The 210,757-nt window shown below is 44.8% G+C and overlaps 2 protein-coding genes and 1 non-coding gene across 3 annotated transcripts in view; 1 reads left to right on the forward strand and 2 right to left on the reverse strand.

Moving 5' to 3' along the window:
• LOC145402281 (mitochondrial inner membrane protease ATP23 homolog) overlaps positions 1-11,095 on the reverse strand; it is a 44,741-nt gene extending 33,646 nt beyond the window's left edge. Inside the window, exons 1-3 of the mRNA XM_080274410.1 lie at positions 10,937-11,095; positions 1,948-2,087; positions 1,643-1,688 (exon numbers count right to left, since the gene is read on the reverse strand). Coding sequence (XP_080130536.1) covers positions 1,643-1,688; positions 1,948-2,087; positions 10,937-10,998 — 248 coding nt within the window. The 5' untranslated portion in view covers positions 10,999-11,095. The remainder of the gene's footprint in view (positions 1-1,642; positions 1,689-1,947; positions 2,088-10,936) is intronic.
• A 21,992-nt stretch (positions 11,096-33,087) lies between these two features.
• LOC145401884 (haloacid dehalogenase-like hydrolase domain-containing 5) lies at positions 33,088-194,660 on the forward strand. The gene is made up of 9 exons (XM_080273992.1): positions 33,088-33,247; positions 36,321-36,457; positions 64,834-65,046; positions 79,903-80,106; positions 91,854-92,068; positions 109,616-109,804; positions 125,739-125,907; positions 146,369-146,544; positions 193,322-194,660. Exons 1-8 carry the CDS (start codon positions 33,088-33,090, stop codon positions 146,522-146,524), a joined length of 1,443 nt encoding a protein of 480 aa, XP_080130118.1. The 3' UTR covers positions 146,525-146,544; positions 193,322-194,660.
• Positions 144,438-144,556, reverse strand: LOC145402505 (5S ribosomal RNA). Its single transcript, XR_013897800.1, has one exon. It is a non-coding gene; the product is annotated as a 5S ribosomal RNA (ribosomal RNA).
• Positions 194,661-210,757: the final 16,097 nt, after the last annotated feature.

Raw genomic sequence — 210,757 nt, forward strand, 5'->3', positions numbered from 1 at the left:
TAAGTATTGCGCGCCCGGCGGACATCGCTGAATACTTCTGACGAGCACTGTATGTTGGATGAGAAGTGCTTGTAATTGTGAGTGTAGTGTTGTAGTGGCTTTGGATGCGTGTGTAGTCTGTGAACCAAGTGTAATCGGTCCATGCAAGCTGACTGGGTGCAAGCATACCTTATACTGTACAGCAGTAAGCGACACTGGTTCAATCACAGCACCCCTTATGTCCACCAATGCAGTACGTGGCCAGGTGAACACTTCCAAAGTTTATTACTCTGGCAGGGCGTGAACCCTGGTTCACCCGTGTATGAAACGCACACTCTACCACTGTACCACAGAGGCTCATATATATATATATATATATATATATATATATATATATATACGCACACACACACACGTATATATATATATATATATATATATATATATATACAGTATATATATATATATATATATATATATATATATACATATATATATATATATATATATATATATATATATATATATATATATACACACACACACGTGTATATATATATACATATATATATATATATATATATTTACAGTGCCCTCGCGTCCAACATGCGTTTGTCCAGCACGATTCGCGTCCAGCACGGAGAGCAAAAAATTAGTACGATTTAATATGATTTAAGTACTGTAAAACAGGTGCGTAAGCATAACACTGATGGAGCTCTGAGAAGTGGGCGAAATCCGCAGAGTTCGCCTCTAGCACGATCACCCCTGGTCCAACACGGTCATACTGGACGTTCCCGTGACGCTGACAGCCAATCAAAACTTCCGATCAAGTAGCCTCCCCTGCCCGCTATTGTGACGAAAACGTGATGTCGCCCAATGAAAAACGCTTCTGCTCTCACGTGATGTTTTGTTTGAATTTCTCCCGCCACAGCGCCACTCAGTTGCATAATTCACATTGGATGGTGCTTTTTTCTCGCTGCATTTTCTGCCCTTGCTACTGCATTTTACCCTGCTCACGATGCCTAGGAAGCCTTCTGAGAACCCCAAGAAGCGGCAGCACCTCCCTCAGGCCACCAAGCTAGAATTAATCAAGAGGCAGAAGAAAGGGGAGAGGAATTTCAAAGGATTTATGAGGGAGGTTGAGAAGGAGCAGCAGCCATTACCCGCTAGTGACGCCAGCAGCCATCCTCCAGGGACCCAGTAGGAATACCTAGTCTCAGATATCACCTTCCATTCCCAGCAAGCCCACCAACATTATCCTAAAAGGTTAGTTATCATTCATAGTACAGTATCATAAATTTATAATTACAGTAGTACCAATATATATATATAGGTATATGGTAGGTATTTAGGGTGACTTTTCCTAGGGTTGCTGACATAATTCATTTTTTCCCATAAGCTCTGTTGTTTGTCCAACACATTTTTGGTCCAACACAGGACCCATGCATGACAATATTACCGTGTTGGACGCGAGGGTACTGTATATATATGTATATATATATATATATGTATATATATATACTGTACTGTATATAGCTATGCCTAACACAACTGAACTACAGCATACAGTATAATAATCTCACTATTGAGCAAAATTCCTGGAGTAGTTTGTTACAATATATGTCTGTGGCAGTACATGTACAACCAACTGTAGGTCACTCACCATCCTGACGACTTTAGGGCTGACAATAGGAGCTTCACAAGGGGACCTGGAAACATGGAATACCTGTACATGTGAGGTCACTTATTTTGTCCATTATTCTACGGTAGGCCAATGAAAAATGAACATCACTACAGTATTATGACTGTGTGGAGTGAGCTCCTATTTTGATCAAACCTGGCTCTTATGACAATGGTTATAACTCAATGGATGGTCAGAAAGCTCAGCAATTACTATAGCTACAAAACAAAAATGTAACTTTAACTGGATCATTCTGCAGACAACCTAAAATCCAGTACTGTACTTACTATTTTGTGCACACTTCCAGACATTCCTCTCGCACTTGAATTTATCTGTCATCTCTCGGCCCTCACCTAACAGCGCTATTTTGGTCCAGGATGGCTTGTACTTGCCCCCTCGCCTCTCAGGGTATAGATCAAAGCCCCATCTGAGGAAATATTATAGTAACTGCTCTTTATTTCATCCGTGTTCAGTTGGTACTTTAACCCTTTCAGCCAGATGATATCAAATTTACTTTCATCTTGTGCTACTATAAAATTTATTCAATTAAAGATGAGATTCCCAGAACAAAATGAGTTTATTATCTAACTACTAACTGGAGGTCTTTCCTAAACTGAAGAAACTCATATGGAGGTATTAAATTAAAATTAAAATTGCATCATTGGACTCAAGGATTCAAGTTCCCAAAACTCTAGAATGGTTAATAAACTACTATAGTCCTTCCAAACTATCGAGATCGTTTAGGCGTTGTCCCTCACGGGAATTCCCCTACGTGTGACGGTGCCACAGTTTCTACTGGGCCAATTATCGGATTAGAGACAAACCTCAGGGGACAACCCTCACTCCCAGCTCACTACCCCTCTCTCTCTCTCTCTCTCTGCATATAAAATCAACATTTTCTATCTATCTCTCTATTGCCAGAAGCTTCAATCCCTTTGGGGGTGGCCACGAACAAATCGCCTCCACGTCGCCCTGTCCCCCGCCATTTCACTACCCTGCTCCCAACTCACACCCCCCTCTCTCATATACCTCTCCACCCCATCCCTCCATCTCATCCTCGGCCTCCCCCTCCCTCTTCCCCCCTCCATCTCATCCTCGGCCTCCCCCTCCCTCTTCCCCCCTCCATCTCACTCACATACACTCTCTTCGTCCTCTCCACATGGCCAAACCACCTCAGTGTGTTCCTCATAACGCTTCCTAACACATCCACATCCACACCACAAAGCTCCTTTATATCCTCATTTGTCAGCCTGTCTCTCCATGTGACTCCACAGGCTCCTCTTAAATAACTCATTTCCACTGCTCTCACTCTTGACTTGTGTCCTTCCAGCAACGTCCAAGCTTCACTTCCATACGTTAGAGTTGGTATCACAATACCGTCATGTAGTAACTTTTTCACTTCCATGCTCACTTCCCTGCTTCTTATCACTGCTTTCAAGGAACCAGCAACCTTTCTTCCCTGCTGTACCCTTCCAAGCACTTCATCTTCCAAACCTCCATCCTTACTCATCACACTACCCAAGTACTTAAACGTACTCACATTTTCCAATTCCTCACCATCCAACCCCACTGTACATTCACTGACTTCATCTCTCTCAAAGACTATCACTTTACTCTTCCCTACATTCACCTTTAGATTCCGTTTCTTACACACTCTCCCAAACTCATCCACCAAGCCTTGTAGCTCTCCTTCGTCTTCACTAAACAACACAGTATCATCTGCAAACCACAGTACAGGGAGTTTCCAAACACCACACTCTCTCACCAGGGCCACTCCAACATCCACTATCCTACCTTGTACCTCTTTTATTATCCCATCCATGTACAGATTGAACAACCATGGAGACATGACACATCCCTGTTTCAACCCAACCTTCAAAGAGAAAAATTCACTCAGTTCACCAAACACACGCACTGCAGCCTTAGCACCATCATACATACTCTTCACAGCATTCAACAACTTCCCATCTACTCCATATATTCTTAATACTTTCCACAATCCTTGTCTATCCACCGTGTCATATGCTTTCTCCAAATCCATGAAAGCCGCATACAACTTCTTTCCCTTCTCTAGAATCTTTTCCACTAAAGATCTAAGAATGAAAATCTGATCTACACAACCTCTTCCCTTCCTAAAGCCTCCCTGTTCTTCTCCAACTAATTCCTCTGTTCTTTCTCTGTCAATAAGTATCCTACCATACATTTTTCCTATTATACTAAGAAGACAAATGCCCCTATGATTACCACACACTTCTTTTTCCCCTTTTCCTTTGTACACGGGAATAATTATACCTGACTTCCAGTCCTCAGGGACTCTACCTTCCTCCCAGGCCAATTTGCACATTTTCCACATCCATTCTACTACTATCTCTCCCCCATACTTCAACATTTCACCACACACTCCATCAATTCCTGGTGCTTTCCCCAATTTGACTTTCTTCATTGCTTCCACAACTCCTATCCTACTGATTTCTTCCTGTCTTCTCACCTCCCTCCTTCTCCCAGCCATTCCCCTGCCATTTATACTCGCATTACCTCCATCCTCTATGTTCAACAATTCCTTAAAGTGTTCTCTCCATCTGCTCACTTCTTCTCCCTTCTCCACTAGTAATCTACCATTTTTATCTTTCACTCCCCTGCTAACTTCACTTCCACCCTGTCTTACTCTTTTCACCTCTTTCCAGAAAATTTTCTTACATTCCCTCCACTTTACACTCAAATTCCTTCCAAATTCCTCATCCACTATCTTCGTACTCTCTCTTACTAATCTTTTCACCTCTCTCTTTCTTTCTACATATAACTCTCTCTTCCGCCTCTCAACTTCTTCCACGCCCCTATTTCTCATCCATTCATTGTATTCTTTCTTCTTTTGTGCCACAGCCTGTCTCACCTCTTCATTCCACCATGCTGTTCCTTGCACCCCCCTCCATCTTCTCTTCATCCCACACGCCACATCACATGCTGCACATATTTCTTCTGTGAATATCCTGCACACACCTTCCACGTCCCCATCTGCTGCAATTCATATTTCCCCAATCGTTCCTCCACTTCTCTCTTTTACTCTGCCTTTTTCTCATCCTCTTGTAACCTTTCCACTCTCCTTACAAATACTCTTTCTTCCTGTCCTTGCCTTCTTCTACTTCTCCATCTTATTTGGATCTTGATTCTGGCCACCACCAAGTAGTTGTCAGAAAGTCCACTCCCCCAGCCTCTATAAGCTCTTGCATCCATTACACATTTTCGCATCCTTTCATCCACACACACTTAATCAATCACTGCCTTCCATTCATTCAGTTCACCACCCACCCTTCTCATCATTCGCCATGTATACCTGTGGATCATTTTGTGCCTGAAGAGGGTGTTGGCTATCACCAACCCCCTCCCAGCACGAATGTCCACTAACGCACTGCCATTCTCATCTATCTCAGCAGGCACACCCCACTCACCAATTATTTCATCCACCTTCACATTCCCTAGTTTACCATTCATATCACCAATCAAAAACACTCTCTCATTCCTTCCAAACTTTTCCATGCACACTTCCACATTTGTCCAGAACTCTTCTCTCACTCTTCTTGCACGATCTTGCGTTGGCGCATACACACACACACAATCGCCCACATTTGTATTCCAACTTTCAATCTTACCCACACAATCCTTGACCCAACTGATCCATATTCTCTTATGCTCTTCTTCCATTTTTACTCACAACTATACATACTCCTTCTTTTGCCCTCTCATTCTTGCCTGCTCCTGCACATATACCCCATCCATACTCCCATTCTCTCACCTCTCCATTTAGTTTCAGTTATTCCGCATACATGAACTTTCGCACCCTCAAGCAACTTGACAATCTCTCTCTCCTTCACCTCATCATTCGCTCCTCTTACATTCCATGTTCCAATTAAGGTACCATGTCCTTTGTCCGGTCTTTGGTCGTCATCTTTTGGTCATTCCTTGTCCGAGGCTTACTGTTTGTCTTTTTAGTTAGTTGAGGGGCACTAACCCTCCGCCAACCCTTTTAGTCGCCTTTTACAACAAGCAGGGATACTAGGGAAGTATTCTTGAAAAAAAAAATCTACCCCCCGGGGGGGGGGGGAGATTTATTTCTATAAGAAGTCTATATGGTTTTATGAATTATTAGAATTTGAGGAAAAACCTCCAGACTCTCTCTCTCTCTGCACATAAAATCTACATTTTATGGAGATTTATTTATATAAAAAGTCTATACGGTTTTATGAATTATTATAATTTGAGAAAAAGCCTCCTGACTCTGTCTGTCTGCCTGTCTCTCTCTCTGCATATAAAATCTACATTTTATGGAGCTTTATTTCTATAAAAAGTCTATACAAGTGGTAGAGGTAGGAGCTTCCATTTTTGATGGCGGTCAGAAAGGAAGTGACCTGTGGACTGACACCTGACCTACCCTCACTGACTCACCTACTAGCGTGACAGCAATGGAAAGCAACGTTGCCAAGTGTTGAGGTATTTATAAAACGTCATTGTTATTATTAAAAACAATAGGCATTTTCTTACACTATAGCCTTATTAGAGAATTATATATATATATATATACCGCACAGTGGGGCTATGCTGAATGAAAATCAACGAAATTTGTTGGTGTTCTTTGAATAAAACACTCAGTAAGAAAGACATGAAACTTATTTTTGGATATAACATACAGTAGACACAGTTTTCCTGAAAAAAAAAATGAGACATTGTGTATCCAAAAATACCTATAAATGGGATGGTGACACTCATATAAATGAAGACTTTTTTTTCAACCTCCTTTGGGGCTAATATGAACATACTTCAAAAAATGCACTAAAGCTTATGAAAGCTCACAAATCAGGCTCAAATCTCACCAAATATATAGGATAACAAAATGTACACGTTAAACATGTTTCACAACCAGAAATAAGTATTTTCAGAATAGGGAAACACATTACAAAACTTCTGTAAATTTTTCCGCTTTGAGCGAGTAAGCATTTTTCAGTTTCATGTTCATGGCACACAAAACACAATAATGTGAGCAAACTCAAATATTTTGAGAACATTCTAATCTGTAACACATGATTGGCAAATGAGGCAGTGGGGAAGCACACTAATGAACGACGATATCACTGAAATTGTCACAAAACACCGCAAGTCGTCCATGTCAAACGCAAGGCCGTAATCACCTAGGGTTGCCAAGTTTTCTGCCAGTATTGTTGAGTGAAGATGAATGGGAGTTGCAAGGTTTGGTGAATGAATTTGGGACAGTGTGTAGGAGGAGGAAGCTGAAAGTTAATGTAAACAAAAGTAAAGTTATGGTGTTTGAGAGGAATGAAGTCACAGAGTGTGCAGTGAGGTTGGATGGTGAGGATATGGAGAATGTGAGTGCATTCAAGTACTTGGGTAGTGTGATGAGTAAGGATGGAACTTTGGGGGATGAAGTACGTGAAAGGGTACAGCAGGGAAGGAAGGTTGTTGGCACACTGAAAGCAGTGATGAGAAATAGGGAGGTGAGTATGGAAGTTAAGAAGTCACTGCATGATGGTATTGTGATCCCTACCCTGACGTATGGAAGCGAGGCGTGGACCTTGCAAGAGGGGAACAAGTCAAGAGTGAGAGCAGTGGAAATGAGTTACTTGAGAGGAGCATGTGGAGTGACATGGAGGGACAGGTTGACGAATGAAGAAGTGAAGGAACGTTGTGGGGTAGATGTGGATGTGGTTGAAAAGATTAGGAGAAATACACTGAGGTGGTTTGGACATGTGGAGAGGATGGAGAATGAAAGACTGACTAAGAGGGTGTATGTAGGTGAGGTGGAGGGAGGGAGAGGGAGGGGTAGACCGAGGATGAGGTGGAGGGATGGAGTTGAGAGGTATATGAGGGAGGGGGGGGTGAGTTGGGGGGAGGGGAGTCAAATGGTGGGTGACAGAGTGACTTGGAGGCGTTTTGTCTGCGGCCACCCTTTGCGGGATTGGGGCGTCGGGCTATAGATAGATAGATAGATAGCATGTTCTTCTATGGGCAACAGGGCTGTGGGATGGCCTGGATTACTAAGAGGTTCCCCTGCATTTGCCTTCCTGGCTGCAATTGTTCCAACAGGAATATGATAAGCCTCAGACATGTGTCGGAATGTCATCTCTCCTGACATGACAGCTTCAGCTGCCCTTTTGAGGTCCTCATCAGAATATCTCTTCTGAAGAGTCTTCCTCTTGTAGTTCCTGACCATCAGAAAAGAAATAAAAGCATTCAAACCTACCGACAATCAAAATCCAGCAACATTGCTGTATTTGTCTGTTTATGTTCAGAATAACCCCACAGAATTAATAAATTCATTAACAATAAAGGACATGATAGAACCTCATCAAACTTGGTGTAAACTTATCTTGGTCATACATTAATCTACAGGTGAAATTTCATTGATCTGGGCCTAGTGCAAGTGCTTAAAATGAGATGTAGTATTTACAGAACACACCGGCAGGAGAAGAGCATTTAAAGGGCCATTACATTTAAAAGGACAAATGGGCATTTAAATTTTTTTATGGACATGAAAAAAAAGTCACATTCCACACAAACATCATTCAACAGTCAAAACATTATAATTTAAACTTTATATACCCTTCATATATACGGTATATAAGAAAAAAATTGAAAACGTTTGCAATAGCCCGTCGTTCAGAACAGCCCCATCGTACGGTATATATATATATATATATATATATATATACACAGTAATCCTTCCACTATCCGACGTAATAGAGCCAAAGGCATGTCCGGATAGTGGGCCCCAGCCTCCTGGACTTGTACTTATGGACCCTAACTCAGAAAAACACCTATACAACTCCCTCTGGACATGCATAGCATTGATTTAAGACCCAAATCACACCAATAAGGGACATAAAAGACTGAAATAAATGCAAAAGAACCATAAAATGAGGTTTTAAAGGTGAGTTTATACAATATTAAACATTCTGGGTACTTACAACAAGTCCCTGGCTCCTGGACTGGTACTTATGGACCCTAACCCAGCCTAATTTTGAAAGCCACCTAAATAACTCGCTACCGGACATGCATAGCACATATTTAAACCTATTTAAGACCTTATTCACACCAATAATGGACATAGAGATTGAAATAAATGAAAAGGAACCAAAGAATGAGGAATTAGAAGTGACTGCACCTCATCCAGGGTAATTACAACACGTTTGTGGCTGTCTTTTGTAAGGTTTTGGCAGTGGTCAAAATCTCTTGAAGCACGTACAGTAATCCAGTGTTGTGCTGCACTGACAGTAATTCTTTGCACTGTGAGTTATAACTGTTTAACACTGCACATTGTTAATTGCACCATGCCAGTTCCTAGAACCATTTGCACTCCACAGTTAATCCTTTGCACTCTAAATTCTAATTTCTTAACACTGCACAACATTGTAAATTCCCGTGTGGTCTAGTGGCGAGGTATTGGAGTTTATTCACAAAAAAATGAACAAGTGTGGCTCCCATTACAACATGCTACCACTCGCAATCGAAGTTAGGGTATAACTGTACTTGGGTGTTGGTGTGTGAGGGGGAAACAGAGTTGCCAGATCGCATCGGCCACATTACCAAACTCTTCAATTTCATTATCAAATTTAACTTTTCATTTCCAAATTCGTAATGCTAGCATTTATTCTTCACTAATTATATATACAAGTGGAAATACATGTAATCACTCTTTGTATAATTAACAGTATGTTGGTTATTTTCACGCTATGTACGTTAGAAGATTAATCAGAGAAAGCAAACAATCCACCATCTCCAACCTGTGCATCCTCATACATGTGAAAAATCCGTTTGCTAATGCAATACTCTGATTCAATAACAAGCGAAATTTTCATGACCAAATTGGCCCACATTTGATACTGAAAAATACCAAATGGCAACCCTGACAAGGGAGGGGGGATGAAGGAAGGGGTGAGGGTCTGTGGTGTAACAGCTGTTCGGCGCCATGCGGCAGTTTCAAATTACGGGTGGGAAAAAATTATGATTTTGGGGGGATTTTTTTTCTTTTTTTGGCCATTTTTGGGTTCCAAAGGTCCAGGCCCACAATGTCCGGTAAGTGGGGATGTCCGGAAAGTGGGCATCCGGATAGTACAGGGATTACTTGTATAACTTGTATATATACCAGTATATATATATATATATATATATATATATATATATATATATATATATACTGTAGATAAATTACATTGAGAATAGTAAATAGCTGATATGAGACAGATAGGTGTGTTTTGGTACAGATTCGGCAGCGTCGCGCGAAGGGGAATTCCCATGAGGGACAACACCCAAATGATCTCGATATTTTGGAAGGGACAGGTTGACGAATGAAGAAGTGAAGGAACATTGTGGGGTGGATGAGGATGTGGTTGAGAAGATTAGGAGAACTACACTGAGGTGGTTTGGACATGTGGAGAGACTGGAGAAAGAAAGACTGACTAAGAGGGTGTATGTAGGTGAGGTGGAGGGAGGGAGAGGGAGAGGTAGACCGAGGATGAGGTGGAGAGATGGAGCTGAGAGGTATATGAGGGAGGGGGGGGTGAGTTGGGGGGAGTGTAGTCAAATGGTGGGTGACAGAGCGACTTGGAGGCGTTTTGTCTGCGGCCACCCTTTGCAGGATCAGGGCGTCAGGTTATAGATAGATAGACAGACTATAGCAAAGTGTTACTGGAAGGACATAAGTCTTGCTCACTAAGCCAGCATACACTGCTGGTGTTACATCTTGTAAATTAGATTTCTTACACACTTAGTAAAGTAGGTTTTGCTTCAGACTATACTTCCTTAGTACACATTTGCAAACATAATTTAAAAATACAAGCATATGCTATACAAGGTGAAGTACTGTGGAGTGGACAGGGACTCTACCACTAGTGTATCTATATTCTACAGTTGTAATGATTGATAAGCAATGATGGAATAATGGAACTTCAAACTGGGAAGACTGGAATACATGTATAAGCTTAGTATCTGTGGAAGCTTGATATACGGTACACGTATTAATGTGATATACATGTGGGGAGGAGGTTTCGGTTGTCTCCTTAAAACTTAGGATACATAGCAAAGACGAAATAAGTCCCTTAATTTTGTCACATAGTTATGGAAACCCTATATTATCACTGTAGGTTTCATCAGCCTGCATTCCACATTTCAGGGTACAGTCTGCAATAAAAATATGGCCATACACACCCAGTTTCACATGTGATACCCGCCCTAGAAAAGGCACAAGCCTAATCAACAGCTCTTACATACTTGTCTTCATTCCCAGAACTGGATTCACTTCCACCGGCAGTTCCTTCAACATCAGCGCTCATAGTCCCCGTTCGGTATTTAGTACGAAATCATCAAATTGGAGATAGTCCAGATGGACGAGTTCAGAAACTCGATGTGATGTGATGTTGAGGTATTGCCTTTACAACGGCACCTCTAAACGATTTCCTTCTTTCTCTTTTCTCTATCCTCTGTGTCTTTCTGTGGTCACACCTCCTCTTCTCTTACTACGTGTAAGCTATAATCAGTCGCCTGAATTTCTGAGCTCCTTCACCTTCCTTTCTCTTTTTTTTCCAGCATTTAAATATTAATTTCTTTTTTTCAATACCACTTGTATTAAATAGAAGGTTCCCAAGTATACTATTTCTTTCCTCTATATATGGCTGTTGTAATTCTGCCAGTTGTGTTCTTTCTTCCATATATCCTGTGCAGTCTAATAAAAAATGTATCAAGTCTTCTGTCTCTGCATTACACATTGGACAATTTGTCTCAGTTCCCTTGAATCTATTTCTATTTGCTAAATTTAGCTGGTGTATTATCATATATTTCATCTACTCCACCTATTTCTTTCTTCCATTTTTTATATACTTCTAAGCTTGATTTATTTTCCATGTCTTTTCTCCACCAAGCAAATGTCCTTGTTTAGCGTCTTTACATGTTCCACGTTTATTCTTGATTATCTTCATACAATATCATCAGACCACCTCCCTTCTTATCCTCCTTTTCTCTCATACTCTGTATATTTACCATACGGTTACTTATCCTTATTTTATCATATTTCAGTTGAGTTTCCGTCAGACACAGTAACTGCTTACCTTTTACAATTTCGTATAATTCTGTACTCTTTACCTTTGTTAGGCCCTGTATATTTAGTAATTTGATTTTGAAGTAGGATTGGTTCTTGAATTCTTATTGATTTCCAACATTTCTATTTTTTACCAGTTCCCCATTTTTTATATACCACCCTCTTTCTCCTTGATTGCGTTTTTCTTTCAGCCTCTCCCAAAGCTTTTTTTTTTTCTCTCTCTTTCAGCCCTGGTCATGTCCAAAGTGATTAATATTTTTCTTGCAATGGGGCTTCTGGTGTTTTTCAAATTCCTAGCATTTTTTAGTACTTCCCATCTCATCTTTGCCTCTTTTAATTTTAGAAGCAAGGGTCTACTCCTTCCCTCCCTTCCCACTGGATTGCCTAACCTGACAGCATCCTCTATTTCAATATTCTCTACCCCCACCTCTTTCTTAATGATGTCAATGGTGGTTACCGTCATATTCGTTTTGGTTCAAGTTTCGGCTGATATATAATAATCAGAGCAATCGTGCATTGAAAGCTTCTATATTCATATTTGTTTTGTACTAAACATTATTCTACAACTTAAAATATATTCCCAATGTTCATGCAAACCCGATTTCGCAAATGATCGAATCCTTCTGTACAAAAGTGGAGAGAGTATCATACAGTAATCTTCATTATTTCAATTCACCTTGAACATAGCACGATTATAAAATATAACGGGTATTTAAATGAAGTATTTTACAAATATTAATCCATTTATTAATGTGTCCCTCAGAGGAGTATTCATCATTCACCTCGGTTGACGGTTAGTTAGTACCCCTATTGGCTCCTTGAAGATTGACGTCATGTAGTGCGAGAACGTCAGCCAATCACGGGGGGGAAGTCTAGGGCGCATCAGTGCTGCCAGATACAGGGAAATTTCCCTGTTTTGGGGGAAATTCAGGTCGCTACAGGGAAACAGGGAAGAAAATTCAAAATACATCAAAATCTAGGGAAATTCGAAAGATACTGAGATTTTATATAAATATTTTTGTGGTAGGTGGGGGCGCTCACCATCCACTCACTCAATGTAGTGCTGCTTTCGGGTGTCTGCCCTGTCCTCTCCTCCATCCTTCTTTCCTTCCATCTTCTATCTTTCCTTCATTCCTTCCTCTTTCTTCTGCCTATGGGTGACTGTACACTGAGTGACAAGCCAAATGGTTTCCCGTACACCAGGAAACTATTTACTACGCTGGCTGGTAACCATATAACCAAATATTGGCGCCTGGTGGTGTAGTGGGTAATTATTGTGCTCCAATCGGATTGAGCCGGTGGAGGTTTATATCCAAAGGATGGTTAGGGTTTATTGCTCACGTAATGCCACTCAGGGATGAGTGAGGTTGGTCACGCTCATCTTACATGTCAGGACCAACTGCCTAGCCCCGGGCTCCTACGCTCCTCATGGGGCAACGTAGGATTGGATGGTTGATGGATGGATGGATATATACCGGTATATATATATATATATATATATATATATATATATATATATATATATATATATATATATTGTTATGCTGGGTGTTTTTAGTCCAACTTCTCATCCTAAAAACGCCCGTGACTGAGTGGGGTCCTCTTTCCCGAGCGGAAATAAAGCACCCACAAAGGAATAGGGCATAAAAACTAGGCAGTACACCTTAACACATCTATTGTCTTAGTTCAATACACCATTACAATATAGAAACAAAGAGACACTGGATATGATTTGGACAGGATCACAGAGTTAACTTATCAATACAAATGTACACACATACATCAAGGGCAGAACGTGGGGCTTTTCAGATATACACAGATGATGTGTTATTAATACACAATACCTGTATTATTGTTATAGGCAGAACTGACATTTAATATTCTAAACCAGATGCACTAAGAGTAGAAAGGGCCAGGGGTCAGGAGAGTGAATGTTACTATAACTTGTCAGGGTGCGAGTCCGACACTCAGGATAGTCACTTAGCCGCGGTAACACTGTTCACAGGTTTCTGTTTTTTCTTGGCGCACCCCTAGTTCTGACCTACTGTTTCTGTACGTCTCTATGTTCGTGTTCACTAGTCTTTTCTGCTCTGCCTGGATATTCGTCTCACTGTGTGTCACTTATATTGTTCTGGCCATACTCTTTCACTGTCACTGTTCACTCCCGTCTCTGCAGTTTAAGGCACAAGAGAGGCGTTGAAATCACTACTATGCCCTTGGTTCCTGGGCTTAACAGAGGAGGCGCCCGGGCGTGGGAGGGGGCCCTACTGGGGAGCCCTCCTGTAGGAGGCAGTGCACCGCCCGCAGGGGCGTCGCTGCCTGGGCTTTCTTCATCAGGGGTGTGCAGGGAGGCTCTCCCGTCCGGGGGCCTCAACCTGATAGGAGGCCCTCGTGCTGGAGCCTCGTCGGTGGGGTGCAGGGAGGCCCTCCGGTCTGGAGGCCTCGACCTGATAGGTGGCCCTCGGGGCTGGGGTCGAACAGCTGCAGGAGGCAGGCCTATCGCCTCTTACTCCGGGCGGAGGGCCGTGGGGGAGTGTAGCCCAAGCGGCCCTGCTCTGGGACCTGCTGGTCGGGCCTGGGAGTCCGGGTACTGCGGCCGCCTGCAGGGTGGGGCGCCGTCAGGAGTAGACTGCAGCACCTCTTCCGTCGGGCATCCATCAGGGGCTGGGACCATCCAGGGTTAGGCGGCAGGACCGGGACAGGACCATGCCACCACTCAGGCAGCAGCTCTGGGGAACCACACCTGGAGGGAGAAAGCAAAGGGCGTCCCACACAGCCGAGAGGTGGAGAGCCGGCCGTGCAAGAGACCTCCTCCTCCGGGAGGACCCAGGAATCGCAGATGAAGGGCGTACAGTGGCCGCTTCTTCCCCCACACATACAGTGGTCGTTGTGGCGGTTCCGCAATTCCTAAGGTCCACAGCTGAAGGGCGTACAGTGGCCACTCCTTCTCCCACACGTACAGTGGCCGTTGTGGTGGTGCTGCTCCCGAAGGAGGAAGAGGCAGATGAGGGGCGTACAGTGGCCGCTCCCTCCCTAGCATGTACAGTGGCCGTTACTGCGGTTCTGCCTGCCCAACGGGAAGTAACTGAAGGGCGTACAGTGGCCGCTTCTTCCCCGGCATATACAGTGGCCGTTACCTCGGTGTTATTCCCGTAGGAGGAGGAGGCAGTGGATGAGGGGCGTACAGTGGCCGCTTCCTCGCCGACTTGTACAGTGGCTGTTATCGCGGTTCCACTCCTCCTTCCTTTGCCAGTCGGAGCACACTCAATAGCTAATGCTCCAAGGCCGTCTCCAGATGTGGCTGTAACTGAAGGGTGTACAGTGGCCGCTCCTTCCCCCACACGTACAGTGGCCGTTGTGGCAGTGCTACAGGGGGAAACAACTGAGGGGCATACAGTGGCCACTCCCTCCCCAGCACATACAGTGGCCATTACCGTGGTGTTGCCTGGGACTGAATCTGGCTCAGTCCCACCCCAAACCTGGTGAAGGCTGCCCCACCCGCAGGGTCGTGTCGTTATCCTGCGTGGCTTCTGTCTGACCGGTTGGGTGGAAGAGGGACTCAGGACAGGAGAGCCCCGGCACCCTTCTTGCTCTGGGTCGGTCTCTCGATCTGGCCCACCATGGTGTCCTCCTGGGGTGGTGGTGAGGCGGTGGCTCGGTGGTAGTGTGGGGGGTGGCGGGGTGGTCAGTCCGGCGGCAGCGGATATTTCACCACCTTCCGCGGTCGAGAAGTCACGACCCCATGACTGGAGGTGGTATGTTGTGGTGGTGGTCTGGTGGGCCGGCTTGAGGTGTTGGGGGAGGTTGGTCCAATGGCAGGTGGTGGGGTCTGGGTCCTGGTGAGGGTTGAGGGTGAGGCATAGGGACGACGGTTGGGTGGTCTGGCGTAGGAGACGGAGGAGTTGGTGTGTTGCCCTTATTCTGATGGGATGGCGGGGCGGTCGTGGGAGCGCCATATAGTACCCTCTCAATCCTAATCTCTGGTGGTGGTGCTTGGTGCAGGGGCAGAGGCTGTATGCTGGCGAGTGAGATCTTGGGGTTTATATGGGGGATGATTTGGTGGGAGGAGCATTGTCCTTTGGGGAATTGGGAATTGGGAACTTTCCACCTTGCTTGATGGAGGGGGAGGGTGATGGGAGTGGTGTTTGGGGTATGGGTGGCATGTGTTGGGGAATGGGGAGCAGGGTGGGGAGGAGAGGGTGGTGTGGGGGTGTATCTAGATGGTGGGCTGGAGAGGCGTCCTGATCTGGTGGTAGTGGTGGTGAGGGTGGACATTGGTGGTGAAGGTGGTCGGGCACTTGGTGGTGTTGGGGTGTTACTGTGGTTGGGAGAGGTTGTGGGCGGTGGTGTGGCATGTCGTGTGTAGTGAGAATGGTCAGTGGGTAAGGGGGGGGGGGCGAAGTGGTTGTGTGGGTGGTGCATGCGAGAGGAGGAGTGGGTGTACGTGGTGGGCTGGAGGGTGGTGTGGTGGGAGGGGTGGTGCGTGGGATGGTGTGAGGGGGGTGGGTGGTTGGTTGTGGTGGTGTGGCAGTGTTGGGTGTGATTTGTGTTTGCTGGTGGGGGATGGGTTGGGTGGTGGGTGCCGTGGGTGACGATGGAGGATGGTGTGGAGGAGACGGTGGGGTGGACGTAGGAGAGTCATGGAGAGTTGTTGGTGGTGGGGGATCAGGGTCGGAGAGAGGGGGCGGTATGTCGAGGGTTGGTGTGGGGGGAGGTGGCGTGACTGTTGGTGAGTTGGAGGGGGGGGTGAGAAGGAGTAAGTGTAGGAGTCCGGGGGGTAATTCTCAGAAGACGCTGAGATGGTAGGTGTGTGGTTGTGGGTGAATGTGGGGTCATTGTTGGAGGGTTGGAAGAGACGCACGTGTCTGTTGTGGTATGTGCATGGTTGTCCCTGGTAGTCAATCGTGACTTGATAGGGGTTGGGGACTTTGATGATGGTGAAGGGACCGTCAAATCGGGGGGAGGTCTTGGTGGGGGTTGGCAGACGTGCCATGACGACGGAATCTTCTGGCTTTTAGGGGTTGGAGGGGTTAGTGTCGGGTTGCAGGTCTTGTTGTGCTTGGAGGTAGTGGAGACGCCGTTTGAGTTGGTGTAGGGGGTCGGTGGTGGAGGGTAGGGAGGGAGGTTGGAGGTGGTGGTGAAGGGGTAGGAGTGGGGCTTCCCCCAAAACTCGCTCATGGGGGGTGATGCTGTCCTTTCTGGGGCATGTGTTTAAACCCCATTGCACAATTTTGACATGAGCCGTCCAAACGTCATTTCCCGTTTGCACGATCCTTGTTCTTACTTGGTTCAGGAGGGATCTATGACCTCTCGCAGACGCTGTTTCCCTGTGGCCAGTATGGAGATGAGTGGGAGATGTGATAGCCAAATATTGTTGCGAGTTCCTCCCAGATTTTTCCAGTAAATTCTGGGGCGTTATCTGAATGTAGGTCTGGGGGATTCCGAAGTAGGGGAAGACGTGGCGGACTAAGGTGTCGGTGACTGAGACGGCATTGTGGTCTTTAGCAGGGCAGGCGATGATGAATTTAGAGTAAACATCCACGAAGGTGATGATGTATTTGTATCCCGCTTTAGGTGTGAGGGGGCCGACGACATCGAGAGAGAGCAACTGCCATGGTTTTTGTGCGGTTAGTTTCCCTGATGGGCCAGGTGCGCGGGTGATGTCTTTGCCCAAGGCACAGGCGCGGCATGCTTGAACAATGTTTTTGGCAATGGTGGAGGGGTTTGATGTCCAATATATATCATTGAAAACTTGCAAAAGCTTCTTTGTACCGAGGTGGATGCCGTTCCTGGCGTGGAGGTGCAGCATGGCGTCGTGTGCGGTGGCAGGGTCAATGACGATGTGGCCGTCTGAGTTGAACAGGTGATCGCCGTGTTGGTGTAGTTTGGCGAACGTGCGCTGCGGGATCCAGGTGGGGCATTATTTATCCTGCCACATTTGAATCAGGTCAGGTTTGGGGTGGATAGCATTGATGGGCAGGCGGGAAAGGGCATCGGCATTGGTGTGTAACTTTCTGGGCCGGTAGGATAATTTGAAATCGAATTCCTCTAACGCTTCTTGCCACCGGATGAGTTGGGCATTGTTGGTGTTGGACTGGCATAGCCACTGGAGCGATTGGTGGTCTTTGATGATGACTACGTGGGTGCCGGAGATATTTGAACGGAAATAGTCTAGAGCCCAGATGATTCTGAGGCACTCGCGCTTCGTAGCAGCATAATTCCGTTCGGCTTGATTTAGGGTGCGGCTGGCACAGGCGATGATGTGTTCGCACCCATCCTGCACCTGAGCAAGAACAGCCCCTATGGCAATGAAGGAGACGTCGGTGTACAGATGAAAGGGAAGGTTGTAGTCTGGGAAGGCTACAATGGGGGCTGAGATGAGCTTTGATTTGAGGTTGTTTAATGCAGCTTTTCTTGCTTCTGTCCACACGAACGGCCCGCCCTTCTTTGTCAGGTCATGGAGGGGTTTGGCGATATCGGCGAAGCCTTTTACGAAATGCCAGTAGTATGAAGTTAGGCCTAGGAAGGCACGGGTTTCGTGGACGTCTTTGGGTAGAGGGATGTCGACTATGTCGTGTAGTTTTTCAGGATCAGGTGAGATGCCCTCGGCTCCGATCACGTGTCCTAAGAAGGAGACAGATCGCTCGGCTAGGACGCATTTGGAAGGTTTGAGTTTCAGTCCAGCCTGGCGTATGCGTAAGAAAACTTGTTTGAGGTGGTGTAGGTGGTCGACCCAGGTGAGACTGAAGACTATGACGTCGTCTTGATACGCCAGGCAGATTTCCCAGGTTAGACCGCTCAGGACAGATTCCATGAGATGGGAGAATCTAGCTGGGGGGTGGCAGAGTCTGAAGGGAAGGACGTTGAACTCATAGTGTTTGCCGTTTGAGGTTGAGGAAGCCGTTTTTTGTTTGTCTTCTGGATGAACGGGGACTTGCCAGTAGCCTGATTGCAGGTCTAGGGTGGAGAACCATGTTGAGCCATGTAGGGAGTCGAGGGAATCGTCGATTCTTGGTAGCGGTGTGGCGTCCTTGGTGGTGACATCGTTGAGTTTGCGGTAATCCACACAGAACCGCATTGTTCCGTCTTTTTTTCTAACTAGCACGACGGGGGAGGACCACAGGCTAGTGGAGTTGGAAATGACAATGGCATCGAGTATGTCCTGGACCTGCCGGTCTTCTTCTGAGCGTTGTTTAGGGTTTTTGCGGCGTGATGGTTGGTGGATGGGTGGTCCGGTTGTGTGGATTTCGTGGCTGAGGTAGGTAGTGTGGCCCATGTCTGCTGGGCCAGATGAGAAAATGTCTTGGAAGTCCAGGAGTAACTGTCGGAGGCTGTTTGTTTGGGAGGTGGATAGGTGTGGAGGTAAAGTAGGCAGAGTGAAGTGGTTGGAGGGTGGTGTTTCACAAGGCTCGGCTTCTTCCATGTCGCCTACGATCATCCCTCGTGGTAGGGTAAGTGGTGTGGCGGCCAGGTTCACGACACAGATAGCTCGGCCATGGGGGGGGGGGAGGAAAGCTGGGGACACTAAACATGATGACAGGGGTCCGGTTGGTAGGGCGGGGGAGAAGAGGACGGAGGTACCGGAGGGTCTGTTTAGTTCTAACCAAGCCTTGTGGTGGGGTGGAATGGTGATAGCGGAGGCGATAGTGGCAGGGAAAGCTGGAGAGGAAGGTGGTATAGGTGGGGTGGAATATGAGCAATGTGAGTGAGGAAATGAGGTGTTGGGTGATAAGGAAGTGGAGTTGCATGTGCAGATGGGTTGGGGAGGATGACTGTCAGGAGGTGGTGGTTTGTATGTGTTGTATGAATGGTTGGTGTTTTTTTTCTCTTGGGGGATGTTGGGGGCTAGACTGAAGTGGAGTCGGTGCTGGTGACAATCGATAGTGGTGTGTAGCTTTTGTAGGAGGTCTAGCCCCAGGTATCTGTCGTATGTCTAGCAGATGGAGTCGAAGATGATGAAGGGATGCCTGGTGGAAGCTTGTTGGTGGGTTTCGATCCGCAGGGCTCGAGTTTCCCCACGGATAGGCAGGGGGCTATTCCCTGTGTCTACAAGTTTGGCTGAGGTGGGGAGAAGGGGGCCAAAGGCAGAACTGTGGCGGGAGTAAAAGTGCGAGTACAGGCATGACCTGGCAGCTCCCGTGTCCACCAGTAGTCTAGCCTTGACCCCGTTCAGGCGTATTTTGTCGTAGACTGGGGGTCTGTATTTGTGTGAAGTGGCCCCCGCCACCATGGGGAGGTGCGGGGGCGGACCTAAAAATCCATCTGCTGAGTGCTATCTTCTTCGTCGGGCTGCTCGTTGCCGGGTTCTGGGTAGATTATGGGCGGAGCATCGTCTTGTGGGGCGTCGTCCTCTAGGGAAGATACCTTCCTGCGCCCTTGTGTGAGGGTCCTGCGTCAGTTTGCCTTAAGCTGCTCCCTGATGTCGTGCAGGGGGCAGGTACGACTACAGGCTGTAAATTCCCAGGGGTTAATTGAGATCAGGTTAAAATTTTCCCTGGGGTTGAGGCATTTACTCTGGGGGTGGGCCCTGGGGACGGTGATTGACGGCTCCGTGGTGGGCTGGGTGGGTGGCGTCCTTGTCTTGGGTGTTGGGGTCTTGGTGGTATGGAACTTGCTCACAGCGTGGATAGGTTGTGGCATGGGGCGAGCGGCGAGGAGCCGTCGGACGAGTTGTAAGTCACAATCCATGTCTCCTGAGGGATCATAGACAGTGAAGTGTTCCCCGACTGTGCTTGGGAGAATTCTCAGCAGGGTGTTAAAGGTGTGTTGATCCCGAGTGGCTGTGGTTGCTTCGGGATAGGCGGCGCTGGCGAGGCGCCGTGCCTGGACGAAAGTGTTGTCAAGGTTGCCGTCGTAGGTGAGGGCGTTGAGTTGTGAGAGGGCGACAATTCTGCCCAGTGAAGGCGTGACAGCCTGTTTCACGATGTGTGAAAATTGGTCCCATGTTAATTCGGGGGCAATTTTTGTGGCGACAATGGCAATTATTTTGCCCAGATTGGGTAGTGAGACTGCTATTTTCTCTGTCGGTGTCAAACCCAATGTCTAGGAGGGGTTTTACCATATCCAAATAGATGTCAATGTCATATTCCTCAGGGTTGAACCTTGGCAATTGGATGTGAGGTTTGGCTGCCATTGTGCAAGTTTCCCTTATTGTGTTCCTCCGTGCTTTAATCGGATCCAGAACCACCGCTGGCCACCAGTGTTATGCGGGGTGTTTTTAGTCCGACTTCTCGTCCTAAAAACGCCCGCGACTGAGCGGGGTCCTCTTTCCGGACCGAAAATAAAGCACTCACAAAGGAACAGGGCATAAAAACTAGGCAGTACACCTTAACACATCTATTGTCTTAGTTCAATACACCATTACAATAGAGAAACAAAGAGACACTGGATATGATTTGGACAGGATCACAGAGTTAACTTCTCAATACAAATGTACACACATACATCAAGGGCAGAGCGTGGGGCTTTTCAGATATACACAGATGATGAGTTATTAATACACAATACCTGTATTATTGTTATAGGCAGAACTGACATTTAATAATAGCACTTGGGGCAGAGTGTTCTTAATTAGGGGAAGTCCAGGTTTTCTAAACTCGTGGAGTTACCAAGGGTATTTCCTACTGGGGAGTGTTGCTTTGGCACTGGGGTCTGATTATGGTCTTAGCATCAGGAGATATTTTCTGATAGCAGCATATTTACCCCGTTAGACGCGACTGTCACTGGGTGGCCGTATTTGTATTTATACTGTCGCTGTCACTTACTCCACCACTTTCGTATTATCGCTGACCCCTGTCATAGGGGTAGCTCACTGTTCCGTCTTTATATCCCTTGGTCACATACACTGTTCACCCTAGTTGTTATTCACTCCATCACTTGGTATTATTACTGACTTCCATTAGAGGGTTAGTTCACTATTCTGCCTTTACATCACTTGATCACAAACACTGCACTATTACTGTCACTCCTGTTGGGTCTGGGCATCTTGACGGTCAGGAGCAAGGGCGGGGGGGCCGTCACAGCTACGCTACTGACGGGGCTGGGCACCACCGGGGGTCTCTGTATCCAGAGGCCACAGGATCACGCGCAGGGGCATCCGTTCTCATCCAGGGCTGTGGGTGGCGAAGGGTCCCGCACTCTCAGGGCTGGGGACAGGAGTGCGGCCCTCAGGGCTGGGGCCAAACAATTGCCTGAACCTGTCGTTCAGGCTCCTGATGGAGGATGAAGATCTCCAACATCGAGGTGTGGGGAGTTTCTGCCTGGGAGTCCTGGGGACGGTCTGGGGTTCCCGAGGGCTGCAGTCCCTAGAGCTTGGCGGTGCCGACAGGAAGGGGCTGCAGCACCGGTCTGCATCGGGGTCTGTCAGGTGGGTCTCCTCCAGATCCGGTTGTAGGGAGCAGAGGCCGGGTGAGACTAAGGGGCCTCTCTAATACTCCTCTAGGCCCGAGACTCCCTCTGGGTCGTGGGTCAGGGAACAGGCGTCAGCTGCAGGTGGAGGAGCGGCTACAGGCCGTCTCCTGCTGTAGGGCCTGGCTACTGGCTGTGGCTTCCTAGGGGCGTGGCTACAGGCCATCGCCAAGGCCCGGCTACTGGCCTTGGCCTGGGGGAGTGGGCAGCTGCCAGCAGACCCAAGGGCACCTTTGGAGTGGCTACAGGCTGTCTCCTGACAAAGGCGGGAGCGGCTACAGGCCATCTCCGTTTCAGGGGGGACACTTTCGGAGCAGCTACAGGCCGTCTCCTGATGAAGGCGGGAGCAGCTACAGGCCATCTCAGGGAGGACATCTTCGGAGTGGCTACAACCCGTCTCCTGATGAAGGCGGGAACGGCTACAGGCTGTCTCCTTCAGGAGGGTTGGGTGGCTACTGGCCGTCTCAGAGAAGGCACCTTCGGAGCGGCTACAGGCCGTCTCCTAATGAAGGTGGGAGTGGCTACAGGCCATCTCCTTCAGGAGGGTTGAGTGGCTACAGGCCGTCTCAGGGGGGACACCTTTGGAGCGGCTACAGGCTATCTCGCTACAGGCCGTCTCCTTATTACCCTCAGAGCAGCTACAGGCCGTCTCCTTCAGGAGGGGCGAGTGGCTACAAGCCGTCTTAGAGGAGGCACGTTCAGAGTGTCTACAGGCCATCTCCTGACGAAGGCGGAAGTGGCTACATGCCGTCTCCTTCAGGAGGGTTGAGCGGCTCCAGGCCATCTCAGGAAGAACACCTTCAGAGCGGCTACAGGCTGTCTCCTGACGAAGGCAGGAGCGGCTATAGGCCATCTCCTTATAACCCTCAGAGTGGCTACAGGCCATCTCCTTAGCGAGGGGTGAGCGGCTACGGGCCATCTCCTTAGCGAGGGGTGAGCGGCTACAGGCCGTCTCTGGGGTGCTGGCAGGAGCTGGATAGGCAGGTCCATCCCTTAGCTGGTTGGGGAAGGCTCGCCCAGAAGGTAGTCTAGTATTCCTGCTATGGTGGCGGAGGTTGAGTTCCGGGTCATAGGGGTGCGCGGCCCTGGCTGACTTATGGCGTTGTCACTCCAAGTCCTGGTGCGCTGTTGTTGCTTCTCTGTGGGCTCCTTGTGGGGGTTTCTGGGCGTTTTCAGGGGCACCATACTGCATTTTACCACCCTCTGCTGGGAAAAAGTCACGTCTCTGTGACTGGAGGTGGTAAACTTTGGTGTCATAGGTGGTATAGACAGGCTGTAGGTGTTGGTGGAGGGCGTGCCAGGCTGTGGTGGTGGAGTTTTCATCTTGTTCCTCATCGCAGGTGAGAATGAGGATGGATGAGGCATTGGAGGAGCGGATGAGTTGCAGAAGGTGGTGTGGTCCTTGGACTCGCTGGTTACGTCCAAGAGATGGTGCCCATACAGCTCGCTGTATCATCATGGTGTTAGTTGTTGTCCGTGGTATGGGTAAGTGTTGAATGCTGGTGATGGACAGTGAGTGTGGGGTTTTATGCTGAGGTAATGCGGCGTAGTGATTCTGGGGAATATAGGTGGCTGGGATTTGTGCTTGGTGTATCATGAGTGTGAGATGGTTTAGGGCAGGGGTAGGGGTGTGATTTTGCGGTGAGGCGGGTGAGATGGGAGAGTGGGTGTATCAGGTGGGTGGGCGGGAGAGGCGCCCGGAGCATGTGATAGTTGTTTTGAGGGTGGGTGTTAGTGGTGATGTGGGTGTGTGGGGTTGGCGTGTGTGTGAGGTGCGTGGGGCACATAAGGGCAGGCATGGGGTGGTTGGGGTGTTGGCAGCACGACGTGGGGAGCAGGGAGTGGGGTGAGTGGGTAGTGGTGTCATGGGGCCTGGGGTGGCAGCAGGTGGAGGTGGGGGCGTGTGCGGGTGGAGGGCTGGAAGATGTAGAGGAGGCAGTGGGTGGTAGCTGGGGCAGGGGTTTAGGGGTGGGGGTGGGACACGTGGTGATGGGCGTGGGGGAGAGGGTGGCGGGTAGGGAAGAGGTGGGGGAGCAGCGGGGTGTTGGTGGTGTCGGTGGGTTGTCAGGTGAGGTGTGATGCGGCGTGACGGAAGGCAAGGTGGAAGCGGCGGGGGAGGGGGAAGGAGAGGGGGATGGGGAGGAGGAGATGTAGCAATCATAGGTGGTAGGAGGGGGCGGCACAGGAGTAGAGGGTGGGACGGGGCGTGGGGTCGGGGCGGTGAGGGCAGGAATGTGGAAGGGGGGCACTTGCCGGTTTCAGAGGGTGCGTGGAGTGCCGTGATACTCAACAGTACCTGATAGGGGTTAGGGACGCGGGTGATGGTGTGGGGTCCCGTGAAGCATGGCGCGAGCTTGTGGAGGGTGGGAAGCTGGGCTATCATAACTGTGTCACCTGGCTTATAGGGGTTCGAGGCAGTGTCGGGGCTGAGGTCCAGGTTGTGTTGGAGGTGGGTCAAGCGGCATTTGAGATGGTGTAAGGGGTCTGTTGTGGGGGTTGAGGTGGGGGGTTGCAAATGCTGCTGAAGGGGCAGAAGGAGGGGTGTCTCCCCAAACACTTGCTCATATGGTGAAATTCCGTCCCCTCGGGGGCAGGAGTTGATGCCCCATTGTACGATTTCTACATGGGCAGGCCAGTCATCGTTCTTAGTGGCTTCTATTCGAGTGTGGAGCTGATTCATTAGTGTGCAATGGCTGTGCTAGCATATGGCATTTCCTTGTGGCCAGTAGGGGGATGAGTGGGAGATATTATACCCGAAGATATGGGCCAGCTCCTCCCAGATCTTGCTGGTGAATTCGGGTGTGTTATCTGAGTGGATTGCTTGCGGGATGTCAAAGTAGGGGAACATGTGCCGAAGGAGGGCATCAGCCACTGCGACAGCGTGGTGTTCCTTCACTGGGCAGGCCACGACGAATTTGGAGTATGTGTTGATGAAAGTGATAATTTACCTATAGTCTGATTTTGGAGGTAAGGATCCCACCACGTCAATCGCTAACAGCTGCCAAGGTTTGTGGGCGTTGATATGGCTCGACGGACCTGCGGTACAGGTGATGTCTTCACCAAGGGCACAGGCGTGGGGCAGGTTTGGATAATATCCATGGCTAGGGCGGAAAGATTTGGCGCCCAGTAGGTGTCATTGAAGACGTGCAGTAATTTTTTTGTACCCAGGTGAATGCCGTTGTTGGTGTGCAGGTTTCGTAGGACGTTGAGGGCGGTGTCAGGGGCTAGGAGGATATGGCCTGACGGGGTTAGTATGTGGTCGCCCTGGCAATACAGTTTCTTGAAAAGGTGCTGGGGGATCCAGGGGGGCTGTTCCCTGTGATGCCACTGTTGGAGGAGGTCTGGCTCTGGCTGGGTGATGTGGATGGGGAGTCGAGAGAGGGTGTCTGCATTGGTATGGAGTTTGCTGGGGCTGTACGAGATTTCGTAATTGAATTCCTCCAGGGTTTTGCACCATCGGATGAGCTGGGCATTGTGAGTGTCAGACTGCGGCAATCACTGGAGGGACTGATGTTCTGTAATGATAGTGACTTGGTTCCCGGAGAGATATGCCCAGAAGTGCTCAAGTGCCCAGATGATGCCTAAGCACTCTCTCTTGGTGGTGGCATAATTTTTCTCCGCCTGATTTAGGGTATGGCTGGCACAGGCGATGATGTGCTTACAGCCCTCTTGGACTTGTGCTAGCACAGCGCCGATGGCAAGGAGGGAGACGTTGGTATAGAGCCGGAACGGGAGGGCATAGTCGGGAAAGGCCACGATGGGGGCAGAAACGAGCTTATCTTTAAGCTGTTGGATGGCGGTTTGTCTCTTGTCCGTCCAGAGGAACGGTTCCCCCTTATGAGTAAGGTCGTGGAGCAGTTTAGCAATGTGGGCAAACCCCTTCATGCAGTGATGGTAATAGGACATCAAGCTGAGGAAGGTCCAGATCCCGCGACCGTCCTGTGGTGAAGGTAAGTCCGCGATCGCGCGGAGTTTGTCTGGGTCGGGAGATATGCCTGCCTGGGAGATGACATGCCCCAGGAATGAGACGGTTCTGGCGGCCAGGATACACTTGGTGGGCCGGAGTTTGAGGCCTGCCTGTCAGATCCTGGTGAAAACCCGGCAGAGGCACTGCAGGTGGTCGACCCAGGTCTGACTGTAAACGATGACGTCGTCCAAGTATACGAGACAGACCTCCCATGTGAGACTACTGAGGACGGATTCCATTATCCTGGAGAAGGTGGCTGGGGCGTTGCAGAGGCCGAACAGCAGAACATTAAACTCATACTGTTTCCCGATGCTGGTCGAGAAAGCAGTTTTGCCTCTGTCCTCCTGGCGCACGGGGCCCTGCCAATACCCCGATTGGAGGTCGAGGGTAGAGAACCAGGAGGCTCCATACAGGGAATCCAGGGAATCATCTATACGTGGGAGTGGAGTGGCGTCTTTGGTAGTTATGTTGTTAAGCTGGTGGTAGTTGACGCAGAACCGCATCATGCGATCCTTTTTCTTCACGAGGATGACGGGGGAGGACCAGGGACTGGTGGAGGGGAAGACGACACCGGCTTCGATCATCTCCTGTACCTGGTGGTCTTCCTCTTCCCACTGTTTGGGGTTCTTCCTTCGGGATGGCTGTCAAATCGGCGGGCCCGTCGTATGAATCTCATGAGCCAGGTAGATGGTGTGTCCAATGTCAGCTGGTCCTGTCGCGAACAGATCCTGGAAATCCAGGAGTAGGAGGCGGAGGGTGTCTGACTGGTGAGCAGAGAGATGGTCGGGGATAGGGGGCAGGGGGGGCAGGGAAGTGGGAGGGGGAAGGGGCGCAGGGCTCGGCTTCCTCCATCTCTCCGATTATGAGCCCTTTAGGGAGGGTGAGGGGTGAGGGGGCGAGGTTGGCAATCCGGACTGCCGTGTGATGCAGGGGAAGGAAAGCTGGGGGCAGAAGGCAGGCCGAGAGGGTTCCGGGCGGCAGGAGGGGGGAGAATAGGACGGAGGGACAGGAGGGCTGGTTAACCCTTACACCGCAGGCATGTTTACCAATGTTTTGCGTGTCCCGCTGGGTTATTCGGGCTCCAATAGACTCTAAAAAAATATTTTCCAAAAATCAGTTATTAGTCCTAGAATATTAAAATTACATATGCATATGGCACATACCTTCAGCCTTCTCCTGGAATGTTTGTTGAGCCTTCGTCGGTTACCATAGGACTTGTGGAGACCTCTGAAGTTGGGTAACGAAGTCTCCACTTTACATTTCCCGACAACCTGTAATATGATTACCACAGCCAGATATTAACACTATAAACACTATTCTATGATTATTAAGTAGTTTGGGATCCATAGTCCAAAAAAAAACCCACTGTGAAAGCAATGAAAATTACGAGCGCGTATGACCTTCCCACTTGCGCTAGTTCGCTCTTGGTACTCTGTCATTTATTATTCATAAAACCCCTCACACTTTATATTTCTATTACTATATAACACTTATATATATCTGGAGTTTTTATCCGTAAGTTTCCTTCAGTAGTATTAGTTTATTGTCACTGAAGTCATTCAATTTTTCATTCAGTAAAATACATAGAGAGCCACGGATTCACTTTCACTGTTATAACATAAAGTATTTGTACTCATATTCTTATATTACTAATTACTTACATTACTATTTACATTTTCTATTGCATTTTCAATATTTACCCTTCTATTTTACTTACACAATGCTATTCACTGTCACTTTCAGTAAGATAAAACTATAATACACTGTTCAATCATATGTACTGAACATCCATTGCTTTCACTTGCTATTTACACATTATTTACACATTATTTCCACATTCCTCTCCTTTCCCACTTGCACCTTTAGAACTGCTTCTGGCTGTGGTAATCAAAGAAGCAGGTAACACATAGGGGAACCTGGCACTCAGCGCACTGCCAAGAGGTGCGTTTGTGCTCAGGTGTGCGTCGGGTGGTATGTGCACACACCTGGCACCTGCGGATCGCAGCCTTCCTCTTGCCTGTGGCAGGCATTAGCACCAGTCTGTGCCGATCCATATACGCCCTCTGCTCAAGTCGGTCGGGAAGTGTTACTGGATGGCGCCTTCGAGTTGCTGCTGTCACCTTACCATATCTTTCCAGCAGCTGCTGAACACAAGTCCTGGCGAACAACCTCAGGGAGAAGGACTTGGGTGGCTTGACCTTCATCTTGTACAGGATGAAGGCGTTCAGCATCGTCATATCTATGAGATGCAGAAAAACTTTCCTGTACCACCTAGTATTCTTCCTGAGGCAGTCGATCTCACCAATCATCATGTCGGACTTGTCCACCAGCCGCATGTTGATATTGTAGTCTATGACAGCATCAGGTTTCATCACAGGTTCGCCTGTCCTACGGTCGTCCTTCCCACTGTCTGTCATTTCCCCCTTATGTACGGTGGTGAGCATGTGCACAACCCTCTTGTCATGCCACCGTATTGCCAGCATCTTCTCAGACTTGCGTAGCTGCACGTCTCCTCGCTGCGAGGTTCCTGCCTCTGGGAATTTAGGGAAGTGGGCACGATTACTTTTGACAGTCCCACAGGAGCCAATGCCGTGCTCTGAAAGGTATTTGGCAAGTTTCGGTGCTGTATAATAGTTGTCTGTATACAGCACATGATTCCCACCAAAATACTTTTCAAGGAGCACTTTCACTACACAGCCTGAGAAGCCAAGGGGGTGTGTTTTATCCAGATCGACAGTACTGGCTGAATAAATGACGAAGTCAAGGATGTACCCCGTGTTACAGTCGCACAGTACAAAGAACTTGATTCCAAAGCGATGGCGTTTGCTTGGAATGTACTGTACAAACCGAAGACGTCCTCTGAACAAAACCAAGGATTCGTCAATGACAACCTTCTGAAAGGGGTGGAAGAATGACATAAACTTATCCTTCATTCTGCTCAGAATCTCCCGGATCTTCCAGAGTGGATCGGTTTGGGAAGGTACATCGTTGTCGGCAAAGTGCAGGTTTCCCATGATGTTCCGGAAGCGATCTCTGGCCATGTACTTATTGAAGGTGGGTGAGGGTAGTAAGGGGTCCATGGAGCAGTATTCTTCCAACTCATGCTTCTTTGAGTGTGGCATGAGAAGCATGAGGGCAAAAAACACATGCAGCTCCTGCACTCCCAGCATGGACCACTGTTGCATCTTGGCTGCACCTGTACCACTTGCAGCACGTTGTGATTCATACCTGTTGGTCTCATCACACATGTGCTGCATGACTTCGTCATCTAGGAAGGCCAAAAGGAAGTCCACACACTCAGCATCATCGTCAAGAGTGAAGGCAGGCTGTACTCCTGAGGAACTCTCATCAAAAACTAAATGTTCTGGCACAAAATCGGACCCTTCCGTCCATGCGAAGGCGTCCAGGATTCCCTGTCGTGGCAGTGTAGGATGGGTTAGGGTGGTGGGTGGCTGTGAGGGAGATTTACCCCGTTCAAGGTCACTCGCACTGACCCTGAGTTGCCGTACAGCACTAGCAGCCCTTACTCTAGTAGCAACTCTACTTTTACTGGTCAGGGATTTACCTCTTCCTCTACGGCCTGCCTTCACTGTTGATGCTGGTGGTGACTCCGACAACGAAGACTCCAGAGATAATTCAGCAGAAGAAGAGGAAGACATGAGTGAAGTGGGGCTTGGGGAACGGGGAGGTGAATCAACTCGGGACTCATGGCGGGCTGGGTCACGCGGGGCCATTGTTCTGGGCCTAACACGCCGCCTTTTCACTCCCTTCCCAAATTCCTTCCCTTGCTGCACTAACGGCTCCTTTCCCTTGGAGCTAGGGATAACTTTTGATACTGAAGCACTCGTACTAGCACGTTCTGGCATGATTTCCTCAACCGGCTCATCACGCGATTCCCCCGAAGGGTCAAAATCACTATACATCATCACCATTGACAATCTCGCTAGTTCACGTTCCACTGCAGAGTCACTTAGTCCTTTCCTGCTTCCCTCATGACTTTTTCTGGGTGTAGAGGTCACCGGGCCCTTTGCAATGGGAGCAGAAGCGGCAGAAATGGCGGGGCGCGAGTGCGACATGTTTTGACCACAGCGGAGGACAAGGAACTAAATGCCGCGGCTTATCTGAGAAGGCAAGGGTTGACAATGACAATGAGGATGACAGCTGCTAACTTACATGCTAATAAATTATTGGTAGAAAATATCGGCAATACATAAAGAAATAGGTAGTTCCATGTGAATGTAAATGTCACTTAGGCTTCTCCCTTCCTTTCTGATATACATTTTTATTACAGACATAGATTACAAGGCATAATTCAAAGGGGAAATTACTGTGGTAATGTAGCGAATGAATGCATGTGAGGTGTTGTCAGGTGATAATTAGCCAATTCCTGGTGTATACCACTATCATTTACCTTATTTTTTTTTTGTATATATTATTTTGTATAAGTATAGGGCATAGGGCTTATTTCAGTGGATGAAATCTGTGGAAAAATCCAGGGGAGATTTGCTTAGCGCAGCACGGCCTGGGAGGTGAGAGGACAGGGTAATGGAGGGGAGGTAGGGAGAGGAGTCAGGAAGGGGGGAAAATCGCTAAAATGTCAATAATGGATGGGAGTACAGATGAGATTTGGAGTGCTGACTAGTGTTGGACATTGGCAGTATTGATAGATGATACAAGCCACGACTTGAAAGCCCGGGATAATTCAAAATAACACAGAATCACAAAAGTGACGCCCCACGGTATGATCCATTGTGCTCGAGCGTCACGAAAGTGACGCCCCGCGGTTAAGGGGTTAAGGAGCACCCAGGCTTCATGGTGGGGGGGAATGGTGATGGTGTAGGAAATGGCGGCAGGAAAAGAGGGGGGAGGGGGGAAGGAGGGGGAGGAGGAAGGGGGGCAGAGTCTTCCGGCCGGGGCCGAGGTGTGCAGGTGCAGACGACCTGGGGGGGGGGTAGTTTACGGAATTGGAGCTGTCTCTTGCGGTAATCTATGGCGGCTCCTAACTTCTGCAACAGGTCCAACCTCAGGTATCCGTCGTAACTGTGGCAGGAAGAGTCGAATATTATGAACTGATGTTGGTTCAACACTGTTGGTGGGTGTCGACTCTCAGGGCGCGTGTTTCCTTACGGATGGACAGGGGGCCATCCCCCACATCCACAAGGTGGGTAGCCGTTGGGCGGAGCGGGCCAAAGGTCAAATTGTGATGGGAGAAGTAGTGGCTATGAAGGCAGGATCTGGCCACTCCCGTATCAACAGAAGTCTGGCTTTCACCCAGTTCAGCTTCATCTTGTGGTAAACTGGGGGCGATATGGCCCCCTCCACCGTGGGAAGGTGTGGGGACGGTCCTAAAAATCCAGCTGTCTGGGGCCTCCTTCTTCTTGCTCTGGCTCCTGTTCTCTGGGGTCAGTCTCCTTCACAGGTGCGGGTTCATCCTCTGTTACCTCATCCTCTAGAGGAAACTTTGCATTGGCCTAGGGTGGTAGTTTTCCATTGTGCAGCTTTTAACTGATCTCTGATATCGTGCAGTGGGCAACTGGAGCTGCACGCAGAGAATTCCCAGGGATTCACTAAGATGAAGTTGGGGTTCTCCCTGTGGGCAGGGCACCAGTGGGTGGGGTGTGCCCTAGGCGGGCTGGGTGCTGGGGTGAGGCTGATATGGGGCATAGGTGGATGTGGCTTGACATGGGGAGCCGGAATCTTTGTGGGAAACTTCCTTACCACGTTGATTTGCTGGGGTGCAGAGCGGGAGGTCAGGAGGCGCCGTATCAGTTGAACATCCTTATCCATGCAGTCGGATCATGGATCGTAAAGTGCTCGTTGACTATGCTGGGGAGCACTCTCAGGAGAGTATTAAAGGTGTGTTGCTCCTGGGTTTCATCATCTGCCTTCAGGTAGGCAGCAGTGACCAGGGGTCTCTCCCGGATTATGGTATCATCTAATTTTCCATTGAAGGTTAAACTATCCAGTTGGGATAGTGCCACCACTTTCCCTGGTGATGGGGTGATGGCTTGGATCACGAGTCTCGTGAAATTCTGCCAGATGAGCCCCGGGACGATTTTGGGTGCTATATTAGCTGCCACTTTGCCCAGCAGCGGGAGTGTAACTGCAATTTTCTGTTTGTTATCTTCAAAACTGATACCTAGCAAAGGTTTAATAATTGCCAGGTATGTGTGAACATCATATTGTTCGGGGTCGAACTTGGGTAATTGCTCGTGTGGTTTGGTTTCCATTTTTCCAATATTTCCTGATTACCTCTCTTGTATGCCCGGGTCAAGAACCACCGCTGTCCACCAGAATAATGCTAGGTGTTTTAGGTTCGGCTTCCCATCCTGTAAACGCCTAGCGTATAATGGGGCTCTCTTTCTAGACCGAGGGTTAGACAAATAAGAGAGAGGTAGGACACAAAAACATTAGGTAACAGCCTTACACGTGTATTACTTGGACAGGGGAACGAGTAGATGTTACAAACGCAAGTACGCTGGGCAATTACAAACACTTATGTCTAAGTATGGTTATCAGTATCATGCAGGATACTGCATGGGTCACAGTGAATAGCACTTGGGGCAGAGTGTTCTTAATTAGGGGAAGTCCGGGTTTTCTAAACTCGCGGAGTTACCAAGGGTATTTCCAACTGGGGAGTGTTGCTTTGGGACTGGGGTCTGATTATGGTCTTAGCATCCGGAGATATTTTCTGATGGTAGTGTATTTTCCCTGTTAGACGCGACTGTCATTGGGTGGCCGTATTTGTGTTTATACTGTCACTGTCACTCACTCCTCCACTTTGGTATTATCACTGACTACTATCAGAGGGGTAGCTCACTGTTCCGTCTTTATATCCCTTGGTCACATACACTGTTCACCCTAGTTGTTATTCACTCCATCACTTGGTATTATTACTGACTTCCATTAGAGGGTTAGTTCACTATTCTGCCTTTACATCACTTGATCACAAACATGTACTGCACTGTTACTGTCACTCCTGTTGGGTCTGGGCGTCGTGGCGGTCAGGTGCAAGGGTGGGAGGGCGTCACAGCTCTGCTACTGACGGGGCTGGGCACCACTGGGGGTCTCTGTATCCAGAGGCCACGGAATCACGCCTTTCTCGTCCAGGGCTGTGGGTGGCGAAGGGTCCTACGCTCTCAGGGCTGGGGACAGGAGTGCGGCCCTCAGGGCTGGGACCGAACAATTGCCTGAACCTGTCGTTCAGGCTCCTGATGGAGGATGAAGATCTCTAACATCGAGGTGTGGGGAGTTTCTGCCAGGGAGTCCTGGGGGCGGTCTGGGGTTCTCGAGGGCTGCGGTCCCCAGGGCTTGGTGGTGCCTGCAGGTGCGGCACTGGTCTTTGTCGGGGTCCATCAGGTGGGTCTCCTCCAGATCCGGTTGTAGGGAGCAGAGGCCGGGGGAGACTAAGGGGTCTCTCCAATACTCCTCTAGGCCTGAGACTCCCTCTAGGTCATGGGTTGAGGAATAGGCGTCAGCTGCAGGCAGAGGAGCGGCTACAGGCTGTCTCCTGCCATGGGGCCTGGCTACTGGCCGTGGCTTCCTGGGGGCACGACTACAGGCCGTCGCCAAGGCCTGGCTACTGGCCATGGTCTGGGGGAGTGGGCAGCTGCCAGCAGACCCAAGGGCACCTTCGGAGTGGCTACAGGCCGTCTCCTGACAAAGGCAGGAGCGGCTACAGGCCGTCTCCTGACAAAGGCGGGAGCGGCTACAGGCCGTCTCCTGACAAAGGCGGGAGCGGCTACAGGCCGTCTCCTGACAAAGGCGGGAGCGGCTACAGGCCGTCTCCTTCAGGAGGGTTGAGCGGCTACAGGCCGTCTCAGGGGGGACACCTTCGGAGCGGCTACAGGCCGTCTCCTGACGAAGGTGGGAGCAGCAACAGGCCATCTCCCTCTTACCCTCAGAGCAGCTACAGGCCATCTCCCTCAGGAGGGGTGAGTGGCTACAGGCCGTCTCAGGGAGGGCACCTTCGGAGCGGCTACAGGCTGTCTCCTGATGAAGGCGGTAGCAGCTACAGGCCGTCTCCTGATGAAGGCACGAGTAGCTACAGGCCATCTCCTTCAGGAGGGTTGAGCGGCTACAGACCGTCTCATGGGGGACACCTTTGGAGCGGCTACAGACTGTCTCCTGATGATGGCGGGAGTGGCTACAGGCCGTCTCCTTCAGGAGGGGCAAGCGGCTACAGGCTGACTCAGGGGAGGCACCTTTGGAGTGGCTACAGGCTGTCTCAGGGGAGGCACCGTTGGAGCAGCTACAGGCTGTCTCAGGGGAGGCACCTTTGGAGCGGCTACAGGCTGTCTCAGGGGAGGCACCTTTGGAGCGGCTACAGGCTGTCTCAGGGGAGGCACCTTTGGAGTGGCTACAGGCTGTCTCAGGGGAGGCACCTTTGGAGCGGCTACAGGCCGTCTTCTTCAGGAGGGTTGAGCATCTACAGGCCATCTCAGGAAGAACACCTTCGGAGTGGCTACAGGCCGTCTCCTGACAAAGGCGGGAGCAGCTACAGGTTGTCTCCTGATGAAGGCAGGAGCAGCTACAGGCCGTCTCCTTAGCGAGGGGCGAGCAGCTACAGGTCGTCTCAAGGAAGACACCTTCAGAGCAGCTACAGGCCATCTCTTTAGCGAGGGGTGAGCAGCTACAGGCCGTCTCTGGGGCACTGGCAGGAGCTGGATAGGCAGCTCCAACCCTTAGCTGGTTGGGGAAGGCTCACCTGGAAGGTAGTCTAGTATTCCTGCTATGGTGGCGGTGGGCGAGTTCCAGGTCATAGGGCGCATGGCCTGGGCTGACTTATGTCATTGTCACTCTAAATCCCGGCGCGATGTCGTTGCTCCTCTGTGGGCTCCTTGTGGGGGTGTCTGGGCATTTTCGGGGGCACTATACTGCATTTTACTTTCCTTGTCCTTCTGCCTACGGGTAACTTTACAATCCCTCTTCTGTCTTTCCTTCATTCTTTCCTCTTCCTTCTGCCTGTGTGTGACTCTACACTGAGTGACAAGCCAAATGGTTTCCTGTACACCAGGAAACCATTTACTACGCTGGGTGGTACCCAAATAACCAAATTTTGGCACCTGGAGGTTTGATGGGTAATTATTGCGCTCCAGTCAGATTGAGCCAGTGAAGGTTTATATCCAAGAGATGGTTGGGGTTGATTGCTCATGTATTGCCACTCGGGGATGAGTGAAGCTGGTCACTATCATCTTAAATGTCAGGACCAACTGTCTAGAAAGGGAACCCAGCTGCATAATAGGCGCTCAAGGGACGGGAAGCTGACCCTTAAACACCTAGCATAAGAGCCCCCTTTAAAGAAGCCAGAGATGCCGCCCAGGACACTCTGCACCCCACGCCCCCCCTTGCTTCACCATATATGTACTAAAATGTAGTATAATGTCACTGAGGGCAACACTCCCAGAAGGAGCCCGCTGTGGAGCATATACAGTGCGCCTGGACTCTGGGGGACAAGGACATAAGTTCGCCTGGGCCGTACGCCCCTATGACCTGGAGCTTGCCCGCTGCCACCATGGCAGGAATACGAGACTATCTTTCGGGCGAGCCGACCACCAATAACCACGGGGTGGAGCTGTTACTCCAGCTCCAGTCAGCACCCCTGAGACGGCCTGTAGCTGCTCAATCCTCCTACAGGAGACAACATGTAGCCACTCCTGCCTTCGTCAGGAGACGGCCAGGAGCCGCTCTGAAGGTGCCCCTAACGAGATGGCCTGTAGCCGTTCAACTCTCCTACAGGAGACGGCCTGCAGCCGCTCCGGAGGTAACCAGGAGATGGCTGGTAGCCGCTCTGAAGGTGCCCCTTGAGAAACGGCCTGTGGCCGCTCGACCCTCCTAGAGGAGACGGCCTGCAGCTGCTCTTGAGGTAACCAGGAGACAGGCGGTAGCCACTCCCGCCTTCGTCAGGAGACGGCCAGTAGCCGCTCTGAAGGTGCCCTGGAGTCGGCCTGTAGTCGCTCCCTTCCCCAGGCCACGGCCAGTAGCCAAGCCTTAGCAACAGCCTGTAGCTGCGCCCCTAGAAGGCCACGGCCAGTAGCCAAGCCTTAGCAACAGCCTGTAGCTGCGCCCCTAGAAGGCCACGGCCAGTAGCCAAGCCTTAGCAACAGCCTGTAGCTGCGCCCCTAGAAGGCCATGGCCAGTAGCCAGGCCCTACGGTAGCAGACGGCTGGTAGCCGCTCCTCTGTCAGGTGCTGACTCCTGCTCACCCACCTGCGACCCAGAGGGAGCCCCCAGCCTGGAGGAGTACTGGAAAGGCCCCATGACTACCACCGGGCTCTTCTCCTTGCAGCCGGATCCTGAGAGGACTTGCCTGACGGGTCCTGACGTAGCCCGACGCCGCAGCCACCTCCTGACGGCGTCCCCGAACACCAGGGACCGCAGCCCTTGGGACCTCCAGACCACCCCCAGGACCCCCGGGCTGGACCTCCCTACACCCAGACGCCGGAGATCTTCGTCCTCCGTCAGGCGCCTGAGCGAGAACTTCAGGCAGCTATTCGGCCCCAGCCCTGAGGGCCAGACTCCCCACCCAAGCCCCGAAAGCGCGGGACCCTTCGCCACCAGCAGCCCCAGACAAGAGAGGACGCCCCTATGCGTGATCCTGTGGCCTCTGAACACAGAGGCCCCTGGCCGCCTGGCGGAACCCAGCCCCGTCAGTAGTGAGGCCGAGTCACTTCCGCCGCCCTTGTACCTGACCACCACGATGCCCAGACCCAAAAAGGAGTGACAGTGAGAGCACAGTGTCCGTGACATAGTGAAGTAAGGGCAGAACAGTGAATTAACGGTAAAAAGGAAGTCAGTGAGAAAAGCATCCGAGGCAATATAGAAGAGTGGTGGGTAAATTTTTAGAAGTAACCAACGTTTTCTTTTATTATTATTTTTATGGTTTCCAATGCAAAATACCGTGTTTTGATTAGTTTTGACTTTCATTTTGGGGGGAAAATCCCCCTTTTCTAATTTTGAGTAAGATTTCCAAAAGTGGATTTATCCCCCCAAATCAAGATCAAAATTAATTGAAAACACACTATTCTGCATTAAACTAACCCAAACTAACCTAACCTAACCTAACCTAACCTAGGCGTAACCTAGGGCCTGACATAGACCGAGTGCACATTCCTGCACCAGCCAATATGGCGCGACATTCACCCGCTACTGAGAGATAGCCTAACTTGAGCCACTATATGACGTGTTATGCTGAGTGTTTTTAGGCCGACTCCTCGTACTAAAAACACTAGCTACTGAGCGGGGTCCTCTTTCCGGACCGGAAATAAAGCACCAACAAAGGAACAGGACATAAAAACTAGGCAGTCCACCTTTTACACATCTATTACCTTAATTCTAACACCGTGACAATATTACATAGAATGATATTCTGGACAGGGGATACAGATATACAAAGTTACGTTAAGATAGCACGGGATATTCACACACACTATAATTACACTTTACAATGGGTTAAGGTTCCATAAGTGAATGTGACTGTCTTTCATTAAAGTCCAAAAGGTCTTAGTGCACTGGTACAATAGGGATGTATAGGCTTGATGAGCCAGGGGAGGAATATTACTATAAAAGAACAGGAGGAGCAGATCACTATAATTTACTGGCTGGGCTCAGCACGGCGACTCTCGCCCGCGCGTGCACTGGTAAGGGGGAACTCCTCTATTCTGGGCTGGGGGAACAACACTAGACTCATGGGCCCAGAATTTATAGTCTTTAATCAAAGGAAAGTAATCACGGGCACTTATAGATGGGATCCCTCTTATTCACTCTGTCACTGTATCACTGTCCCTGTCTCACTGTAGGAGGGAAGGTCACTAATCTTGCCCGATTTTCTGGGGCGATATCGCTCTGTCACTTTAAGGGGACCTCCAGGGGCTCTACCCGTGGCGGGAATCACTGTACCCGCTGGGGGGAGACTCGACCCGGGTCCGATCCACTGAGGTGTTGCAGGGAGACCCTCTTGCCTGGGGTCTCGACCTGTTGTAGACCCTCCTCTCTGGTCCCGTCGTCACGGTGCAGGGAGACCCTCTTGCCTGGGGTCTCGACCTGTTGTAGACCCTCTTCTCAGGGTCCCGTCGTAGTGGTGCAGGAAGGCCTGTCTATGTGGGGCCTCGACCTGTTGTTGTGGCCCTCAGGACTGGAGCCAAACAGTTGGAGTAGTCGTGTCTGGCGTCGGAGGGTCTGTGGCAGGAGGAGGACAGCGTTGGTAGGCTGCTGGGCTCGCCTGGGGGTCCGGGGACTGTGGAGGTCTGTCAGGGGACGCGCCGTCAGGTGTGGGCTGCGGCCTCGTCTCCTGCTGGTGCCTGGGGAAGACAAGAATCTCCCGGGTGTGGGGGGTAGGTCCCGACTGGGACCGGGTCTTTGCTCGGGGAACACCTTTGGGGCAACTCTCCCAGGTGGTGTCCAGCTACTCCTGCAGGAGTTGGCTGAATATAGAGGACACACGGAGGCCGTGTTCTCTCTCTTACACAGGGAGGGTAGCACAGAGGCGACTCTCTTGTCTCCGACACAGCCGTGGCGCCAGGTCGATCGGCCCTGGGACCCACTTGTGGCTTTATACAAGGGGCTCTTACCCTTGGGGTGGCTAGGGGTGTTGGCCCCGTATAGTCCACTATTGGGCCTCCTGCCCTGTTTGTGATAGAGGGTATTTCTCCCTCGTATTCGTCAAAGGACCTCCTGTCCTGGTAGTGGCAGAGGGTATTTCTTCCTCGTGGCTCACTGTGGCAGAGGGTACTGGACCCTCGTGGCTCACCAGAATAGCGGCAGAGGGTGGTGTTCCCTCGTGGCTTGCTGTGGCAGCAGGTGCGAACACCTCGTGGCTCACCAAGGGACCTCCTGCCCTTCTGGGGTGAAACTGTGGTCGTCACCACAAAACTACTAGGGACTGATATTAGATCAGTCCCACTCCACTGCTGTCGATGGTCAACACACCGTGTAAGTTGTTGCGGATCTAGGCTCACCTGGCGTTGGGGCAGTTGCGGGAAGAAGGGGCACAGGTCAGTGGTGGTTGGATGACCCTCTTGCCCTGGGTCATTAACCTGTCCGTTATCTCCTCCTCGGGTCGTGGGGTGGTGGTGGCCCGGTGGTGGTGTGGGGCGTGGCGGGGCGGAAGGTCCGGCCGCGGGCATTTTATGACGACCTCTACAAAATTAGCTCCCCCAACTCAAACTAGCCTTAAAAGGTAAGTCTTGGTTAGAATAGTTCAGGGACGTAATATAATGAAAATCAGTAACGTTGGTTACTTCTAAAGTTATACCGAGTGGTGGAATAAACAAGCTAACAGTGAAACGGTGAAGTCGACAAGACATTGAAATAGGTCTATCGCTGTGATCACGCTACCAAATCGTAACACCGCACCACACTAAAATCATACGCAGACCCCAGTGTTTTAAAGTAATAATTACCCACAGTGAAATTGCGCCACTCATTTCCACCAATATATAGAACTTGGACTTCTTCCAATTCACCTTACCCGACCTATGTCCTGAGTAGTATCCTGCGCGATACTAAATTATAATTGTCCAGTATACCTGTATTTGTGACAGCTATCCGTTCCGCTGTAGAATTTAGTAATACACATGTAATGTTGTTGCCTTGAATTTTTGTGTACTGCCTCTCTCCTATTTGTCTAAGCTCCTGTCTAGAAAGAACCCAGCTACACACTAGGCGTTAGAGGGACGGGAAGCCTACCCTAAAACACCTAGCATTACAGTACCCTTGAGACTTTGCCTACATTTTTGTTACTGTCCCTCTTTCCACCTTATATTGAAACGGTTTCCACACTAGATATACAATCTTTGGAAACCTTAAGACCAGCCAATAACCACCATACCCGGAAACTCCCCAAATTTCCCGCTGAACAAGATTTACACTAGGTAATGTGGCAGAGTCTTGATACGAGTGACTACTGTAGACTGGCTACCTTGATTCACGCTAGCAAAATTTAGCGAGAAATAGACAAATCTGGGAACAGTGGAAGCGAGGAAAAGAAAGAGATCACGAAATAGAACGCGAGGGAGTGCAGGTGAGTCTAAGGTGCCAGACGTAAGAGTAGTCAGTCAGTGGTGGTCGTGATGTTTGCGGTGAGGGGTGTCATAGGCCTCGCGAAATACACCTTAATTTTTCCACCGCTGAGGCCAGCATGGGGAAGGAAGCATTACAGCCAGGTACGTACATTTTCATTTATGCAACAGGCGCAGTTTTCAAATATGTCACTGAACTTGTAAAATTTTTCTTTGTTTTTTATTTCTGTCAATGACCCTTTTTATCGTTCAATCCTGGCGATTTATGGATGAAATTTTCGTTGCATGCGTTATGCATGCAGTGATGATACCTCAGGTGGATTGTGACCACATTTTTTTATGTAGATTTTTTCCTGAATTGACCGCGTATTGGAAAAAAAGAAAAAGAAAAAAGCATAGGCTAGTTATATTGAGCCGGTGGCTAGTTCCGTTACAGAACCTTGAGACTGTTTTTAAATGCGAGTCGTAATATAACTTTCATGATTCATTTTAACCGTGAAAAATTATTTCGAATATTCTGGAAGGAGGCCACGATCAGCTGATGGAACGAAGTCAAGGTCATGGAGGGTATTTAGGAAGTATGGGACATTTGTTGGACTTTTATTAGGTTTGTAATCACCATTGATTTAAAATAATTAAGTATTTGCATGCGTGGGACATATATGAATTTTACTTCACAGTGAAAAGTGTTCGACACAGATGAAACCAAAGTCTCAGCCTGCGACGGAACGAGGTCAGGGTTACGTAATAGGTCTGACTACATGAAACCCGAGGAGCGAGTGACGATTTAGCCTACATTCTACTTAGGTCCGACTTTTGAGAAACATCCATCTGTAGTCTGTTGTAAAGAAAAAGTGAAAAAATATTTTTAAATTTGTGAATATGGGATAATGCTGTATTTCATACTGATATTAATTTTTAATTCTGGTTAGGTTGTGACTATACTAGTACAGTATGACTGGGAAAGTATAGGTGTTACCCTGAATGAGTTTGGTTCAAATAAACGTTGGTAAATTTAGTCATAATTAGATTCTGGTAAAAGTACATACTTGGTACTGTATTAGATTGCAAGATTAATTCAGTTTGCTGGAGCAGTTTCACAAGTTAGGAACAATAGCAGTACACCAACATTAGGTGGTGACATTGGCATAAATAATCCAGAGCGAGAGGGAAGGGTAGCTAAGATAATGGAGGGAGCCATTCTCATTACGAAAGTTACTTGTCCTTCGAAAAGGGCAGTGCCCAGTTGGATGCAGCTGGGTTAAGTATTGATGCTGCTGTATGTGTGTGTAGGAAAGGAACTCAGCTGCATGAAGGAAGTAACAGTACAGCCCAGTATGACATTTTACACTCATTCATATGTTCCCTACATCTTTGTTTTTGTCAAGGATTTGAATCTGAATATGGTTTCTTTGATTTTGTGACTGATTAGGTTAGGGTAGGATGTACATTAGGTTTCATTTTGAGGGCTTAATATCAAGAGTGACCACCTTTGAATCTCAAGGTTAGCTAGTAACTAGAAGGATTAACTGAACTAGGATATCTTGTGTGAAATACCCCTTGACAGGAAAGGAGATATGGCTTATTTATCTCTAGTACGGTAACTCATGGTGGCTGAGTGGTCTGCGTTGCTGACTGCGAAGCTGCCAGCCTGTTAGCACCATGGTTTGAATCCTGATTCAGGCAGCTGGCATTGCTCAACTCAGGTGTCTGTCCACCTTTCTAAGTTGGTAGGTAAAATGAGTACCTAGGGTAATGCATAGGGAAGGTAACAGTGGTAATGTGAATAATGCAATGGCCTTGTATCCCTGGATGTTGAGTGAAAACCTTGCCTCAGACTCAAAGGCCTAAGTTATGGAGATGAGCACTGCTGCTAAGTGGCTCCTGGCATCTGCCCCTACCTTTATCTTTCTTTAACTCAGTGGTTTAGTCAGGGAGCCATGAACTAACCATGAGGATGGTTGGGTCAGGTTCAGTCTGGTTTTATTTGGTTTGAGTAGTTATTTAGTTTGGAAATTTTTCATTAGGTTGGATTGATAAAAGTTTCACCTAAAAATATTGCTACTGCTGAAGAGCATAATTTCCTCGAGGTTAGGCTATAAACAATGTCACAAAGTTAGAACTGAAACTGAACTGTTTTAGTAGTAGCAGTCAGTTTTAAACTGTTTCTTTCAGTACATTATGATACTTTGACAGTAACCAGATGATATCATATTGTCCTTTTTTAGGATTAGGAAATAATGGAACTTAGATTCTACCAACTCTACTGTTATCAATTTCATTGTAGTCCTGTTTCATTGTCTCATTCTGTACTTTTCCTCACTTTATTGTTTCATTCATTCATTCCCTCCATCATAGATTTATCTCACCCATAACTAGTTCTAAGTCATTAATTATATTAATGTCTTCCTTCTACTTTCTCTCTCTCTCTCTCTCTCCACATCATTAATTATATTAACCCACGGCGTCCCGTTAGCGTTCTTTAACGTCTACACGTTTTGTCACTGTCAATCCCGTTGATGTACATATACGCGAATCAATTGCAAGGTCCCTAATTTGCACAATTTTCAATTTTCGCGAGTGATTTTTGGTACGTATACAGGTGACACCTTCCTCTACAAGATGCCAGGCAGGGACAATGCCTTACCCAGCATGACCTCCTCCCCCCCCCTGCATGCCATTGTCTCAGCAATTCACCTGTTATCAGTGACCTGGCCAGTAAAGCCATGTCATGCCACCGTACGAAATTCAGGGCCAGAGTGATTTCCCAATCAGTGACAATGTGGAGGACAAACTTTACATAGCATTAGAGGAAGAAACAGTCAGAAATGATGATCAGGTAATGTGGCAAAAAAAGGTGAGTTAGTGAGTGAAACAATGCTTATAATGCCTATATTACTGCTTGAAAACCAACATACTCTCGTACTACATATAAATTTGTACCAAGTAAATAAATAAATACCTTTTTTGAGTGGTGTGAAATAGTTATCCTCCCATAGAACTCGTTTTCTTTGGTGCTAGCCTGTTAGAAAATCCAGTAAGGTACGGAGGTACTCCTACCTGGATCGAGTATTTTAAACCTCAGGTGAGCGATTTCTCTATGAATTTTCGATGTTTCTCACCAAAAGCGGAGGTTTGAGCCCCCCCCCAAAAAAATCCAAAAATAGTCGGGATTGTGGGGAGTCAGTGGTGGAAAAGCGGTCGGGATGGGGCGGGTTAATGTCTGCTACTTTTGTTTCTCTCTCTCTCTCTCTCTCTCTCTCTCTCTCTCTCTCTCACTGTTAATCATATTAATGTCTTTTGTGTCATTCTCTCTCTGTTCATTATTTTAATGTGTCATTCTCTCTCTCTCTCTCTCTCTCTCTAAATCATTAATTATATTGTCTTCTTTCTACTTTTGTGTCATTTTCTCTCTCACTCTCTCTCTCTCTCTCTCTTTCTGATATGCTACTACCTTTTCATGACTAGTGTACCAGCAACCAGTAATAGCCTTCTTTTCCTTTGTTGGTCATCTCCTCCTCCTTCTACTTCTCTCTCCCTCCCTCTTGGTTGCTACTTCTTCCCACATGCATCCTCCTCTCGCTTCCTACACGCCTCTCTCTCCTTGCACACCCTTTCTTCTCATACTTTCCATTTCATCGTGTATTTGTTTTACCTGTCCCCTTCTTCATCCCATCCAATTCTCTCAATCACCTTTGCATCCTCATCTCTTCCTGTTCCTTGCTTCTGTCCTTGTCTGCATTTCCCTGCTTCCTCCCTACGTTTCTCCATTCTCTTGTCTCTTATTATATTTTCTCTCTCCATCTCCTCGTTGTCCATTTCTTCATCTCTCTTTACCTTCCCCTTTAACATCTATCCTCTCTTATCTCCCACTACATTTCTTATCCACACCCTTTCCCCCCCCACCTCCATCCCTCCCATTCCTTCTGTTAATCTTGTATCTCATCTGTCTTTTACCTCTCCCTTCCCAGTATGTTTCTTTTTCCTTCCATGTCCATATCCTCCCATTCTGTCTATTCCTTTCCAGTCCCTCCTTAAATCTCTTTATCCTCTGCCATGCTTGCTTCCTATCCTTTCCCCTTACCATTCCCTCCTGCCCTTTCATAGCTGTCTGATTCACCCACACATTTATTACTATCCCCTCTTCTTGGTCAGTCATTCCATCCTTAGCTACCCACCCTCCCTGCTTTCCTCCCTTTCCCAGTACCTCTGTCTCCTTTATTCTGTCCACCTGTCCTCCTTCCCACTTTCTCATTTTTCCATTTTATTCTCCCTTTCCTCCCTTTCCCAGTCCATTACTTCCCTCAGTTTCTTATCCTGTCCACTTCTCTCTCTCTCTCTCTCTCTCTCTCTCTCTCTCTCTCTGTCTTTTGCACCTGTTTCTTACCCATTTCATCTGCTTTCCTCCCTCTTTTTTACTCTCATTCCTTTTGTCCTTTCCACTCCCTCCCTTCCCCCAACCTATGTGCATGTGAGCTCACCATTGACGTATATAGCCAGGTGCAGTGCCAAGTACATGACTTGCGCTGCACCTGTTGCATTCATTCATACCATCACCTTTATTAAATGGAGGATAGTACTAATGTACTACATAACAGCCACACATAAAAAGGCTAGCAGAATACAGTACTGTACAGTGTAGTGCATTAACACTATTACTTGTCTTTTTCTTCACCATATTTTAAGTTAACCAAGATCAGTATTTGGCAAGGTGGTAAATGGTGGCAATCATCATCCACTCACTTGGTGTAGTGTTGCCTACTTCTTTTACTTTTAACATTCTTTTTCTGTGCCCGACCTCTGCTCTTCCTATTTCTCCCATCTTTCCTGTTACATCTTATTGCTCTTCTTTCCTTTTCAGGTGGCTTCACATTAAGTGACGAACTTAATGGTTTCCTGTAAGCCAGGAAACCATTTACAGTGGTGGGTGGTAACCATATAAACAACTCCTACGTGTTCCCTACTTGTCAACAAGTGGGTTGGTGGAGGATTAGCGCCCCTCCCAGTATAATAACTAGCCTACAGTAACTCAAAGATAAACGGCCACCCATTACATGATTATGGCATCTGGCTTTAGATACATAGATGAGCACATGTGATTTTATATTATTGGGTCATTCCATGAAAATGTTAATCATTAGTGTCAGTCTCAACGTAGATGAGCTTATGTGATTTTATATTATTGGGTCATTCCATGAAAATGTCAACCATTAGTGTCAGTCTCAGAATTGATCAAAAATATACCGGTAAAAATAATTTATCTATCTATCTATCTATCTATTGCCCGACGCCCTAATCCTGCAAAGGGTGGCCGCAGACAGAACGCCTCCAAGTCGCTCTGTCACCCACCATTTGACTACCCTCCCCCCAACTCACCCCCCCCTCCCTCATATACCTCTCAACTCCATCCCTCCACCTCATCCTCGGTCTACCTCTCCCTCTCCCTCCCTCCATCTCACCTACATACACCCTCTTAGTCAGTCTTTCATTCTCCATTCTCTTCACATGTCCAAACCACCTCAGTGTATTTCTCCTAATCTTCTCAACCACATCCACCCCACAGCGTTCCCTCACTTCTTCATTCATCAACCTGTCCCTCCATGTCACTCCACATGCTCCTCTCAAGTAACTCATTTCCACTGCTCTCACTCTTGACTTGTTCCCCTCTTGCAAGGTCCATGCCTCGCTTCCATATGTCAGGGTAGGGATCACCATACTATCATGCAGTGACTTCTTAACTTCCATACTTAAACATTGAATTTTATGAATCTGGACAGAAAAAGTTTCTAAGCTGTCTGCAGAGAGTGAGGCATTAAAAAATGCCATACTATGTCACTGAAGAAAAATTCACTCTGAAATTAGTGATTTCTTGTCATCATTCACTGGAGTATGTATTTGTTTGGAATGTTGTCATTGTTTTTTTATTGAAATTGCATCTGTTTAAGTTGTAATGGTCACTACAGTTGTTCACATATACAGTGCAGTCAGACTGTGGCATGACCGTGAAGTGGAAGTACTTCAGGAGTTACATGTGTGCTTTTTTACATTTTTTCCATACACAGCTTACGAATTGGAGAACTCTAACATAACTTTGTATTATAAATAGTCATCCCAGTACCTTACTGATGTAGCCCTATGATATCTTGTAAGAGACTGGTAAGCTATATGCTCCGTCACATGTTACATGCATAGCATGAGGAACGTTACTGGAAGAAGATGTAATGTTTCTCACACACAGCTTTAAACAAGAATTCACTGCAGTTACACTGAATTCAGGAAGAGGCAGGTTGGTATGGTGGGAGGGCTGGATGGGTTGTTGTCATTGATAGCACTGTTGTATGGGGAGAGTGGGAGACCATGGTTGGTGGGCAAAATGGGTCGTCGGAATGTGTGGGTCGCCAGGGTGTGTGGTGACATGGTGGGTTGCTGCCAGGGTGGCTGAAAAGATTGTGTGGCCAAGGTGCTCTGTGTGGGTGGTTGGGTTGGTGGGTGGGTTCAGGGTGAGTAAATGTTTTGGGTGGCATTGTTAGATGAGCTTGGTGGATGGCATTCGTGGGTGAGCAGGGTAGATGGCCAAGATCGGTGAGTTTGGTGGGTTGCACAGGTGGCTGGGAAGGGTGTGTGTTGGAAGGGTTGAGTGAACAGGTGGATATGTAGCTGTCCATACAACAAGGCAGGAGTGGTACTTTTAGAGTTAGTAGTCATAACTTGTCGCTGTTAATTAGGTTTTAGTACATTGTTTAGAAGACGGATAAATATTTAGAATAAAATTCTATACAGTGGGGGTCATTCTGTTGAAACCTGCTAAAGCCTCAGTATAATTATTTCACACCGAGCTGAAGGTGGATGTATACTCGTAATAATACACGTAATGGTAGAATAAATTATACTGATATTACATGTGGCAAGACATGAGAGAGAGCAAAGCATCAGATCTCTGATCCATCCACCTAACAAATCAGTTTTGTGGGGGTAAGGAAGGGGAGTTGTGTGGTGGATGTGTGTGATTAACTTGCCCCCTGGTGGCAGACACCCTGTCCCCTTATCAGTGTTCATTGTTGTACTGGTTCATTATACAACCAAGAAGTTGTCTAAACATTATGAACTGCAGTCATTGAATCAGTGCCTGAAAAGGGCCTGACCAAAGTTACCGTAATTACCTTACAAAGTGGGATATCAACAGAGTGAGTCATGCTCAGTTTCATTTTCTTGACAACCCAGACAAAGATGATATAACAGAGGACATGGTTGTGCAGGCTTTGCCAACTCCTCAGGTATCAAGAATGGTACATACATTCAAGGGGTGACTTTTCCTTCCTTATTCAACTAGTCTATGTTGGTGTCATGTTGTTGATGTCAAACAGGAATTGTCTTCTGGTTAGTTTGTTCATTCATTCATCATGTAATCCAGTGTTGCCCCATGAGGTGCATAGGAGCCCGGGGTTAGGCAAGTTGCTCCTGACATTTAAGATGAGAGTGACCTGCCTTACTCATCACTAAATGGCATTACGTGAGCAGTAAGACCCAGCCTCCCCTTGGATATAAACCAGCACTGGCTCAGTCCAATTGGAGTGCCTTAATTTCCCACTATACCACCAGGCACCATAATTTGGATATATGGTTAACACCCAGCATAGTAAATGGTTTCCTGTGTACAGAAAACCATTTGGCCTGGCACTCACTGTAGAGCCACCCATAGACAGAATCAAAAGGAAAGGATGAATGAAGGAAAGGCAGAAGAGGAAGGATGGAAAGAAGGAAAGAAGAGAGGAAAGGGCAGGTAGCTGAGAGCAACACTACATCAAGTGAGTGGATAGTGAGCACCACCACCAACCACTTCTGGTTAGTTTATTATGTAAATTTCACATCAGTACACATTTTGTTTATGTTTGTGATGCAGTTACTATAACCTTAATATGAGTTGATTGTTTAATCATATTTCAATACAAATCGCACAAGAAGGTGGCTGAATCAGTAAAGAGGCGGCCTGCAGTCCTAATGGACCCAGGATCGAATCCCGGCTGGGGCAGGGAACAGTACTGTATAAGGATTTGAATTTCACAGAAGTAGACATTCCTGATCTACCAGAGGATCCGCCGACGTGTCGTAAAAGTATCCCTGGTAATACCAGTACACCAGTCCTGTATGAGATAGCCTTAGCATGTATTCAGTATGGATGGTGGATGTTAGCGTCAAAGTGGTGACATGTGGAGGTGTAGGAGGACTACTGGGCCTTGGGATAGGCCACTGCCCACGAGAAATAGGCCCTAAAGCCTTTGTCTAGAGTCTGAAGCAAAAAAAAAAAAAAAAAAGTAATGTTTCTCACTTTCGGCAACGTGTCTCACGGTCACATTTTCCTCAACAGCACAATAGTTATTAGCAATAATGAAATTTGCTGGGTATGGTTATGATCCTTATCTATTGACATTATCGATATGAAGCACTCCTTGATTGAACCTGTCAGATCACAAACATATTGAAATTACATATGCCAACTACAAGAGGGGATAGCATTGCGGTATCATTCCTCATGCAACTTTTGAATATCCTTTCAACATCCAAATTAAAACCCATAAACAATCCAGCCTTGGTATGATGGTGTGAAGTGTTGGTTATATAGCTTGCAAAATCCATTTGATTATCTTGTATGTTTAGGAGGTATAAGTGAGAGTAGTTCAGTATATACTGTATTGTAACATATATTCAATATACAGTATATACAGTGACTGTGATCATAGCTTATGCACCGTGTGATGACAGGAGTGAGAAAGGGGAAGACAAGTTTTGGGATGAGCTAGATGAAGCAGTGGGAGAAATGCCCAAGAGCTATACAATGATCATAATGGGTGATATGAATGGAAAAGTAGGCACTGGTCCTGAGGATGACAGTGGGTTGTAATGGAGTACTGGGAGAAAATGATAATGGGAAGTGACTGAAGGATGTGTGTCAGGAAAGGAGGTTGTGCATTTGTAACTCGTATTTCAAACACAAAGATACACAAATATACGTGGTATAGAGAGAATGGGGATCGTGTTGAAAGGAGCCTGATTGATTACATGCATGTAGAGGTCAGTGGTGAGAATGGTTGCTGATACGAGGGCTGTGAGAGGATGATGTGGAGGTCTGTCAGATCATATGATTGCGGTATGCCAGATCAAGCTGAGAGGAGTGAGGTGGACCGGGAGAGAGAGGAACAGTAAGGGAGAAAGACTGAAAATTGAGAAGCTGAGGATCAAAGAAACGGCAGATGAGTACAGGACCAAGTAGGGGAGGAGTTGGAATCAGTGAATTGGAATGAAATGGATCTGGACAGCCTGTAGAATGCATATAGGGATTGCTTAGTTAGGAATGCTAAAGCAGTATGTGGTGTGGCAAAAGTACGGTAACAACAAAGAAGAAAGGTCCGACATGGTGGGATGAAGAGGTTAAGAGAGCAGTGGAGGAAAAGAGGAATAAATGTCTAAAGTGGTTACAGGACAGGGTTTCAACTGAAATAAGAACTGAATATATTGAGAGCAAGAAGAACATAAAGAGACAAGTGAAGAGGAAAAAGAAAGAGGTAAATGATCATCTAGGAAGAAAAATGAATGCAAATTACTCTGAAAATAGGAATTTATTCTGGAAAGTGGTGTGGAAATGTAGAAGTGACAGCAGAAAGAAATGTAATAGTGTGCAGGATGTAAGGATGTATTAACCCTTGGGGATGAAGTAAGGACCAGATGGAAAGAATATTTTGAAAGCCTGATGAATGGGAATAGAAAGAGAAGAGCGACTGTAAACATGATTTGGGTTTGAGGGTGTGCAGAGAAGGAATGCAGTGCCAGGAAACGTGGCACTCGGTCAGGTGAAGAACACTGTGAAACGGCTGAAAAATGGGACAGCAGCTGGGGTTGATGAGGTGTATGCAGAGATAATTAAGTGTACTTGTAGTGGAGAGAGTGGAATGAAGTGCTTGTTAGAGATATGTCAGAAGGCATGGATGAGTGAAATTGTGTCAGCAGTGGGAAAAGGCTGTGATTGTACCCCTGTACAAAAATAAAGGTGAGCGAAGTAAGGGCAAGAATTTTCGTGGAATAAGTTTATTGAGAGTGGTAGGGAAGGTATATGAAAGAATTATTATATACCAGGTATACAAAAAATAAGAGAGATATCAGAAGTCCTAGTGAGTGATGAACAGGGTGGCTTTAGGAGTGGCATAGGATGTGTGGATCAAATATTTGCAGTAAGACAGATAATGGAGAAGGCATGTGAGAAAGACTATAAGGTGTTTGTTGCATTTATGGGTCTGGAAAAAGCAATAGTAGACAGGGAAGGATTATGGAAGGTTTTATGCATGCACGGTGTAGATGGTAAGCTGCTGGGTGCTGTCATGAGTTTTTATGATAATAGTGAAGCATGTGTAAGAGTAAATGGCCATCTAAGTGAATGGTTCACGATTGGTGTGGGTGTGTGACAAGGTTGTGTGATGTCTCCATGGTTGTTCAATATATATATGGATGGAATAATAAAAGAAGTAAAAACATGAGTAATTGAGAGGGGGATAGCGCTGGTAATGAATGGTAATGGATGGAATATCTCAAATTTGTTGTATGCTGATGATTCAGTACGGTACTACCTGCAAATACCGGACAAGAACTTGGTAGTCCAGTGCAGAGTTTTGCTGATGTCTGTGAGTGTCATGCGTTGAGAGTAAATGTAGAAAAGAGTAAAATGATGATTATTTAGAAAGTGACTCCCAGTGTGATATTATAGTGAATGAAGAGAGACTGGAATTGGCGAGAGAGTTCAAATACCTGGATACAGTGGTAGAAAAGAGAGAACAATATGCAAAAGAAGTGGAAAGTAGAGCGACACAAGGAAGGAAGGTAGCTGGTGCTATGAAAGCCTTGAAAAGAAACAGAGGCTTGAGTGCTGCAGCTGCACAAGGCTTACATGAAGGAGTGTTAGTGTCAACTTTGACATATGGATGTAAGATTATGGTGTGGCATGGAAATGAAGTCAAGAGTGAGAGCAGTGGAGATGGGACTGCTGAGGAATGTCTATCTATCCATCTATAGCCCGACGCCCTAATCCCGCAACGGGTGGCCGCTGACAAAACGCCTCCAAGTTGCTCTGTCACCCACCATTTGACTACCCTACCCCCAACTCACCCCCCCCTCCCTCATATACCTCTCAACTCCATCCCTCCACCTCATCCTCGGTCTACCCCTCCCTCTTCCTCCCTCCACCTCACCTACATACACCCTCTTAGTCAGTCTTTCATTCTCCAGTCTCTCAACATGTCCAAACCACCTCAGTGTATTTCTCCTAATCTTCTCAACCACATCCACGTCCACCCCACAACGTTCCTTCACTTCTTCATTCGTCAACCTGTCCCTCCATGTCACTCCACATGTTTCTCTCAAGTAACTCATTTCCACTGCTCTCACTCTTGACTTGTTCCCCTCTTGCAAGGTCCACGCCTCACTTCCATACGTCAGGGTAGGGATCACAATACTATCATGCAGTGACTTCTTAACTTCTATACTCACCTTCCTATTTCTCATCACTGCTTTCAGTGAACCAACAACCTTCCTTCCCTGTTGTACCCTTTCACGCACTTCATCCCCCAGAGTTCCATCCTTACTCATCACACTACCCAAGTACTTGAATGTACTCACATTCTCCATATCCTCACCATCCAACCTCACTGTACATTCTGTGACTTCATTTCTCTCAAACACCATAATTTTACTTTTGTTTACATTAACTTTCAGCTTCCTCCTCCTACACACTGTCCCAGATTCATTCACCAAACCTTGCAGCTCCCATTCATCTTCACTCAACAATACTGTATCATCAGCAAACAGCAACACTGGAATCTTCCAAATCTCACCCTCATTCATTAGAGCCACCCCCACATCCACTGCCCTACCTTGCACCTCCTTTACAACCCCACCCATGTATATATTAAACAGCCATGGAGACATCACACAACCCTGTTTCAGTCCCACATTGAGATCAAAGAACCCCCCTACCAGCACAGATGTCCACCAAAGCACTACCATTCCCATCTACTTCATCTGGCACACCCCACTGACCAATCACTCCATCCACTCGTACATTCCCAACTTTGCCATTCATGTCTCCAGTCAAAAGCACTCTGTAGCTCCTCTCAGATTTGTCCATGCATGCTTCTGCTCTCGCCCAAAACTCATCTTTCACTCCTGTCACTTGGTCCTTTGTCGGAGCATACACACATACAGTCCCCCACACTTGTATACCTACTTTCATCCTCACCCATACAATCCTTGCACCCACTGTTCCATACTCTCTTATATTCTCCTTCCACTTCTTGCTTATCATCAGACATACTCCCTCTCTTGCCCTCTCATTCTCATTAACTCTCGCACATATACCTAAACCATATTCCCGTTCTCTCACCCTTTCACCTTTCCATTAAGTTTCAGTCAATCCACATATATCCACTCTTGCATCCTCAAGCACCTGAACAATCTCTCTCTCTTTCACTTCATCATTCACTCCTCTCACATTCCATGTTCACACCCTCAGAATGTCCTTTGTCCTTTCCATAGTCGTCAACATATGGTCCGTCCTGGTCCGAGGCGCTTTGTTCGCTTGTTTAGTTAGTTCTTTTTACGGGGTGGGGCACTAACCCACCACCAACCCTTTTAGTCGACAAGCAGGGATAGTGGGGGAGTATTCTTGAAACCCCCCTACCCCCAGGGGGGGTATGTACAGTATACTGTATATATATATATATATATATATATATAAGTAATCCCTCTAATATCTGAACGCTCACTATCCGGACATCCCCACTAACCAGACATAATCGTCCCAGGGTCCAATATTCCCAAAATGGTCCAAAAACCACACACACACACACACACACACACACACACACACACACACACACACACACACACAAATTCCCGCCTGTAATTTGAACTTGGCACGCGGGGCGTGGGACAGCTTTGTTATGGCACGTCATTCCTCCGACGTCCGCTAGAGCACCCCTGCATCATCCTCACTTTCTGCCTGTCTCTTGTCGCGAGTGAACGCTCGTTGTCATGGCTGCCCTCGTGCTCGCTTTTGTGGTGGTGCCTTCCCTGCTGCAGGCATTCATGCTGCTCACGTGCCTCTCCTTCGTGTGTGTGATGATGGCCCCGCCGCCTGAGAACAGGAAGAGAGTGGTATTGACTCTGGAGAAGAAGCGGGAGATATTGGAGAAAGTAGATGCAGGATGGTCTTCTTCACGCATCCTCCGCGAGTTTAACCTAGCCCGATCTACTTTGTTTGATATTAAGAGATCCCGAGACAAACTCATGGGGTACACGGTTGACTTCTTGTCGAGAAGCAAACGCAACGTGGAGAGGAAGGTGATGTTTACTCCCAAGTTTGCTGAAGTCGACCGCTCCACGTTGATTTAGTATCGACAGCAACGTGCTGCTGGTGTGATGGTACGTGGTACGGAGCTGAAGGCTTCTGCTGAGAAGTTCACCAGGCTTCATGACGCCCTAGACTTCAAGGCATCCGAGGGTTGGCTCTTCGCGTTTAAGTTATGGCATGGCCTTACCAACCGTAAGTCTCATGGCGAAGCTTTGGACGCTAATGAGGATGGAGTTGACAAGTTTCGGCACAAGGTGAAGGGCTTGATCGACAGGGAGGGCCTCGCTCGGTCAAGTCTACAACGCTGACGAAACTGGTTTATTCTATCACTCTTTGCCAACGAACACTCTAGCCAAGGAGATGGAGAAGCATGTACCTGGCCGCAAGCTCTCCAACCAACGGATATCTGCTTTGTGTTGTGCCAATGCTAACGGCATGCACCGGCTTAAGCCTGTTATTGTTGGCCGTGCAAAGCAGCCTCGGTGTCTTCGTGGAGTGATGGATGTCCTTCCTGTCGTCTGGTACCATTCTTTGAAGGCATGGTTCACAGCCCAGATCTTCAAAGACTGGTTCCACCACCATTTCGTCAAGGAGGTCATACATTACCAGACGGAGAAACTGGGAATCCGACGCAACAAGGTAAAGGCCCTCCTTCTCCTCGACAATGCACCTGCCCACCCGTGCGACAAGGACTTGGTGGCTGAGAATGGCCGCATTAGGTGCATGTTTCTTCTACCTAATATTACTGCTCTTATCCAACCAATGGACCAAGGAGTGATCGTGGCAACGAAGCACTTATACCGCTGGAAGTTCCTGGACGAGGTGATGGTTGTTCTCGAGGACGAGGACAAGCGCAGGGAGGGACAGGACACGTGAGGCCAGCGGACTTTGGAAAACCTTCGCTGCTACAACATCAGGTCTGCAATCTACAACTGGGCCAGTGCATGGAAGGAAATCCCTGTTAAGACTCTAGAAAATGGTTGGTCTCGTCTGCTTCTTGGAACGGATGTGGAGTACGATTTCCTAGGTTTCGACGTGGATGACTTCCATGCACATCTACGTACGCACGGCGACGATGTTGATGTGGACGACGTGCGTGAGTGGTTGGATGACGACGAGGGCGATCCTGGGTATCAGACCCTGTCTGATATCGAGATCGTATCTTCAGTTGCAGGTATCAGTACCCAGCTTGAAGATTCCGACGAGGATGGCGACAATGATGCGGACTCCTCTCAGCATGACACAACTCCAGCCATCCCTGAGCGCACTCCGGGAACACCTAGAGTTCGTTCTGGACTACCTGGAACACCCGGACTGCAACAGGGAGATGGGGCCCTTGGGACTTGTGGAGGAAGTGCGTGCTTTCAGGCAGCGCATCATAAATTGTCAGAATCGTTGTTCCTTGCGTCAGTCAACGATTGACAGCTTTTTCAGGCCCGTGACCCCTGCTGTGCCCAGCCCTGGCTCCACTCCGTTGCCTCCCCAAGACAGGCCCTCATGCTCCGAGCCACAGCCCAGCACATCAGCCACGGTGGAGTCACCGCTCGACGTGAGTTTGCGTCTGTCTTCATAGTCGTCTGCAGTGGGTACGCCATCACCACGACCCAGCGACGCATCCCTAGGTCACCTCCCTGTGCTACTCTCAGACTCTGACAGTGATTAGATGCCAAGAACTTCTCCACTAGACCACACGGGAATTTACAGTGTTGTGCAGTGAAAAAAACAGTGCATTGTGTTAAGGATTTAGAGTTGTGAGTGAAAAGACAAACAATTTTTGGACTAAATTTAATGTAAATTACCTTGTGTGTTTTGTTTTGAAATTGGTTTCATGAGTGGAAAGACTTAAAGTGCAGAGTGCAACACCTTTTAAGTTACAATGGAGCATAAGTAAGACAAGAGTGCGCACTGTGAAGAGAATGGACTTTTGAGTGCGAATGACTAAGTTCAGTGCAAGACTTCATGAACAGTGTACTGCAAGTGCTTCAGGAAATCCTTCTTACTGTCAGAGTCTGAGAGGAGGCGGTTATTCATGGAGATGGCCATGGACTTGTTGTAAGTAGGCAGAATGTTTCATACTGTACTGTACTGTATTTTCCATACTATACTCACCTCAAACACCTCATTTCACTCTTTTATGTCCCTTATTGGTGTGAGTATTCTGTGTCTTAGGTGCTATGCATGTGCAGTAGGGAGGTGTTTTTCTGAGTTAGGCTAGGTTAGGTTCCATAACTACCAGTCCAGGAGCCAGAGACTTGTAGGTACCCAGAATGTTGAGTATTGTATGAACCTACCTCAAAAACCTCATTTTATGCTTCTTTTGCATTTATTTCAGTCTTTTATGTGCCTTATTGGTGTGATTTGGGTCTTAAATAGGTGCTATGCATGTCCAGAGCGAGTTGTATAGGTGTTTTTCTGAGTTAGGGTCCATAAGTACAAGTCCTGAAGGCTGGGGCCCAATATCCGGACAGGACCACTATCCGAACATGCCTATGGCTCTATTATGTTGGATATTGGAGGGATTACTTTACACATTATTTACACCTTATTTTCATTTTCCACTTGCACTTTTAGAACTGCTTCTGGCTGTGGTAATCAAAGAAGCAGGTAATGCAGAGGGGAACCTGGCACTCAGCGCACTGCCAAGAGGTGCATTTGTGCTCAGGTGTGCGTCGGGTGGTATGTGCACACACCTGGCACCTGCGGATCGCAGCCTTCCTCTTGGTTGTGGCAGGCATTTGCACCAGTCTGTGCCGATTCATGTACCCCTCTGCTGAAGTCTGTCGGGAAGTCTTACTGCACGGCGCCTTGGAGCTGCTGCTGTCACCTTACCATATCTCTCAAGCAGCTGCTGAACACAAGTCCTGGCGAACAACCTCAGAGAGAAGGACTTGGGTGGCTTTACCTTCATCTTGTACAGGATGAAGGCGTTCAGCATCGTCATGTCTATGAGATGTAGAAAAACTTTCATGTACCACCTAGTATTCTTCCTGAGGCAGTCTATCTCTCCAATCATCATGTCGGACTTGTCCACCAGCCCCATGTTGATATTGTAGTCTATGACAGCATCAGGTTTCCTCACAGGTTCGCCTGTCCTACGGTCGACCTTCCCACTGTCTTTCAGTTCCCCCTTGTGTACGGTGGTGAGCATGTGCACGACCCTCTTGTCATGCCACCATATTGCCAGCATCTTCTCAGACTTGCGTAGGTGCACGTCTCCTCGCTGCGAGGTTCCTGCCTTTGGGAATTTAGGGAAGTGGGCACGATTACTCTTGACAATGCCGCAGGAACCGATGCCGTGCTCTGAAAGGTATTTAGCAAGTTTCGGTGCTGTATAATAGTTGTCAGTATACAGCACATGATTCCCACCAAAATACCTTTCAAGGAGCACTTTCACTACACAGCCTGAGAAGCCAAGGGGGTGTGTTTTATCCAGATCGACAGTGCTGTCTGAATAAATGATGAAGTCAAGGATGTACCCCGTCTTACAGTCGCACAGTACAAAGAACTTGATTCCATAGCGATGGCGTTTGCTTGGAATGTACTGCACAAGCCTAAGACGTCCTCTGAACAAAACCAAGGATTCATCAATGACATCCTTCTGATAGGGGTGGAAGAATGTCATAAACTTATCCTTCATTCTGCTCAGAATCTGGATCTTCCAGAGTGGGTCGGTCTGGGAAGGTACATCATTGTTGGTGAAGTGCAGGTTTCCCATGATGTTCCGGAAGCGATCTCTGGCCATGTACTTATTGAAGGTGGGTGAGGGTAGTAAGGGGTCCATGGACCAGTATTCTTCCAACTCATGCTTCTTTGAATGTGGCATGAGAAGCATGAGGGCAGAGAACACATGCAGCTCCTGCACTCCCAGCATGGTCCACTGTTGCATCTTGGCTGCACCTGTACCACTTGCAGCACGTTGTGATTCATACCTGTTGGTCTCATCACATGTGTGCTGCATGACTTCGTCATCGAGGAAGGCCAAAAGGAAGTCAACACACTCAGCATCCTTGTCAAGAGTGAAGGCAGGCTGTATCCCTGAGGAACTCTCGTTGAAATCAAGATGTTCTGGGACAAAATCGGACCCTTCCGTCCACGCGAAGGCGTCCAGGATTCCCTGTCGTGGTGGTGTAGGGTGGGTGAGGGTGGAGGGTGGCTGTGAGGCAGATCGGGCTGGTTCAAGGTCACTCGCATTGACCCTGGGTTGCCGTACAGCACTAGCAGCCCTTACTCTACTGGCAACTCTACTTTTACGGGTCAGGGATTTACCTCTTCCTCTACGGCATGCCTTCACTGTAGGTGCTGGTGGCGACTCCGACGATGAAGACTCCAGAGAAAATTCTGCTGAAGAAGAGGGAGAAATGAGTGAAGTGGGGCTAGGAGAGCGGGGAGGTGATTCACCTCGGGACTCATGGCATGCTGGGTCACGTGGGGCCATTGTTCCGGGGCTAACCCGCCGCCTTTTCACTCCCTTCCCAAATTCCTTCCCTTGTTGCACTAAGGGCTCCTTTCCTTTGGAGCTAGGGATAACTTGGGACACTGAAGCACTCATACTAGGAGTTTCTGGCACGATTTCCTCACCCGGCTCATCACACGAATCACCCGAAGGATCATAGTCACTATCCATCATTATCATCGATAATTCTGCAAGTTCACGTTCCACTGCAGAGTCACTTAGTCCTTTCCTGCTTCTCCCACGAGTTTTTCTGGGGGTAGAGGTCACGGGGCCCTTTGCAATGGGCGCAGAAGCGGCGGAAATGTCGCGGCACGAGTGCGACATGGTTTGACCACAGAGGAGGACAAGGAACTGAATGGCACGGCTTATCTGAGCAGGCAAGGGTTGACAGTGACAATGGGGCTGACAGCTGCTAACTTACATGCTAAGAAATGATTGGTAGGAAATCTCGGCAATACATAAAGAAATAGGTAGTTCCAGGTGACTGTAAATGTCACTTAGGCTTCTCCCTTCCTTTCTTATATATATTTTTATTACGAAAATATATTACAAGGCATATTTCAAAGGGAAAATTACTGTGGGAATTTAGCGAACGAGTGCATGTGAGGTGTTGTCAGGTGATAATTAGCCAATTCCAGGTATATAGCACTATCACTTACCTTATTTCTTTTTTGTATATATTATTTTGTATAAGTATAGGGCATAGGGCTTATTTCAATGGATGAAATCAGTGGAAAATTCTGGGGGAGATTTGCTTTAGTGCAGCACAGCCGGCAGGCGATAGGAAAGGGTAAAGGAGGTGAGGTAGGGAGGGGTGAGAGGATACTGGAGGGGAGGTAGGGAGTGGAGTCAAGAACGGGGGAAAATGGCTAAATTGTCAACAATGGATGGGAGTACAGATGAGATTAGGAGTGCTGACTATTGGTGGACAGTAGCAGTACATGCTAAAAAATGATTGGTAGGAATTCTCAACAATACATAAAAAAATAGGTAGTTCCAGGTGAATGTAAATGTCACTTAGGCTTCTCCCTTCCTTTCTTATATATATTATTATTACTAGAATAGATTATACGGCATATTTCAAAGGGAAATTTCCGTGGGAAATTAGCGAACGAGTGCACGTGAGGTGTTGTCAGGTGATAATTAGCCAAATCCAGGTGTATAGCACTATCACTTACCTTCTTTCTTTTTGGTATTTATTATTTTGTATAAGAATAGGGCATAGGGCTTATTTCAATGGATGAAATCAGTGGATAATTCCGGGAGAGATTTGCTTTAGCACAGCACGGCCAGGCAGGCGAGAGAACAGGGTAATGGAGGGGAGGTAGGGAGGGGAGTCAGGAACGGGGAAAAATTGCTAAATTGTCAACAGTGGATGGGAGTACAGATGAGATTTTGAGACATGGCTAGTGTTGGACGTTGGCGGTACTGATAGATGATACAAGCCATCACTTGTAAGCCCAGGAGAATTCAAAATAACATAAAATCACAAAAGTGACGCCCCGCAGTATAATCCATTGCGCCCGAGCGTCACAAAAGTGACGCCCCGCGGTTAAGGGGTTAAAAGTTTCTGATGGGTTATTGTCGACAGTAACAAATCCATGAATCATTCTTAATGTGCATTAACTCCTTTAGCTCTGCTGTTATGGGACTACTTTGCATCGTCTGCTGTGTTTGTATAGAACCAGCAAATGGTTGCCTTGGTTACATGTCATCATTCTTCTTTAAAGTTCCTGTTACCACAGCAACTGTCTGGTGTCCAAGATTCTTGTAGCCTCAATTAATAATGCTGAGGTTGATGTTAGGTGCTCTTTGCCAGGAACATATGGCTTCTATCTGGGCTTCTGCATGTACCACCTAAAACACAGTATTGTATCTTATAATTAAGCATTTTCATTTATGTGCCTGTGGTTAAGTATACCTAGTGTATTGAAGAGACAGTGATTGATTATTATTAGTACGCAGTCGTAGTTGTATTGCTGCCTTCAGATGACTCTACACTGAGTACCGGTACTGTAATAAGCCAAATGGTTTTTTGTAAACCAGGACCCCATTTATAGTACTGCATAAAGTGGTAACCATATACAGTAACCAAATGACACCTTGTAGTTTAGTGGTTTAGGTTGTGCCAACCAAATTGAGTTTGTGCTAGTTTATATCTGTGGGGTGACTGGAGGTTATTGCTCACTTATTTCCACAAGGGTGATCAGAGCTGGTCATCCTTGCCTCAAATGTCCAGACTGAGTAGCCTAGCCCTGGGCTCGTACATTCTTGACCCCCCCCCCCAAAATGGATGGCGGATGGATGGAGGGATTATTATCATTACAGGTACTATTATTATTATTATTATTATTATTATTATTATTATGTGATATATACCTGTAACCCTTTCACTGAATTATACACTTGGGTGGTTTATTTAGGCTAACGGCAGAAGATTTTGTCAGCAAAAAGGCCTAGTGGTTAAGGGCTTCTAAAACTATCTCGGACAATCCTTTCTCTGAACTGGTTGGGCAAAGAGTTTTATATATAAAAACACCTGATGATTTTCTTCACTGTAGAGAAATTTTAGTCAAAGGATAAGCCTAGTGTGGTTTGAAAGACTGAATGATGAATCAGTGGATGTACTTTTCCATATGTCATGTTTCCATATTGAATGCATTGTCTCACTGTGCTCTGTACTGGGAACTTCACATACTGTAACTAATGTTTTATTAGATTTCTTTCATCTCTTTATGGATCCTAATAACCTCTGTGTAATTACAGAAAGTAGGGTTACTATGATTCATTGTTTTACATATTTGAAACTAAGTTGTATTTTTCAGTGTATTACTGTACTCATGTGGAACTGGAAAGCAAGCTCCGTACATTTTAGCTATGTTATAAGTGTCCAGAGAAGGTGTACAGCATATTATTGTACTGATGAGCTGTGTGAAACAGTGTAGAAATGAAGATCACTGAACTTGTAAGATTTCTGGCCAGTATAACATTACTTTGTTTTCCTCAGGTCTGTCTCAAAACAGTTACAACATTTCTAGGTATAATCTGGCTCACTAATGTCTCTAAACCCTTACAATACAGTTTATCCTCTTTGTCCCAAACTAACTAAAAGTAGTTTCAGTTTTATCAATGCAGACTTCTGATGTAAACAGTGTGTAACTTCATTATTTCCAGAAATATCTATAGGAATGGAACTATCTTTAGGAGAGTGTGGTGTTGCCATGTGGATCTGAGATGCTTTGAAATATGCATGCTCAAACAGTGTTGGATGTAGTACCAGTAATATGTAGATATTATAGCTATTGTACAGGATTAGAGCTGCAGTTTATATCCTGTAGAATGTGTTAAATTTTTCTTTTGGACATTTTTTTGTTACAGTCAACTGGACTGGATCTTGATAAAAGAAGATAGTGTGGTACAAGGTCTGTTCAGAAAGCACCTGACCTTAGACGTTTAAAAAATAAATAGCTAACCTGTTGAGCTTGGACACTAATCCCTCTTAAAGTAGGCCCCTTCTGACTTGACACACGTAGTCCAGGGTTCATTCCACTGCCTGAAATATTTTTCAGTCTATTTTCGTTATTTCATGCACGTGCTTCATTGCATTCATCATGATCTCTTCTCTCATCTCAAATCGGGAACCTTTCAACAGAGTTTTGAGCTTACAGAATAACCAAAAGTCGCACAGAGCCATGTCTGATGAGTAGGGAACCTGCAGAATCTGCGGATGTTGTGTTTGGCCAGAAATTCCTGAATCATGTGAGAAGAATGGGCAGGGGCATTGTCATGGTGCAGCCTCCAACTTAATGCATTCCAAAGGTCTGATCTCTTCTGCAGAACTGCATCACAAAGACGACAGATAACGTTGAGGTAGTAGTGTTTGTTGACACTCTGACCTGGTGCGTATTTGTGGTGCACAACACCACAGTAGTCAAAAAACTGTCAGCATGCGAGTGCATTTGACCTTGCTGCAGATTATCATGCCTTTTTTTTTGGCTGAAGCGTCCCTTCATGCTTCCCATGGAACAAATGTGCTTTGGTTTCTGGATCGTACTCATACACCCAAGTCTCATCTCCAGTGATAACAGTCTTCAGAAAGTCTATCTATCTATTGCCAGATGCCATAATCCCATAAGGGGCGGCCATTTGACTTTGAGTTATTTGTTTTACGAGGAGGGGCACTAACCCTCCACCAACCCATTTGTTGACACATAAAGAGCACGTGTGGTATGGTTATATGGTTACCACCCAGCGTTGTAAATGGTTTCTTGGCCTACAGGAAACCATTAGGCTTGTCACTCAATGTAAAGCCACCTGTAAAGGAAAGAAAAGCAATAAGAAGTGACAGGAAAGATGGAGAAATTGGAAGAGAGGAGGGCAGGCACAGAAAAAGAATGATAAAGGCTAAGGAAGAAGTAGGCAGCACTACATCAAGTGAGTGGATGATGGTGGGATCACAATTTTCACAGTCCAACATGTCTTGAGCAGTGTTCATCCAAGCGAAGAGATCACAACAAATGCAACGAAGCACCTGCAGGAGATACCGAAAGTTGACTTTGAAAACTGTTTAAGGCAGTGGAAGAACACTAGGCTATGTGTGTCAAGTCAGAAGGGCCCTACTTTGAGGGGGCCTAGCTCAACAGGTTAGTTATTAATTTTTTTAGACCCTAAGGTTGGATACTTTCTGAACAGACCTCATATGTTTAAAGATTATGAGAACAATTTCTTTTATAGCACTGCAAGATAAGAACTGTACTTTAGTGAGAGTTTATTGTATGCTGGAAATTTTTTTGTTTACTTTGGGTTGTTCCTAGATGCTTGGCAGTACTAGAATTGTGGATGCAGCAGCTTAGCACAGTGTTCCTACTTTTTTCCCAGTTTTAAATTAATAGTAAAGGACTTAACTTTTTTTTTTCTTTTTTTAAGCCAGTTTTCATATAATACCATCACGTAATGATGGTATTGAAGAAATGCATGATAGGTACCATATAGTATATCACTAGGGTTCTGAACAGTTAGAAATTAATTTTCCTTTCATTGCAAGATCATGTAGATACTTTAAGGAATAAAGGCCAGACCAACATTATTCCCTCACCAGAGTTGGGATATGGAGTTTTGTCCTTACACTGGCAGAGTCAAGGAAGAAGGTGCTGTATTTTCACTGTGCCTAAAAATTTTGTTCAGATTTACCTGAAGTTGTGGCGTACCCCATGCAGTGAACATAAATTATGTATACTGTACAGTGTTACTGATTTTATCTCACACATTATGTAACTGAAACTGCAGCAAAGCATTTCAAGTACATTTTACACATAGTCTATTGTGATGGAATCAGTAGGTTAACTTTGTGCCACAGGTCTGTTCAGTCACTGTATATGGTTATTAACCCGCCCCGTCCCGGCCACTTTTCGACCACTGGTACCCCCCAATCCCGGGCAATTTTCAACCTTTTTTTTTTTTTGCTAAAACTTTCGCTTTTGGTGAGAAACATCGAAAATTCATAGAGAAATCGCTCACCTGAGGTTTAAAATACTCATTACAGGTAGGAGAGCCTCCTTACTTTACTGGGTTTTCTATCAGGCTGGCACCAAAGAAAACGAGTTCTATGGGAGGATAACTATTTCACACCACTCATAAACGGTATTTATTTATTTACTGTTACGAATTTATATGTAGTACAAAAGTATATTGGTTTTCAAGCAGTAATATAGGCATTATAAGCATTGTTTCACTCACTAATACCTGACCTTTTTTTGCCACATTACCTGATCATCATTTCTAACTGTTTCTTCCTCTAATGCTATGTAAAGTTTGTCCTCCACATTGTCATTGATTGGGGAATCACTCTGGCCCTGAATTTCGTACCGTGGCATGACATGGCTATACTGGCCAGGTCACTGATAACAGATGAATTGCTGAGAAAAGGGCATGCAGGGGGGGGAGGAGGTCATGCTGGGTAAGGCATTGTCTCTGCCTGGCATCTTGTTGAGGCAGGTGTCCCGTGTATACGTACCAAAAATGACTCGCGAAAATTGAAAATTGTGGAAATTATGAACCTTGCAATTGCAGGACGTTGAAGTACGTCCTCGGGATTAGCTGTGACAAAACGTGAGGACGTGGAAGTACGTCCTCGGGACGGCGCGGGTTAAGCAACAGTGCTCCTTCCATCCTTTCCATAATTTATTCCTCAACTCCTCCTTTTCCTCTACTGTACTGTAGTGGATTTACAATATATGATGGCACAGATGAGAAACCTACATGTGGTGGTGCTGTGCACCCTGGGTGGAGCAACTGTAGCATTCACCCAAGAGCCAAACCTCATATTTCCTCTCACTGTACTGTGGAAGGACCCTGGTCATAACCTAGTGAGGTGCTGTCTGTTTTCTGTACATTGCCTGTAGGGTGGCCTTGCAGAAGTAGTTGCTCACCTGTGATTGATGGGTCTGCTTGGTCAGAGAGAGAGAGGCGAAGCAACAGCAACAATATATAGTGTAGGATTGACTCTGTTGGGTAAGATATATACAGAGAGCGATATGACTCAATCAACAGATTTACTGTGGCAGGTATATGTAAGGTTTATCTGGGGGGCAGGGGGGAAGCTGATGGTTGGACCAGGATACCAGGGCCTTGATTTATATGTGAATGAGTGTCTGGTCCATATCACTGGGCAGACTGTTGATAGTTTTAATTCATACTTTCTCTTATGCTTTTTGGATCCTATCTCGCCATATTCTTAAGTGAGGAAGAGGTCAGAATGATGATGTTAAGTACTGTTTCTCTATACTGTACACATTTTTATTTGTTTGTTTATATTATTTTTTTATTTACTATTCCAGGCTGCCAAGAAAGTGCCCAACTTCGGGTTACTATTCGACATCGATGGCGTCATCGTCCGGGGTAAACGTATCCTACCCACAGCCCCTGAAGCGTTTAGGCTCCTGATTGATGAAAATGGGAAATTCCGTGTTCCCACTGTCTTCGTGACTAATGCCGGCAACTTGCTGCGCAATGACAAAGCAGAGCAGCTCTCTAAGTGGCTTGACATTGAGGTGTGTTGTTGTTAGTACTTGACATTGAAGAGAAAAGGAAAAGGAGGTAGGAGAGAGAGGACAATGTGACTGGGATTCATTAGAAAGGATGGATAAGGAGAACAAGAAAAGAAAACTGGATAAAGTAGGGACAACAAAAAGTCCATTTAACACATCTGAATCTTTTCATTTTGTAACAGTTAATATTCATATCCCATCACCTTGGGGCTAGCTTTATTATATCATTGCTACCTCCAAACAAATTTAAGCATGTTACAGGAGATCTCTCTTCATTAAGGGTTTGGAATCTTCAGTAACCTCCTCAGTATGATGATATACGTTTTCTTAAATTCTTGGCACCCCTTGATAGTTATATCCAGTTTACAAAAGGTCCCTTGTTGTAAAAGGGCTAGAAACAATCTTCTTTAATCCCCTCAGTACATTTTTTTTTTTTTTTTTTTTTTTTTTTTTTTTTTTCCCCTGCTGCCTCATGTTTCTGTTCAGCCTAAAGGGAATCTCTTTTAATGATGCAGATAAATCATATTACCAATTTCACTATCACTCAGTGACACTCCTTTCACATTATCATCATCATCGTCATCATCATCCGGACCTCCTTTCCCAGCCTAGGGCAGGGTGAGGAGTAGCAATGTCCAGACAGCCCAAATTTGCCCAGTCCAATGGGCCACATTTCCGTTCACTCATCGTTCAAGCCCCTGGAATCCTGGCTCTATCGGATATGCCAAAACATTCACCACGTTTCGTAGCTTCACATAAATGTATCTGATAGAGTCAATCCGGATGCTGCCATGTTAAAAAAGGGTTCCAAATCCCTGATCATGCAGTACTCCTCATAACATTCATCCAGCCAGCTCGATCTCTTGTCAGTTCCCTAACCTCACTGACTTCCAAACCTCTCTTCCTTACACACTCATCCACCATATCTCTTCACCTCCTTGGCCTACCTCGCCTCCTCCCTCTTTCAAATTCGCTCAGATATACCTTTTTCACCACTCTTGTTATCCATTTTCACCACTTGACCATATCATCTCAGTACACTCTCTTCGATTCTGGTGTCCACCGACTTTCTCACTCCACATCTTTCACGAATCACATTATTTCGTATCCTATCCACCCTCTGTATTTCACATGCATTCTTCAGCAGTCCCATCTCCACTGCTCTTACTCTTGAATTTTCATTTTCATGCCACACTATAGTCTCACATCCATATGTTAAAGTTGGCACTGACACTCCATGTAAGCCTCGTGCAGCTGCAACGCTCAAGCCTCTGTTTCTTATCAAGGCCTTCATAGCACCAGCTACTTTTCTTCCTTGTGTCACTCTACTTTCAACCTCTTTTGCACATTTTCCTCTCTTTTCTATCGCTGTACCCAGGTATTTTGAACACTCTCACCAATTCCAGTCTCTCTGCATTCACTGTAACATTGCACTGGGAGTCACCTTCTCACTCAGTAACTATCACTTTACTTTTTTCTTCATTTACTCTCAAGGCACGACGCTCACAGACATCAACAATATTCTGCATTAGCCTACCAAGTTCTTGTCCGGTATTAGCAAGCAGTACTGCATCATCAGCATACAACAAATTTGAGATATTCAATCCATCACCATTCATTACCAACGCCATCCCTTTCTCCAATACTCATGTTTTTACTTCTCTCATCACCTCATTCATATATATATTGAACAACCATGGGGACATAACACAACCTTGTTGCACACCAACACCGATTGTGAACCATTCACTTAGATGCCCATTAACCTCTACACATGCATCACTACCATCATAAAAACTTTTGACAGCACCTTGCAGCTTACTATCTACACCATGCATGTGCAGAACCTTCCACAATCTTTCTCTGTCCACTTTGTCATATGCTTTTTCCAGATCCATGAATACCATAAACACCTTATGGTCCTTCTCACAAGCCTTCTCAGCTATCTGTCTCATTGCAGATATTTGATCCACACATCCTCTGCCACTTCTAAAGCCACCCTGTTCATCACTCACTAGGACTTCTGATATCTTCCTTACTTTCTCTATAATAATTCTTCCATATACGTTCCCTACCACACTCAGTAAACTTATACCACGATAATTCTTGCATTCACTTCGCTCACCTATATTTTTGTACAGGGATACAGTCACAGCCTTTTTCCACTCTGCTGGCACAATTTCACTCATCCATGCCATCTCCAACAAGCACCTCATTCCACTCTCTCCACTACACTTAATCATCTCTGCTCATTAACCCCAGTTGCTTTCCCATTTTTCAGCCACTTTACAGTGTTCTTCACCTGTGTGAGTGTCACGTCTCCTGGCACTGCATTCCTTTTCTGCACACCCCCAAAACCAATCATGTTTACAGCTGCTCTGCTCTCTCTATTCCCATTCATCAGGCCTTCAGAATATTCTTTCCTTCTAGTCCTTACTTCATCCCTGTGAGTTAATAATCTACCACCTACATCCTTCACACCATCACATTTCTTTCCGCTTTCAGTTCTACATTTCTGCACCACTTTGCAGAACAACTTCCTATTTTCAGAGTATTTGGCATTCATTTTTCTTCCTAGATCATCACTACCTCCTTCTTTTTCCTCTTCACTTGTCTCTTTACGTGCTTCTTGCTCTCAATATATTCAGTTCTTATTTCAACTGAACCCCTGTCCTGTAACCACTTTAGCCACTTCTTCCTCTTTTCCTCTACTGCTTTCTTAACCTCATCATCCCACCATGCCGTACCTTTCTTCTTTGTTGTTACTCCTGCCACACCACACACCGCTTTAGCATTCCTAACTAGGCAATCCCTCTGTGCATTCCACAGGCAGTCCAGATCCATTTAATTCCAATTCACTGATTCTAACTCCTCCTCTCCTTTGGTCCTGTAATCATATGCCATTTATTTTATCCTCAGCTTCTCAATTTTCAGTCTTTCTCCCTGACTTCCTTTCTCTCCTGGTCCACCTCACTCCTCTCAGCTTGATCTTGCATACCACAATCATATGATCTGACAGACCTCCACATCGTCCTCTCACAGTCCTCGTAACAGCAACCATTCCCATCATCGACCTCTCTGCGAGCACGTAATCAATCAGGCTTCTTTCAATACGATGCCTGTTCCCTCTATACCATGTATATTTACGTGTGTCTTTGTGTTTGAAATACGAGTTACAAATGCACAACCTCCTCTCCTGACACATATCCTTTAATCACTTCTCATTATCATTATCATTTTCTCCTGGTACTCCATTACAACCCATTATGTCATCCTCTGGACCAGTGCCTACTCTTCCATTCATATCCCCCACTATGATCACTTTATAGCTCCTGGGCATTTCTCCCACTACTTCATCCAGCTCATCCTGTCTTCCCATGGTGCATACGCTACAATTACTGCCACTATCACCTTCTCAAACTAAAACTTGACATACATACACCTCAAGCTGACATGTTTGTAGTTTCCCATTCCACTCTGCCACACCTCATTCATCAGCTAAGCAACTCCTTCTGTGCTTCTTCCCCTCCCATTCATTCCCGATCTTACACATTTCACACCCTCCCACTCCTCCATTTTGCACCCTTTCATCTTCGTTTCACACAATGCCATCAAGGCATTTACTAATTGACTCACATTTATTATCCTCTCTTGCATTGTGCTCATGCCAGCTAACTTGGCAGTAGGCCATACACCTTCATAAAAGTGACCTTTAATTGGCAAAGGTCATATTCATTTTATTAACAGAACAGCAGTCTGTGTCACAGGGTATGTCAGTATGTATTTATAATTTTCACACTAATCTTCTTAGAGTCTTGAATGGTTGCTGAGATGGCATGACTCTTCTGCTACATTGGTGGTGCAGAGTACTGTACATATGGTATACACTGTAAGCATCTGAGGTCTACAAAGTGACACTAACCACTTTTGAGCATGCAACATAGCTGAATGTCTTTGCAGTGAACCTTAAAAATTGATTATTGGTTTGAGATTGACTCCCTTAATGTCCTCTCTTTCAAATAATACCTTTATTTTGGTTACTGCCCATTACCTCTAGTGTTAGTGAGTTCATATATCATACATATGCCACACCTTCTGTCATACCCACATTTTCACTTATATTTTTCTCCTTTCATCTCCCTCTTCACTTTCTTCTGTTGTTCCCTCCATCTCTCATCCCTACGTGTCAACAAGTGGGTTGGTGGAGGGTTAGTGCCCCTCCCTGTAAAACTAATAACTCAAAATCAAATGGCCACCCCTTACAGGATTATGGCATCAGGCAATAGATAGATAGATAGATGGATCTTTCTCTCTACATCCATATTGATGTCTTTTTCTTTACTCTTCTTTATCCCCTCCGTGGCCGAAGGCCCGGAATTTTCCGTGCACGCCAGGCTGACGCTGGGGCCATTTTTCGAAGTTTCAAAAATTGATTTTTTTTTCCTTGCCATATTGAAGAGAAACTTCAGATGCACCTAACAGTGCAAATCCCAGCTTCCTAGACACATTTTATTGCTTGCAATGGAGCGCAGAAGTTGCAGATATAACGGCAACCGATATCGGCCGCCCAGGGGCGCTGCCGCAATGCAACTGGGCAGGTGTTGTTATTTTTTTTTTCTTACCTCCCAAAACAATACGAATGGTGCTGAAATGTTGTGCATATATGAGATATGATGATATCGAATGATTTCAGTACATAATCTGTTAGGAATGGCTGGAAGAAAAATTATGAATACTTTTTCACCTTTTTGATATAAAATATGTTTATGGTAGTTTCAAGTTATTTTTTACGTTATCTTACCTTCGGTCCTAAATGAAAAACTGCATGTCCTCCAAGGTTAGGCTCTGCCACAGGAGAATAGTGTGGAGGGTCAGATCCGATTAGCAATGTGGAGGTTGAGTCGCAACTTCGAGCTCCCACACCACGAGCATGGCTAAAAATAGAATCGTAATGCAGCTTCAGAAGTCTGATTATTACGAATACAGATACAAAGCAGAAATAAATAAGTTTACAGACGGGGGAAAATATTTTTTTCCTTAATAACATGTTCATCTTTCTCTATCATTTTACGTTCATCTTTATCATTTTACCTTGTTATTTTCTCAATATATATTGCTGTCTCATAAACAGGGTGGTTGTATGTGTTTTGCAAGGGAGGAAAAAGATTGTATTTTCTGTCTGGGTTGAGATAATGGATGTAACTATGTGTTTTTAGGCAATGCCACGAGCGAAAAAATCGTACATCCACTCGTCATGACAGTAGGTGGTGAACTGACAGATGATATGTGAGAAGGTGAAGTCAAGGTCAGTCTCATGTCCCAGATTTTTGTTCACTTCCCGAAGGTTTTCACAGTTTTCTACAAGTTGCACTGCATCAAATGATCCAAACCATTACAACAAACCTGAGCAAATAGGTAAAGATACCAAGACAAAAATGTATTTTTCACTTATTATCACGACTTTTTTGTATGTGCCTGTATTAACTTCATAACCGTAAGCAGGTGGTTGTGTGTGTGTTTTGCAAAAGAGGACAAAGATGATATGTTCTGCCTGGGTCGAGATAATGGGTGCAGTTGTGCTTGTTTAGTTATGGCTAGGAGCGAGAAAATCGAAAATCCACTCGTCACAGCAGCAGGCTTTGAACTGTTTGATGAGGTATATGGAAGTGTAGTATAGGTCAGAGTGAAGACATTCAGAACGTTCGTTCACTTCCCAAAAATTTTTCAGTTTTTTATAGGCCGCGCTCAAGCGACGCCTGCAGCCATTGATCGGCTAAACGTCATTCGATGCCGGCAGCCATGGAAGGGTTATGTATCTTCATGATCACTTTTACCAGCATCACCTCTCTCACCCCAAACCTCCCTCAGCTTATGCCCCCCCTCTCCAGCACACTCCCACCCATCCTTGCTTGAATTCTCCATCTTGCTCTTCCACCCCTCCGTACCTTGTCACCCAGTCTCATATTACTTATTCCAACTTACCCAGGAACTTTTCATCTTCCATATATTCCCCTCCTACATGCTTCCTCTTCCCCATTCATTTTCCTGTATTTTATCTCTGGTACACACACACACACTAAAAGTTAAGTTTCGGTCACAGGTTACAGTAAATGAGATTATTGACCAGATATGTATGATTATATATGAATGTGTTGTCCCTGATGATTGGCTGAAGAGTGTAATTGTACATGTGTACAAGGAGAATGATGATGCCCTGGAAAGAGGAGAGTATAGAGGTATAGAGCTTTTAGATCAGATAATGAAAGTAATGAAGAGAGTTCTATCTATCTATCTATTGCCAGATGCCTCAATCCCGTTTGGGGTGGCCACAAACAAATTGCCTCCATGTTGCCCTGTCCCCTGCCATTTCACTGCCCTGCTCCCAACTCACACCCCCTCTCTCCACCCCATCCCTCCATCTCATCCTCGGCCTCCCCCTCCCTCTTCCCCCCTCCACCTCACTCACATACACTCTCTTCGTCAGTCTTTCATCCTCCATCCTCTCCACATGGCCAAACCACCTCAGTATGTTCCTCATAACGCTTCCTGTCACATCCACATCCACACCACAACGCTCCTTTATATCCTCATTTGTCAGCCTGTCTCTCCATGTGACTCCACAGGCTCCTCTTAAATAATTCATTTCCACTGCTCTCACTCTTGACTTGTGTCCTTCCAACAACATCCAAGCTTCACTTCCATACGTTAGAGTTGGTATCACAATGCTGTTATGTTGTAACTTTTTCACTTACATGCTCACTTCCCTGTTTCTTATAACTGCTTTCAAAGAACCAGCAACCTTTCTTCCCTGCTGTACCCTTTCAAGCACTTCACTCTCCAAACCTCCATCCTTACTCATCACACTACCCAAGTACTTAAACGTACTCACATTTTCTAATTCCTCACCATCCAGCGTCGCTGTACATTCATTGACTTCACCTCTCTCAAAGACCATCACTTCACTCTTCCCTACATTCACCTTTAGATTCCGTTTCTTACACACCCTCCCAAACTCATCCACCAAGCCTTGCAGCTCCCCTTCGTCTTCACTCAACAACACAGTATCATCTGCAAACAACAGTACAGGGAGTTTCCAAACACTATCCTCTCTCACTAGGGTCACTCCAACATCCACTACCCTATCTTGTACCTCTTTTATTACCCCATCCATGTACAGATTGAATAACCATGGAGACATGACACATCCCTGTTTCAACCCAACCTTCAAAGACAAAAATTCACTTAGTTCACCATCCACACGCACTGCAGCCTTAGCACCATCATACATACTCTTCACAGCATTCAAAAACTTCCCATCTACTCCTTATATTCTTAATACTTTCCACAATCCTTGTCTATCCACCCTGTCATATGCTTTCTCCAAGTCCATGAAAGCCGCATATAACTACTTTCTCATCTCTAGAAAATTTTCCACTAAAGATCTAAGAATGAATATCTGATCTACACAACCTCTTCCCTTCCTAAAGCCTCTCTGTTCTTCTCCAACTAATTCCTCTGTTCTTTCTCTAACTCTGTCAATAAGTATCCTACCATACACTTTTCCTATTATACTAAGAAGACAAATGCCCCTATGATTACCACACACTTCTTCCCTTTTTCCTTTGTACAAGGGAATAATTATACCTGACTTCCAATCCTCCAGGACTCTACCTTCCTCCCAGGCCAATCTGCACATCTTCCACATCCATTCTACTACTATCTCTCCCCCATGCTTCAGCATTTCACCACACACTCCATCAATTCCTGGTGCTTTCCCCAATTTAACTTTCTTCATTGCTTCCACAACTTCTATCCTACTGATTTCTTCCTGTCTTCTCACCTCTCTCCTTCTCCCAGCCATTCCCCAGCCACTTATGCTCACATTACTTCCATCCTGAATGTTCAACAATTCCTTAAAGTGTTCTCTCCATCTGCTCACTTTTTCTCCCTTCTCCACTAGTAATCTACCATTTTTATTTTTCACTCCCCTGCTAACCTCACTTCCACCCAGTCTTACTCTTTTCACCTCTTTCCAGAACATTTTCTTACAGTCCCTCCACTTTACACTCAAATTCCTTCCAAATTCCTCATCCACTCTCTTCTTACTCTCTCTTACTAATCTTTTCACCTCTCTCTTTCTTTCTACATATAACTCTCACTTCCGCCTCTCAACTTCTTCCACACCCCTATTTCTCATCCATTCATTGTATGCTTTCTTCTTTTGTGCCACAGCCTGTCTCACCTCTTCAGTCCACCATGCTGTTCCTTGCACCCCCCTCCGTCTTCTCTTCCTCCCACACACCACATCACATGCTGCACATATTTCTTCTGTAAATATCCTGCACACACCTTCCATGTCCTCCATCTACCCCAATTCATATTTGCCCAATCTTTCCTCCAATTCTCTCTTATACTCTGCCTTTTTCTCATCCTCTTGTAACCTTTCCACTCTCCTCGCAACTACTCCTTCCTCTTGTCTTTCCTTTCTTCTGTTTCTCCATCTTACTTGGATCCTAATTCTGGCCACCACCAAGTAGTGGTCAGAAAGTCCACTCCCCCAACCTCTATAAGCTCTTGCATCCATTACACATCTTCGCATCCTTTCATCCACACGCACATAATCAATCATTGCCTTCCTTTCATTCAGTTCACCACCCACCCTTCACATCACTTGCCTTGTATACCTATGGATCATTTTGTGCCTGAAGAGGGTATTGGCTATCACCAACCCCCTCCCAGCACAAATGTCCACTAACACACTGCCATTTTCATCTATCTCAGCAGGCACACCCCACTCACCAACTATTCCATCCACCTTCACATTCCCTACTTTACCATTCATATCACCGATCAAAAACACTCTCTCATTCCTTCCAAACTTTTCCATGCACACTTCCACATTTGTCCAGAACTCTTCTCTCACTCTGCTAGCACGATCTTGCGTTGGTGCATACACACATTTGCCCACATTTGTATTCCAACTTTCAACCTTACCCACACAATCCTTGACCCAAGTGATCCCCCTCCCAGCACAAATGTCCACTAACGCACTGCCATTTTCATCTATCTCAGCAGGCACACCCCACTCACCAACTATTCCATCCACCTTCACATTCCCTACTTTACCATTCATATCACCGATCAAAAACACTCTCTCATTCCTTCCAAACTTTTCCATGCACACTTCCACATTTGTCCAGAACTCTTCTCTCACTCTGCTAGCACGATCTTCCGTTGGTGCAGACACACATTCGCCCACATTTGTATTCCAACTTTCAACCTTATCCACACAATCCTTGACCCAAGTGATCCATACTGTCTTATGCTCTGCTTCCATCTTTTACTCACAACTATACATACTCCTTCTTTTGCCCTCTCATTTTCACCTACTCCTGCACATATACCCCATCCATACTCCCATTCTCTCACACTTTCTCCTCCCCATTTTGTTTCAGTTATTCCACATACGTCCACTTTCACACCCTCAAGCACCTGGACAATGTCTCTCTCTTTCACCTCATCATTTGCACCTCTTACATTCCATGTTGCCATTACCATGTCCTTTGTCCGGTCCTGGGTCGTCATCATTTGGTCAGTCCTTGTCCGAGGCTTCTTGTTTGTCTTTTTAGTCAGTTGTTTTCCGGGGAGGGGCACTAACCCTAGGTATAATTAAAGAAAGCGTGAATAATGCAGTTTGGGTTTATGCCAGGGAGAGGGACCACTGATGCCATATTCATTGTTCGACTGCTCCAGGAATAACGTGCAGTATGTTGATTTGGAGAAGGCGTTTGACAGAGTCCCTAGAGAGGTGAAGTGGGCAATGAGAAAGCTTGGGATGGAGAATTGGCTGGTTAGGGTGGTTATGGCCATGTATATGGGTGCTCGCACTCAGGTAAGAGTGAATGGAGATTTGAATGATGGGTTTTCCGTGAATGTTGATGTGCATCAGGGGTCAGTTTTGAGTCCTTTGTTGTTTATCATGGTACTTGAAGCCCTCTCTTGTGACCTCAGAAATGGAGCCCTGTGGGAGATGTTGTATGCTGATGATTTGGTGTTGATTTCAGTGAATGAAAGAGAGGCGGAGGAAAGATTTAGGAAGTGGAGAGATAATATGGGGCACAAGGACTTAAGAGTATATGCAGATAAGACAAAATTAATGATTTCTAGGGTTGGTGGCATGGTACTGTCAGAGAAGAGGGAGTGTGGCCATGTGCAATTTGCCACAAGGGCATGGGAAGTAATTCCATCTTGTGCAGTGTTTGTGATAAGTGGGTGCATAAGAGATGTACAGTAGTGGTATTAGGGGCAGACTGTGAAGTAATGCTAATTTTCTGTGTGTGGCATGTTGGTGGGAGCAGGTAGAGATTGTTAGGCTTGAAAGGATTGAACTTGTTGGTGAGTCTCCTGAGTGGGTGGTAGATTTTTTTTTTTTTTGAGAGACATGTTATATACTGGACGTGGGGCTGGAGCTATCTCTGTGACTAGGGTGAGAAGTAGTTGGAAGAAGTTCAGGGAGCTGTTGCCTCTCCTGACGTTGAGAGGGCTCTCCCTCCATGCCAAGGGATCTGTGTATGCAGCATGTGTAGGTGGCAACATGGAATGAAAGGGTAGGTGGGGACACTCACCATCCATTCACTCGATGTGGTGATGCTCTTGGGTGTCTGCCCATTCCTCTCCTCCATCCCTCTTTCCATACATCCTCTTCTGTCTTTATTTTCTGCATTCTTTCCTCGTCCTTCCGCATATGGGTGACTTTACACTCCCTCTTCTGTCTTTCTTTCCTTCATTCTTTCCTCTTCCTTCTGCCTGTGGGTGACTCCACACTGAGTGTCAAGCCAAATGGTTTCCTGTACACTAGGAGACCATTTACTACACTGGGTGGTAACTGTATAACGAACTTATGGCACCTGGTGGTTTAGTAGGATTGAGCAAGTGAAGGTTTATATCCAATGGGTTGTTGGGGTTTATTGCTCATGTAATGCCACACGGGGATGAATGTGGCTGGTCACACTCACATTAAATGTCAGGACCAACTTGCCTAACTCCGGGCTCCTACACTGCTTGTGGGGCAATGTAGGATTGGATGATGAAGGAATACTGTATGGTAGTGCGACCTGGACAGTAAAGGAAGAGGAAGAGGCTCAAATGTACAGAAATGACAATGATTAGGTGGATGTGCAGTGCATCCCTGCTTTCAAGGCCTGGGAGGGCAATGATGGAAAAATTGAGAGGTAGGATGGGACTGGAGTGTATTGGTGTTGTGATGAGGAGAGGTAGATTGAGGTGGTTTGGGCATGTGGGGAGGATGGGGGATGATAATTGGATGCAGAAAGTGAGAAGTGTTTATATTGGGGGTGGGGTTGCGAGGGGTGGACCGAAAAAGACGTGTGACAAGGTCATTAAGTGTGACCTCAGGGTTAAGGGACTCAAGAAGGAGGCTGCCATAGATCGAGCAGCATGGAGTGCTACCATTAGGTGACCAAGGCCAACACATGCAAGCATGTTGGAGCCTTCAGAAACGAAAACGAAAATGAAATTAGGAAACTAGCGGATAAGGAGGGGTTCAAGAATGTTTGGATAAGGAGAGATGCAAGTAAGGAAGAAAGAGCTATAATAAAGGAGCCAGTCAAGGAAGCTAAGGAATTGTAGATCAGTGTCCCTGACCAGCATGGTCACAAAATTGTGCAAGTGAATCCTGAAAGGTAGATGGGTAAAATATCTGGAGGAGATGGATATTTTGGTTGAAAGTCAGTTGGGATTCAGAAATGGATTTGTTGAGCTTCTACACAAGGGCAGTTAATGTGCAACAGGAGAGAGATAGTTGGATGGATTGTGTGTACTGTACTTAGATCTGGAGAAAGCCTTTGACAGGGTACTCCATAAGCAACTAAATGTGGAAATTGGAGCACTTAGGAGGATTATAGGGAAACTTCTTAGAGTGGATGAGAGACTTTGTGAGAGACAGGCAGATGAGGACAGTATTAAAAGAGAATGTGTCAGGGTGGAGGGAAGCAACAAGTGGAGTCCTGCAGGGCTTGGTTTGGTGCCTGTTATGTTCCTGATTTACATACAGTACATGGTGGATAGAATGAACAGTTATACAAGTCTGTTTGCGGACGATGCAAAGCTCATGAGGAAAGTAGAAGTTGAAGAAGATTGTAAAATGCTGCAGGAAGACCTGGATAGGATTTACTATTGGAGCCGGGTATGGGAAATGAATTTCAGTGCAAAAAAATTTAAAATATTGGAAATGGGTAAATGTACCAAGAGGCCATCCCTGAATTACTCGATGGGAAAGGAACCGATCACAAAAGCAAGAGAAGAGAAGGTCCTGGGAGTGTTGGTCCAGGATAATTTGTCACCCGAAATTCATGTTAACAGTATTGTCAGAGATATAAGCTCTTGACAAACATAAGGGTGGCATTTCATTACATGGATGAGGAGATGCTGAAAAAATTGGTTGTGGCTATGATTCACCCCAGGTTGGATTATGGGGTAATGGTGTGGTCCCCACATAAAGAGAAAGATATAAACAAGATTTGGAGAATACAGAGAACAGCAACCAAGATGGTCCCTAGCCTAGCAGGTCTGTTGTACAAGGAAAGACTAGAAAAGCTGGGTCTGCCTTCCTTAGAAGAAAGAAGAGCGAGGGGGCAGTGTTCAGGGTCATGATGGGTCCAGACAAAACTGACAGAGAAGATATGCTTGTATGGGATGAGGGAGCAACAAGAGGACTTGGAAAGATGTTGAAAAAGACAGGTTGCATGTGGAATATCAAGAAATACACTTTTCTTTATAGATGCATTGACCTGTGGAATAGCCTGGACAAAGAGATCATTCAGTCCAAAAACTTAATGAGTTTAAAAGTAAGTTTGACCGGTTGAGACACAGAGACAGTACCCCACGAGTGTAGCTCATTTCTTGTGTATCACAACAAGGGAAATAAAACTAGGTAAATACACACACACACACACACACACACACACACACACACACACACACACACACACACACACACACACACACACACACACACACACACACACACAAATGAGGACAGTAATAAAGGATAGGATGTCTGGATGGAGGGAAGTAACAAGTGGAGTCCCTCAAGGCTCGGTGTTGGCGCCAGTAATATTCCTGATTTACGTAAATGATATGGTAGATGGAGTGAACAGTTATGCAAGTCTGTTTGCTGATGATGTAAAGATCTTGAGGAAGGTAGAGGTTGAGGAGGATTGTAAAATACTGCAGGAGGATTTGGATAGGATACACGATTGGAGCCGGACGTGGGAAATGAAATTTAATGTAAAGAAATGTAAAATATTGGAAATGGGTAAAAGTACCAGGAGGCCATCACTGAATTATTTGTTGGGTAATGAATTAATCACAAAAAGGAGAGAAGAGAAAGATTTGGGAGTGCTGGTCCAAGATAGTTTGTCACCAGAAAAGCACATTAACAAGATAGTTGGAGAGACTTATAAACTCCTGACTAACATAAGAGTAGCATTTCATTATATGGATGAGGAGATGATGAAAAAATTGAGAGTGGCCATGATCCGCCCCAGGTTAGAATATGCAGCGGTAGTGTGGTCCCCACACAAAAAGAAAGATATAAACAAGATTGAGAGAATACAAAGAACAGCAACCAAGATGGTCCCCAGTCTGACAGACCTGTCATACAGAGAGAGGCTGGAAAAACTGGATTTGCCTTCCTTAGAGGAAAGGAGAAAGAGGGGAGACATGATTGCAGTGTTCAGGACCATGGTGGGAGTAGATAAAATTGACAAAGATCTGTTTGTATGGGATAAGAGAGCAACAAGAGGACACAGAATGAAATTGAAAAAGTCAAGCTGCTTGAAGGATATCAAGAAATATAGCTTTCCTTACAGAAGTATAGACTTATGGAATAGCCTGGACAAAGAGATCGTCCAGTCTAAAAACTTAAACGAGTTTAAAGCTAAATTTGACTTATTGAGAAACATCGACGGAAACCCACGAGCATAGTACATTCCGTGTATATCACAATTAGGTATATTAGGTAAATACTTAAATATTTGGAACGACTTAGACAAAGAGGTGGTGCATGAGAAAAACATTTATGTGTGTAAAGGTAGACTTGAAAAATGTGGATATGGAGACAGGACAACACAAGCATTGCTCAATTCATGTATACTACAAATAGGTAAATACAAGTAGGTAAATACACACACACACACACACTTTTTGCTTTCACATCCTCGCACCACTCGCTTTTCAGTTTGACTTTCCCACACCTCTCATTCCCTATTTTTGCTACTTTTCACCACTCACTCCTCACTCCCATTTACCCACATCACTTACTACCCACTCTCATTTACCTGCACCACTCACTCATTATTCCTCACAGCTCTCAATCAACTCTCCAACTTCCCCGTACCACTCATTCCTTACTCTTACTCCCTTGTACCACTCACCTTCCTCTTCATCTTCATTCCACTCATTCCCTACTCCCTCCCTCATGCCATGCAGTCTCCACTTCCTCTTTTCTACACCTCCCACTCCCTACTCCCACTCCTCCACATCCCTCACTCTCCACTTCCACTTCCCCACACTCCTCACTCTCCACTCTCACTTCCACATAACATTGACTCCCTATTACCATTTCCCCACACCCCTCACACTCCATTCCCACTTCCCTATACCCTTCACTTCCCACTACCACTCCCTCACACCACTTACTCCCCACTTTCCCTTACCCCGTACGTGCACTCCCAGACTCCCTCACACTACTTACTCCTCACTCTCACTTCCCCACACCATTCTCCCTTCTCTCCTGCTCCCCCACTCCACTCACTCCCCATTCTTACTTGGGCACAGATTCACGAGGACCAGATCATCATGGCCCACTCACCGCTGAAGATGTTTGACCAGTACTTCCACAAGCAGGTGTTGATATCTGGCCAGGGACCCACACAGGAGATTGCACACAACCTTGGCTTCACCAACACAACCACTGTGGATGATGTCAGACAAGCTTACCCACAGCTGGACTGTGTTGATCATAAGAGGCGCAGCTTAAAGGTGAGGCTTTGTTGGAGATAGTAAGACAAGACAAAGTGGAGAGTCTAAGAGATGGTTTAACCTCTTCCTTCTGTTGTCAGTTTATTCATTATTATTTTTTCCAGTTTAAAGGTGAGGCTTTGTTGTAGACAGAGTGGTGGATGGGACAAAGTGGAGTATCCAAGAGATTGTTTATCCTCATTATTATATTGATATATTTTTCATAGATGGGACAAGGTGGAGAGTCCAAAAGATAGTTTAGCCTCTGCAGTTTATTGATACATTTTTCCATCTTCACCCTGCAGTATAATATTCAAGCTGGGAGAGATGCCTTCTATAGTGAGATGAGGAGAGTAGTGGCTGAACAGGGAGATGTTGACAGAAGTGTTAATGAACAGTGCAGAGTCCTCAAGAGCAATATTTTGAGAGTTACTGATTCCGTGTGTTGATGGACAAGGGGCCCCCAAGACATAAATAACGTGTGGTAGGATGAGGGTGTAGAAGCCACAGTTAAACAGAAAACAATGCTTTTCCAGAAATGGAAGAAGGGCGGTAACAAAGAGGAATACTTGGCTGCCAAGCATAGGGCTAAAAAAGAGGTTTACAGGGTGAAGTCTGAGTCAAAGAGACTTTTACTTGATAACCTAAATTGTGTGGAAGGGAGGAATATGATATTTAAGGTGGCAAATCAGATGAGGAGGGAGAAAGGGACATCATAGGTGAGCAGCATTTGAAGAATGATGAAGGAAGAGTAGTGGTGAACAGTGGGGGTATTAAAGATGCATGGAGAGAGCATTACAACCGGTTGTTGAATGGGGAGTTTGACTGGGACAGGGAAGGTTTAGAACCAGCCGATCCAATGTTTGGCCCTTAGCCTTTGATTGATGCTACTACTGTGAGCAGGGCAATAGTCAGGATGCAGGTGGGGAAGGCAGCAGGTGTGTCTGGGTTGACTGCTGAAATGTTGAAAGCCTCAGGAGATACAGGAGTGGAGTTAGTCACTGTCCTGATAAGTACGATTTTATATGAGTGTGTTGTCTCAGATGATTGGCTGAAGAGTGTAATTGTAAATGTGTACAAGGTGAAGGGTGATGCCATAGAAAGAGGGAATTATAGAGGCCTAAAGTTTTTAGACCAGATAATGAAGGTACTGGAGAGAGTTCTAGAAGGTATGATTAGAGAAAGAGTGAATATTGATGAGATGTAGTTTGGTTTGTGCCAGGCAATAGGACCACTGACGCCATATTCATTGTTCAGCAGCTTCAGGAATAATATATAGGAAAGAAAAGGGATCTGTGCTTTGTTATTGTTGATTTGTAGAAGGCCTTTGGCAGAGTTCTTAGAGAGGTGGTGAAGTGGGCAATGAGAAAACTTGGGATCGTGGAGTGGCTGGTTAGGGTCATTATGGCCATGTGCTGTACGTAGGTGCTTGCACCCAGGTAAGGGTGAATAGAGATTTGAGTGATGAGTTTTCCGTGAATGGTGGTGTGCACCAGGGGTCAGTTTTGAGTCCCATGTTGTTTATCATGGTACTTGACACCCTTTCACGTGACTTCAGAAATAAGACTCCCGTGGGAGATGTTGTATGCTGATAATTTGGTGTTGATTGCAGAGAACATAAGGGAGGCGGGGGGGAGATTTAGGAAGTGGAGAGATGGTATGGGGCACAAGGGCATCAGAGTAAAAACAGGTAAAACAAAAGTAATGGTATCTAGGGCTGGTGTCGGTACTCTCAGAGAAGGAGTGTGGCCATGTGTGATTTGCCACAAGGGCATGGGAAGTAATTCCATCTTGCACAGTGTTTGTGATAAGTGGGTGCATAAGAGATGTAGTGGTATTAGAGGTAGATTGAAAGACAGTGCTGATTTCATGTGTGCAGTGTGTCAGGGAGAGCATGTGGAGATTGCCAGGTGTGAAAGGATTGAATTTGCTGGTGAGTGGCTTGAGTGTGTGGAAGAGTTTTGTTATTTGGGAGACATGTTATTTCCTAGAGGTGGGGCTGGAGCTAGCTCTGTCGCTAAAGTGAGGAGTGGAGGGGTGGTTGGAAGAAGTTCAGGGAGCTGTTGCCTCTCCTGACATTGAGAGGGCTCTCTCTCTGTGCTAAGGGATCTTTGTATGCAGCATGTGTTAGTAGTGTAATGCTGTATGTAGTGAGTCTCAGGCAGTAAAGAAAGGAGATATTCGCAGGGTGAATCATCATCATCATCATCATCATCATCATCATCCAGACCTCCTTTCCCACCCAAGGGCAGGGTGAGGAGTAGCAATGTCCAGACAGCACAAACTTGCCCAGTCCAAATAGGCCACACTTCTATTCACTCATCATTCAAGCCCCCGGAATCCTGGCTCTACTGGATATGCCAAAAACATTCACCACATTCTGCGTCATCACACAAACGTATCCGATTAAGTCAATCTGGACGCTGCTATGCCCACAAGGGGTGCCATAATCCTTGATCATGCACTTCTCCTCACAACATTCATCCAGCCAGCTCAATGTCTTGTCAGTTCCCCAGCCTTACCGATTTCCAAACCTCTCTTCCTCAAACACTCATCCACCCTGTTTCTCCACCTTCTCCTTAGCCTACCTCACCTCCTCCCCCCTTCAAATTTGCTCAGGTATACCATTTTCACCACTCTATTTTTATCCATTCTTTCCACATGACCATACCATCTCTGGACACTGTCTTCGATTCTGGTGTCCACCGACTTCCTCACTCCACACCTTTCATGAATCACATTATTTCGTATCCTGTCCACCCTCTATACTCCACATACATTCTTCAGCAGTCCCATCTCCACTGCTCTTACTCTTGACTTTTCATTTTCATGCCACACCATAGTCTCACACCCATATGTTAAAGTTGGCACTGACACTCCCTCATGTAAGCTTCATGCAGCTGCAACACTCAGGCGTCTGTTTCTCTTTTAGGCCTTCATTGCACCAGCTACTTTTCTTCCTTATGTCACTCTACTTTCAACTTCTTTTGCACATTTTCTTTTCTTTTCTATCACTGTACCCAAGTATTCGAACACTCTCACCAATTCCAGTTTCTCTCCATTCACTGTGACATCACACTGGGAGTCACCTTCTCTCTCAATAACCATCACATTACTCTTCTATACATTTACTCTCAAGGCACAACGCTCACAGATATCCGCAAAACTCTGCACTAGCCTACCAAGTTCTTGTCCGATACTTGCAAGCAGTACTGCATCAACATACAACAAATTTGAGATATTCCATCTACAGGTCTCCCTCGTTTTACGATTGGTATGCGTTCCTAGAAAGGCAATCGTAAACCGAAATATCATAAAGCGAAATTAAGGTTTAATGGGAAAAATAAGGATGCGTTCCTGGACTCGTGTATAAGGAACCCAAGACCCATACAAGTGATCTAATATGCAATAATAATGATGATGTTTTACGTATTGTAGAGTCGTGCTTGTCTCCCCAGCTTTCTTAATGTTGACAGCATGCTTTATAACAGTTGATACAGTCAATTGCAAGACTCATGGAACGAGCGATGGAGTTTGCCCCCTCACCTGCTTCGTGCTGCTTCACAATATTAAGCTTAAACTCCAGGGTTAAGGATGTTCTTGCTTTCTTTGGCTTCATATCACCAGCACCAGATGTTGCAGGGCGTTTACAAGACATCACGGTGGTGGCACTAGGGGTGCAAAATATGAAGAACAGGAGAAATAGTAATGTCATGGGCACTGATGCACACAGATGCACAGAGGTTGTATGCTGAACAAGCACGCGGGTGAGACTGGCAAAAGCGCGGGAAACTGTGTGGGTAGGGCGGGTATGCCACGCATCTCTCAGCTGATCTGCCTGTGAGTGCAGGATTTCGACATGCTCAGTCGTAAAATGAACACTTGGTACCAAAGAAGAAGGATCGTAAATGCGAAATATCGTAAAACGATACAGCGTAAAACGAGGGAGACCAGTATCACCAGTCATTACCAATGCCATCCCTCTCTCCATTACTCGTGTTTTTACTTCTGCATGTGCAGTAGGGAGGTGTTTTTCTGAGTTAGGCTAGGTTAGGGTCCATAACTACCAGTCTAGGATCCAGGGACTTGTTGTAAGTACCCAGAATGTTTAATATTGTATAAACTCACCTCTAAAACCTCATTTTATGGTTCTTTTGCATTTATTTCAGTCTTTTATGTCCCTTATTCGTGTGATTTGGGTCTTAAATAGTTGCAATGCATGTCCAGAGGGAGTTGTATAGGTGTTTTTCTGAGTTAGGGTCCATAAGTACAAGTCCAGGAGGCTGGGGCCCACTATCCAGACAGGACCACTTTCCAGACGTGCCTTTGGCTCTGTTACATCGGATATTGGGGGGATTACTGTATAATGGTAAGGCCTGTAAGTATGGGATAAGATTATTTAAAGTTGAAATGGGTGTAACGTTAGTGGGAAAGTATTATATAAGTTGAAAAATAGTGTAAGTTGAAACAAGTGATATCGCGAGTTCACTTACTGCGTAAATATGCAATAATATGATGCTTAGTAGAATAGTAAGGTCTGTAAATATGTGATAGCAGTTATATAAAGTGGAAACGGGTGTAATGTTAGTGGGAAAGTATTTTATAAATTGAAAAATAGTGTAAGTTGAAACAAATGATATCGCGAGTTCACTCACTGTGTAAATATGCGATAATATGATGCTCGGTAGAATAGTAGGGACTGTAAATATGTGACAGCAATTGTATAAAATGGAAACATGTGTAATGTTAGTGGAGAAGTATTATATAAGGTGAAAAATACAGAAACAATAGTCATAGCGACTTCACCCTCTATGTAATTATGCGCTAGTACTATGTTAAATATTATCGTAAAGCCTGTAAATATGTGAAAACAGTTCTCTAAAGTGGAAAAAGGTATAATGTTATTGGAAAAGTGTTATGTAAGTTGAAAAACGAGAATGCGAGTTGAAACAACAGTCACAGCAAGTTCACTCAATACGTGAATATGCGCTAACATTACGCTAAATATTGTCGTAAAGCCTGTAAATACTGTATGTGAAAACAGTTCTCAAAAGTGGAAAAGGAGATAATGTTATTGGAGAAGTATTATGTTAGTCGAAAAAATGAAATGTATGATGAAACAGCAATGTTAGCGAATCATCGGTGAACAGTTTGGACGATTTCACTAGGTTCGCCCGATGGAACAATGCTTATTTCACCTCTATTTTTGTATAAAAGCCAATTTACTTTTGTACTACATGTTTTTGTATTTGTAATAAATAAATATCTACCCATTGTGAATGGTTTCCCAGACTAATAATACCATAGAAAACGTGAGAGCCGCAGAGCACCTCCATAGAACACAGTACCAGGTGTAACGAAGGTATACCTGTTCAGGCCACTTGTAGACCCCGGTGACCACTTTCTTTGTGACTGGCCATTGTTTCTCACCAAAAGCGAAGGTTTGAGCCAAAAAAAATTTTATCCAAAAATGGTCAGGATTGGGGGGAGTCAGTGGTGTGAAAAGTGGTTGGGACGGGGCGGGTTAAGTGCGAGGCGTCGGGGGGGGGGGCTAAGTTTATGCCCCCCCCCCCTGAATTATATTTCTGGCTGCACCCCTGATCCATGAATATATTAAACAGCCATGGAGACATCACACATCCCAGTTTCAGTCCCACATTTAGATCAAAGAACTCACTCAGCACACCATCCACTCACTCCGTAGCCCTAGCTCCCTCGTGCATACTCTTCACAGCACTAAACAATTTCCCATCAAGTCCATATAATCTTAATACCTTCCACATACTTTGCCTATCTACTCTGTCATATGCTTTCTCCAAGTCCATGAAGGCAGCATACACTTTCTTTCCCTTCTCTAGATACTTCTCCACTAAACATCTTAGAACAAATATCTGATCTACACACCCTTTTCCCTTCCTAAATCCCCCTTGTTTTTCTCCAACTAGCTCCTCTGTTATATGCGTAACCCTATCAATAAGTATTCTACCATATATTTTTCCAGTCACACTAGGATGGCAAATACCTCTGTGTTTACCACATACTTCTCTCTCCCCTTTTCGTTTGTATAAAAGAACAATTATACCTGATTTCCAGTCCTCTGGAACCCTTCCCTCTTCCCAAGCTAATCTACACAACTTCCATATCCACTCCACAACAATCTCACCCCCATACTTCAGCATTTTACCACACACTCCATCAATTCCTGGGGCCTTTCCCATCTTAATCTTCTTCATTGTTTCAACTACTGCCCCACTGATCTCTTCTTCCCTCCTCTCATCTCTTCTTCTCCCAGCCATTCCCCAACCACTTATACTCACACTGCTCTCACACTCTACATTCAAGAAACTCTCAAAGTGCTTCTTCCATCTCATCATTTTCTCTCTCTTCTCCACCAACAATCTATTATTCTCATCTTTTACTCCTCTGCTATTTCTCCCTTTCACACTGTCTTACTTTGTTTACCTCCTTTCAAAACAATTTATCTCCATTTCACACTCAGATTGCTCCGAAACTCTTCATCCACTTTCTTCTTACTCTCCTTCACCAGTCACTTCACCTCCCTTCTCCTACTCACATATACCTCTCTCTCTCTCTCTCTCTCTCTCTCTCACCTTTTCCCCTACCCACACTAGCTAGCCAGTAATTATATGTCTTCTTCTTTTGTTCCACAGCTTGTTTCACCTCATCATTCCACCATGCTGCCCCTAGCACACCCCTGGATCTCTGCTTTACTTCACAAACCACCTCGCATGCTGCGCCTATCTCTTCTGTGAATATCTTGCATACTTCTTCCACCCCTTCCATCTGCTCTAACTCATACCTTCCCAATCTTTCTTCCACCAAGCTTTTATACTCTGCCATTTTCTCACTCTTGCAATTCTCCGCTCTTTTCGCATGAGCTGTTTCCTCTTGTCTTCCCCTTTGTCTCTTCACCCATTTTCTTTGCCAGCCTTCCCTTGGCCATCACTAAGTGATGGTCCGAGATTCCATTTCCTCACCCTCTCCACACTCTTGCATCCAACACTTGTCTTCTCATTTGCTCATCCACACACACGAAATCTGTCACTGCCTTTCGTTCAACAAGTTCACCGTCCATCCTCCTCATGTCTCTCAATGTATACCCTTGGATCATCTTATGCCGGAAGAAGGTGTTGGCTATTTCTAGCCGCATACTAGCACAGATGTCCTCCAAAGCACTACCATTCTCATTTACTTCAGCTGGGACACCCCACTGACCAACCACTCCATCCACTCGTACATTCCCAACTTTGCCATTCATGTCTCCAATCAAAAACACTCTCTCACTCCTCTCAGACTTGTCCATACATGCTTCTACACTCGCCCAAAACTTATCTTTCACTCTTGCCACTTGGTCCTCTGTCAGTGCATACGCACATACAATCAGCCAAGCTTGTATACCTACTTTCATCCTCACCCATACAGTGCTTTGCACCCTCTGTTCCATACTCTCTTATATTCTCCTTCCACTTCTTGCTTATCATCAGACATACTCCCTCTCTTGCCCTCTCATTCTCGTTAACTCCTGCACATTTGGGCCTGAGCCCATAATGTTAAGGACTTGGGGTGTCCAGGACTTGGGCGTCCGGGTCTTACATCACACAGCCTTGTTGCATGCCCACATTAATCGTGAACCATTCACTTAGATGCCCATTTACCCTTACACATGCATCTCTACCGTCATAAAAGCTCATGACGACACCTAGCAGCTTACTATCTACACTGAACATGCGTTAAACTTTCCACAATCCTTCTCTGTCTACTTTGTCATATAATTTATCCAGATCAATAAATACCACAAACACCTTATAGTCCTTCTCACACACCTTCTTCACTATCTGTCTTACTGCAAATATTTGATCCACACATCCTCTACGACTCCTAAAACCACTCTGTTCGTCACTTGCTAGGACTTTTGATAGCTGTCTTACTTTTTGTATAATAATTCTTCCATATACCTTCCCTACCGCACTCAATAGGCTTATGCCACAATAATTCTTGCACTCGCTTTGCTCATCTTTATTTTTGATCACAGGTACAGTCACTGCCTTTTGCCACTCAGCTGGCACAGTTTCACTCATCCATGCCATCTTACATATCTCCAACAAGCACTTCATTCCGCTTTCCCCACTACACTTAATCATCTCTTCATACACCTTGTCAACCCCAGCTGCTTTCCTATTTTTCAACTGCATCACAGCATTCTTCACCTCTGTGAGAGTCACATTTCTAGGCACTGCATTCCTTCTCGGTGCACCCCCAAAACCAGTCATGTGTACAGCCGCTCTGCTCTCTCTATTCCCATTCATCAGGTTTTCAGAATATTCTTTCCATCTGGTCTTTACCTCATCCCCATGGGTTAATAATCTACCACTTATATCCTTCACACGTTCACATTTCTTTACTGTCACTTCTATATTTCCGCACCTCTTTCCGGAATAATTTCTTATTTTCAGAGTAATTTGTATTCATTTTTCTTCCTAGATCATCATTTACCTCATTCTTTTTCCTCCCCACTAGTCTCTTGATGTTCCTCTGTCTCTCAATATATTCGTTTCTTATTAGATGTCGTTCGCTTAGAATGGATGTAAAGAGAAGGCTGTATGAGGGTGTTGTGGTACCGACTGCATTGTATGGGGCTGAAACATGGAATATGGGTGTAGCAGAGAGGAAAAGTTTGAATGTAATGGAGATGAGGTGTCTGAGGAGTATGTGTGGAGTGACGCGTATGGATCGAGTGCGGAATGATGAAGTGCGAAGGAGAACTGGAGTTGTTCGGGAGATGGCTGGTAGAGTTGAGCAGAGGGTGTTGCGATGGTCTGGGCATATGGAGAGAATGGATAATGAGCGATTGGTGAAAAAGATAACTAGATCAAATGTGAGAGGTGTAAGGCTGAGAGGAAGACCACGAATAGGATGGATGGACAGTGTGAAGAGAGCGCTGGATGCGAGAGGGATGTCTGTTGAGCAAGGAAGAGTGGCTGTGCGTGACAGAAATGGGTGGAGAGAAATTGTGAATGAATAAGTGATGACGCAGCCCTGAGGGGATATTCTCCCGCATTTGGTCTGATCAGCTATTTCAGGTCAGGTGCGGGTAAGTGGATGAGTCTGTTATGATGTGGCAGGGGTAAACTAGCTCTGCTGTCGGGCCCTGCTGCAGATGTCACTGATTGCATTGCGCAGTTGACCCTTGTGCAGTGTGGTGCGGTGAGGATCTGTCCGTTCTCCCCTTTGGGGCTAAGATGCCAATGAATGTGTTTGAATGGATGAGTAAATGGGGAGTGTGTCGTCCTGTCTCGGCTACCTCCCTTTCCTTGGGGGAAGCAGCCTAGGTATATAGATAGATAGATATTTCAACTGAACCTCTGTGCTGTATCTGCTCTGGCCACTTCTTCCTCTTTTCCTCCACTGCTGTCTTAACTCATAACCCCTTCATCCCACCATGCTATACCTTTCTTCTTTGTTGTTAATCTTGTCACACCACATACTGCTTTAGCATTCCTAACTAAGCAATTCCTATATACATTCTGCAAGCTGTCCAGATCCATTTCATTCTAATTCACAGATTCTAACTCCTCCCCTACTTTGGCCCTGTATTCATTTGCCATTTCTTTGATCCTTAGCTTCTCAAATTTCAGTCTCTCTCTATGACAGCTCCTCCCTCTCTCTCTCTTGGTCCATCTCACTCCTCTTAGCTTGTTCTTGCATAGCAAAATCATATGATCTGACAAACCTCCACATCTTCCTCTCACTACCCTCATATCAGCAACACCACCCAGCATCGATTTCTCTACGAGCACGTAATCAATCAGGCTCCATTCAACGTAATCTCCATTCCCTCTATACCACATATACAGTACAGTAATCCCTTTAAGACCCGGACATCCCAAGTCACAGACATTTTGGACTTGGGTCCATTAGTCCAAATCTCGGATTATTCCCTAAGATATACGGACATCTGGGACACCAGAAATGGCCAAAAAACGTCAAAATGCAAAAAAGAAGCTGATATATGTTCATCCCGACTCTAAATTTGCCGCACAGTGATGAACAGCTGTGTTTTGTCACATAGTTCCGGCGACTTCCGCTAGAGCTCCCTTGCATCCTCCCAACTTCCTCCTTACCATCGTGACTGCACGCTCATTGCCATGGCTGCCCACATGCTTGCTTTTATGGTGGTGCCCTACCTGGTGCAGGCCCTGTTGCCACTAGACCACATGGGAATTTACAGTGTTGTGCAGTGTTTAGAAATTAGAAATCAGAGTGCAAAGGATTAAGTGCAGAGTGCAACACTGGCATGTTGCAACTGGTGCGGCGCAAGTAAGAACAGAATGTGCAGTGTTAAAAATTATAATTCACAGTGCAAAGGATTAAGTGCTGTGCAAGTAAGAACAGAATATGCAGTGCAAAGGATTAAGTGCAGCGCAACACTGGATTACTGTACGTGCTTCAAGTGCACCTTCACCGCTGTCAGAGCCATAGAGGAGGTGAGTTCATCTTCGCGATGGCCACGGACTTGTCATAAGTACCCCATACACTGCTAAATATTTTCCTTACTCACTTCTAATTTCTCATTCTCTGGTTCCTTTTCATTTATTTTCTGGTTTCTGTCCCTTATTTGTGTGACTAGGGTCATAAATAGGTGCTGTGCATGTCCAGTAGGGAGTTATTTAGGTGGCTTTCAAAGTTAGGTTAGGTTGGAGTCTGTAAGTACTTGTCCAGGGGCATTTTTCCCAAGTCCCGGACAAGACCAAGTCCCAGACATTGCTTGGGCTCTATTACGTCGGATCTTGTAGGAATTACAGTATTAATGTGCATCTTTGTGTTTAAAATAAGAATTACAAATGCACAACCACCTTTCCAGATGCATGTCCTTCAGTTGCTTCCCATGATCATTCTCTCCTTGGTACTCCATAATAACCCATTATATCATGCACAGGACCAGTGCCTACTCTACCATTCATATTGCCCATTACAGTCACACTGCAATGCCTGGGCATTTCTTCTGCTACTTCATCCAGCTCATGCCAAAACCAGTCTTTCTCTGTCTCACTCTTGTCATCACATGGTACATATGCTACCATCTCTGCTACACTTTCCTTCTCTCAGTTCAACTTGACATACATAACATCTCGAACTGACACATTTGTAATCTCTCATTTCAGTCTGCCACACATCATTAATCAACAAAGCAACTCCTTCCTTGCAACTTCCTTGCCCATTCATGCCTGACCTTACACACTGTACACCCTCCCACTCCTCCATTTCACACCATTTCATCTTTGTTTCACACAGTGCTTGCAAGGCATATCTTGCACTCTTGAACATATTCACCACTCCACCCTCTTGCTTTCCTCTTTCACACCTCTCACATTCCATATGGCCATGCAAATCTGCCCATTTGCTTGGGCCCTTCAAGATTTTCCAAAACATTTGCCATAATTTAGTGATTTTAGATAGATGTATCAGAGGGACACTTATCCTGGCCAGAAACTCTGGTTATATGGTTACCACCCGGCATAATAAAAGGTGTTCTGGGTACAGGAAACATTTGGCTTGTCGCATAGTATAGAGACAGTAAAGCAACACTACATTACAGTAAAGCAACACTACTGTACATTAAGTGGATGATGGATTTGAAATTGCTGTGAAAACTTTTATTATATTAAAGCTTAATTTTTCTTGGTTTTATGAAGTATAGTGTATGTTCCATCTTGAATTTCAGTTGACTCTGTATAATTTTTTTACAGCCACCAGAACCTGTACCCATAATCCCCAAAATTGATGCACTAATGCTGTTTGGAGAGCCAGTGCGGTGGGAGACATCACTGCAGCTGCTTATTGATGTGCTGATGATGGGGGGGGACCTCTCAGCCCCACCTCCTACCTCACCCCCTTACCCTCATCTCCCCATCTTGGCATGCAACATGGATCTGCAGTGGATGGCTGAAGCACCCATGCCCAGGTGAGGTGTAGACAGAGTTTAGAATTAAAATTAACTTATGGAAATGAATTGATGTTTGATGAAAGAGGAAACTGTAGGTGAAATCTGATGCAAGTAAGGTTATGGTGCGCAAGAAAAGAGAGTGTGAAGTTATTCATCTCACAGTGCTGTTGTAGCTTCTGAAAGAGAAGAATTGAGGTTATAGTTTTAACAAGGAATGAAATGCTGGAGGAAGAAAGGATTATTAAATACTTAAAAGTAGTAGTGTGCAAGAGTAGAAATATTGGCGATAAGGCAAAGCAGAGTTAGGGAAGAAGAGTGACTGGAGAACTTACATTGCAGTCATCCCTTATTGGAGAGATTTTTATTTGCAAATTTGATTATTCGTGATCTTTTTTGTCTGTGGATCGTATCACCCTGCTGTGAGTACTAGCCGGTGTTTTGTGTCCTTTTATTCGGATATTATTGCTCTAGAGCATCCCCAGCCTGCTTCAGCAAAGACTAGCAGTGCCTAAATGGGAGAGGAGAGGGTTGAGTAATGGTTTCCTTTATCATTATCATTATCATCGTCCGGACGTCCTTTCTCACCGTAGGGCAGGGTGAGGAGTAGCAAAGTCCAGACAGCCTAAGTTTGTCCAGTCCAATGGGCCACACTTCCATTCACTCATCATTTAAGCTCCCACACATAAACATGTCCAATAGAGTCAATCCAAACGCTGTCATGTTAAAAAGGGATGCCAAATCTATGATCACACGCTTCATCTCAAAACATTTCATTCAGCCAGCTCGATCTCGTGTCTTGTCAGTCCCCTAACCTCACCGACTTCCATATGTCTTCCTCATGCGCTCATCCACCACATCCCTCCACCTTCTCCTCGGCCTACCTCACCTCCTCCCTCCTTCAACTTCGCTCGGATATACTTTTTTCACCATTCAATTGTATCCATTCTCTCCACATGACCATACCATCTCATTACGCTCTCATTGTTTCTAGTGTCCACAGACTTCCTCACTCCATATCTTTCATTTATCACATTATATCATATCCTATCCACTCTCTGTACTCCACATACATCCTCAGCAGTCCCATCTCCACTGCTTTCACTCTTGACTTTTCACTTTCATGCCACACCATAGTCTCACATCCACATGTTAAAGTTGGCACAAACACTCCTTCATTTAAACCTCGCACAGCTGCAACACTCGTGCCTCTGTTTCTTATCAAGGCCTTCATAGCACCAGCTACTTTCCTTCCTTATGTCACTGTACTTTCAACTTCTTTTGCACCTTTTCCTCTCTTTTCTATCACTCTACCAAGGTATTTGAACTCTCTCACCAATTCCAGTCTCTCTCCAATCACTGTAACATCACACTGGGAGTCACCTTCTCTCTTGATTACCATCACTTTACTCTTTTCTTCATTTATTCTCAAGGTACAGTGCTCACAGACATCAGCATAACTCTGCTAGTCTACCAAGTTCTTGTCGGGTATTTGCAAGTAACACTGCTTTAGTGGACATTTGTGCCGGGAGGGGGTTGGTAATAGCCAGTACCCTCTTCAGGCACAAAATGATCCACAGGTAAATGTGGCAAGTGATTAGAAGGGTGGGTGGTGAACTGAATGAGGGAAGGCAATGATTGATTATGTGTGTGTGGATGAAAGGATGTGAAGATGTGTAATGGATGCAAGAGCCTATAGAGGTTGGGGGAGTGGACTTTCTGACCACCACCAAGTTGTGGTCAGAATCAAAGTCCAAGTAAAATGGAGAAATAGAAAAAGGGAAGGACAGGAGGAAGGAGTAGATGCAAGGAGAGTGGAAAGGTTACAAGAGGATGAGAAAAAGGTAGAATATAAGAGAGAAATGGAGGAACGATTGGGTAAATATGAATTGGAGCAGATGGGGGATGTGGAGGGTGTGTGCAAGATATTCACGGAAGAAATATGTGCAGCATGTGAGGTGGTGTGTAGGGCAAAGAAAAGACAAAAGGGGGTGCAAGGAACAGGATGGTGGAATGAAGAGGTGAGACAGGCTGTGGCTGAAAAGAAGAAAGCATATAATGAATGGATGAGAAATAGGGGCGTGGAAGAAGTTGAGAGACGGAAGAGAGAATTATACGTAGAAAGGAAGAGAGAGGTGAAAAGATTAGTAAGAGAGAGTGAGAAAAGAGTGGACGAGGAATTTGGAAGGAATTTGAGTGAAAAGTGGAAGGACTGTAAGAAAATGTTCTTCAAAGAGGTAAAGAAAGTTAGACAGGGTGGCAATGAAGTTAGTAGGGGAGTGAAAGATAAAAATGGTAGATTACTAGTGAAGAAGGGAGAGAAAGTGAGCAGATGGAGAGAATACTTTAAGGAATTGTTGAACTTAGAGAATGAAAGTAGTGCAAGTATAAGTGACTGGGGAATGGCTGGGAGATTGAGGGAGGTGAGAAGACAGGAAGAAATCAGTAGGATGGAAGCTGTGGAAGCAATGAAGAAAGTTAAAATGGGGAAAGCCCCAGGAATTGATGGAGTGTGTGGTGAAATGCTGAAGCATGGGGGAGAGATAGTAGTAGAATGGCTGTGGAAGATGTGCAGATTGGCTTGGGAGGAAGGTAGAGTCCCAGAGGATTGGAAGTGAAGTGTGTGATAATCATAGGGGCATTTGTCTTCTTAGTGTAAAAGGAAAAATATATGGTGAGATACTTATTGACAGAGTTAGGGAAATAACAGGAATTAGTTGGAGAAGAACAGGGAGGTTTTAGGAAGGGAAGAGGTTGTGTAGATCAGATATTTATTTTTAGATATTTAGTGGAAAAGTTTCAAGAGAAGGGAAAAAAATTGTATGCGACCTTCATGGATTTCAAGAAAGCATATGACAGCGTAGTGGTGGGTGGGGGCACTCACCATCCACTCACTCGATGCAGTGCTGCTCTCGGGTGACTGCCCTTTCCTCTCCTCCATCCTTCTTTCCATTTATTCTCTTCTGTCTTTCTTTCCTTCATTCTTTCCTCGTCCTTCTGCCTATGGGTGACTTTGCACTTCCGCTTGTCTTTCTTTCCTTCAATCTTTCTTCTTACTTCTGCCTGTGGGTGACTCTACACTGAGTGACAAGCCAAATGGTTTCCTGTACACCAGGAAACCATTTATTATGCTGGATGGTAACCATATAACCGAATTTTGGCACCTGGTGGTTTAGTGGGTAATTATGGCATTCCAATCAGATTGAGATGGTGAATGTTTATATCCAAGGGGTGGTTGGGGTTTATTGCTCACGTAATGCCACTCAGGGATGAGTGAGGCTGGTCACTCTCATCTTAAATGTCAGGACCAACTTGCCTAGCCCCGGGGTTTTACGCTCCCTATGGGGCAACGTAGGATTGAATGATGGATGGATGGATATGACAGGGTGGATAGACAAGGATTATGGAAAGTATTAAGAATGTATGGCGTAGAGGGGAAGTTGCCGAATGCTGTGAAGAGTATGTATGAGGGTGCTAAGGCTGCAGTGTGTATGAATAGTGAACTGAGTGAATTTTTCTGTTTGAAGGCTGGGTTGAAACAGGAATGTGTCATGTCTCCATGGTTGTTCAATCTGTACATGGATGGGGTTATAAAAGAGATACAAGGTAGGACAGTGGATGTTGGAGTGGCCCTAATGAGAGAGGGCAGTGTTTGGAAACTCCTGTACTGTTGTTTGCAGATGATACTGTGTTGTTAAATGAAGACAAAAGGGAGCTGCCAGGCTTGATGGTTGAGTTTGGGAGAGTGTGTAAGAAACGAAATCTAAAGGTGAATGTAGGGAAGAGTAAAGTTATGGTCTTTGAGGGAAGTGAAGTTAGTGAATGTACAGGGAGGTTGGATGAGGAGGAAATGGGAAATGTGAGTACATTTAAGTACTTGGGTAGTGTGATGAGTAAGGATGGAAGTTTGGAGGGTGAAGTGCTTGAAGGGGTACAGCAAGGAAGAAACCTTGCTAGTTCCTTGAAAGCAGTGATAAGAAACAGGGAAGTGAGCATTGAAGTGAAAAAGTTACTACATGACAGTATTGTGATACCAACTCTAATGTATGGATGTGAAGCTTGGACGTTGTTGGAAGGACACAAATCAAGAGTGAGGGCTGTGGGAATGAGTTATTTAACCCACTGTGTGCCAGTGCCGTTTTCAAATGGTCTAAAATAAAAAACTTCACTGACTGCATTTTTCAAGATTCGCGGGTAAAAATTGGCAGGCATGTAAGGTAACTGCTCCTTTACCATCCTCCAGGCTGTCAAGGCCATACACTCACTCGCTCCTCCCTTCACCCTTGCTCTGCCTCACTCTGACTGTGTGCCTCACCAAGTGCTGTACGTAGTGAAGGCATTTTGTAAATATTTTCATGTAAGTTCGTTTTCGTTTTCGTTTTTAAAGGCTCCAACATGCTTGCATGTGTCGGCCTTGGTCACCTAATGGCGGCTCTCCACGCTGCACGATCCATTGCAGCCTCCCTGTTCAGTCCCTTAACCCTAAGGTCACACTTAATGACCTCGTCCCATGTCTTTCTCGGTCTACCCCTCATAACCCCACCCCCAATATTAACACTTCTCACCTTCCTCACCCAATTATCATCCCCCATCCTCTCCACATGTCCAAACCATCTCAATCTACCTCTCCTCATCACAACACCAATACACTCCAGTCCCATCCTACCTCTCAACTCTTCCATTGTAAACCCAGCCCCTCCAAGCCTTGGACGCAGGGACGCACTGCACATCCACCTAATCATTGTCATTTCTGTACGTCTGAGCCTCCGAATGTCTTCCTCCTTCACTGCCCAGGTCTCACTGCCATACAGCATTACACTCCTAACACATGCTGCATACAAAGACCCCTTAGTATAAGGACTATATAGTGAAGTCAAGTTGTAAATACCTTCTTGCAAGTGCCAGGACTGTATGTAATGAAGTCAGGTTGTACCTGTCTTCAAGTAAATGTAAGATAATGCATTCACAGTGAGAAAGACATGCAAATTGTGATAGATGCTGAAGTAATAAGTAATTAGAAAAGTGTAATGAACTTTACTATATCTTCCCAGCATAAATACCTAAGTATACCCTACATAGAAAATGGCTTTCTCTCACGTACGTAGTGAGCGTGAGAGCGTCTATACCTTTATACGAGTATGCCGGACTCAATAAAACCCATTTCCGAGCCTCGGTGAGCATTTTAACGGCAAAATTCGTTGTTTCCACATCAAAATCTATCCTTTTTGCCCCCAAAAAGAAAAGGTTGAAAAATAGCCGGCACGGGGGTGACCCATAGGGCTAAAAATAGCCGGCACGCGGTGGGTTAAGAGGAGCATGTGGAGTCACATGGAGAAACAGATTGACAAATGAGAATGTGAAGTAGCATTGTGGTGTAGATGTGGATGTGATAGGAAGCGCTTGGAGAAACACATTAAGGTGGTTTGGCCATTTGGAGAGGATGGAGAGGGAGAGACTGATGAGGAGAGTGTATGTGAGTGAGGTGGAGGGGGAGAGGGGCAGGGGGTGGCCAAGGATGAGATGGAAGGATGGAGTGGCGAGGTATATGAGAGAGGGGTGTGTGAGTTGGGAGCATGGCAGTGAAATGGTGGGGGACAGGATGATGTGGAGGCGATTTGTTTGTGGCCACCCTGTATGGGATTAAGGCGTCTGGCAATAGATAGATAGATAGACTGCGTTGTCAGCATACAACATATTCAAGATATTGCATCCATCACCATTCATTTCCAGTGCCATCCCTCTCTCCATTATTTGTGTTTTTTCATCTCCCGTCACCCCATCAATATATACTGTATATTTAACATCCATGGGGACATGACACAGCCTTGTCACGTGCTCACATTGTTCGTGAACTATTCATTTAGGTGCCCATTTACCCATTTACATGCCTCACAATCATCACAGAAACTCTTGATGGCATTAAGCAGTTTACCTTCTACACCATACATGTGCAAAACCCTCCACAGTCCTTCTCTGTCTACTTTGTTTTATGCTTTTTCCAGATCCATAAATGCCATAAACACCTTATAGTCCCTCTCACAAGCCTTCTCCACTGTCTCACTGCAGATATTTGATCCACACATCCTCTGCCACTCCTTAAGTCACCCTGTTCATCACTCACTAGGACTTCTGATATCTCTCTTATTTTCTCTATCATAATTCTTCCATATACCTTCCCCACAATACTCAGTAGACTTATACCATCATAATTCTTGCACTCACTTTGCTCACCTTTATTTAATACCAATACTAATAATAATACTAATAATAATAATAATAAAAATAATAATTATGCGCTCACCATCCACTCACGTGATGTAGTGCTGCTGTCAGGTGTCTGCCCTTTCCCCTCCATCCTTCTTTCCTTCCATCCTCTTCTCTCTTTCTTTCCTTCATTCTTTCCTTGTCCTTCTGTCTACAGGTAACTTTACACTCCCTCTTCTGTCTTTCTTTCCTTCATTCTTTCCTCTTCCTTCTGCCTGTGGGTGACTCTACAATGAGTGACATGCCAAATGGTTTCCTGTACACCAGGAAACCATTTACTATGCTGGGTGGTAACCATATAACCAAAGTTTGGCGCCTGGTGGTGTAGTGGGTAATTATTGCGCTGCAGTCGGATTGAGCTGGTGAAGGTTTATATCCAAGGGATGGTTGGGGTTGATTGCTCATGTAATGCCACTCAGGGATAAGTGAGGCTGGTCACTCTCATCTTAAATGTCGAGACCAACTGCCTAGCCCCATGCTCGTACGCACCTGATGGGGCAATGTAGGATTGGATGATGATTATAATAATAATAACAGTGAAGATAAAAAATAATAATAATGATTATAATAATAGTAGCAGTAGTAGTAGTAGCAGTTGTAGTAGTGATAGTAGTAGATGTTGTTGTATTAGTATTAGTAATAATAATAGTAATAATAATGATTGGATAAAACTGGGTAATTTTGTCTTGAATGGTGGTTTTTGCTAAATACAAATCACCACATATGGAATATTAACATTTTTATTGCCGTATCTATACATTCAGCCCTTCTGCTAAAGATACCTCTAATCGTTTTTGTCAGAAAATAAATTTTGGCCCACGCCACAGATATTTGAAAAAAAGAAGCGTCATGTTGCGAAATTACCCTGTTGGGTAATTTTGCTGTGACTTATTTGTTATTATTGTCATAATATTTATTGTAATTATTGTTACGATGCAACACTACATATCGTACACAATTAATTATAACTAGGCTTAGGTAGCCAAGGCTATCATACAGTAGGACCTGTGCCATGTATTGGATGAACTTTATGTCGATGGCATTCATCATTGTTTCACAGACTGATGGTAAGTTGGTCGGAGGGACTCCCATGGCACTAATGCATGGTAGGTTATGATTTGTTCTGTGTGTGGGGGGGGGGGAGGTGAAGCATGCAGACAGTTCTGAACCACTTTTAACCTGAAACATGTAAATAATGTGTAAATAGATTTTTTTTTTTTTTTTTTTTTTTTTTTTTTTTTTTCCAGTAAACCATTTCATTTCTCCAGTGCCATTTTTTTTGCACAGTGTGTCAAAACTTCACATGACCTTGTTAGGTTGGCATTCCTCTAAAACCTAGGCCCAACAGAAGCCGAGTTCATGTAATAGTTTTGGAGCTTTGGGCCATTGAGCTGGAATTATTGGTGTCTTGACAAAATTACCTTGTTTTACCGTAATAATAGTACATGACAATAATAACAATAATAATAATAATAATCATCTGGGCTCTTGCTTTTCAAAGGAACCAGTACTTCCAGTAACGAATTCACTTGTACTTGACACACTTCCAACACTTTTACCATTAAAAAAACAAAAACTGCAACATCATTCATATATGGAAATAGTCAGCAGGCGTGGCATCTTTGAGCTGCCCCTTAAAAAATTTAAAAAAAGTCAGTTGCCTCATGGGTAATGGCAATTTATTATACAGTCTGGCCTGAGTATACATCAGTTTGGTATGTGATAATCTGTAGAATGATGACCTAAAGTTATACCCAGTTTTGCAATAACGGTGGCAAAATTCACATTGGTATATGGTAATTGTGATGGCTACATACAACAGTCCCATATGTACTCTGTGTCTCATGTGCAAGCCGACAGTCATATGTTTGAGCCAAGATGGCTGTCGAGTGTTTACATTCTTTGTGATCTTTTTCCTTTCATTCCTTTTTGTGCATGCAAGGATATTGAAACACTATTGCTATTACCAAATAACAACGCAAGTATGCAACAAATGGTGTAGTGTGCAATGGAAAGTGGTGTGTCGTGTTACCTTCTAACAACAGTAGTATAATACTGTATGGTGTAAATATTCTGTATGTACTAGTTTAAGCATTTTTACAGCGAAGAAAGTGAAAAATGTGGATATGGCAGAATTTCTGGAAAATAATCATCATCCCAGACATAGTACACACCTATAAGGTGGGAAGTAACTTCTAGAAGACTTATTAAAGTCATGGGTAATTGAATAAACAAGCATTTATTTCTTTTTTGTCATTACTCAGCCATTTTCAGTACCATTCCAATTATTGGATAAATTTCCCTTCTGATACCAGTGGCAATGTTACTCTGCTTCTGCTTACCAGTTTACAAAACTAGGTGGACGTGAATACTCTAAGAGAAAGAGTTGTTTTATCTGTTGTAACATGCAGGTGTGAGACATGATCATTGAGTTAAGGAGAAATGTCAGGAATCTGAATAGCTGGGATGAGTTTCCAAAGAGCAGTACCATACTTTGGGTAAGAATTATGGAATAATAGAATAACCAGCAGTAGGATATATGTTCAATCTGTACATGGATGGGGTTATAAAAGAGATACAATGTAGGGCAGTGGATGTTGGAGTGGCCCTAGTGAGAGAGAGCAGTTTTTGGAAACTCCCTGTACTGTTGTTTGCAGATGATACTGTGTTGTTAAGTGAAGACAAAGGGGAGCTGCAAGGCTTGGTGGATGAGTTTGGGAGAGTGTGTAAGAAACGGAACCCAAAGGTGAATGTAGGGAAGAGTAAAGTTATGGTCTTTGAGAGAAGTGAAGTCAGTGAATGTACAGTGAGATCGGATGGGGAGGAAATGGTGAATGTGAGTGCATTTAAGTACTTGGGTAGTGTGATGAGTAAGGATGGAAGTTTAGAGGGTGAAGTACATGAAAGATTGCAACAGGGAAGAAAGGTTGCTGGTTCCTTGAAAGCAGTGATAAGAAACAGGGAAGTGAGCATGGAGGTGAAAAAGCTACTACATGACAGTATTGTGATATCAACTCTAACGTATGGAAGTGAAGCTTGGATGTTGTTGGAGGGACACAAATCAAGACTGAGAGCAGTGGAAATGAGTTATTTGAGAGGAGCATGTGGAGTCACATGGAGAGACAGACTGACAAATGAAGTGAAGTAGTGTTGTGGTGTGGATATGGATGTGATAGGAAGCATTAGGAGAAACACATGAAGGTGGTTTGGCCATGTGGAGAGGATGGAGAGTGAGAGACTGATGAGAAGAGTGTATGTGAGTGAGGTGGAGGGGGGGAGAGGGAGGGGGAGGCTGAGGATGAGATGGAGGGATGGAGTGGAGAGGTATATGAGAGAGGGGTGTGTTAGCTGGGAGCAGGGCAGTGAAATGGCGGGGGACAGTGACATGGAGGCGATTTGTGTGTGGCCACTCATTATGGGATTAAGGCATCTGGCAATAAATAGCTAGTTAGATAGGATATGTGAATATTTTGGTTTTGAGGAAGGAATGAAGTTTGGTGAATGGGAGTGGATGCTGATATAAACATAGGGAGCAGACTGTAGCCTGCTCAATCAGGGTGGTACTCCGGAGGGAAGGATAGGAATGCCGGTGAAAGGGAGAGCTGGAGCTCTTGTTTCAATAGCCATCAGAATATCCTGACCATCCCCTTTTACTGACCTGTTCAGTGTGACACTAACATGGAGAGTAGGCCAGCATACCTTCCCAAACACTTTTCTGTATCTCATGCACTACTCTACATGTTCTTTACACATCACACAACATACTCCACTACGTCACAGGGGTTGATACCAGCAAGGGTATGCGGCCAGAAAACTTTGCCCTTGCTACCTAATGATGGACGTATTGAGGGTAGGCGTGAAGTGGGCTCTTCCTGTGTAGTTTTTGGGACCGGGGTGGGATCGGGCTCAGGTCTGTGCTAGAGGGTACAGGACATTGTGGTTCCCAAGAAGCCACTTCCACCTCATAGAAATGGGCCCAAACCTGGGAGTGGTGCCCCAGGAGGCTACAGTATCTGAGGGTGCATAATGATGGGGCACTTACAATGCCAAGTCACGCTTGGAGGGTGTCCCTGTAGCTGTCCTGGCAGGGTGTCCCAAGGCCACTGCCACAGCCACTGGTCACAGCTGGTGGGCTATGGGGTCCAGGTCCCATGCCTGGACTTGGGACTGCACAGGTGGGCAGGGCCTGTGGTCTGTCTCACCCCTTTAGTTAATTTACAAACATGACAAAGAACAGTGAGAAAAAGCACAAACTTGAGGAAAATAAATCACCTAAGAGGATCAGAGTGGCATCTTGGAATATGGGTAGTTTGAAGGGTAGAGCAAGTAGCTAAGGCCATGAGTAGGAGGCGGGTGGATGTTGGTTGTGTATGGGAGGTAGGTACAGGGGAGGATCTGCCAGAATGATTTTTGGGAGGGATTGTAGATACAGTATAAGCTATTTTGGCAGGGAACTGCAGATGGATATACTGGTGTGGGTATGCCGGTTAAAGAAAAATGGATAGACTATATCATGAATGTAATTAAGGTGAGTGAAAGGATTATAGTAGTGAATTTTTTTTTTTCGGTAGGCTGATAGTTTCATTCATACTCTGCATATTCTTCACAGGCTGGGTTGGATGACATAGAGAAGGATAGATTCTGGGACTACTAGGTATGTGTACTGTAGTAAGTGGTAAGGGAGATGATGAGACTGTAGTTTTGCGAGGGGACTTAAATGGTCTTATGGGTGCAGCAGCTCAGGGATATGAAGGGGTACATGGGGGATGCACATATGGTATGAGGAATGTGGAAGGGGAAAGGATACTTGAGTTTGAGGAGGCAGTGAAAAATGTTTGTGTTAAACATGCATTTCAGGAAAAGAAAAAGTTGATCATATATGAGTTTGGGGGAAATAGTAGCCAGGTAGACTATTTCCTGGTCAAGAGGGTTGATACGAGATTGGTGAGGGATGTTAAAGTTATAGGGAGTGAAGAATGTGTCCAGGAACTCAGATTACTGATGTGTGACAAGGTGCTTAACCCCTTAACCACGGGGCATCACTTTCGTGACGCTCGGGAGCAAGGGATCATACCATGGGGCGTCACTTTTGTGGTTCTGTGTTATTTTGAATTCGCCCGGGCTTTTAAGTGGTGGCTTGTATCATCTACCAGTATTACCATTGCCCAGCTGCTAATGTAATCTGCACTCCCATCCACTGTTGACAATTTAGCCATTTTTCCCCCTGTCCTCGACTCCCCTCCTTACCTCCCCTCCATTACCCTCTCCTCCCGCCCGTCCAGCTGTGCTGTGCTACACAAATCCTGGACGGATTTTTTCACTCATTTTATCCATTGAAATGTGCTCTATGCCCTATTCTGATACATAATAATATATAAAAGAAAGAGAAAAGGTAATTGATACTGCCATATATCTGGAATGGGATAATTATCACCTGGCAACACCCCACGTGCACTCGTTCGCTAATTTTCCCTGTTTATTTACCCGTGAAATATTCCGTATGACCTATTCTCATAACAAAAATATATACAGTATAAGAAAGGAAGGGAGAAGCCTAAGTGATATTTACATTCACCTGGAACTACCTATTTTATTATGTATTGTCTAGATTTCCTGCCAATCATTTTATAGCATATAAATTAGCAGCTGTCACCACGCTGACATTGTCAACCCTTCCCTGCCCCTAGGCCACATGATACATCATTCAGTTTACTGTCGTCATTCAAGGTGAAACCACATCCGATTCGCGTCTGTCCTTAGCCCCCTGCAAAGGGCCCTGTGGCCTCTACCCCTACTAAACTTCATGTGGGAAGGGGTAAAGGGCTAAGTGACTCTGCTGTGGAACATGAACTGGCTAATTTATCAATGATAATGATGGACAGTGACTACGATCTTTCTTGTGACTCCAAAACAGTGCAAGTGGAAATGTAAATAATATGTAAATAGCAAGTGAAAGTAATGGATGTAAATATAACTGAATAGTGGAAAATAGTTTTATAAGTTACTGCAAGTGACAGTGCCTAACATAGTGTAAATAAAATAGAAATGTAAATAATGTAAATAAAATAGAGAATGTAAATAGAAATAGAAATAGTTAGTAATATAAGAATACGAGTATAAATACTTGGAGTAATGAAAGTGAAAGTGAAAGCTTTGCTCTAGCGTGTATAAAGACTTGGAGTAAAAAAAGTGAAAGTGAAAACTTTCGCTCTCTACGCTAGTTTACTGAACAAGAAAGTGAATGCCTGGAGTGAAAATAAACTACTAGTACTGAAAGAAACTTATGGATTAATACTGTATATATAAATAAGTGTAATAAAGTACTAGGAATATAAAGTTTGAGTGTGTTTATGAATAATAAATGACAGCTTTGCCTCAGAATACAATCGGGGAACGAGCATGAGTGGAAAGCTCGTATGCGCTCGTAATTTATGTTGCTTTCACGGTGTGTTTTTTTTTTTTTGGAATATGGATTCCAAACTACGTGAATTCATAAAATAGTGTTTGTAGGTATAATATCAGGCAGTGGTAACCATATTACCGGGTATCGGGAAGTGTAAAGTGGAGACTTTGTTACCCAACTTCAGAAGTCTCCACAAGTCCTACGGTAGTCGATGAAGGCTTAACAAACATCCCAGGAGAAAGCTGAAGGTATGTGCCATATGCTTATATATTTATAATATTCAAGGACTAATAACTGATTTTTGGCAAATATTTTTAAAAAGTCAGTTGGAGTGCGATTATCCCCATGGGACGCACATGGCACACTTCCGACAACCCCGCAGTTAAGGGGTTAAGGAGTGGGTGGTGAAGAAGAGCCTTCACCTAGGAGGAAAATGTGGAAGTTGAAGAACCAAGCCATTAGGGATGTCTTTCATTCATGATGAGCAGAGTGATGGCTGAACATGGAGCTATTGACAGAGGTGTTAATGAACAGTAGGGGAGGGCGGTGATAGTTCGGACACTTTAAAAAAATATATATAAAAATTCAGGTGTAAGCAGGAGAGTAATCTGGTTTATGTTAAAATGTTGCCACATCATTTGGCTTTTTAGGTTGATAATATGAAATTCTTAGGTCTTTTCAGCTTTAAGCTGTAGTTAGCAAAACACAAGTGACTAAATTGTCTGAACCATCCCTACCAGTGGTGATGGTTCGGACAGAAGGGTGGGATAGTTTGGCCACATGTATTACTAGGCATATTCTTAAAATTATGTGATTTGGATTGGATAAAAACAAACATTTATTAATTCAAAGACATTTCATTTTCCTAAAGTACAGTATTAAACTTAAGAATCAAAATGAACCACTTGATATTTGTTTAGAAAAAAAATCTAATACTTTATAACTGAAATAACGGTCACCAGATTTATTAATAACCGACTTAATCTCTTACTTTCTGCTTCAAAATTATGCATAATTAGCCATCTGTCTCTGTCCCTGTCTGTCTGTCTGTCTGTGTGTGTGTGTCTCTCTCTCTCTCTCTCTCTCTATCTCTCTCCTTGTGGAATATTGACATCACTTTTCACTTTCTAGGCCTTATTTCAGGCTGACTAACTTAAGACTTGTAACGCATATTGTAGCCTGTAAAACTGAAATAGAAGTTGCATTAGCTACCCCTCCCTTCTTTTTACTCTTTGAGGAATACAGTAGGTTAAACAAAACTATAATTATATATTCCCTGATAACTATTAAGAATGGTGTTTCACTATGTATTGATATATAAATGATCAAAAGTAGCATTATCATTTGATAAGATCATGACTTGGTAATAGTGGAGGGATAGTTCTGATTGTCCGAACTGTCCCCCTCCTCAACTGTCCGAATCATCCTGAATCTGTAATTAATTGACGGTTACCCTCAAGTTTCACACAAGAGAGTTTAACATTCGTTTTTCATAACAATATGTTCTACATGCAACACAAATTTACCCTGATAATGCACAGTTCAATGCCTGGCATATTTATGAAGGTAGAGCATACGATATACACTCAAATTATTACCTAGGAGATGCAAAAAAACATAAAATCTGACCTGCATTAAAAAGTGAAGGGTTTATAGCTTGGAGGTTCCATGTGGTCGAAGTAAACAAACTCTCCCACTTTCACGCAAGATCACACCGCCCTAGGTCCCATATGTTTCTCAGGGAATGCACTATCCGAACCATCCCACTGTCTGAGCCATCACTGCCGTCCCCTATAGACCTCTCAAGAACAATCTCTTAAGAGTTACTGATTCAATGTGTGGATGGACAAGGTGCCTGCCAAAACATGAAGTAATTTGGTTGTGGGATGAGGGTGTAGAAGCTGCAGTAAAGGAGAAAGGAAGGCTTTTCTGGGAATGAAAAAGGTGTGGTAACAGAGGAATACTTGGCTGCCAAGCATACGGCTAGAAAAGAGGTATACAGGGAAAAATCTGAGTCACAGAGACATTTACTGGATAACCTAAATAACATTGAAAGGAAGAATGTGATATTTATGGTGGCAAATCAAATGAAGAGGGAAAACTGGGATGTTGTAGGTGAGCAGTGTGTAAAGAATGATGAAGGAAGAGTAGTGCTGAACAATGACATTATTAAGGACACCAGGAGAGGTCATTATAACCTGTTGCCGACTGAAGAGTTTGACTGGAACAAGGAAGGGATTCAGCGGATCCAGTGTTTGGCTCATGACCTTTGATTGACACTGCTACTGTGAGCAGGGCAATAGGCAGGATGCAACTGGGGAAGCTGGCAGATGTGTCTGGGTTGACTGCTGAATTGCTGAAGTCCTCAGTAGTTGTAGGAGTGGGGTTAGTTAATGATTTGATAAATACAATTATATGTGAGTGTGTTGTCCCAGATGACTGGCTAAAGAGTTTGATTGTAAATGTGTACAAGGGGAAGGGTGATGCACTGGAAAAGAGTAAATTCTCTTACACCAGATAATGAAGGTAATGGGGAGAGTTCTAGAATGTATGATTAGAGATAGAGTGAATATTGATGAGATACAATTTGGGTTTATGCCAGACAAAGGGACCACTGATGCTGTATTCATTGTTCAACAGCTTTAGGAAAAATATATAGGAAAGGAAAGGAATCTGCACTTTGTTTCTCATGATTTGATGAAGGGTTTTGTCAGAGTTCCTTTGGGAGGTAGTGAAGTGGGCAATGAGAAGGCTTGGGATCGAGGAGTGGCTGCCTAGAGTGGTTATGGCTATGTATGTGGGTGCTTGTACCCAGGTGAGAGTGAATGGATATTTGAGCAATGAGTTTTCTGTAATTGTTGGTGTGCATTAGGGGTCAGGCTTGTTTATTATGGTGCTTGAAGCCCTCTCACATGACATCAGAAATGGACCCTTGTGGGAGATGTTGTATGCCGATGATTTGGTGTTGATTACAGAGAATGAAAGGAAGGCAGAGGACAGATTTAAGAAGTGGAGAGATAGTAAAACAAAGGTGATGGTACCTAGTGGCCATGTGTGGTTTGCCACAAGGGCGTGGGAGGTTATTCCATCTTATGCAGTGTTTCTGATAATTAGGTGCATGAAAAATGTAGTGGTATTAGAGGTAGGCTGGGAGATACTTCTGATTTCATGTGTGAGGTATGTCAAGGAGAACATTTGGAGATTGTCAGGTGTGAAAGGATTGATCTTGCTGGTGAGTCTCTTGTGTGTGAGGAAGAGTTTTATTACTTGGAAGACATGTTATGTTGGCGGTGGGCTGGAGCTGGCTCTGTGGTTAGAGAAAGGAAAGGTTGAAAGAAGTTCAGGGAACTGTTGCCTTTCCTGACATTGTGAGGGCTCATCCTCCATGGTTAAGGGATCTTTGTATGCTGCTTGTGTTAGGAGTGTATTGCTTTATGGTAGTGAGACCAGGGCAGTAAAGGAAGAGGATATTCGTAGGCTGAAACATACAGAAATGACAGCGATTAGGTGGATTTGCGGTGCATCCATAAATATGAGGCCTGGGAAAGAGTGGGTGGGCTAGATTTACAATAGAAGAGTTGAGAGGAAGGATGTGACTGGAATGTATTGTTGTTGTGATGAGGAGGAGTAGATTGAGATGGTTTGGGCATGTGGAGAGGATGGGGGATGACAAATGGGTGCAGAGAGTGGGAAGTGTGAATGTTGGGGATAGGGTTGCAAGAGGCAGACTGAAAAAAACCTGGGACAAGGTCGTAGTGTGTCCTCAGGGATAAGGGTCTGAATAGGCAAGCTGCCAGAGATCAAGCAGCATGGAGAGCCACCATTAGGTTACCAAGGCCTATGCATGCAAGCATGTTGGAGCCTTTGTGAACAAAATAAGATAATGGACATGTAAAGAAAATGACAAATACTGTATATATTAAGTAGGAGAGTATGTAACAACAAAGCAGGGTAATTGATGATGCAGTAAGAGGAAGATTGTATGCTACATGGAAGAAAGGAATTAAGAGTAGGAAGAGTGTTTGAGGGAATAGAAGAAATGTATAAGGACAGAACAAGGCAAGGGATTCATTACCAACCTAATTTTGGCAACAAATCAAACCAAGGTATGTTAATTGAATGTGCTAATCTGATACAGTTAGCTATGAGAAAGTGGACTTAGTTTTACAGTACAGATTTAGTTATGCAATTGCCCATTCATGGATTGAGTATTGCTATTTCCCTTTATTTTCATTTTAGCCTTCCATTCTTGTCCTTAAATGATGGGTAAGTTTGCTGAATAAGAACACACATATTCATGAACTGAAACATGCAAGAATTCAACTTTTGTGTAAAAATCATTGTAGTACTGGTACGATCTCCCTCTCATGATTCATGTATCAATAGAGGTCAGAGAACTTTGCATCAGATTACTGTACTCTATATGAATATGGAAAGTTGGGTTTGGTGGTTCTGATGACTGTAAAGTGTTGCTACTTGAAGTTGCTTTATAGACAACCCACATCTTTGTTAATTCTTTGTTTTCCTTCAGTCATTTATTGCCTTTCTTCCTTTCCATCTCCATCCCTCACAATACACATATACGCCAGTCTGGTCCCTTCACCAACAGGTTTGGCCATGGGGCATTCCTACTCTGCCTGGAAGCTCTGTACAAGAAGGTCACTGGAAACGACCTAATCTACACTGCTCTGGTGGGGAAGCCATCTGAAATTACATACTACCATGCTGAGACGATGGTCCAGCACCATGCACGCTCACTGGGCATATATTGAAGTTGCTTTATAGACAACCCACATCTTTGTTAATTCTTTGCTTTCCTTCAGTCATTTATTGCCTTTCTTCCTTTCCATCTCCATCCCTCACAATACACATATACGCCAGTCTGGTCCCTTCACCAACAGGTTTGGCCATGGGGCATTCCTACTCTGCCTGGAAGCTCTGTACAAGAAGGTCACTGGAAACGACCTAATCTACACTGCTCTGGTGGGGAAGCCATCTGAAATTACATACTACCATGCTGAGACGATGGTCCAGCACCATGCACGCTCACTGGGCATATCACACCCCATCACTAAGCTCTATGCCATTGGGTAAGTCTTGGTTGTCTGTTATATCTGTTTGCATGCACCTGTCGTAAGAGTATATCCAGTTTTTACTGTTATTCATCTGTTAAGCTTTAGGACATCTCCATATTATTTTACTCAGCTTAGGAGAATCCATCCATCCATCCGTCATCCAACCCTACATTGCCCCATGAGGAGTGTAGGAGCCCGGGGCTAGGCAAGTTGGTCCTGACATTTAAGATGAGAGTGACCAGCCTCACTCATCCTGACTGGCATTACATGAACAATAAACCCCAACCACCACTTGGATATAAACCTTCACTGGCTCAATCTGATTAGAGTGCCGTAATACCCACTAACCCGCCAGGCACCATAATTTGGTTATATGGTTACCACCCAGCATAGTAAATGGTTTCCTGGCGTACAGGAAACCATTCGGCTTGTCACTCAGTGTAGAGTCACCCATAGGCAGAAGGAAGAGGAAAGAATGAAGGAAAGAAAGACAAAAGAGGGAGTGTAAATTCATCCGTAAGCAGAAGGACAAGGAAAGAATGAAGTAAAGAAAGACAGAAGAGGAAGGGAGGAATGGAGGGAGGAGAGGAAAGGGCAGACACCTGAGAACATCACTACATCGAATGAGTGGATGGTGAGCACCCCCACCTACCACAGGCTTAGGAGAACCTATTTAAAACTGGAAGTGTTAGATAAGCCTTAATGAGCCCATTCAGTATTGGAGGCCTTTCTTAAACTGAATAGAATTGTCTGGTAGTAGCAGTGATAAACTAAACTGGAGACCACTTGGATTTAATGGGTTAATCGTGTCATTCCCATCTCCTATCATTTGTCATTCATTCTTTTAACTTCGTCCAGCTCTTGCAGCTTTCATATCCTTTTGGTTGTTCATTTTACTTTTTTTTTTTTTTTTTTAATTCTTTTCTGCCATTACAGTTATATTATAATGCTCAACACTTTCAGTTCCTAGATGTACCCCAAATACATATGTGTTTTGCATCTTCTGTTTTTTCACATTCTTCAATATTTTTCCCCTCACGAGTTTTTTTTCCTTTAGCGGTCCGTTTTTCCATTTCAGTCTTTTATGTTGGTTTCCATTTCTTCCCTGTATATTCAGCTTTCCTTTTGTGATAGTTTCTTTAAACCGAAACATTAATCATGGTTCAGAAACAAACTTTATATAGGAGGCATTCCTTGGAGGAATCTGATCAGCAGCTTGATACAGATATGGGAATTTATCCTTACTGTCCATACTTAGCTTAGGTTGGTCTGTGTCTCACAAAATAGAAGACAGAAAGCACTGTTAATAAAACCAAAGAAGATAGTTTATTGGAGATCAGTTTATTTTCTTTCGATCACATTCAGTACATTCTGTTATCAAACATAGGAGACAGGGACACACTTGGGTTGCACATGATGTACAAGGTCAAAGTTGTTTGGAGAAATCTATATTGTACATGATTGATAAGGTTAGGTATATTTGTCATGGTGCTACCTCTATTGGATACCACATTTAGCTGGGGACGCCCGTCATCCACCTACTTAGTGTAGCGGTACTCTGTTTTAGGGTAGCTCTACATTGAGTGGCAAGCCAAATGATTTCCTGTAAACCAGGAAATAATTGACAACGCTGGGTGGTAACTTTATAACCTACCAACATGTGTTCCCTGAGTGACAACAAGTGGGTTGGCAGAGGGTTATAGTGCCCCACCCTGGAAAATAACTAACTAAATATACAAACAAGAAGCCTTGGACCAGGACTGACCAACAGGTGATGACTAAGGACCAAACAAAGGAAGTGGTACGGATTGTGACATGGAATGTAAAGGTTGCAAATGATGAGGTGAAAGAGAGAGAGATTGTCCAGGTGCTTGAGGTGCAAAATTGGATGTATGTGGAATAACCAAGACTAAATGGAGGGATGAGAGTGTGAGAGAACGGGAGTATGGATGAGATATATGCACAGGAATGGGTGAGAATGAGAGGGAAAAAGAAGGAGTGTGTATTGCTGTGTGCAAGAGGTGGAAGGAGAGTATGGATCTGTAGGCTTAAGGATTTTGTGGGTGGTAGGTGGGGGCACTCACCATCCACTTACTCGATGTAGTGCTGCTCTTGGGTGGCTGCTTTTTCATTTCATCCTTCCTTTTTTCCTTCCATCCTCTTCTTTCCTTCTTTCTTTCCTGTTCCTTCTGCCTGTGGGTGACTCAACACTGAGTGACAAGCCAAATGGTTTCCTGTACACCAGGAAACCATTTACTACAGTGAATGGTAACCATATTACCAAACAGTGGTGCCTGGTGGTTTAGTGGGTAATTAAGGTGCTTCAAAGGGATTGAACCCATGTCGGTTTATATCCCTGGGGTGGGTGGGATTTATTGCTCATGTATCGCCACTCAGGGATAGTGAGGCTGGTCACTCTCATCTTCAATGTCAGGACCGACTTGCCAAGCCCCAGACTCCTACGCTTCTCATGGGGCAACATAGGATTATATGATGATCATGGTGATAAAGATTGAAAATTGGACTACAATTGTGGGTGATTGTGTGTGTGTATGTGCCAATGCAAGATTGCGCAAGTAGAGTGAAAGATGGGTTCTGGACAAATGTGGAAGCATGCATGGAAAAGTTCAAAAGGAATGAGAGTTTGTTTTTGATTGGAGATATGAATGGAAAAGTAGGGAATGTGAAGGTGAATGAAATAGTTGGTGAGTGGATTGTTCCCACAGAAGTGAATGAGAATGCCCATGCCCTAGTGGACATCTGTGCAGGGAGGGGGTTGGTGATAACCAATACCCTCTTGAGACACAAATTTGATCCACAGGTATAAGCAGCAAGTGATGAGAAGGGTGGTGAACTGAATGAACGGAAGACAATGATTGATTATGTGTGTGTGGATGATAGAATGAGGTGTGTAATGGATGCAAGAGCATTTGGAGGTTGGGTGGGTGGACATTCTGACCACCACTTGGTGTTGGTGAAAGTCAAGGTTCAAATGAAGTGGAGGAATAGAAGAAGGAAAGGGCAGGAGGAAGTACAGGTATACTCTAGTTTAATGATGCAGTTGGTTAGGTAAAAACCCATAGTTAGGCAGGGTATAGTATATTGGGGCAATTTTAACATGTAAAGTAATGCGATGCATTTTGCAGCCTTGGGTTTCCCCCCCAACCAAGTCCAAAGCCCACCCAGATGAGCCCAAAAACAAGTTTAAAGCCAATCTAAATGGCCTAACAGCTGTAAAAGAAGCTAATCTAAGCCTAACACCTGTAAATAACTCACTAAAACCAATAAATCAAATAGTCAGATATAAGTTTTCGTTTCGTTTTCGTTCTTAAAGGCTCCAACATGCTTGCATGCATCGGCCTTGGTCACATAATGGCGGCTTTCCATGCTGCACAATCCATTGCAGCCTCCCTGTTCAGTCCCTTAACCCTGAGGTCACACTTAATGACCTCGTCCCATGTCTTTCTCCGTCTACCCCTCGTAACCCCACCCCCAATATTAACACTTCTCACCTTCCTCACCCAATTATCATCCCCCATCCTCTCCACATGTCCAAACCATCTCAATCTACCTCTCCTTATCACAACGCCAATACACTCCAGTCCCATCCTACCTCTCAACTCTTCTATCGTAAACCCAGCCCCCCCAGACCTTGCACGCAGGGACACACTACACATCCACCTAATCATTGCCATTTCAGTACGTCTGAGCTGGCGAATATCCTCCTCCTTTACTGCCCAGGTTTCACTACCATACAGCATTACACTCCTAACACATGCTGCATACAAAGACCCCTTAGCATGTAGGGAGAGTCCTCTCAATGTCAGGAGAGGCAAGGGCTCCCTGAACTTCTTCCAACCACTTCTCACCCTAGCCACAGAGCTAGCTCCAGCCCCACCTCCAGCACACAACATGTCTCCCATATAACAAAACTCTTCCACACACTCAAGAGATTCACCAGCAAGTTCAATTCTTTCATGTCTGACAATCTCCACCTGCTCTCCCCGACACGCCGTACACATAAAATCAGCATTATCTCGCAGTCTACCTCTGATACCACTACATCTCTTATGCACCCATTTATAAGTCTGGAAAAAAAATCAAGCTTGGTAAATTGTACCCCATAATGACAGTGTTTACCCCACATGTTGTTAAACCACATTAATCTGTGTCTAAAAACTGCTAATAAATCAACCTAAACACACAATTTTAGTCTAAAATCTCATTAAAATCGGTAACAAAATGAAAACCCATCATTAAACTGGGGTTTGGCCATTGTTAGGTGGGGTATGATGGTATTTCTACCCCCATTGTTAAGGTGGGGTATCGCATCTAGGGGTATTGTATATCAGGGTATTACTGTAGTTCATACAAGGAAGGTAGAAAGGATGCAAGAGGATGGAAAAAAAGGTAGAATATTAGAGAGAAGTGGAGGAGCAATTGGCTAATGTGATTTGGAGCAGATGGGGAATGTGGAAGGTGTGTACAAGATATTCACAGAAGAAATCTGTGCAACATGGGAGGTGGTGTGTGAGGTGAAGAGAAGACAAAAGGGGGTGCAAAGAACAGCATGGTGGAATGAAGAGGTGAGATAGGCTGTGGCACAAAAGAAGAAAGCATATAATGAGTGGATGAGAAACAGGGGCATGGAAGAAGTTGAGATACGGAAGAGAGAGTTATATGTAGAGAGGAAGAGAGAGGCGAATAGATTAGTAAGAGAGTGAGAAGAGAGTAGATGAGGAATTTGGAAGGAATTTGAGTGAAAAGTGGAGGGAATGTAAGGAAATGTCATGGAAAGAGGTAAAGAGAGTTAGGGTGATAAAGAAGTTACTCGGGGAGTGAAATACAAAAATGGTAGATTGCTAGTGAAGAAGGGAGAAAAAGTGAGCAGATGGAGAGAACACTTTAAGAAATTGTTGAACATAGGGAATGAAAGTAATGCAAGTATAAGTGGCTGGGGAGTGGCTGGAAGATGGAGGGATGTGAGAAGAGAGGAAGAATTCAGTAGGATGGAAGTTGTAGAAGCAATGATGAAAGTCAAAATTGGGAAAGCCCCAGGAATTGATGGAGTGTGTGGGGAAATGCTGAAGCATGGGGAAGAGGTAGTAGTAGAATGGATGTGGAAGATGTGCAAATTGGCCTGGGAGGAAGGTATAGTCCCAGAGAATTGGAAGTTAGGTATAATTATTCCCCTGAACCATCCTCTTCTTTCTTTCTGTCCTTCATTCTTTCCTCATCCTTCCGCCTACGGTTTACTTTACACTCCCACTTCTGTCTTTCTTTCCTTCATTCTTTCCTCTTCCTTCTGCCTGTGGGTGACTGTACACTGAGTGACAAGCCAAATAGTTTCCTTTACACCAGGAAATGATTTACTATACTGGGTGGTAACCACATAATCAAATTTTGGCGCCTGGTGATGTAGTGGGTAATTACTGCGCTCCAATCGGATTAAGCCGGTGAAGGTTTCTATCCAAGGGGTGGTTGGGGTTTATTGCTCATGTAATGCCACTTAGGGATGAGTAAGGCTGGTCACTCTCATCTTAAATGTCAGGACCAACTTGCCTAGCCCAGGGCTCCTACGCTTCTCATGGGGCAACGTAAGATTGGATGATGGGTGGATGGACAAAGGAAAAGGGGGAAAAGAAGTGTGTGGTAATCATAAGGGCATTTGTCTTTTTAGTGTAATAGGAAAAGTATATGGTAGGATACTTATTGACAGAGTTAGGAGAATCAAAGAGGAGTTAGTTGGAGAAGAACAGGGAGGTTTGAGGAAGGGTAGAGGTTGTGTAGATCAGATATTCATGCTTAGGTCTTTGGTGGAAAAGTTTCTAGAGAAGGGAAAGAAGTTGTATGCGGCCTTCATGGATTTGGAGAAAGCATATGACAGGGTGGATAGACAAGGAATATGGAAAGTATTAAGAATATATGTATATATGTATGAAGGTGCTAAGGCTGCGATGCATGTGGACAGTGAACTGAGTGAATTTTTCTATCAGAAAAAGCCTGGATTGAAACAGGGATGTTTCATGTCTCTGTGGTTGTTCAGTCTGTATATGGATGGGGTTATATAAGAGGTACAAGTTAGGGCAGTGGATGTTGAGCAGCCCTGATGAGAGAGGGCAGTTTTTGGAAACTCCCTATACTGTTGTTTGCAGACGATACTGTGTTGTTAAGTGAAGATGAAGGGGAGCTGCAAGGCCTGGTGAATGATTTTGGGAGAGTACATAAGAAATGTACTGGAGGAGCAATTGGCTAATGTGAAAGAGTAAAGTTATGGTCTTCAAGAGAAATTAAGTCACTGAATGTACAGTGAGAGTGAATTAGGTGGAAATGGAAAATGTGAGTGCATTTAAGTACTTGGGTAGTGTGATGAGTAAAGATGGAAGTTTAGAGGGTGGTGTGCTTGAAAGGGTATAACAAAGAAGAAAGGTTGTTGGTTCTTTGAAAGCAGTGATAAGAAACAGAGAAGTGAGCATGGAAGTAAAAAAAGTCGCTTCATGACAGTTCAGTAGGCACTCATAGTATGCGAGTATATGGGTGGGAGAGGACGTCGCGTACTAGGAATTCGTGTACTCTGATTACATAAACTTATGGGGAAAATTACATGGGCAGCACCCCCCTTCATGGGCAACCCTTGAGACTCCTTTCAGACCTAAGTATTGTACTGTAAAGGGAAACTATCTAAGACATATTACCTAAGATAAAGTAAACCAACAAGATTATGGCTTTACTAAATCAACAAGGATATGGCTTAACTAAACCAACAAGAATATGGCTGCTCACCTTAACCCAAGAGGACAACAGGCTTAATGGAGGTAAGAAGGGGATCTGAGGCAGGGTGAGGCACCTAGCATGGGTTTTGGGAGAATTTGCCGTCAAGTTAATTCGCCGTCACAACAACAAGACAGTTCGCTGTCATGAATGAAGACATCTGTGGGTGACGCTAGAATATGTATTCAGAGGCGACTACAGTGAGGAAGAAACAAGTTAATTATTGTCTGATGACAAATTGACTTGATGGCGAATTTTCTCGGAACCCTAGCATGCCTCTCCTGCACCACTCGCCACACCACCTGACACACCACTCTCGTCACCAGCACTTTCAACACTTTCACTAGCTAATGCACTCACTTCATTCATAAACCCTTTAAAGTGAAGTCATCACTTCCACCACAGTGTTCGATGTTCTTGAATTCTTCCTTGAATTTATCTGTGGCACACAGTGCCTGGCTGAGCTCCATCATTGACAAGTCTCCACTCTCCATCATTGGTGGTTGGCGCTTCTTGGAGTGGCAATGTCGCATGCTCGGGGTAAACCCCGGATTTGGGCCACTCTTCGCTGCTGTCTCGCCTACAATGAGTTCAGTTTGCGTACTATTAAAAAATACTCTAAAATTCAGAAAAAAATAGGTCCTCACATACAATGAGGATTGCTACTGTGAACTCGCGTACTGTGAGTACCTGCTGTATTGTGATACCAACTTTAATGTATGGAAGTGAAGCTTGGACCTTGTCGGAGGGACACAAGTCAAGAGTGAGAACAATGGAAATGAGTTATTTGGGAGGAATATGTGGAATCACATGGAAAGACAGACTGACAAATGAGGAAGTGAAGGAACATTGTGGTGTGGTTGTAGATGTGATAGCAAGCATTAAGAGAAATACATTGAGGTGGTTTGGCCATATGGAGAGGATGGAGAGTGAGAAACTGATGAGGAGTGTGTATGTGAGTGAGATGGAGGGGGAGAGGGAAGGGGAGGTCAAAGATGAGATGGAGGGATACAGTAGAGTGGAGAGGTATATGAGAGAGAGGGGTGTGAGCTGGGAGCAGGGCAGTGAAATGGTGGGGGACTGGGCGACATGGAGGCAGTTTGTTTGTGGCCACCCCTTATGGGATTAAGGTGTCTGGCAGTAGATAAATAGTTAGATTTTGTACTTATCTTTCCAGTTGGTATGTGGTGGGTATTTGGCAAAGTTGTAGCTTATCATTTTTATTGCAAGCAGCCCCATAGGTCTTACAGCATTGTACAAGAATAAAGTAGAATGGAACTGGAATTTCATTTCACAGTCGTGACCCATATGAGATCCTAGAACTGCTCCAGATCACCCCATGCCTCTTGAGCATGGGAAGTATAATAAGGTGAAAATGAAGATGGACATTCAATATCAGGAATTGTTTATGTGTTATCCTTAAATTCATACAAAGTACTGTTTACTGTATATCTTTTATGAAACATACTGTATGTGCAAATTGCCAGACCTATAAGGTGTAACCATTATTTCAGGGATTTGAATGATGTATGAATGAGTGTTTGGCTTGTTTTATTGGGTATTCTGCTGATAGCTCTCAGTCTTTTATTTCTTTTTCCCTGGTCTCCCCCTAAGATCCCTGGCCACCCCATTTCCAGTTGAGTTGCACTGATTATCAGTAAAAACTAGAACAAAATTTCAACTGTGTCTTATTACTTTCAAGTTCTAAAGTTTGGCAAACCCAGGTGTCTTGCCGAGTTGTTAAAACTCCACTCAGCACCCCCAGGTGTGATGTTAAGAAGTGAAGACGATTTTGTGCGCATCGAGTTTCAGTTAGTCTTTTCAATGCAGCCCCTCAGATTAAAAATAAAAATAATAATAATAATAATTCATGAGACAACTGACTTATGTTGAACCTTTTAAAGCACAACTAAAGGCCTTTCTCATTTCAAGAAGCTGTGATTTGGAAGGGGGTGTTGTGATGGATGATTATTGGGATTATTTGCTGTCACTTTTTTTTTTTTTTTTTTTTTTTTCTCTCTGATGACTGTTGTATATGTGTGATGTTACAATTCTTGTAATTGTAAAAGTGTAAATGAGTGCTTAGCATCAGTGAATACATTTGGAAGAACTGACACTTTTGAGATAGAAAAGAGTAGCTTATTTTAATTATTACAACCCTTGTAGTAGTAGTAGTATTAGTTGTTCCCTAGGCAGTCTGGCCGAACAGCCCTGAGTCCCTTAGGAAGGCCATGGCCGAGACCGGGCTTTCCCACAGAGCTCTCAAAGAGTGTATGTTGTGTTGTTGGCATAGGTGATTGTGTGCAATGCAGTCTTCCATAATGTGCTTAATAGTATGGGATGCTGTGTTGCATCCTGGACGGGCATCAGCGACAGAGTCATCCAGCCTCTTCTGGTAGCTTAAGAGGGCTAGATGGTGCCCACACCTCAGCCTGGCCAGGTGGACCCTGTCCTCATGAGGAAGATAGGATTCAGAAGGGTGGCTGTCAGGAGGCCGTGCATGCAGCTGTGTGTTGTCTTTAAGTGACTGAATGGAGCGGCGAGTGATCTGAGTGTAGATATGTTTCTGGAAGCTGGTCTGAGGTGGGCGAGGAGGGAGAGATGACAGTATTTGTGTATGGTATCATGTGCTGGGTGTTGTTTTGACGTTCCTTGGTGTGGGTGGATGTGCTGCCATGTACTGTATTGGATGTTGTGGGTTTGTGGAGGCTGCAGCAAGAAACTGGGTGCCTCTCATGTCTAAGTGATCCTTGACTTTGAGGACTTTGGTTTCTTGATGTAGGTGGTCTGTGGGTGTAGTAGCTGTGCAGCTTGTGATTATTTTTAGGGCCTTGTTCTGTATGGTCTATAGAGTGTTGTAGTTTGTTTTGGTGAAGTTAGAAGCCCAGGCAGGGCTTGCATAATTCATCACTGAACATATGTATTGTTTGTATACTGTGGTGGTGGTTTCTTTGTTGTGTCCGAATGTTGTATTGGCAAATGACCTCAAAGCATTGAGTCTTGGTGTTATTTTATTTTTAATGTTTGTGATGTGTTGTTTAAATGACATTGATGTATTGTATGTTACACCAAGGATTTTGGGTGTGTGTGTGTTTGTGGTAGGGGAGTGTTGTTTATGGTGAGGTGTGGGATGTGACTGTGTTCTGCTGTCCAGTTTGTGAGAAGAGTCACTGTAGATTTGGCTGGGGCTATTTTGAGCCTGTTTGTGGTGGACCATTCGTGAAGTGTGTTGAGGTAAGGTTGAATGATGTGTGCAGTTGTGTTTGCGTTTTGGTGTGTACATGTAAGTGTTATATCATCTGCATAGGAAACTGTGTGTATCTGTGGTGTGTGGGGTGTGGGTACGTCGTGCATGTATAGGTTAAAGAGTGTAAGGGACAAAACAGATCCTTGGGGGACACCCTTGTTGTAATGGACCCCGGTATAGTGAATATTGGATTTAGCAGATGCTATGAAGGCCATCAAACTTCTCTTGGCTATAACAAACAATATCCATTAAATTGGGGACAGTAGGTTGCAGTACTTGTGTTTCCTACCCTTTTTACAATACTGTACTGTATTAGTCATGAAGAAGCACAGTGATAAGCGTGTGAAATAACCTGCAAAAGGCAAAATTATGGGGCAGGTTAGTGTAAAATGGGCCTAGTTTTCATTTTTATCACTAGAATATGCTGTTGTACCCATTTATTTTCAATTATCTTGAAATCTCACCTTGAGGGGGACCATTGGATATAACAGAATTTTGGCTTTATTGGATCAGGCTTTCTTCCAATTAGTCTGTTATAGGTAGGGTCTGCTGCATTATCATACATCACTCCATCCTTACATTGGAAAAGGAAATCAGGATGATGATAAGAATATATGAGGGGTTGCACTTCTTAAGGGCCCAAAGTGCCATAAACAAAGAACACCAGAAATCGCTTCCATAGTTCGTCAGTATTCCGGCAAAAATATCTCTGTTATCAATTGATCTGCATTGTTCATTTTTGGCAGAATTATAGTTCCAAGTATGCCAATGAAGTTGATGATGAGTTTTTGGAAAAATTTTCATATTTTCTAATATTTTTATTATATTTTTTTTTTTATTATCATCACTGAACTTTGGGTGCAATATCTGGAATATCATGAAATTGATATTAATGTAAATTACATGTATGAGAGGTAAAATGACTTTACAGAAAAAGTCCCATTATTCGGCATCTATGGGACCGGGATGATACCGAGATATTGGATTTACCGAATAATCAAAAACCTACCCACTCAGTACCTTAAATATATTGGTGAACACTGTCATCACCACTGATGGTATTACAACTGTTTGGAGAGAGTACTGTATACTGTACAATACTGCAATGAATACAGTACTATACCTGAATCTGAAATATATATATAAATTAGTGAACATATACAAGTGTAGTGACACAGTAGGCATACAAGTCAGATAACACTTCCTGGATGGCCGAAATGATACGTAATATTACCTACCGGCTCAGTACATCACTTGTATTGGTGAACTCATCACTACTTATATTATTACAAATATGTTTGGAGTGAGTGCCGTATACAGTAATTTTTCCAAACAAAATAAAACAGTCGGAAAATTACATAAAATAAAGTGAAGGAATATTAATTGGTAAGGTCTTTCTGATGAAAGTTAAATGTACATTTAGCACTCATGTTTTTGTTCATTTTTGTTTTGTTTTTTATTTACATGTGAAAGGGAGAGTATTGATGGAAACAGTAATGTATTCAATTAACCCCTTAATAACCTCCGGCATTGAACAACCCATTACAATAAAAAACTGTGAGCAATTATGGGAAGGGAACGAAGGTCACTGGTATGTTTACACGACTCTGCGATACAATTCCAAGCAGTCAGAGGGTCGGTTAATCTCAGATGTTTTTGGCCATTTGGTAAATGCACCGTAACTTTGTAACTTCTCCCGTGAATCATAGCATGGGTTTAGGAAGCTAAATAACACATTGTTAGGTGGGCCAGACGATTATCTTCACATCTTTAAGAAAATGGAAGAAATTTAATCCCTCTCTGAGGACGTAGAGTAAGTTTCTTCCATTCTTCTGAAATCAATTTTTTTTTCTTAAAGATCTGAAGATAATCGTCTGGTTCACCTAGCAGTGTGTTATTTAGCTTCCTAAACCCATGCTATGATTCGCTATGAGTCACGAAAAAATTTATAAATTTACGGGGCATTTACTAAATGGACGAAAACATCTGAGATTAACCAACCGCCTGACTGCTTGGAATCGTAGCGTAGAGTTGTGTAAACATACCAGTGACCTTCATTCCTTCCCCATAATTGTTCAATTTTTTTTATAACTCACACTAACTTGATATCACTGACATCGGTACTGTAAAGGGTTGTTCAGTGCCAGAGGTTATTAAGGGGTTAATGGGGTATATTACTGTTTGCATCAACACTCTCTCTTTCACATTAAACAAAAACGAACAAAAGAATGAGCGCTAAATGTATGTTTAACTTTCATCAGAGAGACCTTAGCAATTCATATTCCTACAGTTTATTTTTAAGTATTTTTCTGACTTTAGGTTAGGTTAGGTATGGTTAAATTATTAGGTACAGTTAAACTCGGTTAGATTAGGTTTAGTTAAATAGGACAGTCCCTTCCACCATTATGCTGAGGAATAAAAATATTAGAGCTGTCACAGCCGTACAGCTAAAAACAACGGGGAAACTGATTTAACAAGCACCATTTATTTATGGGTAATGCATTACAGTATCAGTGGTTCATGGGCTATGCAATTACCAGTAAATGTCACTTTCAGGAAGGCGTCAAGAATGAACAAATTTCAAGAATTAGCGAGGGGGCTTGGAACGTAACCCTCACTAATTTGGAGGGGGTGGTTACTGTACTGTATGATACTATCCAATATTGTAATCAATCAATCAATCAATCATTTCCTGTGGCACCCTCGGGGATGCATAGAGCCTCGATGAACTCACACCACCACATCCTATCTTGTGCTAACTCCTCAAGATCTCCCCAACACTCATCTCCAGCTTCCCGTCTCATTGTCCTCACCCACGTCTCTTTTGGCCTTCCTCTACCTCTCCTACCAAGTGCCACCCACCCTGGTGTACCTCGTACTATTCCCTGTCTCCTATACACATGTCCTAGCCACTTCCATCGTGAGAATCTAACATATTCATCGATCGGCTGCACTCCCGTTATTTCTCTAATTCTACTATTTGGTATCCTTTCCCACCACTTAACTCCTAATATTCTTCTAAGTGCTTTATTTTCAAACACCAAGAATTTATTTTCCATAGTCACTGTGCTGTACCAAGACTCGTGTCCATAAATTAAGATACTCCTAACCATTACCTTATAAAGTTTGATTTTTGTATGCACAGAGAAATTGTTATTATTCCAAATATTTTTAAGCATTCCCATTGCCTGATTAGCCTTCTTTAACCTTTCCTCGAATTCAAAGTTCAAAGAACCATCCTTGGCTAAATAAGTACCTAAATATTTAAACCTATCAACTTGCTTTACAACCATACCTCCAATTACACATTCCTGCGCATTTTCCATATTCATATTGATTATTTCAGTTTTTCCACAATTAATAACCAAACCCACCTTGCGACCTTCACTCACCAAACAGTCCAACACTCTCTGCATCTCTTCTGGCCCATCACAAATCAAAACTATATCATCTGCATAATCTAAATCCAAAAGTTTCCTGTTCTCTCCTCAAAGTATACCTGCACCGGTTTCTGTTCCAACGCGTTTCATAATGTAATCAATGACCAATATAAATAGTAAAGGCGATAGAACACCACCTTGAATTACTCCGGACTTGACTTCAAACGAATCACTCAGACAACCATCAACCATCACTTTACAAAATGTGTCCTCATGCATGTTCATAATGACCCTTACAAACTCCTCTGGTATTCCATAATGTCTCATGATCTTCCCTATAGTCTCTCTCGAAACACTATCAAAAGCCTTTTTAAAATCGACAAAACAAAGACTTAACGGTACTCTCACTTCATTAACTTGCTGCATCAAATGCCTAACTATAAAGATCTGATCATTGCAACCACGTCCCTTTCTAAAACCAGCCTGTTCATCCCTCAGAATACCCTCAACCACCGGCTCCAACCTATTTAACAACACTCTACTGAAAACTTTCAAAGCTATCGGTGACAAAGAGATTCCCCTCCAATTACCACATTCACTCAGGTCTCCCTTCTTCGGAACTTTAACAATTACACCATTCTTCCAAACTGATGGTAGTAACCCCGTCACCCATATCTTATTGAATAGCTTGGTCAAGATCATTATTAATCTATCCCCCTCCACTTTAAACATTTCCGGAAATAAACCATCCTCCCCTGGTGCCTTATTATTCTTTAACTGTTTTACTGCTTTCTCCACTTCTGCAAGCCTCAACTCTCCTGTTTCTATATTTAAATCTTCCTGAGCAGACGGTATATCCTCTTCTGGTGGTATTGGTCTATTAAGAACTGTCTCAAAATGCTCTTTCCATCTATTTTTAATATCTCCATCTTTGGTCAATAAATTTCCTTCCCTGTCTCTAACTGGTATTTCCTTGCGTTTACCTGCATTACCACTCAGTTCTCTAATCGATTCATATGCTATTCTTTGACTCTGTCCATCATTTTTGTTCATTAGGATTTCAGTCTCTGCAACCTTTTCATCCACACATCTTCTTTTATCTCTCCTAGCTAACCTTCTTACATCTGAATTCAAACTCCAGTACGCAGCTTTTGCTAATTCAATCTCTCGTTCATCAACGCATTGCATCTCACTCCTCAATTTAGCCTCACCTCTCTTTTTTATCATATCCCACGTTTCCTCTGATATCCATTTCTTTCTCCTGAATCTATGTCTCCTTCCAATCGTACATTCAGCAGTCTCATGCAAAACTTTGTTCACATCCTCCCACATCTCATCTACACTTCTCTCCCCCTCTTCCAACGTTTCCAACACCAAAAACCTATTTCTGCATTCTAATCTGAATCCCTCCTTTTCTTCTCCTTCCCTTCTAAGCCTAACAATATCGTATCTACCAACACCAGATTTTTCCTTCTTCTGATTTTTAAGTTTAAACCTTATTTTTGCAATGCTGAGTTGATGGTCACTACCAATATCCGCTACCCGTTTAACATGAACATCTAGCAGAGAACTTCTATGCCTCCTACTGATAGCGATGTGATCAATCTGATTTTTATATTTTCCACATGGCGACACCCAAGTTGTCTTGTGTATATTGCAATGCTGAAAGAGTGTGCCCCCGATGACTAAGTCATTTGCTAGACAGAAGCTTCCAAACCTCACTCCGTTTTCACTCATCCTACTACCAACTCCCATCTTACCCATACATGCCTCAAATCCCTCATTTGAACAGCCCATTACTGCATTAAAGTCTCCAACGCAGATCTAAACATCATGTCTAGGTACCCTTCCTACTCCTTCTTGCAACTTTTCATAAAATGTGTAATCAATACAATACTATACCCGAGTGTGAAAAAATATAGAATTTAGTGAACATACAGAAGTGTAATGAAACATTAGGCATACAAGTCACAGATAATACTTCCTGGACTGCCAAGATGATTCCGGACATATGCCGAACAATCAAAGATTTTCGTAAATGGGACTATTTCTCAAAACTGCCGAAGTGTCGGATCTACTGAATAATCAGCTGCCGAATAATAGGACTTTTACTATATTCAGTAAGAAAAAATTAATGCCTTATTGCTCATGATTAGTACAAAAAAGGAAAAAACAAAGGGGCCCAAAGCGCCACTCTCTACCGGCTGTTCCCGCCACGCAGAGACCAAACATTCCACTACCACTGCATTGATCTCACATGTAAACAGGATGTTGAGACTTGCAACACTGCCAGGCACTTGATGCCTGCAGCCAGTAGAGTTGAAAACAAAAGTTTTTTTTTGCAAAGGCATTCATCCATACTTCCAGTGATGGTAAGTCCTTACAACTAAACCTAGGTGATAGAGGATGGCTTAAAATAGTGCTGTAAAAAAAAAAAAAAAAAAAAAAAAAAAAAAGTTTTTCTCCAGGGATGGCACTTTGGGCCCTTAAGCCAGGCGACCCCTTGTATATTATAAGCTGTTGCTACAAACTCTTGCAATTTTCCCCACAGAGACAACATCCACACAGACATCTTTGGCATGAACTTGTACCGGGAGTATGTGCATCGTCACCGAGGGAGCAAGAAGAGTGTGGCCATGCAAGGGGCAAGGGGCTTTGACCTGTCCACACAAGACTTTAAGGGTCTCATGGCTGAGCAGTGTTATTCTGTCCTTGTACGGGTGAGTCAGGGTCGGGTGAATGGTTTAGCTAAAATATCTATCTATCTATCTGTCTATTACCAGACGCCTCAGTCCTGTACGGGGTGGCCACAAACAAATCGCCTCCACGTTGCCCTGTCCCCCGCCATTTCACTGCCCTACTCCCAACTCACACCCCCTCTCTCATATAGCTCTCCACTCCATCCCTCCAACTCATTCTCTGCCTCCCCCTCCCTCTCCCCCCCTCCATCTCACTCACATACACTCTCCTCATCAGTCTTTCACCCTCCATCCTCTCCAAATGGCCAAACCACCTCAGTGTGTTCCTCCAACACTTCCTATCACATCCATATCCACACCACAATGCTCTTTTATATCCTCATTTGTCAGCCTCTTTCTCTCCATGTGACTCCACAGGCTCCTCTTAAATAACTCATTTCCACTGCTCTCACTCTTGACTTGTGTCCATCCAACAATGTCCAAGCTTCACTTCCACATGTTAGAGTTGGTATCACAATACTGTCGTGTAGTAACTTTTTCACTTCCATGCTCACTTCCCTGTTTCTTATCACTGCTTTCAAGGAACCAACAACCTTTCTTCCTTGTTGTATGATCCCTTTATTTCAGCCTCCAATATCTCATTACAGTTACCAACATTCCATTCTGTTAGTAAGGGATGTGATCCAAAATATCACAGCTTTCTCCATGCAACTGGTCCTTGTAAGTAGAAGAAACTAGCCTATTAGCTTTAGGTATGGATCAGAATTTTAATTTCTGAAATTTAATATGAAGTTAATAGTAAAAATGACTGGGAAAAAGGCTGCATATACTGGTAAGAAGGACTTACTGTATTTTAATCTTGGTCTGGCAAAAGTATCCCAGTTTCTTATTATTTGTATATTGCCAGGGGTTGCCAGCCAGTCTCAAATAGAGGCATTTACTGAGGTGCTCAGAAAGAGCCTCAGTGATGGCCAGAAAGATTTAAGAAAAGACATCATATAAGTAAGTAATCATGGTGAAAAGAAGACTGTTTGTAACCAGCAGTTACTAGTTGTAATACCAAAGGATAATGTGAATGCTCAGATGAGTTACGTTAGGATGATGCAAATGCTCGGGTGAGTCATGTTAGCTCGGACAGCATCAGAGATGTTCTTGACTCAGTGCTTATTGATAACTGTACAAAGGCTAAAGCTGATGGACTTGTATTGAAATTTCCATCCAGGGAGGTAGGAGTAAGGTAAATGAGGTGATAAAACATCATTTTGGCTTTGATGATGTTTACTGTGTATCAGACAAGAAAAATGATGCCAGAGATGGTGATATCATACCTTTCTCATTCTTAGATGACTCAGATATCGTTCCAAGCATTTTGAATAACAACAAAATAAAGATGCGTATGTGGATAGTGGTTGCACTCTGAACCTCCTTTTTTCATGAAGTAGGAATGATACAAAAATTGCTGTCTTAAAGATGTCTCCTGAGGTGCAGTCCTTCATCACAGAATAGGGCAATTACATCCGTATAGGTCTCACATGATGCGTTGCCTTCAACAGATCCTGGGTTACTCAGTGTCATCACTGCCAGGTTTTGGTTACACATCTGAGAAGTGTATTAGAAAGAACAATGATCCCAAATGTGTTTTTAGTTTTAGAGTTCATAAATCTGAAGATTGTGGTAATAAAGTCTCTCTAATGCATAAGATGCTTTTCCATAAGTCACAGAGAAGCTGATATCAGTTTTCAGTCAGTTGCTTATTTTGCATCTCGTAAAGAATGTCGAGTTCATGATTTCCCATTGGAATAGATTAATTGAAAACACCAACTTTGTCCATTAAGAAAACAAATGATAGCCCCTGGAGTCATTTAATAAATTGTCTTCTAAAAATTTATTTCATCCATAATAAGATGGAACATGCAGTAAACCCTCATTATGATTGACTAATTGGGGGAAAGCCTGATCTAATAAAGCTGAAAATCTGTTACATCAGTGGTCCCCCTGAGGTGGGATTTCATATACATTTTTCAAAATAAATGAGTACAATCTTGTTGGTTTACTTTATCTTAGGTTATATGTCATAGATGGTTTCCCTGTACAGTACAGTACTTAGGTCTGAAAGGAGTCTCAAGGGTTGCCCATGAAGGTGGGTGTCGCCTATATGTAATTTTTCTCATAAGTTCATGTATTCAGAGTATGTGATTTCCTAGTACGTGACATCCTTTGCCACTCATATACTTGCGTACTCTGAGTGCCTACTGTACGGTATATATATAAAAACATCCACCAGGTTCTGTAGTTTCACATAAACGTATTCGGTAGAGTCAAGCCGTACACTGCCACTTTTAAAAGGGGTGCCAAATCCCAGATCATGTGTTTCTCCCCACAATATTCATCCAGCCAGGTCGATCTCTTGTCAGTCCCCCAGCCTCACAGACTTCCATACCTCTCTTCCTCACACACTCATCCACCATATCCCTGCACCTTCTCCTTGGCCAACCTCACCTCCTCCCTCCTTCAAATTCACTCCGATATACCTTTTTCACCACTCAGTTGGTATCCATTCGCTCCACATGACCATACCACTTCAGTACACTCTCATTGCTTGTGGTGTCCACAGACTTCTTCACTCCACATCTTTCACGAATCACATTATTTCGTATCCTATCCACTCTCTGTACTCCACATACATTCCTCAGGAGTCCCATCTCCACTGCTCTCACTCTTGACTTTTCATTTTCATGCCACACCATAGTCTCACGTCCATATGTTAAAGTTGGCACTAACATTCCTACATGTAAGCCTCGTTCTGCTGCAACACTGAAGCCTCTGTTTCTTATCAAGACCTTCATAGCACCAGGTACTTTCGTTCCTTGTGCCACTATATTATCCACTTCTTTTGTGCCTTTTCCTTTCTTTTCTATCACTGTACCAAGGTATTTGAACTCTCTCATCAATTCCAGTCTCTCTCCATTCACTGTAACGTCGCATATGACAAAGTGGACAGAGAAGGATTGTGGAAAGTTATGCATATGTACGGTGTAGGTGGTAAACTGCTAGGTGCCATCAAGAGTTTTTAGGATGGTAGTGATGTATGTGTAAGGGTTAACTGGTTATCTAAGTGAATGGTTCACGATTGGTGTGGGCGTGAGACAAGGTTGTGTGATGTCCCCATGGGTGTTCAGTATATGTACTGTATATGGATGGGGTGATGAGAGAAGTAAAAACTCGAATAGTGGAGAGGGGATGGCATTGGTAATGAATGATGATAGATGGATTATCTCAAATTTGTGTATGCTGATGATGCAGTACTACTTGCAAATGCCGGACAAGAACTTGGTAGACTGGTGCAGAGTTTTGCTGATGTCTGTGAGCGTCGTGCCTTGAGAGTAATTTTAGAAAAGAGTATCATCATCATCATCATCATCATCATCATCATTATCATCATCATCATCATCATCATCCAATCCTACATTGCCCCATGAGGAGCGTAGGAGCCCGGGCCTAGGCAGTTGGTCCCGACATTTTAGATGAGAGTGACCAGCCTCACTCATCCCTGAGTGGCATTACATAAGCAGTCAACCCCAACCATCCCTTGGATATAAACCTTCACCAGCTCAATCCGATTGGAGTGCAGTAATTACCCAGTAAACCACCAGGTGCCAAAATTTGGTTATATGGTTACCACCCAACATAGTAAATGGTTTCCTGGTGCAAAGGAAACCATTTGGCTTGTCACTAAGTGTACAGTCACCCACAGGCAGAAGGAAGAGGAAAGAATGAAGGAAAGAAAGACAGAAGAGGGAGTGTAAAGTTACCCATAGGCAGAAGGACAAGGAAAGAATGAAGGAAAGGAAGACAGAAGAGGATGGAAGGAAAGATGGATGGAGGAGAGGGAAGGGCAGACACCCAACAGCAGCAAAGTGATGGTCATTGAGGGATGACTCCCAGTGCGATATTACAGCGAATGGAGAGAGACTGGAATTGGTGAGAAAGTTCAAATACCTGGGTACAGTGACTGAAAAGAGAGGAAAATGCACAAAAGAAGTGGAATGTAAAGTAGCACAAGGAAGGAAAGTAGCTGGTGCAATGAAGGCCTTGATAAGAAACAGAGGCTTGAGTGTTGCAGCTGCACGAGTATTAGTGCCAACTTTAACATTTGGATTTGAGACTATGGTGTGGCATGAAAATGAAAGATAGAGCAAGAGCAGTGGAGATGGGACTGCTGAGGAATGTATGTGGAGTACTTTATGGCTTCCACATCTTACATGGTACTGATTTCTTCCACTCTTCTCACATCCTTCCATCTCGCAGCCATTCCCCAGCCATTTACACTCACATTGCTTTCATTCTCTATGTTCAACAATTCCTTAAAGTGTTCTCTCCATCTGCTCACTTTTTCTCCCATCTCCACTAGTAATCTACCATTTTTATCTTTCACTCCCCAACTAACTTCTTTGGCACCCTGCCTAAGTTGCTGTATATACAGTAAACCCTTGATATAACGAACCCTGGTATTGTGAATTTCGGATATAACGAACGGCCAAATTGCGACCGAACTTCCCCTGGATTTTGCAAACAAAGGTCGCTAAATGAGGGGGACGTTCGGGAATCAGCCCACGGTGACAGCAGCATCCCTTTCTGGCACAGTAAGTGTACTGTAACAGTACTACATTATACTGTATTCTTATTACAGGTACAGTATTGTATATATATGTACAACTTCATACAGTATTTTATTTACATGTACAACCTCATAAACCATGGAATTCTTCATATAAAACTTCATAGAGTAAGTTTAGGTTATGTTGAGCACGTAGAACCGAACAGCTCCCCTTATATAGCGAACTGAGTTCAGTAATCCCTCGCCTATACTGACCCCTCATATATAGCAAACTTTCGGTTATAACGACCCACCCCTCCCCCCAAATTAGTTCGTTATGTCGAGAGTTCACTGTATACAGTATATATATATATATATACAGTAGGCTCACACAGTGTGCGAGAGATTGGACGGTCCCCGACCTCGCGCACTGGGAATTCGCATACTGGGAATACATAATCTTATGGGAATAATTACATATGGGCGGTACCCCCTCATACCTGGACATTTTTTGGCCTGTAGAGACATAATAAAGGTCATATTTTTCAAACATTGTACTAAAGCTGTAGCTACAATAACAAAAATATGGGTAGTCACCTTAACAACAGTAGACAACAGGCTTGATGACCTTAAATAACAGGGGTTCCGAGGCCCGGCAACACTTACAGCCACACTCCCCACCACACCAACACTTCCCTCCACAGGCTTCTCTTGAGCACCTTCCCCAGGAGCATCAAAGTCACTCACTTCGGCCATAAACCCTTCAAAGTCCAATGCTGACACTTCTGACATTGCATCCTCTTCATCCTCAACAGTAGAATGCCCGGGAATATCTGCGCATCAACATGACGACATGTGACGCGCTGTGTGAGGGGTGGTCATGCACTAATAGAAAATGGCATTGTTGAGCCACTCCTTGCCTATGCCTCGCGTTCTGTGTGGTAAACTCGCGCATTCAAGGGTTTTTGGTTATGATTTTTGGTCACTCGCGCACAATGCGAATCGCGCACTGTGATGACGCGCATTGTGCGAACCTACTGTATATATGTATGAGGCGTCTTGTGGCAGAGTGACTTATGCACCAGGGGATTACTTTTGAGTAATTAAAGCTTAAATTTGAAGAATGTGTACATAAAAGGTATAAATAAATAACTAATGTTGTTTTATATCAATGTAATGCTCTCATAAAACACAATTTAATGAATCCATTGTTTAGAAAAAATAACAAACAAAAACCAATACCAAACACACAAACGCACACACCCCCATTGGGGGTCATACACAAAATACTAACATGGGTCATAATTATGTGATCCTATCTATCTATCTATCTATAGCCCGACGCCCTAATCCCGCAAAGGGTGGCCGCAGACAAAACGCCTCCAAGTCACTCTGTCACCCACCATTTGACTCCCCTCCCCCCAACTCACCCCCCCCTCCCTCATATACCTCTCAACTCCATCCCTCCACCTCATCCTCGGTCTACCCCTCCCTCTCCCTCCCTCCACCTCACCTACATACACCCTCTTAGTCAGTCTTTCATTCTCCATTCTCTCCACATGTCCAAACCACCTCAGTGTATTTCTCCTAATCTTTTCAACCACATCCACATCTACCCCACAACGTTCCTTCACTTCTTCATTCGTCAACCTGTCCCTCCATGTCACTCCACATGCTCCTCTCAAGTAACTCATTTCCACTGCTCTCACTCTTGACTTGTTCCCCTCTTGCAAGGTCCACGCCTCGCTTCCATACGTCAGGGTAGGGATCACAATACTATCATGCAGTGACTTCTTAACTTCCATACTCACCTCCCTATTTCTCATCACTGCTTTCAGTGTGCCAACAACCTTCCTTCCCTGCTGTACCCTTTCACGTACTTCATCCCCCAAAGTTCCATCCTTACTCATCACACTACCCAAGTACTTGAATGCACTCACATTCTCCATATCCTCACCATCCAACCTCACTGCACACTCTGTGACATCATTTCTCTCAAACACCATAACTTTACTTTTGTTTACATTAACTTTCAGCTTCCTCCTCCTACACACTGTCCCAAATTCATTCACCAAACCTTGCAACTCCCATTCATCTTCACTCAACAATACTGTATCATCAGCAAACAGCAACACCGGAAGCTTCCAAATCTCACCCTCATTCATTAGGGCCACCCCCACATCCACTGCCCTACCTTGCACCTCCTTTACAACCCCATCCATATATATATTAAACAGCCATGGGGACATCACACACCCCTGTTTCAGTCCCACATTGAGATCAAAGAACTCACTCAGCTCTCCATCCACTCACACCGTAGCCCTAGCTCCCTCGTACATACTCTTCACAGCACTCAGCAATTTCCCCTCCACTCCATATATTCTTAATACCTTCCACATACCTTTCCTATCTATTCTGTCATAAGCTTTCTCCAAGTCCATGAAGGCAGCGTACACTTTCCTTCCCTTTTCTAGATACTTCTCCACTAAACATCTTAGAACAAATATCTGATCTACACACCCTTTTCCCTTCCTAAATCCCCCTTGTTCTTCTCCAACTAGCTCCTCTGTCATATGCCTAACCCTATCAATGAGTATTGTACCATATATTTTACCAGTCACACTAAGAAGGCAAATACCCCTATGGTTACCACATACTTCTCTCTCCCCTTTTCCTTTGTACAGAGGAACAATTATACCTGATTTCCAGTCCTCTGGAACCCTTCCCTCTTCCCAAGCCAATCTACACAACTTCCATATCCACTCCACAACAATCTCACCTCCATACCTCAGCATTTCACCACACACTCCATCAATTTCTGGGGCCTTTCCCAGCTTAATCTTCTTCATCGCTTCCACTACTTCCGACCTACTGATCTCTTCCTCCCTCCTCTCATCTCTTCTTCTCCCAGCCATTCCCCAACCACTTATACTCACACTGCTCTCACTCTCTACATTCAACAAATCCTCAAAGTGCTCCTTCCATCTCCTCAATTTCTCTCTCTTCTCCACCAACAATCTATTATTCCTATCTTTCACTCCCCTACTATTTCCCCTTTCACACTGCCTTACTTTCTTTACCTCCTTCCAAAACAATTTCTTACTCTCCCTCCATTTCACACTCAGATTCCTCCCAAACTCTTCATCCACTTTCTTCTTACTCTCCTTCACCAGTCTCTTAACCTCCCTTCTCCTGCTCACATATACGTCTCTCTTCTCTCTCTCATCTTCTCCCCTACCTCTGCTCGCCAACCATTCACCATATGCCTTCTTCTTTTGTTCCACAGCTCGTTTCACCTCATCATTCCACCATGCTGTCCCTTGCACACCCTTGCATCTCCTCCTCACTCCACAAACCGCCTCACACGCTGCGCTTATCTCTTCCGTGAATATCTTACATACGTCTTCCACCCCTTCCATCTGCTCTAGCTCATACCTTCCCAGTCTTTCTTCCACTATGCTCTTATACTCTGTCCTCTTCTCACTATCTTGCAATTTCTCCACTCTTCTCACAGGAGCTGCTTCCTCCTGTCTTCCCCTTCGCCTCCTCAACCACTTTCTTTGCAGCTCTACCTTGGCCATCACTAAGTGATGGTCCGAGACTCCATTCCCCCACCCTCTCCACACCCTTGCATCCAACACTTGTCTTCTCATTCGCTCATCCACACACACGTAGTCTATCATTGCCTTTCGTTCAACAAGTTCACCATCCATCCTCCTCATTACTCTCCATGTATACCGGTGGATCATCCTATGATGAAAGTAGGTGTTGGCTATTGCCAACCCCTTACCAGCACAGATGTCCACCAAAGCACTACCATTCCCATCTACTTCCGCTGGCACACCCCACTGACCAACCACTCCATCCACTCGTACATTCCCGACTTTGCCATTCATGTCTCCAATCAACAGCACTCTCTCGCTCCTCTCAAACTTGTCCATACATGCTTCTACTCTCGCCCAAAACTCATCTTTCACTCTTGCCACTCGATCCTCTGTTGGAGCATACACACATACAATCGCCCATGCTTGTATACCTACTTTCATCCTCACCCATACAATCCTTGCACCCACTGTTCCATACTCTCTTATATTCTCCTTCCACTTCTTGCTTATCATCAGACATACTCCCTCTCTTGCCCTCTCATTCTCACTGACTCCCGCACATATACCTACACCGTATTCCCATTCTCTCACCCTTTCACCTTTCCATTTAGTTTCAGTCAATCCACATATATCCACTTTTGCATCCTCAAGCACCTGGACAATCTCTCTCTCTTTCACTTCATCATTCACTCCTCTCACATTCCACGTTCCTACTCTCAGAATGTCCTTTGTCCGTTCCTTAGTCGTCAACGTATGGTCCGTCCGGGTCCGAGGCGCTCTATTTGCTTTTTTAGTTAGTTCTTTTTATGGGGTGGGGCACTAACCCACCACCAACCCTTTTAGTCGCCTCGTACGACAAGCAGGGATACTGGGGGAGTATTCTTGAAACCCCCCTACCCCCAGGGGGGGGTGATCCAAATAATAATAAACATAAAAATTAAGAAACTGTGAAAGTTTTACATTAATAATGCAATTTCTTGATTTTTGATTAATTTTTATATTGTAAATTTTTAATTAAAAGCACTTAAAGCACTCAAAATGGGCAGAGGACAGTGCAGCCCATCAACCACGTGCGAGGTTTAGGGGGACACTGGTGGGGGACTGGCTGAGGCTGGAGGCTAGTATTGAGATGCAGCTTCCCAATGGCTAGCCGCTCATGGCCCATACATCCTTCTGCCATGTGGGAGCAGACTTCCTCTATGGGTTTTCAAGGCCTAAAACACGCAACGTTTGCCCATCCGCCAGCCAGCCATAAGGATCCTTTTTGTACGTAGCTTTATACAGGGAGGATCTAGAAGGCTCCACCTACATATTGGCGGGAATAACTCACCATCGGCCATTTTTGGCGCATACGCCACTCTGCTGCTAGACGCCTCATATATATATATATATATACTGTACAATAATGTCCCGATATACGATAGATACCCCTAGATGTGATACCTCGGCTTAGTGATGGGGGTACAAATTGCACCAGGCACAGATACCTGATGGGTGAGCCCCGGTTTAAAGATGGGCCCTCCGATGTCGCGCCTGCAGACAACGGGTTGAAATTTTGAATTCCACACGTTCCCGCTGCCAGCTGAGCCCGCCCGCCTCCCAGGATGTGCAGAAATGCTTGCACAGGCCCCATACCCATCGCTTACCCTGCACTCACCCATATCGCTCTTCTCATACCAGCCATCTCAGAGTGAGGATCTCCCTTATGCTCGCCCACTACGTATCATATTGTACCACCAGCACTACGCAAGTTGCTATCGTAGTGCATCATAACTGTGTTCAAGCAGTGCTGTGAGTAGAGCAGCGATTCTAATCGTGTGTACAGTGCGATATTGTGTGAATTTTAGCCAAAATAAGTGTGATCATGTCTGGTAAGGGTGCTGCACGTGGTGGAGCTAGTGGTGGTGCTAGTGGAGGCCCTAGTTGTAGTGGTAAGCGTCCTGCTAGTGGTGGTGGTGGTGATGTTCCCGCGAAGCATGTCCGTAGGACTGTGTCACTTGAGGTCAAATTGGAAATCCTTAAGCGACATGACAAAGGCGAAGGTGCGTGTTCTTTCACGTCAGCTCTCCACCTGGCCCAGTCGACTGTCTCCACCATCATCAAGAAGAAGAGGCCATTAGGGCTGCTGCTAGGGTGGTTGCAACCTTATCTGCCTCCCGTATCACCCGCCAGCGAGAGCCTGCAACGGAGGAGCTGGAGAGGATGCTGCGCACTGGGTGGCAAATCAGAACTGGCGCAAGGAACCCATGAGCCATGCTCTTATTTGTACTAAGGCTCTCTCGCTCTAGGACGAGCTCAAGGTAAGGCGCAAGCTTGATGAAAGTGAGACCCTTAAGGCTAGCCATGGGTGGTTTGACCAGTTTAAGAGGTGGGCAAATGTCCACCACATGAAGATGTACTGTAAGGCGGCGAGTGCAGATACGGTGGCAGCGACAGCTTTTCCTGATGAGCTGAAACGAATTATCGCGGCGGGTGTCTGCAGTGTGAAGCAGGTCTTGAATTTTGACGAGACAGGGGTCTTTTGGAAGAGAATGTCCTCCAAGACATATCTTGCAATGGAGGAAAGGTCTACATCAGGATTCAAGACCTCAAAGGACCTGTTGACGCTCTTGCTGGGGGGCAACGCCGAGGGCGACCTGAAGTTGAAGCCGCTCCTAGTTTACCACTCCGAGGACCCCAGGGCTCTGGTGGGGTATGTTAAGGAGAACCTGGGGTTATCTGGAAGTCAAACAAGGAGGCTTGATTAACATCAGATACCTGTTCGTCATATATTCGCTTGTACCTCTCTCGTGTGCTGAAGAGGCATGCGTCTCGTGAAAATCTGGTGAACAGATTTCTGCTGGTGGTGGATAACGCGCCTAGCCACCCGCCCGCAATGAAGGAATGGGCCAGCAATCCTGAGGTGGTGTTCCAACCCCCCAACACCACATCTTTGTTGCGGTCAGTGGACCCAGGGGTGATCGCTGCCATTAAGGCCTACTACCTCCACGATGAAGCAGTTGGTAAGGGCCTATGACAGTGACGACAGAACAACTGTACAACAGTTCTGGAGAGGGTACAACCTATGCCACGCCTGGAGAATATAACTGCAGCATTGGATGAGGTGAGCCAGGCGACGATGAACAGTGTGTGGCGGAAGCTGTGGCAAGAATGTGTTCACTCCTTCACCGGCTTCCCCGAGGGCATGTAACCTCTGCCTGTCAAGCGTGTGCAGTAGGACATTGTCAAGCTGTCACACGAGGCAGGCTTCGGGGATGTCGACGAGGATGACGTGGAGGAGGTTCTTGAGAGCCACAGGGAGGAGCTCAGCAACAAGGAGCTCCTCAGTATGGAGATCGAGCATGGGCTCCAGGAGGCAGAGGAGGAGGAGGAGGAAGTTGTGCCTGAGGTCAATGCTCTCAACATCAAGATCCTAATGGAGATACAAACAAAGCTGGATGAGCTTATAGACCTTATGAAAACACACGACCCCCTCCCAGGATGAAGGAGGGACACAGCTAATTGGCTCGAGGAGAGTATGAAAGTGTACAGGACGATGCTGGCGGAGAAGAAGAGGGCGGCCAGGCAGACAACGATCACATTGTTCTTTAAGCAGGCCCCCACCAGGCCAGCAAGTTGCACAGGATCTCCCCAGCCCTAGATGAGCAGAGCATTTCCCCAGCCCTTGACAAGCAGAGGATCTCCTCAGCCCTCGACGAGCAGAGCATCTCCCCAACCTTCAACCAGCAGAGAAACACCGAGGGACACCTCCCACTAAGGACATGCTCGGCCCACTGTGCTGGACCTAACCTCCAGCCGATCCCTGTCTCCCGTGTCACCTGTGTCTCCACTAAGGCACTCTTCCACTCCATCACTGCCTTCTCATCCCACCCTCCATCTCCCACGCCACTTCGGCCACTGTCTCTGTCTCCCTCACCACAATGAGAGCCACCGCAAATGACTCCATCGCTACCTCATTATTCATCGCAGCGGTCTCCCTCACCACCTCACCGGACATCGCAGCTGTCTCCCTCACCATCTCCTCTGTCATCGCATTGCACTCCATTGCCACCCCCAGAGCCATCGCATTGCACCTCATTGCCTCCGCCTGAGCCAGCTCATCACACCCCATCGGCTCTGCCTGAGTCATCGCATCGCATTCCATCACCTCCGCCTGAGTCATCGCATCGCACTCCATTGCCAACCCCCTCTGACCCTCCCCTGGAGATAGGGTTTGAGGGCTTTGAGGAGGAGGACTGAGTGTTGGGGAGCACCACATGTTCCCTAGCCTCGGGGGATGATAGCAAGGATGATGACCAGGACTGGACATGGACTTACAAGAAGTAAGTGATGAGAGGTGTTTGATATATTCTAACTTATTTGTTATGATTTTCAGGCTTTATTTGTTGCTTTCAGTGAGTTATTTACAGGTGTTAGGCTTGGGTTAGCTTCCTTGACAGCTGTTAGGCCATTTAGATTGCCTTTAAACCTGTTTTTGGGCTTATCTTGGTGGGTTTTGGACTTGGTTTGGGGGGGAAACCCAAGGCTGGTAAACAGTCCACATTGAAATACGTGTTAAAAGTACCCCTATATACGATACCCCGTCTAACGATGGGATTTAACCTAACCAATTAGATCATTAAACTGGGGTATGCCTGTATATATTTATTGTTAGACAGCTTCAGGAAAACTATATTGGTAGGATAAGGGATCTGTATTTTGTTTTTGTTGATTTGGAAAAGCCTTTGACAGAGTCCCTAGAGAGGTGGTGAAGTGGGCAATGAGAAAGCTTGGCTTGGAGGAGTGGCTGGTTAGGGTGGTTATGGCCATGTATGTGGGTGCTTGCACCCAGGTAAGAGTGAATGGAGATTTGAGTGATGAGTTTTCTGTGAATGTTGGTGTGCATCAGGGGTCAGTTTTGAGTCCCATGTTGTTTATCATGGTACTTGAAGCCCTCTCACATGACTTTAGAAACGGACTTTCTTGGGAGATGTTGAATGCTGATGATTTGGTGTTGATTGTAGAGAATGAAAGGGAGGCGGAGGAAGGGTTTGGGAAGTGGAAAGATGGTATGGGGCACAAGGGCTTAAGGGTAAATACAGATAAAACAAAAGGGATGATATCTAGGGTTGGTGGCAGTATTGTCAAAGACAAGGGAGAGTGGCCATGTTCAGTTTGCCACAAGGGCGTGGGAAGTAATTCCATCTTGTGCAGTGTTTGTGATAAATGGGTGCATAAGAAATGTAGTGGTATCGGAGGTAGAGTGCGAGATAGTGCTGATTTTGTGTGCATGGCGTGTCGGGGATAGCAGGTGGAGATTGTCAGGCGTGAAAGGATTGAACTTGCTGGTGAATCTCGTGAGTGTGTGGAAGAGTTTTGTTATTTAGGAGACATGTTGTGTGCTAGAGGTGGGGCTGGAGCTAGCTCTGTGGCTAGGGTGAGAAGTGGTTGGAAGAAGTTCAGGGAGCTGTTGCCTCTCCTGACATTAAGAGGACTATCCCTACATGCTAAGGGGTCTTTGTACGCAGCATGTGTTAGGAGTGTAATGCTGTATGGTAATGAGACCTGGGCAGTAAAGGAGGAGGATATTCGCTGGCTCAGACGTACAGAAATGACAATGATTAGGTGGATGTGTAGTGCGTCCCTGCGTGCAAGGTCTGGGGGGACTGGGTTTATGATGGAAGAGTTGAGAGGTAGGATGGGACTGGAGTGTATTGGTGTTGTGATGACGAGAGGTAGATTGAGTTGGTTTGGACATGTGGAGAGGATAGGGGATGATAATTGGGTGAGGAAGGTGAGAAGTGTTAATACTGGGGGTGGGGTTATGAGGGGTAGACCGAGAAAGACATGGGACGAGGTCATTAAGTGTGACCTCAGGGTTAAGGAACTGAACAGGGAGGCTGCAATGGATCGTGCAGCATGGAGAGCCACCATTAGGTGACCAAGGCTGACGCATACAAGCACGTTGGAGCCTTTAAAAACAAAACGATGTATATATTGTACAGTGATCTGCCCACTACCCAGACATTTTTAGCTTGGGCCATCAGAACCCAAAAATGGCCCCAAAACGTAAAAAAAAAAAAAAAAAATCCGAATTTTGTTCACCCATAATTTGAACTTGGTCCACAGCACTAAACAGCTGTGTTTACACAGCCCCTTTCTTCCTCCCCTCCCGGACCTCCCCAGTTACTGCCTAACGACATCCAGGCTAGATGCTCACCGCAGTGGATGCTGCACGTACTCATTTTTGTGAATAAATAGTGAATAAACTTCAATACCCTGCCACTAGACCACATGGGAATTTACAGTGTTGTGCAGTGTTAAGAAATTAGACTTTAGAGTGCAAAGGATTAAATGCAGAGTGTAAACTGGCAGTTGAAACTGGCATGGCACAAGTAAGAACAGAATGTGCAGTGTTCAAAAATTATAACTCACAGTGCAAAAGGATTAAGTGCAGCACAGCACTGGATTATTGTACGTGCTTCAAGAGCATTTTCATCACTGACAGAGCCTTTAGAGGTGGCAGGTTAATATTCATGAATGCCACGGACTTCTTGTAAGTACCCTGTACACTGCTAAATATTTTCCATACCTCAAAATCCTGATTCTCTGGTTCCTTTTCAATTTATTTCATGCTTTCTGTCCCTTATTTGTGTGAATAGGGCCATAAATAGGTGCTATGCATGTCCGGTATGGAGTTATGCAGGTGGTTGTCTGAGTTAGGCTGGGTTAGGGTCCATAAGTACCAGTGCAGGAGGCAAGGGCCCAGTATCCGGATGAACCCACTTCCCGTACGTGCCTTTGGCTGTATTACCTCGGATAATGGGAGGATTAGTGTATATATATATATATATATATATATATATATATATATATATATATAAAATGGATAGATAGATACAGTACAATCCCAGCTATCCGGTATCCAGACAAACGGAATAGTAATCCCTCTAATATCCGAAAGCCCAATATCCGAACATCCCCACTAACTGGACATAATCATCCCGGGATCCAACATTCCCAAAATGGTCCGAAAACCGCAAAAAATTCGGGAAAAAAAAAAAAAAAAATTCCCACCTGTTATTTTAACTTGCCGCGCGCAGCGCGGGACAGCTTTATTGTGGCGCGTCATTCCTTCGACGTCCGATAGAGCGCCGCTGCATCCTCCCCACTTTCCGCCTGTCTCTCGCTGCGAGTGCACGCTCGTCGTCATGGCTGCCCACGTGCTCGCTTTTGTGGTGGTTCCTTACCTGCTGCAGGCACTCCTGCTGCTCTCGGGCCTCTTATTAGTGTGTGTGATGATGGCCCCGCCGCCTGAGAAGAGGAAGAGAGTAGTGTTGACTCTGGAGAAGAAACGGGAGATATTGGAGAAAGTAGATGCGGGGTGGTCTTCTTCCCGCATCCTCCGCGAGTTCAACCTGGCCCGATCTACTTTGTTCGATATCAAGAGATCCTGAGACAAACTCATGCAGTACACGGCTGACTTCTCGTCGAGAAGCAAACGCAACATGGAGAAGATGGTGATGTTTACTCCCAAGTTTGCTGAAATCGACCGCTCCACATTGATTTGGTATCGACAGCAACGTGCTGCTGGTGTGATGGTATGTGGAACGGAGCTGAAGGCTGCTGCTGAGAAGTTCGCCAGGCTTCACGACACCCTAGACTTCAAGGCATCCGAGGGTTGGCTCTTCACGTTTAAGTTATGGCATGGCCTTACCAACCATGAAGCTCATGGCGAAGCTTTGGACGCTAACGAGGATGAAGTTGACAAGTTTCGGCACAAGGTGAAGGGCTTGATCGACAGGGAGGGCCTCACTCTCAGTCAAGTCTACAGTGCTGATGAAATTGGTTTATTCTATCGCTCCATGCCAATGAACACTCTAGCCGAGGAGATGTAGAAGCGTGTACCTGGCTCCAAGCTCTCCAAGCAGTGGCTATCTGCTTTGTGTTGTGCCAATGCTAACGGCATGCACCGGCTTTAGCCCATTATTGTTGGCCGTGCAGAGCAGCCTCGGTGTCTTCGTGGGATGATGGATGTCCTTCCTGTCGTCTGGTACCATTCTTTGAAGGCATGGTTTACAGCCCAGATCTTCAAAGACTGGTTCCACCGCCACTTCGTCAAGGAGGTCATCAATTACCAGACGAAGACACTGGGAATATATATATATATATATATATATATATAGATATATATATATATATATATATATGTATTTATACTGTGTATATATATATATATATATATATATATATATACTGTATATATATATATATATATATATATATACACTATATATATGCAGTAGAACCTCTTTTGTCCGGACCTCTTTGATCCGGACTTCTGTTAATTCGGACAAAATTTATAAATAATAAGCTCCAAAAATATGTTGAAAGTAATTCTAAAGTCATTTTCAGTATCGGCGCGGAAAGCGATCGTCATTCATTTAGTCTCGGATCACGCTAGGTCGCAACATGGGCGCCTGTTTAAACACACGCTAGCATTCATTCCATCAACTAGTTCACCAACCATTTTTATTTTTATGCTGTATTTCAAAAGTTAATCCTCCTTACCATGCCCCTTAATGCAAGTGTAGCTTCTGCAATGAATAAAGGTGTTAACCCCTTAAACGCGGCGGTGTACAGTCGATCCCCCCCGAGAGGCGGGGTTGTATCGAGGTCTGAGTACCTGTAGGAAAATATTAGCCAAAAATCAGAGATTAACCCTAGAACATTATACTTGGTATGGCAGATAGTACTTATATTCAGCTTTCTCCAGAGACAGGTGTTGAGCCTTCATGGACTACCCAAGGACTTGTGGAGACTTGCAAAGTTTGGTAACCAAATCTTCACTTTCACACCTCCTGCAACCCGGTTTCCCCTCTACCACAGCCTAATTCTGTCACAGTAAACTTTATACTACAACGTAAAGGTAGTTTGGAATCCGTATTTGCACAATAAGTACTGAAAATAAGGCTAAAATCAACGGAGCGTCCGGCCGACATGCACCGTGGCGGCGGTCTTCCCGTCACTCAACAAACATTTCCATTTTCACAGCTAAAAACATGTATACTACATTATTTTCAATCATATTACTTCCCAAAAGATCACCACGGCGCGCTTTTTATTCTGCCTTACGCTCGCCACTTTATTCTCGCTCCTGTCGGCCGCTTGCACTGACTGGGAAGAGCTAGAACTCGCCATAATGTCACTTTGAAAGCCTGCAGTAAACTGACGCTAAACAGGGGCAAACCGTGAGAAAAAAAACTAGTGTTACAACTGGGGAAACAAGCATTTCCTAGTAGCATAAACTGCTTGTGAGAGGAGAGCGCAGATTTACAGTTCTGAGCGCTCAGAGCGCTGCCATGTATCACAGCCAGGCTGGCCGGGCCATGGTGGGGGGGGGGACGGGGGGAAAACGCGATACTTGGCAACAACTGAGGTCAGTAGTACAAAGGTAAAGTATGCTAGTTGTAGCTAGAGGGTGGTGGTACTGATAGACAGTACCAGCTGGAGCCTGGTTGCCCGCGGTTATTCAAAATTTACTAGAATCGCAAATGCGACGATCCGCCGTTATGTCCTTTTTGCCGAGCGTCGCAAACGAGACGATCCGCGTTTAAGGGGTTAAAAGCGGAGTTTGCTTACACAAAAATGGGTCAGAATATTCTGCAGTGTTTAATGATTACTGTAAGTTATTTTTTGTACATAAATATGCTTTACTTGTACATCAGACATTAGCTTCTTGCCCATATGGGTGTTATCAATATGCCAAAGATGACAATGTATTTTTTGCCTACATAAGTTTTATTTTTATTCCAAATATTACAGTTAATTAATTAATTTTTTTTTTTTTTTTGCCTACACGGGCCTTAGTCACTTACTACAATTTAAATGTAGGCTAGTTTCTTGTCATGGCCTTACCTGTAAATTATGCAGTACAAAACTATCGTACATGATTGGTTTTGTTATTTTAATATCCTTTCATCTTTTGCAGTTACGTAGGGTTGACATATGCCACATATGTTAATAATTAACAAACATACCATATGTAGACAGTTTTTGGTATGAACTGGAGATTACCCTGATGGTCCGGACAATCTGCTAATTCGGACAACCCTTCCCCCCATATAGTCCGAATATATATACAGTATATATATACTGTATATATATATATATATATATATATATATATATAAATATACACACACACACACACTCAATCCTTGGCTATCACTTGTTCTGCTATAGCTTATCTTGCTAACATTCATTCATTGCCAGACACCATGTATCCCAAACGGGGTGGCCAACGGCTTAGAGTTAATTGTTTTACAGGGAGGGGCACTAAACCACCAACCCTACTTGACACGTAGGGATGCCAACAGCATCTGGTGTTCCCAGGCGGTCACCCATCCAAGTACTAACCAGACCCAACATTGCTTAACTTCACTGATCGAACGGGAAGCGGTGTACTCAACGTGGTATGGCCATTGGCACCTATATAAAAAAACACCCAAATACCTTTATCATGCACTAAATGCCTGTTATCGTGCACCGGAAGTGTTTGAAAATTTCAAAAATGCCGGGCTCCGGTGCTTCACCCAGCCAACAAATGATTCACTCAGTGATTGGTCATGTGATGTCAGCGCCAGCCAAGTGCTGATTGGCCGCCCAACTGAGTCTCCCGCCTGCCAAACCATTCAACTGTATGCCCTCAGACTGTAAACAGTGATAGCGAGAACAATAACCTTTTTTGTGATATGACCATGGCCAACGTACCCCCTTCCCTGTCCCCCTACCATTGCCCAACGTAATGCTGCGGCACCTGGCAGGGAAATAAAGAAGAGGAAGAACCTAAGTTATGCTGATAAACTGGAAATTTGAAATTTATAGACAGTAGTGAGACCAAGCGAAGTGTGGGGAAGAAATATAATATCAATGAATCAACTGAGAGGTATTTTTTATAAGAATCATGATCACATCATAAAACATGCTCATTTTTAGACTATTATATGTTAATATGTGGTACAAGAAGGGTATCTTAGGGGTAAATATTGAGGTCATGGCACCAGTTAGAATTATTACCATGAGTTCTTCAATTCAGCTATCACGGTTTCGGCTATAGCGCAGCCATAGCGGGACCAATTGGGTGTGATAGTCGAGGGTTGAGTGTATATATATATATATATATATATATATATATATATATATGTTTATGCATATACTGTATATACAGTAAACGCTCGATATAACGAGCCGTTTTATAGTGAACTTCAGATATAACAACCCACCCTTTCCAGAGCGAACTTCCACCGGATATAGCAACTTTTGGTCACTATGTCCAGCAGAAGTTCGCTCCCGGGCATGGTAAGTGTACTGTAACTGTACTACATTACATTATAGGCATTGTATTAATATGTACAACTTCATACAGGATGGAATTTACTGTACATATACTGTATAACTACATAAACTGTTGAATTCTCCATGTGAAACTCCTTAGAGCAAGTTAATGTTGCGCATGTAGGAGAGAATGACTCCACGGATATGGCGACCATGGGTTGGTAATCCCATGGTTAATAACAACCATTGGGTATGGTGAACTTCCGGATATAACGACCCACCCCTCCCCCCAATTAGTTTGTTATACCGAGGGTTTACTATACACACACACACACACACACACACCCACACACACATGTAGGAGGCGAGATGAAGTAAAGTGGTGTGACCTCGATTCTACTACAAGTGTGCGTAATTCAAACCTTCACCTTTTACTGCACCTTGCTGGTGCAGTGGTAACGTTCCCGCTTGCCAACTGGTGGATGGGAGTTCGCGCCTCGCTCAGGTTGCGAAAAGTTTCACTGATGAAGTGGGTGGTTACTGTCCCCCTTGAGCAAGGGGATGGGTGTGTGTGTGTGTGTGTGTGTGTGTGTGTGTGTGTGTGTGTGTGTGTGTGTGTGTGTGTGAAGGTCACAGCCTTGCCCTTAGATCGGACTATATGAGCTCTCAGCTCCCTTCCGGGAGGGTAAAAGCTGACAAACACGACCATCAAGTGATCCTGACCGACCCGGTGAATTACACACACTCACAAAGTTGTTAGACCTCTGAGGTGGAGCCAGGACTGAGGATTCCGGATTCTTGAGTGTTCTGTGAATTTGGCCCATTTCTCTGAGCATGATGTTGATAGTTCATATACTTTTTCTTTGTTGTATGAATCCTCCTTCACCCCATTGCATTTGAGAAAAATGACGAATGATAATGGTAGTGGACAGCAATAAATATTCCTGCTTTATTGTCATTCCAGACTGGAGTACACAATGAGGAGTGTGGATCTCAGTTACCTGAGCATTGTCCACGAGACTTCCTGCCCGTGGAGGCTAAGCTGCAGGAGCCATCACTCACTGCCCAGTGCGTCCTTGAGGCCATTCACACCATCTACAGGCAGGAGGACTTCTCGTGAGGCTCTCGGAAGTAGCACAGGTTTGAATGTTAACCCCTTTTGCACCTAGTTGTATTTTTCATTTTATTCCTGCTATCCTCAGTGAATTTTGTTCAGCTTAGAGAGACTGTGAATCAGGGAGTTAGGTATAGCCTTCATATACCCGTAATTGCAAGACATCTTCCCAACAGCCGAAAAAATTGTCGAGAGAGAAAGAATAAAGCAATAAAATGTATCACTGGATTGAAGGGATTAAGGCCAGATGAATGTTTCCATGAGTTTTGAATATTTTTTATGAGTCGTTCTTATTGGTAGAAAAGTGCATCCATCTTGTTGGTAGTATATCCTTGATATTTACACACTAACCTGTTGGCAGAAGGACTTTTGTAGAGCTGTGGAAAGATGTGCAAGATGCAGAGAGTATCTGTAAGGTGTGGCATAATTGCATGACTCGGAGTACTACGGCAGATGCTTTTGTCATTGACTAATTACCTGCATTACAATTTTGTGAGGTCAAGTAATTACTCTGCATTTGGGCATTAACCCCTTCAGTCAAATGACTCATTTCTTTTGTTCTTCCTACTTTCGGAGCTTTTATTCTGTGTAGGAGAGACTTTTCAAACTAGTGGCATTAGAAATAGCTTTTACTGAACCCTTTCATTACCAGTAGCCTTCCCACGTTAAATAAAGTCGAAAAATTGCAACAGTGAAAGAAAAGTATATCACCAGGTTGAAGAGATTAATAAATATTTTAAGAGGAGCCATCATGAAGCATAAATAAAGATGAGGCTCAAGATATCTGTGTGCATTGTAGGTAGTGCAGTAACTAATGCCATCTTTTTTGGAGTCGCATTTATGACAACACTGTGAAAACCCTGCCCTCATAAATTTACATGGATAAGCAAAGGTGCTTCAGAGAGCCTTTCTAAGTGCATAATAATGCTAATTAATACATGGCAGTGTAGTGATGTATGCTGTTGTCTAGGCCAGAAATCACAGCCTAGCGTGATCCAAGACTAAATGAATGACGATCGCTTTCCGCGCCGATACTGAAAATGACTTTAGAATTACTTTCAACATATTTTTGGAGCTTATTATTTTTAAATTTTGTCCAAATTAACAGAAGTCCGGATCAAAGGGGTCCGGACCAAAGAGGTTCTCCTATATATATATATACATACAGTATATACTGTATATATATATATATATATATATATATATATATATATATATATATACAGTATATATATATATATATATATACAGTATATATATATATATATATATATATATATATATATTCCCAGTGTCTTCGTCTGGTAATTGATGACCTCCTTGACGAAGTGGCGGTGGAACCAGTCTTTGAAGATCTGGGCTGTAAACCATGCCTTCAAAGAATGGTACCAGACGACAGGAAGGACATCCATCACCCCACGAAGACACCGAGGCTGCTCTGCACGGCCAACAATAATGGGCTAAAGCCGGTGCATGCCGTTAGCATTGGCACAACACAAAGCAGATAGCCATTGCTTGGAGAGCTTGGAGCCAGGTACATGCTTCTACATCTCCTCGGCTAGAGTGTTCATTGGCAAAGAGCGATAGAATAAACCAATTTCGTCAGCACTGTAGACTTGACTGAGAGTGAGGCCCTCCCTGTCGATCAAGCCCTTCACCTTGTGCTGAAACTTGTCAACTCCATCTTCGTTAGCGTCCAAAGCTTCGCCATGAGCTTTATGGTTGGTAAGGCCATGCCGTAACTTAAACGTGAAGAGCCAACCCTCGGATGCCTTGAAGTCTAGGGCGTCGTGAAGCCTGGCGAACTTCTCAGCAGCAGCCTTCAGCTCCGTTCCACATACCATCACACCAGCAGCACGTTGCTGTCGATACCAAATCAATGTGGAGCGGTCGATTTCAGCAAACTTGGGAATAAACATCACCTTCTTCTCCATGTTGCGTTTGCTTCTCGACGAGAAGTCAGCCGTGTACTGCATGAGTTTGTCTCAGGATCTCTTGATATCGAACAAAGTAGATAGGGCCAGGTTGAACTCGCGGAGAATGCGGGAAGAAGACCACCCCGCATCTACTTTCTCCAATATCACCCGTTTCTTCTCCAGAGTCAACACCACTCTCTTCCTCTTCTCAGGCGGCGGGGCCATCATCACACACACTAATAAGAGGCCCGAGAGCAGCAGGAGTGCCTGCAGCAGGTAATGAACCACCACAAAAGCGAGCACGTGGGCAGCCATGACGACGAGCGTGCACTCGCAGCGAGAGACAGGCGGAAAGTGGGGAGGATGCAGCGGCGCTCTATCGGACGTCGGAGGAATGACGCGCCACAATAAAGCTGTCCCGCGCCACGCGCGGCAAGTTAAAATTACGGGTGGGGTTTTTTTTTTTTTTTTTTTTTTCCGAATTTTTTGCGGTTTTCGGACCATTTTGGGAATGTTGGATCCCGGGATGATTATGTCCAGTTAGTGGGGATGTTCGGATATTGGGCGTTTGGATATTAGAGGAATTACTGTATTCCGTATGTCTGGTTACCGGATAGCTGGGATTGTACTGTATCTATCTATCCATTTTATATATATATATATACAGTAATCCTCCCATTATTCGAGGTAATACAGCCAAAGGCACGTATGGGAAGTGGGTTCATCCGGATACTGGGCCCTTGCCTCCTGCACTGGTACTTATGGACCCTAACCCAGCCTAACTCAGACAACCACCTGCATAACTCCATACCGGACATGCATAGCACCTATTTATGGCCCTATTCACACAAATAAGGGACAGAAAGCATGAAATAAATTGAAAAGGAACCAGAGAATCAGGATTTTGAGGTATGGAAAATATTTAGCAGTGTACAGGGTACTTACAACAAGTCCGTGGCATTCACGAAGATTAACCTGCCACCTCTAAAGGCTCTGTCAGTGGTGAAAATGCTCTTGAAGCACGTACAATAATCCAGTGCTGTGCTGCACTTAATCCTTTTGCACTGTGAGTTATAATTTTTTAACACTGCACATTCTGTTCTTACTTGTGCCATGCCAATTTCAACCGCCAGTTTACACTCTGCATTTAATCCTTTGCACTCTAAAGTCTAATTTCTTAACACTGCACAACACTGTAAATTCCCATGTGGTCTAGTGGCAGGTTATTGAAGTTTATTCACTATTTATTCACAAAAATGAGTACGTGCAGCATCCACTGCGGTGAGCATCTAGCCTGGATGTTGTTAGGCAGTAACTGGGGAGGTCCGGGAGGGGAGGAAGAAAGGGGCTGTGTAAACACAGCTGTTTAGTGCTGCGGACCAAGTTCAAATTATGGGTGAACACAATTCTGATTTTTTTTTTTTTTTTTTTACGTTTTGGGGCCATTTTTGGGTTCTGAAGGCCCAAGCTAAAAATGTCTGGGTAGTGGGCAGATCACTGTACAATATATACATCGTTTTGTTTTTAAAGGCTCCAATATGCTTGTATGCGTCAGCCTTGGTCACCTAATGGTGGCTCTCCATGCTGCATGATCCATTGCAGCCTCCCTGTTCAGTTCTTTAACCCTGAGGTCACACTTAATGACCTCGTCCCATGTCTTTCTCGGTCTACCCCTCATAACCCCACCCCCAGTATTAACACTTCTCACCTTCCTCACCCAGTTATCATCCCCCATCCTCTCCACATGTCCAAACCATCTCAATCTACCTCTCGTCATCACAACACCAATACACTCCAGTCCCATCCTACCTCTCAACTCTTCCATCATAAACCCAGTCCCCCCAGACCTTGCACGCAGGGACGCACTACACATCCACCTAATCATTGTCATTTCTGTACGTCTGAGCCAGCGAATATCCTCCTCCTTTACTGCCCAGGTCTCATTACCATACATCATTACACTCCTAACACATGCTGCATACAAAGACCCCTTAGCATGTAGGGATAGTCCTCTTAATGTCAGGAGAGGCAACAGCTCCCAGAACTTCTTCCAACCACTTCTCACCCTAGCCACAGAGCTAGCTCCAGCCCCGCCTCTAGCACACAACATGTCTCCTAAATAACAAAACTCTTCCACACACTCAGGAGATTCACCAGCAAGTTCAATCCTTTCACGCCTGACAATCTCCACCTGCTATCCCCGACACGCCATGCACACAAAATCAGCACTATCTCGCACTCTACCTCCGATACCACTACATTTCTTATGCACCCATTTATCACAAACACTGCACAAGATGGAATTACTTCCCACGCCCTTGTGGCAAACTGAACATGGCCACTCTTCCTCGTCTTTGACAATACTGCCACCAACCCTAGATATCATCCCTTTTGTTTTATCTGTATTTACCCTGAAGCCCTTGTGCCCCATACCATCTTTCCACTTCTTAAACCCTTCCTCCGCCTCCCTTTCATTCTCTACAATCAACACCAAATCATCAGCATTCAACATCTCCCAAGAAAGTCCGTTTCTAAAGTCATGTGAGAGGGCTTCAGGTACCATGATAAACAACATGGGACTCAAAACTGACCCCTGATGCACACCAACATTCACAGAAAACTCATCACTCAAATCTCCATTCACTCTTACCTGGGTGCAAGCACCCACATGCATGGCCATAACCACCCTAACCAGCCACTCCTCCAAGCCAAGCTTTCTCATTACCCACTTCACCACCTCTCTAGGGACTCTGTCAAAGGCTTTTCCAAATCAACAAAAACAAAATACAGATCCCTTATCCTACCAATATAGTTTTCCTGAAGCTGTCTAACAATAAATATATAAAGGCATACCCCAGTTTAACGATCTAATTGGTTAGGTTAAATCCCATCGTTAGGTGGGGTATCGTATATATGGGTACTTTTAACACGTATTTCAATGTGGACTGTTTACCAGCCTTGGGTTTCCCCCCCAAACCAAGTCCAAAACCCACCAAGATAAGCCCAAAAACAGGTTTAAAGGCAATCTAAATGGCCTAACAGCTGTCAAGGAAGCTAACCCAAGCCTAACACCTGTAAATAACTCACTGAATGCAACATATAAAGCCTGAAAATCGTAAGAAATAAGTTAGAAAATATCAAACACCTCTTATCACTTACTTCTTGTAAGTCCATGTCAAGTCCTGGTCATCATCCTTGCTGTCCTTCCCCGAGGCTAGGGAACGTGTGGTGCTCCCCAACACTCAGTCCTCCTCCTCAAAGCCCTCAAACCCTATCTCCAGGGGAGGGTCAGAGGGGGTTGGCAATGGAGTGCGATGCGATGACTCAGGCGGAGGTGATAGAATGCGATGCGATGACTCAGGCAGAGCCGATGGGGTGTGATGAGCTGGCTCAGGCGGAAGCAATGAGGTGCAATGCGATGGCTCTGGGGGTGGCGATGGAGTGCAATGCGATGACAGAGGAGGTGGTGAGGGAGACAGCTGTGATGTCCGGTGAGGTGGTGAGGGAGACCGCTGCGATGAATAATGAGGTAGCGATGGAGTCAGTTGCGGTGGCTCTCATTGTGGTGAGGGAGACAGAGACAGTGGCCGAAGTGGCGTGGGAGATGGAGGGTGGGATGAGAAGGCAGTGATGGAGTAGAAGAGTGCCTTAGTGGAGACACAGGTGACACAGGAGACAGGGATCGGCTGGAGGTTAGGTCCAGCACAATGGGCCGAGCATGTCCTTGGTTGGAGGTGACCCTCGGTGTTTCTCTGCTGGTTGAAGGTTGGGGAGATGCTCTGCTCATCGAGGGCTGAGGAGATCCTCTGCTTGTCAAGGGCTGGGGAAATGCTCTGCTTGTCTAGGGCTGGGGAGATCCTGTGCAACTTGCTGGCCTGGTTGGGGCCTGCTTAAAGAACAATGTGATCGTTGTCTGCCTGGCCGCCCTCTTCTTCTCCGCCAGCATCGTCCTGTACACTTTCATACTCTCCTCGAGCCAATTAGCTGTGTCCCTCCTTCATCCTGGGAGGGGGTTGTGTGTTTTCATAAGGTCTATAAGCTCATCCAGCTTTGTTTGCGTCTCCATTAGGATCTTGATGTTGAGAGCACTGACCTCAGGCACAACTTCCTCCTCCTCCTCCTCTGCCTCCTGGAGCCCATGCTCGATCTCCAAATTGAGGAGCTCCTCGTTGCTGAGCTCCTCCCTGTGGCTCTCAAGAACCTCCTTCACGTCATCCTCGTCGACATTCCTAAAGCCTGCCTCGTGTGACAGCTTGACAATGTCCTACTGCACACGCTTGACAGGCAGAGGTTACATGCCCTTGGGGAAGCTGGTGAAGGAGTGAACACATTCTGGCCACAGCTTCCGCCACACACTGTTCATCGTCGCCTGGCTCACCTCGTCCAATGCTGCAGTTATATTCTTCAGGCGTGGCATAGGTTGTACCCTCTCCAGAACTGTTGTACCGTTGTTCTGTCGTCACTGTCATAGGCCCTTACCAACTGCTTCATCGTGGAGGTAGTAGGCCTTAATGGCAGCGATCACCCCTGGGTCCACTGACCGCAATAAAGATGTGGTGTTGGGGGGTAGGAACACCACCTCAGGATTGCTGGCCCATTCCTTCATTGCGGGCGGGTGGCTAGGCGCGTTATCCACTACCAGCAGACATCTGTTCACCAGATTTTCACGAGACACATATCTCTTCAGCATACGAGAGAGATACAAGCGAATATATGACGAACAGGTATCTGATGTTAATCAAGCCTCCTTGTTTGACTTCCAGATAACCCCAAGGTTCTCCTTAACATACCCCACCAGAGCCCTGGGGTCCTCGGAGTGGTAAACTAGGAGCGGCTTCAACTTCAGGTCGCCCTCCGCGTTGCCCCCCAGTAAGAGTGTCAACAGGTCCTTTGAGGTCTTGAATCCTGACGTAGACCTTTCCTCCATTGCAAGATATGTCTTGGAGGACATTCTCTTCCAAAAGACCCCAGTCTCGTCAAAATTCAAGACCTGCTTGACACTACAGCCACCCTCCGCGATAATGTGTTTCAGCTCATCAGGAAAGGCTGTCGCCGCCACCGTATCTGCACTCGCCACCTCACCGTATATCTTCATGTGGTGGACATTTGCCCACATCTTAAACTGGTCAAACCACCCATGGCTAGCCTTAAGGGTCTCACTTTCATCAAGCTCGCGCCTTACCTTGAGCTCGTCCTAGAGCAAGAGAGCCTTAGTGCAAATAAGAGCCTGGCTCATGGGTTCCTTGCGCCAGTTCTTATCTGCCACCCACGTGCGCAGCATCCTCTCCAGCTCCTCCGTTGCAGGCTCTCGCTGGCGGGTGATACGGGAGGCAGATAAGGTTGCAACCTCCCTAGCAGCAGCCCTAATGGCCTCTTCTTCTTGATGATGGTGGAGACAGTCGACTGGGCCAGGTGGAGAGCTGAGGTGAAAGAACACGCACCTTCGCCTTTGTCGTGTCGCTTAAGGATATCCAATTTGACCTCAAGTGACACAGTCCTACTGACATGCTTCGCGGGAACATCACCACCACCACCACCACTAGCAGGACGCTTACCTCTACAACTAGGGCCTCCACTAGCACCACCACCAGCTCCACCACGTGCAGCACCCTTACCAGACATGATCACACTTATTTTGGCTAAAATTCACAATATCGCACTGTACACACGATCAGAATCGCTGCTTTACTCACAGCACTGCTTGAACACAGTTATGATGCACTACGATAGCAACTTGCGTAGTGCTGGTGGTACAATATGATACGTGGTGGGCGAGCATAAGGGAGATCCTCACTCTGAGATGGCTGGTATGAGAAGAGTGATATGGGTGAGTGCAGGGTAAGCGATGGGTATGGGGCCTGTGCAAGCATTTCTGCACATCCTGGGAGGCGGACGGGCTCAGCTGGCAGCGGGAACGCATGCAATTCAAAATTTCAACCCGTTGTCTGCAGGCGCGACATCGGAGGGCCCATCTTTAAACCAGGGCTCACCCATCAGGTATCTGTGCCTGGTGCAATTTGTACCCCCATCACTAAGCCGAGGTATCACATCTAGGGGTATCTATCGTATATCGGGACATTATTGTACAGTATATATATATATATATATATATATATATATATATGAGGCGTCTAGCAGCAGAGTGACGTATGCGCCAAAAATGGCCAATGGTGAGTTATTCCCACCAATATGTAGGTGGAGCCTTTTAGATCCTCCCTGTATAAAGCTACATACAAAAAGGACCCTTATGGCTGGCTGGCGGATGGGCAAGCGTCGCGTGTTTTAGGCCTTGAAAACCCATAGAGGAAGTCCGCTCCCACATGGCAGTTATCAATAAATGGTAACAAAAGTGGTAGTGGCAGTAGGAGGGAGGTGTGTGGACTCGGTCATAGTCTAGAAGGTGATACGTGGCCTTAAAAGTTTGGGAACCATTGGTTTACGAGAACCGTTTTATGAAGAGAGATTGAAGAAGCTGAAGTTACAAGTGCTCAGTGAGAAAAGAGAGAGAGCAGATTTGAATACATTGTTTAAAGCAGTTAGAATACTGGTAACGGTGGATAGAGAAGGTCTGTCTCTGGATGATGATGGAAAGACAAGAGGACATGAATATAAACTGAAGAAGAGTAGGTATTTAAATGATGTGAAAAAATTTAGTTCTCAAATAAAAGCTTAGTTTGGAACATTTTGAAAGAGGAGCTGGTGCCAGCAAAGAATATGTGAGTATGTAAAAGTTCTATCTATCTATCTATTGCCAGACGCCTCAATCCCATTCGGGGTGGCCACAAACAAATCACCTCCACGTCACCCTGTCTCCCAGCATTTCATTGCCCTGCTCCCAACTCACACTCCCCTCTCTCACATACCTCTCCACTCCATCCCTCCATCTCATCCTCGGCCTCCCCCTCCCTCTCCTCCCCTCCACCTCACTCACATACACTCTCTTCGTCAGTCTCTCACCCTCCATCCTCTCCACATGGCCAAACCACCTCAGTGTATTCCTCCTAAAGCTTCCTATCACATCCACATCCACACCACAACACTCCTTTATATCCTCATTTGTCAGCCTGTCTCCATGTGACTCCACAGGCTCCTCTTAAGTAACTCATTTCCATTGCTCTCACTCTTGACTTGTGTCCTTCCAACAACGTCCAAGCTTCACATCCATACGTTAGAGCTGGTATCACAATACTGTCATGTAGTAACTTTTTCACTTCCATGCTCACTTCCCTGTTTCTTATTACTGCTTTCAAGGAACCAGCAATATTTCTTCCCTGCCGTACCCTTTCAAGCACTTCACCCTCCAAACCTCCATCCATACTCATCACACTACCCAAGTACTTAAATATACTCACATTTTCCAATTCCTCACCATCCAACCTCGCTATACATTCACTGACTTCACCTCTCTCAAAGGCCACCACTTTACTCTTCCCTACATTCACCTTTAGATTCCCTTTCTTACACACTCTCCCAAACTCATCCACCAAGCCCTGCAGCTCCCCTTCGTCTTCACTCAACAACACAGTATCATCTGCAAACAACAGTACAGGGAGTTTCCAAACACTACCCTCGCTCACCAGGGCCACTCCAACATCCACTACCCTACCTTTTACCTCTTTTATTACCCCATCCATGTACTTATTGAACAACCATGGAGACATGACACATCCCTATTTCAACCCAACCTTCAAAGAGAAAAATTCACTCAGTTCACCATCCACACGCACTGCAGCCTTAGCACCATCATACATACTCTTCACAGCATTCAGTAACTTCCCATCTACTCCATATATTCTTAATACTTTCCACAATCCTTGTCTATCCACCCTGTCATATGTTTTCTCCAAATCCATGAAAGCCGCATACAACTTCTTTCCCTTCTCTAGAAACTTTTCCACTAAAGATTTAAGAATGAATATCTGATCTACACAACCTTTTCCCTTCCTAAAGCCTCCCTGTTCTTCTCCAACTAATTCCTCTGTTCTTTCTCTAACTCTGTCTATAAGTATCCTACCATACACTTTTCCTATTATACTAAGAAGACAAATGCCCGTATGATTACCACACACTTCTTTTTCCCTTTTTCCTTTGTACAAGGGAATAATTATACCTGACTTCCAATCCTCCGGGACTCTACCTTCCTCCCACATCTTCCACATCCATTCTACTACTATCTCTGCCCCATGCTTCAGCATTTCACCATGCACTCCATCAATTCCTGGGGCTTTCCCCAATTTAACTTTCTTCATTGCTTCCACAACTTCTATCCTACTGATTTCTTCTTGTCTTCTCACCTCCCTCCTTCTCCCAGCCATTCCCCAGCCACTTATACTCGCATTACTTCCATCCTCTGGGCTCAACAATTCCTCAAAGTGTTCTCTCCATCTGCTCACTTTTTCTCCCTTCTCCACTAGTAATCTACCATTTTTATCTTTCACTCCCCTGCTAACTTCACTTCTGCCCTTTCTTACTCTCTTCACCTCTTTCCAGAACATTTTCTTACAGTCCCTCCACATTACACTCAAATTCCTTCCAAATTCCTCATCCACTCTCTTCTTACTCTCTCTTATAATCTTTTCAAATAATCTTTTCACCTCTCTCTTTCTTTCTACATATAACTCTCTCTTCCGCCTCTCAACTTCCTCCTCGCCCCTATTTCTCATCCATTCATTGTATGCTTTCTACTTTTGTGCCACAGCCTGTCTCACCTCTTTATTCCACCATGCTGTTCCTTGCACCCCCCTCCATCTTCTCTTCATCCCACACATCACATCACATGCTGTACATATTTCTTCTGTGAGTATCCTGCACACACCTTCCACTTCCCCCATCTGCTCCAATTCATATTTGTCCAATCGTTCCTCCACTTCTCTCTTATACTCTGCCTTTTTTTCATCCTCTCGTAACCTTTCCACTCTCCTTGCAAATACTCCTCCTTCCTGTCCTTCCCTTCTTCTATTTCTCCATCTTTTTTGGATCTTGATTCTGGCCACCACCAAGTAGTGGTCAGAAAGTTCACTCCCCCATCCTCTTTAAGCTCTTGCATCCATCACACATCTTCGCATCCTTTCATCCACACACACATAATCAATCATTGCCTTCCTTTCATTAAGTTCACCACCCATCCTTCTTAACACTCTCCATGTATACCTGTGGATCATTTTATGCCAACTCCCTCCCAGCACAAATGTCCACTAACGCACTGCCATTCTCATCTATCTCGGCAGGCACACCCCACTCACCAACTATTCCATCCACCTTCACATTCCCTTCTTTACCATTCATATCACCGATCAAAGACACTCTCTCATTCCTTCCAAACTTTTCCATGCACACTTCCGCATTTGTCCAGAACTCTTCTCTCACTCTGCTTGCTCGATCATGCATTGGCGCATACACGCACACAATCTCCCACATTTGTATTCCAACTTTCAGTCTTAACCACAGAATCCTTGACCCAACTGATCCATACTCTCTTATGTTCTTCTTCCATCTTTTACTCACAATTATACACACTCCTTTTGCCCTCTCATTCTCACCTACTCCTGCACATATACCCTATCCATACTCCCATTCTCTCACCCTCTCACCTGTCCATTTAGTTTCAGTTACTCCACATACATCAGCTTTTGCACCCTCGAGCACGTGGACAAACTCTCTCTCTTTCACCTCATCATTCACACCTCTTACATTCCATGTTGATTGGATTTAATTTAAAATAATTATGGAAACAGGACAGCATGAATTTAGCACAGATCCTTTATACTGTACTTAAACTAGGTAAGTACAACAACTAGGAAAAATACACCCACACCCACACACACACACACACACACACACACACACACACACACACACACACACACACACACACACACACACACACACAGAGGAGGCACCAAGGAGAGCAGACGTGGGCTGACAGCGCTCCATACCGAGCCAGCACGGCCAGTGGCATTACCTAAATTAGTATCTTTATATGAGTCAAGCTCTGTACCAGGTTAGACTAAATGGTTTTCTATTATTAGAAAAAAATAATTAAATAAATAAGAAGTTTAAGCAAGACTTGTTCAAACAGAAAAGAGAACCAAGTGGCGAAAGAATGCTCTCAATCAGCTGATTGTTTGTTTAGACTACAACTGCCCCAGGGAATGTACGTACTCTGTGCTTTTAGTATTGCAAAATGGCCACATACTTTAGTAAAGCAAATTTGGAAAAGAAAAGGGATAAAGGTAGAAAGCAGGATGATGATTTCTACCAAGAACTGGTTGAAATGGAGACTCACAATAAACTGGTAGAGTGTGTACACAGACTGGAAATGGCTTTTCAGAATGAGGGTGATGAAATAAAGAAGCAGATGCACTTCCAAAAGGAAGAAATAGAAAAACTAGGAAGGGAGGTCAACAAGACACAACCATAGATGAACTAACAGTGGAAGTGAGTACACTTAGGAGGAAAATGAGTGAAATGGCAAGTACAGTAGTCAACCACGAGAGTATTATGGAAGAGTTAAAAAATGATACAGAGACAATTAGGCAAGTAAGCAGTCTAATAGACCAGAGCAGTGATACTGAGGAGAAGATAACACAGGTGAATGAAGCAGTGCAAAGCTAAAAAAATGATGTGGAAACCACATATGTTGAAATGGTGAAAGTAAAGAAAGGCTTAGAAACAAGGGTGGAAGAAAAAAGCATTAAAAAGGAAGTGAAAAGAATAATCCAAAACAATCCAAAGTTAGTCAGAGATTTAGTAGATATCAACAAATCTATAGTAATCACTGATATAGAAGAGGAAGAAGTAAAAAACAAGATCTCAAGAGACAAAAAGGAGCTGGCAAATGTAAGGAGCTTATTGAAAGAAGTATCAGAGGAAATCTGTAGTAAAGACATAGAGGAACAGAAAAGGTTAGGGAAATACGAGAAAAGCAAGTCAAGACTTCTAAAGGTAACCTTCCAGATTGTAAACACTGTGGAGGAGATACTAAAAAATGCAAAGAATCTTATGGAAAAAGATGAGTTCAAAAATGTATGGATAAAAAGATGCCTAACACAAGAGGAACTGGAATTACTGAAAGAGAAGAGTGAGGAAGCAAAAACAAAAAATGAGGGAAGATCAGAAGAGGAGAAGAATACATTTTTTTACAAAGTAATAGGATTGCAGGTACGAAAGTGGTACATAAACAGGAGGGAATAAAAAGGAGGTAGGTAGTAGAACCATGTCATGACAAGTATATAAACAAGATGATTAAGTTGATGTACTCAAATGTGGATGGAATTGTAACTAAATTATTAGAGATGAATGATTATGTCAGAGAAAATGAACCACATATAATATGCCTAACTGAAACAAAATTAACACCAAGGATATCAAATGACATACTAAACTTAGAGGAATATAATATATGGAGAAGAGATAGGAACTTAAAAAAAGGAGGAGGAATTATAATATTAACTAAGAAAAATCTAAAAGTCAAAGAAATAGAACTAGATATACCCTCACAAGCAGAACTGATTGCAGTGGAGATCAATACATCTGAAGGGAAAGTAATTGTAGCCAATTTGTACATGCCACCCAGATCAAACACATGGGAAAGAGACGAATATGAGGACCTGGCAGAGAGTACAATTCAGAGTTTAAGAGCATTACCACATAAAATGGAAGAGAAATCGGAGAGAATTATACTAACTGGAGATTTTAATACAAATATAAAATGGAATACTCTAGATATAATAAGCCAAGAAAGCTGTTGGGACCAAAAGCTCCTGGATCTCGTGCAAGAGTTTTTCCTAACGCAACATGTGAGGGAAACCACAAGAAAAAGAGGACTTGATGTACCCTCAATGCTGGATCTCATATTTACTAGGCAAGAAAATGATATTGAGAGTTTAATATATCACCCTCCACTCGGCAAAAGCGACCATGCAGTACTAAATTGCAACTTCAGGATGGCATATGACATAGTTAACAGCAATGAAAGTTACAAAAAGAGCCTAAACTATAAAAAGGGAAATTATCATGACCTAAAGAAGTAATTCTTAGAAATTGATTGGGAAAATGAGCGTAGAGGACAAGTTTTAAATGCTGTATATAAAAAAATTCTGTGAATTATATGAAATAGGAGTCCAGAATTACATCCCACAGCACAAAGAAGCAGAAAAGAAAATAAAGAAATGGTTCAATACAGAATGTAAAAAATCAAAAGAAAGAAGAGATTTGTTGTGGAATAGATATAGAAGACAAAATAGTGAAAGGGCATATGATAATTACAAACAGGCAAGAAACGATTATACAAGAATAAGGAGGGAAGCCCAAAAACAGTTTGAGGAGGATATCATAAATAAAAGTAGTGATCAACCGAAGCTATTTTACAGCTACATCAGAAGCAAAACCAAAGTAAAAGATAAAATACAATCCATTACTGGCGAGGGAATCACCTATACACAAGAGAAGGATATTTGTGAAGCACTAAATAAGAATTTCCAGTCAGTTTTTACAGAAGAAAAAAAATTTGAGAGGGACTATGTGGAACATGCATGCCCACACATACTACCAGATATACAAATATCAGAAAAAGTAATACAGGAGGAGTTAAGTAAATTAGACAGAGGAAAAGCATATGGTCCTGATGAAATTTCATGTTGGGTGCTACAAGAATGTGCAAAGGAGTTGAGTAAACCATTATTTTTCATTTTCAAGAAATCCTTGAGTCAAGGTAAACTACCTGATATTTGGAAGAAAGCAAACATTGTCCCCTTATTCAGGAAAGGGAATAGACAAAATCCACTCAACTACCGACCAGTATCACTGACCAGTGTTGTAAGCAAGGTATTAGAAAAGCTTATAAGAAAAGCTTGAGTAAATCATCTAGAACACAATATGATTACAGAAAGACAGTTTGGTTTCAGGAAAGGAAAATCATATGTTACTAATCTGTTGAGCTACTATGACAGAGTAACAGACACAATACAGGAAAGAGAAGGATGGGTGGACAGTATCTATTTAGATTTCAAGAAAGCATTTGACACAGTACCACACCAAAGACTTTTATGGAAACTGTACCATCAAGGAGGATTTCAAGGCAGACTGTTTTGTTGGATGCAAGATTTTCTCATAAAAAGAGAAATGAGAACAGTACTAAGGGGAAATTACTCTTCATGGAAAGAAGTGACTAGTGGAGTACCACAGGGTTCAGTGCTGGCACCAATCATGTTTTTAGTGTATATAAATGATATAGACAGTAACACTGGAAATGAAAGCTATCTAAATATGTTTGCAGATGATGCAAAAATACAAAGGAGAATTACTAACACAGACTCTTGTAAAGAGCTACAAGAAGAATTAAATAAACTTCATGAATGGAGTAATACATGGCAAATGGAATTCAATGTGGACAAGTGTCATGTAATCAAGTTTGGTAAAAGTGGAAAAAGACCTGATTGGGATTATATGTTAGGAAATAAAACCCTATACACATCAGAAAGAGAGAAGGACCTAGGTGTGATTATCAATAACAGACTATCTCTGGCTGACCACATCAGTGAGATGGTACGGAACATGTATACACTGCTTGCAAATATGAGAATAGCTTTCACATGCATAAATGAAGACATGCTAAGAAGGATAATAACATCATTCATCAAACCAACCCTGGAATATGCATCAGTAGTCTGGAGTACTCATCTCCAAAAACACATAGACAAGATTGAAAAAGTTCAAAGGGCCACTAGAAGATGGGTACCAAGCTTAAGGGACCTAAGCTAGGAAGAAAGACTAAATAAACTGAATCTACCAACACTACAGGAGAGAAGGAAAAGAGGTGACATGATAATGCTATATAAATGCATATCAGGGAAGGAGAAAATAGACATAAATGATTACTTAACCTATGGGGAAGCATCAGCAAGAGGACACTGCAAAAAACTGCATAAGAAGAGAGGTGATAAAGACGTAAGGAAATTCAGTTTCCCAAACAGAGCAATTGGTCAGTGGAATGCACTACCGAATGAAACAGTGTGTGCCAAAACAATTCACAAATTTAAGGATATGTATGATAAATATGGTTTAAGACATGGGACAGTACGAGCTTGACTCATTCCTGTAAAGATACAATTAGGTAAGAACACACACACACACACACACAGTAATCAAAGACCAGAAATATTGTATGAGTATCAGATCAAAGAGGGCATGCTGAATTATGGGTAGACAGGTTTCTAGGATAATATCTGCTGTAATGTAGTGGTAATGAGCACCATTAAAAAAAAAAGTTTGGGAAATTCTATTTTAACTGCTCCTCTGTTGAGGTTTGGTGCAGTCTAAGTCATGCCCTCTATTGAGATAAGTCACAGTTTGTGAGTTAACCTCTTCTTTATGATGATGTTTCTACAAAGTGTTGTCAGAAAGTTCTGATAATGGTCTGTAGTCTCTGTTATTTTAATATTAGGCAGAATTCTGTTATTCCCTTCTGAATAATCCAGTCTTGCATCCACACACCTGTTCTTATGTTCCTGCCACTGATGGAAGCATCTCTGGAACTCTTAATAAGGTGGATGTGGGACTAGTGTTCATCGTGGGCACACTCACTGGGCGTCGCACAGACATCAGTACATACTTCCTGAGCACGAAGGGGTTAATGGCCACTCTTACAACCTGGTGAGACCATTATGCTCTGGTCACATGGGGACAGTTGCAGTCTGAAGGGAAATTGCAAGAGCGCTGAAATTCTTTCAAAGGTGGTCAAACAAGTTGTTCTGTTGGAGCAAGAAACAAGTGAGTGTCTTTTCCTATTAAATTTTACTGATAAACACAAGTACAGTATTGATAAACACCACTGAGGTTGCTGCTACTCTGGCTATGTTGAAGCCTGTAATAGCCTACAGAAGCAGAATACTACTAGAAAACTTTAATAACTCTCAGGTGGTTTGCTAGAAGGGAGAGTGTGACATTTATAATCCTCTGGTCAGAGCTTCAATTAGAGGACCCAAAAATCACAAGTTAGTGGATATTACTCAGCAGTCCTCCATTTTTTTTTTTCCCCAATATTGACAAGCGGGACACCAACATGAGGAAGCATATTACCTTGAATAAGCAGTGGGCTTGAATGGAAACAAAAGGTGGTCGAACCAGTGTCTAAAGTATGCTACCCTGGTGCTTGTAAAGTTATTATTATTATTTTAATGTTAATATATTATGTGATTATTACGTACAAAAATGAGCATAACAGTGTAATTACCAGTAATTATAATATTAGCATTGGTTTGACTCCAGTTATTGTTGAAAGTCTTTCTGTTCAAGACAGACACATTCCTCTGCAAGTATTTCGTAAATAGTCACCAGGAAAATTCAGATATTCTTATATTGAAGAAAACAACAATTCTGGCAGCAAGAATTGCTCAAAAATGACCCATGTGACCATGGCTTTAGTAGAACACTTTGATCACATCATATATTTTGCTCTCTCCTGTCAGTTTTATTCAGCTTTGGAGAAACTTTACAAACTGGAAGAGTTACATATAGCCCCCAGTAACCACTTTAGTGTGAGAGGGGTCATGTAGGCTGAGTAAAATAGTCTTAGGCCACATCCATACCAAATGATTGTTGGTGTGGGTAGGAGTTTTTCATCACAAACACAAGTGGCCCCACTGTACACAGGCAGATGTAGGGATGAGCATCTAGGGGTTACAGTGGTGCAGACCAGCCAACCACACGAGCAAGTGTTTGGTGTCGATGCAGCTTTTTATTAGCTGGGGCAAAATGAGACATTCTTGGGCTGAAGGAGTTTACAAATAGCATAATTACTGTAGTTGAATCAGTAATAGCCCGTATATATATTTAAGCAGATGGGACAGCATTATAGCTTAGTGAATGTAATAAAAGCAAATCATTTGTAGACCTGATACATTGGTAAGACCAGTGTGGGTGTACTGCTTGACCATAGACCAGTATTATCAATCATTTCATTGAACCCATGAATCTAGTTGATGTTCTTTTCAGGTTACTCTTGCTGCTACAAGACTATTTTCTTCAACTTAGGAAAAGCCTTTCTTACTGAAGGGTTTTATTGAGGCATTATCATACCCCATCTGTTTGAAAAGCTCATCCTGACCTGAATGTTAGACGATGGCAAGAATAAAATAACAAAGACATACCCAGACTTAGAGAGTCAAGCTCACAAGCTAGTTTCTCCAGATAATCACAAAATATCACCATTGTACAACTCATTATAATACCAGTTAGCATCATAAGTTCCCTTGTAGACTTCCACTGTAGATCCCTAGATTTTGTAACCATAACTAATAAATAACAAATTTAACCCCTTAACCGCGGGCTTGTTTTGCTTTGACTTGCGGCTCCCTCGGGCATATTCGCGCTCCTACAGACTCTCTAAAAATATTTGCCAAAAATCAGTTATTAGTCCTAGAATATTAAAATCACATATGCATATGGCACATATCTTCAGCTTTCTCCTGGGGTGTTTGTTGAGCCTTCTTCGAGTACCGTAGGACTTGTGGAGACCTCTGAAGTTGGGTAACAAAGTCTCCACTTTACACTTCCTGACAACCCGTAATATGATTACCACAGCCAGATATAATCACTAGAAACACTATTCTATGATTCTCAAATAGTTTGGAATCCATACTCCCCCCAAAAAAACACTGTGAAAGCAGTGAAAATTACGAGCGCGTATATGACCTTCCCACTTGCGATCGTTCGCCGCTGGTGTTCTGTCATTTATTATTCATAAAACCCTTCCCACTTTATATTTGTATTACTATATAACACTTATATATATATCTACAGTCTTTATCCATAAGTTTCCTTCAGTAATAGTAGTTTATTGTCACTGTAGGCATTCAAAATCTCTTTCAGTAAAATACGTAGCATTCACTTTCTCGTCATGTATACTAGCGTTGAGAGTGAATGTCACTTTCACCTTCACTTTCATAACTCATAGTATTCATACATGCTAGAGTGAAACTTTCACTTTCATTACTCCTAGTATATATACTCGTAATCTTATAACACTACTCATTTACATTTCTATTTACGTTCTCTATTTTATTTACATTATATACATTTCTATTTTATTTACACTGTTAGGCACTCACTTGCAGTAACTTATAAAACTATTTTCCACTGTTCACTTATATTCACATTCATTGCTTTCACTTGCTGTTTACACATTATTTACACATTATTTACAATTCCACTTGCAATGTTTTACTCACCAGAAAGATCATAGTCGCTCTCTATCATTTGTCAGCCCTTTACCTCTTTCCACACGAGGTTTAGTAGGGGGTAGAGGTCACAGGGCCCTTTGCATGGGGCTAAAAAGTGGCGGAATTTGGTAGGCACGAATCCGACGTACTTTCACCTTGGAAGATAACAGTAAACTGATACTGGTGGCCTGCCTAGGGAGAGTGCAATACTGCCAACATCAGCCTTGTGAGAGCTGCTAATATATAGCTATGAAATGATTGGCAGGAAATCTAGACAATACATAATAAATTAGGTAGTTCCAGGTGAATGTAAATTTCACTTAGGCTTCTCCCTTCCTTCCTTATATATATTTTTATTAAGAGAATAGATTACAGGTTATCCCTTAATTCACGCGAACTTTTTTCACGCGATTTCGGTTATCCATGAATTTTTCGTACAATAATTAAAACAAAATTATAGTATTCAAATAAGTAATTTCAGTATACAAGAGAAATAAATAAAATATAAAAAATGCCTACCTGCTGCCCGTGTGCACACATATATGTATGTTCGTGTGTGTATGTGTGTGTGGGAGCCTGGGAGGTCGGTCTACCACGCACCACACAGTCAGTTTGAATCCGACGGTTGAACCATGCATGACTAGCAAATCGTTATTTGTGGCTTATTTTTCTGCCTTCCAGTAATTGCTTGCCTTGTCTGTCAACTTGGGGCATAAGCATAGTGCTAGTGATGCATGAGGTAACACACCAAAACTGACTTGTAAAGTGATGTTGCTGACAGAGAAAGTTAAAGTGTTGGACAAACTTCAGGGAGGAATGTCGGCGACAATTCTCCGTCAGGACGATTCCTCGTCATTTATTTACATACCAGTTTATTTAGCAAGTACAGTACACTAGTTTTTTACTTATATGAGTTATAAAATCCCCCTGAAAATTAGTTTTTAAAGTATTAATTAATCAATAATAAGTATATTAATAGAATGACGGGAAATTGTCCATGTTTTGACGGTGAATTGACTTGATGGTGAATTGTCTCAGAACCGTATGTTTGGGGTGAGTCAACTGTTCATACAATAAAGAAGGAGAATGTAGCATACGGGAGACAGTGAGGGCCCGTGCACAAGACTGTGCTGAGGTGTCTCCACCTATGCCTGTGAATTGTCTTGTAACTGCATGTTTGGGGTGAATGAGTCAACTGTTCATACAATAAAGAAGGCAGAATGTAGCATACGGGAGGCAGTGAGGGCTAGTGCATCAGACTGCTGAAGTGTCTCCACCTACGCCTGTGCTTGTCAGGTTTCAGTTAAATTTCTTACATTTTTGTTGTTTTTAACACTTTATGCTAGTTTATAAGGTGTATGTAGTGCATAAACAGTATTATTCAGATGTAATATACGTATAGACATGCCTAATTATGTGCACACAAGGGCAGAACATATACGCGAATTTACCACATACGCGAAGGGTCTGGGAACCTAACCCTCGCGTGAATTAAGGGCTTACCTGTATACGGCATATTTGAAGGGGAAATAAACAGCGAAAATTAGCGTACGAGTGCACGTGAGGTGTTGTCAGGTGATAAATAGCCAATTCCAGGTGTATGGCATTATCACTTACCTCATTTCTTGTTTGTATATATTATTTGGTATAAGAATAGGGCATAGGGCTTATTTCAACGGATGAAATCAGTGGAAAATTCCAGGGAAGATTTACTTAGCGTAGAATACAGTGTGGTGGCCTGCTATTATTAGGTAGTTCCAGGTGAATGTAAATCTCACGTAGGCTTCTCCCTTCCTTTCTTATGTGTATTTTTATTACGAGAATAGATTATATGGCATATTTCAAGGGGAAATAAACAGCGAAAATTAGCGAACGAGTGCACATGGTGTTGTCAGGTGATAATTAGCCAATTCCAGGTGTATGGCACTCTCACTTACCTTATTTCTTTTTGTATATATTATTTGGTATAAGAATTGGGCATAGGGCTTATTTCAGTGGATGAAATCAGTGGAAAATTCCAGGGAAGATTTACTTAGCGTAGCACGGCTGGGCAGGCGAGAGGAGAGGGTAATGGAGGGGAGGTAGGGAGGGGAGTCAAGAACAGGGAGAAATGGCTAAATTGTCAACAATGGATGGGAGTACAGATGAGATTAGGAGTGCTGACTAGTGTTGGACATTGGCAGTACTGATAGATGATACAAGCCACCACTTGAAAGCCCGGGCAAATTCAAAATAACACAGAATTACAAAAGTGACGCCCCGTGGTATGATCCCTTGCTCCCAAGTGTCACAAACGTGACGCCCTGCGGTTAAGGGGTTAAGTATGTAGTAAATACAGATACTTAACAGTATATATTAGTGTGTTAGAAGCTGAAGTCACTGCCTTTCTGATTTTTTTTTTCTGCTCTGTGAATGGTTTTTCACATATCTTATTCTGTCTGGCCAGTTTATTATCTCTAATTTTACTGATTTTTTCTGTAACATTCTGCTTGTATCTTTTTCACATGGTAGCATAAAATGATAGTCTGTTCTCTTCCGAGGCCATCATTCCATCTTGAATGCTGATCTGTAACAAGAGTTAACACTGGAATGTGGCACCAGTCATGAAGAAGTGCTATGGAAAGCCTGTAGTGCCATACTATTGTTTTATTTTGCCCCTGAGCTATGGAAAATAAGTTGCAAAACATTGAAAATCTGGTCTAAGTTATGGTGGATAAAGTATATGGTATATTTTTCTTATTTTTAGTATCACTCATTTGTCAGTCATTGGGCATTAGTAGTTACCTCAGCAATTCTTTCTTTCAACATAATATACAGTTTACAAGAAAAGTATTATACACAAGTAGACCTTCGCTACAATTGATGAACTGGGCGGGGCCTGATCCGATACCAGTGGTCCCCCCGAGGTGGGAATGGGCCAGTGCACTGAGTGGTCCTGCCATCTGGTGGGAGTCTGTGAACTTCTCCCAGAAAAACGTTTTGCGGGTTTCAAAGATAAATTTTTCTATGTGCTTTCATGTGGTTTCCTCAAGCCGACATGTCGTAAAAATACCCCCGCTAATACCAATACACCGGTCCTGTATGAGACAGCCCTAGCATGTATTCAATATGGACGGTGGGTGTTAGCGCCGAAGTGGTGACATGTGGAGGTGTAGGAGGACTACTGGGCCTTGGGATAGGCTACTGCCCCCAAGATACAGGCCCTGAAGTCTTTGCCCAGAGTCGGACACATTTAAAAAAAAAAAAAAAAATCAAATGTCTTTGACAATCATGTTATTGATGAGTAAGTGGAATTAGAAAAAAAAAAAAAAACTCGTAAAACAGGAATCATCATCTCCACGGAATTAACTTCTGCATACAATTTACTATTCAATAAACATCCCATATAATTGTTGTAAGACTATAACATGGTAAACATATGAAGCAATGCTTTCATACTTAAATTTTGCCATATTTTAAAATTTGCTGCTGGAGCAATGTACGACATGTTTTCCTGGTTGCTCTCCACTCAACACCTCTTTTACATGGCGTCCCCCACAGCCTGCGACGTTTGGCATCCATCTTTGATGGAAACCTGGCCCATCCTTTCACTTGTTTCATGAATGGGTGCTGGTCTGTGTTGAAAGTTGAATTTGATTTGCAGTCAGCCACAGCGCAAACAAAGTTTGTCATTTTGCTAACTGTTCTTATTGTCAGTGTCACGAAACCAGGTTATCCCATCACCGATGCGCCAGTCTTGTGTTTGTTTGCAATCGTACATGTGGAAGAGCCGAGTACTGAGTGGAAATGTTTGCATGGCGAATTTATCCATATCTTTCATCATTGTTTTTTAAGAAATAGAAATCCTATTACCCTTATTCAAATTATTTACTGTCTTTATACATGCATAAAGGCAGTATTTCCACATAAACCCTCTTTAGTACATCCCTAGAAATCACCTGATAGGCAGGAGTAGAACATATGTTTGAATACTATTTTTTTCCCAACCGATCTTCTTTATAAGGCCATGAATGTTGTAGAACCCTTAGTTTTGTTGGTGTACACCTGATGTTCAGTGTAACAACACTCACTTTTAGCTGGCTTTGGACAGAATAACATCAAATATTGGTAGCTGTAACCCTCACACCCGCAACATCTGCATCTGGGAGGAGTTCACAGACTCCCACCAGATGTCAGGACCACTCAGTGCACTGGCCCATTCAAGCTCATGTTTGAAAATAAATAAGTAATAAACCCATATTCTATTACTAAAAATGAAAACTATACCTATTTTACACTAACTTGGCCCATTTTTTGCCCTTTTGCATTTTATTTTACAGCCTTGTCAGTGCACATCTTGACTATTACAGTATTACTATAGTCTGTTATTATGATTTAGCAGTCTTGATGGGGAGAGGGCAATTTCATGCCAGGTTGGAGTAAAAAGAGTAGGAAACGTTTGTATTGTGACCCATTGCATCCCATTTAATGGACATTGTTATGGTTAACAAAGTACAGTGGCCATCGTAGTGTCCATTAAGTCTGATATCCAGTCTGTTGAGGTATGTTATATTGAGGGTCTACTGTACTGTATGCACTCAGCACATTATACTACCACCTATCCTTTCTTGTTTATGTCTACTGGGTATGTTGGCTCAGATGTGAGCTATTGTCTTGAGAGGACTCATTTATCTTTGGAATATGGTGAATCTTCTTTATAATATAACTCTCGATATACCAGGTGTGACCTGTCTTTGCAAGTTGGACAGTCTCTTCTTATACTCAACTACTGAAAATGGTTGGTTTAGTGTAAACAGTGATGCTGATAAACCAACCAGCCATGTACTGTAATGGCTTAGCTTGAGTTATACAGGACAATATTGAGCTCACAGAAAAATTAATAATTAATATGTGAACATTTATGGCAGTGCAATGTCTCCAATAATGTAGGGTAGGTATATAATAAGCCTTGGTCCATAAATGAAATGACAGTTAAACATCAGAATTATTGACCTACAGTTCCCTCCACTGGTTATTTACTTATACAGTATAAAGGTTTACTGTACTGTATTATGTGACTTTTTACATATGTTTTGTAGTGGAAATGCAGTGGGACCCATTGAGTTCTAATGCTTGCAGCTGGAGTGGGGTTGTTGATATCTTTACAGTACTGATATCACAGTGAATAGCACATAAGTCATCAGAGAATCTCATTCATGATGTAATACAGTAACATGCAGCTCAGTAGTCATTTGTAATGCAAGTAATGATTAAGTAGTGGCAAAGCATTGATGTGCCATTACACTGGCTGGTTATTAAGCCCCTTCACTACGAGACGTCTCGTAAGCTCAATAAAATTGTATGGCATTAGCAAGACTAAAACAGTGTCATTGAAATGAAAGTGTTAATGGAAATTGTATTGAGTTCCTTTCCTATGTGGGGGGCATCTTCTGACCTGAATAAAGTTAAAACAATGTCATTGAAATGAAAGTGTTAATGGAAATTGTACTGAGTTCCTTTCCTATGTGGGGGGCACCTTCTAATCTGAATAAAGTTATCAGGTGTTAGCAGTGATTTAATACATCACTATACTGAAGGGGTTAATTTTTTCTTTAAAATCTGTGGGGTTTTTATCAGCGAAATGAAGTAATCTAGCATTAGGTACAGTAAGATAAATAGGTGGCAGAGAGTAAGATTTGACTGTGATTCTAAGGGCTGTATTCTTGTTGGTTAACTCCTAAATACCGCAGCACGTCAATGTACATGTTGACCACTTTAGCCCTCTGAGCCGAATCACATCAATATAGCGCGCCTTGTAAAAAATTGCCTGCACATTGATCCGCGCCGATTGTGACATATATCCCTTCAAGCCAATGAGAACGAACCCCTCCAGCCTCAGGTTGGGTGATCCGGTCACTCTGGGGGCAGGGGGGGGTCACCCCCCCCCTCTCGGCCCACCCATTGCCTGAATGTTTTGTCATCTGTCACATAATAACCCTCTCTGAAGACCCTCCCACCTCCCTGTATGCCCCAGTAGGATGTTGTTAGTCGAAGTTTACCCCTTCCCAACCACGAGGCCCATTCCATCCCCCTCCAGCCCCCACCGCCTTCCCCTCCTACCTTGTATACCCCTACCTACCCTACCTCCTCCCTCCCTTTCGGCCCCCTACTACCCTCCTACCCCCAATAAACCATCGTGCGATAGCGAGCTAACAGCTTGGCTTGCTCTCGCTCCCCACGCCTCCCCTCTCCCACTCCCCCCATCCCCAACACATGTACATGTGCTTTATATGTATTGCCTTTTTTTTTTTTTTTTTTTTTTTTTTTTTTTTTTTTACCTGAACATAATAAATGCTTCTCTGTATACTATTCTATACATGCAAACACTTGCAATCACAGGCATCTGAGCCCCAGCTCCCCCACCACCACCCAGCCCCATCCCCCCACCACCACCCCTCAACCTCGATACATCTATTACTCCCCATACATGAATTCTCTCTCCACACCTGCTTGCCTGGTTGATATGCTAAATGACATAAATTTTGTTTGTTTCAACTAGCCAAATTGGTTGTTACCGTAAATGACCTTCCAAGGTTCAGTGTACTCATTGTGGTCCTTCTCCCCGATCGAATTTTATCTCCCCACACGTACATACACATCTGTTTTCATAGTAGTTGGTCAAGAACAAACTAAAGTGCTCTACTTTGATGAGAAAAGATGGTTTTATCCAACCTCCATACCTACAAACCTTCTCCCCACAGGGTACTTTATCTCCCCAAAAGCAAGTTATCTCCCCACACCCCAAAACACCTGTTCTCAGGCTTGGTGTGACATATGATATTGCAATGACCTATTTCACTAATAGAAATAGTTAGTTATCAAAACTATGTGGGCTTTCAAAAAATTTGGGGGGGTAACTTTTTTTTTTTTTTTCAACTTTGACCCTCGATTATGCAGTAACCATTACAGTAGGCCTAGGGGGGTGCCGATTGTGCTGTCAGGTGTGTTAATTCTTCCTCTTTAGCCAGAACATATTGATTTTCCCCTTGGTGAAAGTTGAAAAAACACCCCCGAATTGCGGCTCCAGTGACAGACGAGCTAGATCAAATTACGGTATTTAGGGGTTAAAGAGGCTCCATAGTACCTCTTCCCTGCTGGTTAAATTCTGTTTACCCAGTGTCAGTATTTTCTTCTCTTTAATGTATGCAGTCTGTTTGGGTAAGGAAAAGCAAAAATAACAGATGATTATTCAGCATAATTTATAAAATTTGTCAGTAAAAATGAGGTGGTAGAAAGGCTCTCAGTCTAATATGGTTATGGTCCTCGTGCACTGCGACATTGTTCATGAATCATATCATAGGTCAGGGTCACAATAAGCTGTCAGATGGGCATTTTTTATATATCCAGGTACTGTACTGTATTTTAATTGACATGTATGAAGACAAAATTTAATTTTATTAATATTTTACAAATCAAGTTCTGTTGACAGTCGTAAAACAAATGCAAATCATAGGCTTCTAGCACAATCCAGGAAATTTATGCTCCACTAATGATCTTGGTAAAGCATATTTATGCTGGTGGTGTACAGTTCCCCCCTAGTTAAATATTTATAGGCAGGTTTCAAGTAGTGTGAGAGCTGCTTGTTTATACTCCACTGGATAAATCTCTTATAGGTGACACATATGGTATCAGGTTAACTAAGAAGTTAGTGAACAAGTTTCTGGATTTAAAAATATTGCACGAAACTTGGAGTCTACATATAAACACAACTTGGGGGGGGGGGGGGTTGTACCAGTGTACCATATATTGTAACTGATTTGTTCATGTTCCAGCACCTTCAGAGCTGTAGCCTACTCCTCAGTCTTTTAGGTGGTAGAGTGTAGGAATATAGTCTGTTTATTTTCATCTCAAAACTGGGCCACTCCCAGAACTTGAATACTCAGCCATAGTTGCATGAAACTCAGTGAGAGTTAGTGAGTGCCCTTGATTACTAATATGTTGACCTTTCTGTCTACTACACATTGCCATCAACTGAACTCAAAGGGTCTAGGCGTCTTGGTCAGGTTAGAAGAAAAAGAAAATGTGCTTTAGTGTTTTGCAGAGATGTGAAAGTAAGGTTAGAAAAATGATGTTGAAGAGGAGGAGAAGAAAAGTGATTGTGTCAAGTTGGGTAGGGTAGGATATTGGATGGAATTGGAGGAATGGAAAGAGGTGATGTGAATTATGAAAAGTTTTTGAGTGAAGTGAAGGAATTGGGGGAAATGTGAGAGAAGTAAAAGAATAGTGAAATGGCATGTTGATGAGGAATGTGGGAGAGTAAGGTAGTACAATATAACTACTTAATTCTGAGTGTTAGCCTTTTTTTGGTTTATTTTTGCAGTTGCTGCTAGATTAATTTATCCATGTTAGGCAAGGAAAGTCCTCTATAGGTTTTCTATTTTATGAAGGCAGTTTGGGTGGGGTCACCTAAGGCCTCACACCCCTAGCTCAGTTGCCACATCTTCGCCACACACATGCTCCTCTCTCTCTCCCTCTCTCTCTCTCTCTAAAATTTATATTAATTACTTCTAATTTAATTTTTTTTATTTTTTCCTCTTGTTTTGACTTTTGATGGGCAAGCTTCCAAGGCGGGAGACTGACCGAGTATGATCCGCAGACGCAAGGCTATCCCTCGTGTCACAGCACTTGACAGTGTTGCAAAAGCAACGCTAACAAGTCTTATGGGATTTATACTATACCATAGCTTTTTTTTTATTACATCTATACAGAGTATTTAAAATTCATGTATAAGTAGTTACTAACTTAAAATAGATGAGAGGGAGAGGGAGAGAGAGATGACTAGGAGTAATTACATGTGTAAGGCGGCGGTGATGTGGCATCTGAGCTAGCGGTGTGAGGTCTTAATGGGCCCCACCCAAACTGCCTTCATAAAATAGAAGGCCTATAGTATTGTGAGGGATTTATGTAGGCTGTATATAATCTCTACAGTTTGAAAAGTCTGTCTTAAGCTGAATAAATTGTCAGGAGATAGGAAGAATAAAATAAAAAACATCCCTGGCTCTTTTCCTGTTACTCTTCCCTTCTCTCTCTCTCTCTCTCTCTCTCTCTCTCTCTCCCCCCTTCCCCCCCCCCTTCCCCCCTGTTTCCTTGCTTGTTGTTGTTGTGGAGGGGCTCCGGAGACGTCAATTGGGACCTGATGTGTAGGGGAGCTATAGCAGGGTACCCTATGAACTCCAAGGTGTGTGGAAGTCTGGTTGCAGGGTGGATGTTGCACTTGCATCTCCACTCTGCTCTGCCCTCTCCCCTCTCTTCTGGTCCCTGTTGCTGCCTCATCTAATTTTGCAAAGTTCTTTTCTTCTGCTATTGCTTCTTCCTTCATATTCTCCTATCCTCTCTCTTCTGTCTTTGGCTTTAAATAGAGAGGAATTTTCTACATTCATCAAAATTCTCATCAGTAGCCTAGAGTTGCAAGAGGCAGGATTAGGGTGTGCCTGTGAGCTGTTGCTCTGGCCAACTGTAGGGATTATCATGGTTCAGCACCACCCCAGTGTGTGGACTACTGCAGAGGCAGACCTCTCCAGGGGTGGAACTGCTGCTGAGCTGCAGCTTTCGGATCCGGGGGTGCTGTTGCTTAGCTGTAGGACTCCCGGCCAATAGCCGGTGGCCCATCATTGTGCTGGGAGACTTAGCTTTCCCACACGGTGTTGCTAACCCTTCTAGGGTAGGGTAAGGAGTGCATATTTGGAGCTTGATCCCAACTTCAGTCGTTGGCTGGGCCTCTGGACTCCAGGTTCCACCCAAACAGTCCTTTCTTTTTCAACTGTCATGATGAGCTGTTTCCTCCTCAGCAAAAATCATGGCAGTGGCTTCTGGTTCCCCCTCCCCCTGTTCTGCCAATTTTTTTACCCCAATGGCGACCCTGGCTTCTCTCCCTGGTACTTCTCGGATTCCTTCCACTGTTCCCCTGCCTGTTTCATCCCGCCCACCAACACCAACTCCTGCCACACAGTCCCTTCCATGTACCCAACTATCTACTTGTTCTTTCTGTATAGTAATCCTTGATCCATATCTGCCTCCACACCCTCCTCTTCCTCTACCCATGACCCTTATTTGCCTCTGTACCTTCCTCTTCCTCTATAGTAACCCTTGACCCTTATCTGTCTCTGTTTCCTCCTCCATCTATCCATCCTGTATCTTCAGCTTCCTCGTTCCGTCCTTCTACTGCTTCCCGACTCACTACTTCTACTCTGACCACCTATTTTTTTGGCCCCCAGATGTGGTCTAAGTATTTTAATATTAGTGTACATCCCAAACAGATGACCTCTCACTTCATCTCTCCCTGCTGCGGCAGGTAGGTGCTGATGTGACTTCTCTGTAAGACCAAACAGCTCTCGCCTCCTCAAGCTCCAGAATGCTGCTCAGGCAGAATGAGTTAAATCATTAACCCCTTAAACGCGGCGGTGAACAGTCGCCCCCCCCCGAGTGGCGGGGTTGTATCGCGGTCTGAGTACCTGTAGGAAAATATTAGCCAAAAATCAGAGATTAACCCTAGAACATTATACTTGGTATGGCAGATAGTACTTACATTCAGCTTTCTCCAGAGACAGGTGTTGAGCCTTCGTGGACTACCCAAGGACTTGTGGAGACTTGCAAAGTTGGGTAACCAAATCTTCACTTTCACACCTCCAGCAACCCGGTTTCCCCTCTACCACAGCCTCATTCTGTCACAGTAAACTTTATACTACAACGTAAAGGTAGTTTGGAATCCGTATTTGTACAATAAGCACTGAAAATAAGGCTAAAATCAACGGAGCGTATGGCCGACATGCACCGCGGCGGCGGTCTTCCCGTCACTCAACAAACATTTCCATTTTCACAGCTAAAAACATGTATACTACATTATTTTCAATCATATTACTTCCCAAAAGATCACCACGGCCACTTTTTATTCTGCCTTACGCCCGCCACTTTATTCTCGTTCCTGTCGGCCGCTTGCACTGACTCGGAAGAGCTAGAACTCGCCATAATGTCACTTTGAAAGCCTGCGGTAAACTGACGCTAAACAGGGGCAAACCGTGAGAAAAAAAGCTAGTGTTACAACTGGGGAAACAAGCGTTTCCTATTAGCATAAACTGCTTGTGAGAGGAGAGCGCCGATTTACAGTTCTGAGCACTCAGAGCGCTGCCATGTATCACAGCCAGGCTGACCGGGCCGTGGTGGGGGGGGGACAGGGGAAAAACGCGATACTTGGCAACAATTGAGGTCAGTAGTACAAAGGTAAAGTATGCTAATTGTAGCTAAAGGGTGGTGGTACTGATAGACAATACTGTACCAGCTGGAGCCTGCTTGCCCGCAGTTATTCAAAATTTACTAGAATCGCAAATGCGACGATCCGCCGTTATGTCCTTTTCGCCGAGCGTCGCAAACGAGACGATCCGCGTTTAAGGGGTTAATTAGACTCCTCGTGAAATCCCATCCCTATCTCTCTGGACATCCAGATCAACTACAGGTAGGGGAGGGTGGTGGTGGTTTGGACACTTTTTAAAAAAATATTTAAAAAATTCAGGTTTAACCCTTACACCGCGGGCATGTTTCCCAATGTTTTGCATGTCCCGCGGGGTTATTCGGCCTCCGACAGGCTCTCAAAAAATATTTGCCAAAAATTAGTTATTAGTCCAAGAATATTAAAATTACTTATGCATATGGCACATACCTTCAGCTTTCTCCTGGGATGTCTGTTGAGCCTTCATCGATTACCGTAGGACTTGTGGAGACCTCTGAAGTTGGATAACAAAGTCTCCATTTTACACTTCCCGACAACCCGTAATATGATTACCACAGCCAGATATTAACACTATAAACACTACTTTATGATTATCAAGTAGTTTGGGATCCATGCTCCAAATAAAAAACACTGTGAAAGCAATGAAAATTACGAGCGCGTATGACCTTCCCACTTGTGCTAGTTCGTTGTTGGTATTCTGTCATTTATTATTCATAAAACTCCTCACACTTTATATTTCTATTACTGTATAACACATATATATATCTACAGTCTTTATCCATAAGTTTCCTTCAGTAGTATTAGTTTATTGTCACTGTAGGGATTCAATTTCTTTTAATAAAATACATAGCATTCACTTTCTCGTCCTGTATACTAGCATTGAGAGTGAATGTCACTTTCACCTTCACTCACATAACTTATAGTATTCATACATGCTAGAGTGAAACTTTCACTTTCATTACTCCTAGGGTATATACTCGTATTCTTATAATACTACTCATTTACATATTTATTTACGTTCTCTATTTTATTTACGTTATTTACATTTCTATTTTATTTACACTGTGTTATGCACTGTCACTTGAAGTAACTTATAAAACTATTTTCCACTGTTCACTTATATTTACATTCATTACTTTCAATTGCTGTTTACACATTATTTACACTTCCACTTGCACTGTTTTACTCAATAGAAAGATCGTAGTCACTCTTTTATCAATTGTCAGCCCTTTACCTCTTTCCACACGAGGTTTAGTAGGGGGTAAAGGTCGCAGGGCCCTTTGCATGGGGGTGAAAAGTGCCTGAAGTTAGCAGGAGCAAACAGACGTACCTTCACATTGGAAGATGAGAGTGAACTGATAAGGGTGGTCCAGGGTGGTGGCCTACCTAGGGAAATGTATTACTGCCAACGTTAGCCTCTTGACAGCAGCTAATATATAGCAGTGAAATGATTGGCAGGAAATCTAGACAATACATTATAAATTAGGTAGTTCCAGGTGAATGTAAATAGCACTTAGGCTTCTCCCTTCCCTCCTTATATGTATATTTATTACGAAAATAGATTATACGGCATATTTCAAGGGGAAATAAACAGCGAAAATTAGCGAACGAGTGCACGTGAGGTGTTGTCAGGTGATAATTAGCCAATTCCGGGTGTATGGCACTATCACTTACCTTATTTCTTTTTTGTATATATTATTTGGTATAAGAATTGGACATAGGGCTTATTTCAGTGGATGAAATCGGTGGAAAATTCCAGGGAAGGTTTACTTAGCGTAGAATACAGTGTGGTGGCCTGCAATAATTAGGTAGTTCCAGGTGAATGTAAATATCACTTAGGCTTCTCCCTTCCTTTCTTACATATATTTTTATTACGAAAATAGATGATACAGCATATTTCAAGGGGAAATAAACAGCGAAAATTAGCAAACAAGTGCATGTGAGGTGTTGTCAGGTGATAATTAGCCAATTCTAGGTGTATGGCACTCTCACTTACCTTATTTCTTTCTTGTATATATTATTTGGTATAAGAATAGGGCATAGGGCTTATTTCAATGGATGAAATCAGTGAAAAATTCCAGGGAAGATTTACTTAGCGAAGCACGGCCGGGCAGGCGAGAGGATAGGGTAATGGAGGGGGGGGTAGGGAGGGGAGTCAAGAACGGGGAGAAATGGCTAAATTGTCAACAATGGATGGGAGTACAGATGAGATTAGGAGTGCTGACTAGTGTTGGACGTTGGCAGTACTGATAGATGATACAAGCCGCCACTTGAAAGCCTGGGTGAATTCAAAATAACACAGAATCACAAAAGTGACGCCCTGTGGTATGATCCCTTGCTCCCAAGCATCACGAAAGTGACGCCCCGCGGTTAAGGGGTTAAGCAGGAGTGTAATCTGGTTTATGTTAAAACATTTGCACATCATTTGGCTCTTTAGGCTGATAATATGAAATTCTTAGCTCTTTTCAGCTTTAAGGTATAGTTAACGAAACACAAGTGACTAAATCGTCCGAACCATCCCTACCAGTGGTGTTGGATTGGACAGTAGGGTGGTATGGTTCAGCCACGTGTATTATTCGGCATTTTCTTAAAATTACGTGAGTTGGACTGGCAGAAAACAAAAAATTTTACTTCAAAGACATTTTATTTTCCTGAATTACAAAATCAAACTTCGGAATCCAAACAAACCGCTTGATATTTCTTATTAAAAAAAAAAAAAAAAAACTAATATTTTATCACTGAAATAATCTTCCCCATATTTATTAGTAACTGACTTAACCTCTTACTTCCTGCTTCAAAATTATACATAATTGGCTTCCTCTCTCTCTCTCTCTCTCTGGAATATTGACTGCACTTTTCACTTTCTAGGCCTTATTTCAGACTTCAAAAGAAACTTAACATCTTGTTTTATTCATTTATTTCCCTATTTCTAACTGACTAACTTGAGACTTTTAATGCATATTGTAGCCTGCAAAACTGAAATAGAAGTTGTAATACCCCTTCCTTCTTTTAACACTTTGTGGAATAGGTTAAATAAACAAAACTATAAATATCTAATTTCTGATAACTATTAAGAATGGTGTTTCACTGTGTGTTCAAACATCAATGATTAAAAGAAGTAGCATTATCATTTGATAAGGTCATGACTTGGTAATAGTGGAACGATAGTTTAGACGCTGTCCGAACCATCCCCCTCCTCAAGTGTCCAAATCATCCCGAATCCATATAATTAGTTGATGGGTACCCTCAAGTTTCACACGAGAGAGTTTAACATATGTTTTTCATTGCAATATGTTCTACATGCAACAAAGATACCCCCCGATAATGCACAATTCAGTGCTTGGCATATTCATAAAGGTAGAGCTTACGATATACAGTACACTTGTTATTACAGAGGAGATGCAAAAAAACATAAAATCTGACTTGCATCAAAAAGTGTGGTGTTTCTAGCTTCGAGGTTCCTTGTAGTCTAAGTAAACAAACTCTACCACTTTCACGCAAGATCTTGCTGCCCTAGGTCCCATACTTTTCTCAAGGATTGCACTATCTGAACCATCACCGCCCTCCCCTACTGTCCGCCTTCCCTCCTGCATCAGTTTAGGGAATAGGAATTTCACCGAATGTGAGGAAGACATAAATCTCATCCTGTCAGAACAAAATCACCAAAACCTATCAGTGCAATGTCACACGATCCCTCCCAGGGGACGCCGCCAATGGCCGGCCAACATTGCGAAAATAATATTCCAATTCCCTGATCTTCCCTCCTCAGTTGTCATTGGAGGCACAGTCCTTGATGTTAAAGAATACATTCCTCCCCCTCATCAATACATCTCCTGGTGGTTTGGTCACCCAGCAAAGCCCCACTGATCTCAGACTGCATGCCCCAGCTTATCACAAGCTAGACATCCAGTGTCCGCCTACATATCTACCATCCGATCCTGCCTAAACTGTGGGGGGCAATATACAGCCCCCTACAGGAAATGTCCTACATACATCTTTGAAGCTGAAGTGTCCCACATCAGGTGGAAAACAAGGCTTACCATCTGCGAAGCCTGTCGACAAGCACATCGCTTGGGGCATTTCCCTGGCGTCTCCTGTGCCTGTGTGTTCAGACCCACTCCTGTGTCACAGTCACAGGTTTCAGCACTTCCAGTGTCTCCACTTCTGTTCCTCTCTCAAGTTCTTTTGCCACTCTTGCGTCTCTTCCTGATTCCTCTTCTTCCCTTCCCTCTCTTGTTCATTCTGCTCCCTCCACCCCACCTCCTTCCCATATTGTGTCCTCCCGTTCTTCTCCACCCTCATCTTCTTCCCGAGCCAACAAACGTAAATGTGCCATTGTATCCTGTCCATCTCTTATTCCTGGTCTCTCTGCTCTTTCCTCTACTGCTCAGCTTATAGAGCCTGTCCAGTGTTCCCCTTCCTCCAGTCAACAGCATCATAATGCTATATCATCATCTCCCACACAACCTTTGTCTTCTCCTATGGAAGCAGAATCCTTGCAAAGCATCATCAGTTATCATCACCGCATCTTCTCCTTGCCTACCCCTGTTACTGCAGACATACATTCCCCCCCTTCCTCACTCCTCCCTACTCTCATTCCTCCTACCTCTCCTGCATCTTTCCCTCCCATTTCTACCTCTCCAACGTCTCTTCTTTCCTTCTTTTCTGTTTCCCACTCCTCCTCTATTTGACCACCCCCAGCCTCTACGATCTCTACGTCCTTCGTATCTTCCCCGATCTCTTCCACTCCTATGCCTCCTGGGTACTCTCTCCCTCAATGCCATAAGCAGTGTCTGCGCTCTTCCCACACTTGATTTTCCAGAGCTCTGGCACTACTTCAGTGGAATATTAGAGGCTTCTGTACCCATCGTACGCACCCTCGTTTTCTTATTTCCTCCTATAATCCTCTTCTTATCTCCCTTCAGGAAACCTTTCTTCATACTTCCCCAGTTCCTATCCCTGGCAATACTTTTCATGGATCCCCTCCTGCATAAGACACCACCCTTCTTAATCGCAATGATGTCCCCTTTGAACCTCTTCCTATTTCTTCTGTCTCGCATACTTCTGCTTGTGTCTTTCTTCACTGGGGGATCACTGTTAGCTCTCTCTACTTCTCTCCTTCTGTTCCTCTTGATTTTTCAAACATTGTTGCATTCCTTCATTCCCTTCCTCCCCCAGTTCTTCTTGGTGACTTCAGTTGCTGACATTCCATGTGGAGTGACTCTGTGATCACCACTAGGGGACGTTTATTAGAACAGTTTCTTTCTTCTCGAGATCCTTTTATCCTTAACATTGGTACCCTTACTCACTTTGATCACTTTACTCATTCCTTCTCTTATTTGGATCTATCCCTTTGCTCCCTTTCAATTTCTTTCCATTTTCATTGGTTGGTCTTAGAAGACACTCTTTTTAGTGATTACTTCCCCATTACTCTCTATCTTGCCTCTTACTGTCCTCTTCCTCGTTCCCCTTGTTGGCAGTTCCGTGCTGCTGACAATAGCTTTTTTTTTTTTTTTTTTTTTTTTTTTTTTTTTTTTTTTTTTGTGTCCGACTCTGGGCAAAGGCTCAGGGACTATTTCTTGGGGGCAGTTGCCTATCCCAAGGCCCAGTAGTCCTCCTACACCTCCACATGTCACCACTTCGGCGCTAACACCCACCGTCCATACTGAATACCCTGCTTCCTCCTTCACAAGATATGTTGTCCTTTTTCCTTGTCCAGGTTTTAAGTGCTGCCTTCACTGCCATTCCCCATGATACGCAACCGTCAACTGCCAAACGTGTTCCTTAGTCTCCTGCTTGTTCACGATCTCTCTGTGTGAAACATACCGTTTGGAGAAGTTTTCCCCTTTAACAATCCATCCCCGATCGGATTGGTAGCCTCCTCATTTTCTGTGTAGCTTCCGCTGCCTTCCGTCATTCCATCCATCAGGCTAAACGTTCTAGTTGGAGAGACTATGTTTTTTCCATCTCTGTAAATACACCTGCTGCAGCATTTGGTCCCATCTTCGCAGATTGTCAGGCAAACATATCCCATGCCAAGCCTAGGTTCTTCATATCGATGGCCAGTCTGTAGCCAATGCTTCTTTGGTTGCAGGTGCCTTAGGTAATTATTTTAATCTCATTAGTGGTGAGCCTAATCTGTCAAGAATTTCATCGCCCTAAATCTGATTCTGCATCCGTACCGATTTCCTTTACGTTATCAGCTGAGGGAGCTCTTAATGCTTCCTTTTCTCATTGTGAATTATCGTCTTCACTTAAATCTTGTAAGAATACAAGTGAGGGACTTGATGGTGTTCATTATGCTTTGTTAAAACACCTCTTTCCAAAAGCCACAACCTTTCTCTTGGCTCTTTAGAATAAATTTTGGACTGAAGGTTAATTTCCTTCTGATTGGCCTCTAGCAATCATTCTTCCATTTCTTAAACCTGGTAAACCAGGGCACCATCCTCAAGATTACTCTCCCATAGCCCTGGCTAGCTGTTTATATAAACTGCATGAACGGATGTTCAATACTTGACTCATGTGGCACCTTGAATCCTGTAGTCTTCTTGCTCCCCTACAGTTTGGGCATCACAAAGCACACAGCACCTTAGATCCCCTTCTCAAGCTGGAATGTTTTATTCATTCTGCTTTTTTCCTCTGCCAGTCAGTCATTGCTGTCTTCTTTTTACTTAGAAAAAGCCTACAATATGGCATTGAGGTATCGCAATCTTCGTTGCCTTCTCTCTTTTGGTCTGCATGGTAACATGGGTGTTTTTCTTCAGAATATTCTGTCCTTCTGGACCTTTCATGTCTGTCTAAGAGACCACCTTTCCCATGGCGTTACCCAGCATGAAGGTTTTCCCAAGGCTGCATCTTTAGTACTATCCTTTTTCTTATAGCCATAAATGGCATTGTCTCTTCTCTGCCCCCTTCTGTTTTTTCCTCACTGTATGTTGATGATTAAGCTATTTACACTGCAGATTCAGATCTACCTCGGCTCCAATCCCTTCTTCAGTCCTCCATTAATGCAGCCTCCACATGGGCTACTACTCGTGGTTTTCGTTTTTCTACCTGTAAGTCCTGTGCAGGTACATATACTTGTTTGTAAACCATACCACAGCCTTCTCTGTACTTGTATGACATCCCTCCTCCTTACCAATCCTCTTCCACATTTCTTGGCCTCACATTTGACTCTCAGTTAAATCGGAATGCACATGTCTTCCCTCAAGTCTTCTACTCGTTGTCATTTTCGTTTGCTACAAACGCTGTCTCATCTTTCATGGGGTGCTGATTGCATCACACTTTTTCGTCTTCATTCTGTCTTTATTCTTTCTAAAACTCTATTATGGTTGCCAGGTTTACTCTTCTGCCTCCACTCGCACTCTTTCAGAGATATATTCTGTTTATCATAATGGTTTTCATTTAGCTATTGGTGCTTGTTGGTTGACTCCTCCTACAAGTGTTTGTGCTGAGTTGGTCATTTCCCCCCTCTCTTATCGTCTTTCTCTTCTCATTGTCAGGTCCTATACATGTTTCCTTCAGTTCCTACGAATAAATTACTCCGCCCTCCCAGCGTTCTTCAACACTGTTTTCGCTTGGTCTGCCATCTCCTTCTTCCATTTCCCCAAACCCACCCTTCTTCAGTCTTTATTGATTTTACCATTCCAGCTATTCTTCCACTATGTCCAATTTCCTTCCCACTCTAGCTTATGCCTCCTGCTGTGCTCTGCCCTTCTTTTCTCCCTTGTTCTAAGTCTTTTCTTCCCCCACATGCCCTTCACTCCCTTTTTGTCTAATGTATGTCCTGTCACTCGTCTGCTACACATATCTTTACTGACGGCTCTAAATTTTGTCATGGTGTTTGGTTTGCTGTTGCGTTCCCTGACTCCTGCTTTCGCAGCACACCCTCCCTACATTGCCAGTAACCTTACTGCAGAACTGTATGCTATTCTTTTTGCTCAGAAATCTCTTCCGAGGTTCTCTTCTTCCATTTTTGATATCTTCTCCAGTTCTCACTTCCCTACACACTATGCCTTCTCATCCTCTAATCACCCAGATTTTGGAGTGGCTGTTCCGTCTTTCTGTTAGGAAAAAGTCGGTTCGCTTCTACTGGGTTCCTAGCCATATTGGAATCACAGGTAATGTGCAGGCTGACTCATTAGTGTGCACTGCAGCTTTCTCCTCTAGGTCCTTCCTCTGCCCATTTCTGCCTTGTGATTGTTTCCCTCTTCTGACCCACTTCTATCATGATTGTTGGCAATCCTCATGGGACCAACAGGTTCACAACAAACTTCATAGTGTTAGATCCTCTGTTCTTCCTTGGCACACATCAGCCCGCCCCAGTCGTTGATGGGAAACAATCCTTGCTTGTCTTTGCTTAGGTCATACCCGCCTAACTCATGGTCATTTGATGAGCCATGATCCTCAGCCCACCTGCTCACACTGTGACTGTCCAATGACTATCCATGATCTTTTTCTTGATTGCCCGTCCACATTCCAACAATGTCTTGCAGCATTCCCCTCCGTCAGCCCCCACAACTTAATGATTTCCTAGGTGACTCTCCCACTATTTAATGATTTCCTAGGTGACTCTCCCACTATTTCTATTTCCAGTATTATCACTCTTCTTACTGCACTTCATATCACACATTTAATATAATTATTTACTCCACTCCCTTTTGCCTTAGTGCCGTATAGCCATTTTTTGGCTTGGTGCTAGTTTTTTATTATTCCTTCTCTCTCTCTCTCTCTCTCTCTCTCTCTCTTTCTCCATCAGTCCTTTCTTCCCTTCTCTTTTCCATTCCTGTTTGTTTCTTCAATCTTGTGACATTTTTAAAGGTTATTTTGTATTATATTCAGGTTAGTGACTGAACTGAAGGGGTTAGATACAACCTTCATTAATCCTTTAGTACTCAGATGCTATCTTAAGTTGCACTGAATTGACTGGTAGCAGTAAGAATATATTATGTCCTATCATTGAAGTGAAAGGGTTAAACTGTGAAGTGACCAAAAGTAAACAAAAGTACTTCATAATGCTGCAGAACTGTGCATGCCCTAGATTATCAGTACTTTTCACCACCATTACCAACCAGCGTAGCAAGTGGTTTCCGGGTGTACAGGAAACCATTTGGGTCGTCATTCAGTGAGTCACCCATAGGCAGAAGGAAGAGGGAAGAATGAAGGAAAGAAAGACAAAAGAGTTACTTTACACTCCCTCTTCTCACTTTCTTTCCCTCATTCTTTCCTCTTCCTTCTGCCAATGGGTGACGCTACACTGAATGACTTGCCAAATGATTTCCTGTACACAGGAAACCATTTACTATGCTGGGTGGTAACCATATAACTACATTATGGCGTCTGGTGGATTATTGGGTAATTAAGTTGCCCCAATTGGATTGACCCTGTTTATGTTTATATCCAAGGGATGGTTGGGGTTTACTGCTCATATAATGCCACCCAGGGATGAGTGAGACTGGTCACTCTTATCTTAAATGTCAGGACCAACATGCCTAGCCCTGGGCTCCTACACTCCTTATGGGACAACTTAGGATTCGATGATGGATGGATGGATGGATCACCACCATAACCATCTTTATCAGTACGTGCACAGTACGCCTTGTCCACACAGTAGTACATCATTTCTAGTCATGCTGGTGTACATTATTTGCATGTAGTACTTTACTGTGATCTTAGAAGTGATTGATTATAGGTGTACTGTATGTATCAATATTGACAGCTGATTTAGGTGTAAGCTGCATTTCAGCAACTAGACTTCGGGAATTTGACATGAGTATGAAGGGCACCATAGTTTAGTAGACAGGTAAATTTTTCCTGTGCAGTATTACAGTTCTGAGCATTTTGACTATTTCTCTGCAGCTGAAGTTTTGGTGTGGTATATGGTAGTCATTGGTACAGAGGTTTATTTGTCCTGTAAATCCTTCTTGTAGACTGTCATCTTTTGAAACAATTTTTCTGTTAAGTCTTCGGTAAATTAAAGAAAATTGCCAAAGTTCTGTTGCTTCTGTAGTTATTAAGTTTGTCAGTTTATCCTAATTTATAGTACCAGTTGTGCAGAAAAAGTGATGATTTACAAGACATCTCTGAATTATAAGGACTGCTTGTATTTCTTCTCCAGTTTTCTTTCCACTTTAACATATGGATGTTAGACAATGGTGTGGCATGAAAATGAAAAGTCAAGAGTGAGAGCAGAGGAGATGGGACTGCTGAGAAATGTATGTGAAGTACAGAGAGTGGATAGGATACGAAATAATGTGATTCGTGAAAGATGTGGAGCGAGGAAGTCTGTGGACACCGGAGTGGAAGAGAGTGTACTGAGATTGTATGGTCATGTGGAGAGAATGGATACCAATAGAGTGGTGAAAAAGGTATATCTGAGCAAATATGAAAGAGGCAGGAGGCAAGATAGGCCAAGGAGAAGGTGGAGGGATATGGTGGGTGAATGTGTGAAGAAGGGAGATTTAGAAGTCAGTGAGGCTAGGGGACCGACAAGAGATTGCGCTGGCTGGATGAATATTGTGAGGAGAGGTGCATGATCAGGGATTTGGCATCCTTTTTTAACATAACAGTGTCTGGATTGACTCTATCGGATATGTTTATATGATGGTGAATGTTTTGGCATATCAAATAGAGCCAGGATTCTCGGGGTTTGAATGGTGAGCAAATGGAAGCATGGCCCATTGGATCGGATAAATTTGGGCTGTCTGGATATTGCTACTTCTCACCCTGCTCAAGGGTGGGAAAGGAGGACTGGATGATGATGATGATGATGGTGGTGGTAAAACTTAGAATTCCATGTAATGTTCATAGCTAGTCAGTACTTTTAATAGTCAGACACAGTAGAAAAGGAGATTAGTTACAGGAGTTGCATCTTAACTACTACGTTCCTATGATTTTTTTTTACCTCTAGGTTATTTTAGTCACTTCTGAAAAGACTTCCTATAGTAAAGGTATAAATGAAGGCTTTATCTCCAGTTCAGAAAGTCTCATCAAACAATAAAATTATTTGAAGATAGCCAGAATATAAGGTAAAATAATGATCAGATTAAAGAAGTTAAGATACCTTGTAGTTTACCTGATTTATGTACTCAGTGTTTTCCCTTCATATTATGTTCAAAATTTCTGAGCAGGCTTGTAGATATTACAGGTCCCATGACTAACGTTTTACTGCAACACTGAATGTAAAGATGGTCAGTGCCATCATTGATCAGTACAAGTACTAGATGTTTATTTTAGAATAATTATAAAGCAAAATTTGTTTTGCCACACTGCACTGTACATTTTAATTATAACGAATATTGGTGCTTAAGCATCCTTAATAAAACTCTACCCCAGTATAGTAACTTACTATACTGCAGTATAATAATTCAGCAAACTGAATTATTATACTGCAGTATATTAAGTTAAAATAATTGTAGCACTATCCTGCAGCATCCAGCTTAATAGTTGAACCAGTCCACTGGTTTTGACCATCATTTTAGGCTGAGTAAGGGATATACTCCATCATGGTACACAAACTTGTAGAGGCAACTGATGAAATTAAGGTACCCAAGGAATATCTGTAGTTATGAAACAAGTAGTATTAAGTCCTCTGTATGCTAAGTAGATACAGTGCTTTCTGTGCAAATTCCATCACTGATTCAAAGGTTTGATAGCTACTCTGGTACTCACTCATGTGAAAGTACAAGTTGTTGGTGACTGTCATTTACTGTTGGGTCACTCATTGTTTTGACTGAACTTAACACCTTTTTTATTTGTCAAAGTAGTCAAAAATTTTTGAGTGTACCCATGCTGTCAGTAACTAATGTGCAGCTGAGCTTATGTGGACACACAGTTAGTACTGACCAGCGGCTGTGGCCCCCACCTGTATTATTGACAGCAGTACATGGTAGTATGGATGTGGTTTTAAACTGGCATGACTGTGTCTGTTGGAGAACCTGTTTACTGGAATATTCTGGTGCATTACCAGAGCCCGTTTGCACGGAGAACATATTTTTTATTATTCTTAGTAATACTAAATTATGAAGGGGTTTATCCAACCCTTCCAGTTCAAAAAGTCTATCCCAAGGTGAACAGAATTGCCTGTAGATACCAAGAGCAAGGCATAAAATGACATCAGATTCAAGGGCTTAATTACCATTTCTATTCTGACAGTCTTCCCTAAGACATTAAATGACATCAAATTCTAGGGCTTAATTACCATTTTTTTTCTTAGTCTGCCCTACCCTCCCATACCCGATCCTGATGTTACCTACTCTGCCCATCTTGCTGCTGTATGCTCTATCTTAATTAACCATTCTTGTCTTTGTTACCATAACATTTACCTTAACCTACCCGGACCATCATAGCACCATGTACCATATCCTAAAATCAGCAAACATTAATTTGCTCATCCATATCCTGCCCTGCCTTTCTTTTGCACTTCTCTCTGTAACTTGGCCAACCCTACCCCCCCTAACCCAACCTACCATTCCATTACTTTACCACAGGTTAATCACTTAGTCTGGTGATCTTTTAGTCTTATTCTTGGCACCACCAAATAATTGTATTTAATTTAAGACAGATCTCTAATAACAAAGGCCCCACCTTCAGTTAGAAATGTTTGTCATACAAATGATTAAATTTCATCTTGAGGTAGAAAAAAAATTATACTGGTACACAATCAGAGCGAAGTCGATTTCCTGCTCTATCCAAATACAATAGAACCTCCCTTAGTCAGAATTATACATAAGTCAGCACGGCTCCAAAATAATCATTCAAAAAATCGTTTTCGAAAATTGACCACATGGCCAAAAAATAGTCAGCAAAATATTTCCTGAGTCGGCAAGATGCCGACTAATAACAACCCTAACACTTCTGCATCCTACCAAAAGGCCTCCTTTGTGCGTGGATCACACCCAACTATTGTATGCAAACATGATAAGTGATCTTAGACACTTTGTTTTGCTTATGTTTTTTGGGGGGGAAGAAGTGATTCTCAAGTTGGCAAGGCCTCAGCCCGTATTATGCCAACTTAGGGAGGCCTTACTGTATTACCTACTTATTCTCTACCATACTGACTTCCCTTTTCTGTACAGTTGACCTAATGTAACATCTCCCATTATTTTTCAGTTAATCTTTAATAGTGTCAGTACAAGTATGATGATGCCTTCTTTACATGAATTACTATTCATCTATCTATCTATCTATTTATCTATAGCCAGATGCCGTAAGGGGTGGTCGTTTGAGTTAGTTGTTTTATGGGGAGTAGCACAAACCCTCCACTAACTCATTTCTTGACACATAGGGAACATGTATGGGTTGGTTATATGGTTACTACTCAGCGTTGTAAATGGTTCCCTAGCGTACAGGAAACCATTAGGCCTGTCACCCAATGTAAAGCCACCTGAAAAGGACAGAAGAGCAATAAAACGTGACAGGAAAGATGGGAGAAATAGGAAGAGAGGAGGGCAGACTTAGAAAGAGAAGAAGGAAGAAGTAGGCGGCACTACATCAAATGCGTGGATGATGGTCACCACATAAATCTCTGTTTATCTATCTATTACCAGATGCCTTAATCCCGTACGGGGTGGCCACAAACAAATCGCCTCCACGTCGCCCTGTCCCCCGCCATTTCACTGCCCTGCTCCAAACTCACACCCCCCTCTCTCATATACCTCTCCACTCCATCCATCCATCTCATCATCGGCCTCCCCCTCCCTCTCCCCCCCTCCACCTCACTCACATACACTCTCCTTGTCAGTTTCTCACCCTCCATCCTCTCCACATGGCCAAACCACCTCAGTGTGTTCCTCCCAACGCTTCCTATCACATCCACATCCACACCACAACACTCCTTTATATCCTCATTTGTCAGCCTGTCTCTCCATATGAATCCACAGGCTCCTCTTAAATAACTCATTTCCACTGCTCTCACTCTTGACTTGTGTCCTTCCGACAACATCCAAGCTTCACTTCCATATGTTAGAGTTGGTATCACAATACTGTCATGTAGTAACTTTTTCACTTCCATATTCACTTCCCTGTTTCTTATCACTGCTTTCAAGGAACCAGCAACCTTTCTTCCCTGTTGTACCCTTTCAAGCACTTCACCCTCCAAACTTCCATCCTTACTCATCACACTCCCCAAGTACTTAAACGTACTCATATTTTCCATTTCCTCACCATCCAACCTCACTGCATATTCACTGACTTCACCTCTCTCAAAGACCATCACTTTACTCTTCCCTACATTCACCTTTAGATTCCGTTTCTTACACACACTCCCAAACTCGTCCACCAGGCCTTGCAACTCCCCTTCGTCTTCACTTAACAACACAGTATCTTCTGCAAACAACAGTACATGGAGTTTCCAAACATTACCCTCCCTCATTAGGGTCACTCCAACATCCACTGCCCCACCTTGTATCTCTTTTATTACCCCATCCATGTACAGATTGAACAACCATGGGGACATGACACATCCCTGTTTCAACCCAACCTTCAAGGAGAAAAATTCACTCAGTTCACCATCCACACGTGCAGCATTAGCACCATCATACAAACTCTTCACAGCATTCAACAACTTCCTATCTACTCCATATATTCTTAATACTTTCCACAATCCTTGTCTATTCACCCTGTCATATGCTTTCTCCAGATCCATGAAGGCCGGATACAACTTCTTTCCCTTCTCTAGAAACTTTTCCACTAAAGATCTAAGAATATCTGATCTACACAGCCTCTTCCCTTCTTAAACCCTCCCTGTTCTTCTCCAACTAATTCCTCTTATTTCCCTAACTCTGTCAATAAGTATCCTACCATACACTTTTCCTATTACACTAAGAAGACAAATGCCCCTATGAGTACCATATACTTCTTTTTCCCATTTTCCTCTGTACATGGGAATAATTATACCTGACTTCCAATCCTCCTGGACTCTACCTTCCTCCCAGGCCAATTTGCACATCTTCCACATCCATTCTACTACTATCTCTCTCCCATGCTTCAGCATTTCACCACATACTCCATCAATTCCTGGAGCTTTCTCCTATTTGACTTTCTTCATTGCTTCCACAACTTCTGTCCTACTGATTTCTTCCTGTCTTCTCACCTTCCTCGTTCTCCCAGCCATTCCCCAGCCACTTATACTCGCATTACTCCCATTACTGTGTTCAACAGTGTTCTCTCCATCTGCGCACTTTTTCTCCCTTCTCCACTAGTAATCTACCATTTTTATTTTTCAATCCCCTACTAACTTCACTGGCACCCTGTCTTATTTTCTTCACCTCTTGACAGAACATTTTCTTACAGTCCCTCCACTTTACACTCAAATTCATTCCAAATTTCTCATCCATACTCTTCTTACTCTCTCTTACTAATCTTTTCACATCTCTCTCATCCTTTCTACATATATCTCTCTCTTCCGCCTGTGAACTTCTACCACGCCCCTATTTCTCATCCATTCATTGTATGCTTTCTTCTTTTGTGCCACAGCCTGTCTCAGCTCTTCATTCCACCATGCCGTTCCTTGCATCCCTTTCCGTCTTCTCTTCACCCCACACACCACATCACATGGTGCACATATTTCTTCTGTGAATATCTTGCAAACACCTTCCCTGTCCCCCATCTGCTCCAATTCATATTTACCCAATCGTTCCTCCACTTTTCTCTTATATTCTGCCTTTTTCTTATCCTCTTGTAACCTTTCCACTCTCCTTGCAAATACTCCTTCCTCCCGTCCTTCCCTTCTTCTATTTCTCCATCATACTTGGACCTTGATTCTGGCCACCACCAGGTAGTGGTCAGAAAGTCTACGCCCCCAACCTCAATCAGCTCTTGCATCCATTACACATCTTCGCATCCTTTCATCCACACACACATAATCAGTCATTGCCTTCCTTTCGTTCAGATCACCACCCATCCTTCTTAACACTCGCCATGTATACCTGTGGATCATTTTGTGCTTGAAGAGGGTACTGGCTATCACCAACCCCCTCTCAGCACAAATGTCCACTAACGCACTACCATTCTCATCTATCTCAGCAGGCACACCCCACTCACCAACTATTCCATCCACCTTCATATTCCCTACTTTACCATTCATATCACCAATCAAAAACACTCTCTCATTCCTTCCAGACTTTTCCATGCACACTTCCACATTTGTCCAGAACTCTTCTCTCACTCTGCTTGCACGATCTTGCATTGGCACATACACGCATACAATCGCCCACATTTGTATTCCAACTTTCAATCTTACTCACACAGTCCTTGAGCCAACTGATCCATACTCTCTTATGTTCTTCCATCTTTTACTCACAACAATACACACTTCTTCTTTTGCCAAATATTGTATTTAGGTAAAAGAAAACCTACCTTAGCAAAGAGGATTAGTACAGCGTTTCTTAACCTTTTTCGACCTTAGCACCCCCTGCCGTAAGGATGGACAGTCCAGCACCCCCTTACACCTGGTTACTGGGACTACAGTTGCTACACTGCTACTCTTACTACAGTGCACTGTTACCAGGATAAAGTAAAGTGAAGTACTCCATGACAATTTATTTTATACATTCTCCAAAATAAAATATCAACAATGCTAATGCTAAGCAAAACCAATACAGTATATGTTGCATTTTCCAGCGCCCCCTAAAATTGACTTCAGCCTCCCCTGTGGTGCTAGCACCCCAGGTTAAGAAACGCTGGATTAGTAGGAAGTGGTTTCTAACTACTTCACTTCCAAAATTGTCTCCCTGGCAGAATGAAGCTACAGTACCTGGTGATAGTAAGAACATTATTACAAAAAGCATCAGTGAGAATAACTGCACTTTTCTTTATTTTCCCAACAAGAACATTAATTCCTGAGATTAAACTGTGATATTCCTCAAAAAAATACCTAATTCTGCAATATCAGCACAACACTGTTTAGGTATTGGTATAAGACAAAAATTCATGTTTGACTGAAAAACCTAACTGAAACTCAGTGCAAATCAGCATGGAAAATAATTACCCATAATTGTGAATACCGTATAGTGTATGTCGAGTGAAATATTTTATCTCAGCAGCTGCCTCCACAAATACAGTCTATATAATTTATTTTGCAAAGGATTTAAACTATATACTGTATTAGGAATAATCCGCTGTGCTGCTATATACTTATGTTATTAGGATGTGATAATTAGGTAGGTTACCATTAAGTTAGTAACTTGGTACGAGAGGATGACAGTAAGTACCCATTATTCTAATCCTAACTTGACTAGTGGGCTGATTAACTAGTACAGCAATTGTAATAATAGAACAGTGATATATATAACAGGCCACAATACAGTGAGTCCATATTACAGGTGTAAGTGTCCTTTTTTACTGTTAAGGCCACAGTAAATAGAGAATAAGTAATTACTGAACTGCAGTTGTACATGCAAAGGTGATTTGTCAGTTTCTCCCAACTGCCTCCACTCTAGGACCTTCAAGCTTACACAGCATCACCCTTTGAAATGCATGGGTTAAGTTAGCACTAAATACCGCAGTGCAGGTATTTGAAAATTCAATATACCTGTACTGTAATTTGGTGGATCACAAGACCGGAATATTGGAAAACTAGAATAAAGGGGACTTGCTGACCATTTTTATTTATTTTTTCATATAATTGATAAGTCTTAAAGATGCTATACCATCAGTGCTCTTTCCTCATCTTCTCTGTACCTAATTTTGTGTTGCTTTCAATCATGAACTTAATTTTAAGGCTCGACACGAAGATAATCACAAAAATGCCAGCAAACATATTGTGTTACTGTCCTTTTTAGTTTAAGGAGACTTTCAAACTATAATACTGTCTTATGACAAACAAAAAGTCCCTAATGCAGCTTCATTATTCTGCTTCAACTAATGCCTGTCATTACAAAACTGTTCACAATCTTAATCTTTGAATCCAAGGACATATTTGTTTATTCTTACAACTAAAAGACAGTTTCATTTAAGTACCTCTTGCACCCTGTCATAACTGCATACTTTCCCTTGATTGGGATAGTTCTCTGATGATTGCAGGGAGATCAAAGATGGGCCCTTGTGCTGTGTACTGGTATAATGCATTACCCCCATTGCCCTTATTCAGTACACATTTTAGTTGCCTGGTGGCATATAGGCTGTTTGTTTTCATCTGACAGAAATTTGTGACCCCTTTTCAGTTTAGCTGATGGCCAAGTGTAATGAGAGTGAGGGATAGACTTAACTGGTAACCAAGGAGACTCCTTCCAGCCTCAAAGCTTAGGCTTATTGAATTTCATGCAACCATGGTAGATCAGTTCCATCAGATCAAAACAAACTGACTATATTAAGAAGGCACTCCGCCGGGGTATATTTGAGAGGTGGCTGGGTTTTTTTCCTCTCATAATACTGCTATGGGGCAAGCATCTGGTTGCTTTGCCTTAAATGTCTGGAGCAAGTGACCTAGCCCTAGGCATCTTACATTCCTGGTGAAGCTAGACTGTAATGGGTGATGGGTGGATGAATGGTCCTCTAGCACTGAAGATTAATGAAGGCAAATGTAATTCCTGCAGTTTGAAAATCTACCTCCATCTGAATAAAATCGACTGAAGAAAGCATGAATAAAGTAAAGGATATTACCAGAGTCCAGGAGTTAAACCTTATCCTCACACCTCGATACTAACCAAACAGAATGCTTTCATTCCATCCCAGTCCACCTGCTTGAACTAAACCCTGATACCACAGGCGAATCGGTTCCACGTAACATTCCTCTGCCTTCAGTTTGCCCTCAAGCCAGCTCTCACTCCCCTCTAATATACCTCTCCACCCCATTCCTCCACCTCATCAAGTCTCCACATACTGATATACTGTTAGTGTTTACTGTACAGAGACAACAGTTTCAGCCTGACTTGAAACTGCAGTGAGTGTAAGTTGGGCCAAAACTATTGAATCCGAACAATAAATATAATTTTAATATATGGATATAAATTCTTCAGTTTTAACAGATCAGCACAGGGAGGTGGCTGCATGCTTGTGGGTGATGGCTCTTCTCAGCCAGACAGACTGAGGCAGAGCACCAACACAACAACACAGTGAAATTAATGGCCTTAATCTTGTCAGCATATGATATACATAAGACTGTTTTTGTCTATCTGTCTGCCCTTTAAACTGAGAGGAATGATACAGTACTCTCTAAACATCTCTACAAGGTGTAGCTTTTTACGATAAAAGTAAATATATACATTACAGTTGTTAAAGTCATGCCCCTAATGGCCAAGATTAGAACTAATTAGAAATATGTCAACAATGTGGAAACATGATAACCAATTACCGTAGTTTTTTACTTGTACAACCATATCATTATTTGCTACAACTGGTCGGATGAGTGGACACTGGACAGCGTTGAGTGGATGAGTGGGTGCGGAGGGGCAGAATGTAAGGGTGTGGAAGGGCAGGGTGGATCGAGTGGGAGGAGGGTGGGTGGACAGGGTTAGGTGGGTGTGGTGGGGCAGTGTAGGCGGACAGGATGGGTGGGTGGGAAGGTGGTGGGTGGATGAGTGGGAAGGGTAGGAGGATGGGTGGGTGGGTAGTGGGAAGATAATCCATAGTAGGAATAGGTCCATGAGGAATATATCCCAGGTGGAATGGGCCCAAAGAGGAACATATATTCAGTGGGTAAAATGGGTCCTTGGGGATTTTCTCCCATAAAAAGGAATAGCCATCCAGGGTCCCAGGCAATGCCGGTATGCACGATCACTGGGTTCTACCACAACAACACTGGGTACTTTTGCTTGTATATTATATACGTTACTCTCTTGTATGTTACATCATTTAATATTGTTGTATGAGGAGTTTGGGACAGTGAAGCTTTGGAGCCAGTAGATCCTGTGTTTGGCCTTTGATTGACACTGCTACGAACAGTGGGGCAACAGGCACGATGAATGTGGGGAAGGCAGCAGGTGTGTCTGGGTTGACTACCGAAATGTTGAAAGCCTCAGGAGATACAGGAGTGAGGCTAGTCACTTACCTGATAAATAGGATTATAATGAGTGTGTTGTCCCAGATGATTGGCTGAAGAGTGAAATTGTACCTGTGTACAAGGGGAAGGATGATGGCCTGGAAAGAGGAAATTATAGAGGCATAAAGCTTATAGATCAGATAATGAATGTAAGGGAGAGAGTTCTAAAAGGTATGAATAGAGGAAGAACGAATATTGATAAGATGCAGTGTGAGTTTATGCTAGGCAAAGGGACCACTGATGCCATATAGTCTTTGTTCGACAGCTTCAGGAAAAAATATTGGAATGAAAGGGGAATTGTGCTTTGTTTTCGTTGACTTGGAGAAGGCGTTTGACAGAGTCCCTAGAGAGTTGGGGAAGTGGGCAACGAGAAAGCTTGGGATCGAAGAGTGGCTTGTTAGAGTGACTATGGTCATGTAGCCTATGCGGGTGCTACCACCCAGGTAAGGGTGAACAGAGATTTGAGTGATGAATTTTCCGAGAACGTTGATGTGCATCAGGGGTCAATTTTGAGCCCCTTCTTGTTTATCCTGGTACTAGAAACCCTCTCACATGACTTCAGAAATGGACTGCCATGGGAGATGTTGTATGCTGATGATTTGGTGTTGACTGCAGAGAATGAAAGGGAGGCGGAGGAAAGATTAAGGAAGTGGAGATATAGTATGGGCACAAATATAGGAAGTGGAGAGATGGTATGGGCACAACGGCTTATGAGCAAAGGCAGATAAAACAAAAGTGATGGTATTTAGGGCAGTACCGTCAAAGAAGAGGGAAATAGCCATGTGCGATTTGCCACAAGGGCGTGGTAAGTAATTCCGTCTGTGCAGTGTCTGTGATAAGTGGGTGCACAAGAGATGTAGTAATATTAGAGGTAGACTGCGAGATAATGCTGATTTCACGTGTGTGGTGTGTCGAGGAGAGCATGTGGAGATTGCCAGGCATGAAAGAACTGAACTTGCTGGTGAGTCTCCAGAGCGTGTGGAAGAGTTTTGTTGTTTATTATGTGCTGGAGGTGGGACTGGAGCTAGCTCTGTCGCTAGAGTGAGGAGTGGTTGGAAGAAGTTAAGGGAGCTGTTGCCTCTCCCGACACTGAGAGGGCTCTCCCTCCCTGCTAAGAGATCTTTGTGAGCATGTGTTAGGAGTGTAATGTTGTATGGTGAGACTTGGGCAGCATGGGAAGAGGATATTCGCAGGCTCAAACGTACAGAAATGACAGTGTGAGGCCTGTGGGGGCTGGGTTTACGATGGAAGAGTTGAGGGGTTAGATGAGACTGGAGTGTATTGGTGTTGTGATGAGGAGGGGTAGACTGAGATAGTCTGGGCATGTGGAGAGGATAGGGGATGATAACTGGGTGCAGAAAGTGAGAAGTGTTAATGTAGGAGGTAGGGTTGCGAGAGGTAGACTAAAAAGAGACCTAGGACAAGGTCATTGCATGTGACTTCAGGGATAAGGGACTGAATAGGGAAGCTGCCAGAGACTGATCAGTGAAAAACCAGCCATAGCAGCAGAACACCGCTGAAATGTCGCTACCTCCACCCCAGGAGGAGACCACGGAGGGGCTTTGAGGGTGCGCACACTATCCAGGCAGTATGGGCATATGTCCCCTACTACCTTGCGCCCTTATTCCCCACAACAGACCCAGCGGGAATGTTGCAGTCCGAGTACGTTACCCTCCAACCAGACCAGCCCTGGACAGGTTGAAGGTGGGGCTGAATATTCAGTCCCTAGCAGCACCCCTGTGATGGCCTGTAGCCGCACATACAATGTGATGGCCTGTAGCCGCATGAAACAAGTGATGGCCTCTAGCCACATGAGCTAAGTGATGGCCTGTAGCTGCACAATAACAGAGATGGCCTCTAGCTGTTCAAGTGCTCCCAACCCCCTCCTTTCCTGCAGACACCGGTGATAGCCTCCAGCCGCACTCAGGGAGAGAAAGGCACGCCCCCTCTCCTTCTGCAGCTGCCTCTGGAAGCAAGACACCAGTGACGGACTCCATCTGCACCAGCAGGCAGGTGACGGCCTCCGCTCGCACCTCGACTGCACGTCGCTCCCCTTGCAGGACACTGGTGACGGCCTCTAGCTGCACCCGTGGTCAGGCGACAGCCTGCAGCTGCACTGACAGGGAAGGGATGGCCTCTAGCCGTCCTCCCCCTGTGCCCATGGGACCTCGACAACTGCCTTGAACCACGCCAGGGAGAGACACCACTACCAAAGTCTCTCACCTCCTGAGACTTCCCCCGTGGAGGACAACCCTTGCTTAGCTCACCCCTCCTGTAGCCGAGCGGGACGTTCCTCCGCTTCTTTCCACAGAAGCAGCCCCCAGGAGGAGCCTTCCTGCCTGGAAGAAGTGTGGCGAGGCCCCGTGCTGTCCTCGGGAATCTGTGCAGTCCAGCTGGCGCCAGTGGGAGACAACCAGCTGACGGACTCCCACTGGAGGCGATGCCGCAGCCCAGCCCTGATGACGGCCCGACGGGAGGGAAACTGCAGAAGCCGGTCTCCCCGTGGCACCCCTGTAACCCTGGGGCATGACCTTCCGAGCCTTGGACAACGGCGACCTCCTCCCCAGGGTGGGTGCAGACAAGCGCGCGCCTACTCGCACTGTTTGGCCCAAGCCATGAGGGCCAGACTACCCAGCAAGGCCCCACGAGCAGAGGACCTATCACCACGCCCAGCTACAGCCCACAGAAGATGACATCACCCTTGAAGGTCGTCCCATGCCAAGAGAAGGGATACCGGACGGGACCCCTCCAATGCCTGGCTCACATCTGTGGGCCACCCGACTCCTGCTGCTCAGTCAGAGCCCTCCGGACTGCCCAGTGTATTAGTGACTGACTAGTGCATATTGTGATATTAGTGCTCATGTTGTACACCGTGCCGGACCAGTGCTCTGGTGACTGAATAGTATACTGTGTGTTCTCTATATTATTACTGTGTACTGTGTCTAACTAGTGCTACCACCGCATAGTATATGGCATGACACTTATATTGTGTACTCGAGCCCAACTAACATATTGTGTAAGACCAACCCCCACCTTGTGTACAGTGTCTGTCTAGTGCCCTCATGATTGGATAGTATCCTGCATGATACTGACACCACACAACCCAGTCAGAGCCCTCTAATCTGTCTAGTGCATTTGATACTGAATAATGCATTGTGTTTAACGTACATTCATGTTGTATACTGGGAGTTGTAATTAAGATAATACACGTATAAGGTTGTTGTCCAGAGTTCTTACGTCCTGCTCTTCTCGTTGTGTGTTCAAGCTCTGGTCTCGAAAGAGGACCCCAGCTCTACAGCTGGTGTTTCTAGGATGAGAAGTCGGCCAAAAAATACTTTTCATAACACTGGTGGCCAGCGGTGGTTCTTGACCCAAGCAGAATACAGGGAGGAGCAAAACAGGGACAACATCAAAACGGTAACAAAACCTCACGTGCAATTACCTAAATTTGACCCAGACAAGTATGGCATACACACATACCAATCCATGATCAAACCTCTCCTAGACATAGGGTTCGGGAATGACAAACAGAAAACAGCAGTCACCGTGCCTCCTGGGCAAAACATTAGCCAATATTGCACCCAGGATCGTCCTGGAGCTGACATGGCCGAATTTTAACCAAATAGTAATTGAGGCCATCACTGGGGAGAGTTGTGGCACCATCACAACTCGACAACTTAACCTGCAACGGAAACCTAGATGACATACTTATCCAGGCCAGGCGACTCATCACTGCCGCATACCCGGAGACTGATGCAGCAACCCGGGAACAGCTGATGTTTAACATACTACTAAGGATCTTCCCCAGTGTCATCAGTGATCATTTTATAACACATGACCCAACTGGAGACCAGGATAAAGACATCCAACTAATGAGATGCCTCCTAGCTCCCCACTCCACCCCACAACACATTGGCGCAATCAATAAATTCCACACACACAGGATGATGCCCCACACCCATGCAAACCTTTCAGCAACACCCACCCACATGGAAATTACTAATATCATCTCCATTGACCCCTTCAGCCACAGATGGCCTATCCACGACATCTGTGAACAGCTAAAAGCTGCCCAGAGCAGGACAACCACCCAAGGGCACCTACGAGTCTCCTCACCACACGACAAAGGCGCCAAGCATGACGCCTCATACTCCATTTACTCCAAGCCTGAGGGGGGGGGGGGCGCGGTAGCACAGTGGTAGCGCGCCGGACTCGTAATCGGGGGATTGCGAGTTCGAACCTCGCCCGGGCTGCCGTGCCGGGAGTGGTAGCTCGCTCCTGTAGCCCTAGCGGGGCTATATAGTCCAATACAGGGCTTAGCTCGGGGGAACTCTATTTCTCCCATTTTCTCCAAGCCTGAGGGAAGCAGAACTCGACAAAGAAGGTGCACAGGAGGCAGAGCTCAATGGAATAGATGCCCCACACCGCCCCTGCACCTCCCCATATTGGCGGGGGCCACCTCACAAAAACATCGCCCCCCAGTCTACGATAGGGGGAAGCTGAACGCCTCATCTTACTGTCCTCCTGCTATATCTTCTACCCTACCCTCTCCTGTTCCTAACCTTCCCGCTCCTCCACACACCACTTTCCCCGCTACCATCGCCTCCTCCCGTCCTGTTCTCCCTCAGCACAAAGCCTGCCTCCACCTTAACAGGCCCACCGGAACCCATACCTTATGCTCCCCTAACCTACCTCCTGAAACCATCTCCTCTTGTGTACCGTCTCCCACCTATCACCCCTCACCACCCACCTCACATACTGCCTCCCAGCCACGCCACACCCACTCTCCCACCCAGCACACTGCACCACCACTAACCTCCCCTCTCAACACGACCAACTCATACGCCTGCCGTATCACACCCTTCCCCTCCTCATCCTCACCCACCTTCCTTTCCACGGTCACCTCCCCCTCCCCACCCTCAACTCGCACTTCACCATCCCCACGGACCCCCAGTGCATCCCCAACGACCTCACCTGACGCCTCACCTCCCGCCACCACGTCACCACCGCAGGCCCAGCCACACAACCAAGAGATTCCTCATCCACCCACAGCCACCTCATCACACCTCCAATGCTACATGCCACCCACCGCCACCCCTACACCCCCACAGTCTTCTTTCCCACATTCCCCTAGCTCAACAGCCATGACTGATGCTAAACCACGCACCCACTCCTCATCCCCCACCGCCATCGCCACCGCCACAACCAGATCTGGCCCCTCTCCCACCCACCAGCCAGGTACACAGCCACATCCTTACCCACACTCCCAACATCACCCACACCACCAAAACCTCCCCCCCCCACCTACCCCACACCAAACACATCCCCCATAATACTGAGAATACATAGTATTCAACCACTCACTACACCAGACTCCCCGTCGGACTCATACACCCTCTATGTCACACCCTCCTCCTCTTTGCCATCATCCCTCCCTCCCTCCTCTCCGGTCAACTCCCTCACCACACCCCACACCTCAGCTCCCGCACCCCACCACCGCCGCAAATACAACCACCCGACCCAGGGGCCCCAATTCCACCCCCAACCACTCCACCACTTTTCCAGCACTGCACACCGCCCGCCGCCACCCCCCACACCTGCACCATCCCCCTCACCCCTTACACCTCGCTCCACACCCACCGCCCACCCCACACCACGAGCACAGCCCCCTACCACCACCCACACACCCCATCACCATAACACCCGGACAGCACGCCCAACCACGACATCACAAGGCTGCACTTCTCCCTCATCACCCACACCCACCCACTCCAGCCGTCTTCCACGTCCACCAGCCAGATACTCCACCACGCTATCACCCAGCCCCCCAACCACTCCTACACCACCAGCACAAACCTCCCCTACCTCACACACACCTAACACGGCCCCCATAACACTAACACTACACCAGGCCCAATGGAGAAAAGAGCTACACCTGCCCTCGGCAGCCGCATAACCCCGCCCCCCATCTAACCAGTTGCCAGTATGCACCTAGGACACTGAACAACAACCACCACCAGCCATGAAGGTACGGCGTGTCACTTGGGCCCCAACCTACGGAAGGAAACAACACGTCTGTGGGACACATCACCTCCTATGACTCCTCCAGGAAACACCTCAGGCCTCCACCCTATACTTCACCTATGCCCATCACCAGGACTAGTACCTAGCCACCCAACATTGGACCATCCTTGTCCAGCACCTGACACCAACCCACAGCACCACCACCACAGAGACATACTACCTCCAGCCATGGGGACGTGACTTTTCCCCTCAAGACAGTGGTGAAATGCCAGCTGTAGCAACAGAACACCGCCGAGACGTCGCGACCCCCACCCCAGGAGGAGACCATGGAGGGACTTTGAAGGCACAAGCACTATCCAGGCAGTATGGGCATATGTCCCCTACTACCTTGTGCCCTTAATCCCTGCAACAGACCCAGTGGGACTGTCGCAGTCCGAGTACATTACCCTCCAACCGGACCAACCCTCGACAGGTTCAGGGTGGGGCTGAATATTCAGTCCCTAGCAGCACCCCTGTGACAGACTGTAGCTGCGCATACAACATAACGACCTGTAGCCGTACAAAAGAAGTGATGGCCTCTAGCCGCACATACATCATAATGGCCTGTAGCCACACAAGCCAAGTGAAGGCCTGTAGCCGCACATTAACAGAGACGGCCTCTAGCCGCTCAAGTGCTGCCAACCCCCCCCCCCTCTCCCGCAGAAACTGGTGACAGCCTCCAGCTGCACTCAGGGAAAGGTACGCCCACTCTCCTTCTGCAGCTGGCTCCGACAGTAAGACACCGGTGACGGCCTCCAGCCTTACTACCAGGCAGGTGACGGCCTCCGCCCGCACCTTGACTGCATGTCACTCCCCTTGCAAGACACCGGTGACGGTCTCTAGCCGCACCCGTGGTCAGGCGACGGCCTCCAGCCACACATTGCCCACAGTCCTGTCAGGAAGTCGGGCCCCGGTGATGGCCTCCAGTCGCACTGACAGGAAAGGGACAGCCCCTAGCCACCCTGCCCCTGTTGCCCATGGGATGTTGGCAATGGCCTCTAGCTGCACCAGGTAGAGACACCACCACCAAAGTCTCTCGCCCCATGAGAATTCTCCTTCGGAGGACGACCTTTGCTTAGCTCACCCCTCCTGTAGCCAAGCGGGACGTTCCTCCTCTTCTCTCCACAGAGGCAGCCCCCAGGAGGAGCCTTCCTGCCTGGAAGAAGTGTGGTGAAGCCCCGTGCTGTCCCCAGGAGTGTGTGCAGTCCAGCTGTCACCCTTGGGAGACGACCAGCTGACGGACTCCCGCCGGAGGCGACACTGCAGCCCAGCTCTGACAGCAGCCCGACGGGAGGGAGATCGCAGATGCCGGACTCCCCACTGCGCCCTGTAACCTCAGGGTGTGACCTCCCCAGCCCTAGACGACGGCGACCTCCTCCCCAGGGTGGGCACAGACAACGCTCCTACTCGCACTGTTTGGCTCGAGACCCAAGGACCAGACTATCCAGCAAGGCCCCACGAGCAGAGGGCCTCTCACCACGCCCAGCCGCAGCCCACAGAAGATGACGTCATCCTTGAGGGTCATCCCGTGGCCCTTAAGAGAAGTGATACTGGACAGGACCCCTCTAACACTTGGCTGACACCTGGGGGCCAGCCGACTCCTGCAGCCCAGTTGGAGCCCTCCGGCCTGCTCAGTGTAACAGTGGCTGAATAGTGCATATTGTGATATTAGTGCTCATGTTGTATACTGTGCGTGACTAGTGATCGGGTGACTGAACAGTATGCTGTGTGTTCTCTATATACATATTGTGTACTGTGTCTAACTAGTACCCCTACCACTCCATTGTATATGGCATGACACTTATATTCATACTGTGTACTCGAGCCCAAGTAACATACTGTGTAACCCCCCCCCCCCCCTACATTGTGTACAGAGTCCATCTAATGCCCTCATGACAGGATAGTATCCCGCGTGATACTGACACCACACAACCCAGTCAGAGCCCTCTAGTCTGTCTAATGCATTCGATACTGAATAGTGCATTGTGTGTAACGTACATTCATATTGTATACTGGGAGTTGTAATTAAGATAATACACGTATAAGGTTGTTGTCCAAAGTTTTTATGTTCTGCTCTTCTCGTTGTGTGTTCTAGCTCCGGTCTTGAAAGAGGGCCCCGGCTCCACAGCTGGTGTTTCTAGGACGTGAAGTCAGTCTAAAAACACCTAGCATAACAATCAGCATGGCAAGCCGCCATTAGGTGACCCTGGCCAACGCATGCAAGCATGTTGGAGCCTTCAAAAATGAACAAACGAACAAGGTCTGCCTGAAAAAAAATTATAAAAAAATGTTATTGCTTTCCTTACATTTTGATCAGACTTGTCTCCTTCAAAATACTTCCCTCCATGGTTCATGCAATGTTCCCAATGCTTTTTCCAGTTCTAGAACTCATTTTCAGGGATGGTGCACAGTTCTCGTAGCAAATTTTCTATCATCTGAAATCGGCACCCTTGCGGAGTGGATTTCAACTTGGGGGGAGGGAGTTTGCTGGGGCCAAATCCAGAGAGAGGGCTGGTGAAATGCCCACCCCAACGAAACACAAGAGGGATGTTGCAACACCCACCCCAGGGGAAGACCACGGAGAGGCACATAAGATGCACATAAGGCCCAGGCAGGATGGGCCTATGTCCCTTACTGCACATAAGGCCCAGGCAGGATGGGCCTATGTCCCTTACTACCTTGCACCCCTCTTCCCTCAACAGACCTGACAAAAGATACACAGGGCTGGTGCACTACTCTCCAGCCAGACCAGTCCTCGCCAGGTTCGGGGTGGGGCTTACACTACAGTCTCAGACAGCACCCAAGTGATGGCCACTAGCTGCACTAGGCAAGAGACGGCCACAGACCTATCTACAACTGCATCCCCCCTCCGCGGAGCCCAATGACGACCACTAGCCACACTGAGGAAGGGAAGGTCGCTGCCTGCCCTTCGTCTGCAGTCACTCCCGGGAGTAGGACTTCGGTGACGGCCACTAGCCGCACTGGCAGGCAGGTGATGGTCACAAGCCGCACCTCATCTGCAGTCCTTACAGTGGACAGGACCTCGGTGACAGCCACTAGCTGCACCAGCAGGCAGGTGACAGCCACCAGCCACACACCACCTAACAGGGCCCCAGTGACGGCCACTAGCCACACCAGCAGACAGGAGACGGCTGCCATCCGCCCTGTACCTGCCGCCCTGGGGACCTCGGCGATGGCCACCAGCTGTGCCGGGGAGGGCATGGTCACCGCCCATCCCTCACCCCCTGTTTCTTTCCCCAAGGAGGACATCCCTTGCTTGGCACACCCCTCCAGAAGCCGAGTGGGATACCCCTCCCTCTCTCCCCACAGAGGCAGCCCCCAGGAGGAGCTACACCTGGAGGAGGTCTGGTGAGGCCCCATCTTTATCCCGGGGATCCATTCAGTACAGCCTGTGCCAGGACAAGACCTTCTGCTGTTGGACTCCCGAAGGAAGGGACGCTGCAGGCAGCCCCTGACAGTGATGCGACCCAAGATAGACCGCAGCCCTCGGACTCCCAGTGGCGCCCCCAGGACCCCCTGTGCGTGACCTCCCCAGCCCCATTGGATGGCAACCTACTTCTCAGAATGGGTGCAGGCAAGCACATCTACTCTCCCTATTCGGACCCAGCCCCGAGGACCAAACTCCCCACCAAGGCCCCACTAGGGAAGGGCCCCTCTCCACGCTGCCCAGCAGCCCACTCCAGACAACATGGCCCCTGAGAGTAGTCCCGTGCCCCCTGAAGGAAGGCATGCCTGACAGGACCCCTCCCACACCTGGCTAATACCTGTACACGGCCCGAGACTTCAGTAACTCTGTCGGAGTCCTCCTGTCCAGGTAGTTACTTTTGAGCCTGTATAGTGTGTTGTGCCCATATTGTATTCAAATTGTGCTCAGTGTTGTATGAATCTAAGGTAATATACGTGTAAGGTTGGTTGACCAGAGTTTTTATGCCCTGTTCCTCTTGTAGTGTATTCTAGTTCTGGTCTTGAAAGAGAACCCTGTCTCAGTAGCTAGTGTTCTTAGGACGAGAAGTCAACCTAAAAACACCTAGCATAACAGGTGGGGGTCAATAGTTGCCTAGTGCTTTGTCAAAAAGTTACGAAAGAGGAGCGATGTGCGAGCAGGTGCATTGTCGCAATGCAGCATCCAGGTTTTGTTTGTCCATGCCTCAGACCTCTTCCTTCGCACTGCCTCCCTCAAATGCTTCAGGACATCAAAGTAAAACCCTTTATTGACTGTCTGACCACATGGAACAAACTCATGAAGAACAATGCCCTACCAATAAAAAAGACGATTACCATTGTTACGCAGTGTATTCTGGGTTCAACTTCTTGAACTCAGATACGGGAATAGACTTGGGTTCTTTTGTTCAGGACCAGGACGGAGCATGCAAACAAGGGATAGGGCTCAAACACAGGTTAACCAGTCTTACATGTATATTACCTTACAAATACACAGTGGACTTGCACAATACAGGACATGGTACAACACTATATATGGGGCACAAATATTACAGAGTTTATATCACAACACTATATATGGGCACAGAGATAATATCATAGGTAGGTGCAGGTGGCAGTCAGGTGTGGGAGGAGGGCTGTCAGGGGTGCACTCTCAGTAGAGGTGCTGGTCTAGGGCCGCACATTCAGGGGTCCGGTGTAGACTGGAGGGTGGCGTGGTGGGCGGCCCCTTCCTGGCGGGGGCCTTAGGGGTATGGTGGCCCTCGTGACTGCGGCCAAATAGGGCTAGTAGGTACGCTGACCAGTGCCTGCCCTAGGTTGTGGTGGGAGTTCTAATGGAGGGCCCATGCTGGTCCAGGCCCTGGGTCGTCTGTGGGGCGCCCCTTGAGGTCCGGAGGCTGTGGTCTTGCCGGGAGGGGGAGGCCGTCACGGGTTATCTGTGGCCACTCGCTCTCGGGGAGTTCGCCACCTGCTGGGGGCGTCAGGGGCTCGGCTGCAGGGACAGGACACCCAGGCTCATGACAGGTCCACTCCAGACACTCTTCAACAGGAGTCCTTTAGGGGAGCAATCTCCACCCTTTGTAGTGTAGGAGGAGCATGAGGGGCATCTCGCTCAGCCTCTGGAAGGGCAGGCTGAGTCAGGGGATGTCATCCTCGAAGGGAGCCTCCGGGATAGTGGAGGAGGGACAACCGGTGGTCTCTCCCTCAGCTTGGCAGGTCCGGTGGACTTCGCTGGAACTCCACTCCAGGACAGAGGAGGGAGGTCCGGTGGACTTTCATGGAGGCAGGGTGGACTCTCCTTCTGCCCGACAGGTCTGGTGGACTCTGTCGGGGCACCACCCGTCCTGGGGACAACGAGAGTAGGAAGTCCAGCGGACTTTCTGGCTCCTGCGGTGGGTCCAGTGGACTCGACCACTCTCCTGCTGCCAGGGGAAAGTTGCAGCTGAGGGACAACCGGTGGTCTCTACCTTTGTGGCAGGCCCAGTGGACTCTACCATGGCTCTACTCCCTTCCTGGGGACTGCAGTTGAAGGATGTCCGGTGGACGTTCTGAAACCCCTGCTCCCGAAGGTGGGTGGCAGGAGGTCCGATGGACTCTCCTCCTATAGCAGGTCCGGTGGACTCTACTGTGCCGCTGCTTCCCTAGGGGTGTGTAGGTCTAAGAGGACCAGTGGTCTCTCCTCCTCTTGTGATGGCAGGTCCGGTGGACTCTGTGATCGAGGGCCTACTTGGGACTGTATCCAAACAAGTCCCACCCCAAGTCTGGTGAGTGCTTTCCTCGTCAGAGGGTAATGCACCTGGACGATGCACTTCCCGTGGGTCTGGCTGGGTGGAAGAGGGGCATAAGGTAGCTGGGGACACAGGCCGGTGTGGCTCGGGACCCCTGTAAGCCTCCCCGTGGCCTCCTCTTGGGATGGGTGTCGCCTCTTCGTGTCCTCCTCTTGGGGTGGGTATGCTGGGGTCGCTCCATCGGGTGGGTATTTCACCTCCGTTGCGGGGGTGAAAGTCTCATCCCCGTGGCTAGAGGTGGTAGGTATCCGCAGTGGGCATCTGGTAGGAGGGCATGAGGTGGTGCAGCAGGTTCATCCAGTGGTGTGTAAGGTGGTTCAGCTCCTGGTGTGGACAATAGATGATGGTCAGGGTGGAAGGCTGGTGTGTCTGCTGGAGGAGGTGGATCAGTTGTGCTGTGCTTTTGAGACAGGGTTTACGTCCTCCGGCTGGGGTCCACAGTATGTGCTTGATTTCCATCTCGGGTGGCAGGGAATAAGGTGAATGACTTGTGGATGCAGGCTGGAGACTGGAGATGAGTGAGGTCACCCTGCTTTTATGAGGTCGTGGGGGGGTCACCTTAATTGGCTTAGTAGGCCGGGCTACTGGAATTTTCCATCTTGTGTGGTGTATTTTTAGGGTGAAGGGGGAGGTGTTGGGTGTGGGTGGTGTGGCAGGGGTTCGTGTGGGTGGTGGTGAAGATGTTGGGGCATATTTGGCTGGTGGGTATGATAGGCATCCTGATCTGGTTTGGGTGGTGGTTAGTACAGGTGTGTGTGGTGAGGAAGTGGGTGGTGCATTAGTGGAGTGAATGTGGTTGGTTTGTAGGTGGGGGGTGGAGTGGAGGGGGAGGATGGGGAAGTGGTGTGGTGGCTGGAACTGGGTGAGAGGGTGGAGTGAGGGGTGCGTGAGGGTGATGGGTGTGGGGGCGTACGTTGGCCACGTGGTGTCGGGCATGAGGGTGGCGGCATAGTGGAGGAGGCAGGTGTGTGAGGTGAGGTTGCTGGAAGCAAGTGGGGGGTTTGGGGGGAAGGTTAGGGGTCGGAGGTTGGTGTGGTGATGGTGGAGGGGGGGCTGGGGGAGGGCGAGGAGAGACAAGGTGTGACATAGCAGGAGTATGAGTCAGTGCCGTACTCCGGTGGTGGGGTGGGGTGCTGGGCAGGAGGGCAAGGGTGGCAGGGTGGTGGGGTTGGAGGTGAATGAAAGGGACGCAAGTGGCGGTTTTGGTAGGTGCGGGTGGTGTCGTAATATTGTATGATGACTTAATAGGGGTTGGGGACTTTTACATCCATAAAAGGCTCTCTGTAGCGTGGTGCTAATTTGTTTGGTATCGACAGTGTAGCCACCACGATGGGAGTTGCTGGTTTGTATGGGCTAGTTACAGTGGTGTCAGGTGTCAGGTCTTGGGTGTTTTGGAGGTGGTGTAGTCTTCGTTTGAGGTGGTGTAAGGGGTCAGAGACGGGGAAGGTGGTGGGTGGTTGCAAGTGGTGGCGGAGTGGCAGGAGGAGAGGCGCCTCACCGAACACTCGTTCGTGTGGGGTGATGCCATCCTCGCGTGGGCAGAAGTTAATCTCCCATTGTACGATTTTCATGTGGTGTGGCCAGTCGTCGTTCTGGGTTTCCTGGATTCCAGTTTGCATCTGGGTGTGTAGGATGCGGTGGCTCCTTTCGCAAATGCCATTTCCTTGAGGGCAGTATGGTGAAAAATGGGAGCTAGATGCTGTATCCGAATATTTCGGCGAGCTCTGTCCATATCATGCTGATGAGTTCTGGGGTGTTGTCGGAGTGAAGAGCCTGGGGGATGCCAAAATAGGGAAACTGGTGGTGGACCAGTGTTTCTGCTTCAGCGACGGCGTGGTGCTCTTTAGCTGGGCAGGCAATCAGGAACTTGGAGTACGTGTAAACGAAAGTGATAATGTACTTATAGCATGATTTAGGTGGAAGGGGCCCAACAACGTCTACTGAGAGAACCTGCCATGGTTTACTGGCGAGGATGTTTCCAGACAAGCCTGGTGTCCTTGTGGTGTCCTTTCCAAATGCACATGCTCGGCAGGCTTGAAAGACTTGCTTG

The sequence above is a fragment of the Coenobita brevimanus genome, chromosome 57 (genome assembly GCF_032717465.1).
Source record: "Coenobita brevimanus isolate Jiangsu-jjx chromosome 57, ASM3271746v2, whole genome shotgun sequence".
NCBI lineage: Eukaryota > Metazoa > Arthropoda > Malacostraca > Decapoda > Coenobitidae > Coenobita > Coenobita brevimanus.

Coding starts and splice junctions, on each gene's coding strand:
- LOC145401884 (XM_080273992.1), top strand. CDS start 33,088: ATGTACTGCACTGTTACTGTCACTCCTGTTGGGTCTGGGCGTCGTGGC. Junction 36,458..64,833: donor CTTGCCTGACGGGTCCTGAC/GTAGCCCGACGC, acceptor TTACTATTCCAG/GCTGCCAAGAAAGTGCCCAA. Junction 125,908..146,368: donor GTTATTCTGTCCTTGTACGG/GTGAGTCAGGGT, acceptor TTGTCATTCCAG/ACTGGAGTACACAATGAGGA.